Below are 206,183 nucleotides of genomic sequence, written 5' to 3'. Positions count from 1 at the left end.
ACCCCATCCCGATTGGTGGGCCAGTCATCTTAAACCAATACACTCAGTAACATGATTATATTTCTGAACAGAGAGTGTGAAAAGTGCCTAGTCACCTGTACACAGAAATGTGGTTTTGAGATTACCTCACATTTTAGTAATGGATAGTTCATGGTTTTGGTATGCATGTGTTTCACAAACAGTTCAAGGTGGCTATCATGCTTCTGCTGTGTCATTGCTTCAGGACTGTGCTGGCATGAGACTGGTAGGTTAATCAGAAACACTTATGACAGACAGAAAACAATGAAAGAGTGACTGGTTTCATATTCTGAGAACATAGGTGAATTCCTAGCATACCATCTTTCACCAGGAAAAAGTAAAGCTCATAGGCAGGCAATTCCAGTTGTGCTTGAAAATTACAGTGCTGCTTTTTATGTTGGTCTTCCAAAGTTTGAGATACCTCTCTGGCTTTTGACCTTTAGTACTAAGGTTTCATGTATGCTGAGAGAATAAAGATTGTTTTGTTGGTGTTTTGGTTTGGTTTGGTTTTCCTCTTAAATGTGTGTTTTGAATGAGGAGTTACTTAATGATTGTGGGTATGGTGCCCAGTACGTCAGAGTAGTACTTTTTTGCCCCTTTCTGGTTTTGCTGTCTCAGTTTGAATTTGCTTAAGCAAAAGTTTAGTGTAGTTTGTGAAGTGTGCTAGAATTATAATACCAGAGGAATAAAAAGCATGTGATGAACAAACGTCAAGGCAGGAGGCCACACATTCTGTGTGGAAATAACAGAAATCAGTTGTTCTAGTAAATCTTATCTAGATAACATCTGCACAGTATTTATGAAAAGGTAATGTACCGTATTGTCAAATGTGATTTGAATAACACACAACATTACTGAGAATGCTATTGGTTCTCCACAGTTTGAGGTAGGTGAAACTTAGTGAAATGTTAGAAGTTGCAAAGAAAAAGGTTCTATCAAAATGAACAACTAGATCATAATGGAGGGAAGTAGACACAGAGAGAATATTCACAGTTAAAAGACCAGTAGGTCTGACTGGCCTTTAGCAACCTCAAATCAGCACTAAAATGAATTTTCATTCTCCATGAGTTTCTCTTTAAATCTTTGAAACTGCTAGCTTCTTTGAGGACTCTCTGTCTTGGGAAGAATAAAACCAAGGGAAATGATCTCTTCCAAAACCTACCTCAAAATGCTTGTCAATATTCACTATGTATTTATAGTTTGACACAGTGAAGAATAGATGAGGTCATTAACAGTGGACTAGGATGACTCGCTTCCCTGTCCTGTGTGACTGCTTCTGCTGAGCTCTTTGCTTCTTCTGGCTACCCAAAGGACAGACTGACAACTTCTGAGCAGACTTTCAGAGAGCTGGAGGAAACCAACCTATTCTTATACAGTCCCCAAAGATGAACAACAGAATTCTTCAAATCTCACACATTTTCTCACACTACCAGCACCTGTGAGATTTTTCATTCATTTTGCACAACTGTTAATCATTGAACTCCACAAACATGAAGAAATCAATGTTGTTCACCATCTCTTACTTTCCACAGGTAAAGCCCTTCGTATCAATAAGATCAGGATTTGACTTTCACTGATGTGTAATTTATGTACAATCTTTCAGATCATACGGTAAAGTTGGTTGGATCTGTTTTATTCCAATCCCAGGTTTCCTGTAGCTAGTAGCATGAAAACAAGTTCCCATAGGTTTTCCAACTGTTCTTATCAGGAGCAGAATTATGTCTTAACTTTGTTGCTGTGGGAAATTATTTTTCTTCCCACTCTTGTAGGTTAAGGAGTATTGTAGCAGAGTTATGAGTAAAGAGCAGACTAGAAACAGACATGATGACAAATCACTTTTTATGTCTTGTTACATGCCTGATCTCTGCTGATGTGTTATACATACATTCTGCTCAAAGGCTGGTTGTAGCAATTATTAATAAAACCAGATTAGGAAACAGTAAGGCATTAGTCCATATCTACATGTAAATGTATGTTCTGCCATGAAATAAATATGTTACTGCAGAGGTAAAGGGCCGAAACTAATATGGTCAGTTTATTAAGGATCAAGAGTTGGCTAAAACCAGATTTGCAGTAACAAATTTGAAAAAAAAACCCAACCAAATAAAAAAAAAAAAAAACCACAAAAAACCTCACTCCAACAAACTCCATGAGAAAGTTGTTAGGAGATTCTCATAAGAGCTGGACAATACTTTTTTATGTCTTGGTATGGATTCATACAGAGCAAAAATATGTCAGTGGTTTGACAACCCAGAGTTGCTCTGAACTGTCTGAATCACAGAGCTGCATCATAATGACTCATTCTCATTGCTTACTGAAATTCCTGCTGGGAAAGAGCTGCTGTCTCTCCCTTGAAGCAATTTCAGTTTACGTATTTTATTTTCTCCTTCTACTGAGTTTTTGTTCTTTTATCTGTAGCTGAGAGTGCCTTCTTCAAGAAAACAGGCACTGATTTGCAGGTGCAGTTGGTAATTTATTTCTGTATTAGAAGCAAGTATTCACCAAATAGAAAAGAATTGTGAAACCTTATCTAGTGTGTCTAGGGGCTTTGCTATCACTGAAGTCCCTCCCATGTCAATGCAGAAGAGGATAGTAACACGTGCACCAGCTGCAGATTTAGTGGTGTTTCCATATAGCTTTCCTTTATACACATAACATCTAAATCCCTTAGAATAAAGATACTAATCCCTGTAAAACAAGCAAGTGAACAGCCACAGAAAGAAAAGGCTTTCTAAAATAAAATGATTAACCAGTGCTCTTAATTCTTTGTATTCAGTTCCACTTAGCTCAGAACTCTCCTGCCTGGGATGAATCAGTGCATACACTGTGATTTTTCACTACCATAGATCATTCCTGGAATAAGTGAACCAGGAATGAAGCACACAGAGTATATGCTTCACCAACTGTATGCTCTTCTGATCTCTCTGGATGTAGATGAGACATTGTGTTTTCAGGGCAGATTTCCAAATTTATGTTGCAGGGGGAGGAGCCAAAAAAATTTTTTACCAGAAACAGTAATTTGATTCCACCCACCCCCCCTTACTCTTATTATCTTCTATAACCTTGGTGACACAGTGGGTGTTCTGTCCTTCCACAAAGTCATTAGAATTGTTACTCGCTGCGTTTTTCACAAGGACTTTTCAGGTGTATGTTAGTATTACCGCCAAATTCTTGTCAGCACACTTGGGCTAAAAGCGTATGACTTGATGTCTGGCAAAAGTCCTACAGGATTTGCTTCTAAAAATTGATAAGCCTGCAGGATAAACACAGATCAGGCCAAAATGGCATAGTGATAGTGTCCTCCTGAATAAAACATCCGTTCTTAGAACTTCCAAGGAACAGGTTTTGGGTCTCTGCTGCTATCCGTGTCTTGATAATATTCTCAAACCTTCCTGTCCAATTTTTAATTTTTTTTTCCCCAAAAAAACCTGTATGAACACATGCCTTGCCTTTTCTTCCCCAGGAAAATGAAGCTTAGGTTATTTGATTGAAGTTTTCATTTGGACTTGGCAGTAATTCTAAGGCTGAGTGCAAATTCATCATTCCCATGCTGGATGTTCACATACCATTTCAACCTTTATTGCTAAAACTGTTCAGCTAAGCTTTTCCTTTATTGTAAAAATAATCCTTCTTAGAACTCATGATTTTTTTTTATTTCCAGCAAGAGCTTTTTTTGTGTGGTAGAAATCATAGAATGCATGCATACATTTGTTCTTTACATTTTAATGAGTATTTTTCACTTATCAAGTATGATAACTTACTTCAATAAAATTGTGAAAATATGTCAGTACAGGGCCTGAATTCTCAGAAACAAATTAACTGAGATTTATTGACCCTTAGGGACAGGTGGTTTTGGTTTAGGTTGTGACTTTTTTGTGTTTTGTTGTTTGGGTTTTTTTTTTCTGACAATAGTTAAAGAGGGAACTAGAAGGTTTTTGCTGAAATCTCTTAGCATTATATTTTCCATTAACCAGTAATTCTCAACTTGTCTCTGGTTTCTTTCTCAAATGTTATTCTTTTCTTTATGAATTAACCTATGAGAAAAGAGTTAGGATGGTATTTAGTCAAAAAGAATAAAGGGAGTTCATAATAATCTTCCTATTTGTAAAAGTTGCTATAAAGAGGAAGTGAAGGATGTTCAGCACATGCATTCAGACTTCTGAGGGTAGGAATTTTGCTTCAGTTATCTCCTGAACTCCCTCATGAAGCTTTTTCTTTATGACTTTCATCTCTTTCTTTTTTTCTCTGAACATTGAATCGTCTTGATGGGAGAAGGTTGTATTTGCATTTGGTGGCTATGAAACACGCTTCACAGCTGTACTGGCCCAGAAAAAACTTTTATCAATACAGAGCTTTACTGGTCTGCTTTGTGGAAGGTGTAGTCAGGAAAAAGGAGGTGAGAACTTTCCGTAGATGGTTGTGATGTGATTAAATAAGCATGTGTGTTGTTTTAAATCTGTGTATTCCATTCGCAGTGCTGCTCTGTCATACTTTAATAGTTCTTAGTCTAATGATTTTAGACAAATGATTCAAAGCATTTGGTGAAATGCATCTCAAAAAATACACAATAACAAAAAGAACTTTTCCAAGTCTTCCTCTGCTGTCTTCTTTTAGTTCATTATCTCAGTTCAATCTCCACCCAGCCAGAGGCCCAAAAATGAATAATGAGTCTGATTGTGGGAATGACACTTACATGACTTTGAAAGACTAGGTAGATTTCCTAGCACTTCTACTGGTAGTTTTTAAAAGTTACTTATTGTTCAGTCTGAATGGCATTAATTGTTACATCTATTAAAATAATGCTTTATTTCTTTTCTCTAAACTTAGAAAGGTTATCAACAATTGTGTGTTGCTTTTTTTTTCTATAGATAATATATATATAATAGCCAAATTTAGATTGCAGAGATGACTTTGAGGCTGACTGGCATGCAGCCAGATTCTGATAGCATCACAGTGTGGTATAGGTCAAGACTTAATTTAGTCTGGCTTCTAGTGTGAACAGATTCTCCTCGAATGTCATCTCCTTGCTCCTGACAGAATAATAGCTATTTCTATTTACATCTCAGTTTCAAGCCATAAATTTCTATGCTAGTACTATAAAGGGAAGAAAGGTACAGGATAAAGATGGTGCCCTTGCTATAGTTAAGTTGTTTCTGGAAGAATAAAAGTAGGTGTTGGGGACTTGATTTTCATCCTGCTCTCTTAAAAATTAATAAATAAAGGAAAAATAAGACTTGTATCTTTAAGTTGCCTAGGTAGTGTAGCAACTTGTGTTGGGTTATGTTGTGAAGTCTTCCAGTTTCTAACTTAAATGAATCTGCTGCAGAGATTGTTATAGAATTTATGAAAATTAATATGGAAATATTAATATTAATAAAAATATTACTTTTTATTAATATGAAAAATTGCCCAAAATGTATCAAATACTTTCAGTGTACGGCTAGAATATGTATTTACAGTGGGAATGTATAAGATTTAGGCAATATAGCAATTTTAAGCAAACCAGAAGGAATAACAGAAAGATAGAATCCCCAGGAGCAATATGGAACTCAACCACAGGGGAGACTTGATGAGAACTGTAAATACAGGAGGCAATGAATTAGTTACTCACAGAGAGTTCCACCCAAATAGGGGGGTGCTGCTGCTGTCTATTAGCTGTTAAGGCTGTAAGGGTGCCAACATGGTCTCAAGGCTGATCTGGCTTCAGTAGGACAGCAGGCAATATGACATTCACAAAGGCTCTTGCATCATCCTGGGTAAACTGAGGCACAGCACGAATTCAGCTGCACGGAGAAGTGAGGCTTGGATCCTAAGGCTCATGGTTTCTCAGGCTTGCAGTAAGTAGGGCTCATGGCTTCTATCCCAGGTCTTGGACAGGGCAACTCGAGGCAAGGCAAGTCCAAGCAGGCAAGCCCAGGCAAAGGCAAATTCAGGCAAGGCAAGGCGACTAGAGATCAGCCTGTATCTGTTACTTGCCCGAGATTCAGTTGGGCCAACCGGGCAACCAAAGCCAGCAAGCAGTTACCCAATGAAATGGGACTCTGCCAGGCTGCGGCCGTAGCAGGCAGGAACACAGCCCTGGTCTGGGAGAAGCAGTGGCCAGTACACATGCTCTTACCCCAAAAGGAGATTTGTCTACCAGGCACGTTGGTGCCTGTTCTTTTGTCCCTTTTCCCACGTTACCCCAACTCCTGCAGGAGGGAAAGGGGAGAGGAGGGACCGTGTCTAGATACTCCAGGACCTGTCTGGGTTTGTGCTGGGCCCGTTTGGCCCTATCAGTACAGGGATTTAGTATATGAAGCTCAGTCTTGCTGGGACTATAGGTCATTGTTAGAGAAGTTACATCTAGCCTATATTTGTAGGCAGTATTGTAGCTTATTCCTTTTTTAAAAAAAACATATAGTAGAACTACAATCATATTTTCCCATCTTCTGGTTCCTTATCTTTCTTTGCAACAAGTTTCTCCTTAAAGGCCCTTGTAAGAAGGAAACAAAATGCATTTCTTCTTCCTTTCATTTTTAAAATAAGCCATAGTGTCCAGCATTTCTAGCAGTCAGGTTTCTGGGTTTGATAGGTTTTCAATCAATTATGTGGGAGCTCGACCGCAGGTTTTGTTTTGTAGAATTTATATCATCTTATTGCTTCACTGGGGTTTGATTTTTTATGCATGGGATCTTTAATCACTGTTTTTTGGCATCTGAACATCTTGAATTAATTTAAGCAGATGAAAGAGATCAATAGGTAAAGTCTTAATATTCTTGATAGCCAGATGCTTCTATATTTTGCATGCAGAAATCTTCCAGCTGCTGTCAGGTTGACAAATGAACTGAGTTTTGAATGTGTCCCCTGTTTACTTCAATGGTTGAGTGTTCAGGTATTCCAGGCTCCATATTCTTTCTCTGCATTGAAGTGCATAGGTAGGCCTAATAGCAGGGAAGCTTTGTATTTATTAGTTTAGTATATAGTACGTTTCAGGGTTAGTGCCTCAGAAATAGTTAGTTTTAAATATTTTTATATATCTTCAGACTTAAACTCCAAACACAGCATCTTTTAAGTGCTTCAAATTTGCACAGAGGGCAGTTGGGGGAGGAGGAGCTTATTTCAGCAGCTGGCTTCTGAATCCTAGGACTGAAAATGTAATTCTTTGTCACCTGTGTTCCCTATAATTATTTTTTTAAAATTTGAGATAAAGCTGCTGTAAATTGAACCTGTCTCACTTTTATGCATGTACAAATAGTTCAATTTTTCTTAGATATTGCTGCATTATTCCAACCTTTTCAAACAAGCTTTAAAAAAAACTATAGCAGTTACTATATTCTCTGATGTTATTTATAGTGAGAACTGGTATCAACATACACACACTCTCCTGCTGTAGGAAGGTCTCACACTCAGAATGTACAGAGTACTTATGGTTACTATGTAAAACCTTGAGATTGACACCTAAGTTGGAAGGTAATACAGTATATGGGAGCAAAATTTAAAAGACATTCTGAAAAATATGGTACCATAGGTTGTCATACTACTAGAACAATTATTGTAAAGTCCAAGACATTTGATATCGTAAATATTTTATTGTTGCTTAATGACTTAGAAGTACAAAAATAAGGAAATCCCGTGAGTCTAAGCACAGCATAAAATCTCTGCCAATGTGCAATCTGGAAAGAAGCCATTTAACCTCCAGGAAGAAATTCTGTCAGAAGCTTGGGCTAATAGTGTTCAGACTCACTGCCTAAATCAATAGACTGTAAAGTCTATTTGATGAAAACAGACTATGTAAAAATATATTACACAAATGCAAATAATGGGGTAATACCAACATCTTAGTTCTATACATGATTTAAGATAAACAGAGCATTTAACTTAATGACAGACGTGTAACTTTAAGATTATTAGGGAGTTTTTAGGTTTGTGTTTGTTTTCATTCTGAAATGGGTCAAGAACTGGCTGGAGGGCCAAGCCCAGAGAGTGGTGGTGAATGGTGCCACATCCAGTTGGTGGCCAGTCACTAGTGGTGTCCCCCAGGGGTCAGTGCTGGGCCCCATCCTGTTCAATATTTTTGTTGATGATCTGGATGAGGGAATTGAGTCCATCATCAGTAAGTTTGCAGATGACACCAAGTTAGGAGCAGGTGTTGATCTGTTGGAGAGTAGGAGGGCCCTGCAGAGGGACCTGGACAGGCTGGATGGGTGAGCAGAGGCCAGTGGGATGAGATTTAACAAGGCTAAGTGGATTGTTCTACACTTTGGCCACAACAACCCCAAGCAGCACTACGGGCTGGGGACAGAGTGGCTGGAGAGCAGCCAGGCAGAAAGGGACCTGGGAGTGCTGGTCGATAGTAGGCTGAACATGAGCCAGCAGTGTGCCCAGGCAGCCAGGAGAGCCAATGGCATCCTGGCCTGGATCAGGAATAGTGTAGCCAGCAGGACAAGGGAGGTTATTCTTCCCCTGTACTCAGCACTGGTCAGGCCACACCTTGAGTATTGTGTCCAGTTCTGGGCTCTTCAGTTCAAGAGAGATGTTGAGGTACTGGAATGTGTCCAGAGAAGGATGACAAGGATGGTGAGGGGCCTGGAACACAAACCCTATGAGGAGAGGCTGATGGAGCTGGGGGTGTTTAACCTGGAGAAGAGGAGGCTCAGGGGTGACCTTATTGCTGTCTACAACTACCTGAAGGGAGGTTGTAGCCAGGTAGGGATTGGTCTCTTCTCCCAGGCAACCAGCAGCAGAACAAGGGGACACAGTCTCAAGTTGTGCCAGGGGAGGTATAGGCTGGATGTTAGGAGGAAGTTCTTCACAGAGAGAGTGATTGCCCATTGGAATAGGCTGCCCAGGGAGGTGGTGGAGTCGCCAACCCTGGAGATGTTCAAGAGAAGACTGGATGAGGCACTTGGTTCCATGGTCTAGTTGATTGAATAGGGCTGGGTGATAGGTTGGACTGGATGATCTTGGAGGTCTCTTCCAACCTGGCTGATTCTGTGATTCTATGAAAACGTTGGATAAACAAGAAGATAAATATAACCATCCCAGTTTGTATCTCCTGCATGAAAACTTGCGTTACTATGTGAAAGAGAACTCAGCTTTGAGGAGGTAACTGGGAGGAAGGTGGGGGGCTAGAAGTGAGGATCCATTAAATGCTCTGAGGGCATAAAAAGCTTCAGTTGCAGCTTGCAGTCAGCTGAGATACAAATCAGTTTGAAGCCAGGCCTCACTACCCCTGCTGAATGCAAAACTCCTGATTTAGCAGGACCACCATGATCCTTAAAATTTTTGCTCACAGCACACAAATTTGGAAACTGTTTACTTTTCCCAATACATTTTTTCTGTCTTAACTTCTCTTTGTATAACATAGGTTTTTTGGTACTTACACCTATAACATAGGTTTTTTGGTACTTACACCTATTACTGCTTTTCCAGTGTGATAGTGTCCATGTACATCTAGGCTAAATTCTGCTGACATTGGCAATGCAAATCATTGTCATATTCCACTTCTTTCCTCTATTGCAATTAGTGACATAATTTTCTTCCATGACAAGCGTACATTCAAGTTTTCATCAGTAGCAGTATGTATCTTAAAATCTCCATATTTCATCTATGAAACAGAATTTGTGACTATTGCCCATGCTGATACGTTCTTGGGAAGGAAGAGGAGGATTGGATTCTGATGTACAGTGATTTTCTTTGTAAAACCTTTTTCTGTCTATCACTGTAGTGCTACTTTTGTCAATGTATTCCAGACTTGTATCATCAAGGATGTCTTGCTTTGCTTCAGGTCACCAGAACAGTTTTGGAAAAACAACATTCTAAAAAAAATACTAGCTAAAAAAGAAGTGTGAAAGGGAAGAGATGAAAGGGGAAGGGGTTTATGTTTTCTGAGTCAGATCTGCCAAAATCCTTGGGCTGCAAAGCTGACAATGATTTTCCTTTGGTGTCTTAATTTCTTTTGGGATAGAATATATAATCCTTCTGAAATACCTTTGATTGGTAGCAGGCCCTATCAGAGGTTTATGAATAAGATATTCAGTATCATCCATGGATTGAAAAACTTTTAATTATAAACTGAAAATAATTGGGGAAAAAAACCCAACCAACCAAAAAAATAACATATAAAATGAAGTAGTTCCATAAAATATCCTCACTGCACCTACCCTTGGAAAGAGCAGATGAATGCTGCCATTAGGTTCCGTCTATTTCAGTGAAATTGAAAGTTGCACCTGGTGGTTCCCAGCTGCAGCAGTGCTTCCTTTTTATATTTAATGCTTGGTCTGGAGCCAGGAAAAATAGCTGTGATAAGGCCTTGAACAACCAGCTCTGTTTGAGAAGCATCCCTGCCTGAGGCAGGGGGGTTGGAGTAGATGATCTCTGAGGTCCCTTCCAACCTAAGCCATTCTACGATTCTATGATGATTTTCTGCAACAATGTTTCTTTAAGAAAGGGATTCCTGTTCCACAAAGAAACAAAAACAACCACCAAGCAAAGCAGCTAATAGTTTGCAGCAGTTGTAACAGATTAAAGCCAGTCAGAAATGACCAGTTTTAAAGGAGTTTTCTTTGAACATTTCTTTACAAAACTTTCTCAGCCATCAGAACTATGCTGACAGTGGAAGTCAGCTGTAAAACATCTTATTGCTTTTCTGTAAAGAAACCTAAAGCAAAGTAGTGAACCTAGATAAGATGTTACTACTAGTTTATTCATTGGCATAACTTGCAGGACTTTAAATCAGTTTGTAGCTGGCTTCACTTTTTAACCCAAGAGAATGTGAAATTCAGCTTTCATGACAAGTGTGATTGTAGGTGACATTCAGAACTTCTCTTCTGAAAGAACCCACCAAGAACTTGGGGGCTGCCAAGTTTTTTTCCCCTCCCTGTCCTTCAGCAAAAAGCAGCAGCCATGGGCAGAATTAACTACCAAAAAGGATACACTGTGGGAATCTCCAAGCTTTTGAGGATTCATAAGAAAACTGTTTGTTGAATATGACTAGAAAATGAGTTAGCTATCCGTCTTGGTTCTTTAAAAAAAGACACTACCCCGTTCTGATTTTTTTTTTCATCCTTATCAGAACTTAAAGTGAGTTAGATTCCTTGCTTAAATATGTGTTTGAATACAATTTGAGATGGAAGAGTAGGCTGAGATACAGGAAAAGGGTCTGTTCCCAGAAATAACAATCTCCTAGTACTTCTACAGTCTTCATAATTTCCCTAGGCATGAGTGAATTCACAGCTTGTGTAATGTGGGACTTTTTAAAGGTGAACATATAGTTGGAATTTAGATAAAGCCAATGCTAAAGCTTACTGCTTTATGTGCTAATGCAGCAGTAGTCTGCATTTTTTTGCAGGACACTCTTCACTGCTGCTATAGTCAGGTATCTGCCCATGGGAAATTTTACAGATTTCTCAAGTGGAGTACCAATGTTTTTCTAACAGTTTTTGTAAGTGAACCTCACATATTACTCAAATGACTAGTTTAAAAGTGAAAGAGATGTCTTGTGTGGTGTGAGGCATTGGGTTTGCATATAAATCTGGCAGCTGGTAGATTTCAAATGTGAAAAATTTGGCAAGTTCAGGAAAGGATAATCTTGAAGTTGTGGGTGGCTTGGATGAATCCACAGGATGAAATAAAACCAAGAATGGCTTATTTTTAAAAAGATTCATCTGCATTCACCAAATGTAAGAATTTTTTTTTTTTTGTGATGTTGACAGTGCAGTTCAGTGTCACCAGCTGGAATTCTGCTTACAAATACAGTGCTCACATAATAGAACACTTGCAGTTTTTCCTATTTGTAGATGTAGCTTTTTTAATAAAGAACATTTCAGTAATGGGTTTTCAGCTCACATAAATAAGGGATAAGGTCTTTCTTTTTGAATTAGCAAAGTTGCTTTGTTATTTATTCATGTCGGGGTAGTGCCTCTCATAGACACTGCTATGCCAGTCACTACACTAGAATAATGGAATTGGTTTGGTTGTAAAAAGCCTTTAAGATCATTAAGTCCAACTGTTAACCGGGCACTGTCAGTTTACCACTAAAGCATGTCCTTCACACCACATGTACACATCTTTCCAATTCCTCCAGGGATAGTGACCCCACTGCTGCTCTGGGCAGCCTGCTCTAGGGCTTGAACAGCCCTTCAGGGAAGATGCTGACCTAAACCTCCCCTGGCACAACCTGAAGCCATTTTCTCTTGTCCTATCACTTGTTACCTGGGAGAAGAGACCAACTGCCATCTCTAACCTCCTTTAAGGGAGTTGCAGAGAGTGAGAAAACCTCCCCTCAGCTTCCTCCTAGCCTAAACAAGCCCACTACTCCCAACCACTTCTCATAGGGCTTATGATCTACACCCTTTGCTAGCTTTGATGCCCCTCTCTGGACACAATACAGCATGTTAATGTAATTCCTGCAGAGGGAAGCCCAAAACTGAATCAAACATTCAGGGTGAAGCCTCACCAGTGCCCAATACAGGCCTCTATTGCTGTTAAAGGCCAGGATGTTGTTGGCCACCTTGGTCACTTGGATACATGCAACACCTCACAACTTGTGTCCTCCCTATGCCTGTTCCAATTCCACAGTGCAGCCATGGGGATCAGCCATAGCCTTTTACCTGTGTTGAAGGATGCTCAGCAGTAGCAATGGCAGAATGACCACAACTCAGCCCCAACGTACATCTGACAAACATTACCACTAGCTCATTTCCAGGTCATGCTAGCAAATAAATCTTTTCAATTAAGCTTTACTAAATGGTGAAGGTAAGCAAAGAAGAATTTTTGTAGTGTGGAATGTCACATTTATTGAGAGGCATAGCATCTTAAATTCTGTACTACATTTAGAACAGAGTATTTCATAGAATCATGGAATGATTTGAGTTGGAAGGAACCTCTAAAGGTCACCTAGTCCAACCTTGTCTGTTTTCCTCTCAAGTCCTGAGTTTGCTGAACTTCATGACATAAAGGCATTACAAGTCCATACAAAAAACACAACAACTCCAAAAATCAACACATGTTGGCATTTTCACATGCTGGACTGGGTTGGACTTGGTGATCCTGCGGGTCTTTTCCAATCTAAATGTTCTGTGATTCTGTTATTCCAAACTTTCCATGCTTAGGGACAGATTCCCTCATTTCCCAATACTTTCATGACAACGACATCTTCATCTGTAATATCTTCCTGCTGTTGACAGAGGATAAAAAAGGAGCAGCCACAATACCATATTTAATACAAACTTGGCATACGGGGTTTGTCAGTTCCCAGAGAAATAGTAGTTTAAATTTAGTATTTCAAGAGAACTCTTTTGCTTACTCAATGCCTGCAAAGTAATTTTGTTATTTTAAAATAACCATTTAAAAATAGGGCCTAGAAATCTTAATTACTGCAGAAGAATCGTATACCAATCTTCACTACACAGCTGGCAGGGCAGAACAGAGTCCTCGCCTGCCAGGACCCACTGCCCACAGTGCCTGAGCAGGGCAGGCCCATAGGCCGTGGTCAGGTTCAACCAAGTCTAGATCATTGTGCAAGCTCACAGTGAGCAGGGCCAAGGCCGAGGCAGCCCAGGGGTTGGGATCAACAGGGTCCATAGCTGTGGCAGATCTGGAGACCAACACTATAACAACCTGGCTTAGGCCAAGACTGATGGCCTGGACTTAAATAGAGCTCCTGGCCCCATGGGCCTAGAGGTGTGTGTGTAGCCCCAGGTGAGGCTGGTCAGGGCTGTTAATGGCCAGTTTGTGCCCTAGAGGTCCTGGTGAGAACTGTTCCAGTGGAAGACAGTTGTTATAAGATGTACTTGAACATGCTGTGGAGAGCTACGGTAATAAAAGGCAGAGTGAGGAATGTTTTCATAAGCCAGCTGTGTCAACAGCTGCATCTTGTCTGATTTTATCTTTTTAATGAAAAGATCTGAATGCTATGTAAATAATGGAAACTGCTGCAAACCCTCCATGTATATACATCAGTACATTGGAGGAGATGTCATGGTAGGTACTGGAAAAGGATGAGAAAAAGAGTGTTGAGAAGTGGCATTGCAGACAAGCCTGGAAGGGTTTTGGTTTAGTTTGTCCATAATGCAGTGTGAAAGATAGCATGAATGTGTTTGTGGAGGAAAGGGTAAATAGGCAATGGAAATGGATGTTGCTGGATGAGTGGGGGATCAGGCTGTACCAGTTTGCATATGTGCATATTAAGAGCTCTAGTATCTTGTTCAGGAAATGATGAATAAGGGGAGGGGGTGGGCATTTAAGAGGTCTGATACATTATTGTTTCTGACAAGGAAAGTAATTATTAATGGTAGCATTTTATGCTGAGAGTCATGTCCTGGAAGAGCCACCCTGTAAGTTGTGGCAGCATCTGAGCAAAAGGTTCAGTGGCTGATCAAGACTATTTTGAAATCTGTTTTGTTTCTTTGGAGTACAATAGAATTTTCCAAGCAAAGGAAATCTAGTCCATATTCTTTCCTCCTCCACATAATTTACATCATTTTCTCCAAAACATCTCTTGGTTTGTTGGAATAAAGGGCATTTCAGCCTCATAGCTCAAATAAGGGCAGATGGTACCCTTGCAGAATTGAAGTATCAGTGTATTGTCATCTGTAAATGCAGTGGCTAGAGCAGTTCTGCAGTGCAGTCTCTAGGATGTCAAAAACAGAGGAAAGAGAAATTTCACTTCAGCAAAAGCTGTGTACAACAGTTTTGTGAATTGGTTAATGCTATATTTTGCTTTGCTGCAGTGCACCTCGAAAAAAAAATGTTAGAGACACATAACACAAACAAAAGTCCTGTGAGCTTAAAAAAAAAAGAAGTAATTGGTTTCTGCTTGTAGTAGGTTAAAGGAATTAGAGGGAATTTAATATATCTATAACTGGTAGGTTTAATTTGTCAGCTTTTAGCACAGCTTTAGATGCTAATGGGCCACAATCTCTTAATTAAAAAAAACCCCGAAATGTACTACTTTTATTAGCATCAAGGAGTCTTAAAGTAAATATAAGGTTGTCAGCTTCAATCTATTCCTAAATTAAATGCAATATGGAAAATGTGTGAATACATTTCCCTTTTAATTTTTGCTACTATCGTTGTTATCGTTTAAACATTAACATATTGTCAAGTGAAATATTGTTTCAGTTACTGAATTTCATTCTATATTTTGTTCTTAAAAGGGGCAGAATGATGACAAGCTTGAAAAATAATTTAGATGAAACACATTTAATTAGGGTGTTATTTTATGAAAAAATGTTGAAGTTAACCTAGAAAATACTATTGAAGTTAACAAAACTGGACATGAGGTGAGTACTAAAGTCTCCTTCTCTGGAGACTTTCAAAATCCACCTGGATGCATTCCTGTGTGGACTCCCCTGGGTGATCCTGCTCTGGCAGGGGGGTTGGACCTGATGATCTCTGGAGGTCCCTTCCAACTTCTAATGTACTGTGATACTGTGAAAGACTGCTTAAATAATCTACAGTGAAAGGCCTCACATTACAAGAAGGGACCACTTTTTAAAAGAATGAACTCAAGCTTTGTGTGAGCAAGGAGAATTCAGAAAGGAAAGAAAAATGTAAACACTGGAAAAGTTGATAATAGTTTTTGCAGTGAGAGTGAGGTAAGCAAATGGAAAAAAATCTATGAATTGATAAAAGATACAGGGAAACAGCATCCAAGAACACAGTGTTTGATCTTAAAATGTTTTAGTGAGAACGATTCATACTTAGTCTGAGTCAGTGTTTATTTTTTAATCGATTCTATGTTGCACCTGTTGAGAATCAGCAGTAATGATTCTGTTTTGGGGAGTTATATCACACAGATCCTGACTGGGTGCTGCTGAGGGTTGTTCTCATTTAAGGTGGCCTCCTCCACTGAAGTAATACAGAGATATAGCTAATAGAAAGCACTTGATATTTCCCTTTCCCCCTATTAGTATTGACAAATTAATGAAGCTTACTGAAGTTCATCAGGAGAGATCATGCCATCCCTGTCAGGACAAAGCACTGTAGTGATCAGTGAGCTCACATACAGATACAACTACAGAAACACAGTAGTCTCTGTCTTTATGAGGGAGACAAACAGAAGGATGGGGGAAAAAAGATTTACTGTCATTGATATGGTTGGGTTTTATTTTGATGTGTCTTGTGAGAGGCAGAAGGATTCCTGGACAGTATGCAGATGCGTGGAATAAGAAAGAATTCTCTTTGCTTTCTGTGTGTATTCAGGTGGATGCTTTACTGTTGATTTATTGTTTGGGGGTTTGCTTTCTTTCTTTTTTTTTTTTTTAACCTGTACTATATACTAAGGTTTTGATGGTGCAAGGGGATGTTAATCATATGTCTTAACCTAAAAATATATTTCAGGGCACATCTAGAGGTATTTAAAATTGGTTAGTGAACCAAGCTGAACAAAAATGAATAGACATCACTGGTGAAAGGATTAGGTTGATTTCACCAGGAAACTTTTCTGCTCTTACGAATCAAATTACTTTAAAGATCTATGAATAGCTTTTAATTTTTTTATTCTTTTTACAGAGAAGGAAATTGATTGTGATAGGGTAAGTTTAAAAATCAGCAAGGAAGAAGAGATGAGGTTGTGCTTGCATGAGAAGCTGAACTCGCCAGATAGTTTGCTGCCTTGAAAAATGAGAGGCCTTGACACTCCTGCCCTCTTGCCTGGCCTTGCCTCTATTCACACTGTCCTGTTCTTTACCTGGAGATTGCTCTGATACCCAGAAGACCTTTCCCTTTGCAGGACCCAGTTCCTGAGAGATTTCTCTTTGTATAGGCAGCTTTTTATGAGGTTAAGGATGACACTGTCACAGTGATGGCAGTGGTCAGATGGGCATCCAGAGCTCATCAGGAAGGTCAGGTGTAGAGTGCAGTTTGAAGTGAGGAAAAGGGGACCATCCTCATTCCTGCAGCAAGTGACTTGTTAGATCAAGTCAGGCCATCTTGCATGGCTGTGTACGGTGCTTCAGGATGAAATGGATGATGAAAATATTTGTGTTAAATTTCAAAACTTCTTTACTACATTACAGAAATAAAGAGAAAGAGAATTGCTATGTCTTAACGCAGCAGGGCTGTGATTATTGAGTGTACCCACTGTACACTCAATAGTGTAGTAATGAGTAGGGAAAAAGTATGTAAAACATAAGTTTTTTATCTATTTTCAATAGTTTGTTTTATGTCTGTTTTCCCAAAAGAAAAAAAAAGAGCAAATCAGGGAACCAAATGGTTTAAACTACAGTCAGCAATTTGCTCCAAAGCTTGATTTGGAGGGATTTTATACAAAGAAACAGAGAGTAACAGCTTTGACTTTTAGTTTTTGTCACAGTCCTGCCATTTTCCATTATGCCATATATATATATATATATATTTGTTTACCATGCTGCTGCAGGGTTTCAGTAAATAGCTGCATTTTGGTTAAAGTATAGGCTGCAATTTGGGGAATGTTGGTCTCTTTTGAGGGGAGAAATAAAATTCTGTTTCTCACCTATACAGCTGTTCCATTGTTTGAGAATTCTTATGCACAAACCCAAATTAGAGGCAAAGCTAATTTCAGCTAAAACAATTTGTGTATTCAAGTGTATGTGCATGTACAAATGGTGAACATGAAATGCTGAATTACTGATCAAAAATGGTCTTTAAAAAGAGGAATGAAATTATATACCTCACAAAGTTAATTTTGATTTTAATAGTTTTTTTAGAAATTTCAGAAAATCTTACTATTAGCTGGAGCTGGACTTCTATTCTAGAAAGGTCTTGAGTTCTTACTGCTCCACTATTAAGTTACGTGTATATTTTTCTCAGTCTATAAAGACGTATCTGTGTCAATATAGTATTTAGGTCTATTTTACAAAAATTAAACCTGATTTTTTCTTACTAGCAGCTGATATTCATTGTACCCTGTGTTGTGTATGTGTCCCCCCACTTTAATCCTAAGCACTGTTCCAAAAGGAAAATTTATTAGACCACCTATTTAGATTCTCTGACATTATTCTGTCATGGCAATGAAGTGATTTACCTGGAAAAATGTATTACCTCTCCTTTTAGACAAAATAGGTTTATGATGATTAATGGTTTTACTGCAAGTATGAGAGAAACTGTAAATGGCCAGCCTTTTAAAACTGAAACATGACCTGTGGTTAGTTTTCCTCCCTATTTTCTTCACCTATTGTGAAATGGTTTTGGTTTTGAGTAAATTAAAATGTACAAATTATGTCTTGTAACTGAAGTAAGCTATAAATGTAGGGTATCCATGGTAACAAAAGGGAGAAAGCAATTAGCTTGAAGCACAGTGTCTAAACTATCATGATAGCAGGGGACCTGGATTACATATTCCATGAGTAGTTGTAGCCATTGAGGGAGCTGGGACTGGGGAGGAGCAGGGCCAAAGGGTGATCGCCTCCAGATGGTCAGCATTTCTGTGATAAAACTGACTTTGGGCAGAGGATTTAGTATACAGAATGGTCATATGAATTTTTAAATTGTATTTTAACAAGAAATCAAAGATCAAATAATCTTGTCTGATATGTGCCTCAAAATGACACTCGAAACATTTCCTTAACGTCACATAGAGCTGTCTTTTTCCTTAGATGTCATCTAAATAACAAGTCATACACAGAGGCCTAAACTACAATCAAAAGATGATACACAACAAGAACTTTGAAATATTTTCTTTACATATGATAACTGAACTAAACCCCAAAGGCTGTAAAAGTGAAAGCTGTTCAACTATGGAAATACTTTAAATTTAGGAAAAATTTAAATAGTAGCATTTTTTTCTGGAGGGCTTGTGGAACAACTTCAGTCTGATAAAAAGAAGGCAAGGGTTGAGGCAAACACTGCTGGCAATTTAAACTGTGTCAGTCATAGGATGTAGTATTTGGGAATAAACAAAGGATAATTTCTGTATGACAGATTAAGCATGCTTTGTGGTGGGACTCCAGATCCTGACCTACTAGGATGTTTAACTGCAGCCAGTGATGAATGCACTGCTCTGTTGCCTCAGGGGAGCTTTGATACACAGGAGAAGGTCAGAGTGCTGAAATGTGCAAAATGAAGTAGCAGGGGAAAATGAAAACTGTATGAGTTCACAGTCATGGTTATTCTGTAGTGACAGTGACTGGACAACTGCATTTGAAGGCAATGGAGAATCATTTGCTGTTGGATCCTGTGCCTGAAAATGCATTTGCAAGTAAAGGCGAAGGCAAAGTAGTGATTAAAAATACATTTACACAAGTCATACAGACATTTTCAGGAAGAGAGCAGTATCTCAACTATGTCATTCAGATAATTAATCCATGTCTTGCGTTAGGCATACATCAAATTTTGCATTCTACTGCAGTTCTCTGTATGCAGTCTTGAAATTTCTGCACTATCCTTCATTTATTTCTGTTAGCAACAGAGACTCTTGAGAGCTCTTCAAGACAGAACCATCTTTCCTGAACTGTACAGTTTATCAGGAGCCGTGTACTGTTGTTCTCCTCTTCTTTGTTTAAATGGCTTGGCTTCTCCTCTCAAACAAGGTACTGATGTTCAGTTCCCTGCTGTGTGTCATTTTTCATCTGGCTATTTGTTTTCTATCATGAATTATTTCCTTGGAGAAACAGCTAGAAGAGAGTGGAAAGAGGTTTAACACATCAGTAGGCTGTGCAGACACGGCAGGCTATTTTGTCCTCTGGATGACTTCTGCTTTGGTCACCACTTGCTGTCATCAACAGCAATTGTTTGTGACTGTGTATGCATTAGTGCATTTTTTTTTTTTTGGGGGGGGGGGGGGTTGTGTTTTGTTGTTTGTGTTACTATTATTAAAAAAAAAATAGAATGAGGTCTGTATTGAGCTAAATCCTCATTTGGATGTAATTTCCACTTTGTCTGCTGTTCTGTCATATGGATCAGGTGGTCTCCATTTAAATCCTTCATGTTGCTAATCTTTAAAGCCTCCGTGAGAGATACGACAGCAGGTGTTTCAGTGTCTGTGATCTGCCTGCACATTCTGTTGCCTTGAGTAACCATGAAAGCGATGGGATGGAATGAATGGAATGAATGGAATCTGGAAGAGGTGTTTTTCCCTAGTTTAGGGCTTCTGTAGTGCTCTGGGAGTTATCCAGAAACCCACACACTACGGCCAAATTCAGCCAGCCCAGATGGTCACATGATTTCTCTTGTGACTGCTGCTGAGCTGAAGGCCAGGCCAGCTTCTCTGAATTTCATATCACACCAAACTGCACTGTCTCAAAATCTAGTTGGGATTTGCACAGTGACAACTTGGTAGTTAAGAGGATGGGTCCTGTTGGCAGGCATATAATTTCCAGCAATCCTGCTGTTGGCTATTTGATCTGCTACATCACCTCCATTTCCTTGAGTCACTGTCACAGTACCTTGCCAGCAGACAGCCTGAACTGTAGCTATAGCCAGGATGGAGGCTGGAGCTCGTATCATGCTGGACTGTTCCAGCCAGCATGCACAGGGATGTGGCACCCTGGCCTCCCTAATGTGAGAATGCCGGTGCTTGGCTGGGCTGATTGTGTGTGTGTAATGATGAAGACCTTACTACAATGTAAGTTAACCACACTGGTGTACTGCTTGTGCAGTGTTACCGTCCTGCAGTGTTGCAAGAGTTGCTGTTACACTCTAGGTTTAGAACTAGAAGGTCTTTTCCAACCTGTTTAATTCTGTGATTCTGTGAACTGTGGTGCACTAGGCTTCAGCCAAGCCTGTTACACGGCTGTGTGGCATCCAGCTCATTATCTTTTTAATTAGCTGTCCTCATAGGAGAAGGGCTCCAGCCCTCTGATCATCCTGGTGGCCCTTCTCTGGACATGTTCCAGCATGTCCATATCCCTCTTGTAATAGGGGCTCCAGAACTGGAAAATAAACTGCTTAAAATAATTGTAGAAATAAGCTTATTATTATTACCACAGGTTTCAAAGGAATCTGAAGGTGGTGAATCACTGAAGGAACAGATTGCCTAGGGAAGTGGTGGAGGTCCCAATGATGGAGACATTCAAAGTCAGGCTTGATGGGGCTCTGAACAACCTGATCTAAGTTGGGGATATCTCTGCTTACTGCAAGAGGACAGGACTAGATGACCTCTAGAGGTCCCTTCCAACCCAATGCATCCTATGATTCTATGACTGACAAGGTCTTGGAAGTTTGCATTGATGTGGTCACTGCTCGTTTATGTTAGGGCAAAGTTTTTCTGTGGCTGTAAACTTACAATTTCATGGTGAGCAAATAGCACTTCTGGAACATCCAAACCATTGCTTAGGAGTAGGTTGCAAGACATTTTCTGTTGGGTTCACTTTCTTTTTTTTCTGAATGACATACTTCTTGTTTAAATATCTGAAAGAAAATTGAAAAGATAGAACAACCTCACATTTTGCTTTTCCCATTTGTTCTGGTAAATGATAAAATGCTTAATAAAGCAACAGAGGCAGTCATTAATGATGGCAAATTGAATTTGATATTATTCAAGTTTAGTTTGCTTTAATTTTCTGGTTGGATGTGTTACTTTTCTATTGTTTGTATGTTTGCTCTTGGGAGACTGAGATGTGGTTACTTTCTGCCCATAGAGCTTTATGCAAAGAGTTGATGAACTACTGAAGGCTTTGACCCTATCTGTGGATGTGGGTTAGCAGGTGGGAAAGAAAATATATGTTGGAAATACGGACAGCAGTGACAGCAGGAAATTTGTCTGACAGTTTTTAAATGGGGTGAGACATGTTGTGTTTGAGAAGCATGTTCCTTATATAAAAAACACTTCTAGCAACCCTAGTAGAGCACCCTGCTTGTTATTTTTGTAAATACACATTTATATTTGTGTTTATTTATATTTGATTTAAGTATAATTTTGGGCATTACTCTTGAGGTTTAACAACTTCTTTGGTGTGCAAGTCTTACCAGTTACCTCATTTCTTTGAAGGGGAAGAACATCATGCCTTTTTTCACTCCCAGATTTTCTTAGGGCTCTGGTTGCCCTGCATCCCAAGATTAACTCAGTTATCTTCCCACCAGAAGCAGGGCTGCTAGATACCCTGCATGGTCTCTGACTGATAAAGAACCTTTTTTTTTTTTTCCTTTCTAGTCAGGTAAATTTTGTATTTAAGGTTGTTTAGTTAACAATTTGAATTACAGAAATGTTAGACTCTAGCATTAATATTACCTAGACATTTGGAGATGATCACAGAATACCAGGGTGAAAGCGGACCTGAAGGATCATCTGGTTTAACCTTTCTTAGCAAAAGCATGATCTGAACAAGATGCCCAGAAGCCATGGTATTGTATTACTAAATGATATTGATAGTATAGGCACTCTTACAGGGTAAGTAGCATTAATACAGCTAGAGAACTAAGCGGACCAAGTTAGCACTTCACAAGATTCAAAAAGTTGCTTCTCAGGTAAGAAGCACAGAAGAGATTGCGGCCTACAGAGATGACAAGTCATAATATGCAGACCTCTCAAAATGAAGATGGTTCATTGTGGTTTGGTATTTGTTTGCTCTGAGCCTTTATTAAAAACAGAGGCAGCGCTGAGATTATTTTAGAGCTCTGCTGTAGTAATTCATGGGGTATATATTGTATTGCCTGCATTTATGTTCTAGGAGAATCAAACAAAATGTCTGGAGAATGGAATGTTTTTACCTGTATTTTGTTAGTAATTGTGAAACTTAGTTCTATGATATTGCAGTATAAACACCTGCAAATTCCACCTAATCTGTAGAAACTGAGAGAAACAGTGAAGCTCAGAAAACTGCTTTTCAGATGCAAGTAGCTGCCAGACCTGATACATTTAAACCTAAAGAAGTATGCGTGTATATACCCATAGTGGGGAAAAAAAAATTAAGAACATGTACCTAAAAAAGCTTGTATACCTTATACTTGTTCCTTATGGCAAGATAAACGTAGATCTGTGCCTTCTTTCCATTGAAAAATGTTTCTAATTTCTGCTTTTTAACTACAGAGTTGACAATCCAGAGAGACAGATGATGGAGACTGGCTTCTGGACAAACAAATAAGGAAACAAGAAAATAAGACTTCTAAACCACACTAATACAAAGGCAGCATGGAGGTAAAAAAATGAAGACATGCCTGAGGAATCCCATCTGAAAAATCTAAGCCTCAGAATTCCCCTCCACTGGGATCCAGGGTAACATAGCAGTATAGTACTGGCTTAAATGTAGGTCAGCTGGGGTCGGGTTCAGACATTTATAAACAAGGTAAATTGATATGGTTACTTTCTTAGCAAGCTGTTTGTCTCAGGGTGTAAAAGAGATAATTTGTTGAAGTTAACACCAGAAACACTTTGGGAAAGAAAAGCCACCCTAATGAACAGTATATGTGTAGGATTACATAGTTGCATGGGAAAAAAAAGACTGTTTTGTACTAATGCCTTTCTAAACAATGTGATTCCTGCCATTCCTGAATGCAGTACTTGATGTAGCAAGCAGAGGTTAAAGCCAGCATAAGCAGTGTAGTACATTTATTTCCTGTGGCATATAGTAGCTTGCTTTCTTTGAAGATTCAAGCTCTACTGCTGTTTAATACAGCATCATCCAACCACAATGCTGATGGCAGACCCACACTAAAACTCCCTAGAAGCTAGCACTAGGCCAGTCTTCCCTACATTCACATGATTTTATCTGCTGCAAGGGAGGCTCCCTGACAGTCTAGCAGACATGCATTACCTCTACCTTGAACTTTTGTCAAAGATTTAGAGAAGAAAAACAGCAACAAAATGCGGCCAACAATGCCAAAGAGGCTGCTGCAGACCCAGTCAAGCTATAGTCATACATACTTTATTCTGCTAGTACCTAAATATCTAAGTACAGGAATGAAACTTGTTGTTTACAGGGTTCTTATTGTTCAAATTTCCTTTTTTTTTTTTCTCCCCTGGAAACACCAGGAAAGACTTGTGTGGTGTGCTCTCCATTGGGCAGAGTAGTTACAGTGATTCAGAGGTGAATCTTGGGCCAAAGGCAGGACCAAAAACAATGGAGTAAAATTCTGTCATGATCTAATTAGCAGTTTGCTGACCTTTGTGCTTTTAAAAATAATTCTTAAAACATTTTCTACAAAACCAGCTTAAGAGTTAAAAAATGTGACCTTTATGTGATGGCCAGAAAATGATCTAAACTATATGGGTTTCTATTCAGTTTGACAGAATGGTAAAAGATGAGAAGTGATTTAAAAAGTACTCCATTGTCTACATAGTTCATGGGATTTACTGTGATTCTTCTCCAAAGTAAGATAGCTGCCTTGCATGTTATAGCTAAAACCCTGAAAAATACTTGTTTTGTATCTGCTGCCAAGATCTTACTGAACTGTAACAGTGGCAAGTTACTAAGGCTTGAATATCTACCTTAATTTGGTACAATACTATTCTAGCTCAGGTTAGAACAAAAAATAATTGGTAATGTGGATACAAATTAGAGTTTAATATGCCATGCAGCTGTTTACATCTGCTTAATTAAGCAGCAGTGACTTCACATTAGCATTGCCATGACACCATAAATACACACTAAAGAAAAAGGTGCAAACGTGTTAGCCACCCTCTTAATGTCAAATCAATGCATTAGGTACTTATTTCAATGCTGGTTTTTAATGGTAAAAAAATGTTAATGAGCATCATGTTTAATCAACATCTTCAGGTCTGATACATTTGTTTTTGGTACAAGTGCCAGGATTTTATAAAAAGGCTATGCTCCTGTAGGCAGATAGTTCAAGCACTGAACGAAGAGCTCTAATGGAAGCCACTAACTCCAACACAGCTGGAAATTTGCAGGTAATTTTCCTTTTGGAGCCTTTACAAGAATATCACAGTCATTTTGTACAGGAACAGAAGGGAAGTAAGCATCCATCCAGAAAAATGTGCTGTTTTAACACTGAAGTTCCAACACTTGGACTATGTGGCATAAGCTCTTAATTTCACACATTAACTGAGAGCTCTGGCACAGAGCAGCTTGTTTTGCTCTTTGATGAAGGATCCCCTAAAGTGATGCGGGCATGCCTACGTGGTTATTTTGAGACGAATGTACACTCAGGACAAGCCTTGGATTAACACAACATATCCATGCAACAGAAACAGTTTACTTCAAACTTTGTTCACTGTCAGCGTAAGAACACAGCCTCAGTTGGTGCCATTTTTAATGATTAGAAACAATACATTGGAAAATAAAAAGTGAAAAAGTTCCAGCATGATACTTATAAACAAAGAACAAATAGAAAACAAAAAAGCTTCGGTGTTGACTGATTTATACTATTTATAACACAACAGATCATTAGTCTGAGGTGATACCAGTAATAACTTTTTAGTCCTTCAATGACTGGTTGAAAATTTTGAAGAGTGATAGCAATGCATGTTATGTTAAAAGCAAAACCTGATTATTAAATCAAGAAAATCCTTTACCCTTTTTAGAGATCCATGGGTGCAAGTACAAAGTTGGAAATAAATCTATACAGAATGTTAATGTCCTGCATGGCATGCCATCAAGTCCCTGTCAGCATTTAAAGAGCACAGTTGATCATGTACAAATCAGACATTTCAACCAAAAAGAGGCTTTGTTCCAAAAGAGCCCTTAAGAAATTTAGAATACTGTTAGCTTGCATAAAATAGCCAAACCAAAGATGAATTCAGAAGTCCAAATTTTGGCATGAGGTAAAACCATGTGCATTTATTTCATCTGCATTTTAGAATTAATAAGCATAACATTAAACATGTTGACTGTAATGAATTCAGTCATACAAGTGCAAGTCTTCAGCTAGAATGTATTTTATGGCAGTTTATTTAAAAAAATGTACCAGTAAATCATAAAAGAGGGATCATGTCCATTTAACGTTTATTGAAGTATACAGGAGGTTTTGTTTAGAATCAAATATGAGCATGAATATGGCCAAACATAAAATCTATCAAATTCAGTGAAAATTTTCTGACTTTAAATAGGAGCTGTAAGAATGACCAATATATATTCTTTGTTACAACCGCCCTCACTCTACAAGTAAAAAAAAATAATAAACATTCAGTAAACATTCTTTCCTAAGGTAGTTTCCCTTATATATCAGTGATTTATCCATTTCTTGTATACATAACTTTTTCAACATACCAATCAGTGGTTCTCACAATTGAAAAATAAAAGCACAAAAAAGTTTACACTCTTGTACAGGTAAATAAAAGATCATCTTGAATTAAACTGTATATCCTTAAGGGCATAGTATAGTTTCAATTTCATTACCTATTACATAATTAGCTTCTTACATACAAATATTGACATATTTGGCTTGTGCTTCAAAGCCTTGTTTCTAGAAAGTCCATGTCAATGCAACTCATAACTTGAAATCAGTAGGGATATCTTTACTGCTGCTGGGTTTAACCTGTTCGTGCAACATCATCTCTTCTGAACTTGTTGTGGCACTGCATTTTTCTGTGGAGTTGTCAGTGTCTGGATCCAGTCCCTCAGGACAGGGAAGCTTTAGGAGTTCTTCCCGCAGCTGAGCTGTATGACGCTGAATATAGAAAAAGAGGTCAGTGTGGAAGACCACAGCTAAAACAACACTTCACAATGTTAGACAACATAAGGCAAAAAAAGTATTAAGTAGAGAAGACTGAAGAGACTCCCCTCTAAGGCTTGGCACTTTCCTTGTAGTGACTTGTGGAGGAGTGGCTGAGGGAGCTGGGGTTGTTTAGCCTGGAGAAGAGGAGGCTCAGGGGAGACCTTATTGCTGTCTACAGCTACCTGAAGAGTGGCTGTAGCCAGGTGGGGGTCAGCCTCTTCTCCCAGGCAACCAGCAACAGAACAAGAGGACACAGTCTCAAACTGTGCAGAGGGAAGTTTAAGCTTGATCTTAGAAAGAAGAAGTTCTTCACAGAAGGAGTGATTGCCCATTGGAATGGGCTACCCAGGGAGGTGGTGGGGTCGACATCCTTGGAGGTGTTTAAGAAGAGAGTGGATGAGGCACTTAGTGCCATGGTCTAGTTGTTTAGTTAGGGTTGGGTGATCGGTTGGACTTGATGATCTTGGAGGTCACTTCCAACCTGGTTGATTCTGTGACCAGATTATGAGCAAGCACTGCTACAGGCAAATTAAAGACAGTGAATAGAACTGCAGGAAACGAGTGCATCAGCCTAAATGCTGCACTGTTTATCTTGAGCTATATTCTGTGATTGCAACAGAAACTGGCTTGGACTAGATAGGTCATACAATCATGTTAATTTATAAAGAGTTCATGATGAGATCTGTTACAGAGACAGATATACAGAGGTCTGTATACTTACTGCAGTATATAGTAATTAATAGTACCTTCCTTTTGCTGATTAGCCACAAAAAGAGCAGACAAGGCTAGCGATAGAAAACAAAGCCTTTTTAAATTTTTTTTTTCTCCTCAGGGGAGGGTGATACACTTTATAAAATGGTTATACTGCTGTTAAAAGTTAAGATAGTGTATAAATAATTGAATTGGGCCGCAGTTCAATAACTGTGCTTGTTCATTCAAAAAGCTTGTTTTCTGGCAAGGAATTGGTTGCAGTACTTCATCATAATTCTCCCACCTTGAGAGAGAAAAAAAAAACACTGTATCTTATGTAACTACCTACAGGAAAATAAGCAGGGCAGGTGCTAAAGGAAAAATCTAACTTGAAGAAAAAAATTACTGAGGAAGTGAAACTTTACTTCTTGACAATTAGGAAACCCAGGTTTTTTGTGTGTTTTAAAGTTGCTGGCATTTTCTGCTACTGTTATTATCAAAAACTCAGCTGTGGAGCAATTTAATTGCCATTCGTCATCTTTGCATTAAAGAACATACGATTATAAAAGAAAGTCTCACCTTTAGAGCTGCTGCATGGTGGGACATAGTCCTGCCTACCCGTTTGTCACTGCTGTACTGCTGTATGTCTGCTATCCACTCCTCACACTGAGCCATGATCTCCACTCTTTTCAAGTAAAAATGTTTGTGGATGACCTGCAAGAAAACATCCCAAATCAAAGAACAGTCTTCATTGCCTAAGAACCATATACTTCAACAATACAAAATGTGGAAGACCCTTACACATCTAACTGGATATAATTAAGTATGAAGGTAATTCAGCATTGAACCAGGTTGGAGGTCAGCTGTGGAACTTGGAGATTTCCATGACCCAACTGGAAAAATCCTGAAGAACCTGGTCTGAATTCAGCTGATCCTGTTTTGAAGAGGTGGATGGCCTGAACTTCTCTTCCAGTCACTATGAACTGATGATTGAAGTGCAGCCTGCCATTTCAGCATTTGCTTGTGTTATCTGGGTGAAGGGCAAATTGAGTGCCAGAAATCCAGTTCACAGCAGGAAAAAGAAAAAGTAAGAGTAGACTATTGGACACGTTATTCAGCTCAAAGGTGATCTTAATATGCTGTATGCAGGCACTATGTATGGACACTTATTTTTGCACAGAGGCAAGATTACAGAGATACATTTACTACTGCTTCCACAGTTCTGTTTTAGTAAAGAAGTGCAGGCAGGAAACATGTCTTCCCCTATCACTAACCACTTGCTGCCTGAACAAAAAACAAGCAGAAACACTGCCAGCAGTATGAGTATTGGAACATAACATGCTTCTCCATGCTGTGGAAAAGATGCAACCACATTTACATGTCCTAGGCAGAGGCACTGCCACTGGGGACACTAGAATTCCCAGGCAATAGTTGAATTGCCTAGTTTGAGTAGAAACCAGTATTTGATAGCACAGTCATTTTGGTATTTCTGTACAGATTTGAGTTTAAAAAAAAAAACCAACCAATCAACCCTTGAAGTTGCAAAACTCTGCTTAGAGTTGGCTTTGTCTTAAACTGATTTCTAAAACTCTGCCTGCTTAAAAAACAATAAAATCAAATACATTTTACTGAACACAGAGAGTTCTTTGCACTATTGCAACATAATTGACAAAATCATCTTTCCCTTTAGGGGGTTTGATAATACAGCTATCTGTCTAAAGAGAAACTGCATACTGAAAACATAATTGACTTCAGTTCTGGACACATTCCTTATATCCATAATGGAGCTTGGAAGAACTCCCAAAGACTGGAATTTAGATCTCCTGAGACTACCTGTCATTTGAAACACTGAAGGGAAGACAGCTCAGATTTGTGAAGACAAAAGATTTTAGATAAAAGATATATACATTTTCTTAGACCGCAGTTTTCAGGATGCCTTTGCATTTATGTTACTGAATGGTCACCACTGCTAAGGTTCTTAACGCAACCCTAAAAACCCCCTAGGTTTGTTTACAACAAGCTAGTCTCAGAGAAGCGATCAGATAGTTTGTACAAGAGATGCGTTTTTCATTTGGATGGGACCATAGACTGAATCTTGCTTGCATCCAAAATTCTGCTATTGCATCCCAGAAAAATGTCATGCTTTCCGGTGCAGTCTCTCCATTTTTTGGTATGTGAAGAAAGACACATGACACTTTACATAGTGACAGGGAATATGTACTCAGAGAAGTTGAGAGTAGTTCTCACATTGTACAAGTTGATAAGGCACTGGGTAGGACTCCAAGGTTAAAACAAGTATGATTACAATTTTAACTATCTTAGCTTCAAACTTCTCCTTACAGAAGCAGGCTATCAAAACTTCAAATTTCTACGCCGAATCTCAAGAATTTCATCATACTGTCCTAAAGACCAACACTCAGGGAAACACTGAAAACTGTATCTTGGGAAATAAGGAAACCTTCAGTTTCCTAAACCAGAACAGAATGACTTGGGTGCAAAGTATTTAAGTGTTGGCCGGTTCTCTTCTGCGCAGCGTAACACTTGCCTGTTCACAGGTAACAAAACCTAAGCTGCAGAGTAAGCACAATATTGCTGAGCTTCTTTTGAAAAGCACAATAACAGCAACTGGGAGTCATTTACCAAGCACTTCAATGTTGCATATCCTTCATCTCTCTACATGTGAAAAGCAAGTTGGAACACAATTGTAAGGGAGCACCCACCTGATATTATCTTCAATTAATTTACACTTACTGTAATTTGAGAACTTTTTTTGGCAAAAAGTGAAAATTGTCACATTTCGCTAGAAAATAAGGATCTACTAGAAGAGGTTATTTGATTATATGTCACATATTATCTTTACCATGGTCTTCAACTTACTGAGTAAAGCATTTAAGAGGTAATTTAGAACATCCACCATGTTTCATTAGTTCTACACTAATAGTTCTACACATCCTTCTCCACCTGCATTATTTCACTCCTGTCATGCAGGTGAAGTGTCTCTGATTTCTTATTCCACAAGACACAGTAATTTTAATGGAAAAACGTTTTTGCATTCCAAAGGATGTTTTTATGGACAGCAGAGAAGGGATAGGAGACTACCCTTCACTCAGAAGCCACACAATGTGCATAATCCTAAAATAATTACGCTTTCTCAGCATTTTAGTATGCAGACAATTGAAAGCACAAGTGATGCTACAAGATGGTTCCACACCTCAATTTAAAAGAGGTAGCAGTTTTAGTAGTTAGAGTAAAATGCATTTTTCTCTATGCATTTGCTGGTAGTACCATGAGATGACTCAAGTCTGTCAAACCACTTTGCATTAATACACAGATTATCTTACTTAGCCTATCTTCTGCTCTTTTTTTCCTCGAATCCTTTACCATATATGTTCAAGTCCCTGAGATCTAATTGACCTGCTTTGAGAAAGAAGTTGGGAGTACAGCCACTGTGAGACTAAATTGTTTTATGATGCTACGAGTGAGTAAGTCTGTTTTCATAAATGTAAACAATGTGATTTTTTTCAAATCAGTTTAAGGCAGTGTGAATCCATGAAGGTTACTTTTATCAGCAGCAAGACAGTTGTTTTCAGTAACAGCTGATTTCTAGTTTAGCACAGATGCTTTCTGGATTGTTCTGTAAGTGATATTCAGACCACTCCTCTGAGCCAGCTTCTCTCTCAATAGAGGCCGGCGTGGTGTGGGCGGAGTCTCTGCTCCGGTGGCTGCTTTGAAAACCCCAGCAAGCCGAGACAGGGCAGATCTGCGATCTCAGCTCTTCCCTGCTCACCGAGGCAGGAGCAGTGCGGGAGCGGTGCCGAGAGGCACGGCACGACCCCTCCTCTGAGCCAGCTTCTCTCCCCCGAGAGGCAGGCGCGGCGTGGGCACCGTCTCCGCTGCAGGGTGGGTGTTTCACCAGCGGGAGGGGCTGAGTCATGTGGGTTTGTCCTTCAGTAAGGTCACGTGGGCAGGATCAGAGATGGTTGCAACTCGTCGTAAAAGTGTTTCCAAAAGATCTGTGTCAACCCAGACAGAGGTCCCACATAAACACGCAGGTATCCAAACTCCTGGCTGTAAGGAGTGCCAGAATCTCTCACTTCCCGAGGCAGACTGCAGGGACTACACCTGTATTTGCTGTGAGCAAGTGGGTGACCTTCTCTGTCTAGCAGCTGAGCTGAAGGAGGGAGTTGAAAGGCTGCGGACTATTAGGGAGTGTGAGAGGAAGCTGGACTGGCGGAATCAGACTCTGACATCCTTCAAACAGTCCCATCAGCCATGGAGTAGTCGGGACACTAAACACTCCCTACTCTCTTACCAGCTTCCCAAACAGAATGACTCAGAAGCTGGACAGCAATGGAGACAAATTCCTCCCAAGTGCCCCAGGCATGGTGCCCCACAAGCCACTGAACCCCCTCAGGTGCCCCTGTATAATAGATTTGCTGTTCTTAGCGAACCTGTTTCCACCAAAACCAGTGTCCAGCAAGTGGAACCATCTACCAGCAGCTATAAAACCTTACCTAGTTTATGTCGTTCAGAAGCTAGGGACAAGCAAACCTACTGTTTTCAGATCAAAACATCTGCAGTCAAGAAGAAATGCCTGGTGCTTGTCATCAGGAACTCGCTTCTGAAGGGCGTCCTATATGCAGACCTGATCCACTCTTTAGGGAAGTCTGTTGCCTACCTGGGGCCAGGGTCAAGGACGTAGTAAGAAAACTTCCTACCCTGATCCACCCAACTGACTACTACCCATTGTTGGTTTTCCAAGTAGGCAATGATGAAATTTCAAAAAGAAGTTTGAGATCAATGAAGAAGGACTTCAGAGCCCTGGGACGAATGGTTAAGGAGTCAAGAGCACAAGCAGTATTTGCTTCTGTTCCCCCACTAGCTATGCCTAATGGTGGACTAAACATGAAAATCCAGCAGATTAATGCCTGGCTGTGGGACTGGTGTCAACAGCAGGTTTTTGGGTTCTTTGATCACAGGCTACTCTACAAGACTCTAGGCCTGCTGACTATAGAAAAAGACTGCTTATCTCTGAGAGGAAAAAAATCCTGGGACAAGAACTGGCAGGGCTGATTGATAGGTCTTTAAACTAATTTCGAAGGGGGAAGGGGGAAAAATGAGCCACACTGAGGACATTCCTGGGACAATTGTGAGGCAGGGTACCAGCTCCACTGTTATCCCAGGGGCTGTAGGGGATAGTGGATTATGCAACACCCACAATGATAACAGATACTCCTCTGCTAAGTCTCTGAAGTCTCTGTATACCAATGCAAGAAGCATGGGGAATAAGCAGGATGAACTGGAAATCTGGGTGCAGTCACAGGGTTATGATCTTGTTGCAATTACAGAGACATGGTGGGACAGCTCCCATGACTGCAACGTGGTTATGGATGGCTATGTTCTTTTCAGGAAGGACAAGCTGACAAGGTGAGGTGGTGGAGTTGCTCTCTATGTGAATAAGCAACTGGAACGTGTTGAGCTCAACCCAGGGGGAGATGATAAAGGTGTTGAAAGCTTATGGGTAAGAGTGAAGGGACGTACAAACATGGATGATACAGTTGTGGGGGTTTACTACAGACCATAGAATCAGGAAGAAGCTACTGAGGAGGCCTTCTAGAGGCAGCTGGAAGTAGCCTCAAGATCAGCCTGGTGCTCCTGGGTGACTTCAACCACTCAGATATTAGTTGGAAAGATCACACAGCCAAGCACAAACAGTCCAAAAGGTTCCTGCAGTGCACTGATGACAACTTCCTCCTGCAAGCAGTTGAAGAACCAACAAGAAGTGCGATGCTGGACCTGATATTAACAAACAAAGAAGGACTGATGGTAGATGTCAAGGTTGGGGGTAATCTTGGTTGCAGCGACCACATGTTAAGAGTTTAATATCAATAGACAAAGAAGCAGGGTGATAAGTAAAATTTCAACCCTGGACTTTAAAAGGGCCAACTTTCCCCTCTTCAAGACTCAGAAATATCCAGTGGACTAGGGCTCTGGAAGGAAGGGGGGCCCAAGACAGCTGGTTGATGTTCAAACATTACGTCCTCCAAGCTCAAGAGAAATGTATTCCCTTGAAAAAAAATCAAGTAAGGCAAGCAGAAGACCTGCATGGATAAGCAAGGGACTCTTAGTAAAACTCAAAACCTCAAAGGAGGTTTACAATATGTGGAAAAAAGGACTGGTCAATTGGGAGGATTATAGAGATGTAGCCAGAGAATGCAGAGATGCAACAAGGAAAGCCAAGGCCCTCCTGGAACTGAATCTCACCAGAGGGGTGAAAGAGAACAAGAAGAGTTTTTTCAAATATATCAATGACAAAAGGAAGAGCAGGCAAAAGGTGGGCACACTGCTGAATGAGAGGGGAGATACAGTAACTGATGATGCAGAGATGGCAGAGTTGCTGAATGCCTTCTTTGCCTCAGTCTTCACTCCTAAGACCAGCCCTCAGGAACCTCAGTCTCTAGAAGCAAGGGAGCAGAACTGGAGAGATGTGGACATTCTGCTGGTCAGTCAGGACAGGGATAGAGATCTCCTATACCTTCTGAAGACACACAAATCCATGGGCCCTGATGGGGTGCATCCATGAGTGCTGAGAGAGCTGGCTGATAGTGTTGCTGAACCTCTCTCCATCATCTTTGAAAAGTCCTGGAGAACAGGAGAGTTGCCTGATGACTGGAAGAAAGCAAACGTCACTCCAGTCTTCAAAAAAGGCAAGAAGGAGGACCCAGGCAACTACAGACCAGTCAGCCTCACCTCCATCCCTGGAAAGATGATGGAGCAGCTCATCCTGGAGGTCATCTAACCACATGGAAGACAAGAAGGTTATCAGGAGTAGCCAACATGGATTTAACAAGGGGAAATCCTGTCTGACTAATCTGATAGCCTTCTATGAAGTTATGACCAAGTGGGTAGATGAGGGAAGAGCAGTGGATGTCATGTATCTTGACTTCAGTAAAACTTTTGATACAGTCTCCCATAACATCCTCATAGAAAAGCTCAGGAGATGTGGCATAGATGGTTGGTCAGTGAGGTGGATTGAAAACTGGCTCCACAACAGAGTTCAGAGGGTCATCATCAGTGGCACAGAGTCAGCTTGGAGGCCTGTGGCAAGTGGTGTCCCTCAGGGATTGGTGCTGGGTCCAGTTTTGTTCAGTATCTTTATCAACGACCTGGATGAGGGGATTGAGAGTACCCTCAGCAAGTTCACTGATGATACAAAACTGGGGGGGTTGGCTGACACCCCCTCAGGCTGTGCAGCCATCCAATGTGACCTGGACAGGCTGGAGAGCTGGGTGCAGGCAAACCTCATGAAGTTTAATCAGGACAAGTGCAGGGTCCTACAACTGGGGAGAAATAACAACAGGCACCAGTACAGGTTAGGGGCTGCCCTGCTGGAAAGCAGCTCCACAAAGAAAGACCTTGGAGTGCTGGTGGACAGCAAGTTCTCCATGGAACAACAATGTGCTCTTGTGGCCAAGAGAGCCAATGGGATCCTGGGGTGTATCAAGAAAGGTGTGTCCAGCAAGTCTAGGGAAGTTCTTCTGCCTCTCTACTCTGCCCTGGTGAGACCACACCTGCAATACTGTGTCCAGTTTTGGGCTCCCCAGTTCAAGAGAGACAGAGACCTGCTGAAAAGAATCCAACAAAGAGCCACGAGGATGATTAGGGGACTTGAGCATCTCCTCTATGAAGAGAGACTGAGAGCCCTGGGGCTGTTTAGTCTTGAGAAGACTGAGAGGGGATCTGATCAATGTCTATAAATATCTGAGGGGTGGGTGTCAGGAGGAGGGGGCCAGGCTCTTTTCAGTGGTTCACAGTGATAGGACAAGGAACAATGGGTTCAAACTAGAACATAGAAGATTTCACCTCAACATGAGGAGAAACTTCTTCACAGTGAGGGTGACGGAGCACTGGAACAGGCTCCCCAGGGGGGTTGTGGAGTCTCCTTCTCTGGAGACTTTCAAAACCCACCTGGATGTGTTCCTATGTGGACTATCCTAAGTGATCCTGCTCTGGCAGGGGGGTTGGACCTGATCATCTCTTGAGGTCCCTTCCAACCTCTGATATACTGATGGACTGTGGTATTTGTTTTCAAATCTATCCAATTTGCAATGGTTTGGTGTATCCAAAGTGCTTCCTAATACTTGCTTCAAATTTGTATTTCTTGAAAGAGATACTTCCTGTTATCCATGCTAACAAAAGCCGAGTGCTCATTTGTAGGGATAAGCAACAGTTTTTACATGAGATGTAGAAGGTACCATCTTGTATTAAGAATGAGCCAAGGTATAGGAATTGTGTTTCATCAAATTGTTGCACAAACCCTCCTTGCAGGTCAGTCCCAGAAAAGAATCCCAGGAAGTCAGGAGCATCCTTATCCACTTCAGTCTCTAGAGCCAGTAGCCAGTTGCCCCAGGAAATAAGAAGGCAGCTAAACCCATCATCTTTTGCAATGCATGATGCTTCCAAATATTTGCATTATTCTTAATACTCAAATAAAATGAACAATAATCAGGATATTTACAGCATTTCACAAAACCTACCTCCTTAAAACATGGCAGTGGATTTCTGATTTGTTCAAGCATTGCCCACTTGACTGTTGCCTGTCGAATATTTCCATCATACTCTCTGGAGCTCTGGGTACCACTTGGAGTTCCTCGTGATCGTTCATAACCCGGTTCATTGAAATATGGTTCTGCCACCAGTATTAGGGATTGGACAGATACTAACACCTGTTAAGCAAAGAAACTAAGTATTAAAATTGTGCTAGCCACTTGTTTGTACAAATACACAGTTTTACTTACCTTGTATGCAAACCCACTTCTATGGCAAAGTACTGTCATTTGTAATAGAGGCCATGTGCAAGTAGGCAATGTCCATGCTTTCAAACCAAAACTGTTACTACACATAATAACCATTATTCCTATGATTGTGTCCTATGACCGAGAAAATGAGAAATACACGGTAAAAAAATGATGAAAATAAAAATGTAAGTAGATGTTTAAATGAAGAGATGTCTTGTTGCACCCTTCTGAGAAAGAAAGTATGTTTATTTGACAAGATCTCAGTCAAAATTCTTGAACTTCTCCCTGTGGCTGAACTTACTAATTCTTCTAGTTCTGAACTCAGTGGAAAAGGAACAACAGAGGTGAAATGCAAACCACTGAGTTAATTGTTGTACTCTCCCATTTTTCTTCCAAGTGCATTACACTGATTTACATACATTTTTAGCTCTTCAGTTATGGATTTTACATTTAACACTCTGAGTCATATGCCATTAAGACAAAACCTCAGTACTTCTCTTGTGATAAGAGAGGAAAAAAAAAGTTTTCAGTACTGTATTAACAAAGAACCAGCTAATCAGTGATAAAGAAATGGCAGCTTTCCCCCTTTCAATTTTACTATTAAGTACATATGGGAATAGATGCTTAAATACATACAAGGCATCTAAGTATACACACAAATATTCCTAACATAAACCAAAGAATTCAAAAGATATGTGGTGCTCATAGGAACCCAAATGTATGTACAGCATACTCATGATTTGATGGCTTGTTAATTTTTCCAATATTAGAATGCTTGCCCATGTCAGCTTGTTCTACTTAATCAAAACTACATTATGTGCAAAAATGTTGTTCTCTAAGTATAAAGATATCATTGACTGTATTTTTTAAAATTTAAATGAAGGATAGGTTTGTCTTATGTACTTAGGATCAACTGCAATAAGAATTTTAGAGATGACAATTCTATGACACAAACCTAGTTTCAGAACTGTAAAAAAAAATTAAAGAAAGGTGATTTGAACACTACCATTGTGTCAAACATTGTAAAACTGATTAGATGCTACATTTCAAAGAATGGCATACTTATTCACTGCACTAGATTCAAAACTTCAGGGCAGCTGTTTCTAGAACTGACTCCCCTCTCAGCCTAGATAGAGTTTAAAGCTTGGAGCCATCCCCTAATTTAGCAGCCCAGTTTGTGAAGACAACTGTCCACCTTATATTGGGAAAAGCCAAACACACAATTTACATCAGATAGAAACCATGGCAGTAACAATTCAAGACTTTAGGTCTTTCACAGTGCAAAGCCCCAACAACTAGGTAGCTGTGCTTTGTGATTAAACATGACATACTTCTAAGAGTTTATTGTGTAGCAATGCCAGCACAAAAGTGTTCCAGCTTCCTAAACTCTCTGCAGTGTGTACTCAGTCCATGCCAAACCAGTAACCTCTCGTCACAGCAACAGCCCAAGAATCACTTGAAAGTTGCAGGTTAATCTCACCTCACAGGAATGCATCCATACTCTTTTTCATGCCATAACACAATCTGCTTGTAGTCATGCTTTAACCACTGCACGGAAGTGCAACCTAGGGCAACTAAGTCTTTATCCTGATGGATAGGGCAGTGGGAAATGTGAAGTAGCATCCCCCACCTGTTGGGCTGAGAAGGAAAACTAAGCAAGTATTTCTGTTTCTTGGGCAGGTGCTCCAGCTAGGTACTGTTACATGTCACATTCTCTCCAGTGTCTGCCATGCTCTGAACTAGAAGCAGCCACAGCTATTTTGTGTTAAACATAAAAATCAAAATACTATGTAAGGAACTGCAACTTCAATCTCAAAATCGTAACTGTCTCTTGAAAGGAGAGGGAATGTTATTACCCCAAGGAATCTCCAGGGATGGAAATTCCACAGTCGCTCTTGGACACCTGTCCTAGCATTTCATCACCCTCAAAGTGAAACAGTTCTTCCTAGTATTTAATCAAAATTTCCCATTTCTCATCTTGTGTCAGTTGGTACTTGTCCTAGTGCTCTGCATCTTTAAGAGGTGTCTGGCTCCACCTTCTCTGTACCTTCACCAAGACAGATCTCTTTGCCACTGGACCAGCCAGTTTTTCACCCGCTTATAATCCACATCTTACCAATTTAGCTACAAGGGTACTAAAAGAGACTGAATCAGTGATCTTGATGAAGTCAAAGTAAATTACATCCACTGCTCTCCCTTTATGTGGAGCCAGTCACCTCACTGTAGAAGGCATGCAGGCTATGCAGGCACTATTCACCCCCAGTAAATCCATGCTGGCTGTTTGCTGTCTTTATCTTGTCTTTCCTGTACTTGAAAATAGCTTTCAGATTTGCTCTATCATCTTCCCAAGGACTTGGGTGTTGCTGACCAGCCTGCAGTTATCCCCAGATCCTCCTTCTTGCCTGTCTAGAAGTTGTCTAGAAGTGAGATTTGCCAGTAAGCTCCCTTGGTTGTTATGACCTTTCAAAGACAAGAGCTAGTGGCTTTGCAGTGACATACTCTGGCTCCCTCAGCACCCCTGTATGCTTGAGACTTGGTTCTATGAACCACTGGGTCCAATCAGCCCAAATACTCTTCCTCTACTGTGGGTACCTCCTCTTCTCACAGACCTATCTACTAAGGGCTCAGGACCATGGAAAGCAAACCTCACCCCTAAAGAATTAGGCAGAGATGACCTCTGGATTTTCTATGTCCTTGCCAGTAGGTTCCCTGCCCCACTGAGCAGTAGAAAAGCCTAAAGCAAATGTGTTCTTTTGCTGCTAACCCTCTTGGTCATTCTCAACACCAACCTTACTTTGGTTTTCTTCATTTTTCTCCTGAATGCTTGGCCAAAGTATTTATTTCTAATGAATAGCCCATCCCCTTCTTGCAGTTCAGCTTAGGCAGGAGTTCTTTGTTCAGCCCCTGGAATAGACCATTCCTGAATGTCCAGGAGACTGATCAACCAGCTCTCTGAGGCCCATTCCTGAACAAGCTGAAATCTGTCCTGCTGAAGGCCGGAACTGAAGATCTACTATGCTGAAACAGGAACCGTATAGTCTTTCAGGATTTAGAACAGAAGTGTACCCTGTGCTGTACAATAATTATTCCAAGGAAGGAATAAATTCAGAAAATGCCATAGGCAATAAGCCATTGCAATCTTTACTTTTATTTTACATGCTTTTTAGTCAGTGCATTTCTATGACATAAAGCTGAAATTTTTAATGGCTGTATGTCCTCCTAATAAATTCCAGCCTAACTGTAGGTATGCTGTGTTCAATAACACTTTACCTCCCTTCAGGTTTATTTCCCCGTTCAGCTGCTGGTAGACTTTAGAGGAGTAGCTTTACAGTTGGTACTAGTGTACTGCACTTCCTCATTTCTCATAATGTGGAACCTACTCTGTTTCAAAGAGTCCAAGGAAGAGATACTATCTTCCAGTTTCTTGAAATAATGCAAAGTCCAAGCAGTGCAGGAATGAGCTACACACATGAACAGCCACTCTTGAAGACAAGATCAGTAGAAATATTGTTGTAAAGAGCACTCTGAGGAACTTGTCTGCTCTAGGGTGTTTCTTTTCTTGTGTTCCAAGGATTCTTTCTGGGCATTTACCTTATGCTTACTTGAGAAAGAAAATTCTAGTTTAAAAGCCCTAGAACAAGAATCCTTAGGTTCGACAGGTTACTCAGTAGTCCTAAATTACATCTACTGAAGAGAAAGAGGAAATGCTCACCTGCAAAAAACTTGATGTTTGGGGATTCCATTTCTCTTCTGGCCTCCCATGCCATGTGTTAAGTATGCTTAAACATACCTGGAAAGGTGACAATGCCACAGACAAACATTATGATGAAATTTGTCTGTTTGGCCAGATGTTAACATTACATGCAAACTTTTCAATTTTTACAGACTTCTGTATAACTGCATTCTAAAAGGAAAATTTGTTTCCTGTGAAAGTAATTTGAAATAAAGGCAGCTAAAACTAACATGGATAAGCATATTAATAAATGAACAAGGAAAGGCTGATTATTTTTACCAAGGAAAACCTGCAGGTTCTAGTGGCTCAAAACAAATTATGAATCTGACTCTTTCCTTTCCTCTTTAAATACTGTTCTAACATGTCCTTTCATAGTTTTTAATGTCATCACTGCTTAAGCACATGAAAGGTGGTTTCTGTCTCACAGACTATCCAGGAATTGAAAACATTTCTTAGTGTCTACAACTGATTTGGTCTTTATGGAGTTCTTGAACCTTATCACAAAATGAAGTAATCAGTTAGGGAACACAGAGAGGCAAGATAAACAGGAGAAAATTAGGGGCGAATGTTTGCCAAGACTTAATGCTAGGCAAAGAAAAAAGGAAATGAGGTCACCGGTATGAATGACATTCTACAGCCATGCTGCTGCGTAAATACTGGCAGGGTGGTCAGGCCCAAACAGTGGTGCTGACTGGAGTTAAATCCAGTTGGTGACTGGTCACAAGTCGTGTTCCCCAGGGCTCAGTAGTGGGGCCAGTTCAGTGTCTTTATCAGTCATCTGGATGAGGGGATTGAGTGCACCTTCAGTAAGTTTGCAAATGACACTAAGCTGAGAGGGAGTGTTGATCTGCTTGAGAGTAAAAAGGCTCTGCAAAGGGACCTCGACAGGCTGGACTAGTGGGCTCAGGCCAGTTGTATGAGATTCAACAAGCCCAACTGCTGGGTCCTGCACTTGGGTCACAACCACCCTATGCAATACTACAGGCTTGGGGAAGAGCAGCTGGAAAGCTGCCCAGCAGAAAAGGGTGTGCTGGTTCACAGCCATCTGAAAGTGAGCCAGCAGTGTGCTCATGTGGCCAAGAAAGCTAAGAGCATCCTGGCCTGTATCAGGAATAGTGTGGCCAGAAGAACTAGGGAAGTGATTGTGCCCCTGTACTTGGCACTGATGAGGCCATACCTCAAATACTGTGCTCAGTTTTGGGGTCCTCACTACAAGAAAGACATTGAGGTGCTGGAGTGGGTTCAGAGAAGGGCAATGAAACTGGTGAAGGGTCTGGAGAACAGGTGTTATTAGGAGTAGCTGAGGGAACCGGGGTTGTTTAGTCTGGAAAAAAGGAAGCTGAGGGGAGACCTCACTGCTCTCTACAACTATCTGAAAGGAGGCTGTAGTGAGGTGGGTGTTAGTCTCTTCTCCACAGTAACAAGGGGTAAGATGACAGGAAATGGACTCAAGTTGCACCAAGGGAGGTTTAGGTTGGATATTAGAAGAGACCTCTTTACTGAAATGGTTATCAAACTGGGATAGGTTCCCCACAGAGGTGGTTGGAATCCTCATCCCTCTAAGTGTTCAGAAGATATACAGATGTGCTGCTAAGGGACATGGTTTAGGACCAGCTTTGGTAAAGATAATGGTTGGACTTAATGGTCTTTTCCCAACCACTATATTCTATGATTCTGGGATTCTATAAGAGGAAAAAAAAACTCCACTCCAGGTCTAGTACTGGAAAGGAGTATTATAGCTTGTGAAAATAGGGAGCACAGGGAACCCATGAGTGACACGGGAATAAGGGAAAAACATTAACCTATGGATGAAGTGTTTACACCAAAATAAAAAGATGAAGGACTGCCATAGTGCTACAGCCAAAGCCATTTTGTGGGTGGAAATATACACATGGTCATCTCTATAGCTCTAAAGAGGATTTCATGTGTGCGGATTTTTAATGTAAGCTGCATCTCCCTGATATGCACTTGACTTCTCCTTAGCTTTTTGGAGCCTTTAGAATGAGCCACAACATGCCAAATACTTGGGGGAAGGAAAGGGGAAAGTGTGTTTAACTTTTAAATTTATTTCCAAAAGCTTCACTGTTTTTCTTCCTTGAGAAAAATGTCATGAAGTCCATACTTCAAAATTACTTTTTTTTTAAATAAAGAATATAAAGGTTGAGGAAAGTCTTTATCTTCCCTCAAGAAAAAGACCTTTTGAATGGAAAAATGAGAGATAAGTCACTTGGCAAAAGCATTCAGTTGCAGCTAATATGAAGCACACTTTGTCCATGGAAGGGATCCTGAGTATTTCAGCTAGCCAAAATAAATTTCTGCCTGGTTTATTTAGCTAAGAAGGTGGAAAAGAACATTTTTCTAGGTCAAAATTACTTGCTATTTGGTCCAATCCAGCTCACAAAGGCTCAGGGCGGGGGGACAAAAGAAAAAAAAAAAAAGAAATTGCCAAGATGATTCAGGAAGGAGCTTATTCAGATTTGAAACTGCCCAATTACTCATTCTTTCAGTTTTAAGGCCAGCTTTAATCAAACAGCTTCCTCCAGTACCTAGGAGCAGCTGATCATTTGATTGCAAAGGTGAAGAAGTTTCATCCATTTCACTTCCTTGTGACATCTATACACGAAAATAAAGCTGACCTACCTTGCCGTCATTGTAGAGGTTTGGATTAAATCTCACGCTGTGGCCTCCAGTTGTTTCCAGATTCACAAGTGGAGGGGAATTAGGATAGTCTTGTGGAAAATATACATCAAATTCAAAGCAACCATTTGCGTAAGGAGTGTCTGCAGGACCAGTAATGAGAACCTACCATTGTGGGGACAAAATCAAAACAAACAAAAAACAAATAAACAAACAAAAAGGAAAACCAAAACCCCACAAGTTTTCAAAAAACCCTGTGACATTTGCTACACAATTGAGATTTTATGTTGCATGAAGCACTTTATTTCCATATGCTGCTTATCAGAAAATACCATTAGACATTGTAATCATACACAAGCCATCAGTTTGTTCATTTTGATACTCTGGGCAAGTGAAGCTTTCTGCTAATGTTCATTTTTCCAGATTACAGATGGAAAGCAAAACAGGAGGAGCTAAAACTCTACCCACTGCTGGATGCTATTAATAGAATTTTTTCTTCAAACTTTGAGCCCAGAGATATTGAATGCACTTCTCCATACCTACTGCTTTTTAATCAACTGAAACGGTTCTATTCAAAGATACACTCTGACCATGAAGGAGTATTGCAATAAAACTTTTCAGTTCAGAATGAAAGGAAGAACTAACCCTGTTCTGTGAAGTTTCCCTGGTTAACACAGCATTCCTGGGGTAGATGGACTCACCCTGCCTCTCGCCAGGGAGGATCAGACTATAAAATACTACTACTTAGCTAAAGTTTGGATAGCAATTCAAGTTCACATGAAATACTTGTATTTTTTCTTAAGATTCCAGGCATGTTCTAAAACATTTATATGCCAAGGTGAAAGAAGGAAATAAAAATAACTTTGCTGCTTTACCTTCATAATGTCAAGCCGCTCCTCATCACAACGTACAAAAACGCTGGATGAAGATGAGAGAGGCAGTGAGGTTGAAAGAGTCACAGCTTCTTGAGCAAGACGGCGGGCTCTGGCAGCACTGTTGGCATCACTTGCATTTTTTACCTGAGACATGTAGTGGTAATTTACTTTAAAAACCAATTTTCCATCATCATCTTCAGAAACCATTTCAAATGTATCTAGAAGAGAGGAAAATTTTAATGCATCAAAATGACACTGAAGTAAATCATGGGTAAGTCTGGGATAAAGACTGAATATTTAAATTGGGAATTTAATTTATGTTATATTAATGAAAAAAACCAATGTATTTTGTGAGGTAAGAGTGGACATAGAAAACAAAACAGCAGAGTCCTGGGCTGGATTAATTTCTGCAGCAAATTTACAAGCTTTCATATCCCAGCTTGTCGAATATACACCATTTCTGATTTGGAAAGCTACCAGCTACTCCAGTAATATAATGATACTCATGAATACATAATAATGCTAATGAAGGAATTGGTGTGAAGCAGCGTGCCAGCTGTATTTACTCGTGTGGTGGCTGCAGTGTTATTAAAAGATTATAAAAAATTACCGTGACACGAGTTTTCTTTAATCACTCACTGTGCACAATCTGTAGCACGGCTGCCAGGGTGAAAAGTTGCCATTACAAACTTCCCTACTCCCTAATTCTTGGCATACACTCCACAAACATTTGCGAGGAAAATCCCTTAACAAATACAGCACTAGAAGTATGTGACTGCAAATGCTGTCACTGCAACTCAGAAAATACTCTTAGAAAATGTTTTTGCAATAATTTTACAGCTCTTTTTGGATGAGACACTATTTGTCCTTCGAGAAGTTTTTTTAACATGTTCTGATTATGGCCAAAATAAGCATTGAGTCCCATGATTTTTCCAATGCAATATATTGCACTCCATGAGAAGACACATGAAGCTTACTACTATTTCATTCTAAAAACCACATTTTGATCTGAATTTTATTTAATTTAAAAAATAAAGCTATATTAACAAACATATACACTGTCATATATGAGCTTTAAAATAATCTACTAACATTTCAATGTAGACTGAAAGATTCACAAATCATTTCTGGAATGAAAACATGAACACCATCATTAATTCAAGGAATCAGATGAATTCAATTAAGTGTCTGCTTAAAGTATTTCTTAGTAGTTCAAATAGGGCATAGGTTGCAAACCTGAAAATACAGACTTCTGTAGTTCTATATGTGGTCACATGTAAAAAAAGTTGCTAACTTTCGAAAATAATTAGGGATTCAGTATTTGCTTTTCAAAACCACAAAAATTCACATTTCTCAACCTACCAAACTGGAGTTTTTTCATGACAGCCACATACTTTTCTTCAAGAGACCGTAAAACAGACAAAGGCTTGGGCTTCACAGCAGCCTTTTTGGAGTATTCAGCCATCTTCTTTTCTGTTATATAAAACATGATGATTGATTGTAGTTAACCATGTAATTTTGGGGATTTTTAACTTTAAATGACATTTAATGGTTACACTGTTTGGAGAGAAGTCTCGAATCTTGGATTGCTCTCAACACAAATCTGGTTTTCTCACTACCATTTAATTACCTGAACAGCTCGAAGTAAATAAAGGTCACAATCTCAGCTCAGAAATAATTCATGCCTGCTGCTACTATGAATAATCTGTTACTGCTTTTTCTGCTTTATTTATTTTTTTAAATATAAAATAGGAAGTTTGACATTTGCTTGTGTGAATGGACACTTGCACATGTATTCCTGATACACTCTCCAAAAGCAGGAGATGATTATGCACTGCTTTTTAAGATCCACTCCTCTAATTAAGCTATTTAATAGTTGGTTTTCTTTACTAGACAACCAGATGGTCCTTTGAATGTCTACAGGTTCAGTCCCTGAAGGACTGAAAAAAAAAAGGAGTTACATACTTATGCTGAAAGTAGCAAGATGTACTGCAGCTTACTTGAGTTATTCTGTTTCCTGATTGAAACTTTTAAGACTACAACAAGGGTCCAACCACCTTTGAAAAGGTAGTCAGTAATTGGGGGCAAGTTGCTTTTTAAGCTAATTTATAAGTTACCTATTAATATATTCCAAACAAATACTACACAGTATTTATAAAAGTATTTCTATTTTACCTTGGTTTGCTTGGCGCAAACTGGTGGTAGCAGCATAAACTATCTCTGCAGTCTTTTGGATGTCTGGTACCAAAAGTGTCAGTCCCTCTGGTTCTTGATCAGAAGTATCTGGTTTTACGCCTGATTTAGCTTTGTCTTTTTTAGACCTGTTTTGGGAAAAAAAAATACGATATAGGACGAGGGAATATTTTTCAACCAGCCATACAGTTATTAGCACATGTCAACAGGGAATAATACCAAAGATTACCAAGATGAAAATGTGTCTTCTGAAATGTCATGTCTCTAAGTATATCCAGTTTAATCACTGAATGTAGCAGTCAACTGTGACAATACTGACCATAGTCTTGATATGACAAACAGATATACATCTGATACAAAGAGTAAAAATACAAACAACCAGTGTTTCTGCATCAACCATTTAGTACTTTTGATGGTTACGCTGCATGCTGACCTGATCTTTGTACATTTTCAAAAGGTACTAGAAAAGCTTACACAGTCAATCGTGAATGTGCGTTTCAGCCACCCATGGAGATCCTCGTGCAAAACCAAGTCCTAAATAGGTAATGAAGTACTCTCTTCTACTCAAAATACACTTGCAAATATTCAAAATACACTCAAGGTAAAACAGTAGGAAACCCCTAATAAAAATTAACAGCATGTCTATGAACTACAACCAAAACATCACAAGAGTGTGGGACAAAAATGAAGTTAGTCGCTCCTTGCAGTTCTCTCCTGGGCTGCAGAAGTTAAGACCTTTAATTTCAACAGTTTGATGCAACATAATTTAAAAAATCTTACAAATACAGATGTCTATATTGCAGCAGATGTTTATAATCAATGTATTGCAAGCTACAACGTCAATTTAAAGACCTCAAGTTTTTATAATTAAGTAATTTGAAAATGTAGTATACACTAACACCGTTGTTAGATAAAAGCTAGTTGCCTAGTAACTTAAGATACAGTTAAACATTCAGGTTATGGTAACTCAATATGTCCTAACATATATATATTGAACTGCTGAAATTAAGAACATGGTATTTGATAACATTTAACCTAAACGTGCATAGCTAAAAGCTTGTATGTTTTAAGAGCTAGCACAAATTTACATAGTTATTTTGTAATTGATTTACTGCAATTTGTGTGTGGGGTTTTTTTGGTTGTTGTTGGTTTTGTTTGTTTTTTAATAGCACTTTTTCATTTTAAGACCCAAAGAATTTCAGCAGCCAAGAAGCACTGGTTTTCTCTTTGCCACTACCATACCTAGAATCAAACCAGAAAGCTACCTAGACACGAGAAATCAGCTGTTTAATGTTTTGATGTCCTAAACATTTTAGCAACTACTATGCACTATATCCTTTCTGTATTTTAATCTAGACTGAAATCATGCATAGAGAACAAGTCTCTAAATTATTCAGCAGAGGTGATTACATTAATAGTGAAAGTCTTTGTGCTGTACCTAATCAAATGAGAGTAGCCCTAAAGCACTTTAATAACAAAATTCGTTACTGTTCCAGATTGAATCCAAAAAGATGTTAGCCCATTTCAAGTGATCCTGAGTTTTCAGGGGCTCTGAGTGAGAAAAAAAGCAGAGCCAAACGGTGTCATTCATCGTTTCAGGAACAGTGCAAGACAAAGAAGCAGCAGCTGCCACTCCTATTCATACTTTACAAAATCCTCATGACTGCCTTTTTCCTTGTGGAAACTTAGGCCAATATTTTAAAATAATCTATTGAGATGGTTCAGTAAACCTCAGTGATAACCTGTTCTAACATCACAGACATGCTCACAGCTGCCAGTCTTATGAAAGGTACACAGATTTAGAACTGCTTGCTGTTGATGTAGAATCCTTAAGCTGTTTGCTACAAAATCCTTAGAGAATTTTTGGCTAAAATGAAACATCAGTGGGCTTACCCAAGATAAAGATGCATGAAAAGCAATAAAAATGAAATCAGTGAAGGTACTGAAATGATATTAATTCTTACAAATTGATTTTCAAGATAGTTACCTTGAAAGTCTTTCATCTTCCACATGGTTTTACCATTTACAACTTAGACCACTAGGATTTTTTTTCAATAATAATTAAAAAAAAAAAATTAAGTGTTTGCCTCACCAGACAAAATGCGTAACCACATGCTTAAAAACTCCTACAGACATACTGAGTTACTGACAGTCAACTACCTAAGGAATATCATAGAATGGTTTAGGTTGCAATGGACCTTAAAGTTCATCTAGTTCCAACCCCTCTGCTGTAGGCAGGGACATTTGCCTCACCACCCTCAATCTCAATTTAGCTTCTTCCAGTTTAAAGCTTCTTTCCCCCCTTCCTATATCTACATGCCTTTGCATCTAGGATCTAGCTGGAGCAGTAGGAAAATGAGACATCTACTCAAATGGAAATTCCCAGTACCAATTTCCTCTTGCTCTCCAGAACTGTTAACAGTTCACTATTTCTAAACTACCAAAAGAGAATGTTATTTTCTTACTGTCTCTTTCAGCTCCATTATGATGATTCTGTCCACTGTAATAGAGTTGAACAGACAAATGTCTCTCTCCTCAGAATAGACATTTTAAATAATTTGCAGAACAGCTCTATCCTGTCACCTGTAGTTATCTTGGAGTCTGTGTGTTGTTTACATTAGCAAGTTGCTTAAATTCTGAGTCAGGGCAAAACCGTGTAAAAGCAGTTTAGGAAGAAAAGTGCAGGAATGATTCTACCTTGGACACAAAAATAACCAACCCAGGTCTCATAGTTGACCTTGATTCTGCCTAATCAGTGATTTGTGTCAGTTTTAGGGAGAATAAGCTAGCTGTCATCACAGAACTCCAAAATCAGACATACTACTTTGTCAACATTTAGTTTCCTGACACAAGTCACATTCTAATGGTTAAGGTAAAGAGATTATTTTTATCTGCTCTTTGGGGAGAAAAAAAATCCAATTGGTATTGCTGTAACTTTCAAGACTACTATTAATGAGGACCTCCATTTTTTCCTCTCTCATTTTGTCTTCCTACATTCATCTTGATTCTTTTGCTGTGAGAATATTAGCTTACTGCATGTAACCCTCCACAGCTCCTAAAATGTCTGCTACATTATCTTGTTCTCTACATATTCAGCATTATACACAAATATTTGGAATTATTTAACAATATTGTACAGTTTCTCAGTTTATTTACAATCAACATATGGTAAATCAAGTAGTTCCTTAGACTCTCGATAAGGAAATCTGTCAAACATTTCCCAGTGGTTTTTGCTTTCACATTCATTATCATTTTTGAAGTTCACACAGTTTTGTCATCACTTGCCACCTGAGACTTCACTGCAGACTGAAGTTATTAGTTGAGAAAATGTTATCCTCCCTTCTTGGTGTCACCTCCCCACAGTGAGCTCTCTCCAAGCTGTGTGGGACTCACATGTTTCAGAGAGACAAATAGAGTTCCAGCTCAGGAGAAGGAGATGCTGGGAGTTATAAGCCTCTCCCACAAAATATACACATGGGGAAATGAAATGCCAAAATCACAGAATCACAGAATGTTAGGGGATAGAAGGCACCTCTGGAGATAAAGTAATTAATTGATAAAGCAAGTAAGATTCTCTAGCTTCTTCCCTGCACACTATAAGCCTGCATATAAATTTATGTATGCAGATAAACTTACAGTGTAATCAAACTCCTGAGCTCTAATTTTGCTTTTTCCATGGGATTCCAAAGAAAATTCAGAACTGACAGTACTCATAAAAAATAAACTATGTTAAAACATAACTGTATGAATATGTTGCTGTACATTCTATTTTTTAGAAAACATTTACATGTCTGCATTATACTGTGCATTTCTGCCAATATTCTGCCTTTGAAGCAAAATTTAATGCAATTAATTTAACAGAGGCCAAACTTTTATCTAAAGGTTACATTTTTTAGAGCAAAGGAGGAGCTAAATATTTAATTTAGATTTAGAAACTCCCCCATACTGTTTTTCAGCCATTGAAGAAAAAGCAGTTAAAATCATGTCAGCTCATATTTAAAGGGATGACAGTCACTAATGTATTTTCTAGAAGAGACAGCAGTGTACATGCTAATAATTTAAGCCATTAGTTTAGCTTGTGCTAGGAGACGACAGCCTTCTCTTCATGCTGTGCTAAATGAATAATGAATGATATGCTCCCAAGGCAACTTTAATTTTTAAAGCCAATACTAATACTCCCTTGCTCCTGCCTGATACTTTGAGGTAAACAAGATGATACCAAACGATACCTTTATCGAAGCATTCACAAAACAAAGCCAATGAACCAGTCCTTGTGTACCAGAGGGACAGAGCTTACAGCAGAATTCTGCTCAGTTTCACAGATGCTCACTATCTGGGGATAAAACTGCCACAGGTTTGCAACCATGCTATCACAGCCCTCATGGTCCCTCACTTTCTGTAGGTCCTGATGGGTACCAAAGAGAAGCTCATTCCTTCCAATAATTCACAGATTCTTAAATCAATCTTCTGAAATCAGCCAAAACAACCAGGGGACTGTGCTTTGGCAGATAAATGCCACAAACACCAGTGAAAGCAAATAACCTCCTTTGAGATGCCTCCACATGCACCTCCTTGGGGCTTTGGGCACTGTATCTGTAAGACACTTAGCTGAAGCATTCCAGATTAGCAAAGGCTGCAGGACTGCTCCCTGCAGCCAACCATCACCTCCAAACACAAGCTTTAAAGTACAGCAAAAGAAAGAGTTAATTTTGTCTTTTGAAGAAAGATAAAACAAATTCAGCTTCAATTCTTGACTCAATGACAGAGAAACATCTTTGTTTGCAAAATGCACTACTTCACACAGAAGTTCTGTAAAGCATCTGTGAAGACAATGAAAATCCATAGTAGTAGAAATACCTCAGGCCTAACTGGTTGTATTCTAGCACCCCCAATGCAAAAGGAAAACATCCATATCACATCAACCATTTGATAGGCAGGACCCAGTACATTCAGACAATTTTGGAACTGTGCAGGATTAACCTTTAGACACTGTGGCAAGCAATGGAAGTATGAAGACGACAGAATTCAGATCGCACTCAAGCAGTTACTATGGAAGTGGCTGGGATGATGTGGCTTGCTATACTTCACATTACACAAAGCCCTCAGCTTACACAGCCAAAATTAGTAATTTGCCATGAAGCTTACCTAGCAGATGGTGGGTCAGACGAACCTGGTTTGCTACACAGCAGTTCTCTAACAGCAGAAGGATCATCCATCACAGGAAACAAATATCTCAAACTCAGCCCTTGCATCAACCCATTACACAAACACTCTCAAACTAGTGATAGCTTCTGACCCCCTAGCAATCCAACAAACAGTCTTAAGTAATCATCTCATACAAGAAAATTGTACAGATACGGTAACTGAGCCAACCATAGAATAATCAAATAAATCACTTATTAAAAGAATACTGTGTTTCTGTAGTTCTCTTTTTTCAGATCCTAAGCAGTCACACCTAAACAAATTAAAGAGAGCTTGTGAGTAGCATTGTGCCATTCTCTCAAATAAATGTTTTATGCTTTGTCCTGGTTTCAGCTGGGACAGTACTGTTTTTCTGTCTAGTAGTTGGTACAGTGCTGTGTTTTGGATTTAGCATGACAAGATACACCTGAAAGGAGGTTGTATTGAAGTGAGTAATGGTCTCTTCTCCTTAGTATGCCTCAAGTTGTACCAGAAGAGGTTTACACTGGATATTAGGCTGCCCAGGGAGGTGGTATAGTCACTATCCTTGGAGATATTAAAGAAAAAATTGTAGACATGGCACTTTGGGACATGGTTTAATGGCCATGGTGGTGTTAGGCTGATCATTGGACTCAATGATCTTAGAGGTCTTTTCAATCAAAACAATTCTATGATTCAATGATACTATAAACCTGAAGCTAAAATGTGACCAGGTTAGTCCCAAAAAGTGATTGTGATGGAGAATGTTATATGTAAATGGATTACATAGAAGCCTAGTATGCTTTCTTTTCTATTTTATAAAGATCACACATACTATGATCTAAATAATATTGCCAGCAAGCAAAAGCTGGCGTTTTCAGACGGCTATCTGATATAAAGAATTGTTATTTAGCCTTCCTAATTCTGTTTCTTTTGCATTAAGTCAGCAAAATATCCCATTGCATGTATGTTACATTAGTCTTGATATGCGAGACTAGCCATATCAGTCAAGGATTAATGAATTCACGTGTAAAGTCCAGTTCATCAGGAGTTAAGAAAAAGTTCCCCAAACCAGGATTCCTGTTCAGAAAACTCTTTCAGGTATTGGTTGGTAAATATTCTCAGTTTCTAGTGGAGGAAAGAACATTGTACACACACGTTTTCCTGATGTTATATTTCCCTTCCTTTCATCATGTTTCAACATATGCTTTGGGAAAGCACTAAATTTCGCAGGGATGGTCAGGTAATATTTCCTAACAAGCCATCTTTAAATTGGAAGCAAGTAAGCAGAATCAAGAAACCAATTAATTGCTAGAAGCAGAAGACTATTAGAAGAAAGAAATTACAATTTGTATTGCATCATGTGCTTTTCCTGCTCCCTCAGTTTGGGCAGGTATCAATAATTCAGCCACTAAAACCCAAATACTTGGTTCTGAAAACTAGAATGGCTGAAGAGATGCAGAAAGAGATGGGAAGTTGGTTGCAAAAATCTGTACCAGCTGCAGCACCTTCCAGAGGCAGGAGGTACTAGGAAGCATGCTGGGGCTCCTCCTGTATGTGCTAGTGTGGTGAAGTCCCTTCAAACACCAACCACGTGCAGCACCAGCTTAGTCAAGCAAGTGAAAAACAGATCCTCTCAGACTTGAATCCTGCCCTGTGAACCATAATGACAGAGCAATGCTTTACAAAGTGACAGCAGCGTTTCTGGAGAAGCCATAGTTCCACAGTGTGAGAATGGATGAAAAAAGCATCCATAAAGTAACAGCAGGAATCACTCAGAAGTGCTCTGAGAGGATGATCTGGCCTTTGAAACAGTCGGAAGTGGCAAAAGAAACATCAAGAAGGCAGAAATAAGTACTTTTGTCTGTTGTAAGAATACAAAGCTGTGTTGTATTTACCCCAAAAGTGCAGTTCGCCTTTGTCAAAGGAAAATATTTAGAGGGATAATTGAGTTATGGGTACGGGCTGTTACTGAGTAGAACAGGAGAAGAGACTGCTGGTCTACCTTTCATTCTTCTCCAACATCTATGGCCCAAACAGCTGGTCAGATCACATTTCACAAAGCAAAACTGTCCTACAACTGTGTGCTACACCAAAATCAAGGAACAGAGCTAACAATTCGCCTGATCTTATAAACCAATCTGTGTTTATTATCACCTTTACAACCATTTTACAAAGGGAGTTAGAGGCTGGTCTATGGTTACTGAAAGCAACTGTCAGTCATGGTTTGTCATGTTTCCTTTGAAAGTCAGCTAACCTCTGGAAGGTGTGCACAACAAGCTCATACAGCATTACAACGCAACATTTACACAGCCTGGTGGCATCACAGCTGAGATGGGATATTCAAATACTGTTCCATTTATTTGCTAATTGCTCTACCAGCCTGCAAGTATTTGACAAAACCTGTCAAACAGAATTTTTCACAGGAGGCTGGAAAACCTCAGAAGTCCGGCATGGATAGCTCTAGGGCAATAGTTTGTAATTTCATAACATCTTTGGCATACTGGTTCACCTCTGACACCTGTGCTAATGGATAAATGAGCTGTTATAGAATCAGACATAGAGAAATGCTTTTTCTATCTAGTTCCAACAGTTGCCACCAATCAAAATTTTCCATTTTCAACCCTATATATTTATGCTTCTCACCACAAATAATGTTCTCAAATTTTTTACCTCCTGCAACTTATTCTTTCTGACAGAAGACAAAGGCTTCTCTTCTAAACTGTTAGCCTCTGATGGAGAATCCATTGAGGAACCTGGTCCTTACTCAATGGGTAAAACTGCACAGAAGCACACAGAAGATAGCTAAAATGTTTTTTTGTAAAATCTACTATTTGGTTTGGACTTCTCCAACCCCACTCCATACAGAATAGATTTCCTCAATATTCCTTCTCCCAAGGAATGCTCCTGCTTTCAGACCAACAGCAAGAAAGGCACAGTCTTGCAAAATAAAGATTAACCTCATTGAAAGGAATAAATTTGAGAAAGATTTGAACTTACCAATCAAGTGACAAGGGTACGTAAACCTACCAGCTTCTTTGTGTCATACAACAATATTCCTTGTAAACAGTTCAGTAAAAGAGAGTATGTACATAAAAACATTAGCCTAGCTCAAACAGATGGTATGTTCCCTTGGACTGCAGCATCCGTTCAGATAAATACACAGCACTGAATCTTCCTTCACTTCACAGGATCACAGGATGTTAAGGGTTTGAAAGGACCTCTGGACATCAAGTCCAACCCTCCTGCCAGAGCAGGACCGTATAATCTAGTGCAGGTCACACAGGAATGCATCCAGACAGGTCTTGAAAGTCTCCAGAGAAGGAGATTCCACAACCTCTATGGGAAGCCTGCTCCAGTGCTCCGTGACCCTTACAATAAAGTTCTTCCTCATGTTGAGGTGGAACTTCCTGTGCTGTAGTTTACATCCACTGCCCCTTGTCCTATCACAGGGCACAAGTGAGAAGAGGCTGTCCCTTCCTTCTTGAAACTCAGCCCTCATATATTTATTAACATTTATTAAATCCCCCCTCAGTCTTCCTCACTTCTATATTCATAACATGTAAACACAAAATGCAGGTTAAATGAAGGTTAGGAGCAATTACCTCAGTCGGTTGGTATAGGTATCTACACAAGTCTTCATTTTAGCTAACAAAGTCCCAACAGAAGCTTGTGACTCCAGCTGTTCTTCCTCCTCTTCACTACTTTCTCCTGACAGAGGAAGCAGTAATGGTACCATCGATGTGCAGGATGCAATAGCACGGAGTAATTCTAGCAGAGCTCGGTAGAGGGGAACGTGTCGGGCCATATCCAAAACTAAGACACAAAAACAGTTTACAGAAATTACTAAAACTGAAAATCCTTCACTCTTAGTAGAGATGTTTTAAATAGAAAAATGACATTTTATTATTAAAATATTAATAACATTTAATGATAAGAATACAGCATTTTGTTAACAGCCAATTTATAATCCCTGATTTAATGGACTTGTTCAGAACAAAATTGGATTAGATGTCTGGAAAATAAAAATTGACAAAAGACACAAGAGGACAAAAGTGTCAGCAAGGTTTGGATTGCCACATGTTATATTAATTTCTAGCAGCTTAATACACAGTTATGCCTCAAGCTATGCATTGACAGTAATAGCAAACCAGTATGTATGGAGGAAAAACTGTAACCTATTGAATTGCAGCAGAGTGAAATCTGCTGATTCTAGAACCATAAGCATTAATAAGGAATCTCATATCACCCCTTTCATTTACAGTTATCTTCTCCTTTGGGAAAATTTGTCTGCATTACTGCAGGAATATTTATGGTCATGAAATAAATGAAGAAGTCTACTAAGAAGTCTAGTCATGAAGAAAGTATCATTTAATAAACCATTACGCATTCTTCAGAGCATGCAATGGTTCTGAAGAAAATGCAAATTTTATCTGCATATAGATGAATCAAAACAGCGAAGCCAAATAAGAATATATATTAGGTAGACAAACCTCACTGTCTTAGTGCTGCTCAGTGTGATGTATGTGTATTACAAAAGTAACTGTGAGTAGAATATAGATATCAGCTCCTCTGACTAGGAGAAACAGAGAGAGACACACCATTCTAATGGATTCTCTAGTACCACATTGTTTATTTTTCTCTTCAACTTGCTTGGACAAATCTGTAATAGATGTCATTTCAACTGACTTTGTATCATTAATAGAAATCCTGAAAACGTAGCAATACAGAGATACTTTAACACAGCTGCTTCCTCTGTCCCTAGGACACGCTATTTTTAACCTAAGTGCAGAAAAAAAAATTGCTCTAGTTCAAAGTATTTACAGCTGACTGAGTTTCTGATAAAATAAATTTATGCTTTTTCTGGGGAAAAAAAAAACAGCAAACAAAAAGCCCTTGACAACCTGCATTAGGACAGAACAAAGCATAGAACTCTTTAATGTTTCATTTAGCACAACTCATCCTCCAAGCTAAAGCAGATCACAAACTTTCATCTCCTGTCATCAAACCCTTAGCTCTAAATACAGCACAATGGGAGAGTATAAACAGCCAAGCAAACTTTAACAGGCAGGTTTTACCCAGGTTTAAAGATAGGTTTATCTTTATGAAGAGTTCTCCTGCTATTAGAATTTTGAAACTATTAGAATGGCACAAACTCATAACTGGGAGAAGTTCTGCTACGTTAAGAGGAAGAAAATTTGCTGAGACAAAGCATTAATCTGTCAGGCTTGGTATCACATCATGTTTCTAAAAATATCCCATGTCAAAATATTCCATATATTTAAAGTCAAGTTCATTGAATTTAAAGTACTGGCATTAAGAAAGTTGCTTTTAATTATATTTTGATTCATATAATTAATATATTTTCACATGTATTATTATATATTACACATTATTAGATTATATTTTTCATATATGTATACATGTAATATTTTTTATATTTATACAGATATCTCCACTTATTATGCTCAGTCTCTAGTGAACAACAATTACCAAAAGAGAAATCCTCACTGTGCAAAATGGTCTTAAAATAAACATGGATCAGTCTGATGACATGTGAATTGTGGAACACGAGGAATGAGATAAAAAGATATGACAGGGTGTGAGGGAAAGAACAGGGCAAAAGAAAGCAAGAAAGGGAGACCATAAAACCAGAAGCCACCATCCACCCACAGTGTTAAAGATCAAGCAGCTCCTCAATTTAATCAATAGCTGTTTATTATGAAGATAGTGAGTGAAGGAGAGGTAGAACCTATTAGACAACAGCATCTAATTTCTGAAACATTTTTATTTATTTATTTAATCCATAAAATTTTCATTAGGCCAGAATATATAATTTCAAACTCTTCAATGCTTGCCTGCCCTCTCCTTTGCTAAATGGGTAGTTACATTGCAAATTACTGTCATGAGGGAAAATGAACTGATAGAACTTTAAAATGGGAATATTTTCCAGAAAAAAGAGAATTTCTGGTTTTAGCAGATTCAGCTCACAGGATCACAGGATGTTAGGGGTTGGAAGGGACCTCCAGAGATCATCAAGTCCAACCTCCCTGCCAGAGCAGGACCATGGAATCTAGCGCAGGTCACACAGGAACGCATCCAGATGGGTCTTGAAAATCTCCACAGGAGAGTCCACAACCTCTCTGTGGATCCTATTCCAGTGTTCTGTGATCCTCACAGTGAAGAAGTTCCTTGTCATGTTGAGGTGGAGCCTCCTGTGCTGTAGTTTATATCTGCTGCCCCTTGTCCTATCACAGGATGCAACTGAGAAGAGCCTATCCTCTCCCTCTTGACACCCAGCCCCCAGATATTTATAAAAATTTATTAGATCCCCTCTCAGTTTTCTCTTCTCCAGAATAAAAAGCCCCAGGTGTCTCAGCCTCTCATCATAGGGCATGTGCTTCAGTCCCTTAATCATCCTTGTAGCCCTCCATTGGACTCTCTCCAGTAGATCCCTATCCCTCTTGAACTGGGGAACCCAAAACTGGATGCAGTATTCCAGGTGAGGTCAGCACCTCCCATGATCTGCTGGACACACTCCTCTTAATGCACCCCAGGATATCATTAGGACACAAGGGCACATTGCTGTCCCATGGGTAACTTCTTGTCCACCAGGACTCCCAGTTCCTTCTCCACAGGGCTGGTCTCTAGCAGATCGCCTCCTAACCTGTGCTGGTGCAGTTTATTATTCCTTCCCATATGCAGGACTCTGCACTTATCTTTGTTGAACCTCATTAGGTTCCTCTTTGCCCTCTCCAGTCCATTCAAGTCTCAATGAATAGTTGTACAGCCTTCAGGCTCCCACATTTTGGGTGTGAGTGGACCATCCTGCATATTAGGCACACACACATTGTGGGGTCATTCAGATCTACCATTTTTTTAGCTGTTTGTTCTCTGAGATTCTGCAGAACAGTGAATTTATGAGGAAGGCCCAACCCCCACTACCACAAGGACCATTCCAGAAGTTCCCCTTTGTTGACTAAGGTTTGTTGAGCATTCCCTCAAATAAGTACTGTATACCCCATATTTACTTCAAAAGAGGTGAAGATTAAATTGCGTTACTAAACTTGGAGCAGAGATTTACACTCAGTTTTTATCCTCCTTCCTTAACAGGAAGCTGCCTTAAACAGGACCAGCAGGACAGGGCTGCCTAGTGACAACAGTGCTGTCTCTCAGAAATCTCCAAAACTAGTGCCTGGAACAGTCTGATCCAGTCTGCCTCCATGCACTTCTCAACTTGCATTCAGTAAATGCCCATCATCACCTTTTGGCCAGTAGTTAACCAGTTCAAATGGTGGTGCATGAAGCAGAGCACAAGCTAAAAACTGGTACTAAAACTGGTGGAGTGCAAGTAGCAAGCTGCAGAATTGTAAAATGGCCCTTTGCTGCAAGGCCAGGAGGCAGCTGTGGCAATTCAGGGTGAGGGAATGAGGCTAGAAGGTGACAGAACAGCAGTGCACCACCACCACGGTGGGCAGCAAGATGGTGACAGGCGTGCTCTTGAAATCTCACAGACAGCTGATTTAAAGGATAGTAACAGCAGTATCTTTACTACCACCTTTGTTTAATTAACTGCAGGAATTACGAGTTCTAGAATGAAGAGGTCAACGTCTCACAGTCCTTGATAATGTGCAAGGATGTACACTGTATGTTTCTGGACAACAGGCTGCATGCAGGTATACTCACAAGACTCATAAAATAAGGATTCAGGTCTAAATTTATTCTGTTGCATTTATGAAAAGCAGAGATCTCAGCAGGGTCATTTACTAACACAGGTAGAGATAGCGAACATCTGGAAAATATTGCATGGTTTAGTAGGCTGAGGCATTATCCTCCCCCTATTCCTTTAGGTAAATAAAGGCCAAGCCTCACTGGAATCACTACAATTCCATTAGTCGCTTGCCATAGCATCTGCAATTTAGAAAGACAGCAAAGGCTAAATAGGTAAAATCACAGAATCAACCAGTTTGGAAGAGACCTCCAAAATCATCCAATCCAACCTCTCACCCAGCCCTATTCAATCAACTAGACCATGGCACCAAGTGCCTCATCCAGTTTTCTCTTGAACATCTCCAGGGACAGTGACTCTGCCACCTCCCTGGGCAGCCCATTCCAATGGGCAATCACTCTCTCTGTGAAGAACTTCCTCCTAACATCCAGCCTATACCTCCCCTGGCACAACTTCGGACTGTGTCCCCTTGTTCTGCTGCTGGTTGTCTGGAAGAAGAGACCAATCCCTACCTGGCTACAATCTCCTCTCAGGTAGTTGTAGACAGCAATGAGGTCATCCCTGAGCCTCCTCTTCTCCAGGCTAAACAATCCCAGCTCCCTCAGCCTCTCCTCATATGGTTTGTGTTCCTGGCCCCTCACCAGCTTCATTGCCCTTGCCTGGACACATTCAAGCAACTCAACATCTCTCTTGAACTGAAGAGCCCAGAACTGGACACAGTACTCAAGGTGTGGCCTGACCAGGGCTGAGTACAGGGGAAGAATAACCTCCCTTGTCCTGCTGGCTACGCTATTCCTGATCCAGGCCAGGATGCCATTGGCTCTCCTGGCTGCCTGGGCACACTGCTGGCTCATGTTCAGCCTACTATCAACCAGCACTCCCAGGTCCCTTTCTGCCTGGCTGCTCTCCAGCCACTCTGTCCCCAGCCCGTAGTGCTGCTTGGGGTTGTTGTGGCCAAAGTGTAGAACATTCCACTTAGCCTTGTTAAATCTCATCCCACTGGCCTCTGCTCACCCATCCAGCCTGTCCATGTCCCTCTGCAGGGCCCTCCTAGCCTCCAACAGATCAACACCTGCTCCTAACTTGGTGTCATCTGCAAACTTACTGATGATGGACTCAATTCCCTCATCCAGATCATCAACAAAGATATTGAACAGAATGGGGCCCAGCACTGATCCCTGGGGGACAGCACTAGTGACTGGCCACCAACTGGAAGTGGCACCATTCACCACCACTCTCTGGGCCTGGCTCTCCAGCCAGTTCTTGACCCATTTCAGAGTGAATCTGTCCAAGCCACGAGCTGCCAGCTTTGCCAGGAGCTTCTTGTGGCAGACACTGTCAAAGGCTTTGCTGAAGTCCAGGCAGACTACATCCACAGCCTGCCCTGCATTCACCAGGTGGGTAACCTGATCATAAAAGCAGATCAGGTTGGTCAGGCAGGACCTGCCCCTCCTAAATCCATGCTGGCTCGGCCTGATCCCTTGACCATTCTGTATGTTCTGTGTGATTTCACTCAGGATGACCTGTTCCATAACCTTGCCTGGCACTGAGGTTAGGCTGACAGGTCTGTAATTTCCTGATTCCTCCTTCCAGCCCTTCTTGTGGATGGGCATCACACTGGCCAGCTTCCAGTCATCAGGGACCTCTCCAGTGAGCCAGGACTGCTGATAAATGATGGAGAGAGGCTTGGCCAGCTCATCTGCCAGCTCTCTCAGCACCCTAGGATGGATCCCATCTGGTCCCGCAGACTTGTGAAGATCCAAGTGGCTCAGCAGGTGCCTTACTGCTTCCTCCTGGATTACAGGGGGACTATACTGGTCCCTGGCTCCATCTGCCAGTTCAGGAGGCCAGTTGTCCTGAAGACAACCTGTCCTACTATTGGAGACTGAGGCAAAGAAGGTGTTAAGTACCTCTGCCTTTTCCTCATCTTTTGTTACTATACTCCCCTCTGCATTCAATAAAGAGTGGAGGTTGTCCTTGCCTCTTCTTTTGCCATTAATATATTTATAGAAATATTTTTTATTCTCCTTTACAGAAGTGGCCAGTCTAAGTTCTAAATGGGCTTTTGTCTCTAGTTTTTTTCCTACAAGATCTAGCAACATCCTTGAACTCTTCCTGGGATACCTCCCCTTTTTTCCAAAGGTGATACACCCTCTGTTCTTCTCTTAGTTCCTTTAGAAGCTCCTTGCCCATCCAGTCGGGCTGTCTCCCTCATCAGCTCCTCTTCCAGCACATGGGCACAGCCTGTTCCTGTGCCTTCAAGTGTTCTTTCTTGAAGTAAGTCCAGGCTTCCTGGACCCCTCTGTTTTTCAAGGCTGTTTCCCAAGGAACTTTCTGAGTTAGTTGCTTAAATAAGCTGAAGTCTGCCCTTTGGAAGTCCAGTGTGGAGGTTTTGGTGATGCCCCTCCTGGTTTCACTGTATATTGAAAATTCAATTATTTCATGGTCACTGGACCCCAGGCAGCCTCCAACCACCACATCTCCCACCAGCCCTTCTCTATTTGCAAACATCAGGTCGAGCAGGGCTGCACCCCTGGTAGGCTCACGTAACAGCTGTGATAAGAAGCTATCCTCCATAGACTCCAGGAACCTTCTAGACTGCCTCTTCTCTGCAGTGTTCAATTCCCAGCAGATGTCTGGCAGGGCAAGCGATCTTGAGGCAGCCTCCAGCTGCTTGAAGAATAATAAATCAACCTCTTCTTCCTGGTTGGGTGGTCTATAACAGACTCCAACCAGGATGTCAGACTTGTTGGCCTTCCCCCCTAATTCTTACCCATAGGGACTCAACCTGACCATCCTTAGTCTCTACTTCCATGATGACCAGAGCCTCCCTAATACACAGGGCCACTCCTCCAACCCTTCTCCCTCTCCTGTTTCTCCTGAAGAGTCTGTAGCCATTGATTACAGTGCTCCAGTTGGGAGAGTCATCCCACCATGTTTCTGTGATGGCAACAACATCATAGTTTTCCTCTTGCACCAAGTCTTCCAGCTCCTCTTGTTTGTTACCCATACTGCGTGCATTACTGTACGTACACTTCAGCTGGGCTGCTGGTTTTACCCCTGTCTCTGGCTTACCACCCTCAGCCTCCTTCAGTTAATCTCTAGTACTGCTGTGTTTAACCCCCTCCCCGTTCAAGCCTAGCTTAAAGCCCTTTCAACAAGCCCTGCCAGCTCGTGTGCCAGGATCTTTCTTCCCCTCTGAGACAGATGTACCCCATCTGTCACTAGCAGACGCGGGGCCGTATAAAGTTCCCCAAGATCAAAGAACCCCAAATTTTGTTGGTGGCAGCAGCCTCTGAGCCACTTGTTAATCAGGCATGATTTCCTGTTCCTTTCAGCATTCCTGCCTGCAACTAAGGGTATAGATGAAAAAATTACCTATGCCCCTGATCCCTCAAATACCTTTCCTGGTGTCTTGAAGTCCCTTTTGATTGCTTTTAGACTTCTGTTATCAACCTCATCACTTCCCATCTGCATAATTAGCAAGGGATAGTAATCAGAAGGCTGTACTACATTAGGCAGCATTCTGGTAACATCCCTGACCTGGGGCCCAGGGAGGCAGCAGACTACCCTGTGGGAGGGGTCTGGCGATATATGGGGCCCTCTGTTCCTTTCAGAAGGGAGTCACCAATAACAATTACCCTCAAAATTAGACATATTATAAAACAAAACCAAGCTCTCCCTTATATGCTAGTAATAAGCAGCTTGTTTTGGGAGGAGGGTGGAGGAAAGAGGAGCCTGACTTTCAGAAACTGCTGAGCATCTTGTTTTTTGAAAACCGCAGTCTTTCACAAATGCCTAAAGCTCATGAGATATTAGAGCACTGATCACATTATTCAAAACTTCTAGATAGCCTACTTATTGCTGGGAAATGATTAACATTCGAAGATTATGTGTGAATTTGAAATGTTTCAATTGCTTTTCACACACCTATTTATTCATCACCAATATAGATCTAATTTCCTACAATGACCTAAGCCTACTCATATGCAATTATGACATTAATAAAATAAAATTTAAAAAAGCCACAAGGGCAGGTAGTTTCATAGGATCAATGTATCTCCTTAAATTGCATATATATCTATAACAAGATAATGGACCAACTGAGTCTAATACTCCTTTGCTTTCTTTCACTATTATACAATATTCAAACAAAGAATAGCCAGGCCTAATGGACCATTAAATAGATAGTACTGCAGAGCAATAAATTTTTTTTTGTAATTCATTTAACAACCTCAGTCAACTTAACTGGCTATGAATAAGACTATAAAACTTATCACAAAGAATATATACATCACTTTAAAATAAAGGAAACTAGTAATACAGCATACCCACTACATAAAAAAATCTTAGATGTTACAGCAGATTAAAGAAACAAATATAGAATAATAAGTTGTAAGAAAATAACAAAACGTTCTGCTTTATTTGCAGAAAGCCTTCCAACTGTGATTCTCACCGTGAACTAAACTAGGAATTTCTACTCAAAAGGAACCGATAAACTTGTTGCAAAAGAAATCTTAACAAACACTTGGAAAAAAAGGAAAAGCACCATTATTGGTTTTAAATATATTAACACTGCCAGACTCACACCCTTCTTGTTCTGTGCTACAAGTTGTGTGTGTATATCTAAATATGCTCTCAATCTACCTCCTGTACATAATTTCTCATTTGCTAGACTTGAGCCTTCTTGAATTTGTTATTTTGAAGGCCCAAAAAAGTATGACTGTTTTTCCTTATGTGCAATTTCTTTTTATTTCTGACCAATATACATCACTGATTTTCTGCCTCTAATGAAGGAAAGAAGACTGCTGGCAGCAACAGCAGAAGGCACCACTGAAAACTCTTTCCAAATAGAACCCTTTTCATAGAATCATAGAATGGCCTGGGCCAGAAGGGACGTCCAAAGGTCATCTAGTCCAACCTCTCTGCAGTCAGCAGGGACACCCCCAACTAGGACCAGGTGGCCCAGGGCCCCATGGAGTCTCACCTTCAATATCCCCAGGGGAGGGGCCTCACCCACCTCCCTAGGCAACCTGTTCCAGAGTTCCATCACTTTTGTTTCTTTCCTCAGCAATGTTATTGTACACATGGACATGAATGGACAAGTAAAAGGAAATAACTGAAAAAAAAGCATTCTGGAGAGAATGTGTATCTAAAACCAGTAAATGTAAATTTAAAGCTAAAAGTTCTTGCAAATGGCTACAAATGTGACTTACATTTAACAAAATCAGAAGTGAAAAAACAGGTTAAAACTTGAGCAAATTGGCTTCTACTATCAAAGACAAACTTGAATTCTGGTTTTATTATTATGCTCTCATTTTCCATTCCAAGAGGTTTCCTTCATGCCTGGGGTAGAGCTTCCAATGACCCATGAGATGTCTTTGAGTCTCACTTTTTAATTTACTTTGGATCTACATTTCTCCAATTTTAATGAGACTTTATATTTTCCTGGAAAGATGATTGTCTTTTGTAAGCCATTCATCCAAAAGTAGCCATCCAATCCTATCTGTTTCAAGAAATGTGAAAGGAAACCACTGACAATTATGTAGAGCAGCTATATTATAAAATAATAATTCTGCTCTATTCCCATCATGCACAAATGCTCAATTTACAACAGAGTATCCAAACTTCCCCTACAGAAAACCCAAGAAAATGACTTTGTATTCTGCGATACCTATTTCTCTATTTCTTCTTTTACAGTAATAAGCTATAAGGTTATTGATCTCATCAATTCCAGAAGCTAAAAGTAAAATAAGACACCCATTACCATGCTACTTACTAAAAAGTCTAATGTTAAGATCGCAACTGCAGTATCACACACCTGCTACTGCATTTTTTCTTTTACCTTTTTTATCCTTTGAGTAATTTAAAGATAGATCTTAAAGTTCTGCTGATTTTACAGCATTTCTAAAACACACTTAGTAATTACTGCCATATTTTTGATGTCTCAGTATGCTATTCACAAACTTTACATTCATAGCCACGACTAAAGACTTGAGGACTTCATTACCATATTGAAGACTCAGTAGTTACAAACTGCTGTTCAACAAAGCCATACAAATACAGTCGTATGGTCACAGGTACTACCAAGCATAAGTGAGCCACACTCTTTCCAAAAGAGCCACACATCCTTTTGCTAAATATTTTAAAAGCTAAGCCATTCCTCAGCCCCACTTTGCTGCATTTTTGCAAACATATGATCTATGAATGCAGTCCATGCTGCAGGCAGTAGTGTCAGTTTCAAATACAGCATGCTCCGCTGCCTCTTGATTTTCTGTTTCAGAATCAACCCTGGGCAAGCCTCTTTTATAATAGGGCTAATTAACACCCTGTATTCTGTTCTGTTTTGATAGAAAAAAGAAGACTGCCTACAGAATATTTCAAAAGTAGATCTCTAAGAAAACATTAGCCTTTGGGTAAGAGTAAAACAAAAGCTTTCTAAATACTGTCATCTTGTAATTAGCTTCATTTTTCCTTCACCTTTCTTTGTAAAAACGAGACATGCATTTCCACAGCACCATTTTGAGTATCAGAAAAAATGGCATCAGAAGAGACCAGTCTCCTTGCATAGTGAAGCAGGAGAAAGAGGGGTTAAGCCCCTCTATGGATCATGAGTTACAAATCTTGTGTCACAGCAGTGAAACAGTACAAGAAGGGTGGGCCTATGAACTCAGAGTCAGGCTCCAAGTTGACACTTATTACTCAGCTACTGCCTTAAAATTTTGCTGCTCTTATGCCAGCGCTGAGACATCAGAAGTCAAAAAAAAAACCCCAACAATCAGATCAAAGATTAGAAAAGGTGAGGAATAATCCTGAAAGGCTGGACATGTAATGAATCACAGAATGTTAGGGGTTGGAAAGGATCATCTAGTCCAACCCCCCTGCCACAGCAGGATCACCTCGAGTGGATCACACAGGAACACATCCAGGCAGGTTTTGAGTATCTCCAGAAAAGGAGACTCCACAACGTCCCTGGACAGCCTGTTCCAGTGTTCCATCATCCTCACAGTGAAAAAAAAATTCCTTATGTTTACATGGAACTTCCTATGCCTCAACTTCTACCCACCGCACCTTGGGCATCAGCAAGAAGAGTCTGACTCCATCTTGTCGACACTCACCCTTTATATATTTATAAACATTAATGACTCACCCCTTAGTCTCCTCCAAGCTAAAGAGATTCAGCTCCCTCAGTCTCTCCTTGTACAGAAGACGTTCCCCTCCATCATTTTCATGGCTCTGTGCTGGACTCTCTCAAGCAGTTCCCTGTCCTTGAACTGAGGGGCCCAAAACTGGACTCAATATTCCAGATGCAGCCTCACCAGGGCAAAGTAGAGGGGGAGGAGAACCTCTCTCAATTTACTAACCGCATCCCTTCTAATACACCCCAGAATGGCATTGGCCTTCTTGGCCACAAGAGCACATTGCTGGCTCATGGTCATCATTCCACTCATTAGCACCCCAGGTCCTTTTTCCCTTCACTGCTCTCCAACAGGTCAGTCCCCAGCCTATACTGCTCCATGGGGTTGTTCTTTCCCAGGTGCAAGGCTCTAGACTTGCCCTTGTTGAATTTCATTAAATTTCTCCCTGCCCAACTCTCCAGCCTAAGTCTTGCTGAATGCCAGCACAACCCTTCAGTGTGTCGCCACTCCGCCCAGTTTAGTATTGTCAGCAAACTTGCTACCAGTGTACTCTGTTCCCTCATCCAGGTCACTGATGAAGGGATGTTCCATGAAGACTACAGAGCCATCTAACATGGCAGGTGGGCCATGTTAGAATGAAGAAAAATGAATGCAAACTAAAAATGAAGAATTCTATATTCATTGGTTTTGTTTGTTTGAAAAAAAAGGCGTAGTAGGCAGCAGTGTAGAAAGGATGTGAGCACAGCACTGCAGAGATAGTCCATACTACCACAGGGTTCAACCTCACTGCAACTTTTAAGAATTTTTCCTCTGAAAGATCATTCATCAGTCCTTTAAAACCAACAACAAATGAAGAAATACAATTAAAAGCATAAAGCTAGTACCAAGTTATGTTTGTATCCAAATCTAAAAAACAAGTGTAAGGAAGCATCAGTGTAAAGCTACAGGATTATTCTAAATTATACAATAAATAATATAATGATATAGAGAAAGGTATAGATAAAAGAAACATATTTAAAAAATATGAAGAAAGATATATAGAACGTTTTTGGCCTGGTCATAGGATGAAATACAACTCTTTATTATAGCATTTAGTAAGATAAAAATAACCAAAAATATCTGACATAGATGTAGTAAAACTAATATTAAAGGCAAGTAGAAGTGTTAAATGCATTTTCCACTTAGCCAAGAAACTAAGAGCAATATTTTCTGTAGAGAGAAAAAAAACCAAACTAGGATTTAAATATTCTGCAGACAAAATCCTTCTTGAAAAAGTAAAATTAAAACCAAAACAAATCAGGTGCAAGCTCGCCTACCACTTCATGTTACATGTCTCAAGTGCAGGCACTGCACAGAGATGAAAGGAAAGGTATCACTACTCTTAAGAACACGAAGAAGGATTTTTAAAGGAAGTTAATCTGGCTTTCCTCATCCCTGTACTGGGGGAAGGAATAGTGATTTCACTATTTTTGTCAGAGAAATGGGGAAACAGTCATCCTGAAGTGGTCCCTCAGTCTGAGTCTAACTCCTTCTGGCCCATAAAACAGTCAGGAGTATTTTAGAGTAAGATAGGAATTGAAAATAGGATGGAAACCTGCCATTGCATTGCACATGCTTCAGAGATCTACATTGAATTTCAAATTAAAGAAGTTGTGGAGTGGTTTCAAACCATTACTTCAGCACTTGGAAAGAGGCCAAACAGAAGCTATCAGCAGTGTTACTGGAATGAAAGGATGTGTGGTTCTTGTGTTTTACGGCAAAATGTCCATACCTGTGAGCACACCTACAAGATTATGTCCTCAGGGGACGGAGACCACTTGGGAATCCCATTCTGCCTTAAACATCTAATTATTTTGCCTGGTGAGGATGGCTGAGCCCCTGTGCATATGCAAAACAATTTTATCACTACAGCCTATTTCTAGACAATAGTCAGTTGTTTAAATGCCAAGATGAGCTTTTGGTAAACACACAGAGTACGGGATAGGGAGAAAAATTCAAATCTAACCCTGAATCTGAGTTCAATGAAAGGTAACTTGGACTTACTCAATATTGAAAGTGCCTTAGAGTGCAAATAGTGATGTGAATTTAACAGCTAGTTTTACTGAGCAGCACGTATGATGGAGAATGCCCTAGACTCATGGAACAGGAGAATTTGCACGATCTGTGTAACCTCACGCATGTTCCTGCATCCCTTATTAAAATGGATCATCCTACATTATGTTACAGTATAACAATGAAGATTAACCCAAAAGAAAACATTCTTTTGTTAATGAGTGGTGCTATATTGAAGTTGTCCTCTAGAGAGGATAATAAATTACAAATACTACTAAAAAGAAAGCTAGAGTTTGTGTGTTGGAATAATCTAACATTGATTAACTTTTCCTAGACTAACTCCTTGAGCCACAGAGATCTGTTACCTTTAACTCAATACTGTGCTACCCTCAGTGAATAGTAAGATGACACATACTATGAATGGGGCGTGTCTGCATCAGAGTATGAGAAATGCCAGATACATTTACAAATATTTTATTTTCAAAACCAGGAGAGAAAAACAAGAACACCAGAGAAATAAAAGCAAGTGAGCCTATTAATGCCTGGAATAATGCACAAACACTTGAACAAACAGACTTTCAACTGCTGAAACAAAAGCTGGTCCTCACGTCACTGTTCCTGTAAGTTCCTCTTCAAATGTGTGCCTCAGCTAACAAAACTCTTCGCTGAAAGTACAGTAAGCTCACTCTTAGGAAAGGCAAAGTAAAAATATCTAGAACTTACTCCAGCAATCTGCTCTGTACATGACCAGAAAGGAATTGCTAGTTTTGTTTGGTCAAGAAATTTTTACCACCTTGTCCAATTGTGCTGCCACTAATTGACAAAGCTACTCATGAAGAGAAAAGAAAAAAAAATTATTGCTTACAGTCTCTTGTGTGAACAAATGCAATATTTGTGCCTCATAAGTAGGTTACTGTATCTAGCAACAAGGACTTGGAAAGCATGTGAGTTAATAAATAAAAGAGGAATGAAGCAGTTTGTACATTGCTGTAATATCATATGGAACTGTAGAACAAAAAGTATAGTGTCACACTCTCCTCTGGTGTCATACTCTTTTCTCAAAAAGGACTGAGTCTGTTGGCAATGAGGCATAATTTTTAAAACTAATTCTTAATGCCTCTAGTAAAATCTATGAATGTTTGTAATGTGGTGCTACATAGCACCCATATTCCCAATCATGTTTATCAAGTCTAAATGAAACCACCTGATATGTACTGTTCTGGCTAAACAAAACAAAAACCCAAACAGAAAAAAACCCCAAAGAAACAAAAACCCCAAACCAAACAACAAACAACCCTGAAAAAAGAACAAAACAAAACAAAGAAATAACAGGAGGCATGGTAATATTCACTCTGGAAATTTTGAAAGATGCAATGTGGTATCTCACATTTTGAAGGGCCTGCCTGAATGTCTTTACCAGTTCCACTCAAGAGGGAAAACCAGTCTAGTAGTTAAAGACTCCCAATCTTATCCCACAAGCAAGGATACAGCTACCCTGTGTTGGCTTTCAACTAATGAACAGAAGATCAAACAATCATGGATCTTAGCAATGAGATAAATGGACCAGAAAAGCTTAAGGATAGGCTCCCTCCACTTAAAACAAGGCAGAAGTTCTATTGCCTTGTGCCTTCAACAGTCATGTCAGTGACCTGTACTAATTTCTGGAAATTAAAACAGATGTCACAAGATGGTGACAGTGTACTGGCAAAGAGAACTTCATGGAACACTTACAGTAAACCTCAAAATATTTCTGAGGACAACAGCCCCCACCTTTTATTTCTCAAGTGAATAAATCAAAATAAACATACAGAAACTAACTTCACAAATTAAATGAACACCAGCTGCATCTCATGTATGATTTGTTTGCTTCTATAAATCCTTGTACTAGGATCAGCATCTAACTGCATTTCTCCTGAAAGGTTATTAATAAGGTAACTCATCTGTGGAAGGCAGGAAAGCAAACATCACAGTGTAGTTTCCTTTTATATAAAACATATTACACAGTGGAGTGCAAGGCATCAAGATCTGTCAAAACCCCCTCATGTTAGTACCAGAAAAGGGATGCCCAAGTGGATCCCAAGGGCAATCATCAAAACATTACAGAACCTTGGCAGGTAGATACAGGTAAGTCAGCAGCCTGTTGCTCAAGCTTCCAAGACAATCATACTATCCTGTAACCATGTTGGTCCAGAACTTTGTAGCAGTCTCCAAATGAGAAGGAAAACTTGTTTACTCATCTTTTCAGGATTGTATTGTAAAACACTTTCAGTGTCTTACCATTTGGAAAAATTTCTGTGGTTTAATGCTCATAAAAACAAAAAGACAAAACCCCCTTAACGCCATTCTTGATTCCAGAGTGTTTTTTTTCCCCTGAACAGTACTATGTATTAATTTGACAATAGGACAAAGAATATATCGGTAAGAAGCAAGAGAAGGAAGAACAAAGTGAGATGCAAGAAGCTTTTACCCCTCTTATCCCTCATCTGATGATTTCTTGGCTCTCCTTTCCCACAAAACTATCTTCCTTCTGGAAACCCTAATGTGCATTTTAATTCACTGTGAACAAGTGAGTGGGGCTAGAGGTTGCAAAGCTAGTCTGAAGTATGCTCTGGACATGCAGCTGCAAAATCTACCTCCAGCTGTGTAAATCAATGAAGAGCTCTCCAGTTAATGGATTTATGTTTAAAAGCCATACAAAGAATGTGCAGTAGAGAAACAGATAAAAACTGAAGGAGAAATTACAGTCTCTCAGTGACCTATGATAAATAATGTGTTGAAAAAAATATTTCTATTAGCTCCTTGAAGTAAGCAAACTGCAGTCTTTGAAGAAGAGTGCTTTATCTGCCATTCAATTGAGCATACTCAATTACAACCTAAGTTGCCTCTTTCCTTGTAACAACTAGGTTTTTAATTCTCAAAGATCTCAGTGCTATGATGTTTCAATACATACTCCATAATTACTCTCTATAAATTAACACAAATTTCTGCAACACAGTAGAGCTAAAAGCACAAATTCACAATTTATTTCATCAATGTTTTATGTTATTAACCACTCAAACAGATAATCAGTTCGGACATTTTAAGAAAAACTGTTACTAAAGTTTTAGTCCAAAAGTACCATCTACCAGGAATAGGCTGCTGCTTTACATGTTTTGAAAATCTAATAAGCATATATTCATACTCTTTTTCAACAGAAAACAAGAGGTAATAATTTCACCCTCTTATTCTAAAATTATTTCCAACTAAAGAAGACAAATGAGAGGAAATAAATGTGGCAAAAGGTGCTGGGATGGTGGTGTCTTCAAGGTTTGTTGGCTTTGTTTTTTAAGATTGGTCATCTGGAAACTCGTATGGACAAGATTTTTCTTTCTCACAAAGTAAGATGCTTTAAGGGTGTTGGAGAAAGTGAACTGTTGTTCTCTGAAAGCCACTTTACTGGATTTTTGTTCAGTTGTCTCTGTTCTGCTTCCCTTTGCTTGTCCAGTAAGGACCCTATATTCATGTAATGGACTCCTCTAACACAATACCCCAAAACTTAGAAACATGGCAGCTCACAAACTTGATACTTACAAGCCCTAATGCTTTTTCAGAAGCATGTAGCCTACACGCAAACCAGTTTGAAGAAACAGTCTCAGATACCTGCTGTCTGACAAAAGACCCCTCTTGAGCTGGGGAGAACAGGCTGAATCACAAGTATTTTAGAAGTTAGTAAATATTTTAAAAGGTACAATATGCATACAAGAGATTCTTGTCTTTGAAGAAGACAAGAATGAAGACTGCCTGATGTGAGACTAGAGACTGGAAGAGGAGATAAAAAAGCCTCTCACCTTTTCTCTGTCATTCCCTTCACCATATCCAGGAGGTGAAGAGACACAGTTGAGGCTGAAACTCACACTGCTAATTCAGGAACATTCATCAGTCACCAACTTCTCAGTTGCTTCAGTTCATCAACACAGTGGTTAAAATAGTTCCCTCAAAACAAGTATCTGACATGTTACTCAACACCCTCCAAAGGCAGACTGGCTCAGTTTTTCCTAAACTATTACTCAACTGTCAAATTTACTACTTCTCTTGACAAAATACCGGTGTGCATTCAGACCACAGTGCTTGACCAGTGCAGGGAAGCTGGTGTCAAAAGGGGTGTGAGAGAACTGGTACTCCGTATCAGTTTAACTGACATACTAACACAGAATTATTTTAAAGCAAGTGTGTGAGATTGGAACAAGTACATTTCTGGTAAGTGAAGACTGGCAGGTGAGAACAAACTAGAATTTCTGTAGTTAGAATTCTGAATTTTTCCAAGTATGTACTAGGTCAGTAATTAATTTACAAAATCATATAAAGGAAGTGTGAATGAGAATAGTAAGAAATTAAAAAGTAACATATTGCTACAGATGAAGGATCCAAGCTCTTCCTTGTGTATTTTTTTTTTCCCTAACAGAAGAGTAGTAAAATACTTCAAAACCTGTCTCAAATTGACTATGCCCATCACTGCTGTCTCAAGGGCATCACACATCAATCTATATCACAAAATATAGTCTAACAGCTCCCACAAAGAAAACATTCATTGTGTTTAGCTCTCAAGAGAGAAATAAAAAGAAAAAACCCACAAAAAACAGGAAGAAGGAAGGAGCATGAATGCCCACCTCTCACTTAGCCTAAGTGAATCATCAGTTCATCTTAATTTGTGCATACTACTGCATCTCCTAACAAACATAGCTTTGCTCTAACTGTACTGAAGTTTAACTGAAAAAGTCTCAGATCTCATAAAGAGAAGTTTGGGAAGGTTGCCAGAGAAATAAACTACAATGCATCACCTACAGGATGCATGTGCTACTACATTTTATTTCCTGCATCTTCAGGCAAATGCAGAAGAACTACAGAGGAAAGCAGTCTCCATGGACAATGTTGTATGAATGATCTTTTGGACTTCATTATTGCATTTTAACCTAAATAGATTTTTATTGTCTAGACAGCTCATTACATTTGTCTTTCCATTTTCTCTCTCAAATCCTCCTTTACATTCTGTTTTAACCTGCAGCCTTCTTCGATTTTCTCTCTTTAAGGTCACAAAACATCTGACTCAAAACATGCTATTGAAATGAAAAAAATACGGCACATGGAGTAATCTTTGAGTACGTGAAAATAAAAATTATATAAATCCATTAAAATACATGAGGAAAAAGGAAACTTACCCTTTGGTTAAGAGTACTTGATCCTTTTGTAAATGTGATGTTAGAGGTGCACCACATTACTCAGAGCAGTAGCATATAACAGCATAATGATCATTTAAGGATCAAGACTGTAAATCACTGAATTTATACTACGGAGCTTTTACAAGATAGCTTGGCAGCTTCCTCTTGAAGTACGAATATCTTTAAAATACGACATACATATGTATTGCCTAAAGTCTATTCCCAAGCAATACAAATGCTTAAACATCAGCTGTAATGAACAGAATGACCCCTCATCAACAGAATTTGTTCTGCTTTTGGGATGCAACATAAATCAGTTACCAAGGAATTGCCAATGTCTTACTAAGTGCTTGAAAGCTCTGCCTAGGTGGAAGTAACAAAATTAAATTTAGGATATTTTTGGATATCAGCGTCCAAACCCCAATACTGTGCAACCATGTAATATTTACCTCCAAACAGGTACTTTTATTATTGACTTTTATAAAATGTACTCCAAGGTTCTAATGTATTTACACAAAATGCAAAATATTTCTCTAGCTTTTTGGATAAAACAAGGCCTTTTCAGCTCGACCTTTATTACTCAATACATTCATGTGAGAAGAGTGAGAAATCTCACATAAAATATTATCTTAATACTGGAGACACATTGTAGCTATAAGAAAATTATTTGCAAATACCAGCTCCTATTCAACACAGATGAGCTCAAGTTTCTGTAACTAAGAAATGTTAAGCTTGACAACCTTTTTAAAAACAATTTTTTCCAAAAGAGCAACTTTTTGCCAGCACTGACAGCTTCAGCAGCTACTGCCCCATCCCTCTACTGTGATGTAATAGAGATTTATTTTCCTTTGGGTCTGTCTTCCAAACCAGGTCATGGCATGTCCACACATAACAATGCAACAGAAGGATGGGATGGGAGAAATATCATCAAACCAAGGTCCACAGCAAACACTGGATCCGATTCATGGTGCGCAGGAGGCATTGCTCCCCCTTGACTGCACGAAGCAAGCACAGAGAGATTTGTTTTCTTGGGTTCACCTCAACCAAGGGCCAGTTGCATCATAACTATGCGAACAGCAAACCACTATGAGATCTCAACCCCAGAAATAAACAGGCCAGAAAATAGTTTGTGAACATTTGCTGCTCTCTGTGGATACATCTTAATTTACCTTATTCTAAATTTACCTTATTGTCACAATTTGTATTTGACATCGCAAGAAATTCTTCTGATGACCTTATCTTTATACCTGGTTGTGGTGACAGGGTGACAGATTCCTACTCCAAATATGTCACTAATCTTTAAATAAAAGATGTAGAATGGACAATTTCCCCCTTTCACAAAGGAAAGGGTTTTGATTTTTAATATGTGAGGGTTAATACAGTGATTTGAAAAATCAGTTATTGCTACATTTTCTCAGCAACAGAATGGTCAGAACACACAGGTGAAATTTCCCCCATCTTTGTATCTCTGAATGCATCAATATAGAAATATGTTATAGAGATACACAGACAACTATGTCAAAACTAACTGAAGTTGCAGAGGTCTTTTCAGCATAAGTAAAGAGCTTAAAAGAACAATTATATACACATACTATAACATATTTTAAGGAAGCTATGATAAGCATTTAACCTAATTACTTAATTCTTCTAGAGTCAACAATTTAACTAAGGAGAAATTACTTTCAGGATAAAGAGCAAATCATGTTTAAGTTCCATACAACTCATGGTACTTAAAGCGTAGTATTTACTATTAAAATAATGCACATTGAAAACAACGTGTAAACTATACAGTTTTGTCCACCACTAAAAAAAACTTACAAATGTGCTCAGAAACTTTAGAAAACTGAGGGGAAAAAAAAAAAGAATCTTTAAGTAAATTAGCTTGAAAATGGAAGTATTTAAAGATTTCTCTCTCTCTCACACACAAAACCTCCCAAACAACCCCCAAAACCCCCAAGAAACAAGCATAAAAATCCAAACCAAAACAACAGCCAAACCCCCCAAAAATCAGTTTCAAACAATGCCTTGCAATTCCTAAAATGTGCTGTTCTGCGAAGTGAACAGGTTTAAACTCTATGTAATTAATTGTATTTTTCATATTCATAAGCTTTTTGTACTTTTAAATACTGAACAGCTTGATATTGCAAGTTTTTGTTTAAAAATAAGTTTTCCAATATATGTAAAATACAGTTGCCTTCATATCAAAAAGCTATGCGACACCAACAGAAAAGACAGTGATTTGTCTTGGTAGCCTTCACAGACCAAAGTGACTGAATAAAATTACACGAAACACAGCTACTTGAAGAGGTTATTAAAATCGTGGCTTTTTATCTTAAGAAAGACTGGGAAGAAAAGACTTTGCAGAACTGCTCCCCCTTTCCAAAAGAACAAGTAAAAAATACCGCTCTTATTTAACTAGGAAAAAAATGAATTATTGCTTCCTATGTAATCAGAACAGGAGTATTTTTCTTTAAGTCAGTGTTTTCACTAATTATACACCAATCTGCATTCGTTGGGTGGTGAATAAGAAGAAGAAAATCAAGGGAAGTAGTATTTCCCATAGAAAAAAAATCGCCTGTCAAACAAAGCATAAAAAGACAAAAGGCAGAAACACTGTTTCAGCTTGAATGCCTTAATGTCACCATTTGTCATGCAGCACTTCCTCAGAAAACCCTGAAGTACAGTTAACTCTACTCCTCTTTACACAGCACACTTTCTGTTAGTACAGAATTAAAATGTGCTGGGCCTGACAATGAAACAGCAGAGCCATTGCACATTGTTATGCAACTCGCTATCTGCAAGGGTGGCTTGTAGCTCCTTCTTTATTCAGCAAGTGCCAAGCGCATGTTTAATCAATGTCACAGCTCACCACAGTGTTCAGCTAAAGCCACTGTCATTCCTCTCTTCAGATTTGCCTGCTTAAGTTATGCAATGCTCGGAAGAATACCTTGGAATTCTTTGCAGAGGCTCTGAATGCAGGTGTGTGACGGCGTTCACACTATTGCCAGTAAAGCTGACTTCTTTTCATCCTTTTGCAGGCTGGACTAAAATTACATAGTGTGACTGCACGTAGTTCGCTGCATTTGGAATTACAGCTTGTCAACGTGAGAAAGCCTCTTCAGACAGCTGCCACATAGAGTAAATCAAAGGCTGGGGTTTTCTGAAGTCTTAATAAATAACTAACTGAATAAAACCAGGAGCTGTTTGTATTTGTTTTGTTAAAAGACAGAAAGGAATGGCATGCATTTCGTTGCACTGCATCATCTAAGGAAAAAAAAATCCTCAATTTTAGTAAGAATTAGTCAACACTCAGGATCGTTACCAGAAAGGGTTTTACTGGTTTTTGGCTACACTTGCTTTAATGGATTACTGAGAAAGAAGATTCTGTAGCATTATTGTCTTCACTGATAAACTTCATCGAGGAACTGTTCATGCTCTTGTCTGGTCTGTCTGAGTGAGGAGAGCAGCCCCTTCATGAAGATAAAAGCCTGGCTTGCCGCTGAATCGACGAGTAAGAAGCATGTCTGATGACATTTTATTCCTAATGCAATGTAGGGTAAGAAACATTTTTTTTTTATTACCTTTCTGTGAGACACATATGCTTTGATCTGATAGCTTTAATGAGATTCAAAGCAGAAATGTTTATCTCCAATGATTAAAGATGTTTGCTGGGAAAAAAAAAGCTATTGCACTGTAAAATGTGATAGCAAATCTTCAGTAAATGGGGGCTATCTGAACTAGTAGAAATCCCAATGAAATTTTGGTTAAAGCTTGCAAATTCCTGATTAATAAGGCTAAAACAGCACAGTAGATTACATATAATATCAACATCTCTGCCATCAATGAACATAATTTTACGGAGAATGTTTCTAAAGGATATTTGACTGTGAATTAAGAATACATGAGCAGATAAGTAATAGAGATGATCTGCCAACCCCAATTTTGTAACGAAAAGGGTAATAAATCACATATGCATCTGTAAATATCTATTTTGAATCCTTACATAGAATTTTGTTACTATAAAAGTACTACTGTGCTTTGGCATTCTGCAATAATAAACACATGTAACAACCTTTATACGAGAGAGAGACATTTTCTGTTAAATGTTTACTGTTGCATGGATGTTAAAAAAGATGTTCTATAGAACATGTAAAAGCCTAAGATCTCACCTGCAATTTTCTACTTAGGGCTCCCTGGTCAAAAAAGACTGTGATACTGTATTAAGGAGGCATATTTTCTATGTTCCAAAAGAGCAGATATGAATATTTTCAGCTAGTTTTGTACTGTGACAGTTAAATTTTTTTACAACAGCTGAATATTCACATAATCTTGTAACGCATTTTGGAGTATTTGATAATGCCCACATACCTGCTTTAACCAGGTCTATGTTTCCTAAGGAAATAAATTAGCCTGGAAGGACAGATTTTAAATTTCTCTTACAATAAAGCACATTAATTGGCTTGAAGCATCCAGCTATTTTTAACTCCTATCAAATCTATCCTACAGAAGAATTACTTTTAATATGAACATGTTCACACACACACACGACATTGATACAACTCTATAAATACAGCATTAAAAAAAATCCTTGTAAAGAAGTATGGAATTTCTTTTTGAAAGTATCAAAGCTTGCTTGTTTGTCAGACCAGATTTACCATTTGCTTTCTTTCTTCTAGCTAGCTGCCAGAATACTGGTGAAGGTATTTGCAGGAAAAATGGGGACCTCAGCCATCACAACACTGGAAGATGTAAAAAGGCAAGAGGAAAAGGAAGAAAAAGAAGAATCTATTTTAGCACTGCTTGGGATTATTGGAACTGTGCTCAATTTATTTGTTATTGTTTTTGTGTACATCTACACTACACTTTGATGACATTTTTGAACATCAATTGCACAGCACACAGTGCAAAGACCAGCAATGGTAAGAATGATTTCTAAATTTAAAGGAAAAACCTCCATGGTCTGAAAAGATCATCAAAAACATTCCAGAACCAAGTGTCTAGCTAAGGGTGATGTATCAACAACTGCTAAATGTATCTGTGAGCCCAGACAGAGTGCTAAATTATGTAAATTAAGGCAGACGAATATTCAACTTCTCATTGATAAAAGATGAATTCAAAATAGCACTGTTTAAATGCCATCAAACATGCAAGGCAGAAGAAACGTAAGCAAACACTAGAAACAATCAGAATACAGAAAGATATTAAATATATAAATACATATAAGCAAGCCCCATGATGCTTTCCATGGTTTTGTGCAATATCTTCCCTCATAGCTGAGAGCAGAAAACAGAAAAAAGGCTTTTTTATCACAATTTAGGCTTATAATGTATAAAAAGTGTGCAAACAGGAACACTGTTATACCAAAAATTGTAGTGTTTAAATAAAATTTTAACTATTGACTATATTCTGCAGCATTTTGTTAGTCTTGTGGAAAGCTGAAAAAGGTTAGATTTTATGGCCTTTACTGAATGTGTATTTGAAGTCATCATGCTATACTGACAATGTACTTTTCTAATTAAAAATCCTTTGAAGTGGTGTGAAAAAATAAGTTTCAGTAGTACTTTTTAAAATGAAATATTAGTATCTACAAGCTACAGAACAATATTCTCCAAATGAAAAAAAAACAAGTTACATTTTCTATATAGCCATTTTTAGAATGTGTTTAAAATAAGTCAAACACAGCTTTTGTGTTTTCATCCTGATGCTTATTTTCAAGTATAATAACGCGTACCACAAAAGGATTAATGCTCATGCAAGGAAAACAGCCCAGAACAGCATAGTCTCTCTTTCTGGACCAGGTACCAAAGACATTTTCCCTTTTTGTATCATTTATGATTGAGGCCCAGAACTGCAACTCTTATGCATACTCCATGAAAGATGCAAAGAGACTGCTGCAATTAATGGAACTAATTCCATGTTTTAAATGAAACCTATGTATGTCTTTGAATTAGATCCACAGCTGCAGACAGTCTGAGATATGTAAGTTTTTGTATTCATGAGTATATTTTGCATATATCTAGTAACAGAAAAGCTATTTTTGAGAATTTAGGATTAAAAACAGTGCAAAAGTAACACTGAAAAAAAAAAAAAAAGGGGCAACATTGGTTTTAATAAATACCTTTCTTAGGATTACATGTGCCACAGACGAACAATGGAGGGGCTGCATTTCTGAAAAACCAGCTCAGTTCCTTCTCCTAGACTGCAAAACTGTATGCAGTCCTTCCATAAAAACACAAGCAAAAAAATATATCCCTTGTATAGGTGATAGCTTATTACTGTATATAACTTCGTAACTGCTAAACCAACTGAGCCTTTGGAAGTCATTTCAAAACAATCCCATGTATAACTAAGGTCAGGGATCTAGAGCAGAATGAATTTGGCAATGGTATTTCAGTCAGTTGCAGAAACTATGCTGCAACACTGGTTTATGGACAAATGAGGTGGAAAAGGGTATATTCTGGTTTTGCAACTCTGAGTCAATACTGGCTCAACCAGAGGAAATGATAAACAGAAGTGAGGCTGCACTGGAAGGAACCATTTACAAAAAGAAAACATATTCACTAACCATAGCCTACAGCAAGTCTCTAGTATTGTATACTCATTTTTAGTATATGGAGCACCAAAGCATTCTGTAAAACTAAGCTACATTCTTGAAGAATTATGCAGGTTATTCAAGTTTAAGAATACAGAAGACAGTCAATACACTACTATTTTTTCAATATACTACTTTTATCTACAAACTTGTGGCTATCATTGCATTAATATAATACAAGGACCTTTGAGATTGGTCTTAAATGAGAGATTACACAAACCTGAAAACTAAACAGAAGTATGAAATTAAGGTAGAAATTAGTGCTGTTTCTTTTGATCCTGAAGTTATTCCAAAAATTGTCAATTCTGAAAAAATAAACAGTTTTATTTCATGTCATTTCAGTGCATAGATCTCTTCTCTAAACTGTGAGTCAACTAGTACTCCAGCACTGAACTGGGATACTGCACCTGTTCTTGTTAACACTTCAACAGCAAAACAAAAGCCAAACCTGAAGTTATAACCAAATTTTTGCAGAGATTCAGCATTATTCTTTTACTAATGAATGAACATTAGTGAAAACTAGAGGAATATGTAATTGTGGTAATTATATTCTGTCTACCTAAACTGTCATTGTACTTCTATGTGTACTTCTAAATATAGCAAAAGGTTTTGATCCTTTGAAGAAAGTTACAGAATAGTATCATCAGAAATTGCCCCAGCATATAAATTATATTTTGCTTTAGAAGTCTAAAATGCTCCCTTAACAGGTAACACTTCTGCTCTATACTCATGTGCTCTATCCTCTTAAGTGAGCTCCAATATACAGCTGTGATGCTTATACAGATAATCAAATACATGCACAAGAATCTCATCAACAAAGAGTGTATTAGAGCCACCTCTTCTCAGACACAGTAAAAGGGTCAATAATCTAGGGAAAAGCAGAATTTCATGATGATTCAATATGTACATTGAAGCAGTACCTTTACACCTTCAAAAACTGATGAACAAAGATGCGGTGCTCTTAGCCAAGTAAGCTCAGTATACCAACTTCAGAGATCTGTAAGGGTACATGAGCTTCCTAAAGTATTCAACCTACTCAGTCCAGTGGAACTGGACTACTTTTTGTAAAGTTAAGCAATAACATATGTCTTGGGAATCAAAATGATTGGTAGAAATACCCTAACTTCACCATGCAATCTAATGTAGTTCAAGATGTGAGGTAAGCAGGCAAGGCCTGAGAAGTATGGTTTTAATGGACTCAACAAACAAATATATACATGAAAAGAGGCAGAAAAGGAAGTCAGTATGTTCACCTCCAACAGATTTGTTCACAGTACTTAAAGATTCACATGAGGTATTTGGCAGCATGGATATGGCAGCACAACCGCTAATAAAACCACAAGATCAGGGTGCAACAGTACTTAGTAAACTATGAGAAGTACATTAAAAGCAAGTATCGGACTGTTACGAAGTGGAACATTTTGGTAAGTAAATAATCCTTTTAGTGGAGCTCTTACATGGAAACGCATCATTTCCTGTCAGCAGTCAAACCCAAAGAAGACTGAGCTAAGCTAACACCACGAGCTATGCTGAATACAACACATGGAGTCTTTTGTCCACCGAAGAATGAAGAGTGGCTAAGAGACTAAGAGGGGAGCATGCAAGAAAGCTGCAGCTAAATTCACAGTATTATCTGTGAGCCTGGAAATTCAAGCAAAGGTAACTCAGGCAAAATGCTGCAACTTGCTATGAGGTTTGTCTTCCAAGGAGGAGGTGGTATCAAATTTCTCACTCTTCTGTTTTAAACAAGATTAAGTCATCTTAGGGTTCATAGCTTAGGAACAAAGCAGTACTGTATATTTAAGCGAGAAGAGGTATTGTGGCATCACTAGTAAATCCCAACTTTGCTGGGCTTTTCAATGTCCCAATGTATAACAAAACACAGTCCTTGTCCTAAAAGTAACTTGATTTTTTTCTTCCGTTTCCTGAGTCCCTTTCACTGCCTTCTCTCTTTAATCCTTGCTAGCTACAAAGACTACTATTGCTACTGCTTTCTCCCTTCCCACTTGTAAATACTACATTGTACTACTCCTAATAAACCTAGGGTCATCAGTCAAGTAATCAGCAAAATCTAGGCTTCCAAAACAGCCATTTACTCTAGTTAGTGCAAATTTTATTGCTGAGCATTTTGTTCAACAAGAGAAGTGTGAGCACATTTGAAAGACTTCCTACAGCAGTAATTCCTTCAAATGAAATGTGCTGTATATACAACAGTGAAAAAGTTTTACAATGACAGCTTTGAGTGAAAAGTGCATAAATGCATGGTAATGAATACATGCTAGATGTTCCACGATACAGAAGATAGGAATTACATCAATTTTACAAATGAAAGTATTAAATCAACACAAATGTAATAAAAGAAGTCCAATGATAAACTTTCCTCTTCTAATATGAAAGCTATTAAAAGCCACAGTAATGCCATAAGACACACACCAGGGAAAAATTATCAAGAGACAGGGTGAGGGTTACAATAGCTATCATTCTTGTGACTAAAGCTAGGATCTGTCTTGCGTAATGAGGAAAGTCCTTCAAAGACTGATAAACCTTCCTTCTTTAAAAGAAAAAAGCAATTAAGGAAATTGAAGTGGTCAGTTCAGAATTTTCAAGGACTTCACAATCACCTTGATGTGATGCAGATGCGAAATGCAGAATGTGTCAGAGCAATCTGGTTTGTAATGATCCACTTCAAGGTAACGTTGCTAAAAGATTAAATTATATGTGAGCACTCCTTATCCAGTCAACATTCCTTTTACTTCGATCAGTCTAGATAACAATATAGTCCGTGCATGTTTTGGGCAAATTAAACAGGGACTGCAAAACATTCAAGTAACAAAAAAACTGGATAAATTTCTAAATGTGATGTAGACCAATCTTATATTCTGATACCAGAATCGTTTGAGAATTTTGCCAAAACAACATTGCAAGCAGCATACATCATACCTGTAGCTAACTCAACATGTATAAACAAAACAAAATTCTCATCACTATCAAAATACTTCCTATCTTCTATCACCACAGCAGTATCAGCCTACTGTGAAATAAAAGGACATGGTGTAAGCACAGCTTCACTGCATGTATTTCTTTACTAAAATGTTTTCTCATATGATTTTATGCATCTGGCAGATAAACACACACAAAATTGTGAAGGTCACTGTTATTTTAACCATTGATAGCGAAAATGAAAAAACTACTAGAAGAATGCCTCCAAGCACAATGGTAACCTTTAAGTTCCAGTAGCATGCACTGAAGTCTGAGAAAGTTACAGACTTGCTGAAAAGTAATTTTTGTCAGCATTGTGCTGGACACACTTTGTTCCTGCTGGGGTGCCAGAACCTGGGAACACTCTGTTAGTATTGTGTATGCACTGTCTTAATTACAGAAAGAATACAATTACCTGCTTCTTCCACATCAAAGTACCTTTTAATAGCAGAAGATACACTGGTCTGAAAACTTGAATACCATGCACATAAGCATTACTACCAATGCAGTTCCCTTTCCTACTCCCTCTGGGTAAGTCTTCAGCCCTCCTGGAAAAAAGGCACTTAAAATTGAGAAGCCTTTCTTACAGGAAAGGTTCAAATCTGGTTTACTACAGACTACTGGTCTTGGAGGTTTTAAAAAATAAATTAAAAAAAGAATTTTAAAAAAGTCACTTCCACATTTCATAGAATCATAGAACACCATGTTGGAAGGGACCTCAAGGACCATCTGGTTCAATCTTTCCTGCCAAAAGCACACTTAAAATGTTTCATCTACAAACACACTAAGTTAATTCTTCAGTTTTACAAGCGTAGTACCAGAACTTAACATAGCTCCAAGCTTTGCAACCTCTCTTTTGTAACAGCCATGTTTTCTGTTAGCTATGTCTCCTGACAGAGCGACACTGAGAGCCCCAGCATCACCTCCAACTTGCACTCATTTATGTGAGAACTATCTGTTTGCTTTTCAACTAAACAGTAGTAACTGCATTGGAATTATGCCTGGCTATCAATAAGGCAAACTGTTTTCAGGGATTCATTTCTAACTAAATGAGAATAATCATGAAAGAAGGATATTCTTTCTGAAAGTCATCACTTCTGCAAATTTCCCTCTCATATTGATGCTCTATTATGTCTTCAAAGAAAATCATTGACTTATACAGGCCTGCAAATTTGGCTGGTTGTTTTTTTTTTGTTGTTGTTTGCTTTTTAAATCAGGAAGAACGTTGTTAATTGTAGTTTTATGTACAGGCTTTTGAAAAAATGCAGCAAGAAACTTTTTCAAGACTATTGCATGGATCAAAGCATAACAACCTTCCAGTTTTACAGTTCTAAATTCCAATAGAAATAACCACATACTTTGTGAATTTGTAAACAGGAGACTAACAGCTCTTCTCTGAGAAGCAAGATTTTGCTTTGCTTTAACATATGACACATTAAGAGCTACAGATCCATTTAGGAAAAAGCAGGGAGTATATACATTGTTCACTCTACTAATTATTAATTCACAAGCACATAATTTCAACATCCTCTGCCAAGCACAGGCAATTGTAGTTGAGCAGTAGAACACACACCCAAAACGAGCATTTCCCACTGAAATTTTGCCTTTTCTTTTTATTTTGGGAAAAAATGGTGCCTAAGAAAGCTAAACTAGTTTGAACTTCTTGCCACCAATCATTCAATCATATCTCACCTCCTCTATCAAGCATGACTGTTCTTTTTCAGCTAAAAGGTGACTAATACAGACACATATGTTTTTCTATCGAAAACTGCAAAATCTAATTTCAACAGCTGCAATTCCTTTATAACTCTAACAGCTTCATCCTTTAGATAACATTTTTGCCATGATCTCTCAATGAATTCTTTCTACTTCAATGAAAAAGAACTTATGAATATCTGTTAGAAAGATTATTGTTTTCTTTATAATGTAAAATAATAAAGTAAATTCTATTTTCATCTGCAATAATGAGCCTGGTGTATAAGGTGCAGTTTGTTTTCCTCACTGTAATATGTGCAAAATAGAACCAAGTAACTGACTGCAAAATTAGGGAGAGGTGTCAAACTGTGGACTGGTAAGTGAAAGACCTTCATATTTTTACTATAAGGCTTCAGCAGACTTTTTGAACTACTTCCATCATACAAGATTATGTAATGCTCTAGTTACTACAGATTAGAAGAGCCAGGTTCTTGTTTTAGGCCTTCATAGATTTGTAAATACTTCAGACGTGGATGATTTCTTTTACCCCAAAGATAAAATATATTGTGTAACTCAACAGGAAGCTATGACATTGTTTCAAGAACTTCACATCACCACACCCTACAACAGGCATCCAAGGGAGAACTGCAGTAATATGACAAGACATTTATCAGTTACTCCAAAAATAGGCATGCAAAATAAAGCCCACAAACAAATTTTGAATAATTTGGAAAAACTCCTGCTGCTACTTCAGGATCAAATCCATTTAAACAAAATAACTGAACAAAAATGCAACCTAAGATTCAGGCAGTGTTAAAAAAACTTCAGGTTGACAGTCAACTGAAGAAAAAAAAAAGTGTTTATCAGTACCTTCATAGTAAAGCCCATCATCTAGAGAGACTGAACATAAATCACCAACAGTCTGCTGTGTGCTATTAGTTCTGCACAGGCATTTGCTTAACTCGTAGCGCTTGACACTACCTTGTAAAACTGAAATGGCTTCCACGGCAAGCAAGGTGCAACATACTGGACAAAAACTATCAAAATGAATTTGTTTTAAAATTGAGTAGAAATGTGATGACAAGTCATTGTTTTTCCCTTAAAAAAATTATTTGTTTCCATATATTTAAAATACTTTGCAGTTTTGAGATGAGGCTTATTTTTATATTTTCTAAATAAAGCACAAAAAGCTCTGATCAAAGTACTGTCCTAGTACATGCAACATTTACCAACTTCAGGCATACACTTAACTCAATTGTCTTACAAAATGAACATATTTCTTCACATTAAGTTTCATGGTTTTGCAAAAAGTGCTCTCTCTTCATGTATCTTCTGTAGTAGAACTAAAGCGTAAGCTTTTCAGATATAAATACTTGTTCACTGTTGGTTTCCCATTTAACAATTAAATTACAAAGTTAGAGATTAAAACAGCAAAGTTTAAATTCTTAAAACAAATAAGCATTTCAATGAATGCTACAGTTTTGTTTTGTAAGGCTCAAGTGAATGTTCCATTGGTACAATTCTAAACTGGCAAATGTACTGAAACTACCCAGAACAACCCATTGCTTACATAAAAATTTATTTGACAGAAGTAAGCCAACTTCGATTTAGAAGGAGACAACGGCACCTTACCTGAATCATTGCGGAGGTATGAAGACATAGCTGGGATGAGGCAAGACTGACTGAGTAACTCCAGGAGAACAGATGGAAGAGCACTGCTGTTTTGCCCTCTGCCCTCATGGCTAGTCTGGGTCTCTCCATTTGATGTACTCCCTGCAGGATTTATGTAACTGGCAAGAACCTGAAATGCATAAAAATCCTTAATTAAAATGGATTTATTTTAGGCAAAAGAACTTTGACTTCCCTCCCTTAAGGAAGGCACCATAATACTTCACTAGCTACTTTGCTCGTTCAGTACTGGTATTTATTTCAGCAGTCCCAAAGTGTCTCAGAAAAAAAAAATCTATACAGTTGTTAGACCACAATTCCAACTTTGGCGACTGATATAATGATTATAATTCTGGATGACTTTAGCAGATCAGTTAATACTAGTTTTGACAAACCTGCTGGAGTTACTCAAAGCAGGAGTTTGCCAGCTCACTCCACTAAGAATGCAGCTGATCAGTCCCACTCACTTTAGAACACCAACTACCAACAACATATTTTTAATTTTTTTTTTTTAACTGTAAATGTTTCAAAATCCTTTGTTATTTACAGATGAACCAACAAACAACTTAGGGTGAGCATAACAGTTATTTGGAACAACCACTTGATTCACAAACAAAAAGGAGTCCTCTCCTCAGTGACAGTAAGGGAGTAATCTCACAATTGCACCTCTTTGTCCCAATATGGTTCTGGCTGAATTCACAGGCCCTTACCATGTATTGTAGACATACAACGTAATGCATTTTCCTGAGTCTTATTTGTGCAGTTGTACTCTCAAATTAATTAACTTCAAGGCCTGAAAGGCTGCATTACTTGAAGTCACATGGTCTATTCACCTTTTTAGCCTCTTCTCTCTTTCATTCTTTCTCTTTGCTCTAACTCCATTATCCATGGTACTTTACTGAAGCATCTTATCAGCACTCCATACAAGAGAATTTTTCTGAGCAGAAGAAGGGACCAGGAAAAGTCTGCTGAATGACAGACATCTTCAGCAAAATGTTGAATGGTTTTCTACTACTTCTTCCAACTGCTAACTGTCCAAAGCAAATGCCTCCTTACCTCACGACTTACCACAGTTTATAGCTAAAACTCTGCATGGGATAATACAGAACACTGCCTAGAAGCTTGGCTGAAGTAATGAATGTGATGTTCCTCTTCCTCACTTCAGAAAATCGTTTTGGATTTCATTTGTTTTGCATTTTCAAGGGATGTGATACTTGTGCCTCATAATGTCTCCTAATCTACAGTGACTGAAATAACTAATTACATTAAAATGCTATCTTCTTCAGTCAGGGAATGGGCATTTGCAGAATTTCATTTCCTTTGTACTCTACCCTAGCAGTTAGGTTAGATAATGTACTTAAGATGACAGTTCTGCAAATGCTGTTTTCCACAAGTAGAGAGAATCTCATTTTCCCTACAGTGACCTAAGATAACAAGGGTTGGTGCATTTCACAATGGACTGAAAGCATAATTATGCAGAACTTTCTTCTCCTTAGCATGAGGCATTCGGAAGACATCACAGTTTTACTAAGATCTCAGTATTTACTGGTGACTTACTATTGTCATTTGCCATACTCATGGTTTTCCTGTTATGTCTGAGGGGGATTTTGCTATACTGGCAGAACACATTCATGGACATCAGCAACAACTATGGGCATTTCCTTAAAGCAGAGCAAAAATATGTGACAAATAAATAGGTAAGATTAATTGGCACACAAAAAGTACCTATTTCCATGTCCTCCATTTACTTTTGACTGAATGCAGTGATGTTGACAGAGAATTGTGACAGCTCCAGGGAAATACGCTGGAATGCTGCTTGGTTCACTGTCTGTTTGGAACTGTCACCCAAGCTTACCCACGCAGCCTAGTGATGGCAAAAAACAGCCTCACTGAAAATACATCATGTAGACAGGTGGTTGTAAATTATTTTTTGCCCAAAATATCACAGTTATTCTGCTATATGACTGAAAAAATACAAACTCAATTTTTATTTTCCAGTCCTAATGCTTTAAGTGCTTGTCATTCATCAAAATTTCATTATTACATACCTGCAGAAGGCAGGTCACATGCTCCTCTTCTAGCCTTTGCTTAGTCAAAGCTTGTTCAACGTCCCATCCTGAAGCTGTGGAGCCTGTTCCAAAACCTGTACCCTTAGCCCAGTACAACTGTTGTTCTTCTGTTGATGCACTGCTGTGTGTACTTGACACCTGTGGCTAAGTTAAAACAAAAAGAAGTTGCAATAATCTTTCATTTTTCATCTCATGAACACTGTCTTTAGAAAGACTTTGTCCTTGCAAAAGAATGTAATCCCAACTTAATAACTTTATACACATCATCAGGATCCAGTAAAATTCAAAGCTTTACACAGGAAAGTGTCAAATACATGGAGTTCTAGCACAGGTCAGTGCTAAATTCTTCCAAGCGACTCCTCAATTTGACTAGGACTACAAGCCTGCTTTTCTTCTTTTCCAAGACTATCACTGCTTCAATGATGAAAGATATTAAAATGATAGTTAATCACTATCATGCTAAACATCACAGTTCTGTAAGTTGAACTGTTGAACACCTAGCCAAGTTTACTAACATAACTAGATGAAGGGGATGGGAATAGAAATGTTACCAAACAATGCACAACTGAAATGTTAAGACGCTCAAGCATGTGCTGATCTTGAATAAATGTGCCAAATATCAAGAGGTGCATGTGTAATTCTGACACATGATCTCTGGGTCACTGAAACACACTATTTCCTCTCAGAAAAGAGAGGAAAACACCTTGTCCTTAAAATGTTCTCAGAGAGCACATTTTCCAGAGGTGCTTGTACACCTTTTTCCAATGGTCTGCCTCACTGCATTTTACTAATTTAACTCCAATGTTATATTCCTTACCCCTTATCAAACTCTTTAAGTACTTAACGTTAATTTTCAAAATTTAATGGATCTTTGGTGAAAACGATACAGAAAAACCCTTACACTGGCATTTTGTAATGACTACTTTCCTAATCATCTATTTAGCACCATAAACAAGTGACCTCATTTTCCAAAGTGATGAGCACTTGCTACTTTTATTAGAGTTACTTAGTGACAATTAGCCTTAATGGAAAACAGGTCTTGTCAGTAGGTGCCCAACTTTAGTTTGCAGAATTTCATTTACAGCTCTCAAAATCTTCATTTTCTGTTCAGATCTGTTCTTTAGTGACTTTGTTAAAGACAATGCTTGAAGGAAAAGAAATTATGTACGAACAGACTGCAATGGTAAAAAAAGTTATTGCCTATGAAGTACCTTACTGACGGCAGTCTGGAATCACCATTTAACTTTTACATTGGGAATGTAAAAGTCTTCCCTCCTAAAACCTCAAAATGCTAAGGTGTTAATGTGTCAGCAACCTGATATTCCATTAAAAGCAGAATATCTCACCTCCCTCTTAGATTTGACTAGCCGTTAAAGTGAATTATTCTCAGGCACAGCTTCACCTCTTCCTTGCACAACCTCTCATTAGTATCAGAGCCACTATAATATGGACACCCCTATATTTTGCAGCTACTTAGCCATATTTAGCCACCAGGAGCTTTTTCACACAAACCTCTGAAACAGCAACACTGCAGGACAAGTATTCTTTTTTTTTAAAAAATACACTTTTATAGACAGTTGACAAGTTATGCAGAAATTGTAAGCCATAATTGTAAATTCAGGGGATACATGTTCTGAATAGAAGCTGGTATAATACAGGAAACACCTTGAAAAACTTTAATTGTGGAGAATCACTTGGGATCTTCAACCCCATGGAAAATTTTTGTCTTTAGATGTCATTTCTCCACCAGTAAAAAAGGGTATATAAAAAGAAAAAAGCAAACACCAAAACCAAACAAAACCTCATCACTGCATTAATTCATTAATTTTCACAACTCATTTACATTTATGAAGCACTTAAGAAATAATTTGCAGCCAGTAGAGTTTAGATGATGAATGCTAAATAAAGTAATGAGGTTGTGCTAAAAAATCTAATGAGGATTAAAGAACCACCATCCGTTGAGCATTATGCCTCTCATGCACTGAAATATGAAGTCTTGTACTTAATGTCTCATGGCAATGCTTTTGTTGGTTAAATGTCATGATTATTAACTTTATTTGCAACATGCAAGGAAAATTACTTAACTACTTTCAATTATTTTTTTCCTTCATTCAAATGCCCACTTCGCAAAAATTAAGACTATAGTGTAAGAAATGAGATTATTTTCTTCTTTATAATTAAAACTCTTCTACTTCTCAGTGGCAATTATTCTGCTGCTAAACCTACCTCTGCCTGGTTGGGACTAGAGTTGGGCACTCTTGGTGCATGATGGCTTAGAGCAGACAGACAAGCAAGGATAAGATGTATAGCCCCAATCTCCAGCGCCATCCGCCTAAGCAGTACTCCATCATCAGTAGTCAGTGGTGTTGTGCTGAACAAACTGCGGAGCACATGGAAGGGCAGAGTTGGAAGCACATTCGCTGAAGGTGACTGAAGGATATGACCTAAATTGAAGAAGAAAAAGATCAAACTCAGATTTTCTCTCAATAGTTCAATAAAGCCTATTAATATCTGCAGTAGTTTATAAACAACACATACAGAAATCTACTAAGAATTTAAAACGTTTGCATAGTAAGTGATCTAATAATAGCTTTTTCTTCACCAAAAAAAAAAATCAGCAGAAGAGTGTAGAAGAAAATGTTTCTTTCCTTTATTGATTTGGTTAAGAACTGAAGTTATAAAATCTGATTCACCATTTACAGGGAGAAAATTTGGTTTGTCAGTAACAGTGAGCCTAATTCTGGTTTTGATTACAATTCAAAAACAACAAACAAAACAAAACAAAACAACCCCCCCTAACCAAACCAAACCACCACAAAATCAAAAAAACATAGTAAATTAGGTCAGCTAATAGCAGCTCAGCTGTAGTTTATCACAAGCCCAGACTGAAAATTAAATCACTCACATAGTCCAAGTTGTGATTCTATTAAAGTTGAATACATGGTGAAATACTAAGATAATTATTATATGAGCTGAATGTTTGAATTTTGTAGTAGAATAATTTAAATTTTGAAACCCTTTTGCATTACAAGCAAAAATTACTTCTTTTAAAAGACATATTTCAAATAACAGTGACTTCTTAATGCATTTCTCCTTCCCCTGTGCCTACATAAACAGAGATATCTGACAGCTGAAAATACTTCAAATACTGAAATTCGTATCTGACACTCTTTGTAAAGACAACAAGAAGGATGCAGAAAGCCCTCTGATAGGGATTTTTATAAATAAAACTGAACACCTCTGGAACAAAGCTCATCTGACAGACTTCCAGAATTTCAAGTGTAGCCAAAAGACAAGGAGAATAAAAAAAACCAGAAACCAAAGCATTTGTCCATGATTTATCTTTGCATACAACTGAAGCCATGTTTTAATCTATAAACCATGGGCTTAGAAATGCAGCTCTTCATGTTATGCAAAAAAGTATAAGGATTCTAGGTGTATGAAAAGGTGAATTTCCAAGAGAAAATATTAATGCTTTATACAGAGAATTAATGTGGACAAGAGTGTACAATTGTTCTCACATTTCGTAAAGAGCTGAATTCAGATGTCTGCCTTAGGGAATGGAGAAACTGACTGTTTAGTCAAATAAAACAGAGGGCTGAGAGGGAATACAATTCCTATCTACAAATGCATTGGAGAAAAGAACTATTTATGATGAGGAACAATGCTGGCACAATGATAATTGGGCACTAACTGGATACAAATAAATTTAGGCCGAAAATTTAAGCAGCCTCTACCAATCAGGAAGATTATGTTCTGAAACTGTATTCCAATTGCAATAGTGGTTATGTACACACAAAAGAAAGCAACTCAAATTTTAAGGGTTTGAGTTGGTCTCTTTATTAAAAAAAAAAACCAAACACCAAAAAAAACCCCAAACAAACCCACAAACCAAAAAGGGGAACCCCCCACCAATATTAAAAATGTTTGCAATAGCATATAACTGTTGGACTGGAACCACTCGAGGATACAAAAATCCGAGGGACTGTCCTTCAGTTAACTATTACTCAAATTAGATGGGAAGAAGCAGCCTAACTAAACTTTTATTGTTGTCTACTGTCCTGTACCTTAATACAAACGAGGAAAAAAGACAAATAGAAGTTGGCCTTATGAGCTACATGTCCATCACTCCATAAGGTGCTGAACAGAGACTGACTTCAGTTTATTGCTGCATAGAAAACACAGCATTCTTTTCAAATTCATAATGAAAGGAAATGGCTTACAAGTACTAAAACATCTTTCACATACACTCTTCCAATTTTCCAAAACATGAAGAAACACAAATATAGAACTATATCCAGAATTTCGGGTTCAGCTGCAAAGACACTGACTACAAATTGTCTCCAATCTCATCTGTTCATTCAAAGAATACATAATTTCTCCCTCTGAACTCACATTATTGAGATAGGGCTCCTGCTCTTGAGATCTTTCTAAACCAGTATTATCCAACAGTTTCTTCTACCTCTGCTGTAGTTGTGGTCCTAATTGCATTTTTCTCCAAGTTGTTGCAAAACTATACGTTATTTGCTTAATTAGTTGAGCATACTCGGGTACTAGGAGTGTTCTATCTGAATGTACTGTAATCTTTACAGTGTCACTAAGTTTTATCAGCTATTTCACAACTACTGTGACATCTAAATAAGAACACTTGAATATTGATGACTGTGACAAAACTTTGCTAGAATTTAATATTTAGAGACAATCAAAGATGATAGCAACACAGTTGTGAACAAATTGATTTTAACTTTCTTCTAAAAGCATTACAGTGTAAATACATTTAAGTAAAACAATCTAGCAGTGGGCTCCAAAGAAACAAAGTAATTGCAGCACATACTTCCTTCACCATCATCTGTAACTCCCAACACCAATCTCAACAGACACTGAGCATGTTTTCGTTCTTTTAGCAGCACTTCAGCATAGCCCGGGAGACGAAGAAATAAACCAAATGCAGCCAAAGAATGTGCAGGTATGGGAGACATAGTCTGAACTGTTGACTTGATTGGTGGAGGTTCTGCAGCAATTGTTTCTGGTGCTTCATACACCAACTCCCCTGATTGTTCAATGGTAACCCATTCAAATTGATCACTGTCCTTTTGCTTTTCTTGCGTGGTCGAAGTAACCACTGGAGTGCTCACCTTAATTGACAAAAAACAACAAAAAACTTTGTTAGTCATTCAGTTACTCACCCAGACATAAATTTTAAGTACTGTCAGGGTTTGAAGAACATACAATCTTAACACAGGACACCATTAAAAAGTTACATGAATATGCTGCCATTTACACATGCAAGGATCTGGCTAAATGGCTGAGAAGGGCAGACTTCTTGTATTTTCAATACAGTTTCAGAAAATACCCCCTACAAATCTTTCACCATCTCAAACTGTCAGGTAAAATGAACTGCTTAAAATCTAGAGGCACAGAACACAAATTACACTGAAATAACAGCAAAAATGTGTATATATCAGACTGGTATGGCCATACTTTTAACATCTAAGCACTGAGTGTGAACTCAAGTGTTCAGTTTTAAATTGCATATTGCAAAAAGGAGAGTAATTAATTACAGTACCTTTAAAAACTGAAGAAATTTGGGTATGTTTGCAGTCTTTTAGCAATTCATGCACTCCTTTTGGGCTTTATATTGATTTGGCAGGCTTTATTACTATTATGCTCTAACACAACAGTTGGTAGTTCTGTTTTATTAACCTACACTGCAGAGGACTATGCAGCCAGGCATTATAATGGAAATCTGAGTTTAAGGGGGTTAACAGTCGTACAGTTCCTCAGGAAACAGCAATACCCTCAGTTAAAATGAAGGCATGACTCATAATTAAACATCACAGAAGTTTCAGGCTTTTATGCTATTCAGATGAACTCCTGCAATCATATTTAAAATTTCAGTATTTATCACTAGACTGATGTAAACTGGAAAGGATTGATCTGAAAAACCCTTGTGGAATTTATTCAGAATACCAAATTGCTAATTAAAAGTTAAAGCCATGCTTAGCTGCATTTACGCCAATCATCAACATATTAAGAGAATCAAAAGTATCAATGACTTCAGAGACATATAAAAAGAAAAAGAATGAAGAGTCTGGAAAATTCACCAGCCTTCACTCTGAATCTTCTAGTTAGTGTTACCACACTTAATCTGTTTTTTTTTAGGGATCACAGAATTCTCATTCAGTATTTGAATCCAAAGTTACATCTCAAGCTAAAAAATTGCAAAAACAAAATAACTTTCCAAGACTATAAAAAAATCAAGGGGAAAAAAGGATGAAATTTTTCATGGTCTTAAAGTTGCCTTTCCCTGTTGCAGAATTCTTTGAATTGGTCATCTTCAATACAGAGTACACACTGACTCTCTTGGATTTCAAAATTCAGTAATTTTCAATCTGATTATTTCCATAACTTTTAGTTTTTGAAACAGCTTGATACTAGACCTCTAAAGCATCTTCACAGAATTATATACAAAGGATTCATACTAATTATCTGGTCTCACTACAGAGTTCCTACTCCTGTGATAGTTTTGCTGTAAGGGTACTAGAACAACTTCCTTAATTCATGATTATGTTAACTTTGAAGGTAATAAATACTCATAATGTTTTCTCTTAGGAATAACACCTAAAAATTTCAAAAAATATAGCCAAATAAAATTTGAATAATTCACACCTTTTTTTTTTTCTTTTAAATAAAGACTGTGTACCCAGAGTAGCAGCCACAGGAATACCACACTAACGCCAGTGCTGACACTTTTGAAATGCATATCAATGGCCTCAGAGAAGTTCTTTACATAATTACAGTAAGTATAAAAAAAAAAATGAACATGCATATTTTTATTAAATAATTTCATTTTACCTATGTTGTTTAGGAACATAATGATAGTTAAAATTATATAGTTCTTATCTAGAACAATAAATCTAAAATTAAATTATCTGCTTTGAGAACTGAATTTTACTTAACCATAAAAAAAAAAACAACCTGAGGCATGATTACATGAGTAATTAAATGAGAAGCAAGTATGGCTCTGTTACATCAGCAACTGTACGCTATTACAACCTCCAAGATTTTTTATGAAGTAACAGACACAAGGCAAGCAGCAACACTGAATTCATGCATTTGTTCCACAAGGACATGGGTACACAACCTGTAACATATATAGGGAAGCACCATACACAACTGAACAGGGCTGCAGAGTTCTGCAGTAGCCTATTTTAAAGCAGCTTCCCCATATAACACAGACATCAAACTGAACCAAAGAGAAATACAGGAAAAACACTGTCACTAAATAAACAAACAATCCACTCTTAACATGTTTTCCTACACTGATTTTTTTCACTCACTTGCTGAATTACATCAGGATAAAGCATAGGCAGTCTCTCTGCAATAAGTGCCAAACCCCCCATTCCTGCAAAAACTTGCAGTGGGGACTGAATAGGACAGGTTTCAAGAAGTGATTCGTCTAGAACTGCATCCATGCACTCATCCCCAGGACTGATGACTTCATCTTCAGGGCAAGCTCCCAGTAAATCTGCATGCTCTACAAAACCATACAAGTAAGAGAAATGAATACATGATTATCAATATTTGGTTTATTTTTTCATCCTCACTTGAAAGTGGACTTCCTTCTTAAGCAAAACCTAAGTCAAGAACCTAAAATGAATGAGTACAGGAATACAAAAAGAAAATGAAAGTATTTGTGGTAACTTTTGCCAGTGATGGCAGATCTATGTCATAACTTGGGATTTTTATGCAGATTTACATGTTGATTATTGGATTTTTATGCCTTATTAGAATTTGATCTATGTCAGCAGGCTGGTGATCAGCAGATCACCTTACCTTAATTTCAAGGTCCCATTCCTGTAAGTCCTCCAGCATCAAAAACAGGTTCCCTGGATACAGCTCCTCCCTCCCCTTCCCCCAGCACTATGATTAAGTAGGTAGCAAGCAATAAGAAAAAACATCAGCAAGAAACAGATATTATAAAAAAGTTTAAACTAAAGTTTTTAAAAGCTAGAGTTATTTAGTCTGTTTAGATGAACGTAAGAAAAAGCCCCATTTTCAAAGAAGCATTTAAGTACCCAAGTTGACAACAAAAATTTTCACAGGATTCTGTAACTTGCGTTTTCAAGCAGCTCCTGCATTACTTAATCTGCTCTGGTTATCAGCACAAATATGCACTACAGAGAACTGGTATACATGTCAAAAAATAAAATACAATGTACCTATACAGTCATATAATTGTGTCATATACAACACTGAAATGAAGAAAGAAATGTGAAACCAGAACAACCTTATCGGTGCATCTTATAGATACAATCTAAAGCCAGGCAATGGATTTGCTCTTTATCAGGAACTTTAGTACTTGTCTTGTTGAAAATGGTTCAGGAATATCATCCAAGAAAACACAGAAAACCACTACTCCTTACCAAGAAAATAAAAAACATTTTTGCCCAAAATAAAGGCATTTTGAAAAGGAAAATAAGAAGTAGGCAAAAAGAATTACCTTTTTCTGTGTGAAGACGTTTAAATGAGTCTGTTTTCGATAAGCTTGGATCCGAGATGACTTTGGAACCAAGCTTAACTGTCAAATCTATTGATCGATATCCTTGTGGGAGTTTACGGTCATACAGCAGAGTCAGAAGCTGAGCAAGTGTCATTTCAGCTGGTAGTGGTTGGCCTAAACAACAGTGGCATTGAGTCAGAGCGGAAAATTAGGATTGGGTTATTTTAACATACATGTCCAGGTGCTGTTCATTACTTGTACCATGGATGCCAAGTAGAGTAAGTATTACCTGGCTCCAAACCAGGGCCTGTTTGTTCTCTTGGGAAAAGTGGGCCCATCGGTCTGGAAACAACAATCAAAGAACTCTGCCAGTATTCCCTAAGGCAGCTCTATGCTGAGAGCTTGAGCACTGGGAATATTTGACAAATGGCTAAGGCTGTAATTTGATGTGCATTTTAGTGGGTACTGCCTGTTACCTACTATCAAACCTTGGCCTTGCATCACGCTTGAATTGTGGTGGCATAAAGGCGTGCGTCCATAAGGCAAAGTGACTGGGTGGGAAAAAAGTGAAAAACAAAGAAATGTGCGATTCTTTTCTGTCTTATTAGTCCCAAACACAACTCACTACTTTTATCTGGGGACACAATTCAGCAAGGGAAAAAAAACAAGTGAATGGCACTGCCAGGAATACTTTTGTCAGATGCAACACAGACTTGGCATGCACATGCAATACAGCCCAAAATGACAACTCAGATTGAGATTTTTGCCATCATGTCGTTTATGGAAGAGTATGTTTCACCCTAAAATTACAAATTACTCTCCAGGAAGAATAATTTTTCCTGATAACAAGCAGACTTATGCACGACACAAAATGTTTAGAGTTAGATCATATAACACACTTAGCCTGCCTATTTCAGCTTGACTTAATGAAATAACACAAGTTCAGGAAGTGCTTTAGTAGCAACCTGTTTCTTCAGTGGAAGATATTGTCTTAAGAAATGAAAATTAAAAATGTCTTGCCATTGTGCAAGTGATTAAGTTTTCTGCGCTTTCTCCCAATACCGATTCTGCTTTTCACAGCTGCCTCTTTTGTAACATTGGGCTGTTGCACAGGACATTTGGTTGACCAGATCACAAACAGAGAACGGCCTACATTCCAGTAGTCGACATTCACCATCTAGATACTGAAAACTGGCACTGGGTTTTGATCTCCTCTCCAAAACAGCAGCTTTAACTGTATTTTAATTGAAATATATGATCCCTTTAACTGCCTGAGGACAGCCTCAAAGCCACTAATTCTGTAGTAAGTTACAAATTTAAGTTTTTTTTTATTGGGTGAAAATTACCTTGAACAGAAGTTTACCCTTAATCCCATTAGCTGGTTCCTGTTTTTATACTATGAAATAGATAAGAAGCTCTTCTACACAAGTATTATACTCGCAAATGAACTTTCTAGAGAGCCATGCAAGTTCTGCCTCACAGGTTGAAGAAAATGTTTGTCAGCTTACAAACCTACCTCTCTTATTTCTGAGTGAAAGTGGAAATGTTTCTGAGATTTCATTTTAGGAACAGAGAACTAAACTTAAAGAAAAATAAGCATAATCCTTACTTTTAAAAAGCTACTAACGTCCAGCTTAAAGTTGTTATTGGCCCAGAAAAGAAGAGCTCTACACTTCAAGATGCTCAACAGATAGATAGAAAATGTCCACTGGCATTACATCTACTTTCTGATGACATACAAGACACTGAAAGAAGACCATAATTTTGACATTTAAAACAAGTTACTAAAGTTACCTGGTAGAAGTTTATGGTACAGATGAAAGACTGGAACACTAATGGTCTTGCTGGAAGATTCTCCTCCTGAGGAAGATGTACCAACTTTATCTGCCATCACTCTCCCTCGTCTTGATGGTGGACGTGGGGGAGTGGATGAAACAGCTCTTTTTGACTGAGATTTCAAACCTAGTGCAGCAGTAAGAAATTCTAAGTCATTCTAGTATTTAATAACTTCAGTCAGCGAAGATGGAATGCACTCTGTAACTTCAATGACAGCAAAAAAGTCAAAGTTTTCAGCACTGGAAAATTAAATATCAGAATAGCGTTCATGTATAAAATAAATTTGGATATAATCTTGGTATGGTTACATGGCTGTGCATCATCTCGACTCTCAAACATAACCCAAACTGTAACTGTATTAGATGATATAATCCGATAAAAACAATGCAGAAGCCACTCCGATTCTGCTCTTAAACTTAAAAAAGCACCTGTCTAGTGATGGGCCCTACATCAAAACCTTGAAATCAGAAAGATTTCTAAATTGACAAGACATTTCAGCAGACACATGATGAAAGGCAGCTTTAAACATGCTTTTAAAGTTGCCTAGGTCAAAACATTTAGAGTAAGAACTAAGCAAAAATTAAAAGTTAGAATAGGAACACAAAAGCTTACTGAACTTATATAGCAAGACTACCATTTTCTGGGACAGCCTAAGTTGACTTAAGGTACAGAGAACTTACACTACTATCACATAGCCTTCTACGCCAAGTGACAGTTCAAGTGAGAAGGCCAGCAGGTCAGTATACAAAGACACATAAAATTACTGCCTTATCACTAGCTAAGAGCAGCTTCAAAACTACTAACACCCACACCTGAAACACTATCATAGACTGGTTTCAGTTGCTCAGTACCATCATCTACAATACATAATCTCAGTATACTAATCTAGCTTGTTTCAAAGATCAGGTTCCAAATACCACCTCTACTCTATTAATTTGAGCAATAGGGAACAAATTAAATAATGGCTGCTTGAGACTGAGAATGCTAAAAAAGCCAAAACACAACAACCCAAATATATGAAAAGATGAAAACAAAATAAGAAAATATTTCTTATTCTACCTAAAATATTCGTTAGTAAAAAGAAATGTAAATGGGAGACATTTACATTTAACCTATTTTACTTAACTGGAAAAAAATACAAACAAAAAGAAGAAAAACATTAAGTCTGCTTTCTACTACATCATCATGCAACTGGGGCGAGACACGGCTGACTATGCTAGATCCTACTGTAAAACTTGGCATATTATTTTTCTGCTTTATTCATGTTGTAGCTCTTCATTTGGACCTATTAATATTTTAGATATTACCAAAACATGTTTAGCCTGTTTAAGTGGCTTCCACTGCAAGTATCTTTCCAGATAAACATGCTGTAATTATCATCAGCTGTATTGCTGTAAATATATACCTCGATCTATGAAACTGTTGCTCTAGTCAATAATTGAGTTTAGAGTTTTATCTGCATCTAAAAAACTGAAATAAAAAGCTTAAGAAATGTTGGTGTCAGAAGTCAAAGGAAATCAGCATCTATTCTTCATGCTTCATGGACTGTAAAATGAAATAAAGGTAAAACAGTGAAGGCAGAAAGCTAGATAGGAAAAGAGTAGTTTGAAGTTCACTAATCTCTCTTGCACACACCAGAACTTCAAAGCAAAAGACCAATGATCTCCACAATGATCATCTGAACTGTAATCTTCTTGTATCACTGCAAAATTACTACCTTCAATCTATACCTTTCATAGTAGTTTTGGAGGGAAAAGGTTCAAGACTTCAGAAATATCTTCATATCAGCTTTTAAAAGGTGAATGCTCTGGACAAAAATTCTGTATTTGTGGTTTCCAAAGGGAATAACATGGTTTTATGCTTACTTGTTCATCTGACAGTTTACAGCAGAGTACTATCAGCTGTTATGCAAAGTGTATGGATCCTTTTATTTCCAAAGCATACTGCAGGAGCAGAAGTGATTAAAATCTGATGCACTAGCCACTGAAAAAAGTAGAGGTAGTATTACCCATACCACAACAAGCAATAATACATTGCCATATAATCCCATTCTTTCTCTACAAAAATCCTATAAAACGCACTAGCAAAGGCATCCACAACCTATCACTGACACACATATTTAGGTACAAATTAGTCAAAGTACATGCTCTGCTAGAGGCAGCAGGAACCAATCTTTGCTGCCTAATAGCCAGTTAGACTAATTGGGTACTACAAATTTTCTAACCACTAGTAGTAATAATAATAAAAAAAAAATTGTTAGCAGATACTTATACTCACTTTTAACATCAGAAAGATCAACTTTTCAATAGATACAAGAAAAAGACATACCAGAAGCAACAACAACGCTATAATTGTCCTGAAATCCATTTTCTGCTTTAACTTTTTCTTTCTCTTCATAGTTCTTTTTTTCTTTGTCTTCCTTCTGTTCATTAATTAGCTTAGCTGTAATACTTGGTGTATCTATATGGGGAGGTAAAAAAAAAAAAAAAAAGAGGTCAGAAAGGTATTTTAATATATCAAGTTGATTTTACTAGTTCTACGCTTTAACAAGGCTATTTTAGTGGATCATGTTCCATCCCAGGCAGCAAGAGTCTTCCAAGTACCTATGAATTTAGGTATCATGATAATTCTGGTACTATTACCCACAAAATGCATCCTCTATTTAAAGCTGTAACAGTTTAAAACCATTACCTGATGAATCAAATGTATTAATGTTAAAACACCAGTGCAATCAGCCAGAAAGAAAATAAAGTCCATTAGATGTCCCCCCAAAACCCCATAGCACAAACCAATAATAATTAAATAAAATCTTAAAATAAAAAACCTTTTTCTAATGACAACTGCAGACTTAAATAAGTTTTTGTCTTTAAGTCTACGTATCCAGTGTTACATACTGACCCAATTTCAGAACTTGCAAGTATGACTGTTCCTTTGAAAGATGCCTTAAGTACACTGTATATCCACAACTTGTGCTCTTTGCTTAAGTGAGCAGAGATTACTACAGTTCACTGCTTTGGTTTATTCATTAGTGCAGATCACTTATCAGCAAACAAATTATTGACGATTGGTGACAGTGGATCATTTCACACCTTGTAAGGTACAACACTAGCACCAAAATAATTGAATAATTCTCTGAGTAGTAACTGGTTTCCACATAGCTACAGCAGCTTTAAGCTATAGCTACAGACTCAAGAGCTAGAAGTGACATCCAGCTACCTTTAACTGTACGTCACCAGTGGGTGAGGTGCTGAAAGATATACGGACTGCTTGAAAATACTCCATGATTTGTGCCGATCTGTGTAGTACAGACCAAAAGAAGATACAGTGTGAAACTGCTGCTACTGGGATATATCAAGAAAGGTGTGTCCAGCAGGTCTAGGGAAGTTCTCCTACTCTGCCCTGGTGAGACCACACCTGGAACACTGTGTCCAGTTTTGGGCTCCCCAGTTCAAGAGAGACAGAGACCTGCTGGAGAGAATCCAACAGAGAGCCACGAGGATGGTTAGGGGACTTGAGCATCTCCCCTATGAAGAGAGACTGAGAGCCCTGAGGCTGTTTAGTCTTGAGAAGACCGAGAGGGGATCTGATCAATGTCTATAAATATCTGAGGGATGGGTGTCAGGGGGAGGGGGGCCAGGCTCTTTTTGGTGGCTCACAGTGATAGGACAAGGAACAATGGGTTCAAACTAGAACATAGAAGATTTCACCTCAACATGAGGAGAAACTTCTTTACAGTGAGGGTGACGGAGCACTGGAACAGGCTCCCCAGGGGGGTTGTGGAGTCTCTTTCTCTGGAGACTTTCAAAACCCACCTGGATGTGTTCCTATGTGGACTATCCTAGGTGATGCTGCTCTGGCAGGGGGGTTGGACCTGATCATCTCTTGAGGTCCCTTCCAACCTCTGATATACTGTGATACTGAGCACCCAACATTAACAAGCATGATAAATATATGTGTGTGTGATATATGTATGTTACTGGTTGTTAGCTTTTTAGAAAAATCCTCATTATCATTATTACAACTATCATTAAACTTCAGAGTTATTCTAGTTTGGTCCCATGGACTGAATGCCCATTCACTGTTGGAGAATGTATAGGTGATTAATATAATTAAGGAAGTTTAAACAACGGTATTCTTACTACTTAAGTGATATCCAGATTGTTATGCAATTTTTCTGAGCAGTCAAGACCAGTAACTTAAGACCAAGGTGAACAAAATACAAAACAGCTGGTACTCATCCTAGATAATCCTATCTGCAGTGATACTGCACATTTTCTTCCTATGGTGAAGGGACGCAAGTAGCATATTTAGCTCCTCTCACCTTTTTTCTCTAAAGGCTGGGAAAAAAAGTATGAAGTGCTTATTGTGATCTATTTTTGCACAAAATATGATACAACCAATTTCAGACATTAACAGAGCAGTTAAGAGAAAAGCAGCAGACTGACACAGAATCATCACAACTTCCTACAGTTGCAGTGGTAGCACGCTTCTCTTCCTATCTACACCTAGTCCATGCCTCCTCTGTCTCTGTCATCCCAAACACAGAATTTACTCCTCATATATTTTCTTTACTATGTCCTAACCATTTAATAACTTAGAGAAATTACATTAGATGAAGGATGGAAACATAAGAGAATCTGAATTTTTCCAGAATTAATTCTTCCAGTTTAGCTGAGAAATAATAGTTCTGTAGCAAACCTTAAAGTCACAGTGTCCTACAAAATCAGCATTTGATCAATTTCAATGCAGACATTATGGTGTATCACATCATGACCTTCCCTTTCCCAGTCTCTATTATATTGACTATCAAGTTGACAGCAATATACCATTAAGGCAGCCATTAAGTACAGTTTATGTCACTGTTCAACAACTGCTCCCCTCCTTATATGTAGTGACTATCTCACCCATTACAGTAATTTTGACTATAAATTGAACAAGGATCTAGAGTCAGTAGTTACATCACACACGTGACTCTGTCTGGACAGCAAGTGAATACAGAATTCTACTAGAAACAACAAACTATTCCCTGGCAAACAAGATTCAAGTGTTTCTCTAGGATAGATTATTTTTAGTTAAAATCCAAAAGCATAACTTGTTCTGTCTAGTATTCTACCAACTACCATTATTTGCTCCATTTAGTAAACAAACACTAATGTTTATATGAGGGGCAAATGTATCTCCATAGAAATTAGATGAAGCCTTCATTAAAGGCTTTTCATACCAATATGATTTCATCTCTATTTTGAGATAATGTCCCCTGACATTTATATGGTCTTGCAAATATCCCGCAAGAAAACTAAGAACACTTTAATACTCAAAAGCAAAAAAGCCCCCAACCTACAAAATTACCCCAAAAATCCAACAACCCCCCCCCCAAAAAAAACCCCAAAACCCCAAAAACTTACCTGACACACGATCAAGAACCTCTGCTAGAGTTGTTGAGACAGGCAAGTGAAGAGTACGAAATTTGTGTCCAGCTCCATACATTGGATGTTGAATTACATGACTAGTAGCATTAATTCTACCTTTGTACAGCTGAAAGGAAAAAGTCAACATTTTTTAAAAAAGGCAACATCTAACATGACTTTAGCATTCAGAAGTAAGTTAAAATACTATGTTCTTATAAATTCAACTCTGCAAAATAAATATTTTTTGTGTGCTAAAAACTGATATATCCTTCAATTCTACAGGTATACAGGAAGAATGCATCAGATTAGGACAAGTTTAATTGGTACTCAAAAGAATTTGTTTTGAAAGCCTAGAGTATTCTTAGCATCAGAAACAGTGTATCATATTTGTTTTTAAAAAAATCCAATTACTTTAAACAGCTGTATATTAAAAAAAAAAAGTATCTGATATTTGCAAGTATATGAAACTGATAATGAAGAACTGCTGGAAGGACTAGAACTTGTATCTATACATGCTACTTATCCGTAAAGATACTACTAAAAAGTCTTCCATAAAATGAATTTCAGTTGACAACTTTTTTTGAAGCAGTATTTTCAACAAGATGGCTTTGTCTTACAACAGAGCCCTAACTTTTCTTTTAAAAATGCTGTTACAATTCACCAACACCTTCCTTTCCAAAATTCCACAATGTGTCCAACAGGAAAAGCTGCCATCTGACATTTCAAAATTGAATATATGCAGATTTATTTGCTTTAAGGCTAAACTTATTTCATGTTCATCATATGGCTACAAAAAAAATTCTTACTGGACATGGAGACTGAAGAAACAAAGTCACTTTCTCATCCTCTAGCATGAGCTGCAAAAAAAGCCTCCTAATAAATCCTGAAATATTTCCAGAGGTTGGGAGATTCCCACGCTGAGGAGAGGACTGGAACAATTCACAGAGAACCTGGGAATGCAAAATGACATCATATTCAAAATGTTTCTATATTGAGGTCTCTAAAGTACAGCTCTACATAGCCATAATAGGCAGTGCCCAAGATCTACCTTCTAGGTAGCAAATTAGATCAGAAATGAGCACCATTGAAGGAAACAACAGTAGCAACTGAGGGTTTTTTTAATAAAAAGGTTCAAAACACAAACGACAGCATCAAAAGTAATTGTAAATACATACTGATTATTCAAGATTTAAAAAAAAAGTACTTAGAAACTTTTATATCCCTAAAGCAAAAACTTTCCACTGCATTACTGCTACCAGCCATTAACAGAAAACCAAGTAATTTTTTTTTGTAAGTGTACCTGTTCCTGGGGCATGTTTATTCTTAATGCTGATTTTTTTTTTTTTAAGTATACTTTTAGTCAGGTAGGTCTGCAAGGTTAATGGGCGAGATGAAAATAGCTGAATTTACACAAGAATGCCAAACACAAAGCCATGTTCTGCAACAGCCTCTATTTCACTGGTCACGGATTGTGCAGTGCGTGTGGTTGCACAAGCAAATTTATCAGGAAATCTGCTTAAGTTGCTAATATAAAAACTGTGCATGAAGAAGAGTTCAGATCCATCCAATTAAAAATAGTATTTTGGATTTTGATCTAAACCAAGATACACAGGACTGGACTGCCATGACAAAATGTTTTTATACTTTATGTCAGACAAAAAGCTAACAATTTTAACACAAAGTTATTTTGAAGAAAACTAAGAAAGGTTTTTGTTTCCTGGCTGTAGTCATTAATAAAGAAATTAAGACCATTTTTAGCCTCTCACCTGTGCCATAAGTCTCTGGTTATTAGGATGGCAAGAGATGCACTGTAAGAAGAAAGCAACTGTTGCATTTTCAATTGCTGTCCGCTGCTGAGTGGTCAACCCTGTTGTTACAGTTGAAGAAAGTAAGTTGGATCTTGCACCAGTCTGTTGTGCTGTCACATTGTGTCCTCCAGAAGTAGCACCAGAATGGCACAACAGAAATAAAAGAGCTGTCCACAATGGATTTACTTCAGAGCCACCCAACCAATCCTTCATCATGTGGCTGTTACCAACTTCTGTCAAAAACCTGAGTACAGGAGCAACCAGGTCTGCTGTGATAGGCATTTTATTAAAGTGCTGTGGAACATGATGCCTCCTGAGCCTGTCATGGGTGATATCCACTGATTGTGCAGTGCAGTCAGAGCTAGAAGTATGGTTAAAGCAAAAACTAGCAAGACTTCTTACAAGCAGTGAAGGCAAACCTGAGTCCAATAATTGCTTGATAGCTTCAGGAGACTGAGATGAAGCAGCAAGAGTAGCCAGGTGAGACTCCGTTAGTGCAAGAGGGGCTTGTGCGTTTTTAGAGTCATCTGTTAAAGATGAACTAAGGTCCTGTTTTTTGCTGTCATCAGTCATGGACAGCCTGTGCTGACATTGAATTGGAGGAGGAGTGATACCCATCCATCCCATGAGTAAAGAAAAATAATTTGGGTGGATGTGGCACATTGAACAAAGCAAACTATCAACAGCCTTCTTCAACACCATGTTGCAGGGGAGAGACATGGACCAGTTAAACAACGACCTGTAGAGGACAGAAAACCATGTCAATACAGTTTGTCGGTAATATTCCCTTTTCTTCATTGGTTCATGGAACATCTTTCCACATTTATGATTAGCTATTGTAGAAGCTGTTACAAAACACCTTCTGCTAAGCCTGAAAGCCTCTTTTGGATCACAGGATCAGAGGACACTGATCACCTAAAAGGCATTCCTCCATTGCATATTTAAATTTCTTTCATCATACCACATTTAAAACAGCTAAGCCAACATTTATGGCAGGCTGCACATGAAAAACAGGATTTCAGTCTTTTGGCAGTTATCACAATCTATGCACCTCTGAGCCAACTGCAACCTCTTCGTGATTTCAACTTTCCAAGCTGGAGCTATGAGTATCAAAAATGCAGACACTCCTTTACAGTTCTTTTAATTGTTCCTAAAAATTTACAGTATTTTATCATGTTTCCAAACATTTTTAACATTTGCTGTATTAGAGTTCTATCCAAAGATGTTGCAAAAATAAATAAATAAATGAAAGTAAACCCAATCCTGGTTGAATGGTGTTACTCTTGCTACACTTATTCAAACTGAACTTAGGATACAAGTTCACAACAGATTTATTTCTCAGAGATATTAAAACCTGACCTACCTCTGAACTCACTTCTATCCAAACACTATCTGCTTTAATTTTAATTCAAGGCATACAAATGCAAGAGCTGATTTAGCTGCTACTATTCAATTAAAATACTGAAATAATAATTTCTTCATACAGACTTGTTCAAAGTATTCTTCTCAAAAAAAGTTTTCTGAACTGCATTGGCAACACCTTGACACTGTACATAAATGATATTATTTTAATATCAGGTGAACACAGACTTTGTACCACTTCCATATTAGATTTTAAGTAAGTTTGGATTTATCACCACATATCACATTCCCATTTGCAGATAAGGATTGTTTTTCCCTCTTCTGGATAGAAGTGTTATTCTGTTATATAAAAAATTAAAAAGTCATCTCAGTGACCAAATGACCCATGACTTTGGGAAGATAGTCACAAATTCCTAAACTCCACATATAATAAAGGGACACTTAAATTCGTCTCCCATTACATGTTCACACAACACTTCTGCCAAAATTTTCTGGGTAAGTTCAAGCCCTATGAAAAATAAGACTATTTCAAATATATTAAAAGATAACAAAACAATAGTTAGTATCCATTGGCCAAACTAGATATACTGAAGTGGAAAATAGGGGTGATGGGAAAACATATCCAAGCAAAAAGTGAAATATCACATGAAGGAGAAATCAGGAGTCATAGCTAGAATCCATGAAAATATTTTAAAAGTAAAAAATATGAGGAAGGGTGAAGAATATATAAAGTTATTTTTATTAGAAGAATTATTTATCCATAAAAGTCTGTCAACAATTCTTCTACAGTTATTAAAAAAGTATTTTATAATTTGCTCCAGGTGCTGGCTGATATGAATTTATGAATTATAGATTTATTTGACAGGAGGTAGAAGAACAGGGCTATATTGCAATGTGCACACTCAAACTAGGTACAATAGTATTATTAGTATTCCTTCATTTCAGCCTGTTATTAAAACAACATACTTTCCTCCAAAAGATAGTTCTTAATTTTCAAACATTAAAATGTGTATCCTGAGAATGCGTTTCTGCTAAAATGTATTGCTAAAAGGACTAACTGACCTGCATTTTAAAATTTATTCTGAGTATGTATGTGTTTATTTTGAATTAACAGTTTATATGATAATATCACTTAAATGTCTTTGGGAAAGGCCTAGTTTGTAGCCACATATTTAAAGACCATCATGTTGCACATATATGAGAAACCCCACGTGATTGCACCCGTAACTGTAATTTGTACACTTCCCAGTGTCTGAACATTTAATTGTACCTAAAGGAGACAATAAGGTAGTAGAAAAATATGCACGTTTCCTAAGGACAACAAAAAAATTATGTACCATCAAAGTCCTTTCATTAACTGGAATTAAATTCCTGTCTTTCACTGAATGTAACAGCTACATTTCATATCACACATGAAATAAAGCTCTGCAGCTTCTCTTTTTTGTTTTCTTTGAACAGAAGAGATGATTAAGCAACGAATTAGGAATGTTAGCTCCTATTTTCAATGTGGAATCATAAAAACTACACATTTGCTGTTTAGGGTGAACTTTTCTTTAGAATGCAGCAAGCTCATAGGTCGAGATTCACTCAAGTTTTTGTGCTTTTTTTGTTTCCACACACAGAGGATGGAACAAAACCATCAACACCAATAAAACCTACTCCCTCCCTCCCCTAGCTCTTAGCTCTCATTTACAGATATTGGATACCACCAATATTAAAAAATAATCTTGTAACAGGATACTGCTGAAGATGATTTTTTATAGGTACTGTGAAGATTACTGTAAGCACTCCATTTCAACAACAGCAGCCAAGAGTTATCTATTAAAAAACCAAACCCAAAACAAAACCAAAACATGCAATAGTTTACCTTTCACATATGTGCAAAGACACACATGGATGTGCTGTTTTGGTTTTGATTTTTATTTTTAAACACAATTATACCTAGAATGCATGAAAAGCAGTTTTGTGTTTAGAACTACAAAACTACCTGTTCAGGTGTCTAAGTACTCACCCCATTAATTAGCTTCTGGGACGACAATTTCCACTATTCTTTCATAATGGGTGCACTTGGAGTCACATCATTTCAATGAAAAAAGCAATTCAGTTTTTAAAGTTATGTAACGCAAAACTGCTTTACTTACTCGAAGAGCTCTCTGTCCAGCAAGGCTGGTAAATCGTATTCAACAAGCAACTCATAACTATGCCACAAAATTGCTGCTACACAATGCAAATGAGAAGGAGATGGCATCAAAAGACCATATTCTCTTGTTGAACTACTTGGACAAATGTAGCTGACCCGGCCACTTTTTTTCATAGCTGCAACTCTCGCGGAATCGCTGACCCATTTCAGCAATGCTTGAATTCTGGAATGCAAGATGGTGTAGTGCATTATGAAAGGTCAAAGAAACACTCCAAACCAAATTAGCTTGCTGTCTTTTTGTAATCTGATTTATAGGTTTATCCCTTTCTTTGAAGTGAAGTGAGCTCAAATTGTTTTTTCCAAGGTCCCTACCAGGGAAAATGTTAATGAAAACCAACTATCTTGGACAGCCAAATGTAAGCTTTGTTTCTACAGATAAAGAAAACATAGCAGGTATGTGAGTTCTGGATATTTCAGAGAAAAGCCTGTTTAACAAAATAGGCTTTATCATATTTATAAGAGTAGTAAAAGCAGGGCAGCATTCTCCACAAATGTTTCAACAAGCTAAGAGGGGAAGTTGGAAAGCTTCTTTAGATTTCTGCATTTTCACACTATCTTGTAACAATCACATTTCAAAATATTGGTTTTGTGTAGAAATATCAAGCCATGATTTCACAAATTACTTTTCTATATTTTTCCACATGACAATATAAACAGCATTACCTATCTTTTGTTCCAGGGTCTTGAGTTGTTCCAAGCTGGTAAAGAATGTCTATTGTGGAGTCAGAAGAGAGACCATTTAATCTTCCAAACAGTAAAGGGCTATTCAGATCTTGCCGCATTAAAAAAACAAACAAACAAAAACAAACAAACAAAGGGAAGGGGAAATAATAGAAGTACTTACATATGTATTTTTTTTTACAGTACTAATGAAATTATTACAGAATTCCAATATTAAGATTTAACTGAGCTTTGTCTTTACCACAAGGATGCAATTCTTATACACACAGCTATCTCAAAACTGCGCATTTTGTAGGCTCAATGTAATGTTCAGACATTATATAAAAAGGAGAAATCATTACAACTTTCACCAGATACAGGACTTAGAGTTTTAAATAGTAGGATTTTCTTCAATATATTCCAAAATGACAAGACTTATTCTGACAGAGATGTCAAAATTCACACTTCATAGAGGCAAATATTTATTTCTAAATGGAAGCTTGTATTTTCATCAATTGGATTAAGGCTGAGTATTTCCTGAGATTATTTCCTATTTATTTTCTCCTTAATGTGTTCATCTCCTGCCCTGCAGGAAACTGCACCTCAATATAACAGCATTCCAGCAAAAGTTAGGTGACATTGAAATAACTCATGGCAGACTAAGTCATGGAAGCCCTTGTGAAAAGAGTGGTTTGGGTTAATATCAGCAACCTCAAAAGAGGAAAAAGATGAATATGGTTTTCTTTCATTTTGAAGTCACAATGTAGCAAAGTAAAGTGGTATGGAATCACACATGCAAAGCCCTGAGTGCATTATCAGAAGAGCTATGGCAAAATTTTGTTGTGGAAAACAGACTGGTTGGTCAAGTGTCTTGATTACATACCCTTAGCTGTTACTTTTTTCAACAATTAATTTGATTCAGAATTTACACTGTCCTATAGACCAATGCTGCCCAAATATTTTTTTTCCTGAGTGCTACTTATAGAGGCTCTTTATTTTGAAACATCTAGACATAGTATCTATAAGCATACTGTGTATGTCCTACTAATGTCTTCAAAATACTGAACTAATTATCTATTTTACACCAAAAAAACCCCAAACCAAACCAAAGCTGATTATACTACTTTACTATTGTAGAACTATGCACATACAACAACTGTGATATTCAGAAGCGTAACAAAGCAGAATGGCAAATTCCAGCAATTCAAAATCAGAATCAGAAAGTTACAAACAAATACAGTATATCTATACATTTATAGAAGCAATGTTTCTAACCAGTGACTGAAAAGAAATACATTTCACTCACCTGCAGGATCACTGCCAGATGCTGAGCAGTTTCTTAGAAGAATGTCAATCAATTTTAGGCCTATTCTGGTGGACTGGAGCCCAATTTTTACCAATACAGCCTCAATATTTGGAGAATGCATGCCACAGTAAGGAGACATAAGTAAAGCAGCACACGTCTGCAACAGATTAGCAGTTGGTGCTGCAGCACTAGCCATCATTCCTTCCAAATCACTGATGTGAGTGAGGCAATGGTGTAATAACCTTAACCATCCAATACTGAAAAGGAAAAAAATTTAAAATGAGCTAATGGATCATTATCTTATTATTTCTTTTTTCCATCTATAACTTTGCTACCTGTATTAGTTTCTAGGACAAGTACTGCAGAAAACTGCTGTGATGTATTAGACATCATTTGACAAAAGCAAATTAAAATGCATGCATTTTCCTCATGTCTCTCTTAACAATATTGTTCAGTATTCTTTTAGTAGTAAATGTTCAAAAGTAAATTATAATTAAATCCATTTGGAGACACATTAACAAGACTTTATTTATAAAATTACACTGCAACACTGTTTAAACTAGCATCATAATCAAGACTACAATCTAAATTGCCTGTGAAACAAATGCCGTTATTTCAGTGACTAGTTCTAAACTAAAAGTTTAACTTGCTTTCACAGCTAACCTTATCTACCCCCCACAGTTAAAAAATAGGCAAACTTGCATACGTATCTTAAATGAAGGTTACAAATTTTTTTAGGAATAAGGTACTCATATGTAATTTTAGAAAATAGTAAACGTTTTTATTATTTTTATTGATTATATCTCGTATTACTACCTTTATTCACATACTTAAACTAAAGTTGAAAGTCGTAATAAAGCATTTCAAGATGTGAAGAATGTACACTCATCGTCTTCCTTTAGAGAGATTATTTCTATGACTTAAATTTAACCTTTTCTGAAGTACAAATATAAGAATAGTGCAATTTAGTGATGAAAATATGCACCGCTTATTCAGTAGCAAAGACCAATTTAACTTATACAGCTTTTATCAATTACATGCTGGACAGTATTCATGTTCTCTAAATTTCTTTGCTTTCACAAAATTTCTCCCAGCTAAAGAAAGGGGTTTTAAAAAAAATTCTCATGCTCTCTTCTCAAATCTGTAAACATTAATGTTCAAACACAAAATAGTCTTCGTGAATTTTTACAGTTTAGTAAGCTAAACTTTAAGCCCAGGAATTCTCCAAAATTCACCCATTAGGTAAAATTCCAAGTTGGCATTAACATTCTTGAAAAATAAAAATAAATGTTTAAGGATTAAAAGAGTGAGATACCACCTAACCAAATAAAAGCTTTTGAAAAGAAATCTTGCTGCTATGTCAGAATCATAACATTCAGTTCCTGTTTCTCAAATGTTTGCCAATATCAATATTAGATACAACTTTCACCAAACTTCCCACTGTCCTACTTCTATTCCACCTCCAATGCTTATGCAACTGTTGACTTCAGCAGGGTAAGAAGCATGCTGCTACTTCCGTTTGACAACTGCCTACCCATTAAAAGAAAGAGTGCAACTCCAAATGCTTTCCTGCACTTTACAGTCTTTCACCATTCCAGATATGAAACATCCTCTTTTACACAGTCAGAAGAAGCATGCTACCAAAAAAGTGAAAAATACTGTTTGTTTGTCTTCAATAAAAACAAACAAAACCCCACAACAAACCCCCACAAGTTTCCTAAGCCACATGAAATCAGATTTTGTAAATGTTAACGTTCAGCTACAAAAATAGGTACGTATGAATACTGTTTGTTACTAAAAGATCTGACTTAAGAGTGGAAAACATCATTAAAAAACCCCAAACTATGAACTAGCACAAACATGCTTCTGTCCTTTAATACTAGAAGCTTACCTTGTTTTAGAAACCTGATCCTCAGATGGAAGGAATGGATTATTGACAGTTGCAGATGAGGTGCTTCCAAAGGCTGTGAGGCCTAACAGTTTGATCTGAGAGAGGCCAAGTGTACTGGCATCCCGAGGACGATGGAGACGAAGGCAGACAGCTGATGCAACTTCAGCTTTTACCAGCTGGATTTTTATATAGGTGAGACCACTTGTGATAACAGGAGTTGACAAAGGTAGCATATTCACACCATCTGCGCTTACTTCAACAGATACTGACGAAGGGCAAGCTACAGAGTAAAAGAAGGTTTAACGCTGTTTAAAAATCTGAACTGGGTTGAATTTGAAGTCTTAAACATTTATGCCCATTAAAGGTGCAGAAAAGGATGCCTGTCAATGTTCTTAGGCAACCACTACTACAGAACTGCTGTTGGAGTATTTGACCTGTGTGCTAGTATATGTTAAAATGCTTAAGAATTTTGATACATAGAATATACAGTTTATTTCAAAGACTTAAGATGAAATCCTGTCAGTGTAAATTACACCATGTTTCCCTAGGAGGGCTACAAAAAAAAGAACTGAAAATCTTATGTTTTATTTCAACTACCATATAAAACCTTCTTGCACTAAGATCCCTTCACCTGTTCTCATTACAGAACGTTTTGAGGAGAGGCTTTTTGGCATATTTAATGATAATGCCACAAGACATCACACAGAATCATAGAATCAATGTGGTTGGAAGAGACCACAAAGATCATGCAGTCCAAACCTCAACCCCATACTGATGGGTCAACATTAAACCATGTCCCTTAGCACCATGTCTACACACTGCTGGAACACACCCCTGGGACAGTGGCATGTACTAACCTAGAAGAAACCAAGCAGAGGCAAGGCATTCAACTCTCAAGACAGGCAGAATTAACAAACTTTTCAACTTATTTTATAGGCATTTCTCAATCTCTCAGCATTCCTCTGATTATATTCTGTATATCTTCTAAATTATACCCTTCAAGTTTTTCAATCAGCATCAATGCCAGTGAATCCACTTACTTGCTAGAGAGGCCAGGTGAGGCTGGATGTGGATCTCTTTGAGCAGCACAGCAGCAGGAAGATGAATTGTGAGGTCGCACCAAGCTTCTTCAGGTAAAAATATGTATGACCATGCAGCAGACCGAGCTCGTCTGTGGGGAGGGGTTGCCTGCAACAGCACCTCAGCAGGCTGGGCAGTGGGACTGCTTGAGGTGATTGAACCTTCAAAACCAGCACCATTAACATTATTAATGTTTATTAATAAAACCCAGATTAATTTACAACCTGAAATGTGCTAAGTACTAATTTTTCCTCTCTCACCAATTTTGGTTTATAGGTAATATTCCATGTGTAATAATGACAACTGATGAGATTCTTCTTTTATACTGTTTTACTTAAGCAGTTTACACATCCACATGCAGGTACTTGTGAACTGGCAGCAAGCATCCTGTGGCAAAACTCCTAAACTTTGTATCAGGAGTTCATTACAAAAACAAGGCAAAAAAAAAAAGTGCCGGTTGAACAGTATGCTTACAACTTGAACACAGTTAATTCATACTTAATGTTTTAAATATTACAATGATAAAGACTTTATAACCAAAGCCTACGAACCCCTGATCATAGCAGTTGCTTATTTTCCTAATCTTAACATGAGTTAAGAATGAAACAGAAGTACCTAGGCTATGTGTTCTCTAGCAAGTAGTAATGCACAACAAGACCAGATTTGTGTTGCTCTATTTTTTCTTTAAACGAATATTTTCATTGCTTTTGAAACTCATAGTTGAGTGACAGGACTGAATGGATTCCTCTCTTGGGTGACAATTTTTCCAGAAATTTAAAATATAATCCTTTCTTTCTCCCTTCTTTGACAGTAAGACAATGTATAAACTCATGGCTACAACAGGCTAGTGGGCAGGAATAGCAAATGTTAAGACACAGTGAAAAGAAGCCTTTGTAAGATACTACAATAGAGACACTTCCATCTTAAAACACATCCATTGTAGCTAAACTAGCAGCCATTATACTGATATCAAAACATTCCTGCGATTCTACAAGATATCCACACAGGTAACATTGGAACGATTAAGTGCAGGTGTGAGTAGCAGCAAGAATAGCCCTATGCTCCAGCTTCTATTCTGACCCAGTGTGGGCACATTCTGTGCCATCTAGCTTTGCTGCGTTTCTGTAATAACCCCCTTAAGCTTGATGTACCACAAGTGAATTCAGTCATAGTGTGGTGGTGGGTTGAAACTACCTATGCCCTGGCCTAGGGGAGAAGGAAGGGGCCCACCCTAATGCATGACTGAATCAGACACTGATTGTTTTCCCTTCTTTCCCCTATCCACACAAGGTCTTGTTATCTCTGGAGGACTTGCTAACCTTCTCCCCAACACCATCTTGAAACACCAGTAACCCCTCTGTTTACAAGATTTAGTAGTATTGAAACATTTGATGCTATCACAATACCTTCTGTTAAGACTGTGAAAATTCAAATGACCAGTGCATATACTAATACAAGAGAAAGAAACATTACTTACCCAAAGGTGCAAAATTGTGAATTCCTTCTGCATTATCAGGCTCAGAAGCTAGCACTCTAGCTTTCAAACTGCTATCTGTTGCTTTGGTAGGACCACAATCCAGAAATTTCATAATAGTTGAAACCATACTTCTTGCTGTGTTAACAATAGCTCTTGTGCTCGTTACCATATTGTTACAAATAAGCTGAACACCACCTGTGTATAATGGAGTGGGGGAAACAACACTGTTCAGAAGCATGCAATGGATTCTAAGCAAGCAAAGGCCTATTTAGTAAACTAGCTCCTTTAAATATGTACCTGTATTCCTCTTTGTGACAAAAAATATTCTACAATAATCTTTGTTGCAGCTAAAGAAAATCCTTCTTACCCATATCATGGAAAGCTTTCAGTGCCTCACTTGTATCCAACACCCGTAAAATGAACCAGAGCAGTGGCTCAGATAACTGACAAGTGGCAAGAGAACCCTAGAAGAAAGAGTTAAATACACAGTTTCACACAAAATTTATGTGACAGAAATATGTATGACTGCTCTTACTCTCCCTTTTTAATAAGCAAAAATCACAGAGAGGAAATGTCACCATAGTTGACATCTCTGCCACAGAATAGCAACACTGTGTTCCACATGGCCCAGTTCTTACATAAAGGAAGTCTTTGTGACAAGGAAAAGATCTAACTGCTGAGCTAAGCAGCTGAAGGGAAATAAGAATCTTAAGCATTTAATACGCCCACTAATATGAACACAATAAATCTGTTTCCCATCCACACACAGTATTCAATTCATCCCAGAAACATTTAATGGAGTACCAAAATATCCTTAGAGATACTCTTTCCCCCACCCCATGGACAACAGAGGGAGGCTTCCTAACCTCAGCACCAAAGTGAAGAGAGGGTGGAAAAATATTAACATTTCTTTTTTACAGCACTAGCTCAGTTTTCTGAGTTTATTATGTGTTATAGAAACAACTAGTCTACAACTCCCTTGATGGAAAGCAGACATAAGAGAACTCACCTGTCTTCCCATGTACCCACAGGCCATGTATGTAAGAATTGGCTGAAGCATCACTTGCACTGTTGTTGCTTTTTTACTAAGTGTTGTTAGGATGGTGAACAACCCATCTCCAACTGATATTGCGTCTAAGCCACCATGAAAATTTTCATGCTTAGTGAGATGTAAGCCACTTGCACCTTAGTGAAAACACAGAGTTCAAAGGTCAGAAAGAGAGACAAAACAAATAATTACAGAACTTAAATGAACAGAAACATACTTGAGTTCTCTTAAGTGTTCACATGGATTTTACAAATTACAAATGGGTCAGTTTTCAGGATCATATAAATTACAATTAGCGATCCCTGATACATGCTACCTTATTTACAGTATAAATAGGAAGACTTGACTCAGGAAGTCTGGGAATTTAAATCCAATTCTAGTTAAGAGCATAAAAATGAGTCTTAATTACTGAAGGATAAAAGCAATAGAATAGTCTTCCCAAGGAAGAGATTACCTCTAAATACAACTGTCCTACAAAGCATAGGACAGCATATGAACTTTTAGACATGGTTTTAGATTTAAATGGGGGGGAATTCATGGAATAATCCCATTCTATTTAGAGATAGTGGAGTTATACTAACAAATAATAATAAAAACTAATGTGATCTTTGGAAAATGCATTAGAGAAACATTTTGGCAAGAGAACTGACAGTTGTAGTACTTCAAGCTGTCAAGAAATAAAATATTGGTAAGCACCAGATGCAGGGAGACAGAGGTGGACAAACAACTCAACAACCTGCTCTCTGACACAGGGTCTGAGCTGACCCTGCTTTGTGCAGGGAAGTTGGACTAAATGATCTCTAGAGTCCCCATAACACTCAGTATTCTGAAATTCAGCAAATTCAAATGCAATCCTGTTTGCTTTAATTACTGTCACCCACTTCATATTATTTTTTTTTTTTACATATCTGTATTCCCTTTCACTCCTCATTAGTCTCTTTTTTAACTGTAATTTCTGTGACACGTTCTTTGCAAGTCTACACTCAATTTACGAGTTTGTAAATTTTAAGTATTAGATCACCCAAAAAGATCTTTCATTTTATTTACAAAATACCTACCAATAATCATTGCCATAGCACTGCTGTTACACTGGCCAAGCGCAGACAAAATCTGGCTCATAATCTGTTGGTTGGCTAACACCAAGTCTGCCACATAAGCAGTTGAACCTTGAGTATTAGTGTTGCTTCCATTGCCATCTTTGCCTCCTGAAACTTTTTCTTCATCGGACACACTGTCTGTGGTACTGCTTGCTACTGGAACACGGGCACTATACTCTCGGTTACTAGAAAGCGGCAGTTGAACTAAAATGTTGACCAGCTTTAACAAATCAAACATAAGCTGATCCCTTGTCATTTCTCCACAAACTGCTTTGGCATCACCTGGACGGATAATATTGGCAAAGAGCCCTCCAAAACATGCCCGAGCACCCACAGAGCTGTCTGAGCCACTGCGAGACATCACTTTGTCTGAACATGTAATGTAATGATGCACAAGGAAGGTTATTGATTCAATTACTGCAGAAATAGTGCTAACTGATACAACTTCAAAATTCTGTTCAAGGGTAAATTCCAGGAGTTTCACTTGCGCATCCAAGGGTCCCTGGCCTGTCTGGAAAGAACCCCTGAAAGAAAGAAAACAAACAAAAAAATTTTAATTTTTCACTATTAAGTTGAAGAGGCTTGGCTGTTTGGAGGTTTTTTTTGCTTGATTTTTTAAGAACCAAAAAGCATACAAGACTTTCAATAAATAAAAATAAAACTATAAGAAATGCACGTTGAAGCATTATCTGATCTTCCACATGAATCAAGTATTCATAACATTTGAATATACTAGTCATGGCACAGCCTGTAGAATCTGCTCATGCTATCACTTTCCCAATACCACTAATCAATAAGGTTTCCTTCAAAGAATTCTAGAATCCATGTATTTCTTTAATCATTAATTTCATTTGCAGGTATAGGCTTTAGGTACAGTGAAATGTTTCATAAGTTTGCAGGGAAAATTCATGGGAAGAAGTCACTGCTTTAATATCATTAGGACTATTTGTTTTCTAACAGTAAATCATGAGTTTATTCTTTTCACAGTTGTGGGGGATTTTATTTCCTCTTCTGAAGCAGAAAGAGAATGGTTAGGTTTTAGCTATGTAAATAGCAGCTACACATAGGACCATGAGAAGATCCTCATGGTCTTGGTGCTTGTAAGTTGATTGCTTGAATGATCTCTTTTAGGGATGCTTATTTTTCCAATTGCTTTTATGAGTATAATGGCAGAGTACAGAATCAAGCTTTTGAATCAGTACATTTAAAATAAAACTGGTGCTAATTCCTGAAGTGTGAATTAGTTCATGATTTTCTATATATTTCTCTGTACCTTTTGACATTGATTTATAGAAATAGCCCTGAAGAAAATATTTGTTATTGAACTAGTAAAGTAAAATACTTTTAAGTAAAAGAGAGTAAAAAAGCATACTGCTTTTGCTAACAATCAGCCTTATGCTCTGAGCAGACAGAATACTTCAATAATTACCAGAGTTTCAGGAGCTTTACTTCCATTTAATAACCTCTGGTTTGCCTCAAAAAATCTAACACATTTCAAAAACTTACCCTTTCAATTGTGTCATGAGTTTATTTCAAATTAATTATGGCATGCAGACATATATTCCAAGATTCACTGTGAATTAATGATTTTATTGTATTATGACATTTCTTGCATAAGTGACTGATCATCAATGTAACCTGGTAAATACCACCTACCAAATTCAAATTTAAGTAAAAACTCTTACAGAAGGCTGAAACTGTTTTCTGTATGACCAAAGAACAGATAACACCAAAGTGCCACCTACTGGGAAGCCAGAACCTGAGGAAGCTTATCCATAACTACACAAAGCCTCTGTCTGAGGCAGAACATCATTACCAGAAATAAAGGATATTTCTTAATGTACTCCGGACCAGATAATTACTGCATTTACAGTGTACCCCACCAACAGCCACTTCTTCTCTAAACTAGCTGGGAGGCATCAAGATCCCAGATGGAGAGTAGGGCAGAGAAGGGTGAGGAGAAGAGGAAATAAAAGACAAAGTGATAAATATGCATATTGTGTAAATAGGACCATGCACTGTCATATTTCAACCTACCACAATATAAAACCAATCCATATTATTTTCACAGTCTATGAATTATTTCTAGAGGCTTTTCTTAATTCAAGCCTAGAAGTACTTTTCTATCTTTTTAATAGTAAGCTCATCCACAGTACCCTTATTTTAGGCTACTTTAACAAGGCTTGTATCTTAGCTCTAGAAAAATCAGTCCAAATAACTGTTTAGTGCTTGTGTTCACTGTCCCTCACACGTGGATGGCTGTGTGTGAATTCAAGTTGTACTCTTCCACGTGCCAGAAGTAGTCCACATCCTGCTGGTCGTGCTCCAACACCACTAAAATGTTCATCCACATATAACTTGACAGTATTACAAGGTGGGACATACACATCTCAGTTGTGATTTCCATTCACACAGATTTTAAAGACAAAGAGGGCACGAAAGACCAAACAAAAAAGTTAATATTTACCTTTCTGTTGAAAGTATATGTATTAGTTTCAATAAAAATTCACTGAACATCTGAGGACAAGTTGAAGAAAGGTGCACCTGTAATCGAGTAAGAAATTCTTGCATAGCTTGAGTTGCTGTTGGCCCAACCTAAAGGGAAACATGTTTTAGTAATCATTACATAAAATTAAATGTCTTATAGAACATTAAGTCATATTTAACAGGAACATTTTCTAAGACCAGAAAAGTATTATATAGCCTGCTTCACAAAAAACTTTACAGGGTTTTCACAGGAGAACTACTCCATATCCATTTATGTTTTTCTCTTACTAACCATTAGTAAAAAGGCAAATAATTCAGTTGTGTAAGTGCTGTTTTGTAACTTGAGACTTAAACTTTCAGCAATGAAAACTATACTTCACACAGAGCACATTTCTCTGCTAATCTAAATGTTTTTCTATAAACTACATACATACATGTGCTTTAAAATAATAGTATTGCACAATTTTTAAGTTTTGGAAAAGACTACATACTTTCTTGAAAATTTTATGGAAAGTAAGAACACATGATCATTACTCTGAGTGTATCACCAACATGAATTTTCCTGTGGTTGCTATCAGAACCAAGTGACTAACCAAAAAAAGAAACGAGCCAAGGACATAATACATTATGAATAACACATACAAAGTCTATTGACTGAAGTCCTATTACAAAGAGTTCTTCTCTTAATCATTAAATACCTGTGAACTGTGTTGATTTGTTCCATGAGGATTAGTGCCAGAAAGAAATTTCACTAACACATGAATGAGGTTTGGATCTGACACCAACAATTGGGCAGTACTTTCCTGAGCTCCAATGGCACCACTTGGACCAGCTTAAAAATAAACACACATTAATTAAATCTGTAATCTTAAGCACTAAGTGTAAAGGAAAAATTTATACTGCATATCCCTTATGCTTATTTCACAATGTAAATATTCTCAGCAAAATCATCTACTGAAAGCTCCTTACTCAGGACTACAATTTTAAGTGTAAAGTTTCCCATTGAGTGCAGCTATAACCCCCTAAAACTGTTCCATTAGTGTTCCTAGCTTGCTAAGGAAATATTCCTAAAAGAAGAGCTTTGTTTTATAGAAGAAATACATGGAGACATTTTGATTTCTTTCTCTTTGCTACTCTGCTGTCAGACAGAGACCACGTTTTATTATCTGGTAAACAATCAAGATATTTTTGTTCTTGGCACATTTTGAGACTTCTCATCATTGACTAAAACTGTTAAGGAGCTGAATAGATAAGAAATCTAAAGACCAGAATTAGAATTAAAATGGAATTAAAACTCAATGATCAAACAAATGAGCTAGGAGGGGAACCTCTCCTTTGAAAACAGAATTAAACCCTGACTGCTTCAATTTCACTTGAAAAGCTTTCAGAGCAACGAAATAAGAATAATATTGGGAAGACACTATGTGAAGAAATCCTTGTGGGAGAAGATAATTCCCAGTAAGTTTTCCGCTTACCAAATGTCATTTTATTCTCCAACTATAAACAGACCTCTTGCTTTAGATAAATGCAGAAAACAAATGCTGGAAGCATTTCTTATAGAGCCATACAAACTATTCTTCTCCATGTATCAACACCGGTAGTGGGACAAGTCAGTAGTGCTACAAATGTTGGCGTGGCAATATTGGGACTTGAATAAAAGCAAGAGGGCATCCCCCAGTACTGCAGTGACAATTCCTGTAGGCAATGAGCTTGATCTAGTTTACATTTGATAATGCAAAATACGAGAAGGCTAGGTCTTGTCTGGGTGGGGGACAAGTCTGTAAAAAGTTAAGCACACAATTTCACAGGTTCTCTGAAAGAAAAACTGAACATTTCAAGAGAATAGAGAAGCCTTCCACTGCAGCATGTGCCTTACAAACACCAGCCTGGGTGAACTGATAAAATTTTTTTCCCCTGCTGAATCTGCACCCTTGAACATTTTACTCTAAGAAACTTAGGTATGTAGGTTGCTGTTGGGGTGGGATTTTTTGGTTGGTTATTTTTGGGTAGTGTTTCTAGGTCTATCATGATACAAGTTAAAAATTAAAATGACACTCAGGTCACTAAGAATACTAACTTAATAAACTCCTACCTCTTCCACCTATACTTACACTTGTTATATTACTGCCTTCTGTGTTTGTTTGGCTTTTTTTTTTTAATTCCACTTAAAAAGTATTTTGAAATATAACATCAATTGCTATCACTAAAATTACACTCAACCACAGCCAACATAATAATCAACATCAGAAGTTAATCTGAATTTGGTAATTCTCTTTTTCATAGTTTTCTGTAACTTGTTTTAGTATAACTGTGTTATTCAAACTTTGTGTATGACTTCAGTTTTAACTGAGGTGTCACTTGAGTTTATCCAAAAATACCGAGTGTCCAAATTAAAGAGTATAAAAAGCACTCAAAGTGTTTTTATTTTCATTTGAAAAGGGGAAACAGTTTTGCTGTTTCCTGCATTCCTGAATGTTATCTTCATAGACAGAAGGTAGTATTTTAATTCCCTGAAATCACCTATAAAATCTACCATGAATCATCTATTAACATCTATCATGATCACTGTGACAAGCAACACTGCTGTCCAACTTTCTCTTAAAAAGAGAAAACACACCAAAAAGTCTCAATTGAAACTAGCTTCTAGAGTATGTATGCCTGCATTTTGCTGAGCAAATAACATCTAGGGTGTGGCTTCAATTTATTTAATTCACCTGGTTTTAATTTGAAGGAAACCTTTTTAAGAACTCCATCTGCTTCCTGTGTTCACCTTCACTTGTTAGGCCTGTACTGTAACTACTACTTAATTGAATCTGGATATTATGAAGACTTTACCTCGTAATACAAGTAGATGTTTCAACTTCTCTAACTGACAGATCTAGCCCATTTCCTCTTCACAAGCAGCAGCCAAGTCCACTTGCTAATTCTCAACTTATTTTCTTCCAAGATTAAAAGCCTCTAGTTTTTCCACTGTTGCATGATAGAAAATTGATGCCATAACTGAACAAACACATATTCATTACTTCCTATGTTATTTTTATATAACAGCTGAAAATATCAACTGAAATATAAAACCCCACTTTTTTTTCTACCTTATATTGTAGTTCGACATGTTTTGTTCGACATCCTAACTCAGATTTCAAGATGCATCTATGTTATCTGTTCTGTCAGGTAATGTTTATGCTCAAAACACTGCTCTCATGCATTTCTGGTGACAACAGTAACAGAAACAAAAGGCCATGTGAGGAGAGCACAGATAGTTCTTGCTAAAGGAATAAATGAGTAAATGCACCACGAGAACAATTTGACAGATGACAGCTATTGACTTCAGAGCAACTGCAGCTCTGAGAAATTTTTCTTAGCTAGGTATCATTGTAGATTTGCTTCTATCCACCTTCCTTTGCATGGGGTTAAATCGTTCTAGCTGTCACCCATCAAATACTGATTTTAAACACCATTCTTTAAACACAATCCCCAGATTTCATAACCAATGACAGTATTGCAATGAGGGTATTGCATTTATCCCTGAAAAATATCTTGCACTCCTCAGATAAGAGCTTTTGAAAGACTACAGTTAAACAGCCTGAGCTCTCATTCTGAAGACATTTATCAGCATGAAGAAATGAGATTTTCTGACCATGAAGGTACCTATCCTACCTAGTGGTTGCTCATAAAATCCTAACATAGGACAGTTGCCCAGAAGAATCTGTTCTATACTCAGGTGGGTAAAAAACAACAACAAAACTCAAATCCCTTGATTACTACTGGAACAATCTGAAGTTTTAGAAAAATAAGTAAGACTTTGAAAATAACATCAAGGTGAGGTACCAGAACTACCTCATTTCTCATGGCAAGATCTTCCAATTCATTCATCTCTTGAAGAAATGGGGATCAAAACTGTAATTTTCAGAGTACAGAAGTGGGTTCAAAGAGACTACTCATAAAATGCAAATAAGGCAAGAATGGAATCCTTTCTTAAATGAAAGACTGGGGAAGACAGAATGGCTGAATATGAACATATGAATGTAAATAATGAATTTCAACTAAATAAAGCAAACTTTAGACAGAAGCTCTCTGAGAAGGCTCTAAAGTCCAATGACTTAGAAAAATCAGTGATAGTGGGAATTTCAGCACTGAAATGCCCACTTGCAAGAAAAGTTTTTTGAAACACCTATAAGCAGCTACACCTCTAAGTTGTTTTTCAGTTTCTGAAACAGCAAATGATTATCTGATGAGAATTACATCAAGAAGTGGTGTCTCCCTGACTATTTAAGAGGCTTGCTACATCTGAAAGGCTTATTATACCTGAAATCGCCTGAATGTAGTATTTCTTGTGGTGTCAGTTTTTTCACCAGTGAAGATATTCTGCAAACGAACCCACCTCAGGGCTTGTACTTAGGTATTAAAGGGGGAAAGAACCTAATTTTAGAAACATGTCAAGAAAGACTAACCTAAATTATTCCCAATGAACTGTAATTGACATAGTAGTAGTTTAGAAAAACCACAAACTCTAAACAATCTGTCAGCATAGTGACGATACATAAGCAACCTGAACTTCATAGCTTGAAATATAATTAAGAGGATACAAAAGAAACTTGACTTCAAAGAAGGCTGACATTTCACCAGTCTCAGGGGCAACTTGTTCTTACATTGTTTGTTGAAAATACACATAGGTGTTAACTGCAGACACTGTTATCCTACAAAATACCAAGAGTAAGATGGAGGTGTCTCTAAGTATTTACTAAATCTCTTCCCTTAGTTTATTCACAGCCCCACTGCCTCACCTAATAGTAAAAATTATTTGAAATAGTATACATGAAAAAAAAAAGAGATTCATAAGGATCTTGGAAGAAAATGTGTTACAGAATGGCAAACTGCTTCACAAAAGTGTGGTCTGTAAGTCACTTTGGGCTTCTTTCTTCTGTAATTACTGTCTCCAGTCATATACTTGCAGTAAAACCAGAATTTATGTGAGTTCTGACTTGGTCTAGCATGCAGCTTTTCAAAGATTCCAGTCTCCAGGCTCTTACTAGTGATACTTTCTTTAGCCTTCAACACAATGTCATGAAAGCATTCTCACAACAATTGCCCTATGACAGTGAACTATTTAGAACCTTAATTTCTTAATTAAAAAAAGTATGTCCTTTAATATCTACCAGTCTTGGTAAAATTGCATTCACAGATTGAGATTATTTGTAGTGTGTTTTGGAGGGATACACAGAATATGAGATTATCTGGTGTGCTCAGTGAACCAAAATGACAGAGATGGATTTACTTGTGCATAGATTCAGCTTCTAGGAGCTTATTTTCAAATAACGTAAGCAATGCATATTTATGAAAATATTCCTACTGCATCTGAAAATATTAATCTCACAGCACCTTAATCCTTCCTTTCTGCCACTTCTTCTCACAGCACAAAGTTAATTGCCAAGGATCACTAGCTAGTACTAAAAATTCATTTTCAGAAGACATTGCCAACCTACTTATAATGACATTTTCTTTTACCACTAGCATTTCAGTTTCCTACGGTACAAGTGAGTCAAAGAAACTGCTCTTGAAAAGCCTGAAGCTATAGAGAACCAACCAAGGAGTTATATGACAAAAGGAAAGTTGCAGTAGTCTTTAGGATAGGAATCATTACTCATTTGTAAGTCACTAAAATGGCCAATATAAAAAACCCAAACAACTCAAAACTTACCATTAAGCTGCATATTTGTCATTAGAGTTAGGCTATGAAGCACAAGGCACCACGTCCGAAGTAACGTGTTAGGATACCATGCCAGAACCGACAGGAAACTAGTTACTGAAGCTGTGAAGTAAAACACGTTTTTCCAATCTTTAATCTTCAGAGTACTACTATGTCTTTTTTACTGTAAGATGCTATATTTATAATAAATGTTATTTGTTGTAGTTACTTTGTTTTAACATTATTGTATAAATAAGGAAATAAGGAAAAGAAGCCTCACTAACCCTTCACAGGAACTGCCCCACAGAACTTTCTAAAGGGCTCAGACCCTGGCATCTCAGAGGAAACAATGCAAAGAAACTAGTTTCAAAATGCTCTCATGGATGTTAGTAAAATAGGTTCATTATAGCAGACATTTTCTAAACTAATACAGTATAATGTATTACAGAAAAAGAATAATTTGACAAGTCTTTGTACTAGATTAGTAGTTTGACTCCAAAAAGTAATAGGGAACCCTCTCCACTGGCTCCTATGATAGTAAAGAGATCATAAGATGGTATGCAAGGAGAAGAAATTTCTCAGAAAAGGGCATACAGGTGCACAGTTCACCTTAGATTAAGAAGCGTATTTTGAAATGTCCTCTTGGGAGTGACGAGTTAAGAACGACAAATTTTACAATTTAATTCATGGAATCATCTTTCAGTTACATACTAGCTATGCATTTTTCATGTTAAGAACATAATGAGCCCAAGAGCTTTTTAATAAGATATTATCCTAATGCTGATGTTATCAAGTGTACTTATTGCAATACTTTTTGCTTATCAGGAAAAATTGAGTAATTAAAATATCTTATCTTACATTACATTACAATGTATTTACCTTGGTTCAAGGAAATGACAGGTATTCGGTTAGCATTATAAAGGAAAATATCAGCGCCGCTATCTTTACTTCCAGAAGAGTTGGAATTCAGGCTTAATGTGAGCCATAACTGCAAAAGGGATTCAAGCTAATAAAAAAAAAAAAGGCAATAAAACCACTATCAGACCAAACTGAAGTGTTTTCTGGAACTCTAGATCACAAAAAGTTACCTGTTTTGTTTTCGCAAGTCTTACATACATTCTCAGCTGCTGCTGTTTCACTAATAACATACATGCTCATTCTCCCCTTTATATTTTTATCAGAATCTTCAAATCCAGTAATGTTCAAGGCAAATTCAGCATAATTAGCAAACGTTTCCATGTTTTTGTAATGAATATCTTCTAAATACAGTATAAGCTTCTCTAAGATTATGTTTAAAAAAGCCGCTTTACACACTACTCGGAAATGTTTATGCCATAACCTTACACCTGTAACACTGGTTTGCATGTAAGTATTTGGAATGTCTCAATAGTCAAGTGATGTTTAGCAGTCGAAATTATTCAAAAAGCCAATTTAATTAATGGGAAATCTCCTTTACTGATAGAGAGACACTGAGGCTCACTCTGAATAACTCCCTTGAGGAAATGAACTATTTACATATTCTAGGGAAACAGAAATTTTATTTTAAATGAAATATTTGGAGCACAATTGCAGGATAGTCAGTTACCCAATTAAAACATAACAGGCAGGGAGGTACCTGATCACTCACATATAGCACACAGGGCACTCTTTTGCATATATCAAGGAATCTGCTGCTAAACCAATGACTTTTCAAAAACCACGATTTTAATCTTGGCACTTAAGATCAAGGGATAACACAACTTGGAAAGGAGCTCTGGAGGTTATCCAATTCAGTCTTCTGCTCAAAGAAATACCAGAGAAGATGCCAGACTGAGTTGCTTGGGGGGTTTATCCAGCTGGGTTTTGAAAACATCCACAGATGGAGATTGCACACTTAGTAACACTCTTCACTAATAAGCTAACAATTCTCTTTCAGTGAACCTACAAAACTCGATTTTTAAATATGAAAATGTATACCCACTTTTTCAATGCAACAAGAAATGTCCTATTTTGTAAAAGCTTTCAGCTTTGCCCATGACACCTTCATAAGCAATAAAGCACATACAAGAACAGGCTACTTGCATCCTAAATAGTAAGACGCATAGGAAAACAGCTTTCAAGTTGAGACAAATACCATCAAAACATTTCAGAGTTCTTAATTCTATACCTGAACATGGTGGACTTGCAGCATAGAGAAGAGTTTGTTGAAGCATGTACTCAGCATAGGTATAGATGACAGCTGTACAATCAGCTGGGCATTTTGGTTAGCAGCATGTAAACCTCTTAGCAACGAATCATCTGTTCCGCTAGGAGACTGGGTTACTAAAAAAAAAAAAAAAAAAAAAAACCACAAACCCAGAAAGTACTATTCCTTCCATAAATTATTTTGTAAAAGTTGCTAAACATAATGTCACATTTATTTCCTTGCAGTTTATACTTAAAAGAAAGACACTTATTTTATAATTCACATCTTCAAAATACCGTTCAGCTGAGTTGGACTACTGACTGCCAAAGGTATGCTTAAATATCAGACATCACCACTGTCACTAAAACTTTGGAAAGTGAGTCCATGCAAACACATTTTCACAGTTATTGCTAAATACGTATTATGGGAGGGTCCTGATAACACAAACAAATGGAATGATTCTTTCATGCATTATGGTAAAACTACTGCAGTCAATAATAGGTTTCCAGAGAAAAAGGGCTGAGGATGCCACTAAACCCGCTTCACCATGAAATATATTTGGGTCATGACTGAATGCATATTAAGGTAATTCACTGAAAATAAGTTCAAAAGTATTTTTTTGAAATTAAAGCTTACTTAAGAGCTGAGTTTGTATTAAAACATTTTGACTTTCAATACTGAATGGGTGAAATTGCCAAGTGCAAAGCAGCTTTGAAACAGCTAAAATTTCACAAGGAACACAAGAATGAATCTACACAAACCCAGGAAACCTGTACCTAAATCTGGAACAATTTCTGCAGTGTAGGATAATGCACTGTGAAAGAAATCCTGCAAAATGTCTTAAGTGTATTTATACAGACAATTGAAAACTCTGAATGAAGAAATATCTCTAAAACTTGTCTAAACAAGAAAATTCAGCAAAACAAATTCAAAATATAATTAGTACAAATTTCAAAGCATCATGGTCATTATGTGAAGAGAATGATTTGACAAAATGTAGTTACATGTAGGAGATGTGTTTGTTAATGCTTGTAGAATGGAATCAGCCTCCAGGGTGGACATCATTTTCAACATCAGCTCAGCCTGCTGTTCAAGTCCAACTTCTAGACGTGCATCTAAAGCTACATAAGGCAACAAACAGGGTAAAACTGAATTAAAGACATAGAAAGAGTTACTTTAACTTCCTGTGCAAGCATTACAGACATACAGCACACAAACTGAAAAAAATCTTAGTATCACTAGCAGGAATTTTCACTTTCATATAAGACAGAAGCAGAATGTAGAAATATACTCTGAAATGAACACAAGATTCTTGTAAGCGCCAAATATATAATTAATAAATTACTAAATTTCTGTTAAAAACGCACATTTTTTCCCCCCTCAGTGCTTTTAATATTGTACAAGACTAAATCTGTATGTTTAAGACTGCTTCTCCTAAGTCTCTTAGACAAGAGCTAAAACACTGGTTTTCCTTAGTGCGGCAGGGAAAACCCCAGCAGTACTCCTCCAAGTACACACTTGTACTGCAAGTACAAGCATGCCACCTCATTCTTTAGGGTAAGGCAAATTATCTAAAACATCAGTCAACTCATAAAAAAGCTTCACAAATTTACTGACAAAACAGAAATTATTTAAAAGTGCCCATAAATGTATGCTCAAAAATGATTTAAAAATGATTTTCTGCTTTGTTAAGCTGTTTGCAATACAAACTTCACATAATATTCTCTCATTTACCAGAGAAAAAAAATGTTGCATTCAGAAAATGTAATTCTTCCCACTCAATACATGTTGGTATTGTGAAAATCGTATGCAACAGTGTCAAACACAGTATCACAGCAAAAAGACTGAGCAGAACTAATTGTTTGCTTACCTTGAGAGACTGATACGCTCACAGTTTGTGATCCATTTTTCTCTGTAGTTATTGGTGGTTTTGCAACTGGAATTCCAACGCCTCCAATATAAGGATTGTAATTATAGGTACCATAATCAGCACCCCAGTAATCATACCACGTGCTGCTTATAGGCTTAAAAAACAGAACAAAACAAGACAATAAAAATTAACAGAAACTTTTTAGACTGCCCAACCACAAAAATAAAATTTGTAATGACTAACAGCAAACACTGAAGTTAGAAAAAATTAAAACCAGAAGACAGGATCCAACAGCTTAAAAAAATTTAAATTTTTATTGCAGTATAAATCACTGAATCCTTAAAGACTGTCAAAATCCAGCAATGTAGTTAGCTGCTGCAAAGATTCAAGAAGTCAATTTGAAAAGGTTATCATCAGTTCATATTCACACATTTTGTACCATATTGTAAATTTAGAAGTGGAGTTATCACACAGATATTTCAAGAAATTATTTATCGAGACAGAATGCTGTATTATTAACTGTCCTATTAAAGTACCTTGAAGCCTCTGTGAGGCTCTGGGTTTATTTGTATTCGGTGCTGGAAAAGCTGAATAATCTGTACTCAAAAGTCATTATTTAAGGCACTCAGAAAATTATATGGATCACAAGAAAATAAAAAAGTAGTGTAAGACTATATGAAGGCAATTTGTGTATGCCTGTCTTTTTAATGGCAAGATCCAGTACCAACTGCCACTTTACAGATACAATGCAAACCTTAAGGAGGATTAAGAATGAAGAAGTGGTTTTCTGGCTGCGGATCATTATGGTCTAACGAAAACTGACACATGAAACGATAGCAAAATAAAGAAGGAAGCATCAATAACAAAAACTAAGCCGTGAGTAAAGAAAACAAGTATTTATATGATAGGTAATAAGTGGAAGGACACATAAGGGAATATAGAAAATCTCTGAAAATTTAGTCTGAGCAAGCGGTGAGCAGGATAATTTAGGTAAATGAAATGAGGCTGAAGGTTTAAGTCAATACTAAGAGTAGTGAGAAAACTCCGAATGTGAGCATCATTCTTACGGACAGAGAAATGAGACCCAATATTTTATTATGAACAGTTGTGTTTCTTTACTAAGAAAGTACATTTTTGTTTTGAATATACCTTGACAATATATTATTACATCTATTTGAATTTTACTACCTCTGATATGTTTTGCTTTACTTTAAGTATGAAAGCATTTAATAATTTTCTTGTTCCACAGTGATGCATGTTTTGAAGTTAGTTGCTTCTCTTTGTAGTTTGAAGCTGGTCTGAGCACTAGTTACTGCTGCCTTGTTACAGTAGGACAAGACAGTCTTATTTTTCTTTCACATTAAGCTTTTGTTGTCTTTAACATGTGCTAAAGCATGAGTAAACTCAGAACTTCTCGTATATACAGATATCTCCACACAAAAGTAAATGATTTATGGTCAACTGAGATATGAATCAATCTGAGATGTGAACACAAACTTTACATTCTTTTCTGTCACTCCACATTAAACCTTTATACAAAGGCTAAAAGCAGGTCTAAGACATCAAATAGCACTAAATGACAAAGTGCAAAATAAAAAGGATTTTACTATTTCACATGTAAAGGTTATACTGAAAACTCAGGTGTGCCATACCTTGAAGACTTTGGCTGCAAGTGGATCTTTTTCCAAATCAATATCCAAAGGATCAATATCAACTTCCATCAGGTCTTGCAATAATTCAAGGTCAATGTCCTTATCTTTTTCCAAAGATGACAGAGGTGGAGCACCTTTGAATGATTAAAAGAATATTAATAGTACAAGTACAAATTATAAAACATGGATATATCATACACTTACTGAATAATTTTAAGGCTTTTCATATTACAGCTCTTAGTGAAATAAGTTATCGAATGTAGTCAATTTGCCTTTTTTAAATAATAGGAAATCCAACCATTTTTTATTGATGGGATACAAAACTAAGTTGAAGAATTACTAATAGTCTGCCTCCATTTTCAGAAACAAGTTATTCTATCACCAAAAATCCTTCACCGGTATTTTGATGGATAAATAACAGCAAAGTTTTTAAAACTTGTGGCAGTACACATATATAGGTCAATATTATGGAATAGTTTACCTGTGATGTCATGTGTCAAAGGCTCATCTATTGTTTCCACTAACTGAACTGTGGACTGCTGGAGAGAATCATCAGAATCCCCAGCTGAAGCTCCGGCATCTTCCCCCAAAGCACTTTCTTCCATAGCTTCAGCAGCCATAGGTGCCAACAGCTCTCCTACAAATTAGATTAAATAGACAACACCATTTCAAGACATATTCCAGTTGTCCAGGCCAACTGTTTGTTTTTCTTCATCTAATTAAATTCTCTGTGGGTTACTTTTTCAAGAAGAGGAGTTCTGAGTAATTTTCAAGTAACTTTTCAGTTATTCAGACTATAACCGCAATTCCGTATTGCATTTTCACACTGTTCTCAATGTTATGATTCCCCCCCCAGTCTTTATAGTGTCAGCAGATTCTGACATAGTAATAAAATCCCTAAAATATCAAAGAAAGAAAGTTTCAAGTATAATGTACATGCTGAAAAATATGAAAACAAACCTGCTAGAATATCTTGCAGCATACAAGTCAGAGAATACTGAGCCCATGCTCCTCCCCAAGAGATGTCTCCTCTGTTAAAGTCAGTTCCAACAAGCAGCAGCAACAATCTTTCCAACTGAGTCTCATTCACAATCTCACATAAATGAATTGTTGGTCTTGTAGCATTTGCAATTCTAGCAAGAACCTATCAAGAAAAAAATAGCCTATTTAAACACTATGAAAATATGTAATAGTTTAAATATCTATGATTATTATATTTTGCTTACAAGAAAATCAGGTATACTAGCTTACATTTTAAAATTTTACAAATGAAATTATATGATTTTTTTAAAATTTTTTCTGCTCAGTTCTGAAGACATAAGTTACACAAAAGGTGACAAATCAGAAAAACTACTTCACCAGAGATTACTAAAAATTTTAATTTTGCAGCTGATTTTTATCATCAAGCCATCAAAAAAGCAGTCATGGAAAGCTCAATTAATGTGATCTCCATCACAACTACAGAGTGATGTTCCATATTTGTTTACCTTACAAACAAATAGAAGTAAATCTGCATGACAAGTAAAGTCCATGGACAAGAGAAAGAGTGCCAACTTCTGCACTACAGAAATACAACGTTCGTGTGCCAGTGTAAATGGAAGCGGCTCAATTTCTGGAGTTTCCTTTGTTGCTGATACTTCTGTATCTAAAGTAGAACGAGGCCATTCTGCAGTCCGACGTAATCGTATTAAATCCTTGAAGTGCTGCAGAAATAAAATTTAAAAAAAAAAACAATGACATGTTAAAACTCATCTCTAAATCTTTTCCACAGTGAAATCTGAGGCAGCAAAAACAATAACTGTCAAACTTAAGGGGAAAAAAAAAGTCAAAGAATCTGGAATGGAATTAAAGCTTTAACAGATATTTGTTTTGGCAGCACAAGTGTTGATTAAGCCTTTATATTTGCCAGAAAACATATTGAGAATATGTATTTTAGGAGTTTCTCTTATATTTCCACAGGTGTATATAAAGCTATGGCTACCACAAAGCAAACTGCATATAGAAACAGGTAACATGAAAATTTACTCTTATAAGAATGATGACTTTTCAGTTCTTCATATTAAATAAATCATCACTAGTTTTTAACCTCCTTAATACTTTTGAGGGTACAAAGTGTCCATTACCCGCCATAAACTGAACCAGCCTGGTAACTGGTCAGAGCTCTAAACTACAAACTTATGACAGAGTCTAAAAATTCAGTGGAATGACAATGCTTTCATTAATCCTCCCATCCTCCCAATGCACACATGTAGTAGTTCAGTTTATTGTATCAACTCTACAGGTAGCCTACAATTAGATAACACAAGCGCCTCTTATGATCTCACTTAAGCCTGCTGAAGTAGAACAGAGGAAAAACTAAGGTCCCCTTCCAGCCAAAACCATTCTGTGATTCTGTGACTTACTAACTCAAAGGTTTCAGCTTTCTCCTAAATGCAATATTTTTTAAGTTATTCACTTGTCAAGCTTGTCATAACTGAAAGTGATTAGTAGGCAGAGTAGTAAGAACTGCATGAAATGCAACTATTAAATGTATAGTAATACCATCACTAGAGGTTAGGAAAACTCTTTAGTTCAACATGCTTTTTTGATGCAACACGGTTGCTATAAAGTGAAACTTAAATAGCTGGACAGCATATTTCAGCCAGTGACTCATTTAGAGATGTCTCAAGGGGGCCACCAGTGGAATAGCCCCCTTGATACAAGCTGCTGGAATAATGCAGAAGATAGTGCAAAAAGAACAGCTTATGACAAATAGTTAGTGAAAACTTAGGAATTGATTTTTATGCTACTGTTTAAATTTTGGTTGAGGGTATTTTTGTTTGTAATTACTGGTAGTAATTATGAAATCAGATTTCCCTTCAGATTGCCTCTGAAGTCCAACTAACACTCTATAATCTCTTTCCAGAAGACTAATTTCAATCACTGTAACAGACATTAGTACTTCTGGAACTGGAGAGTAAATATGTAAGTTTGGTAGCTAGGAAGATTCACACATTTTTGTGTTCCCTGCAAGAGGCATGTTGCCATCTCCAGAAACCCCTAAATTTCAGCACCTCTTCTCATAACCAAAATAATTCTTTACCTACCACATCCACTGTGTGTATCTGAGGCTCACTGCAACGTGCCTCAACATGTAGGACAAGTACTTCAAAGAAGCTAAGAAGCTTCTGAGAAAGCTCAGGAAGTTTGGGAAGACAGTCATTGACATGATGAATTTCTGATTATTCACCCAGGAAAGCAATCAGAAAAGTATCCTCCATAAAAGATGGCCATATAAAGTAATTTACATTTCAATTGGTATATACAATGTGAAGTTAAAAGATATGACTGGCATTCTGAAAGTTGCAACATTATTAGTGATTTTGGCCATGACTATCTAGAATCCCTGCAGAAGAATAAACCTTGTTTTCAGAGTGCAAGAAGTTATCAAATGGCTGCTGTTTTCATCATCAGAATATACTTGACAGCAGCCATAATGAAATGACTTTTTAAAGTAAGGGTCAACACAGGACAAAAATGACTTTGCAGGAACAGGTCTTTTCACACAAAGGACAAGAATGCAGTCACAGTTTCAGAGCATCATACCTTTGAAGTAGCCTGCTTTAGTTTTGCCTGTTCTACTAAAAGTTTGTATGATGATCCTTTGTTGCTTTGTATTTTCTCTTTTTCCATCTGTTCCACCAAAGCCTTCTGCTTTGCTTTTAATAAGTTAAGTTGCTAAAAGAAAATGTTAATAGGAAAAAATGAAAATTTAAGCAATAAGATGTTAAAAGGATCAGTATGTTCATATGACAGTAATCTTCAGTTCATATTGTAACTTCAGCTTTCAAAATACAGTACATATACAATTTAAATTAAGACACCAGTAGCAGCTAGTAGCAGACCCATAGCAGATGAAGTTTAAGAAGAATCAGTAATTTTAAAGGAGCTCAAGCACACATGCCCTGGGTCATAAAACCTGAATGGTTGCATTTACGAATTAAAGTTGTGTGTTTTAAGAATTATCAAATTTTAAATCACTGTTTCGATTTTTGCACTCAGGTGCACTCATATTTATCTAGAAAGTCAGTTAGATTTGTTATCCAGTATGGGACACAGAGTGCAACAGTTCACTCCAACATCTGTTATTCCAGCAGATCCCATGCCCCATGGGTTGAGACAAATGTCAAAGAAGTTAGGCAGCCTTTAGCTACAGAACCAGACCTATGCACAAGCAAGGCTGAATGAGTCCAAGGCCAAAGCTGTTCTTCCAAGGAATGAGATATACAATAAGAGATCTACTTCTGTGAAAATAGCCACTACCGTGCTTGGAGTCACCTGTTTATGATGCACAAGCTGTTTTCTGATCTTTCGAGAATACAGTCTATCTAGGCTACTGTTGCCTTTAGTAGATCTGCTCAGACTCTGAGTGTGAAGGCTATTATTTATAAAACTCCACTGGTTTCCTAATGGAAATAAAAAAAAAAAAAAAGGAGATATTAATCCACCTTATTAAACTCATTTAACTCCAGAGAAAAGCATTTACATTACAGTAGTTGTTAACATCTCCATACACTAAATACCAAAGAAATGAGCAAACCCTAACTTTTAGTGTTATACAGCTATCACGACCAAAGGTGATATTTCTGTGTAATTTTAAAAAGAAATGGTACCATCTTTTTTTCCTTATTTTTAAAACATATGACCATCCTAACTAAAAATGTCTGAATGGCTTCCATATCACAAAAGCTTTACTGTTTTCATTTTTAATAAGGATGTTCAAAGAAAACCATAACTAATCAACTTCAATAATAAAAATAAACTGACAAAAATTACAACAAATTATACTGTTGCAATTCCTGACAATACACTGTTTCAGCAGGGAGGCACTCTCAATTGCAAGGTCCCAGTCATGGGATAATCCATTGACATTTCACAAGCTTAAATCAATCCTGTATTTTTCACTCAAAAAAACTGAGAAAGTGTCATATTTCTAAAGGGAAGGTGATTGAAGAAAGCAGACAGCAGTGCAAATAACATGATCACAACATCTGCTTTGAAGTCTAATTTTTCAAGTGAATTGAAAATACATTTTAAACATCTGAACAGCTCCCAAACCAATACCCACAGAAGCAAGTTTTATTAGTAACTTAACACACCTGTTAAAAATCGTTCCCTCTCTTTCCCATTCAGAGGTTTCTTGGCTGTGGCTGCTTCATCTTCAACAGTAGCTACATAATCCAGTAGTCTGGACACCAGCATTACAACCCAGCTGATCATGGGGATGTCTAAAACTCCTTCAAAATAAATATATTTAAGCATCTTAATAAAGTTTTTGTTTGTTTTGTTAAAAAATAAGGACAAAAATGTGGGCACTCATAAATGAGGAAAAAACTCCAAACATTCAGTATAGAACTCAGGTGCAAGGAAAATGTCACAGTTCTTTCAGTCTGGAGAAGTCAGAAGTCAAAAGCTTAATCTCTACTCTTGAAGCTAAAAATTAAGCAGCAATTAAAAAAATAGATGAAGAAATGTATGTCTCTACTTCCTAAATACCAAATGCAGAATGACGTATGCTTGCATTTAAGCACAGAAATTTGATGTCTCAAATTCAACAGTGTGAAATACATCCATCAGTAAGTGTTCCAACAAAATACCTTCATTTTTATTCCTTTGTTAGTGCATTTTCACATAGCCATTTGAATAGGATGCAGGAAAGTCAAGACTGAGTTCAGACTGGATAAATCATACAGGTGACACTCATGACTGGCTATTGCCTATTTCAGTCTACACATTAAATGCGGATTTTTGTACAGGTAGGAGGGAAAAGAAACCACATGTTACACATCAGGAAAGAAAAATCTTCTGTGTGCATGAATGAATCTAAATAAACAGTTCTAAAGTGAACTCAGAAGTGCTTGATAACGACCAGAAACCTACAATTAGTGGTCACTTAAAGATAGTCATTATGCAAATGGCATTCTTATTCATAGTATCAACATAGTGAAGTCCTTAGTACTAGAGACTACAGGCACATTTTCTTATCTATGCACTGTGCTGAGCCAAATTTAACTACACTATGCTTTTTATGCACTGACCTTAAAAAACCTTTAACTAACTCATGCTATTATTAATTACAGATGAAACAAAAAAACTACAGTGCAGACTTGTCCAAGGCACAGACCTGCCCAAGATCACATGTAGCTGCTGGCAACCCAAGGAATAGGATGCAGGCCCTAACTGTTAACTCTACTTTCCTGTCCACACTAGCAGAAAGCAGCCCACAGCTGAGGAGGCAAAGGAGAATGAGGCCTCTCCATAACAGGACCTGCAGACTAAATTGCAAGAACAGATATGTGTAGCACTGGAGACTTCCACCCATCTTTTTGTCTGACAGAATGAAAAGGGGGAAAAAAAAAAAAAAGGGAGTCTGTTGCAGAGTGAAGTATACACCTCCTCATACATCTCTTGAATGAAGAATTTCAGCTTCGCTCTCTCCTTGCAAGTGCTTTCTGCTGATTCTTTTTATTTTCCCTCTACCTCAGTTTACAACTTCTTTCTACCCAAAACACTCACCTGTTGTTCTGATTGTCCTTTGTTTTCTGACTTTTTCCCCAGTAAGCTTTCACCCCTTTGACCCTTAGTTATGTGTGATAGTTCTCAAACAGGAATTTCTTCTGCTGTACCTGACGCTTCCACCACACATACTGCCCTAGTACTCACCTGTACTGTCCAGGAGGAAGGAAGCTGGAAGACCAGCAAATAAAGCTCTGAAGTATCAGTTACTTCTGCTTCCTAAAGTCCTCCGTGAGGACAACTAGTAAGGCAAGAGCTATGAAAGGAATTGGCAGCTGTGGGGAGAGTGCAAACAGAGGTAGAGGAGATGTGAGCTTCGGTTTGCCTCAAACTAGTTAGAGACTACAGCAGGATATGGCCATGACAGAGAAAGTACACGGTAGACCAATGGGAAGCAATAGGGCAGCTTCTGACACCAGCTGTAGGCTTGATTACATCAGGAGACCGGGTAAAAGGTAACGACAGTCTCAGCTGGCGTTTATCAACTTCACAATGCTGAGAATCTTAAAACGTATCTTCTACAATGCTCTGCTACATGTACATTACAAATAAGTAGCCTAGAGTTTGATGTTTTCAAAGGCAAGCATTTTCTTCAAATTTAAGGTAGTCAAGAAAACACTCAAAAGAAAATGTTTTTGAAGTTTGAAGAATGTAATTTCAGTACTTCTTAGGTTAAAAAAACAAAAGTAAGTTCCTTGTGATTACAAAAAAGCCCCACCACATAGTTTGGTGAAACCATGCAAATACACCTAATACACCTGCCTTCATAACCACATTTCACTTCAAAAGCTTGAAACTTAGAAAGGATCTCCTGAGCAAAAAAAGGCACTACCTTCCAAAACGCTACATACGCTGAAGTCACTAAAGATGCCTACACATTGGATGTTCCCCCCACTCTGTTAAAAATTTAAAGCTTCCTAGATGAATTAAAAGCAATCAAATAGATTTTGCTCAGGTTTAAAGCGGGGGGGAAGGGTGGGGGTAGAAGAATCTCTTTTAGGACCTAAAGAATAGAAGTTTCAGCACATTTTAAAAAACAGCTGTGTTTTGGAAATATAGTAACCAAGCAATTTCTTCTTTTAATACACCAAAATTTGTGAGCTAGTCTCTCAATTTTCTATCTTATAACGAATATGAAAACATATTTTCCCAAATCAGAAGGCTACCTTCAGTTCTTCTGTGCACAGGTAAATGAGGTTGCAGTGGTGACAGCAGGTTATCCAGGAGATTAAGTAAACTTTCTAAAACACCACTGTTGCTAAGCGATCTTTGGCCAATGCAAGAAAGCAACATGAAGACCCTAAAAATAAAATCGACATATTTAAGATTTATTTATTTTTTGGATCCAGTAATAATCTGAAAACCCCTTATAGAACAATATTCCCCTAGGCTTTAATCTAAGGCACAAGGAAATCACTACTGTAGCCTAGCATGTGAACTGTTTTCACGTTCTGTTTTTATAAGGATGACATAGAATTTCAGGGTGAACATTTTCCATTTTCCCCCTCCAAAGGCCACCAACATCTAACATCTGAAACACGATCTCATTCACTTTATTTCCTATTATGTATGATATACTGAATAGCAGGAATAGAGAATTAATGCTATGTATATTAATTGGAACTGATTCATTTTTTTAAATTGTGAAAGTATAAACATTGCTATCCATTGCTGCCAAAGAAAGCAGAAAGCCACAAAACAGTAAATACATTTGATTAAAATAAAACGCTAATGTTTAGAATATCAAAGAGTTCAATCAATTATATAAAATAATTAACACATCTAACACTGAATGCTGAACTCTACATTTATTTGCTCTTATCTCTTATCTTTTGTATTAAATGCTAATAGTGTGGCTTCCAGTCTCAATCCTCCTTCCAAAAATGTTAGAAGAGCAGCAATATGATGAGGGTGTGTTTAAGCCTGATAAATGAGAAAGCAATTTCTGACTCTACAGATCAGTCCTGTTAGGTATGTGAAGATCTCCAAAGTAAGAGAATCCAGCAATTTATAGTTGTGCAAACACCAAATATGTGCAGTAACTGCAATCAGACATTTGTAATTTGCAGAGCTATTTGTGATTATCCTTAAAACAATGGAATAGATGGGCAAGTATTCAGTCATATTTTGTCAATTCCATTGTTAAGTTACGAACAATGGAATTATTTAAGCGATACACAGGTGTCAACACAGACTTATTACTTACCTATCTTGTGGGAATATGAGAAGTTGCTCTGAATTGTATAATTCCTGCAGTACGTTTGAGAGAAACTGACCCCACCATCTCTCGCCTCCACAGAGCTGAACAAGCAGAAGGCCAGTATGCAGTCGTATCTTTGGGGTTCCACTGATACATAGGTGTTTAAATAATTCTTCACAAGCTTGGGCATGAAAAGTACTTTGCAGAACCACAGGAACAGAGTGCCCTTTTAGGAAAACAGAAAAAGCAACCATATTTAAGGAGAAAATGCCTTGAAAACATAAGTTTTAAAAACTATGATGATTAGACTAATCGGCACATATGAGGAAATGCAACCTATTTGCAGGCAACCCATAAAGGCCAGGCCATTTGTCAAAACCAAATCAATTTCATATCAATGAAAACATTCCAGTGGGATCTACACAAAACAAACCCAAGCCATGGTTGTACTTAAGCACAAACAGGTACAAGAAATTACAAGACAGATTGTTTTAATGGCAAAAACACTAACCATTGGAAGAATGTAGTAAACTAAGCAAAGTATCCAGTAAGTATCTAATGATAGTGCGTAACTGTTCTGTGGATGACATCTGAATCAACTCTTTTGGATCAGAATGCTGCTTCAGTGTTTTCCTGCTTGCACCTAAAGCTACTTTGAGCCTCTGAACAGCATGGTGAGCCAAGTTGAGTTGAAGCTGTAGCTGAATGCAGTCCTGGTAAGCAGAAAATACTCTGCTATCTTCTTCTACTGCCTTGTCTGGCTTTCGTAAGAAGTACTGGGCATTGTTAGCGCTGTTGAGTGGTGGCAGGTCAATGCTCTGCAGAAGGATTTCTAACCGATGACAGGCCAAATTGTACCTAAAAGGAAACATTCCAACACACAATTCAATAGACATTAGCAAATGGCAATACATTTGACAGTCACACTGTTAAAACAGATATTGAGGGGGAAAAAATAAAGGAAAAAAGAAAGGAAAAAGAACCACAGCATAGTCTTTGTCACTGATATAAAGATATTCACTGTACTAACTCTGTAACAAAGGCACAAACTTTTCTTGTGTCTGAAGACTACTATGGAAACAAGAAGAAAAAAATGTAAATTAAAAAACAATAAAAATCTAGAAGATTATAACAACCCAGTATTTCAAGTTTAACAATAACTAGTAAGTACACCTCTTTTAATTCTAACCTGCATTGTATGTCTTCCTGTAATGCAATCATCATTGCCAAATGTTGGTCAATTTCTGGTTGATTTGAAGCTTCACCTTCTCCTCTGAGGGGATCATGCATTAGTTTCAGCTCATTTTCAAAAGGTAAGATATAGGTATGGCCATAATAAAATCCTAATGGGATTTTTGCTCTGGCATTTGTGCTACCATATCGACCAATAACAGTGATCTGAAAGAGAACACAATCATACTGTAACATAATTGTACCAAAACAAGCAAAAAGAAACTAAGTCAAAAATTCATAAAAATGTATAGCCAACTAAGGTTTGGCTTGAAAAGAACATAGAGAAACTAAGATCATGTGCTAACATAGATCATGAGCTTAAAAGATTATGAGTATGAAGTCTAGCTCCTTTTACCTTCATAAACCTGCAAACTGGGGGTGGCAACAAGTCATGTAAAATAAGTGAATGTGTGCTAATGTCAGTAGCCACTACCAGTCGCCTTCCATCCACTTCTTCTCCTAAAGTCCAGATGTCAATAGACAAAGACGCCAAATCTCCACAGGTGGGAATCAAGACATCTGTCAGCAATATAGGTCTTCCAAAATCTAAGGTCACAAATCTTCTTGCTCCTAGGGAAAAAAGAGAAGATTGCCTAAAACACCAGTGCGTGCTAATCAGCAAAGAGATGTACTTCTCAAACAACAAAGCCTTTGTTTAATATATATTGTTCTAGGCATGTATTTGAGATTAAAAATAGCTGCACAATGTCAGAATCTCTCACTATAGCTTTTACCCTTTGAGAAGGAAAATTTTGGCTTAAATTTGTTATGCTTTTTATGTACTATTTCAGAACAGGTGCTCTGTCCAGAGACCCTGGGGGCTGGGTGAACATGTCAGATTTTTCAACTTGATAGACATCACTGAATGCTGAGTCTTAAACATTCAGCTACAACAGAGCTACAACAGAGCTACAACAGAGCTACAACAGAGCTACAACAGAGCTACAACAGAGCTACAACAACAGATGTGAGAAATCTTTTCTTTAGAAAAACAAGTGACACTGTAGCTAAGCAACTTAAGATCCTGGAAAATATTCCACATATTACAAAATATGTCAAAATTATTATCGGGAATTCTGCTTTTACCTGAGTGCATTCGCTCTATAATAATTGACTGATGAGGTGGAGGTTGAAGAAAATGTGAAGCATGAGATATTGCAAGAGCAAGACCGGATCCAAGTGGATTCTGAGGCGGGGGGGGAACAAAACAAAACAAAAAACAAATCAGTAAAATGAAGTTATTAAAATATATGCATTTACAATAATATGTTCTTTAGAAAAGACTGTAAGAAAACCTCCTGTGATTTGAAGACATACAATTCTGAAACACTACATTTGGATTTGTGCATGAACCATAAAAATACATTAACTATTAAATTCAAAGGATGAATAACTCTGTACAGTTAAGCTAGCTCCACTTACAAGAAACCATTTGAGATGCTCTAACTCCATCTTTCTGTCATAAGTCTTACTTTTAATACGAATCAGGCTCTTCTCAGTGATGCCCAACGACAAAACAAGGGGCAATGGGTGGAAATTGAGGCATAGGAAATTCCATGTAAACACGAGGAAAATTTTTTTCACTGTGAGGGTGACAGAACGTTGGAACAGGCTGCCCAGGGAGGGTTGTGGTGTCTCCCTCTCTGGAGATATTCAAAACCTGCCTAGATGCATTCCTGTGTTATCTGGTATAGGTGGATCCTGCTCTGGCAGGACTAAATGATCTTTCAAGGTCCCTTCCAGCCTCTAACATTCTGTGATTGTGAGATATGGTCCAAATTTAGTGATGTCATTTTCACATCTAATACAAATAAATATTTACTAGCACTCAAGTACAAAATAGATCTTGCTAAGGCTTTCAGCATCTTAAAAATTAGTCAGAGCCCTGGAGTAACTCTCCTACAAAGACAGGCTGGGGTTGCTCAGTCTAGAGAAGAGAAGGCTCCATTGAGACCTACTAGTGACCTTCCACTACCTGAAAGGGCCTTCAAGAAAGCTGGGGGAGACTGTTCACAAAGGCCTGTAGGACAAGAGGCAATGGTTTTAAACTAGGGAAGAGCAGATTTAGACTGGATGTCAGGAAGAAATTCTTTGCTATGAGAGTGGTGGAACACTGGAATGGGTTGCCCAGGGACGTGGTGGAGGCCCCATCCCTAGAGAGATTCAAGATCAGGCTTCATGGGGCTCTGAGCAACCTGATCTAGCTGGGGACTTTCGTGTTACTGTAGGGGGGTTTGAACAGATGACTTTTAAAGGTCCCCTCCAACCCAATGCATTCTATAATCTTCTTTCTATAAGAAAAAGCACACATATATAATTACCGTTCTAGACTTGCTTGTATTTTTGTTATGTGCTGCAAGGTTAACTGTTGGGGGATCAATGACTGAACCAGGGAAAAGCTGAGCAAGCTCTGCATTAATAACAGCAGAAACTGCTTCATTAGGTGGAGTCAAAGGTGGAGTCATGAAGAGAGGAGTTGTTTTTGGTGTGGGTGGAATGACATCTGAAGGATGGATGAAGAACCCTGGGGCTGCTACTGGATTAGAAGGCACAGAGTTGTGAACAGGACCAACTGCTGATGCTGCTGCTGCCGCTGCTGCTGTTGTCTGATGCAGTTTTGCTTCCAGCTTAGCTTTCTGTGGGGAAAACGAAAGCAGTGTATGCAGCAGATAATACTGCTTGTGAACATAGTAGTAGTATTGATCTACAAGTACAACTTTCATTACAGATTTAATAACTTCAAGCTACCTTCAACACAGGTATTTAGGTGTTCAACTATAAGCTAAAAAATGAAACTCTATTCAATTTGACATCAGTTGCTGAGGAACATGATGAATTAAGTAATTGTAACAATAAAAAAAGCCCACAACCCTTCAACTGAACCGCAAAGTAAGAGTCAACACAGCCAAGCTTCACACTGACAATGGTTTTATGTCTGATACTTCCCTGTGTTGGCAATCATGCTTTTCATTTTGTGGGCTATTTTCAATTCCACGTATAAACTTATACGTATTTAGAGTTGATTTTGAAAGCAAAAAAAGCGACTAGCTCTGCAACTACTCTCTCGGCTTTTGAAGTTTAAAGACACCATTAAAAAATAGCTAAATAGCCTCCAACCTGTTGCTGAAGCTTCAAAAGCTGCTGCTGTTTCTCTTGCAGCACCTGGAGCTGTTGCTCGGCTGAGGCCATTGCATGAGAGAGAGACTGCAAAGCTACCTGGGCTGCCGAACTCAGTGCTGTTGAGGCTTCCCCAACTGTTCCAGAAGAGAGGCCACCAACTGCTGGGGTAACCCCAAAGGTACTCACTGGCATGAAACAGACAAAACAAAGAAAACAAACATGTATGTAGAAAAGAGATAAAATATACCTTAACAGTTCGCAAGGAACTACATTAAAGACCAAGGTATAAACAAGATAAAGATCTCCTTTATCCAGCTCTTGCTACAAAGTAACATCACCTTGAATTACAAAGCATATGATTTACACTCATTACACATGCAACAGTTTCATGAAAAAAGAGGCACCTCATGGCCTGGAATACTTCTGTCACATAAGGCTGCAAGGTAAAGATGCAAGCTTGCATGTTATACAATCCAATAGAAACAAATTCATTCAAATTAATAAATCTGGAATCCAGTTTGCTACGCTCTAAGAAGTTTAATTTCATATAGAGTAACTACATAAAAAACACAACTCAAGCTATCACCCCATGCATTTCAACACTTAAAATACAGGCAATCTGTTTTTCAAACAGTGCTCACTATGTCCAATTAAAAACATCATATTGTGGAACTATGTTAAGTAGAAAAAATGAAAAATTGTATATACCAGTAAACGTACTTGCATCGTCCCTTTCTATTCTAGTTCCATCACTTGTTGAAACACAGGTAAAGTGCAGAGGTTCAACTTCCAGAAGTCCGGTAAGTGAAGTAAAACTTCCCTCAGCTGCTGCACAGCTACTTATTTTCCCATTTCCTGAAAGCAAATTAACACACCAACTAAGATCATACACCAAGTCAGTATAAAATCTAGGCTATTACTCAACATGTAGCAAATTCCCCACTGTTGTGTGAAGGGAAAGAGGGATGGGAAGGAGATGGACAAGAATGTGCAAGAAAATTAAAGGAGTCACTGTGACTGATGAATATGCTTATTATGAAGACAATTTCCTGACAGGTACGACCAGTCTCATTCTTAGGATATTCCATGGTCTAAAGATTTACTTCTGAACTAATGCGAGTGATAGATACAAACATGATTTTAATGTATTTTAACGTGACTGAAACAGAAAAAAAAAATCACATTAAATCTGTAACACTTAAGTAGAAGACTGCAATAAGGCAGCTTCCCAACTTCAGAAAAAACCATTTAGGTTTCTTTGCCTATGAGATGGTTGGTAGTCTAAATGAATAATGTTATCTCAAGAAAGCTGTTCAAGAGAAGTGACAGAAGAATCCTAGAAGACTGTGACCCAGGGAATGAAAGCAGCCTCTCTATTTAATCTCTAGCCTTTTCTTAGATCTACAGGATAAGAAGAGCACAGATTCCACAAAGAGGCATTTTTTTCTTGCCCTAATGGCTAAAGGAAATGTAAGAGCTCTCACAAAGCAAAAGAGTATCTTGGACATCACAATGCACAGCTATAAAACAGGTGGAAAGTAAAAAACTGTATCTTCAGTAAAGGAAAACAGTATAACAGAGAGAATTACCCATTATTCCACAACAGACTAAACATATATACCTGATAGAACATCAGACAGATCTATTTCATCTGACTGCACTCCAATGCTGCTGTTGTATACATTTTTACAAGAAGAGCCACTTATTTCCAAATCAAACAGAACTGGATCAAAAGGTGAGCTATATAATCCATATCTGCAAATAAAGACAAAACAATTTTATATGAAATATTGTTTGAATAATGCTTAAAGAAAAAGGCCACATATTTCATCACCAGGACTTACTAGATTCCACACTTTGTTTCTTTCAAATGACATTAACCAAACCAAACAAACATCCCCCCCACCACCCTGCCGCCAATCCCAACCCCACCCCCACCGCAAATTTGGCTTACTAAATTTTCAAATTGACTTTAAGATTCTGAACTAACCTCTATCAAACCTCCATTACCTTGATCTTGCTTGACATGGAGGAAAACTCTTACCCAAAAATCACAAGTGGAAGAGCTGTCTAATGGCAGCATGTTGCCATCATCGTAACATGACTTTGGAAGTGGCTACAAAAACTGAACCACCAGAGATTTCTTTTAGATATCACAAAACCCCAAAGTTAAATGGCCAATCAGTTCATGATGTAAGAGATGCGACATCCGTTTAAATGATATTGATATACAATTCTCAATTCCCAGTAAATGACTCTAGATCTCTACAGTAAGAAATTGGCCTTCCATAGCGGTACACTAAATGTATGGTCATCTTACAGAGATATAACAATTTTGTGTAGCATTACACAGACCTGAAACTATTCAGGATATCTGATTCCCTCCCACACTCAAAATCCTTGCACCAAAAATCTTACATACCAACTTTAGGATTGCACAGACATTATGTACACATTTACTGATTTCAAGTGGACTGTAAAGTACAACTTTGCTCTTTAACTTTGCTCAAATCCAACTACTTTCCAGAGTTATATCAATCATTGCCCAAGTAGATATGGCAAAACACTTGTTTTTTTAACAGTAAACCTTTTTCAGAACACCAGAGGATGGCATTAGACAATTTGTATATTTAGTTATGTTTACAAACACGTTTCGTAGTACCTTGTTTGTAGTAATGCTTCCATAGGCGTTAGGCGATCCTGCAGTTGTCGGGACACAGCAGTCAGCAGTGATGCACAAGCTGTACTACATCCTGCCAAATCTTCGTCCTTCACATAATTCAGCAAGACAAAATACCAATACACAGATCCTGTGTTTAAAAAAAAAAAAAAAAAAAAAGATGTGAATTTTCCACTCAGAAAGCCTATTTTGAACCATAATCCATGGAAGTGATAAAATGAAGTATCTACTCATTACTGAATACAGACTAGGAAACATTCTGCCCTTTCCTTTTTTTTTGAGAGGTTTCAATTAAAATCATTCTGTAATCATTAGTTTCTTATCAGCTAATCTGGAATTGAAGCAACTACTTCTTTCATTTCTTTGGCCCACTGCTTCTACAACAATCAAAACGCTCTTGATACACCTAGCTGCTAGGCTAGGGATACCAATCCCTGCAGAGACAAGCCTTATTCTAGATTCCACTCTTATCATCTGATTTTGGCTGCTGTCTCTACAGTCTGTATTTGCTGGAGGCTGTTTCCTTGCCGATCAGTCTGGGAGCATGGAGCAGTGGTTCTGTATAGAAATACATACCTCAGTTCCCTCACCCTCCACTCCCTGTGCATTCCATACCCTCAACAGCAGCATGTTGAATGTTTCTAACCTGGGTGGTAGCACAACAAACATTTAGGACTGCAAACTCATTTTCCTGTGAGACCCCTTGGTAATGTCAAGCTAGACACAATTCAACAAAATTCTACTGTGAAAAAGACAAAACAGGTCTTGCCACCCCAAACATGAGTGATAAAAAAGTAATTTTTTCATTCTATCTGAAACTTCAAAGGTTTCAACAGGGTGTTAAGATAGCATTACTTTGCAATGTAGATGAGAAAGGAATTTAATTTACAATTTTCTTTTGATGCAGAAGTAACAGAAGTGGATTGCTAGATGGACATCATTTCGATAGCCATGCTCCCTGGAATAAATCTCCTTATTAGCAGAAATTACAGACGATCCTGAATCTCACTCTTTCAAAACTTACTTCAGCTCTCCCAAAAAATTCAGTGCTTTAGCACTGTTTTAAGCCAGCTAATTTGCTTAAGATTTCGTCATCTATAAATGGATACTTTGTACTTGGTTACCACCTTACCAGACCAGCCCAAGAAGCAGTTCAGCAGTACTGAACAAATACCTAATTACTATTTCACAAGAAAGTCATGCCAAACAACAAATGTACTGTGTATTTTTATGACATAAACATGATATACATACCACCTGTTGCAGCAGCAGGCAAAAGAGGCATGTTGTCAAGCAAAGCTTTTAGAAGAAGTGATCCAAACCCCTGCTGACTAGGGTCACACCTGCCATTGCTACAAAAACACACAGAGACTTTCAATATTTAAGAAGGACGGAACATGACATCATCTCCAGAAGATGACGTTGAAAAGATTGTTGTTCTTTCCAGTCATACCCTAACGCATTTTTCCTCACTATATCTTCCAGATCTTGTTGCTTTATAAATTTAGTGCTCAACAACAAATATAAATACACAATTCAGACTGTATGCAAATCTTCCACACAAATATATGAAATATCAATATTTAAAAACAAATATGTCATTAGCACTGACCTGATGCACAGTGCGAGAAACCGCGCACATTTATGAGCTATGCTCCGGCCAGCTTCAAAGAAGCAAACACGTATTATATCAGAGACACATTTACGTGTTTTGGAAAGCAAGCTGTCATTTCCTTCCTTCGAGCTGTGAAAAGAAGTTGCATACTTCAGAGAATCATATAGTATTAAAAAAAAAAAAATCTCAGCTGACACTGAAAAATAGCCATGCTGATTTAAACACAATTTCTCTCTTACCTGCCAGGTCCATTTGAATACACTCCAGCCAGCCAACAAAGTGTGTCCAGTACAAGACTCTGAGCATGTTCTGTAGTCAGATCATCATCTGTCTTCTTGCAAAGAGTGGCAAGCAGCTTCTCATGGAACTCTGAAAACTGTAGCATGGCACACCGTTGAACTCTAGGAAAGAGGTGAAAGGCAAAAAAGCAACACAGAATTATCCATTCTGGCCACTCTTCCATTAAAGTGTTCCTCTAGGTTTGTATCCTGCCTTTGGAGCAGGAAAAAAAGAGATGCCTAGATGTGAGTAAAACTAGCACACAAGCACGTACCGTATTTTCTATGCATGCATTCCCAGTCTTCCTATTTTCTGCTCACAGAACTTCTTAGGTTACTGTATACTTAGTAACCTTCAAGGATTTTTTTTTCTTGTAACTTGTCTAGTAACTTCTAATTCTAAACAAACTTTCATCATCTATGAAACTTCTTGGCAACCACTGGCATATACCTCTTTGCAGCCTCTTTGAACCCTTCAAGCCAATTACAGTTAGCGCCATGATTGTGGAGTGGTAATTGCTAACACAAATTAAATATTATTCGTATTGATGTCTGTGGTATCAATCCATATAGAATTTAACCAGTTTAAGGAATAATTTCTTAAACTTGATTCTAAACTTTGACAAATACAAATATATATATGTGTGTGTCTGTGTGTATATATATCTGTATCTATATCTGCTGTAAGAAACATGTACAAATGGAAGGCCAAGATGCTTCCTTCAAAATAAAAAACTACACCAAAAAAATCTGTCCAAACAATATATCTAATTTACCAAGAAAACTTAATTTGCCTTTCCAAGTTGAGCAAATTATAACTCAGCATACAATCTCATGCATAGTGGTACTCTGCCACAACTTGCACAGCATAGTGCCGTCAAACTCACATTTTATAGAATTTTCCATATAAAAGACGCTTATTAAATGACAACTTGAAACATTGGTCTGATCTGAGCTATTCTGAAAGCTAAGTATTTTGTGAGAAGTGTAACTACCGCTAATATTTAGAATCAAAAGACATCTACTGACCTTTCCTTTGAAATGGAAGTTTTTTTAAATCTTCGAATCGTTACAGAGACTTCTTGAAGTAAATCACAGCCTCTCAGATTATCTGATTTTCTTGAAGAACTAGTGGTTTCGATTTTGCTTGCTGGCTTTTCCTGATTTTTTTTTTGGGGTGGGGGCGGGGAGGAGGAAAAATTCAGAAATCATTGTTTTTGACTGCTTCATTTGCATACCTTGTTCAGTGAAATGCATACAGCTCAGAAAAATCTCTTGCTTAGTTTGAGCACTGTACTAAAACACACTACTTTTACTCACTAATTGCTTTGATACAGAACATCATATTTAGCAATATACTGCAATTTGTTACGTTCTAACTATTTCAACAATGTCCACAAGATATGCATCATATCATCCAATCTTAAAACTACAACAATCAAGAGTAAAACACACACACACACACACACACATGAAAATCTTCACAAGAGGATGAGGTCATCAGCTACTGAAAACAGTCAGGAAATCAGAGATTTCAAACCCAAGTGCTCAGAATGGGAAAGCCACAGAACAGACCTTTCAACTAAATCTGTACAGAAGAAACAACTTGAGAAATGCTGAACTCAGATTTTTGAAGGTGTTAACACAGTGTCAACTCTTGAAAAAGTCACTTCTAATGGATATTAATTCTCCTAACAGCTGTTTTGTTTTCATATTACATAATTCATACAAATTCTACAATTTTAATACAGACGTTCTTCTTAGCTATTCCTTACCTTGCCAGCTGCAACTTTTGCCAACAACGAAGCAAGGGAATGGCCCTTGTTAGCCTGAGGTTTTAGAGATGGTATTCTAACAACTGGTCTAATGCTACCATTGCAGATTTCTTCTGTTCCTCTGTCATTCACTGCTTTAACGTGAATTAAAAATGAGCGGTACTTGCCACCAGCCATGCCTAGAAGTGGGAGGAAAAAAAGAAGAGGGTGGGGAGGAAGAATTTGCATAGTTTACTAGGGCAAGCTGTGAACAGATTTCAGCTTCACAGCTAATAGTGTACAAGCACAGCCCAACTGTATTAATCACAGTACTTCAGTGGCAGTTTGAAAAGGTAACTTACTATTGTGTTACGCAGCAAAATTTGTCGGTGTGAAAATAACTACAAATACAAGTCTGACTCCAGAAGTACGGGATGTGCTTTAGTCATTCATGTAAATACTGTAACAGACTGGTTTACCTTTAACAAGCTTTGGGCTTGTTAGTGTCAACATTCCAGCATGTCCTGATAGATCAAGCCCAGTAGCCAGCCATACTGGACCACAAAGTATATCTTCTTTGTGTTCCTCCAGAAACGGACACAATCTAAGACCTTGAAAAACATGAATGTCATAGATGTGAATTACTCATTAAGCCACAAAATCTGATCATTTGCATGGGTTAAAAATACACATCAAATTCTGATCACTAAATGCATACAAGCTACACTGAAAAACTAACAATTATTAGAGGCTCACTTTTAGCCATTTTCCAGTAAAATCAATAAAGGGAAATTACAGTTTTCAAAGCATTTCCAGTTATATTATTTTGATAATATGTACACTGACTGGCTCATCAGAATAGCAAAACACACAACTGATTAAATGATAAACCAGTATATTTCAATCCACATCTCTCACTGGTCTTTTCTGAAGCATGACAAACTTTTTTTTTAAAAAAAACAAGAACAAGCACAAACAACAAAAAAACCCCACAAGAACAAACCCAAACAAAACCCCCAAGCATTCAAACAAACAAAAAAAACCCCAAACAAAACCAAACCAAACAAAAATCAATAAAAAAAAACAACAACCAACCAAAAAAAAACCCGTAACACAAAAACACCCCTATATTGTTTCTCCTGTGGTATACCAAAATTATCATACACACATCTGCTGCTTCCTTCTCAGCAGTAAACACCTCTTTCCATCACTTTCATTACCCCTTTGATCCCTCACCCTTTACCCCATCTTTCCTGGGGTTGCCAAAACATAGAATGGTTTGGGTTTGAAGGGACCTTTGAAGTCATGCTCTAGATAAGCCTGATCACATGAAAGGAAGGAAGGTGTGAAAAGAGACTGTTGAAAGCCACAAGAAGGAATCACAGATCTGGAATTGATTCATGCCAACTACCAATTTTTAGTCTGTAGTTCTTCTCACTGAGATCCAACCTGATTGCCTTTTAGAGTCTCTCAACATATTTTACAGAAGAATACTGGTTAACAGAAAAGGTTACAGAAAAAGTGCAGCACCTCTGATGTGGCTGGGAATAGACATAACTAGTTGGGAATTCTTTACTTCCTGTTCATTATTATTCCTAGTTTACAGCAGCAGTCTCCACAAAAGCCAGCCATGCAAAGAAAAATTATATTAAGACTAACTAAGGAAGGAAACCAAGTAAAATACTGCTGGAACAGGGCAAGAGTTTAAGTTAGAAAGATACTATGTCAATCTACTTAATTTTTAAATTTTGGGGGTTTTTGGTGTATTTATGTTAAACTTTGAAATCACACAGTAAACACACCATTGGGAGAGGCAATGTTGAAGAGCGTTGAGAAATTTTAAATGCCTGAGAAATTCCAGGGTATCCAGAAAGACAGAAAAAAGAGCAACCTCATGTTTTAAACAATGTATAACAAAATAAATACAACTTACACTGTGGTTCCTCTACATCCATATACTGCATTTCCTCACTGAATTCAACCAGTCCTGGTTTTCCATTTCGGTCCACTTCAATATTATGAGCCGGAGATAATGGAAATGTTATCTGTCTGTCTACTGCTGCTTCTGGAAATAAAAACATTGCCAGGATTTCATAAGCTTAAGGACCACAGAAAACAGAAGCAGTAGTTTTCATATCAAATGTATCCACTTTCTGCCTAGTATAAGAACTACAAAGGCATGATTTTCATATTAGGATTGCACTTGAAAAATGCATCAGCAGACCTTGCCAAGATTGCCTTGCAGGCACTCTCAGCATCCCTCAGCCCTTTCCAAACTGTATTGTGTATACCCTGGCCCTCCATTTCAGTCTCTCCACCAGATCCATACAGAAAAGAGGAAAAAAAGGCAAATTCCACTGCATTGCATGTAAGGAAGTGAAATGTCACTTTCTGGAAGCACTCTGTGATGTCTTAGGATCAGTATGCTGTAAAGAATCTACAAAAAAGCTCTGGCAATCTATTTCACATCCAAATAAAATGTTTTAAAAGAGTTACCAACTCATGGAACTGTTTGGTTAGAAATATTTAAAACTGAAACATTAAAGGAAATAATCTGAAAATTCAACTCTGACATCCAGATCTGCAAATGGACTAGCTCTAGAACTCATGCTGAAAACAAAACAGAGCAACATGAACTATCTGTCCTACTTTCTGCTTTGATAGAAAAAAAAAAAACGTTACAGGTTAAAATTAAGGTTTTACTTCAAATATTAAACAGAGGGAAAACTTTCAAGGACACCTCTTGACTGCTGTCCTGCAGTCACAGCTAGAACTTCTGTTAAAACTCTTAGACCATCTTGTATCCCCAAAAAAATGCTTTTGTCCAAGACTATTACTCTACTAGAATACTTTTTTTCTCAGATAACTGCCAATTTCTAGGATTTCTTTACAGGGCATCTCCAGCACCCTTTTTTTTGGGGGGATGTTACAGAGGGAGAAATTATATGAAAACCTGTATTGCTTTTTAAAAATTACAGCACCATTCGTCTCAGATGTCAATCTCTACGAAGATTTACAACTGACAATAGTTTTTTGTTAATAATAATTCAGTTCAACTTCTTTGTGTTACGCACTTTTACTTATATAAAATTCAGGAATTTGAAACTGTTTACCCAGTTTCTCTAATTTACATTCAAACACTAAGTGAAAAGAGACCATGAAACCAGAATAAAACCGAAAATAGAAATATTTACACAATCTCAAGAAATTCTTCTAACACACATCACAGAGGATAATGTGTTCGAGAACAGATATATTCTAAAAGACACAATAAGTTCTTTCTTACCGCTGACTTTCCCTAAGCCTGGAGCTTTATTTTTCAGTAAAGTCACTTGAATCTGGGGAATGTTTGTGATGTTTGAATTTAAAACAAACTTGAAGTCCACATGTCCAACCATACAGGCTTTTGGTAGAACCAGTTCGAAGACATGCTCATCCCAACTGTTGCTGTCAGGAAAAAAGATGACAATGATTCAGTGTTAAAAGAAAATATAGATCAAGCAGTGCATTCACCATCTATACACGCCTTCTTTAACAAGAAGAAAACCTCATTTTGCTGAAGCTGATGTTCACACGCATTTCTGAAGTAAAAGTCAACCACAGATAAGAGAGTGCGATTCCACGTTCAGATAAAAATAGCAGTGAAAATATTCCCTATTACAGTGAATTATACCTTCATTACAGTGAATGTTCCATATTACTATGTACCAGTTACTCATTTCTAGACAAAAAGTGATGGTGTATGTGTATCCTACAAAAGGATCTGCCAACTAGTGAAGTCTATGAAAGCATGACAGTAATCACTTTGCAGTCTCTTAAACTGGCCTTCTCCATTGGTAAGTGTTAAACACTGGAAAGTGCCAGGGATACAGCAGCCACATTCAGGAGAATTAAAACACTGCTTTCAAAATACTAAATGCATTTGATAATTTATACTGCATGAGAAGTGCTTCACACTAGGCAAACAATCAAAAGCCTGCACTGTGTAAAATTGGTGCAGCGTTTTTTAATGAATTATATTTTCCTTTTGAGGCCAGCTTTAGTTTCCACTGAAAGTATCCCTCAATGATCAAGTTTCATAGTTTGATAAACATAGGTTTGCAAAAAATACTTCAAATAAGAGGAACTTGAATATTGTGTGAGAATTGTCACAGTTCTATTTGAAAATAATTGCACTTCAAGATCTTTCTCAATTTATCAGTAAGTATTTTCCTAAAACATAGTAACTTCTATAAAAAAGTACTAATTGCAGCTATTAATGAAAAATTACAATGGTTACTTGCACACTCCAGAAATGTATTTTTGACATAGTTCGGCAACAGATGCCCCAAAGGAAATTGTAGGCAGGTATGAAATAATTATCATTCAAAACTGAAGAGACCTTATTCTGTGGCAATGAATACTACAATCTAATTTTGCAATGAGCGAAAAACTCCTCTATAGGCACTTTTTTCCTCGTATCTGTTTAAATGCATTGTCATGGTAGTGCCAAAGAGGCCCAGGACAAACCCAGACAGGCCTTAAGGTTTCTAGACATGGTCCTCTACTCCCCCCTCCTTCGGGGACAGGACCATGCACCTCTGGTAAGCAAGTTGTTTATCCGGGGTAAGAGCAGGCGTGCTGACCACTGCTTCCCCAGAAACAAGGCCTTTGTTTCTGCCTTCTATGGTTATAGCCTGGCAGAACGCCTTTCTATTGGGCAGCTACATGTTAGCTTCAGTTGTGCCTTTGGACCCAAATGGATCTCAGGCAAGGTATATATACAGGCTGACTTGTAGTTGCCTTGGCTTTGCTTTCAAGCCATGCTTGAACCTACTTGGACCCATCTTGCATGAAGCTGCCTCAAGTTGCCCTGGCCTGCCTCGAGCACCTGGTCCAAAGCCTGGGATAAAGCCACGAGCCCACAACACAGCAAGTTGGAAAAGCCATGAGCCTAGAAGCCAGAGACAAGCTTAGCCTGCTTCCCCTTGCCACTAGAATCGTGCCGTGCCTCAGTTTACCCAGGACAAGCAAGTGCCCATCGCGAAGAAGCGTTGTAAACAGCCTGCCATCCACTGAAGCCAGATCAACCCTGGGACAATGTGGCACCCTTCTTGCTGGCAGCCTGCTGTGCCAGTGCCATACGAGAGCGCCCCAAAAGCCTCTACAGATCATATACAGCAACAGCACTCCCCACTTGGGTGAAACCAGCTGTGAGTAATTAATTCATTGCCTCCTGGGCTTAAGGGTTCTTGCTGAGTCTCCCCCCACACCCATGCCATGGGTGAGCACTATTATGCTCCTGAGGATCCTCTCTTTCCATGTTATTTCCTCCTAGTTTGCCTATATGGAACTGTTGTATTTTGCCTAAAGACTGCATTCCTATTGTAAATATATATTCCAACCATACAATGATCCTATTTAATGAGTTTTGGCAATTTTTCATATTAATAAAGGGTTACTAGTATTTTTATTAATACCTGTTTGCCATATCCTTTATTAGTTAATTGCAATTCCTTAACATGCATCCTCTTTATTCATGTGCAAAGTTTGAAAGAAGCAAACAAAATTCCTTATTATGTTCTCAGTATTTCAGCATATTGATCCTAAATACCACTTTTCTCTAATTATCTAATGCAAGCTTTTTTAACAACACTCGATTAAATGTTTCACCTAAAGCTTTCAACCCTTCACACCAAGGGTTTCATTTTTTAAACTCTAAAAAAAATCTATAGCATCTTTTTTTTAAGAATAATACACAGTGAAGACTCTGTTCTGCCATCATTTTTGTAACTCTAAATTTTTCAATATACCTCATTCCCTTTCTAGAACATCTCTCCAACGTTCTTGTGTTCCAGTACAACTGAACTTTGAGCTGCAGGCCCATTTCCAGAGTTTAAACATTAGAAAGCACATCAGAACTTAGATCCTCCTTATTTTGCTTATTTTCCTGGATTTTTCTCTTATGCTGATGTATTTGAAACTCAGACGTCACTGCTTTATCAAAGCACATTAGGAATTAATTTAAATTTAAAAAAAAAATTAAACATTTCAGTTACATTACCATTGAAGAGGAAATACTATTATTTCGATAATTTGACACAAACTAGACTGCTTTTTCTGTTTTCTTTGTTACACAGGCTTTTAAAAAATAAAGTAGGAATGAAAGAGCCCAAGTGCAATATAATGTTACTCCCTAAAACACATTTACAGGGTTATAGAATAGAATAGAATAGAATAGAATCTAGAAGGCTGGAAGAGACCTCAAAGATCACCGAGTCCAACCTGTCACCCTAAACCTCATGACTATCTAAACCATGGCACCAAGTGCCACGTCCAATCCCCTCTTGGACACCTCCAGGGATGGTGACTCCACCACCTCCCTGGGCAGCCCATTCCAATGTTTGAAAGCAAAAGAATTACCATATCAAATTGCATTATTCATCCATCTAACCCTGTGATTCCCTATCTTAGAATCCTAGAATCAACCAGGTTGGAAGAGACCTCCAAAATCATCCAGTCCAACCTATCACCCCGTGCTATCCTATCAACTAGACTGTGGCACTAAGTTCCCCATACAGTCTTTTATGAACATCACCAGGGATGGTGACTCCACAGCCTTCAAGGACAGCCCATTCCAACGGGCAATCACTCTCTCTGTGAAGAACTTCCTCCTAATATCCAGCCTATACCTCCCCTGGCACAACTTGAGACTGCGTCCCCTCGTTCCGCTGCTGGTTGCCTGGGAGAAGAGACTGACCCCCACTTAGCTACAACCTCCCTTCAGGTAGTTGTAGACAGCAATGAGGTCAACCCTGAGCTTCCTCTTCTCCAGGCTAAACAAGCCCAGCTCCCTCAGCCTCTCCTTGGTAGAAATGAAAACACTCCAAGAGGAGAAAAAAGAAATTCCATATTAAGGACCAACAAAACAGTCCAGAAACAAAGAAGTTTCTTCCCAGATAATTTTTAATTAAGAGCTAACATTGATCTCAAAATTGTATATTCTAACCTATGAACAAAAGGACTATAATTTAACCATTTTCATCATTGGTCATTTAGCAAGTGTCAAAGGCACAATTTTCTCCTGTAATGAAACAGTATTCATTAACTAATGTTCCACCTATCACCTTCCAATTAACAGTTATTACCTTCACTGTTTCCTTCCTTATTTCTTCATATTGGTTGCTTTGCACTTTTCAGCTGTTGCTGAACAGAACAGATAATCAATAGTTTCAAATAGAAACTATTTTGCAAGGAATCACCTCCTTTCCCCTTGTTACATACCAAATATTTTACTTTCAAAAATCACAAGATAAATGTTTTAAACCTTTAACTGTGACTTATGAATACTTAGTTAAAACAAACTGCGCTCATGTGACGATGACGATGTATGGTTCAGAAACGCCTGCAACTATTACCTTCCAGACATGGTTTTCCCAACTGGAATGCTCTGTTATCACATGCTAGTTTTCACTTATTTATACAACAGTTTTTTTTTTTTTTTCTCAGCACATGATCTCTAGCTCCTCTAGTGTCCTTTGGCTATTTCATTGTTTCCACTGTATGAGCATTCAGATTCTGCATTGCTATCCATTGCTTATATATCACAGGGGCAGATGAGTGACAGCCTGACCCTGACCTAGTAATTTATTATGCATGTCTTTTAATAAAACACACAAGACGCCTTACTTCTGTACTTTGTTTTTCCAACATATTTTGAAAGTCTATGCAAAGCTACTTCAGGTAGGTTTAAGCAGCTCTTGAAGGAGACTGCAACACTGCTGTTATAGTCTTTAGGATCCCAGAGAAATTTGAAGTTCTTACACCATATGTGCTAAGTAGTACTACACATACCATGCTGAGGCAGGTTCATCGCAATGAAAATGAATTTCAGCACAACCAGGAGACTACAATGTCTTAAGCAAATGCCTTGCTTCTGAAGATTTAACTTCATATGAACACACATAAATTCAGATTCTATCTTTACATGTTAAAATAAATTACAATATGATTTTGTTGAGGACAACTAGTCAGTCATACTTACACCTGTGGCTTGCATTTTCCAATTAAAGAACATACTAGGAATGTGTGCATGCATAAGAAGGGCGAGTCAAGAGTAACTGCAACTCTGTTGACTGTCCTTGTCAAATTAAAACACGGCAAGGCAACTTTTGGCAAAATAAAATACACCAATTCAAAACTTGACTTTTCAATTTGTTTCAGTGTCCACTAAAATAAACCTGTTAATCTCACAAAGACCTATAACGCAAACTATCGAATAGGGATTATTATCTTTGGAAGTATGCATTCTTAAACTTCTTCACTACCTAGAAACAAATAAATTGCATGATATTTGTTATCGTACCAGCTATGCGAGCTAGTTAAGCAGTACACACAATTCTTTCTGCACTGTTACCCTACCTACCTGTCTGTTTGTAGTTTCCAAGTTCGAGTATGTTGAGCTGCATCTCCATGGTGCTGCTGGTGCAAATGCTGAGGATGCCTCCTTTGCTGCTGCTCTTGCTGGACTTCTACCCAGCAAGGAGGAACAGTGGCTGAAAACCGTGGTGTCAAGGTTTCAAAACGGGTCAGCTCTACCAAGGATGTCAGTGTTTCAAGGGAAAATGGCTGCTCCACCAGAAGATCAACTCCTGTACAATTGGAGACCATATATTAATTAGTAAATAGAGCATTTTTGCAGAACATCCTATAAACAGTTTGAAATATATCCAAATTGCTATAGGTAAAATTAACCACATTAAATCAAATGTCTAAAAATAAATTAGAACAAAAAACCTCCACAAAATACAAACAAAAAACCTCACCACAAAATCCCCAACAAAACAAAAATCCCACAAAACCCCCCAAAGTAAAAAAGGAGAAAAAAACCAAACAACACCACAAAAATCCAAACACAAGCAACCAAACAACACTAGGCTTAAAAACAGTTATTCCTTGAAGGCAGCTTTACCTGGAACAAATTTGCTAAGTACTGAGAGCTCTGAGCATGCTGTCTCAGATTTAACCAGAATCATCAGGAAAAAGTAATCAGCCAGCTATACCTGGATGATGTAAAGCTGATTAATTTTTTTTAATACTTCTGTTGACTTAGATAAAAAAAAAAGGTAAGTTTTATTTAATGAAAACAGACATATGGAATTACTACACAATTGTTACATTTTTATCCCTGTTTGAAACATTGCTTTGGCACCTGCTTATAAACATAGACTTGTTTTACAGTGGATTAGTAAAATGTTTTGGAAGGCTCCCAGCTTAGCTTAAAAAGAGGGGTAAGTGAAAAACAAGCATGCATTATGTAATGCACTTAGAAGACACTGGGCCTAGACAGATATTCTGTCTTCTTGTTTTCATATTCTTGTCCTGAGGAAACAAATATATTAATTGAAAAAGTACTGAAAATTAAAATATCCCAAGGAGACAAACAACTTGTGATAGTTTTAGGCTATGCCTTTAACAATTTTTCACAGATCTTCAACAGAAAGCAGTAGAATGCAAATAAATCACTATTGTGTGTAAAAAGGAAAATAATGATAGTTCTAAAGAATCCCATTGGAAAGACATCTACCATAAGATTTAGTTTGCAAAACAATCTCTCTCTTTTTTCAATTCTTCGGCTCTGGCTGATGCTTCTCTTCGCTTTACTGACCTTGACTGCATCGGTTTTTTTGTGACAGGTATTAACAACAACTTCTCTGCTCTGTCTCTTGTCTTTTTGTGTACAGCGGGGTAGGGAAGTGTGTCGGTGTGAGCTGAAATTCCTCCCCCCACCAACAATAACCAGGCTAGCTCAGTCTGGAAGCAAATGAAGGCTGTATTTACAAGCAGAGTCTAAAATCTATGATGAAATGCAATGAATATGTACAAATATACAAAATTCACAACATTTACAAATATATACAATCAACAGAAAAACACAACCAAGCTCCCTTTGCTTCCCCCCAAGGGGACCCTCCCAAAGGGGCCTCTCTCTCCCCCAGGAGCTTCCCCCCAGACCCCCCTGGACAGAGAAGCAGAGTTAGTTAAGCAGAAAGTTGTTAACTTAGCTGCCAAGGTCAGTACGTGTTATCTTCAGCCAGAAGAGAAGAACAAACAGCAGCCAGACAGCCCAGCAACTGCCCCCACTGCCGAACGCAGAATGTGCCGAATGCCTACTTTGTTTTGGGTAATAGTTCTTAAACATTTCTATCTATCCAATGGAAGTGTTTAGAACAATCGTTATTTTGCTTTCTTACACCCAGTAGTGACTTATTTACATTCTTTCACTTTCTCTGTTCTGAACTTTGCAAGGAAAAATTAAAAAGACAGTTTCAAACCATCACAGGAAGGGAGAGGCTGTTGCAGCTCCCCTGGTATTTGGCCAGAGGGGTCCTTGTGCTGTTTATTAATTGTAAATACCTGTAAATATTGTGTATCTTGTACATATTTATGGCATTCCATTGTAGATTTCAGTTTTGCTCGTAAAAACAACTGAGTTGGTCTGGCAAAATTTAATGTTGGGGGGGGATTTTTCAACCCACCACACTACTAAAGAAACATTACAAAGGAACTCTAAAAACAATCACGTTTCTTCAGAAAACAAAAATCTGAAAACTTGAGAGAAAACAAGATATGCGTGACATATTGACACTTCAAGTAGTGTCTCTTAAAAATGTATATTTGAGAAAATCTTGTGCTTGTAAAAAATTATGATTTTAAAGAACGAGAAAGTTTGCTACCTGACTACTACTGCTACCACCCCAGGGGAAATACAAAGACACAAAAAAACCCAAAGAACACACACACACAAAACCCCCAAACCACAAAAAACCCCAAACACATAAACTAACCAAAACCCAGCAAAACCAAAACCAAAATCCCAAACAAAAAACCCCACACCAACATAACCAGTGAAGCCTGAATCTAGAGACTATATTGCAAATGCAATCCAGGATTCTGCATCTTGAGAACAGAAAGACAAATGCCATTCTCTTCCAGAAGTGGAAAAGCTTAAGATGAGATACTCAGAGTTAAGCAAACACAGTGCAATAACTGTGATTTCTATGTTTTTTTAATCTAGAATGCAAGAAAATGCTGTAGAGAATAGAAATTAGAATTGCTTTAGAGGTTAATTGCAAGAATACAGAAAACACATCTATTTATTTTTTTTACTGCCAAATATGAACCTCATTAACTAGATGACACTGCAATGAGAAGTGAGATTATAGAATTGTTGCACAGTTTGAGCTATCTTTGAGTAAATTGGCTGGTTTTCTGTTTCATTCTCCTCCCCCCAATCAGAAAAAAAAAATTACAAATTCAGAGTATTCACAGCAACAACATGTAATGGGTATCAACCCCTAACCTGAAAAATTAAGGACTTAACTTTCCAGTGTTGTCAAATACATTTGACTTCTTTTGCAGTATTATTTTTATTATATTGTAAACAATGAGTTATGAAAAGCTGAAGTTCTGATAGCAAACTTGGAAAGGGGTTTTAAACTGGTCATTAAAACGAATATTCTTTTTCAACTAACTTCTAGAAAAAAAAAAGTTATTATTTTACATCACCATAAAAAAACGCTCCACTCCTGAAACGGAAATAAAAGTTTTAACCCAATCTAGGATTTATAACTTGGTAAAGTTAACTATTTCCTTCTCAAACAGTGTAATTTAAATTTTATTCAAGTTGTAAACTGCAAGCTAGAAAATAAAGAAATGCATTCCAGAATGCCAAAATCAGAGAAAAGTTAACACAAACAAAACTCGCCATATATACGAACGACGTAAGAACACAAGATTGTGCTTCTCACTGTGGTTTCTATCCAGACTATAGCATCTTTTACCAACAGTTTCACTGAACACCAAAGTGATTTAATATAAACACCCTGCTGCTACCTGCTGTCAGCTGTGAACAAGATTTATAAATCAAGTCTCTGTGCTCAGTCAGATCCACCTAGGAGTTCACATCCCCAAACCGAAAGCTTTCTATGTATCTGTTGAAAAGCATTGATGAAGTAAAAGTTCTGCAAAGTGGAAATGAAGACTTGCTAACAAAGAGCAACAGAAAACAGAATTTTCAAGGACAAAACACAGATGTTCTCATCACACACAATAGGTAGGGAGGAACTTTGCTGCTTTGATACAAAAGAAAACTGGCTCAAATGAGGCCATCCTCAAGGCCGAAAACCCAATTACAAAATTCCAGCTAACTGTACAAAATCTGTACTAAAGGATTTGATGTTAGACCCCCCTCAAAGATCACCAGAGATCCCTTGGAGATTACCACAGAGATGCAACTTGCAAGCATAACAGATCGGTAAATAAGGTGATTAGTTTCAGGAAATTATATGAATATGCATGACCATTCTGGGAAATCTAAAGTATACGCATGTGTTTAAGAAATAAAAAGTGGCTACTCTGTCTCATTGGTGTGGAAGATCAGAGATATGAATCTCTTTACATCTAAAACTTGTGCAACTTTTAAATAAAATACCTACCTTCTAAAACTTACAACTGGAGTCTTCTAGGGTTTCCTTATATAGCTGAATTTTACAGCATCAGCATGATGTAAGTGGGTTTTTGCTGTTTAGTATTTTGATTACAAAACAAGCAACAATGATGCTATAAATGTTGAGGGCAATGTCCAATTATGATCTGTACAAGTGCTGACAGCTTCATTGCGCAGAAAATGTTCGCACAATCCCAGCAATTATTCACACACTATATATGCTAAGAATCTGGTGCTATTGATTTCAGTATCCTTAACCCAGACAGTTCAGACCATCTGGTTTCAACTCTTCCCCCTAGCACCCTTGATTCAGCAATGACTTCCTGTAACTATTAAGCTTCTCTCACAGCTTTAGGTGGCTAAGTCTGATGCCATAGCAAAACAGTACTGAATTTATCTAATCGTTACAGTATATCCAACAGCTCTGTAGAAATCATTAGAGACCAAGATCAAGCAATATTGCATTCTCTGATTTAAATGACTACTTCAAGAGGGACCTGCACCTCGTGGACAATCTAAGGATACATATACTTTTAAGTTTGTAGAGAAGTAAACCCCTTTCTTGTTCTAATAAGTCATATTCAAGCCTATACTGAAGGCTGAATGGGGAGGAAAACAAGACAAAAAAGAATTGCCCATTACAATACTGGGAGAATTTAAACGGCAGTGATCATTGATTTGATTCATCAGGTTGGTCAGTGACCATTTGACAAGAAGTCATTTAAATGTGCTGATAAACTACTATAACAAGGAAATAATCTACTGAAGCATATCTATGTCCTGGATATTCATATTCTCTTTTTAGCTTCATTTGCCATTAGCAAAAGAAGAAAGCTGAAGAAGAAAGTCACAGACTTCTTTCTCTCACATATGTGTAATGACTTATTATTGTCCTGGGTTCAGCTAGGATGGAGTTAAATTTTCTTCACAAGAAGTGGGAAGGGGATATACCCAGGATAGCTAGCTGAACCAGCTGATGATGTATCCATACCACACAACAGACACGTACGCTATACGAGAGGAAGGTGCTGGCACAGTTGGGTTGTCTGCCATTTAGTCCTCTCCCAGCATTTTTTGTCCTCTGCAGCTGCAGGCAAAGACACCCCCACCAGAAACAGATACACCCAAAATTAACAGCACTTCTCAAAAATAGTCATAGCTACATGAATGGTTTATTTCCACTGCATCATTGCTTTATCTTCAAGCTTTGTATTATTTGTATTTTGTATTCTAGGTCATCTGTTCCTAGTATATCCCTACTCCTGTCCAACACACAAGGCCTAAACTCCAACTCAATTAAAATAATTATACTTTGTCTACCTTTAGCAATTGCAGACTAAAACAAAATTAAAACCATCAGCTCAACAGCTCTCTGGTAAACAATTCCCTTTAAAACTCAAAGCAAGACTGTGTCTCTCTATATACACATACATAGATGTCCACACACACACACACACATTTTAAACACCTCAGCATGATTCAAATCTACCTCAGCCTTAACCAGCAAAATTAGACAGGCTGTTATGTTTTTGAAGCAAATTATCTACACTAAAGCACCTTTGCTGAGGGCTGAGAAAAGACTGAAGAGCCCACAACGGAAGTCTCATAACCTGCGTACTCACAGTTCCCCCTCACAAGCAGGAGAAGCCCCTTAGCTTTTTCCACCCTTCTACTTAAGGCTTCTTCTTTTGTCAACATTCCTCTCACTGAAGTCCTTATTTTACTAAAGTGAGACAGGATAATACTAAAACAGACAGAAAACTGGTAGCAGGACAGTTATATCAGAACTGCGGTAAACACAAGACCTAGCTAGATAGGATGTTTAGCATAAAAAGGTTTGGACCACTAGAAACAGTTACTTCTTGCTGTCCAAGGGCTGATAACCCTTCCAGGAAAGAGACTAGAAGGTAAACAACATCAGAATTTCAGTTTAACTCCACAGAGAAGCTACTAAAACCAAAATTGCACATTTTAATTTAATCAAATCAACAGCAACTGCACTCCTTGAAGTATAACACAAAGAATCAATGTCACTGTGCACAACAGTATCTGTTGAATATATGTTTTGTACAGTTTTATTAAGTAGAGCTGTACAGCTTCTATATGAAACTTGCAGGCAATTTTACAGAATAAACATATGATTTTACTTACAAATAAAGAGCTCCAGCCTATTTAAGCTATGAAGGAAGCCCAATGCCTGCACAATTATCTGTTTTTTCCCTGTCTGCCAAACTTAAAATAACAAGTAGATTTTGGAAAAGTGTGTTATTTCATTTTTGGTTTTTAAATACAGAACTGCTAAAGTCTTGCTTGTATATAACCAATGATAGACTTACGGCAACTACAGAATTTCAACTATAGGCATCGAAAAAGAAAAAAACAAACATGCTATTAAGGAACTCAAAATCACCTTAATATGAAACTTCAAAAAATTGCAGAAATATTACAAAGAATTACAGAAGTATTTTTATTTATTATAAACTCGTAATTTACCTGTGATGCCTGGACTAGAAGGGTTAGATGAGGGCTTGGTGCCTTCTGATGACTGTTCTATGCTTTTGGAAAGGGATCCATCTACAAGTATATCAGCTTCATCTATGTCATCGCAGGTTCCTCCAATCTGAAGGAAATGAAGTTCTCCACCTAAAATAAAATCACAGACAACAGAAGTTTAGACAGGCAGACACAGCTAAAGTCAACTCACAACAGGTATTACAATGCTAATTAGGTCAACAGTCAAAAGAGCAACTCCAAAATTTTCAGTGGATACAATGTTTTGATGGAAGCTTGAAATCATTCATGGAAGTTTCCTTCTTCACCGCTACAGATATACACAGATTAACCTTATAATTTACAGAGAAGTGACAGAAAAGGAACGCTCAATTTTACATAAAGCTGGTATGAAGGCAAGGTCTGTTAACAGTTTCAGAAGTTACAAAACCCCTAATCAGTAGGGATTGAAACAGAAGAAAATCCTAGTGCAGGCATCCCATAGTTTTTCTGAAAGTTGATTACAGACTGTTCTTCAGCATCTAACATTATAACAAATCCTGTTAAACAAATTATCCAAGTACTCTGAAACAAATAAACTTGAGATAACATACCTAATAAAACCCCAAGATAAAAGCATAACAAGAGGTACATGTTCTGCATGGTGAGAGGAGTCAAACAGAGCAATAGAGGCACAGTGAGGCAGAGTGAACGCGTGGGAGGCACAGAATCAAGAAGCACGAGAGGCACAGAGGTGGTATATAGACTTTTTTATGGATCTCAGCAAGAAAAGTCCAACAACAAATGGCTTAATAAAATTGCTGTTTTAACAACACAGAATAAAAAGTGCAAAATAGCAGCTCTAATCGCCAAAAAAGGAGGAACCCTCCACAGACAAGATCTGTGTAGCGTGCTGTGGAAAACTCCACACAGGGTCCGGGGTAATGCTGCATGAAAGTAGGGATCCCAGCAACTGAAGGGACATGAGGTATTCTCACTACTTGCAGTTCTCTTTTTAGCCTTATTAAAACAGCTATTTCATTAAGCCATTTGTTGATGGGGCCTTTCTCACTGAGATGCAGTTAGAAGTCTGTACTGCCCCTCTCTTACCCCCGACTCACCCACCCCCGGTGCAGAACAGTGTATCCCATGTAGATCCTGAGAGTGGAGTGGGGGGGAAGAGAAAAAAAAAAAAAGAATCAATTCTAGCAAGCAACACTTAGAATTAATTTCCTTGAAATTATACAGCTCAAAAATAAGCAATTTTCCTCAGACAGCATGAAAGACATCAGAAAACAGACCACAAGAGGTTTATTTGGTAAGCTAAACCTCAGCTTGTTTCCTGTTCTGTTTACTGCTCAAAGATAAATGATCAGAACAACCTCAAAGATCAAAAACAGATAATCTGCTGTACTAGAAATCAAGTACCCCCTCATGCAATGTAAAGTCAAAATACTAACCTACATTATGCCAGTTTTATGGCTCAGAGCAGGAGAAATGCTGAAGAACTTCACAAAGTTGAGGGTTTTAAGGGAGAGGTATGCCAAAGTCCCACTTACTCTGTAGATGCTTGGGTAGGGTTTGATTTTAAAGAACCAAAACCCTTGTTCTCACACCAAGTTCCTGTCACTAATTATCAGCTACAAAAAACCCCATTCTTATTTTATCCATACTACAGGAAGAAGACAAAGTCACAGTCACCAAATTCCTGAAAGATTCTAGCATTTTTCCACAAAAAATTCAGTGCTAAACTTATATATGAGGAAATGAGATATATCGTTTTCAAAAAACTTCTGTAAAGAACTATCACAAATTTCAATTATACAGTATTAGCTTGTAAGATTACTAGTGCTTACGCACATTATCCCAAACCCTGCACATGGCTTTGCTTCTGTATAACAAAGGAGGCACTTCTTCTCTTAGAACATCCAAAGATGACCTTCTCGTGATAAATGTTCTATTTCCTACAGTCAAGTGCAATGGGGCAAAACCAACCAACCAAACCAACCAACCCAACACCACTCTGCAAAGGTCAATGTTGGGTTTTTGGTTTGGATTGGAGTTTTCTGGCTTTACTACAGGCTCCAGATATACCCTAATAGGCTGGTGCTATCTAATACTAGGCAGGAAACATCCTAAGCAGCAGTTTATCTGAAGACTTCTCTACTTGCATCACTTTTACAGATGTGACATATGCTTCTGTTGCACTACCAAGATACAAAAGCTGACATTTCACTTAGTAATCACAAAAGAGATTAATTGGAAATCAGTATGGTTATACTTCCCAAAAATAACAGGTAACATATTCTAATCTTAATTCTGAATTCTATTTAAAATCTATAATTTGCTTGGACTCAAGAATCTGGTGGGTTATGCAAACAGAACATAAAAATCGTAAAATCTGAGCTTCCTTTTGGCAGCTTCCAGTTCCAATGAAGTGACACTGGCACAATTTAGAGAGCACATTAGAGACTAGGCCACTGCAGCCAAAGCTCATCTAGTAAAATGTTCTGTATTCTCCATGCATCTGTACTCTAGCAGGAGTGCTGATATCAAATCACAGCACAAGGACATAGCTGAACAAAGCCATACACCAGGAAACTTTCCATTAAACAACTTGCACTACTTCTCATCTCATCACAGAGCCTGTAAAGGGTTAGCTCAAACATACTATTTGAGAACACTTGAAAAGTGGCCTCAATAAACTTCCCCAAACCTCACTCCAACAGAACTTACACTATTCTTGGAGGTATCAGCTGCAAAAATTGCATGCCAGCTTATGAAAAAATAGAATGCAATTGAATAGGGCCAAGCAACACTTACTGTGCCTGGCAAGAAATAATTAGATGCACTATTATGGGATGAAGAAAAATCATCTAGCCAGCAGTTCAGTAAAAGAGGCTCTTGTGACAAACCGGATTCAATTTCCTGCTCAAAAATGCACACATGCTATGTACAGATTGCAGAGCTGCTAAGAAATTATTCTGTTACACTCAAACACATCTGTAGGATTACTGTGCCTAGTTTGGGGTACCCCACTGAGAAACATGCGGACTGACTTGAGCAGGTCTTTCAGGACAGGAAAGTAGGCACTTTTTTTTTTCCCCAAAGCCCCTGATCGATGTTTAAAAGAACAAGAGATATTCAGCTAAGAAAACAAATGGTTGGGGGAGGACACCTAAAACTTTCTTCTCTCCTTTTTGGAGGTAATCTCTTTGCCATGTTCTTAAAGGATAGTAATGACTCCAGTCAGCAAAGGTGACAGCTAAACATCAGGGAAAAAAATCCAAACCATCATCAAGGACAGCATGCAGTAGAAGTTTTGTGAATAGCATGCAAATTCTCTGCGTCTGAACGGGCAACTTGAAGACCACCTCTTAGAATCACTTTCAACACAAATTCTGATATGAGGAAAAAAAAAAAAAATCACTCCTCCTTGTGATGGTTTGAAACTGTCTTTTTAATTTTTCCTTGCAAAATTCAGAACAGAGAAAGTGAAAGAATGTAAATAAGTCACTACTGGGTGTAAGAAAGCAAAATACTGATTGTTCTAAACACTTCCATTGGATAGATAGAAATGTTTAAGAACTATTACCCAAAACAAAGTAGGCATTCTGCACATTCTGCGTTCGGCAGTGGGGGCAGTTGCTGGGCTGTCTGGCTGCTGTTTCTTCTTCTCTTCTGGCTGAAGATAACACACTGACCTTGGCAGCTAAGTTAACAACTTTCTGCTCTAACTAAACTCTGCTTCTCTGTCCAGGGGGGTCTGGGGGAAGCTCCTGGGGGAGAGAGAGGCCCCTTTGGGAGGGTCCCCTTGGGGGGAAGCAAAGGGAGATCGGTTGTGGTTTTTCTTTTGATTGTATATATTTGTGAATGTTGTGAATTTTGTATATTTGTACATATTCATTGCATTTCATTGTAGATTTTAGACTCTGCTTGTAAATACAGCTTTTCATTTGCTTCCAGACTGGGCTAGCCTGGTTATTGTTGGTGGGGGGGGAATTTCAGCTCACACCGACACACTCCTCAACCTTATTAGATCCCACTGCCTATGAAGGCAGAACAGTGAAAATACTAAACTGACTCCTGAATTTCAAATACACCAGTATGCAATGCTGACAAAGCCTCATAACATGGAAGAGAAATAAGACATGCAAACAAAATTTAAATTAATGCACTATATACAACTCAAGAGCAAGACATCTGTTCTAATTGAAAGGTACAAGATTTTAGGTAATTCTCAAATGTAAGAAAGTGCCATCCAGTTCTGCCAGACCAGTAACAAGGACTGTTAGCATAGATTCATTTTTCACATACCAAACTCCAGTCTGAAAAAAACCAAACCCAACACTTTCTCCAAAGGGGAGTGACTAGAAGGCAAGAATTTAGGAGATTATGTATGTAGAAAAGAGTATTTAAAAAAAAAAAAAAAAGAATGATCACAAACCAGACAACTAAAGTGCTTATAGATGAAAATGTAAAACAATCAGCAAGCTACGTGTACATAGAATGGTCTGGGTTGGAAGGGACCTCCAAAGGTCATCTAGTCCAACCCCCTCTGCAATAAGCAGGGGCATCCTCAAGTAGATCAGATTGCCAAGAGCCCTGTCCAGCCTCACCTTGAATACCTATCTCCAGGGATGGGGCCTCAAATATCTCCCTGAGCAACCTGATGCATTACAAGTCAAGTGTTCATCATTTTTTACAGCTTCCAACTCTAATTCAGAAAGAGACTATCCCAAGGAACTGATCCAACATCAGCTACAAATGGCTATGTGAAAGAAGCTGATTATGGAACTTCAAATGGAAGTGGGTCTTTTTGTCTGTCAGCTCTGAAGCAATATAGGCAGAAAGCAGAACTGCTACAAAAAAGCCATAGGGGTTCTCCTCCTTATGATGACGACAAGTAGAAAAATATTTTTGCTCTGCTTTTCCTCAAATTACCTCCAAATAATTAAACTAAAAAAAAAACCTAAATTAATCTAATGAACTACTGAAGAATAATTTCTTTAAAACTGAATTGACTTTCTGATGAGACATTTTTTCTCTATGTAATGCAAATACTATAATTTTTAACAGGACAAATCAAGGAAACAATTTACTGTAAAACTTTCACTTAGCACAGACCTTTGAAAACCAGATTTGTGAAAGAATTAGATTGCAAATTTCAAATGCTCACAATCCAGGAATGCTTCTCTCACTAGAAGGAACTAAAAATCTGTATAATCTGTTTGAGTGCTTAACACCTACTTAGACAGTCTGGCAGAGAATGAGCTGCTTCACCACAAAACCCTGTGAGTATTTGCACTTTTGGTAGCATTTGTTTGAAACCTCACCTCACTTTCCTACCTAGGTAACATTTCTTAAGAGACCTTCAGACACTAGGCAAAAGCAAGCATGAGTAGCATAAAACTGACAATTACTAATATTTTAAAAAATACTCCCAGAAACAAGTATAAACAATTTTCAAAACTGCCAAACCAAAACACAAGTAGATATTTACATCTTTATGTTAGACAATAAAAGAAATGTTTCAGACATCTATTTTTCCACCTCATTCCATATTCTAAAGTTCAACAAAACTGTCCGACTAAAGAAACAATCCAAGACAAACCCAACAAAGTCGAACATATTCTGTGAAACATTTCCTTAAGTAATTTTTAGTAAGACTGTAATTAAAAAAGAAACAAACCAAAACAAAACCATGAAAACTGAGACATATGGTGGTGACAACTGCAGCTCTGAGAATTTATGCATCCAAAACAAACTATATATGAGCCTCCTAAAACATCAGGTAATAGGCTTCAAACATCATCAAAAGCTGTAACCTTACTCAAAATCAATACCTGTCAGCCTACTGCAGTTTTGTAAAGAAAGTTACTTATTTTGGATGCTACAAAAACAAAATTTACACTGTTTTATATTAACAACAAAAGAAAACATTTTAAACCTCTATATGATAATACACAAAGCACTATGAAGAGGACTATTAACTATGATCTACCTTGGCCAAGGGGAAGAAAAAAAAGCAGAATACAAAGTAAGTCCACTCTGCTTAACTGGACTGGAACCAAGAAAAGACTAGCATACATCCCTCCAGATGTCAACTCCAGGTAATTGTTGCAAAACCCAGAAAAGTACTTGAAACTGACACCAACAGATAACATTCTAGAAGTGGGGTAAGAATAATTATTCCCAACACACCAAGAACAGTGATGTCAAATGCGGGTCTAAAGCACCTTTATATAAAATGACGCAAACCCTTCCACACTCTTTCACACAGAGGTTTCTTTTCATTGTATCTTAAAGGCAGCTATGGGAAAAATCGAAACTATCTACCACTGAAAATCATGTTGACAAGCAGAAGCAGCAAGAAAAAAACCTAAGGCTATCTTGCATCCAAAAGTTTCAGACATTGGAGCCCCTGCCATCTAAGCAAGTAAGCAGGAAAGAATATACTGCTCGGTTTATATTCAATAGTTTCCCACCAACATCCAAGCATTTTGAGTACATGTAGGTCCCAATCTTTTAACTAACATTTTCACGTATGTCTTTGCACTAGAAGCTACTTGCTAGAAGGATTAGCATTGAATACATTGGTGAATACAGCTATTCTACTTTCAACATGTCTTCGGTCAAGACTGTAGGGCGTCATTCCACATGTGGTAGTAAATGTAGAGGAGCAAAGACTCAAAACGATTTTGGAAGAAGTCTAATAAAATTGCATTTAAGAAGAAATAATAATTTAAAAAAATGAAATAGTATCATCAGTTGCCTAGCAGATAAGCAAGCAATTTTACCCCGTTAAGGCAGAAAGATTAAAGATTATGATTCAACACAAAAAAAATTATGCGAAACCTTTCCCATATATGAAGATATTCAAATGAGCAGTAAGATATAGGATAAAGAAATTCTATTAATAGTTGAGCATTTTTATTTGCTTTTTATTTTAGTTTATGCAGTACAACTATTTATGAACAGTTAAGATCAAGTCATTCTTTAACAAAGCTTCATATTTTGGCATAGATGTTAGGACTTCGAGGCTTCAGACATATCTAGTATCAGATCCTGAAAATCAGACTTCTAATGGACATTGGTCACTACGTATTTATGATGGCTTTGGATTCAATTTCTCAGATGTGAGAAAAATTATACTAGAAATGAGTAAAATGTTACAAATCTTATAGAAATTGAAAGCTTCTGAAGACATAAACATAATGAATTCTGAAGTACAGTCTAAATTGGTTGCAGAGTAGAAAAACCAAGTGGTACAATGGTTATAAATGAAAGATAAGAATAATCCATAGATTAAAAACCCTGAGTTATCGAAGTACTATATTCAAAAGAAGAAACTTGAGGGCAGAGATATCTGTGGCATATCTTTAAGGCAGCAAGGACAAAAATACCCCTATACACACTGAATAAATGCTCCCAGTTCAACAGACCTGCACACAGAACCATAAAATTGTTTTTTTTTGGAAAATACCTCTAAGATCATTGAATCTAACCGTCAACCTAAGACTACAATGGCCATTAAACCATGTTGCAAAGTGCCGTGTCCACACATTTCTTGAACACCTCCAGGGACAGTGAATCCACCACCTCCCTGGGCAGCCTATTTCAACATCTCACCTAAACCTCCCCTGACACAGTTTCAGGCCATTTCCTCTCCTATCACTTGATTCTAGGGGGAAGAGATAAGCCCTTCCTCTCTACAACCTCCTTTCAGATAGTTGTAGAGAGCAATGAGGTCTCTTAGGCTCCTCTTCTCCAGGCTGAACAACCCAATTTCCTCAGCCACTCCACAGAAGACTTTTTCTGCACAGCCTTCACCAGCCTTGTTGCCCTTCTCTGAGCAGGTTTCAGCAATTCAGTGTCTTTCTTGTAGTGAGGAACCCATAACTGAACATAGTATTCGAGGTGTGGCCTCATCGTGCTGCCTACAGGGGCACAATCACTACCCTACTCCTGCTGGTGATGCTGTTCCTGATAGATACCAGGATACCACTGGCCTTCTTGGCCACCTGCACACACTGCTGGCTCATGTTCAGCCAGCACTCCCGGCTCCTTCTCTGCTGGGCAGCTTTCCAGCCACTTTGCCCCAAGCCTGTAGCATTATATGAGATGGTTGTGACCCAAGTGCAGGACCCAACACTTGGCTTTGTTAGAACCTCATACAAATGACCTAAGCCCATCAATCCAGCCAGTCCAGATTCCTTTGCAGAGCCCCCCTACCTTTGAGCAGACCAACACTCGCACCCAATTTAGTGTCATATGCAAACTTACTGAGGGTGCACTCAAGTCCCTCATCCAGAGCACTGATCAAGATATCAAAGAGAACTGGCCACAGTACTGAGCCCTTGGTAACAGCACTAGTGAGCAGAGATGAACTGGATTTAACTCCATTCCCCACCACTCTTTGGGCCCAACCATCCAGCCAGTTTTTAACCCAGTGAAGCATCCAAGCAAGCCACAAGCAGCTGGTTTCACCAGGAGGATGCTGTGGAAAACAGTGTCAAAAGCTTTACTGAAGTCCAGATAAACATCATCCATAGCCCTTCCCTCATCCACTAAGCAGGCCACCTTATCATAGAAGGAGATCAGGTTCATCAAGCAGGACCTGCCCTTCATGAATTCATGCTGACTGGGCCTGATCATCTGGTTGCCCTGCACACGCTGCATAACAACACTCAAGATGACCCATGCCATGACCTCCCCCGGAACCAAGGTCAGACTAACAGGTCTGTAGTTCCCCAGGTCCTCCTTCTTGTAGATGGGCATCACATTCGCCAATCTCCAGTCACTTAGCCAGGACTGCCAGTAAATGATGCAAAATGGCTTGGTGAGTGCTTTCACCAACTCCCTGAATATCCTTGGATGCCATAGACTTATGTAAGTGGCGCAGCAGGTCATTAATCACCTCCTCTTGGATTATGGGGGTTTCACTCTGCTCCCCATCCCTGTCTTCCAGCTGAAGCCAAATTAAGGGCTTTGCTCTTCCAATTTCTCCCTGCACAGCCTCTTGGCAATCATGTAGTCTTCTTAAGGGGCCTGCCCCTTCTTCCAACAACCATAGACTCTCCTTTTCTCCCTAAGCAGCAACCAAACCTTGCTATTCCAGCCATGCAAGCCTTCTTCTTCACTTACTCATCTTTCAGCACATGATGATGGCCTGTTCCTTCACCTTTAAGATTTCCCTGTTGAACTGTGTTGAGTCTTCCTGGACTCCCTGGCCCTTCATGACTGCCTCCCCAGGGACTCTGTCCACCAGTCTCTCTCACCACTCTCCTCTAAAAGAGGCCAAAGTCTGCTCACCAGAAGTCCCAGGTGGCACTTCTGCTGATCCCCCCTCTTTAATTCAACAACTGAGAACTCAACCATTTCATGATCACTGTGCCCAAGACGGCCCCCAACCATTACATCACCCACAAGTCCTTCTCTATTCACAAACAGCAGGTCCAGCAAGGCACTTTCCCTAGTTGGCTCCCTCACCAGCTGTGTCAGGAAGCACTCCTCCACACATTCTAGGAACCTCTGGGACTATCAGTCCCTTCACTATTATATTTTATTTCTAGAAGTTGTAGTCCCCATGAGAACAAGGGCCAATGATCACAAGACTTTTGCCAGATGCCTGAAGATTATTTTATCTTGCACTCAAAGTCCCAAAACAGGTTTAGACAATACCAAATGCATAAAGAATATATGCACTATATATACACTAACTGGATGGAAAAGTATCATGCACAGTATCAGTAAGTCCTTCAACTTTTATCATTAATCTTAAAACACAAGGAAGACAGAATAGGTTTGATGTAAAGAAGAAATAAATAGTAGTATAATCCTGTAGAAAAACATCTTAGCAAGGTTTGGGTGTTTTTAAATGAGACTGTAGTTTTATCAGCAACGTACAGGTAAAAAACCTTATGACACATGATGTACTAATAGTTTTTGAAGGCAATTAACCTTTCAGAGTTCAAATTTAACTAGGCAAAAGTGTTCATTATTAAATAACACTAAAACAGTTTAATAGACATTTCTTCAAAACCAGTTACCAAAAGAGAACAATTCAGTAAATATGAAGGTGTCCACTAGATACCTGCAAATGTCAATATTAGTTGCTAGCATGTAGCTTTTTCATCTATACCAAAAAAAGAAAACCTAAAATCTCCACTGCTAATACTCTTGGTAGGTGATAAACTCAGAGCCCTTAACAGACATGGTATTTTGACAGTAAGTTTGACTATCTTTTGAAAATATCAGGAAAATCTCATTTGAGTTTACAATTTGCTTATAGAAGGACTGTGTAATCAACACAAAAACATCAGGAAAGGAGGAAATGTGCTGATTTAAATTCTACCAGTAAAGTTACACTTGATATTGGTGAGAATACATTTGAAATGTAGGAACCTATCCATCAGCTTAGTCCCTTTGAAAGGCTAAGTGTTTTCACCACAGCTTCATTCATGGGCAGGAGAACTAAATGAGACATTGATGCACAGAGGAGTTCGAGTTAAACAACAGCCAGAGCTGCTTCCACTGTCCCAATGCGACACAAGAAGCAGAGAGGTGTGTGGCAGAACTTCTACAAAGGAACAGCTGCCTGGACTTATGCTTCCCTCCTACTTGCCCCCTTCCCCCAAAATGTCTTCATTTGTAAAAAGATTTAACCATCTGCATGGACAGTCTGGCTTTCATGCTCAAGAAAGTGTAATTCAATTGCAAAAGGCTGAAGCAGAACCAGCAGCCCCATCTGAAAGACAACCAATCACATTACCTTCTCTACCTTCTTGAATACTGTAAATTACAGACAGAAGACATTTTTCTGCAATGTGGATCTCAGAAATAATTACCTATAAAAATCAGTTGATTTTTCTAAGAAAATCTGTGCCTCTAAATGAACAAATTTACTAATGCAATGGACATACCCAAGAGTTATTACCATTTTGGAAATAAAACCTATGTTTAAGATAAGGAATTAAATAGAGTACATGCTCCCTAGAACTGAATTAGACTTACATAAAGTTCAGTGGAACTATTTTGAGATGGAGAGTCTAACATTCTATAACATAATTCAAATACAGTCAAATAAAGCACTAAAAAAACAAAACAAAACACAAACCAGAATTAGAAATCTTACCTTTGGTGCATGCGCATAATCTGTCTGTGCCCGAACAGTATATCACAGAGACAAACATATCTGGTTCTTCAGTTCCCTCTTTTTTAGGTGGCTCCACTTTGGCCAGAATTTCAAAGTTCGAAAGATCTAATATTTTTACATATCCTCCCTGAGTAGTTATTACCAGGTGCCCAAGAGTAGAAATCTCAGATCTTCTTTCTCTCCCACTGCCATTTTTAGAACTTAATTGTATTTCCTCTACAGGCTCCTCACAGTCATCCTCTCGATTATCCAATATATCTGGTGGGAGCAAAATCATTGAGGTAATTGTGTCTTGTGGGTCTTTGATATGCTGGATTCTTACTGGTTCCTCCTCTAGAGTAACTATTCTGGTGGCATAATTCATTTTATAAAGTAATAGGTATCCACCACTAACACTTCTCTGTTCAGGTTGAACTATTAAAGGAGTTGGTACATCTGCTGGTGACTCATGTTGGATTACATCAATACTCGTGCCATTCACTATGGCAAGACTCGATTCTAATTCCCCCTTCCTTCTATCACATAGTGCTGAGTTTAATTTATTTAAATTATTCAAGGCCTCTACTTGATTTATTGCACTCAGGGATTCAACAGGACAAGTTCGCAGTCCTACTAACAAATGAACTCCATCTGCACAAGGAGTGATTGAATCTACACACAGGTTCTCCTCCTCTGCAAACTTTGGCAGACGCAGGCACTGAACCAAAGTCCCAGGCTTGGGAATCATAGAGCTCCACTTGTCCGAGTCCGGAGAAGTTAGGTTGGCTGCAGCATCTGCAAACTGCTGAATGTAAGTCACAGGGGGATCCTGCAACAGTAACTGTTCCTGACTGTCCAGCTCCATTTCAATGATCTGTGGAACTGTGAAACCATCATCATGAATACTTTTACTCATAATATTGTTCATCTGTGAAAAGATTTTTCCTGCTTTTTCATCAGACTCCTTAATGCTGTATAGCAGCAATACAGGTAAAGTCCTCCTTACCAGAGGGGAATTCAGTTCTGAATTAGTGCAGGATTCATTGTCAGTTGATCCCTGTTCTGAGACACTCTCATCTCGAGTCCTACTTAAGCCATCCAGTGATCTCTGAGAGTTACTGCTAACAGGAGAGGTAGCAGGTGATTTGTATGTTAATAGACCTCCAGCCAATAAACAAGGAAAGGGAATGTTGTGTTGTTCTAGATGTTTTTCCTTCATCTTTTCACTCTTACAGTTGGCTAGACAGGGATTTGCCCCAAGTTCTTCCAGATCCTTAACAGTGTCTTCCAGAACATTTGCAACAATTTCCCACTGAAGTTTTTCAGGTTGCTGAAGAATGCTGAGAGCAGTTATATCAAGGCTGACTTCCATAGTTTCTTTTTGTGATGTATGTCCTTTAAAACAAAAAATGTTTAAGATAATACATGTTAAAAAAAACAACCATATTGAATATATTATGGACTTCATATTTAAGCAAGAAGTCATGCTCTGCAGTTTCAATACATTAAAACATTCCATATGTTCAAGATTTGATAGTCAAGAAACCATAAAAGAGGCCAAGAAACATTACTTCCACAAAGACTAACAACTCTAATTTTATCAGCAAAAGTGGAGAACAGGACATTAGCCTTTGTAACAAGCATCACAGTAAATGACATTACCTTTCTACAAATTTTTTGGTTAGGCAGACTATTTCCTTGTGTGCATGCACATGTTCTTTGCTCCCTCCCCCTCCCCCCCTTGCTAATTCTTGCTGAAAAGATGCAAAATGGATTATGGAAAATAAGAACGTAGTCCTCCCTCCCATCCAAATGTCTGATTCAGCCTCTAAGAGAGTAACACAAGAACACCATGCATAGCACTGTTCAGCTTCCATATGAGCTCTTTATTCAGCATGAGAAATAATCTATCAAAGCTCATACTCACATGGAAACAATCTAAGACACATTAGTTCTCTCCAGTAAACCCCTGAATCCCATTACAGCTGTAATGTGTGTCTGTTCTAAGTAAATTCTTTTAACTTGTTTTGTGTGTTTTACTGACAGCAAAATAAACAATGCTTCTTGTCAAGTAAGAAACTTACCAACCAAAAAAGCACAGTTTTTATCCTGTAGGTGATCTCTCTACTACACAAATAGTGACTTTAATATTGGCATTGCTTTCAAGGTCAGTTTTTTTTTTTTCTTTTTCCTAACAGAGTCAATATAATTCCACTGGTTTTGACATGGCTTTTTTAAAAGCCCAAGAAGAACAATTTCCCTCCTGGCCTCTAAATTATTATATGGATCAGATATAACCCACCTGTCACAGATTCCGATCTGGAATGCTCTTCACTGTCTGAATCCTCCAGTAGGTCATCACTGAAGACAAAAAAAATTAAAAAATGCATGAATGACACTATGTACATTGTAGCTGTGTTTTAATTTTTACTTAAACTGAATAAAAATACAGTATGTATTGTAACCTAACAGGTAGTTTAGTCAGCACTGTACATCCACTGATGAGTTGGTCACAGCCAACAATATACTTATTTCCTCAATCATCAAACTACTGCACTAGCTTTCTGGTTGCCTCACTCTATTATTATATACCTAACACTTCAGACATGAAAGGAAATAAAATGAAAGCCAGTTCTCAGAATTTTTTTCAAGAAAAACAAAACCAACCAAATGAATCCTCTAGTCTAATACAGAAGGAGTGTATGAATGGTACGATGCTTTTACAAATGCTATCAGATGAATAATTAGTTTCATAAATAATTAGTTTCATAATTAGTCTCGTTAGTTTCTTGAAATTCTGTTCAAGACACCTCTTCAAAATAGGCCCTTCAGTAGTTCTAAGTATATATGAAGATTTTACATATCTGACTTGTCCAATATAAGAAACAATTTCTCATTACAGGCTCTTTACATGCAGGAAGACCAGTAATGCCTTTGTAGCTTCAGGTATAACTAGTATGTATGTAGTCAGATCCTCGGATTTCAGTGAATTGGAATCTTCCTCCTCATAGCCAAGAAACAGATCTTTTTTGGCTCAAACCTCATCAACCTTCACTTCACAAGACAAGGACAATGATACTAAATTTCATACAAATTAAGTGAAGTGGAAGATTATTTAGTTTTGAGCAGCATAACCCTATTAATTGTACTATCCTTAAAGAATTAAGCCAATTTTAATAGCTGGTTAAACTCTCAAGCTGTTTAGTGATCTAAAGCTACAGTAAAACTCTAGGCCTTAGTAGCTGTTAGGCCCCCCACTTTGAAGCTGCCCACATTTCCACACACTGTCTTCAGAAGATTAAGTTCATATTTGCCTTGCAGTACTGTAACAAACACACCAAGCTTAAAACCAAAAACTTTATTTCCTGTGCATTTAGCAATACTGCTACTTTCTGTGATGCTGTAGTTTAAGAAGAAACATTAAGAAAATCAGTAAGACTCCTTAAACACCTTCTGTCCTGAGTTTTTGAGCAATTATTCACTCTTTGAGTTTTGGCAATATGAGAAGTTTCCAGTTACAGACTGTAAGAAGCATAAATGAAAGAATACTGATTTTTCTCATGACACTTTCTAAGCACTGACATACCCTCCATCTTATCTACAAGCTTGCAACAAGACTGGTCAATTGTTTATAGAGTTTGTATGCATGTGTTGAAAGTACAAAATGAAAGAAATTCTTAGCACATCCACATAATTATTTTCAGTATGGCATAACCAGACATAGTAGAAAAGCAGAGAAAAAAGCATGTTCCAGAAACTCAAAAGTAGCCTTTACTTTCAAAACCAGAAATGCGTAATCCAGAACTACAATGAAAAGCTGTTCCCAAACTTAGATTCCTTTCTCTTTTTCCTCTGCCTCTGGAACATCAGCACAGGGCAGCAATGAGGTTTGGTTGTCTGTTTGTGGAGTATAAAAACTTAAAACGGAATAAAAATGGAACTGGCTTTAAGGACTGGAATTTAAATTACTCTCTTTTTCAAGTGTTGAATTGTATAGAGGTACACAGCAATTAAAAAAAATTCTCCATAAAAAATAAAATCAATCTTAGTTTCACAAAGCACATACCTGTCTCCTTCTAATTTTGGTATATCTGAGCAGCTAGATGAATCTTCTAGCCATGCTAGTGTTGGTCTCCTTGAGTCAACCCCTGAGCTCTGTTCTCCTGATAACATAAGTTGCTGCACAATCGCTGGATCGTAGGCATTGATCTCAAATTTTAAGTGGACCTGAGAAATAGCAACAAAAAAACCCACAACAGGTCTTTGATTTAAAGAGATATGCTAAGGAGTGCTTAGTTAATAGAAATGTTGGGTTTTTCGTATTGTGTACCTTCATAAGTTTGGAAACATCCCATATGCAGATCTTTCCTCGTTTTGTTGCAGCAGCTAGAAAATGAGGGCAACTTCCAGATCCAAAGCAGGCTATTCTGTCAGTGCCATCTGTGCAGGGAAATTGTGCTGGACTTGTTGCCAGCGTGACTGAAAGAGGTACATTCTGAGTGTGCTCACCCTTGACAAATGGGCAGTTTGGGGAATGTCTCTCATGTTCAGACCTTTTCATATAAAAAACACACAGAGTAAACATTGATTTCTTACTTTAAAAGACATATACATCATGCACAAACTCAGCCCTTGAAATGAAGCTATGACTGGACTGTTTGAACAGCACTGCAGTCAAACATGCAGTAACAGACTATATTAAAGCCTTTGATCACTTAATGGATACTTGTATTCAAATGGAGGAATCTACATACAGTGGTCTTAACATAATTGTCAATTGAAAAACTATTCTAGTAGACAGTAGCTCTTCATATCCTCATAAAGAAAAGTGCAGGTTAGATTCTACAGAATACATATTAGAATTCCAATGTTATATTATTTTAAGTAACCTTAGTAAGATGAAGCAATGCCCTGTCTGTGTCTATACATCTACACTTAAAAAAATGAATAGTCTTGAATGTCATAACCAGAATGACACTGACCAAGCAGAATGGAAAAACTCTTCTAATCTCAGTATGTACCTATGGCAAAGGCATGGCAAAGAGCAATTAATACTACTACACAATGGCTGAAAACTAACAAAGGAAAGGAGACAAGGACTATGAAGTTAACATTACACAGGCAAGTTTTCAGCAAATCGTTAATCTTATGTGTTCAAATAATCAAGAGAAAAATTACATTAAGAACCCATTTAAAATTAATACTAAGGTCCTGCATTTCTGTCATTATGAACAGTTTTGACTGATTCAGGAAACTAGTGAAGGATCTTGCAGTTTCACATAAAAGGCAAATGTACACTGTACAGACATTGCAGAACTTATAAAAGATGTATCCTAGCTACACTCACACAGAAGATTGAGATTAGATCCTTATAAAGAAATGTTGGCTGACATCTTTCCCGCAGAACAATTTGAAGTAAAATAGCAATCCAGAATCAAGAAATAAAGCAAAGTATAATTTTGTGGGTTTAGCATTATACAGAGATCTGACATAGTACAGGGAATTATTTTGTGATTTCTCCCCTGGAATCATTCTGGAAATTCATTCAGCCACAGTCCCTAAACTCACCAGAAATACCACTAAGGTATTTGTCCTGCAAAGGGTTCTAAGCTCTTAAGCACAAAATTAAGTCTGCTCCAAACATCATTAAACTCACCATGGTTCATCTGTAGGTTCCCAGCATACTAAACACACACTACAGGTAAAGCACATGGCTCTGTCATCTCCTGATGAAGCAGGCTATTAAAATAAGAAGAAATTCTTGAAATTTATATAGCTACATACTATGAAACATTTCAAGTAGGTGATCAGGTCGTCTCCTTCCAGTGAGATAGCAAAGCACCACATATAGATGAAAGGCCACAAATAACATACTATGAAGTGTCAGTATTTCACATTAAGAGACATTCAGAACTAATATGTGTGCGAGGGTCTGGATAAAAACCACACACACTAAGGTGCTTTTTACTTTTCAAAAAAGTTCACCAGGTTACAATTTAGAATTGCCTATTATGTATCGGATCTGCTGCCATATAAACCATTCTGTACACTACTCTGAAAAGAACTGTTGTAACTAGCTGAAGACACAGACAAAAAAGAATGGAAATTTCCATTTTCTTAAAATTCACACATTTCACAATCGCATTTCAAGTCACTGAGTTATGTTTGGGAATATGCAGATGCAGTTGTAACACATGTATTTTCCAACATTTCTCCTCTTGAAAAAGCCTAAGAAATCTTCCAAAACTTTTATCCCCTGCACTTAACAGGCTTTGCAGTTAACATAATGAGGCAGTCAACAATATTGATGCCAAACAGTATGTGCTGTCTAGCCCATGTTCTCTAAATTCATATTGTAAAATATGTTAACAGTAGAAATAATATGAAATAAAAAATGGCAATATGCAAAGTAGTGGAATAAAAGATTGAAGATGTATTTATTTACTATGCTTAATTTAATAATGTGATCTAGGACCTTTGTTTGTTACAGTATGATTTAAGTCCCACTATGAAAGTACAGTTAGAGAACTCCAATGTCAACATAGCGCTTGTTTAGCTTAAAGTAAAGATATTTACCCAACGATATAACAAGGAGAAAGAGACACTATGTAACAACCAATTTCATCTTTAATGTTATTTAACTCAGACCAGTTTGATACTAAAGTGTTTTACATGTTGAAGGTCCGAACAGTATTTTCTGTGATATGTACAAAAAAAAAAATAAAAAAAAGCAACCTCAAGGCATAGAAACCCCTCAAATTTAAAGAGCTGAATGACATTTTTTTTTCTTTATGGTTTTCACATCACTGAAGGAATCTTATTAAAAAAGAAAAAAAAAGAAAAAAAGAGAGAGACTCTTAGAGACTCTTCACCTAGAAGACAAATATGAAGAACAACTAAACCTTTTACCTGGTGATAGAACCCTGCTTGAGCCATGGGATCTGGCTGTGCCCACCTATAACCCACATGAGGCCATGAAGTGAATGTCTCCCTTCTGTTAGCTTCACTATACATCAAAGACCTAAAAAGGTAAATAATTCTACATTATTCAATATTGCCACTTATAAATAAAAAAAAAAGTAAACTATTTATGAGATATTTTCAATGCTTTAGTAACCATTAGAACTACCATGGATTGTTATCTGTAACTTACACAGTTACCATTAACAATTATAGAAAAGTTAAAAAGTTATCTCATTTGGGTGCCTAAAGTACATCCTCAGCAAAAGACTAAAAGCAATACAACAGCCTTTAAAGCAATACTAACAAAAATCACAGCATGTTAGGGATTGGAAGGGGTCTCCAGACATCAGGTCCAATCCCCCTGCCCAAGCAGGATCACTGAGGGCAGGCTGCGCACAAACATGTCCACAAGGGTTTTGAAAGTCTTCAGAGAAAAAGACTCCACCTCTCCAGGCAGCCTAGTTCAGTGCTCCATCACGCTCACTGTAAAGAAGTTCCTACTCACATTGAAGTGGAACCTCCTGTGTTGCACTTGTACCCACTGTTCCTTGTCCTATCACTGAGCATCACCAAAGACAGACTACCTTCATCCTAACACCCACTCCTCAGACATTTATAGACATTAATAAGATCCCCCCTCAGCCTTCTCAAAACTAAACAGCACCAGTTCTCTCAGTCTTTCTTCACAGTCCCAAGCCACGCTTCTTGTTTTCTGTTGGACTCTCTCCAATAGATCCCTTTGTCTCTTCAATTGGGGAGCCCAAAACCAGACACAGTATTCCAGGTGTGGTCTCACCAAAGCAGAGCAAAGCAGAGAAACTCCCTAGAACTGCTGGATGCTTTTCTTGACACACCCCAGGATGCCATTGGCCCTCCTGGCCACAAGTACACATTGCAGTCCCATGGAGAACTTGCTGTCCACTAGGACTCCAAGGCAGCTGCTTTCCAGCAGGATGCCCCTAATCTGTATTGGTGCCTGGTGTTATTCCCCACCAAATGCAGGACTCTACACTTATCCTTACTGAACTTCATGAGGTTTGCCTTTGTCCAGCTCTCCAGCCTGTCCAGATCTTGTTGGATGGCATCCCAGCCTGATGGGGTGTCAGCCACCCCTCCCAGTCTTGTATCATCAGCGAACTTGCTGAAGGTACACTCTATCCTGAGGGCTGGTCTTAGCAGTAAAGACTGAGGCAAATTCACTAATTCTGCCATCTCTGAATTGTCTGTCACCATGTCTCCCACCTCATTTAACAGTGGACCCACATTTTCCGTATTCTTCCTTTTGCTGTTGATGTATTTAAAGAAGCCCTTATGTTTTTTTCACCCGTCTACTCAGATTTAGTTCCAAGTGAGCCTTAGTCTTAGCCTGCCTTGTTGCATCATGACATGCACTGACAGTATATGTACAGTCCTTCCAACTGACCAGACCCTTTTTCCACCTATTGGGGACTTCCCTCTTCCAACTGAGTTTTTCCAGAAGCTTCTTGCTTATCCGTGCAGATCTCCATGCCTCCTCCACCAGAATTTTTTTCCAAGGGTATACACTTTTCTTGAGCTTGGAGGAGGTGGTGTTCAAACATTAACCAGCTCTCTTGGACCCTCTTATCTAGCCCTAGCCCTTGGAATACTTTTAAGCAGATCTATGAATAGGGCAAAGCAAGCTTCCAAGTAGTCTACTTGGTCTAACTGCAGTAAAGCATCCAAAGCTACTCTGCATTTAGGAAATAAGCAGAATCGAGCCCAACAGAACAGAGAGTTGTAGGTTTTTTTAAGAACTACTAGCTGTTAACAACTACTAGTAGTTTTGATAACAACTACTGCAAAAATTTGGATTAGTTGAACAGCTATGAATATGCATATACCTCCCCTGGTGCAACCTGAGGCCATTTCCTGCTGTCGTGTCTCTTGTTACTAGGGAGATGAGACTGACACCCACCTTACTACAACCTTCTTTCAGGGAGTTGTAGAGAGCAATGAGGTCTCCCCTCAGCCCCCTTTTCTCCAGACAAAACAACCCCAGTTCCCTCAGCTGCTCCTCCTAAGACCTGTTATGCAGAGCCTTCACCAGTTTCACTGCCCTTCTATGGACCCACTCCAGGATCTCAATGTCTTTCTTGTAATGAGGGGCCCAAAACTGAATGCAATATTCAAGGCCTGGCCTCACCAGTGCTGGGTACAGGGGGACAATCAGTTTCCTGGTCCTGTCTGTCACGCTATTCCTGATACAGGCCAGGATGCTCTTGGCTTTCTTGGCCACCTGAGCACATTGCTGGTTTATATTCAGCTGGCTGTCCATCAACACTTCCAGGTCCTTCTCTACTGGACAACATTCCAGCCACTCTACCCCAAGACTGTAGCGCTGCATGAAGTTGATGTGACCAATGTGCAGGACCTGGCATTTGTCCTTGCTGAATCAAGTGTATTTGCTGGGATCAAGAGCAATGCAAACTCAGTTTCTCTGGCATTAAAATCAGAATTCAAACAGAACAGTCTTGTGGCACCCATAAATGCCTCTCTAAGTTTACTGTGTATAGCACATGGTGCATTTAACAATTAAGTACCAGTACATTTTAAGAGCAACAAAGTACAGAATAGGACTAATTCTTTTGGCAAAAAAATAGAAGTAGTCTAAATGCTTATACCAGTGTGTAACTAAGAGGTCAACTTCAGCACTTATTTTGTCTTAATATACCTGTCCACAGATCGACCAGGTCCCACGCCAAGTTCTGGTCGTGCACTGGGCAAGAGGTAAGATAACCTATCCATCACAGAGGATGCTACAGGTAAGGCAGCAATATTTTGATTTATCTTCTTGAGTTCATTTACAATGGCACTGGCGACAGACTTCAAAACATGATGAGGAAGGTGGAACGTAACCGTTGCCCACTAAATTAAGAAGGAAAAAGTGGAAAAATACACCTAGTTTATATTTTACAAGGCATAATATAAGAACAGCAACATGGACACCATGCAAGGAAAGTCAGTAACTTCATATTTTAAGCTTGGTTGGGTTTATTAATTGGGTTCATCAGCAAGAAACTAAGCTTGTTTGCTCTTTTAATAAGTGACATTTCATACAGAGGAACTAGGGAGCAGATAATACATTCCATCCTCTTCAAAAAATCCATCACACTAAGTCAGGCATTTTGTATGCTTCAGTAACAGTAGCCAAACAAACCAGACTTGGGAATCCATATTAAACAGTACAAAGAAATTCTTACCTTTGCAACTTTATGATTTGCTGCTGTTTCATGTGAGGTATTTTTTAAACCATCCTTCAGCTGTGTGATGAATAAGTCATATCCCTCTGTACTAGAAATATCTACTTTTTCTATGCAAGCAGATAACAGCTGCTGAGCCTGAAATGCAGATGCACAAGAAAGTTAGGATCCATGTTGAGGAACTACATCTGCTCCATTACTCTAGGAAACACAATTCATCATATCCTACTTTATTATGTTATATCATCATAATTCCAATAAAAGACCCAGAGTTGAGTAACTAGTTCCAAAACTCACTTTGTAGGCTAATCAATAGACAAACTTCAACAGTGGCAGTAACTACCAGTTCCCTCAAGGGCAATATGACCAAATGTTAAACAAATCAGTCATATAAACAACTAAAACAGAATTAAAGCCAAGGAAAAACAAGACATCTATCACCAGTGCTTTCCCTTCAAAAGGATTTATTCAGCTTTAGGGACAAAAAGTGAGAGCAACAGCGAAGTTTTGACAAGTTTCTGAGTAGCTTTCTATCTTAAAAAAGGTAGATGAAAATGAGAAAAACAATGTTGCAACAAAAGAGATAAAATTACCTACAATACTAGTATCATGAAGCTGAAAAATGAAGCAGAAAAATCCAAGATAGTTTAAATCTAAAAATTCTTAAAAGTCAGAAATAATGCATCCAGAAAGGAACACTATAAACATCCATTTATAGACCTTTCTCCTAGCCCCATCTGTTTCCAACTTGTCCCTGTGTCTGCTAACTTCATGTTGATGGGCAAGACTTAAACGTATGCTTTATATGCAAGGCACAGAGAATTCTGTATCTGTTGTTAGGTGGGCTAAGATTTGAAAACTAGCTTGAGTTGGAAGGGACCTTAAAGATTTGCTGATTCCACCCACCCTGTCATGGGCAGGAAAACCTCTCACTAGACCAGGCTGCTCAGTGTCTCATCCAGCATGATCTTAAAACACTTCCAGAGATAAGGTACCCACAACTTCTCTGGGCAACCTATTCCGGTGTCTCACTACCCTCATCACAAAGAGCTTCTTCAAATGTCCAATCTAAATCTGCTCTAGCTTAAAATCACTGCCCCTTACCCTATCACCACATGCCCTTCTCAATAGTCCTTCTCCAGCTTTCCTGTAAGCCCCCTTCAAATACTGGAAGGTTACAGTAAGGTCTCCCTGGAACATTTTCTTCAGAACAGACCAAACTCCCTCAGCCCATCCTCATAGAAGTGCTACAGCCCTCTGATCATCTTTTATGGCTCTCCTCTGGACCTCTCCAACAGGTCCCTATCCTTCTTGTGCTGGGGACTCCATAATTGGATGCAGTACTGCAGGCAGGGTCTCACCACAGCAGAGTAGAGGGGCAGAATCACTTGCTGGCCACACATCTTTTGATGCAGCCCAGGATACGGTTGGCTTTTTGGGCTGCAAGTGAATATTGTCAGCTCATGTCAAGGGCCTCCTCAACCAGCACCCCCAAGTCCTTCTCTGCAGGGCTGCCCTCAATCCACTCTTCACCCAGCCTGTATTTGTGCTTGAGATTGTCCCAACTCAGGTGCAGGACCTTGCACTTTGCCTTGTTGAACTTCATGAAGTTGGCATGGGCCCATCTCTCCTGCCTGTCAAGGTCCCTCTGAATATGCCATTCCTCCAGCACATCAACCACACCGCACTGCTTGGTGTCATCAGCCAGCTCACTGAGGGTGCACTTGATCCCACAGCTCTTACACAGCACAGGTCCCAGTACCAGTCCCTAAGAAACTCCATTCATCGCAGGTCTCCATTTGGACATTGTGCCATTGACCACAACTCTTTGAGAGCAGCCTGTTTCTCACCCACTGAGTGGTCTACCCATTAAATCCATGTCCTTCCAAATTAGAGACCAGGATGCCATGCACGCAGAGTCCAGGAAGACGCCATCAGTTGCTCCTCCCTTATGCACCAATGCAGTGATCCCATCATAAAAACCCACATTTGTCAGCCAGGGTTTGCCCTTGGTGAAGCCATGTTGGCTAACACCAACCACCTCCTCGTTTTCCACGTGCCCTAGCAGAGTCTTCAAGAGGCTCTGTTCCATTATCTTGCCAGGCACTTGAGGTGAGACTGACTGACCTGTAGTTCCCTGGGTTTTCCTTATCTCCCTTTTTGAAAATGAAGGTTATGTTTCCCCTTTTCTAGTCAGTGGGAACTTCACTAGACTGCCATGACTTTTTAAATGTGATGGAAAATGGCTTTGCAGCATCATTTGCTAGTTCCCTCAGGACCCACAGATGGATCTTGTCAGGTCCCATGGACTTGTGAACCTTCAGGTTCATTAGATGGTCTTCTCTTACAGTGGGAAAATTTTCATTCTCCCAGTCCCTGTCCTTATCTTCTGCAACTTGAATGGTGTGGTTGGAGTCCTTATCATTGAAGGCTGAGGTAAAAAAAGTTGTTGAGTACCTCAACCTTCCCCATATTCTGTGTGACCAGGTCCTCCACTTCCTTCCAGAAGGGGCCCACTTTTTCCCTGTTCCTTTTGTCACTTACATACTTTAAAAAAAAAAAAAACAAACAAACCCAAACATTTTCTTGCTACCCATGATGTCCCTAGCCAGATTTAATTCTATCTGGACCTTAGCTTTCCTAACCTGATCCCTGGCTGCTAGCACCTCTTCTAGGCTTTGTTTTTGTAGCTAACAGTGTTCAGGAGCTCCCTGTTCATCTATGCAGGCCTCCTGATACTCTTGCCCACCTGGGCTCAGAAGAGGGGATCCTTGAATAACGTACAGCTTTATCGTTACATGAAATATTTCAAATTACAATCACAGGGAAATGTTTCCCAATGGCAAGGGCCAGCCAGTCCTTTAAACAGCCACAAACTGTTCCAAACAGAATGGATTTTGCTGTTTAGATTTGTTTGACTGAAAGCACTATTCTAAACATTACCACTGGCAGATGCTTTTCTCAAAACAAAGAATTAATCTTGTTTGTAATAGAAATTGTGGTGCAGATTTACTTCCCAGGTCTACTACTTCATGACTACTACAATGGTGAAAGGTACTTTCCTCATTACCAAGTGCCTTAGAGTAGAAGCAATTTAGCTATGTTGTACTAAACAAGATTTGAAAGTAAGAATGTACCTTCTACCTCACCAAAGAAATGTTACAATAATTGAAGGTAAATCAATGCAACAAAATCCTAACCACTACACTCCCAAGCAAAAACGTACACATTGGATTTACTTGAAATGATACTAAATGCTTAGTTATACTGCCTTAAACCAGGAGGAATTGTAAAAGGAAAGGAAACCAGATTTGCAGGGTGGGGGGGGGCGGAATTCATTAGGCCAACTGACCCAGATAGAAAACTTAAGATTCCCGTATTAATTCTTCACGTGTAGCCACACCACATGAGCTGATTTTGATTTTTTTTAATTCTCCCTGAAAACCTAAATCAGAAAAAAATGAAGGATGTCTAGTAGCTCAGACTGACATCCAAAAGTACATATAACTTCTATATATTAGCACTAACAAAGTTCTGGAAATTAATCCCTATTTGTGGTCACAAGAAAGTTCTTTCGTGTGAAATAACGTGCTCTCAATTAGGCAAGCTCTTATGTGTTTGAGATACAGATAACTTCAAAAATGTAATTGCCCTATGACACCTAACAACTAAGAACCTTTTTCCAACACACGCAGTTAATATCACACTAGAAACTCAGGGTCAAATGTCTGGTTTCAGTATTTCTTTCCCCACCCCCATCTTACCTCTGTAACTGGCAATTCAAGCTGAACCACGTCATCTTGTTTTGAAACTGGCGTTTGCAGAGCTGTGTCTAACAGTAAGATGCCATTCAGATCTTTCCTACATCCTACTGCATAATCATCCACAAAGATCACTTTATCCACAGCAGAAATATACTGACATTTCACTCGTCCACCTGGTTTTGCTATAAAGGGAAAAACAAAAAGCAAAATTCGTTTAGAATACAGCTTTTATAGAAGTTCTTTACTATCTGCTCTGGAAAGTAATGCAACACTTCAACAAAATCTTTACTTCTTGAGATGGTAAAAACTTGGAATTTTAGCTACTCTGACTTTCAACAAACTGATGTGTTTCCTATGTTGTAAAGAGTGAGGTCTCCTCTCAGTCTCCTTTTCTCCAGACTAAACAACCCCAGTTCCCTCCCCAGACCCTTCATCAGCTTTTGTGCCCTTCCCAGAGAAACTGAGAAAAGCAACTGAACTTTTCTGGCAGTGCCAACACTATGAACATCTTGTTTTGCACTTTCCTTATTTCCTGTGAACTGCAGGAGTAGGGTTATGCCTTGTAACTAGTTCAGCAGACTGTAGGAGCCCCAGCCCTTATGGTTTTCCAGGCTAGACCATTCTTATTATTCCTGTTGTGAAGTTAGTGAAATCTCATGTCTAAACCACCATATGGCTAAACAAATACCCTCTGTGTAATTAGTCTCAATTTTTGGGAGCCAATGAAATTTACTAATGAGGTAAATAACACATCTAATCAATATAATGTTTCTGATGCAGTAACAAAACAAAAATGATTAACTGCAGCACAAGAAATGTGTTACATAACAGTTGTGATTCTCACTGTGCTGGTTAATATTTGAGTTAGTTATGCCGACAGAAAGACTTTGGCCAAACTATCTCTAGATAGTTATTTACACTTGCCAGTTTTATTTCATTTGAAGCACATAAAACAAAAACAAGCTCCCCTAGGCTAAGTTCAATCCTTTTCTTGAGGTTCCATCAATCAACATTTAGTATGGTTTCAACACCCTGGGAAAAACATTCTGCAAATGACTAGCTTACACTTTGAATAGCTTCTGAACTGTTGACAAGCCTTTTTACCAACTCACACGCTTAATTTTGAAGTTCAGAAAACACATTTCAAGATGGTTCTACTACCAGCCACAAACTATATCATAGTTCACATGTGGCTGGTCATATGATTAAAACAGCAGGTTGAAAATCAAGAAGCTAGAGAATTTATAGGTCACCTCTATATAAGAAGTCACCACTTCTGTAGAAGAAATGCCTAGAAAAATTTCATCATCTTCAGAAGGGTTCTTTCTGACTCAGGATCAATGTTTTACAATGTGCCAAAGGACTCTGACTGATATTGTTTGGAAAAACCTACCCAATCCTACTACAACATTATGTCCTGTCTGTCCAGCCTGGCTAAATTTCCTAGCAATAAGCAGTGATCACAAATCAGTGTTCAAAAGTTTCACGTAACCTCACCAAACCAGAGCACCAAAATCGAGTTGTTACTCTCATTTTAACTCTAATGCCTTCAGGTGTAATTTATTTTGGGTAGTGGAAGGAGAAAGTCACTCAATTTTTTTTTTTTTTTACAAATTTGCTTTTCAGTCTTGGCACAAGTGAATCATAGCTTCTCCCAGTATCTCCAGTTTATCCATCTAGGATTAAAAACAAAATAATTCACCAAGAAGTCAGTAAACCTTTAGTGAATTCCTCTAGAGAAACCTGGCAGGCTGCTAGCATGCTCAAAGTGCAAGCTGAATAGCTTATGATATGTCATCTATAGTGACCTTAGCACTAGGAACATGAAAATCTTAAAAGTAAATAAACCTGACTGCAGAAATTAAGAATAGGAACATTCCCTCTGCTTTCTTTAATTCAGACAATGCAGAATAGAGATCAGCAACTTCTTGTGATGCAAATCTGATCTACAAAATATATTACAGAAAACAAATTTGTTCAGAGACTACCTAAGTATAAGCAGCATTTACTGTGTCCACTTACCTGCAGGCATTAAGAGAAAGAGGCTGCCACTTGAGTATGTGGCCACCATCAGGAAGAGATGTAGGGTAACGATGATAGTAACTCCTTTATCTTTTCTAATAGTGAAAAAAAGTTAATTCACCTTGAAATCTGCTAGCCAGGAATGGCACTAAAGCATATTGCAAAGTCAGTAATCCTCCTGACAAGCTCCTGATGCAGAGCATACAAGCGTCAAATAGTTTCTAAATTACTTTAAACCAACACTTTTATCTGCAGCAATAAAGTGAGAGTGGTAAACACATGTATCATAACACTAATTCCATGATGCTAACATCTGAAGGAACATTCATAACTTTGATCTATGAATGCAACTAGCTCTTCAGATTAAAAATTAATGCATGATTTTTTTGAGAAATAAAATCCATCCAGATCAGCCAAACACACACTATGTATGATGATATTAGCTTTTGCACTTCCAATTTAAAATACATATTCAAACAGTATCTCAGTACTCATTTCAAAATACTGCAATCATGGGAACCCAAAGGGGTAGTTCATGAGATCCAAAGGCTTATCTTATTAAGTCTGTAACATTAGACTAAACATTAGTTTCTCAAAGGCAAGAGAATTAAAAAAAAATAAAAAAACTCAGGAGAAAGGAATGGTACAATAGCAGACTTCAAAATTTGTTGTTAGGATTAAAAATAACATTTTCATTTCCCCCTTTCTCTCCTGAGCTGTAAGTGTAAAACTTTGAGCTTAGGAAATACTATCACATGTGGTAATACATTATGTGAAATTCTCCTTCCAGAACGCAGGTTAGCAAACAGCAAAACTACCCTTTCCATTGCTAACAAAAATGCTTCTTGACAGGACATTGCTCAATTACTTTTCATGAATGTTTCACATACACCTGGGATAAAAAAAACCCCAAAACTTATGTATCTTATTGTCCACATCTGTTGTGAGGCAAGTGCCATTCCTATTGCCACTGTTTCATATAATCATAAAACTGAAACATCCAGTTACTAAGTATAACTTCTCACTGCAAGCTACCTAAATAACACAAGTTTGCCAGAGCAAGCATATCAGAACACTTGCAGTTTGAAGAAGTTCTACACTACATATATAAAACTTAACTCACTTGCTACATTTTAACTCACTTGCTACTTGTCTTAACTTGCTACAGTTTCAAGAAACTATTTTGAATTAATACTACATAAAATCACAGCTATATGTATTAGCTGCAAAAGGTAACATTTTCACACAATTGAGGACAAAAGGCAAACCACTGCAAATCCAGTTTAAAAAGAAGAAAGCTATCTCAATGGGTTTTTTACATCAGTAGCTGCCAAAGTAAACAGAGACATGAATATTTGGGAACACTGGAATGAGACTATGGCTAAGCTATGGCCAAATTGGGCCATGACTTTCATCATTACTGAAGTTATCAGTTAGATTCTGTCTCGTTCCTCCTCCTCACCTACATCTTCAGTGTAAACTTCAGCAGTGCCATTTTATCTTCCATGTCCAGGCCCAGCGCAGCTCCTCATTTGCTCTAAACATCACCTCAGCAAAGAACACTGCTGCCACCATAAAGATACTCCATGGGTCAGTCCCTCCTTTCCCAAAATAAAAGCAGTCTCACACTTCATTGAAATCAATCTATTTGATGAAAGCAAGTTCAAGTTGCTATTTTAGATGATGTAGACAGGTACAAGCTGTACACAAGCAACATTTTCTCTTTCAGGTTTAACTATATAACACACCTCTATCTGCCACATCATCCAGAAGAGCAGTCCAAAATGGATGAATAAAGCAAAACCAGAGGTGAAATAGAAAACCTAAAACATTGTCTAAACAACAAAAAAACTAAAGGAGGCAGAAATGCTCAACTTAACATCACAAAGTGCCTTCTAACTCCCTTATTTGCCAATCAAGAACAAGACGTGATCTACAGTTTATCTTTTCCTTTACCAATAAACAGGAGAGAGTTGTTTCAGTATCTCTAGAGCAGAACAACGTGTTATCTGGGCCAAAGCATTAGAGACTACCACATGAATATTAACTAGATATGTTAGATCAAGCAGCTAAACACTAACTCTTAAAATGTTTCAGTATATAAATAAAAACCCACTGGCATAGGGTCCTCTTCCACTACAGATGTAAACAGAAACTGATTCAGCAGGAAAACACTGGTGAGCTCTTCATGCCCACACTCTTTATGTTGTTTCAGATCTCTGTGTATCTGGCATTACTGCTGCTTTGCATGCCATACAAAACTCAGAGCTTTATACAATTATCCTAAGAACAAATTATGAAAGATTTCACAAGGTATTCCACAATCGTTGCTGCAAACTCATAACTTGTGAAAATTCAAGTCCCTGCAATTCTGCAAACACCTCACAGAGGACAATGCCTTTGTCAGCATCTTCTCAAAGTGAAAAACTATGATTAAAAAATTTCAGGAAAATTGTCTTTCACAAGTAGCACAGACAGATTATACAAGACCATCCACCCAGAACCACAGACTGGTAAGGAATACTTCACAGCTCAGTAACAGGAAGTTCCTGTTCTTCAAGAACAATTTTCATTGCAGCATTTCACAACAAAGAATCTTTGCCAGATTAAATTTTACCACCAGTCACAAAACCAGAAGGAGCATCCAAGTCCACCCTGCAGTCTCCATAACAGCAGAAAACATCTCTAATTACAGCACTTTTTGAACCCCCAAGACTATCTGGCAAGAAATAGTTCAGCTTCACCCTCCCACAAGCACCAATATATCAAGTTGGGAGAAGCAGAACTCTCAAAAGCAGATGGGTGGGCTGCACAGCAAGTGAGAAACTGGCTACATGTCATGAGCATAGTTAGTAGTTAACGATTCAACATCTACCTGGCAGCCATTTCTGAACAGCAATGAGCAAAGCTCAGTATGGTATACTACCTTCAGCAATGGCTTGGATGATGGGACAGACTGCAACTTTAGCAAGACTGTGGATGCCAGTGAACAAAAGGAGACTGAGGGCAACCGATGTATTAAATGGCAGGGGTGCCCTTTAAAAGGATCTCAAAAAGCCAGATAAATGGCTTGACACAACTTCCTTAAATTCAACATAGACAAACGCAAGGTCTTACACTTGATATTGACTATAACACCCCCTATTAATATTGACTATAACCCCCTACTATCAAAAGAAGCTGAGGACCAAATATCTAGATGGCAACTCAACAGAAAGAACCTGGAGATCCTAATGGATAGGCTGAACAAGAGGCAGCAATGCATCCTTCCCATGACAACACAGACAGCAGATGAGAGGAAGAGATTAGTCCCTACCAAGCAATTTTGAGCCCATATCCCAAATACCATGACCAGCTTTGGTTCATATGAGGTATCAGCATGTATATGTAAGTGTCATGAAGGCATACTAAGACAGCTAAAAGGGCTGGAGCATACCCCATATGAAGAAAGACTAAGAAAATTTGCCTTGTTTAGTCTGCAAAATAAGAGTAAAAGAGTCTGGGAAGAAATCTAATAGCAGTCTTCCATTAGTGCAGCAACAGTTAAATGGCTGTATTAAACTGAGTTACTATCTTTCACTTTTTGACAATACTTTCAAGGAAATTCAATACTGAACAGTGAAGCAATCATACTTGATCAGGGGAAAATACACGTAACTCCACATTTTGTCCAAGACAGTAGTTCAAACTGTGTAGTGAAGAATTTAAGAAAGGCTATGTATACAAAGGTACTTCCCAGTAACAGTCTCAGCCCCTGTTAATATGTGCTCAGAGACCTTCTGAGACAATAGTTATTTCTTTTTTATATAATGATTATAGGGTTGTTCTTCTATCATTTTGTCCAGCACTGTTGCAATTACACATATCCTGCATCCACAATATTCTGTAGCCAGGAGTTCCATATTTTACTATTTCTTTCCATTACTTCTTTTGATGCTGTCAGCTCTTGCTCTAGAGAGATCATCAACTCCCAATTTACATTTTTGAACACTTTCAGAATTTTGCAAATCTCTCTCACTTTCTTATCTCCCTATTCCATATCATCCTCATCACTGTTTTTCAAACTGAATACTATCTCACATGCATAAACCATCCCACACCTTCAGCTTCTAGGACTGTTACAATCTTTGAGACTGAAAAAATCAAAATTGCACACATATAGGCATTTGAAATGGACTTAACATTCTCAGCTGGGCTCTTGACAACTTCCCTGATATCTGCTTACATGATAGCTATTGAGTGTTTAGCCAGTATTTCATATTTCTAGCATAACTCCAAGATCTAATTCTGGCATTATGAGTCAGTTTACAGTGCAGTACGCCAGATCCCCAACTCCACTAAATTCTTACATTCTCCTAATAACTGGAAGCTGAAGTAGAACAGAGTAGATACGTTCATGTTTACATTACATTTAAAAGTGAAACTAGTCATAAGGATGCTTTTTCAAACTCAGAGAAGCTGGCAAAATTGAAAACCTTATATGTATATTTAAGACATATTTGCAGTATAGAAATATTTGAATAGGGTGACTCTGTAAGTTTAACTTTAGTTATGTCACTAAGAAGGGACATTTGGAAAAGCTAACTTAAACCTTGTAAGACTGATCTTGCTAGGTTTCTTCTATAGGCAATAGGAAGTTCATTCCTCTAAAAGTTGAGTAAAGACTTTTCCTCTCTCTGTATTGAACCTAGTATTATTTGTTGGAAAATGCTAATATTGATAATTCTGACTTACAAAAGCTGTAAAATGCTGAACAACAACAACATAAACTATCAAAAAAGTCTATCAGTTTTGCATGCCATCATTTACATCATAAAATGAACTTAAGGATCCCACAGAAAACAGGCCAACTAAGTCTGTCACAGTATTTCTCTACAACCGCCAGTGTCTTCTTGCTCTCCAATAAAACACTGCCATCTTCCTAGCTTCCTACTTAACCCTTTCTAACTTTTTCCCCATTGTCATCCAGCCACTTCATCATAGTTCTCAGTCCTATTCCTCACCCTACCAGCTCTTCCTCTCTGTAAGAGGTTTTCCACAAGAGTCTCTGTAGCCTGTTGCTCAGTAAACAATTTATCAAACTCTCCAACACCTGCCAAATGCTCAGATGAGATCCTGATTGCTTCACACAGTCAGGTCAGGGAAGAGCAGTGGATCAGTTTTCCCTCCATGAACTGTACAGGGGACTGAAGGACTGCAGACAGACCAGACACTGTGCAAGCCTTCATTAAGTAGCACTTGAGACTGGGTATGCATTTTCACTAACGCGACTGATTTTCAGGTCTACTTAACTGAGAAGCAAATATTCCAAGTTACACATTACAGAAATTTTGATAAAATACTCACTGGACAGCCCTGGTAAATAACTTAAGAAAATTTTAAACATCACAGCATTTACCATTATGTGACAGTTATTACTGCCATAACTCGTACACTTTTAATGTAAGCTGTAAAACAAAATCTTTCATTCTCCCCTGTCTCTTGTGCATCCTCCTTATCTGTGGAGTGCTATTTCCCCTAGCATACATGCAAATCTTCAAAAAAATGGTTTGCATACACCAGACTTTCAGTCAACTGTTTGACTAGCTGTATGCACTGAGTCTTTACCACATGTTGATACTCTTCCCAACAATAAGGTAGCAAAGGCACAATCCAATATTTGACTGAACAGAAACCACAGGTAATTCATATAAATGGGAAAACTGCATGCAATAGCTGTTCTTTCTTGAAGTGTCCACTCACTTATAAGCATTCATCTAGTGACTGCGAACAGTCATTGCAATTAAGAGACCATTAACTATTTAAAGGACAGCTTTCTAACAGCAGAAAGCAATACTGTGGTATCACTTAAGAATCATCAGGGAAGTGAACTGATCCACATGTATAACTTTTATTCAAATATAAAAAAAAAAGTAAACGGTAAGCAGCTACTGATCCCAGTGGAACAGACAACATGCAAAAAATCTATGTCACAGCATAGACTAACATGCTCAAAAGTTGTCTAAGAGTTCACATGACTGTAAGCATTATGTCCATCTCCAAGACAGCCTAAGAAGTATTTCTGAAAGACATCATACTGCTCAGGGAGAATTAAAGAATCCTTGTAATAGCAAGGATGGATAACTGTGTTTCCTGCTTTGAAGTAATTTGGAAGGAAAATCTGAAAATACAGTGCAATACCATACCAAAAAATCAGACATAATTGCTATCAAAAGCTTGAAAGAAGCAAGGTGAATCTTCAGTCTGGGATAAGCTTAAGTGGGGGATGGTATCAAAGGTTTTGCTGAAGTCCAGATAGACTACATCCACAGCCTTCCCCACATCCACCAGGTGGGTCAACTGGTCATAGAAGGAGATCAGGTTGGTCAGGCAGGACCTGCCCTTCCTAAATCCATGCTGGATGGGCCTGATCCCTTGGCCATCCTGTAGGTGCTGTGTGATTGCACTCAAGATGACCTGTTCCATACTCTTGCTGGCACTGAGGTCAGGCTGACAGGCCTGTAATTACCCAGCTCCTCCTTCCGGCCATTCTTGTGGATGGGCATCATATGGGCCAGCTTCCAGTCATCTAGGACCTCATCAGTGAGCCAGGACTGTTGAAAAATGATGGAGAGTGGCTTAGCAAGCTCATCTGACAGCTCTCTCATTACCTTAGAATGGATCCCATCCAGTCCCATAGACTTGTGAGGATCCAAGTGGCTCAGCATGTCTCTTAACTGCTTCCTCCTGGATTACAGGGGGGCAATACTGCTCCCTGACCCCATCAACCAGCTCAGGAGGCCAGCTGTCCTGAAAACAACCTGTCTTACTATTGAAAATTGACCAAAGCTGGAGCACAATCAGCACTGAGATTAAAACATGAGTATTTTCCCAAGAATTCTTCATACCAACAAGACATACCTTAACTACCCATGAGATGAAAGAGGGCAGGAAGGCAAATTTCAAGTCCTTGGTACAGAGTACAGGGTTTCTTTTTTGGGTCAGCAAGAAGCATTTCAAGATACATCTTCCTCCAGAAGACCTTTTTCAAAGTCCATTTGTAGAGGACTAGGAAATTTCTGATTATCTGACATTAAAGCATTCTGCAACCTTTAATAATACAGTGCTAATGTTGCAATGATAGCCATGAATCCATCAACACAGATATGAATGATCTGACAATGAAATGGAAAATACGGTGTTATTTTGCCTGGCAACATAACACATGGCTGCATCTCTCTCTGTTGTTACTTCGGGATCCCTGCAATATACAGGGTAATGCAAACACTCCTTTAAAGGCATGTGGGAATAAGATCTCTATTTTTAATCTATTTTACCTTCTGAACAAGGTAATCTTGATGTGCTTCCACAGAGCCTGGAAATATTAATTAATGGCACCTTGACAGTCTGGCAAGACACATAGTAAGTAACTTGACATATTCTGATTACACTAGCAGACAAGTGCAGCACAGAGCAGTCTAGAATCTTTACTGGTCACAAACCACTGAACTCAAATCTAAGTTTTCCTATTTTCTTTCTTAATGATTAATGTTCTTCATATACACATGATACACATCAATAAAATAATTCACATTAATAGAACAATCTGTTTGAGAAGCATTTTACTCAGATTAACATTGTCATCCAAGTACACAAATGCAAGGTGGGATGTAGCAGATCATGAGATATTTGGGAACACTCCTCATGTGATGAGAAAGTAAAGAGGGAGCAATTGGCTTTTTTTTTTTTTTGCACCTCGAAATTAAAAAAAAATGAAAATAAGAGCCCAGAATACGAAGAAACCTGTCCCAATTTTGAGGAATGAAGGAGACAACTTGAGTAGCAATTACCACAATGAACCTGAAACAGTTGAATTGCTGATGATGTCTTCAAATAACTCAAGCCTAGAACTGGACAGCAAAGTATCCCAACAGTTTCTCCCTGGAGATTATAAGAAGCGTACATGCCTTCTATGACTTCCAAGCTGCAAAAAGAACATTTCTTCTTGTATTGCCTCTTGCATCACATGGAAAGAAATAAAAAAGAAATTGAACTGGATATCCCTTGATACATTTCCAAGGCTCCATAATTCAAAGTGATCCAAGTGAAAACAAACAGAGCTTCCCAAAAGAGAATGTTGACAGACAGACAATGGTGTTGAACTTGCTGCTGCAGGTAAGCCTCCTGTGCTGGGAACCATTTCCTTCTACATTCTTTTTTTTGAGGAACAGTGGTTGAGGGCTTCTAGTGATAATGCCAAGTGCCTGTTTCCCCTAGAGGAACTAGTATGTATGTACAAGGAACAGATTATTTCCTGTATGGATTCAGATGTCTGCGTTTGGATTATTTTTAGGGCATCTATAGGAATTTACAAGGCTTCGACAATGAAACACTGTGCATTTTAGTGACCAAGGGTCTGAAGATACCGCTGTGCCAAACTGATCTAGAAAAACCTATAGAGACATTTCAAGATGGTTGCTTTCCACCCAACAGTACATTTTAGTTTCTTATCGTGCTCCTGAAAAGGCTGCTCTGAGAATTACAGCACTCTTCCAGTTCAAAAAGTTTTTTATTTTATTTGTAAATGGAAGGAACTGATAAATTAAACACCTCTACTAATGAAGAGCTACTGAAGATTATTCAAGAATTTTGTTTTGCAGGAGGTGGTGATGATTGTCTGACTTTTGGTTTTGTTTGGGGTTTTTTGAGGTAGAGGAAAAGACTCATCCTTAGTGCTGTATTTGGAGATGGATCATTCATGCTTTTTGGCTACCAGTGCTCAACTTGCAACTGAAAACACAAATATTTAAATGCCTAAGAGGAAAAATAAAGTACTTGATAGACTTGCATGACAGATTCAAAACAAGTCCTGACTAATCACTACTAGCAAACACAGAAATGCATAATATCCAGTAATTAGAAGAATTGTGTGCATGCAACAGCCTTAGTAGAGTAAAAAGTCACAGTGCCCATACAGGAAACAGATTAAAGATGATCATGCACTTTCAAGAAAGTGATCTGATGAAGATTCAGTATGGTATAATGATGATCACAATCTTCACTGGATTCCTACAGTTTGGGCTCAGCTAAAGAGCTGGGGCTCTTTAGCTTAGAGAATAGGAAACTGAGAGGTGACCTCATCAATGTTTATAAATATGTAAAGAGTGAGTCCCAAGAGGATGGAGCCAGGCTCTTCTCTTCAGTGATGCTCAATGACAGGACAAGGGGCAATGAGTGGAAGTTCAGGCATAGGAAGTTTCATGTAAATATGAGGAAATTTTTTTTTCCACTGTGAGGGTGATGGAGCACTGGAACAGGCTGCCCAGGGAGGCTGTGGAGTCTCCCTCTCTGGAGATGCTGAAACCTCGCCCAGATGGATTCCTCTGTAATCTGTTGTAAGTGATCCTGCTCTGGCAGGAGGGTTGGACTAGATGATCTTTCAAGGTCCCTTCCAGCCCTGAAATTCTGTGATTCTGTGATCATCCCTGGATCATTACATACATCAGACCAATGATATCTGCATGAGAAACTGAAGCATGCAGACCAGAGACCACATCCTAATTTCGTGGAAACCATTTATAACCATTTTGTCTGCAAATCTTCTGTCTTGTACTTTTACACATCAAAGAGAGAAATCTGCGTTTACATTTTAATGAAGGTAGCTTCCACTGTTCTATCAGGTTCGGTAATCTTCAGGTTCAATCTCTTCACTGAGAATGAGCTAAAAGTTTAATGTATTGCCACAGTGAACTGCAACTGCAAATAAAAGCAACAGTGAGGCCTGGTGGTGTTTTCTTTTATTCCGTCCTCCCTTCATGAGGGATCCTTTTTTCTTGCTCTGCTTTCCAGAGAGAGGCCTGCTATGTTTTGTTTTAACTTGGGTAACGAGCAACAACTTTTCTGTAAATGTTTTGGCAGGACAAAAGACCTGCAGTCCCAATTACCAAGGAGGACAAGCAGTCTCCCAAGAGAAGCAGGTTTAATTCCTAAGGACTCTATTTTTAGTTATAGCACCAGAAGTCCCTGAAGCAAAATCCTTTGACCTGTCATTTATGGCAGGGGAGAAATCAGGGACAGAGTTGGTTCCACAGGTCTGAGTGTCCAACTACTACTATGCTACACGAAAAAACCTCAAGCTGTACAGAGCAGGCAAACTTCAAAAGAACAGTTGAATCCCCTTTCCCTCCTCTTCCCAAAGAAGGGCTGAAGAGGGAGAGAAGAAGAGCAAACATGGTTGCCAGCAGCCCTAACAGACACCAACTGCTGAGATGAACCAGTTTTCTGACAGGCATGAAGGTCTGAATTTATGAGGACATTCATTTAAAGTTTCTTCAGCCTAACCTAAGGTTATGTATTTTTTTTCCAGTAATGCAATCATCAGCTACACTGCACAGATAAAATATGGGTAGATTACAAGCAATTCTGTTGTTTCATATGAGGAGGACTAGAAAACATCTTTTACAGTCATGATGTCACAGAGAGGACTGACACTGAATGTCTGAATGACTGAATGCATGTAACAGAAGCAAAGTAGTAAGTTATTTTTAAATAGCTACTATTTAGAGGAGAATTATCATTAGCATTTTGAATACTAAATCTAGTCCTTTGCAAGGATTTTATCATGGAAAAGTGTAAAACAATAATTTAGGATTTGATTTAAAGTTCTCCTCTTTTCCTGTTCATGAGAATTAAACATCTCCTACACAGACTACAAATTATAGACAAAGTCCTTGATTTATGCCCTCTTCATCCACAACTTCAATGCAATTCATATATTCCAGCAAGAGTTTGAAGAAAAGAATGAAATTATTAATAAAAAGTGCTTTAGGAGAGAGGACAATAGAAGAAAAGGAATTACAGAAACAAAGTGATCTGAATTCTGAACAAAGCAGGAAACACCACACAAGATCCTCATTTTCAATACAAGTGATTGACAACAAAAGCAAGTGACAGCTTCTCAATAATGCCACAAAATTTCTATTACCCCAAATACTTAACCTTTACACTTCATAATGTACCAACTTTAATCTCTGAAAGGAAATCAGACATTTTTGTCCTGTTCTCTTCAGTCTGACACTGTAATACAGTTGCTGGTTTTCAAGGGCAAAGTATACACATTATCTAGACTGTGTAATCTCTGTACAAATCCTGACATCACTATGCCACATAGAGGTGGCAAACACCAACCCCTCACTACCAGCAGTCAGCAAAATTAGATCTTATTAGCAACACTCAACTATATAATGGTAAGGAGAATCTGAACATAGAAACATACAACTAGTAAGAATCCTGTCTTTCTATTCCAAGGATTGCTCTCACAACATACTAAGTAAGTCCCCCACCAATATTCTGACAAGTACCAGAATTTAAGAACCATTAATGACCCAGGAACAAAGCTGTTAATGGCACATATATCTTTTTCTATAGAGCCAGCTTGTAGATAGTACAATAACATCAACTTGAACACACGAAAATTGCTTCAGGATAACAGAAATACCTCCACAAAGTTAGTAGACAATCATGCCTTCTTAACATAAGGGCAGGGATATTGTTACTAGCACCAGAAAAAGTCAGTATACTCAGCGGCATGGAGAATTGTGCAAATATATATATCTCCAAATAACTTTATGAAGGATTCTGACATTAAATAATTCTGAACTATAAGACAAATGACACCTTTAAGAAATAAGGCTTCTTAACAAACCCAGATTAAAGCTCAATAAATAAATTATTAAAATATCACATATCAACAAGAACTAGAACCTACCCTGTATAACATCCTGCTTCTAATTTTTGAAAATATCAACGTTACATTATCCACAAGCACACCTGATAAATTAAAATACAAAAATACAGCCCTATATATAATAGCCTTCCATCTCCATTTCATCTTTTAGTAACCACGCCAATCCGTTTTACAGGGAAAAAAACCCAACCAACCAAAACAAATAAACAAAACCCCACACCAATAAAACAAACGCCTCAATGCTGCCTACATGAGTATTTCTGCTCCCAAAATTAGGAACTGTTCAGGCTTGAAGAGCGAGAAGGATTGAAACAGAGACAGGAGAACCTCCCCAGAACCAAGGGCCCGAATGAAACCTAGCCTTTTCCCCACGAGCCTCCCCACGCGGAAGCCCCTCGCCCGCCACAACACCTGTTTCAGGAAACCCTCCAGCCTGCCTCCCCCGTGACTCCGCAGCGCCGTGATCGTGCCCTGTAGTCGTCCCGAGGGCTGCTACGGCCCGATCCTCCCACCGCCCGGGCCGCGGCGGAGGGGCCCGGCAGGCCGCGGGGCCCGGCACTCACCGTTGAGTGCCGACGCCTGAAGCGTGGCCCCCGAGGTGCCGTCGATGACTTTGATGGCGCCACGAGCGGTCACGGCCAGGATGGCGTTGAGAGCTGGGTGGTAGCACAGGCTGCAGAGACCGTCGGCGTCGCAGCGCAGGCAGCCGTCCCGCAGCAGCAGCCACTCGCAAGAACCCGGCCCAGCCGCCACCGGCCCGGGCCCTGGCCCGGGCCCAGCCGGCGCCGCCACTGCCGAAGAGCAGGAGGCCGCCGCAGCCATCTTCCTGGCCGCTGTCGCCACCGCCCTCAGCACAAGAGGCCCGAGGGGAGCCACTCACTGACAGTCCCTGGAACCGCCGCCGCCGCCAGTCACCATCCGGGTCTGGGAAGAGGGGGAAAGGGAGAGCGCCAGCGTAAGCAGGAAGTGACACAACCGCGCCGGATGCGGAACTGACTGCCGACCGGGGTAGGGAGGAAGGAGCAGCCACTTGTCACGGGGAGGGGGTAAAGTAGAGGGGAGGGACTGAGCCACGCGCGCGTGTCCTCATCTTTCTCTTTCTCACCGCTCCCCACCCGCCCTCAAGAGGGCGCGGCCGCGGGAAAGGCGCACACGTCTTTTGCGGCAGGGGTGTCCTGCGCATTTGTGAGGAGGGGGTGTTCGGGGGTATTGCGGTGCCGGGACGAACCGTCCTTCAGCCCGGGGGCAGACGCAGACGCTGCATGTAGCCAAGCCCGGGTGGCCCACAAGGAGCGAAGCCCGAGCTGCGGCGTGCCAGGCTGCGGTGTACTAGGCTGTGCTGTGCTAGCGCTGGCCTGCGTGGCCTTTGCCCTGCATTGGGTTGCGCCAGTAAAGTGTCGGGCGCCGGGCCCCGACACGAGGGCGTCAGGGGGAGGTTTGCCGCCCTCTTTCCCTAGCTGTTGTAGCTGGCGGTGTCGTTACCACTTCGGACAAAAACTGGGCCATAAGCGGTCGAGCGCATTTGCCGCTTTCCGCCCGGGAAACTCGAATGGGCAGTTACTTTTAATTCTCTGGCTCTGAGGTCGCTTTTCTTGTGCTTGAAGAGTGTTGTAAGCGAGCCCCTATTTAAGTTGTTTCCAGCTCTGGTACCAAGCCGCGAAATCA

General features: G+C 38.2%; 1 protein-coding gene across 1 annotated transcript; it reads right to left on the bottom strand.

Annotated features, from left to right (window-relative positions):
- Positions 1-25,397: 25,397 nt before the first annotated feature.
- Positions 25,398-205,340, bottom strand: BIRC6 (baculoviral IAP repeat containing 6). The gene is made up of 74 exons (XM_054394854.1): positions 205,082-205,340; positions 190,772-190,953; positions 187,008-187,145; positions 186,479-186,672; positions 183,733-183,844; positions 182,480-182,562; positions 181,154-181,376; positions 180,890-181,050; positions 179,126-179,184; positions 176,824-178,218; positions 165,690-165,839; positions 159,114-159,339; positions 153,996-154,156; positions 152,643-152,774; positions 151,189-151,320; positions 150,731-150,909; positions 149,985-150,115; positions 148,917-149,078; positions 148,675-148,806; positions 148,317-148,414; positions 147,045-147,192; positions 146,004-146,137; positions 145,091-145,237; positions 144,380-144,567; positions 143,584-143,898; positions 142,349-142,448; positions 141,618-141,832; positions 141,219-141,427; positions 140,541-140,887; positions 140,036-140,255; positions 138,996-139,129; positions 136,413-136,550; positions 135,592-135,719; positions 134,860-134,991; positions 132,762-132,977; positions 132,235-132,418; positions 131,756-131,911; positions 131,275-131,408; positions 129,623-129,776; positions 128,757-128,873; positions 127,735-127,889; positions 126,468-126,594; positions 125,601-125,711; positions 120,601-120,734; positions 119,883-120,010; positions 117,377-117,939; positions 116,280-116,455; positions 115,638-115,734; positions 115,271-115,465; positions 113,754-113,954; positions 112,714-112,993; positions 110,823-111,079; positions 109,520-109,628; positions 108,798-109,019; positions 105,253-106,033; positions 104,293-104,436; positions 103,484-103,613; positions 100,407-100,538; positions 98,037-98,204; positions 96,243-96,416; positions 95,080-95,276; positions 92,574-92,874; positions 89,966-90,183; positions 87,719-87,883; positions 85,635-85,803; positions 54,227-54,437; positions 45,444-45,589; positions 44,631-44,741; positions 43,269-43,486; positions 42,397-42,558; positions 39,736-39,813; positions 35,763-35,951; positions 27,805-27,939; positions 25,398-26,487 (listed from the first exon to the last, which is right to left on the bottom strand). The coding sequence occupies exons 1-74, from the start codon at positions 205,338-205,340 to the stop codon at positions 26,308-26,310; spliced, it is 14,589 nt and encodes a 4,862-aa protein (XP_054250829.1). The 3' UTR covers positions 25,398-26,307.
- Positions 205,341-206,183: the final 843 nt, after the last annotated feature.

This window comes from Indicator indicator, chromosome 2 (genome assembly GCF_027791375.1).
Source record: "Indicator indicator isolate 239-I01 chromosome 2, UM_Iind_1.1, whole genome shotgun sequence".
NCBI lineage: Eukaryota > Metazoa > Chordata > Aves > Piciformes > Indicatoridae > Indicator > Indicator indicator.
The sequence above is the reverse complement of the archived record's forward strand: the minus strand, read 5'-3'. Positions and strand labels throughout refer to the sequence as shown.

Coding starts and splice junctions, on each gene's coding strand:
- BIRC6 (XM_054394854.1), bottom strand. CDS start 205,340: ATGGCTGCGGCGGCCTCCTGCTCTTCGGCAGTGGCGGCGCCGGCTGGG. Junction 141,833..142,348: donor TATAGAGCGAATGCACTCAG/GTAAAAGCAGAA, acceptor TTTTTTCCCTAG/GAGCAAGAAGATTTGTGACC. Junction 131,409..131,755: donor TTTGACACATGACATCACAG/GTAAACTATTCC, acceptor AATCATTCAAAG/GTGCTCCACCTCTGTCATCT.